The sequence below is a fragment of the Archocentrus centrarchus genome, chromosome 2, assembly GCF_007364275.1.
Source record: "Archocentrus centrarchus isolate MPI-CPG fArcCen1 chromosome 2, fArcCen1, whole genome shotgun sequence".
Lineage (NCBI taxonomy): Eukaryota > Metazoa > Chordata > Actinopteri > Cichliformes > Cichlidae > Archocentrus > Archocentrus centrarchus.
In genome coordinates this window covers 12,943,971-13,208,220 of record NC_044347.1, presented here as the reverse complement: position 1 = coordinate 13,208,220, position 264,250 = coordinate 12,943,971, and the positions used below count along the sequence as shown (strand labels likewise).

Genomic DNA, 264,250 nt, shown 5'->3' with positions numbered 1-264,250 from the left:
TGTAAATGACTAAAGTAATCAGATTACTGCAAACACTGGGGAGAAAAACAGACAGCACACACACCTATAGGTTTAGCATAATGGGGTTATCATACAATACACTGCAAATAACATTCAAATATGAATGAAAATATCACATATAAATCGTGTAAAGTCTTGCCGGTTATGTAAGCCTTACAGTTGCCCAGCTCTCAGTGAACATCAGTCAGTACAGTCCACTGCAGGGTCATTCCTTTAAATCACAAGGTTATGGAAGGAAACTGTCTTTTTGTCTTTGTATGCACAATTCATGAGGGCAGCAGGTGCAGCCATTACTACTTTAGTCAAGTTTTTTGTAAGCATCTTTAAAAACAACAAGCACTGACCAAAGTACATAAAAGTAAACAGACAAAAAAACAAATGCCAATGAATAAAAATGAGTTTTCAAACTGGTTTTGAAGATGCTGAGTTTTGGTGAGGTCCTGTTGTGAAGGGGCCAGGCTGTTCCTAAGTTTAGGGGCAGCTACAGTAAAGGCCCAATAGCCTCAACACTTTAATTCATTCAGTGACTTAAAAATAAACAATAAGCTCTTAAAGTAGATTCTAACATACACTGGGAGCCAGTGCAAAGAAGCCAAAAAAAAAAAGAGGATATATGATCTCGCTTGTATGTGCCTGTCAGAAGTTGAGCAAGTTGCAGATGAGAAAGCAGAGCCTGGCTGAGGACCTAGTAAAGGCTACTGTAATAATCAAACTGAGTGAAATGAAGGCATGATTTACTTTCTCACAGTCAGCAAAGAGAGAAAGGGTTTAGCCTTTGCGAGGACTCTCAGCTAGAAAAAAAAACTAGCTGTAACAGCAGCATTTGTTTATCAAATGTGAAGCTGTTGTAAAAATCACTCCCAAGCTTTTTGCAAAGATTGTTTTTCCAAGATCGCCTTTAAATGAAGAGTCAGGGTCAGGAGGTCCTGAATGGTACTAATTCAGGTTCAAGAAGTTTAGAGTCATCCATGATTTTAGGTCATCGAGACAATCTAGCAAGTCTTTCAAAGGGGTTGTTGTGTTTTTTTTGAGGGGGGTGGTACTGTAGATCTGTGAGTCATCTGTATAACAACAAATTTACATATATTTTGAAAAATGATGAGACCATATAGCACTGGACCAGAAATGGATCCTTAGGGGACCCCACATGTGAGGGGGGGGAGCATGTGATGATCAAAAGCCACCCAACCTGAAGGAAAAACCTCTACCTGTTAAAGATCTGAACCATTCAAGAGCAGTTCCTTTAATGCCACATGATTTTCCAGTCTACACTCTTGGATACTATGATCATTAAAAACTTTTATTATAGCTTGTTGATGTCTCAGTTGTTAACATGAAGGGGGCGTGGTTTATGATGCAACCAGCCACCAGGGGGCAAACATGTTTTGCCTTCACCAGGTTGAGATTCAACAACTAAACCATGTGGATAGGTCTTCGCATATATTCTCTGCCAGAACCTCTGAACAGCTGCACAGGACCATATAGCATGCATATAGTTCTCAGTAGGGTTGCCTGTACACTGGGTACATGTGTTTAAGTGTGTGAGGCCCATTTGGAACATCCTTTGTCCTGTACAGTGTGTTCTATAGAGAGTTTTGTATTGTATAATTTGTAAGAGTATGAGTAAGAGTATGAGTGATGTACTGGTGAAAAGAAGGTATAAGACGTAAGTCTCCGCCCTAACTCGTCTCAAAGGTGTTCTGTTGGGTTGAGATCAGGACTCTGTGCAGGCCAGTCAAGATCTTCCACCCCAAACTCGCTCATCCGTGTCTTTATGGACCTTGCTTTGTGCACTGGGGTGCCATCATGTTGGAACCGGTGTCACATGTTGGTTTATACACCTGTTGCCATGGAAGTGATTGGAACACCTGAATTCAATGATTTGGATGGATGAGTGAATACTTTTGGCAGTACAGTGTATTTAACTGTATGCTATATGTGGTGCATTACAAGGTGGCAGAGAGGAGAAATAAACTTGTTATGTTGAATATTTACTTGAAGTCACACTGTAAGGCAAGCATTTATTTTACTCATTAATTTAACCACCACCCATCAATTTTTCTATGAAATGATCCCCTCTAAGTTCTCCACAGTTGTTTATCTCTCACACTCAGCCTTGCTGCATATTTAAACCTGATATAAAAGCTTCTGTGATAACTGCAGCCATACTTGCAGAGTGTAATATTCCCATCGAGACTTACAGTGTAGCACTTTGTGGTATTTTTACCTGCGATGATGTCATGCTACTATTCCTACAGTATCACTTCAGGGACCAAGAGGCCTTCTGCGGTATCTTGTGTTCCAGCATCCCTTGGAAATAAGTTATGGGATTATAGCTCAGTGTGTCATCGGAGAATGAACCGGACCGAGGCCTCATCTGAAATCCCCTCAGATGAGAGCGAGACGAGACAATCGAGAAGATCAGTAGCCAGCTGGCCTTTCCCCCTGCCAAGTGACTGAATGCAAACAGATAGGTGTCAGAGAGAAAGCCCTAAAGACACAACACACACTCACTCATGTGCTCTGTGGCCCCCTATCCCATCTATGGAGTAATGAGTACAGTTACTGGGGGGAAATGGGAAAAAAAATAAATGAAGATGGAGGAGCTGACGGTGAGAGGCAAACCAGCCTCGAGGTATTTGCCCCCTAAGGTGTGTGTTTGTGTCTGTGTGTGTGTGTATATACATCTAAGGATGAGAAGAAGACCCAGGTCTGTTTCCCACTTATATATTTAGGGTTTAAAAAGTCTTAACTCTGGCTGTCCCCCTTAGATCTGGCCAGTCAGTCTTCCCTGCATTTAATAAGTGCTCTCAGGGCTGCAATAATCATCATATTTGTATGATGATTTAACTTTTAACCAGTGTTTTTATTCAAAATGTTTCCTCCACTTCAAAAGCAAAAACTGATATTACCATACACTAACCATAACACTGATGTTTCACAGAAACATCAATGATTCAGCCTCTTATAGACTCTCATTGTAGCACACATGGTTTCAAATTTAGCCTTGTGGATAAGTATTACAGTACAGTGTTACAGCTCAAAAACCTGCTTACCAGGAAAACTCCAACATCATATAGAAGGTCCTGAATTGGATAAGTGGAAGCAAATGGATGGATAGTTAATTAAGCTAAGGCCTCAGTCACACGGGCTGAGAGACTGTTTGGCGACATCTCACCACCAGTGGTAGTCTGCAGTCAGTAGGTAACAAAGGGTTGCAAAAAAAATGCTGCACCAAAAACCTTCTTTTGATAACTTTGGCTGCTAGCGGTCATCCATAGTTTACACAGAAGGCACACACTTGTCTGCAAACCCTCCCACATACTCTCTGAGCTGCAGTGGAACTTGAAAAAGTGTAACGCAAAGTAGAGAAAAAGTTGAGCCTTACCGCAGCAACCAACAGATTTCAAAAGGTGCAAATTTTTTCTTTATTTTGAAGGTGAATGTTCTGCATTTCTGGTTTGTGCTGCACTTTTGAGTTTCACTACCGCTCGGTTGGCTAGTTTTTGCAGACAACTTGGTGTTTCCATGTATACTACAAGGCAACCGCAGCAATCTGCTAGCCAAAGCAATCACAAGGAGTTTTTCTGTGCTGCACCCTCTTTGCGCCTGATTTCACTCTAGCAACAGCCAGCAATCTGCCAGATCGTTGCTGACTGGTCACTAGTCCTGTGTGACTGGGCCTCAGTATTCACTCCATCTTAATCTTTCACGAGCCCTGAAGCTAAAAGGATGCTCTGCTTGGGTCCAGTTGACATAAATTTTGTCATCAGACAGTGAGGGCTGGGGTTCATGCGGATGTCCACGAGCCTACCTGTTTTTGTGACTGCGTGGACTCATCCACTGAGAATTTTTATTGCAATGCACCAACCTCATATGCGCCCCAGGCAGTGAACTTCAAAGAAGTATAAGAGGAACGACAACTCGGCTGTGGGACCTCCAGCTGTCCAAGTCTGTAACGAAGTATAAGCGAGCCCTAATACTGAGTTGCTAATTTAAAGCTAGTTTGCTGGCTGTGCTGACAGTACTTGATCATGTTCTTTTTTTATCAGTTACATTTTCTCTTGCACTTATGCATTCGAAAACCTTTTCTCCATATTTAATACATCAAGCTTTCACATAATGTTGTAACTGTATGTAACAGCAGTTATTGTGAACCACAAGCTCAAGTTGGCTTCTTTTCTTTTTGCTGATGTCAGTTTGTCACATTTTTTTTAATATAACTGCCCACAAAGATCTGTTGATGATGTCTGTGGTGGTGCTCCTCAGCATGCTTCCAGAAGTTTCCCAATCAGGAAAAAAAGTAGGTTTTTAGGGGCTGAGAAGATCTGTTGCAGAGCGAAAGACATAAACTGAAGTGTGAATTATGCAAAGCTACTTTAGTGGATTCCCAGAATAATAATGCAGTGCTGGGAAACAGCTTAAATGAGGACCACACATGCAGTATAAAGGCCTGGAAGCTTTGTTAGGAAGCTAAATAGCCAAATGACAAAGCAGTTTTACCCTCCCGGTGTACAGCGTGATGATTGATTAGCTTGTCACGAGAAATTCTGCTGGATCTCCGCTCTGATTCACCAGCTCACTCTTCTTTATTGGAAGTGTGTGACATTATTCGACATGTCTGCTGATAGACACAGATTTGGACTCATCAGGGTCCGTTTTCTAGTCATTATGAGGCATGGGGGAAACTTTATAATACATCTATGGCAGCACAAGTTCCAACAAAGAGATGTGTTGTTAGAAATGCAGTGCTTCTGAAGCTTGTCCAATTTTATGGACAAGCTTTTGTTTTAGGCTTAATTTATGGTGAAGTTTTGTATCAGAAGTCTTATTTTAACTAAAACTAAGAGGATTTGCCTTTTTGCACTTAGCAGCAGCCGAACCTTCACTGGCTGATTTGCATTTTGATTAAAGCTGCTATGGATACGGCAAGCATGCTTGCTGTGTTCAGTACATAACTTCATCTTTTCTCCGTCCTCATCCTTTAATGTTATCCTTTCAACTGCCTTCCACAGCCTAATGCATCTTTGAATAAAGAAGCTCTCCAGAGCCCAGCTTCAAGGGCTACAGTAAAGCAAGTAACAATAATCAGACGTGCAGCTACACGTGTGTGCACGCGTGGTCGATATAAAGTGAATGAGGAGTGTCTTGATGAAGATGCAATGAAAGGTGTGAGGTCAGCGAGCAGGAAGAGGAAGGCAGCGGGCTGAAAAAGAAAAGAGAATGAGGATGAACAAGATGGAAACTGTGGAGGACAGAAGACATGGTGGGTGTGAGAGATGAAAGAAAAAACGGTAGAAAAGAGCCTCAAAGCCTCAACTGGACTCTCTTGCCTCCTCCATTAAATATTTAAGAGGCAGGATCAGAGACCACATGGAAATGATCTCTCTCTCTATCCCTCCCTCTGTGACCTCTGTTGACGTTTGGGAAGTTCACTGATGTCCCTAAGGCATTGGTGCATCAGTGCCTGTATATGATGGCATTTGTGCATGTGTGCATTCACGTGGATGAATATAATTCTGCACAGTGTTCCTGTGTGTGCTCTGCAGCGTGCTGCTATTAGGTGTTATCATCAGCATGAGTTTATTATCATGTTTATTCTTGATTTTTGAGTGAGCTCCTCTCTCTCTCCTTTCCTCACCTTCTAACACCAATTTTACTTTGACTGGGCGTTAACTCATAATCCAAACCTTCAAAGCGCTGGGATTAACACCAAAAAGCCTGTTAACTTTGTGTTAATGGGTCACGAACCAAAACAGTTTGGCTTCCCTTCAGGGTTTGGCTCCGGCTGTCTAATCAGGGACTGGTTTACACCTGGGACGTCAGGTGTAATTAACCTGCTGCCAGGAAGGAAACCTGCAGGGCTCAGAGCCTGACGTTTAGTGGTTTCCTGATAAGGAAGAGTGTTTAAACCAGGCTCCTGACAAGAGCAGGTTTAAAGTTTTAAAAGACTGAGGAGAAGTGCTTCTCTGCTTTTCTCTGGGATACACAACATGTTACTAAAAGACAGAAAATATTGCTGGTTCTTCAAGTTCTTATTCACTGACAAAACCCACTTAATCATAACGTCTGCTTGTCATTCTCAAGCAGCAAACCCCAACGCTGAAAGATAAAGCTAACATAGAAATACCAACCGCAGTTCCTCTAATGGCCACTTGGAGCTGGACACAAAAGTGAGTCAATCCTCATAGACTCCCATGTTAAAAATACTCAAGTTCAGAGCAGAGATAAACACAACCTAGCACAAGAAAAGGTTTTGATCTCTATGTACAGGTTCCTCTTTCTTAATGACCAGAGCAGGGATTTTAACCTTTCTGTATTTTGAAGAGGTGTAAAATAAAGTGTTTTGATTAAACTATCTCACAAATAAAATGGCCAAGGCAGAAGCTCCATCAATACATGTGTAGAGTAGCAGAGTGTGCCGTGCCCCTGCGCACGTGCACGGTAGAGCATGTAAGCATAGTGGCAGTTTACATGCATTAATCAGCTATAACTGATCACATGATCAAAAATTAGTCTTATTTTATGTACATGTCTTAAAGTCATCTTTACACAACTTCATCTCCATCTCTTCCAGTGACCATCATTATCATCATCCTCCCCTCACCCCCAGCTGGTCCCTTCTGGTTCTGCCAAAGGTTTCCTCCTGTTAAAAGGGAGTTTTTCTTTTCCACTGTCACCAAGTGCTTCCTCGCAAGGGGTCGTCTGATTGTTGGAGTTTGGTTCTAATATTGTAGATAATTAACATTACATCTAAAATCTATCTAATATTGTCTGTAACTAGTGTAGGGTCTTTACTTTAGACTATAAAGCGCCTTGGGGCGACTGTTGTTGTGATTTGGTGCTATATAAATAAAACTGAATTGAAATTGAATGAGTAACAACTCTCTGTCGCTGCTTTCAGTTCTTTTCTTGTGTTCTTATTCATTGTTTTCTCCACATCGGTTGAGTTTCAGGCAAACACTGACGTCGCCACAGCTCGGGGCCATTTATACCAGCACCGAAGTGTCGCGACTCAAATAAAGCTTCCACATTCGCTCGTACAGGAGGAGTCTCATCTTTTCAAACTGTTGCTACATTTCCGTCTGTATAACCTGTGACTCTCTGAGCTTCTGTACTGATAGATCATTAAACTGGCAGTAAAAACTGACATGATCGTACACTCATGTCTTCAACCTGGCAGTGTTGGCTGTGGCAAATACTGAGAAGTGCACGAGTGGGCGAAACAACACCAAATTATGACTTGCACCAACAGATGTGATATCACTTTTGGTATGGCGATTCTAAATCCTAAATTGTCCACAGCTGGGATAGGCTCTGCTAACAAAATCAATAAGGTGTAAACACAAGGTCAGGGATGTTTGAGAGGCAACTAATGGAGAAGCAATATAGTCATATTTTGATATGCATGTGATCTCCTCTGTTAGAAATTGACGGGAGCTGTGTGGTGGCGCTGAAACAGCCATTCACATGGAAGTCGGGTGGCGCCCTCCAGAAAAATGTTGCTTTATTAAAAAAAGAAGTTGGCTCTATAAAGATCTGTGTGTGACAGCTGGATTTGGTGTGGGTAATTGGTGTGTTTTACCAGCAAAAAGGGGGCCAACACAATATTAGGCATGCGGTCATTTTGTTATGCTTAATTGGTGCACCTCAAGCTCGTTCTCCATCCATATTTTTATGAAACGAGCCTCAAATAAAGCCAGTTAAGACTAATCTAAACCAGCTGTCACGTTCTCACCATTTTACAACCTGCTGCTCTGTGCCGCTTATTCATTTAAACAGGCTGAAGACAAACTCTACATTTAACTCTGCATTTATTTCAGACATACTGAAATGATTGGAGAAAGTTGGAATATCTTTCTAATATTGCAAAACCTAAAATTTTTTGACTGATCAGAGTTGATTGAGATTGTCAGTTGTGGGGTTTTTTTTTAAGAGACGGGAGCTAAAATTGAGCGAGATGGAGCAGCAGAATGTGTTGCATCTTTTTCTAGTCTATTATGTCCCCAAAATGAAATTATAAACCTTTAAATTAGCATGATGTGGACACTTTCATATCAAATCTAAGTTAAAGCCTTATCACTTCAATTAAAATCCTGGGTGTTTGCACTCATTTTTCTTCATGGGCAAAAACCCTTTGTAGTCCTCCTGAGGGAATACACCACCCGTACAAAACTCAACCTGTAAATAATTTAATTCAAAGAAAAATATCAAAATCACATTAGGGGTCTTTGCTTTGGGAGAGACCGTAAAAACTGAGCCTTAATGTTTCAAAACTTGAGCATGCTCAGGCACAAAGGCAATACACTGTGAGTAGGAGTGTAGTGCTGCTGGCAGATGAAAGCCGTGTACCTGAAAAACATATTAGTCATGCCCATGATGATGCATGTGGATATTTTAATCTACACGGGGATTTCATAAGAACTCCATACCACTTTGGTGCAAAAATGAGAAAACAAAGTTTATAGAATAAATAACCAAAAATTTGTTGGTTTTACACTGCAGCTATGAAAAGCTTACATGACTAAGAATTACGTAAATGGGCCTCAGCACCACATTTGCATAATTTTACATTTATCTTAGTGACAGTTCGCCCTTAAGCACAGTGCAGCATTTAATCTAACACCCAACTGGTTGAAATGAAGTCTATTTAAATTATGAGTCTGTAGCATTACCACTATGATTTCTCCAAACATTTAAAATGGGCAATAAAACAAAGAGACACAGATTTGAGACAAAAAAAACCAAGCAAACAAACACAAGAAAACACCACCTTGACCTAGATAGAGCAAAGTAGGTCAAGGTTTACTGACTGGCTCATTAACCAGCATGAGGGTCTGCTGGGCTTTAGCTGAGCAGCTGAGGATTTATGCCACAAACTCTCTCAAGAGACTCTTGAGTCTTGACTTGCAGACATATTTGTTACTAGCCAAATAAATCAAGGAATCAAATGTGAATCTATATAGTTACATTGTTTAAAATCAAGTCGATCTGCATAGAATGCCCAAGGAATTACTCCTGCTGCAAATCAACGCATTTAAGCATGTATTTACAGTCAGGACAACCTACTGAAGTTCAAACCGAACATCAGAATGGAGAAGAAAGGGGATTTAAGTGACTCTGGATGTAGCATGGTTGTGGCAGATGGGTTACAGCACCAGAAGAGCCCTCCGGTCAGCCAAAAACAGGAAACTGAATTTACACAAGCTCAACAAAATTGGACAACAGAAGTTTTGACAAACATTGTCTGGTCCGATAGGTCCAATGAAAAGGGAAGGCTGGACTGGTTTGGGAATCTTATATCTCTGACGCACTCGTATGTCGAGTTTTTCTGACCATGGCAAACTGGAAGGAGACGCTTGTGCAGACTTGAGAGTTTACATGTCACTTTAGGCCTAGGAAAGAAGTGAGGTGTTGGAGGAAGTGGCTCCTAGCATGTTTTAACCCGCATGAATATTTGGTTGCAGGGATGGGCCCAATATGACCAAACCTGCCAAGAAGTGTAAGCTGCTTGGTTGATGTCTCAATTGTTACCATGAAGGGGGCATGGTTTATGACCTTTATGATGCAACCAGCCACCAGGGGGGCAAACATGTTTTGGCTTCACCAGCAGACTTCTAACAGAGGCTGATCGAGAATGAGAACTCCCACTCAGTTTCAAAGCTTAGGAAGGTTCCCGGGTGATGTGACCTAGAAGTGTCACACAGCAGTGTCTGTACAGCAGCCATGAAAACAGCTGTTTGAATTCCACAAATACTAAGGAGAGGGGCTTCAGTGCTTTCTTTATTACCTCCTTTAGCAAATGACCATCCTTTATCAAAGAAGAGGAGATAATCAGTTCATAGTGACACACCATCTGACAGTTCATGAAAATGATCAGCAGGTGGCAGTGGAACCAAATCCTTGGGAATTCTTTGCATTTTGTATTGTAATTGTGCTTTTCCGCGGTCTGGAAGAAGACCCAAAATGACACCCTCAGATAAGAGGAAACTGGTCAGGATGTTCAGGGACAACCCAGGAACCACCACGGCTCAGGCCTGCCATGAACTGGAAACTATTGGAACATCAGCATCACTGCCCACAGCGAAGTGAGGATTACATCACCATGGACTGAGAGGGTGCCGAGCAAGAAAGAAGCCCCTGCTCCAAGATCGATACCTTCAAGTTCAACTAAAATTTGCAGCTGCCCCCCACGGACAAGCCAAATGCCTTCTGGAGAAATGTCTTATGGTTAGACGTGACAAAGATTGAGCTAACTGACCACAATGACAAGAGGTATGTTTAGCGGAGGTGAGGCTTTCAAAACTAAGAACACTGTACCAGCTGTCAAACATGGTGGTGGTAGCATCATGCTCTGGAGCTGTTTTGCTGCACAAAGTGGATGAAAAAAAATGAAGATAGAAGACTACCTCCAAATTCACACAGTTGGGCATTTCAACTGGACACTGATCCCAAACGCACATCAAAACTTGTTTTTGAATGGATAAAGCAGGCTAACATTAAGCTGCTGGAATTCTTTTCCCAAAGTCCCGACCTCAAGCCTATGGAAAATTCATGGACTACACTTAAGAGCTGGGTCTGTGAGTGGTTAAATATCCAGCCAGAATTGTGCTGATGTCTTATATGTGAACTTTCTTATCCTCTCTGTGTGCTTTTTGCAGACTTAACTATTCTTTTCTTACTTTTACATTAAGCTGACAGTTAATAGATGCCATAAGATAACCTCTTATCAGCAGCTATTTTATAAGCTGATTAAATTCAAGCTTTCTCAGTTGTGACAATTTCACCTTGTGTTTTTACATTTTTGGGCTGATCTGAAAATGTCATATTTACCTTTGGGAAAATCCTCATAGCGTTCTGTTTTCCCATTCATCTGCAGCCCTGCAAAAAATAATGTTTGCATTTGTCCTTCATTCTATCCAAACCACACAAAATCCATCAAGAAATTGTCTTTCAGCTGCAAACAAAAGCGAGCCGAGGCAAGCGTTTCTTGTTTTTCCATTTCTGAAGTCTTCACCATATAATCTCACCATCCTGTACTCACATGTCACAGAAACATGCTCTGCAGCCCAATCATCACTCACAACAACAGCCTGACACACTTTGAGTCCCTGAGGATGTGTTTCTGTTTCTCAGAGTCTCTACTGTCCCTGGAGGCAGCAGACCCTCACGGGGCTCACGATAAAGGACACGTCACCCGCTTCAGAGGAGGTCTGTCACCTTGCCACATTATGCAACTTATTATACATAACAGAGTTGATCTTAAATATACACACACATCAAATAAGGAGTTCTAGCTGTGAACTGCTGACAACCACATCTATAAATTAAGAGCGTGCCGACACCTCACCTCCACGAACCTGAGCTCTGGGTCCATCGTGTTGACGCGCTCAGATTTGAAGCATGAAGCTAAGCAAAAATGGGCGAGGTTGTCCAAAAACAAACAAACAAAAAAAAAAAAGTATCTTCTTTGCAATGCAACTGAGTAAAAAGTGAAGATCTCCTGCTCTTGCCAACAGCGTGTCTGTCTGGGTTTTCTCTTCAGAGTAAACAGATGTCTGGCTCGCGCACACACACGCACACAAAACCCCTCTGTTCTGATTTTATCACTTAAAAAATGGTGTCATTCACAAGTGAAATCAGTCAACCCAGTTTCACTTGGCATCGCTAGTCTGATAATCTAATTCTGTGTCAGGGGGAATTTGCCCGGTGGAGGCCTTTGAGCTGAATTCATTGTGGTTACTATGTTAAAAGAATACATCAGGCTCTAGTTTTGGTTTATAAGAAACTGCAATAAAAAAAAAAATCAAAATCTTTGTTTGACAAGAAATTCAATAAACACATTTTAAAGAGTGTGTGTAAACTGCCAGTTTATGCTTACAGCTATAATTTCTAAGTTGAGGTTCATTCAAGGAAAACGAATGTCTTTCAGTTGATTTTTACCTGCTCTGACGGAGGGAGACGACACCGACTCAGATACACTGACAGACGCTGCTGTTATCAGTTACATTTGTAAAGGCACTCAGACATCGCAGCCACTGCCAAAGTCAGTGGTATCTAACGTTTTAAAAGAACATCATCCTTGCCAAAATTTATCTCCTTTGTCATGGGCTCCATGCCTGTAGCACAAGCCTGCCACCAATCAACCCTCCTGCTTTCTTTCACCCATTTTCCAGTCACACAGAGGCAGGTCCGGGGATTTCTACCAAAAAAAAAAAAAAAAAAAAAAAAAAAAAAAAGAGAGCCACTGCAAATTTCTTGGCCCAAGTTTAGAACTGCTCAAGTGTACTGGAAGAGATTCACCCACCTTCTCCCACCCAGCAAACAATTTGATTCTGAATATCCATCAGATGGCAGTCTTTTCTCGATATCTAGTCATGGTTGAGAAATAGATCCAAAATTGATGTCAAGGATGTTACCGCAACCTCAGGTTGAGGTACTTCTTAAATGTCTCCCGGCTTTTCTAGCATCAGAATGTTTGTTTGCCAGAACTGCTTTCTGCTGTCTCTTTATCTTTCAGAATGGAATGAAATAAACTTGAGATCTTGAAAATAAAATAACTGGACTTCTTTGGTGACACTTTGACTCTCTTCAGCTCTAAAACAAAAAAAATGCTCTTAAAACATGTGGTTTTCTTAACTGGGCCAGCAAAAATGCCCAGGAAAGAAGGTCAGACACCGACCAGGGAGAACGAGAATGACAAATGGAACAACATTGTCATCCTTTATGTAACAGGTTTGTCGGAGAAACTCAGGAGAATTTTCTCCAAGCATGACATCCTGGTGCACTTCAGATCTAGCAACACCCTGAGACAACAACGGATATATCCCAGGGACAAAACTCCCAAACACAAGCTAAACAATTTAGTGTATGCATGGCAGCGCAGTTAGAACCGGTCGGATTTCTAAATAGGAGAAACCAAACAACTGTTCCACAAGCGCATGACACAACACGAGAGAGCCACCACGAGATGACAAGACTCAGCTGTGCATCTGCACTTGAAGGACAAAGGATGCTCTTTCAAGGATGCCAGTGTTTATGTTTTGGACCAAGAAGACAGGTAGTTTGAAAATCATGTGAGGCCATCAACATCCACTGTCAATAATCATGACTGAACAGAGGTGGCTTTCAGCACCAGCTATCAAATAAATCTGACTGTGAAACCACACGCAGCCCACTGCAAGTCATACACTGGATAATACTGGCCATAAACTAAAATATTAACTTTGTGTTTTACTCAATATGAAAGCATTTACTGAGGTCAGAGTAAGAAGGGCTGTTTTCCTGCTTAAAGACTGAAGTCTTTTTGCAGGTTTAAAGCACTTTTGGTTCCACTTTTCAGGTCCAGAAGATGTACATCTGTCTTTGATACAGTGCAGTTTTTGCCTTTTGTTACTGTAGATCCAGGAATTAATTAATATCAGCTCTTTATGTCTCTATTTGCACACAAAATAAAAATTTTATGTTTTATTATTGCCTGGTTTGGAAGCACAGCAACTTGGGGAAAATAGCAACAAAAAAAAAAAGAAATATTCTCTGGCAGTGGATTGAATCCACATATATGCATATTTTTAATCAACTCTCCTGTGCCTACTTCAGTTATTCTGTGCTTGCAATTGTTTAGAAAAAAATGTTTTATGGTATTAAATATTTTCAGTTATTTCCAACCTGAAGTAAAGTCGTTTCATTTATCAATTTGAAAATGGAAAGTGATTTTTATTTTCTTCCTCTCTCTAAAAAAAAAAAAAAAAAAAACCCAAACCAACTACAATAGAGTCTAATCCTCCTGTTAAATCTGCCAGTAAGAAGATTAGAAGCTGCAAATTCATGACATCTGTAAATCAAAGCTGTGAGGAAGAGAGGTTGACAGACAGCGGAGAAAAACCTGGAGGGCTTTTAGTCCGCGGGGAAGGGATTCAAACCCCGACGCTGACTCTGCTGCACAGCAGGAGTTCAAAGTCAGCCCAGCCTGCTAATACAGATTATAGAAATTAAAATATGAGGTGCTGCTGCTCTGGAGGAGACACAGTGAACTTGTCTTTCACAGAGTGAGACACTGTCTGAATAAGCTCATTAAAGTTTCAAGATGAGACCTGTGCATTTACTCTGTGAGCAAAGATCACCTGTGTCTTTGTTTATGTTCTTTTAGCTGTGGAACATCTATGGAAATTAAATTACTTCTTACAGAGACTCAGTGATTGGCACCTGTTTTTCTGCGATTCTTATATACACTATATGGCCAAAAGTATTCACTCATCTGCCTTCACCTACATATGAATTTGAGTGACATCCCATTCTTAATCCATAGGGTTTAATATGACATCAGCCCACCCTTTCCAGCTATAACAGTGTCAGCTGTTCTGGGAAGGCTTTCCACAAGGTTTAGGAGTGTTTATGGGAATTTTTAACCATTCTACCAGAAGTGCATTTGTGAGGTCAGTCGCTGATGTGGATGAGAAGGCCTGCCTCACAGTCTCCGCTCTAATTCATCCCAAAGGTGTTCTTTCAGTTTGAGATCAGGACTCTGTGCAGGCCAGTCAAGTTCTTCCACACCAAACTCTCTCATCCATGTCTTTATGGACCTGCTTTGTGCACTGGTGTGCAGTCATGTTTGAACAGGAAGGGGCCATCCCCAAACTCTTCCCACAAAGTTGGGAGCATGAAATTGTCCAAAATATCTTGGTATGCTGAAGCATTGAGAGTTCCTTTCACTGGATCCAAGGAGCTGAGCCCAACTCCTGAAAAACAACCCCACACCATAACCCCCCTGTCTGCACTCGCCAACTGCTCAGTGTAGTGAAACTTGAAAAAGTATGATGCAAATTGGAAACGGAGACCAATCCCGCTTTTCTAAGTTTTCTTACACGCAAGCTATGAGCGACTGAAGTAATCTGCAGGCAACCAAAGCAATCACAACCTGTAGTGTAAGTTTTCACATGGTCACTGCCAGCAACGACCCACCAGCATTTTTCCCTAGCCACGGTGGTTGCCAGGAGGTCAGTAACTGGTCTCTAGGCCTGGCCTGGAGCCTAAAGCTTCAATTATACTTTCCACCTCCATGAGTCGGTTGGGTCCAAGTGACGCAAGTTTTATCATCAGACAGCGAGTGCGAGGGTCCACGTGGATGTCCGCGTACCTATCGTTGTGTTCGTGTGTAGTTGTCTGCAGAGAATTTACATTACAATGCAGCAACCACACATGCACCTGAGGCCCACTTCAAACGGACTTCAAAGCAGCATAACTGGAATGACTGCTCGGCTGTCGAGTCTCCAGCTGTCTGTGTCTGCAATGCAGTGTAATCAAAGCATAAGGAGGAAGTGAATGTTACAAGCCTGACGCGTGAGAAATGGTCCTTGCCTCAATAAATGATCACAGTCTCATCTAATGGTACAAAACGCAGCGTACTTGTTCATTTACGTTACCTCTGAACAGAAATAAAATTAGCTGAAGGCTGTAGCTATAAATTTTCTGGATATATATTTCATTAATTTTCACATCAAAGGAGCTAATGAGCATAAAATAAGTTATACATTTTCTAAATATTATAAATATAATCCTTTAAAACAACTTGGCCCAGCTGGGTTTGTTCCATCAGGCCTTTCTTAAGCCAAAGCTTATAAAAAGACTTTGGTTAAAGTTCTGCACACACACTTTTCTTCTTTGACTCCTTAAACTCCCATATTACCACCTGGAGAGCAGTCATGGATCACAGAGTTCATTACCGATTAAGAGAAAAGCTTATATTAGTCAGAGGCATTACAGAGTGTCCTTATCTTGGTCTCTCTGTGCTTTTTTTGCTTAGCTCTATACTGGACAATAATGATGACTGGCTGCCAGCAGCTGAAAAGTACAGGTAAAAGCATTAATGCAGTAAAGGCTTTTAAGAAAAACTCAGAGTGGAATATAACTCACAATAAGGGGGATCAAATAATATAACTTTTCCAAAATTATGTTTTGACTCCCAAAGGCAGGGGACCTCATTACTGAACAGTATGTGGCTAATTTTAGTAGCACCATTGGAAACTCGTAATATTTGTTTTGTGGTGATTAAAAGGGGTGGTGTGTGGTACAAACCGAGGGTACCTGCTGTTTTCTGTGATGAATGCTAACAGTTCTACTGATGATCGTAATAGTCCTTTGTTAGCAGGGCTTGAATAGCCTTAAGTCTAGAGCAATATCCTGTTATAATTCTATGTGGCATGTTTTTACTGAAAATAAACCATCTTTCTCATGCTCCATTATTTGATTCTATAGGAAACCCTGACCTAAGACCTTAGGTTTCAGTAAGCTACACTTTTTTCTGCTGTGGCTGTTTTGATGGTAATTTGTGCCTTCTTTCCTGCCACAGTTTGGACTTTTCACCTGCAGCTACTGCATTTTTCTCTGACTGCCCAAACACTGAAGGCCTGGTCCTCTTGGAAGATGCTTCAGGTGGTTGACTAAAGGGTAATCTACTAGAAGTTAGTTGGGTACAACACCTCTTCAAGCTTGTTTATTTGTTTGCTTTTTGTTATTTGTCAAAAAATCCTGAAAAACTTGCTGTTAGTAGATAAGCCTTTTTTTTCTCTCTCTTTTTTTTGTTAATTTCTTTAAGTAATCTTCAAGAAAAGTGTCCGGGCTTCACGAAGGACATTCAAAGCTCTTCTTTGGATGAAATTTTAATGAAATTTAAGAATGGCTTCTTGACAGCCACCCTTCCACTGAGGCCATTTCTGATGAGACTTCAGTGAACAGTAGATGGATCAGCTGAAGGTCCAGATGCATCTCTCAGGTCCTGTGTCAGGTCTTTGCTGGATTTTTTTTACTGTTTCTAGAGGACATGACTTTCACATACTGTTCATCTTTCTGTAGGTAATTTTTTAGGCCTACGTCACCAACTTTCCCCCATTTGCAGTCTGGTCCTGAGCTCCCTCCCCAGGCACCTCAACCCCGATTCACACCTTTGTCCAGACGACCTCAATAGGTCACTTGATAGGGTGGAGTGAAGTCCCAAATTAGTTTCACCTGAAACCACTGACTGTAATGACCCATGCCTCCTTTCACACCGTGGCACATGTGATTATGCACATGAACAATAGTGGGTCACAACCACCTCCAGGGGATTATGCCCACTGGGGTTTAAATATCTGGGTCTCTCCACCTTTTGGTTTGAGAACTGAAGAAACCTTTCAGATGAGAGGTGAAACATCTCCAAGAAACCTGAAGTCCAGTCACCATTTTTTCAAGCTCCAGAGATTGGAGTAATGAGATCTTTTTTTTTTGTCCCAGTCAGTAATCTGGTCGCAGCATTTTAGACTAATTCTAGATGACCAAGAGATCATTGACTAACTCCAGTATGCAGTGCAGAACAGTAGTCCAGGCTAGATGTAACAAAAGCATAAGTAACCCTTTTAAGATCTTGTGGTTTAAAAAAAGATTTTAGTCTGGAGATTGTTCTGAGCTGGTAGAAACTGCTCTTGGCCACAGCATCGATTTGCCTCGTCGAATTTCAAATTTGTGTTACTTTCAAAAGAGCACACTCAGTACTGTGAAAAGCCCTCAAACCTGATCGAAAGCTCTCATGGATATTGTTCTTGTCTAGAAAGGATGGCAGTTGAATAAAAACAACTTTTTCAAACACTTTAGCCAAAAAAATGGCAGTTTTGATGAGCCAATAATTACTCAGGATGTCCATTTCCAGATTTTGCAGGGCCGTTTAAAGTGGCCGAACTACTGCATACTCAAAACACACATGAACTATACCAGAAGCTAGGCTCGCATTTATAATTGTGAGGACATCACAGCGTTTTATATCAAAAGGTTTGTTAATAAACCAAGATGTACAAACATCTGTTATAGAAGTGAAACACGGCGTATTAGAAACAAAGCATGACAACTGGGAAAAGAAAACAGATTCTAAATCCTCAAAAGGTGCCAGAAGTTAAAATATTTGCGCTAATATTTTTAGCCTTATAAAGATATGGTGCCTCCAACACATGATTCAGTTTTATAGATGTTCATAAGTGGATATCTTGCATCTCACTTTCTCCTCACTGCATTTGCACTTCAGTATGCAGACAATGGCAGCAGAGCTGGCTGCTCGATTCTAGCCTTGAATTATCAGCGTGTTCGCTGCTCGGTCTCTAGACGAGGTGCTTGGCTGTATGCAGGCTGAGCAAAGAGAAATCCAATCTGGTGATGTGAGCACTGTGAGGCCGCTATGCTGCAGCCTTTGCAGCAGTGACCTTGGTTTAGGCAATTATATTTCAGAGTGCTCTAACCTGAGATGATTCCTGAGGTGGTACTTAGCCCCGTGTGAGCCACAGTGTGACTCACTGACCCAAAAATAAAACAGAAACTAAACACTGGGGCATGCAACAAGGACAAGAGCCATTGTAATAAATTTTCCTCCATGCTAAGCTTAATTTGTATGCATTTATGCTTCATTTTGTTTCAATGAGAAATGTTACACAAGTAGATGAATTTTAAGGGAAGAATCTCTATTTTTGTTCCCTTGTATTTTGTTTTTCATTTTTATTGATATCTTTATGTCTATGAAGTGACTAGAGCTCAGCAGCAGTTCTGATATCCCGTTACATCACAGGAAGCAAGTAGAAATCCAGTCGGAGTAGTGACAGTAGTGGAGAGGAGGCTTATTTAAGAGTGCCCTCTACTGACAGAAGACAGATGTGCAATCATTGATTATTCCTGCATGCACTCATTCCAAACAAACCCCATCAGTTCTCTGCTATCCAGTCACTTAGCAGCTGTTTATAGTACACAGACATGTAATAACTGCAGTATTACATGTCTCTACAATATTTACATAATACTCCCAAAATGGAGATATATCTTTCACTGTAGATATGCTCCTGTATCATAATAAGTGACAGTATAGCAGTAGATATGCTGCTGATACACACCAGCAACATTAAAATAGCTGCCTATGTGCAGTTCATCTTGGACCACCATAACAGCTTGAACCTCTTGGTGGAGGGGGACCTGTGGGGTGGTGCCTGGTTTATTATAGTTAACTCATCCTAAAAGCTAAAACCAGGCATGAAAAACAGTTTAGTTAACTGAAATATGATACCAACCCTAATCTCTGCAAACCTGAAAGAGTGACGTTTAAAAGCAGTTATGTGTACCTGGTATCTGACCTTCATTGGGTATATGGGAAGTATCCTCACATTTTCATGTCTGTCTGTACACACAGGGAACATGCGTCAAACATTAGCCCAACTGATTAATATCTTTCATGTATGTGTTTCAGGAATCAACCAGAATCATCAACATTACAGCACTGATCTTAAATCACAGTCCAAAATAAATATAAATGCAGTCTACCACGTAAAATTCATACTAGAAGCACATCAGGAATAGAAACACCAGATCTATCAGTGGATGTCAGTCTGTTTTCTGTAGTTCCTTTCCTCATATCCTGAAGTGCTTTAGTATTGCTGCACAGCTGCTGTGAAAAATATATATCAAATCTAAGCCGTGTTTCACACGCGGCTGACCTACAACAAGCTAAGTGTCTGTTAAAACACAGAGAGGGTCCTTGTTATAGCTGTTGTGCCCCTTTGTGTTTCTAGGTTCTCCATCACCTGCTCCTTTCTGTGTTCCCCTGGTTCTGTCCTCACCTTAGTTAGTTATTTGTCTTTCAGTTGCTTTCTAATTTATTTTGAAGGTTAATTTTCTCAACGTGGTTTTTACTTCCTGTTTTTGTTCTTGGCTGGCTCAGTAATGTCTATAGCCTTTTGTGTGGAGTTCTCTCCAGGTACCCTCGGCTGTGTAAAAAAAAAAAAAAAAAAAAAAAAAAAAAATCAGTAAAAAACAGAAAATGTACTGCTAATTTTCTGCCAGCACATTATCTTTTTTTTTTTTTTCTTTACAGAAGTTTCTCTCAATGGCAAATGGTAAAATTCATTTTGTGGCTACAAATACAGAAAAAATCTGAAAAAAAAAATACAAAAAAATCCCATCATTTTTAAACAGTATATTTACTGTATTTAAAAAATAAAATAAAATAAATATTTATAGCGTATGGCAGATTACCCTGAACTGGACAAGTGGAAGAAAATGAGTGGATGAATCGATGGACTTTTGAACCTTTCCTCTCATTTCCCGAGTGTCTGCCCCACCTAACTGTTCCCACTTAGGTCCTGTTTCCCACTCAGACCTCTGTGTAGTCTTCTTTTGTCTTTTCTCTATCTCTGTAGGTTTGTCTGTTTTCCTTTCTGTTTTCCTTGTGCTTCTGCCCCAGTATTTACCTTTGTATTAGGGCCAATGTATACCTGCAGTGCAGTGCCTCATGAATGGCACAATACGGCAAAGTTGATGTCAAACTCATGTCACATCTGCTGTCACTTACCGCCATTTCTGCCAGCGTGCACATCTTGATTTTTGGAACCTGGCTGTGCCGCTGCTGCCGCGATGGGTTGAAAACAAGAGTTTACAATTAAAGTGTCCTTTTTACCAACATTTAAATGATCTAGCAGAATCTCAGATATTCACAGATTATGGGGAGTGAAATGTTGCAACAGTTTGAAAAGATGAGATGTTCTAAAAAAATTCTTTAAATAACTCAGTGATTTCTTTACTTCTAGTTTTGATTTCTCTTCCTATACTGACACTGATGTGGAGGTTTTCTCTGGGTGGCAACACCTTTCAGTCAGGAGAATACTGCAGAAAGTACTTGCCCCTCAGTGCTGATAGAAATGGTACGGAGCTGCGACGACATCACTGTTTGCACCAGACTTTTAGTTCTACATTGAGTTTTCTCGGGTCCACCTCTGGATAAATTCTGATAGCTTTTCCTCCTGTTGTCTTGAGCCCAAATTAGATTTGCATTGCATCAATTCAGTGATCTGCACCAGACTGGCGACCTGTCCAGGGTGTATCCTGCCTCTTCCACATGGAAGCTGGGATAGGCCCCAGCCATCCAGCCATCCATCCATCCATCCATCAGATGGATGGCTGGATGATGGATGGATGGATAGTTCAGTGATTTTGGACATATAGTGTCAGCTTTCCTTTCAGTTCACCTTCAGTTTTGCCCGCTCCTGACTGGCCTCATTTCTATTAGGCACACAGTGTTAACAGCATGCAGTAGTCAAAGTTCAGATTTGCTGAATTTATATAAGCAATATCATGACTTACAAAGTTTCTGAAACCAATAAAAACTAAACTAAAATGGGCAAAGCTATTCTAGAAACTAAATAAAACTAAAGTGAAAATAATGCAGCTCTATAATAACTCCCAAGGATGCTCAATCAGACTGGGGAGTTTGGACGAAGTCCTTCTATGAGAAAATTCCACAACTCTTGATATGCTTTTGAGCTCCTATTTGGACAGTTACCCTGAAACTTTATCTAAATTAGCTTTAATTTCAACAGTCACAGGAGATTTTAAAAAAACTACGCATGTGGAATCACCATTCAAATAAAAACACTGATATAGTTTGCTGATTTTACCCATTAAAATAAGCTCTTCTCTTCCTTCTACCACCATATTTGCTGCTGCCAAATCCTCCCTCTGACTTTAAATCAGGATTGTCTAATTGCCATGTGTGTCTCTTATGTCTCTAGTTTGGAAGCTGGCTCAAAAACCTGAGCTAGACCCGAGCAGTTTTTGCCAAGCAGCAGCTGGTTTTAATGTTGGGAGTGATTGGTACATTAAAATGTAACTTACAGATTGGATACATAAATGATTTTGAGGGTCTGAGTTGCAAAAATGTAACAAATGATGTAACAAATAAATATAAAAGTGATGAGCGCCTGGTCGGTGTAATACCTGTTGCAGTTGTAGTAAAAGCAGCTCTGAGAGTGTGCATCAAAAGCTGAACAAATGTCTGCAGGCAACAGTGAATATTAAGTCTGGCTGTTCACAGATTTCCATTCTGCCACTCCGGCTTGATGCACTGTTAATATTCTCGAGCGTCACACTGTCAGGAACTTAGTGATACTCTTTATATTACACATGCCCGGGCTTTCACATGATAACAGTGTAGGCCGTGCAAATGCAAACAGCTCGGCTCGGCGTTTGGGAATTCTAAACTACAAATCCTGTTCTTACACATCTGAAATATGAATCTAGGCAAGCAGCTGCTCCTCCTCCTCCTTTCTTAAACATAAAATGGCCTCATTAAAATTATGTACAAGCCTTTTATTGAGTGAGTGGGCGGGGTTAAAATTAGCTGCTGAGGTACGCCAAAGACTACCATGCTCAGCATCTTCATAGCAGTAAAGTTGGTGATGATGATGATGATGATGCATTAGTCATCTTCAACACTTCTTCCACTGCTCACATGGAAATGAGCTTCTTTACTTCATGGCCATCTCCAAAGTAACAGATGGCAGTGACGGCACGGGACTAATGTTAATATTCAGTGACTGTGACTATTATTCAGCACCGCGCAGGCTGCTAAACTCTGTTATGATGGCAATCTGTTCAGGTTCACAGCTTTCTGGGTTGGGAGTTTTGAGCTTGTTGCTTCAAACAGAATAAAGCTTGTTGAATCTATTTGTTTTCAGTCTTTCATAAACTGAGCTTATACCACTTTTGTACCAGCAGAAGGCCATTGTACCTTAGCATGCAGACTGGCAGTCAGCATCGCTGCTGTTTTTGTATCTGATATTTTATTCAGCAAAAGTTGTTCAGTCCTAATTGATTTACTTATCACTTACTGCACCTCAAGGACAATAACATACCACCTAATGACTAGTACTGCATTCCCAGGCTTTATCCTCTGAGGCTGAAACATGAAACCACTGAAAAAGGTGCAATAAACTGCAGTTCCTCTAGTATTCTTCACTCTCATTGGTAGTCCCTTCAGTCGCTCACCTGGAAGTTGAGAAATATTTATGTTGGGTCCCTCCCGCTTCACGTCGCCAGCAGTTATTTCACCCGTAGTCAACCGAAGTTGCCAAAGTTCAGTTGCTTTTTAAGATCTCTGGTCACCAGATTGCTGCAGATCAGTTCAACTGTGGATGCAACTTTAGGGGTTTATTGACAGGCGTGCCAACACCAGTAGCTTTAGTTTTGTATCTGCTAGGCCTCATCTTGGCTAACTGGAGTCCCAAATTTGACCAAATATCAAAAATATTGTATTAAAGAATCAGATTTAACAATAATTAAATTACAAACATGTACTTAATTTTCATATAAATTATTAGCCACTCTGTGTCTGGAAATAGTGGCTAAAAGGTACCATATTAACTACACGTTAGCTAGTTTCCAGGCTGAACTGCACACACTGAAATCCAGATTTGATAACCTTGTTGTCATCTTTGAAAATCAACAGACATATAAATGAACAACCTCTTAACTGTGATTTCAGCCATACTTAATCTAAAATGATCACAATTAGAGGCACCAGAACGTCTTTCTGCTGCCATGCAATCAACTGAATATGTGCTGTTGTCATTTCTCACCCAGAACAAGCCTAAGAAACAACACTTCACCAACAATCTGTGTGGCGTCCTGAGCAAAAAATCTGAAATACAGATTCTGGTGACCCGTAGGACAAATTTACTTTGCTAAAAATTGGAATTATAGAGTATGACCCCTTTAGTATGATATAAAGTATTACTGTGTGTGTAATAAAGTAAAATAAAGGCTGAATAAGCAGATGATAATGTAGTATTTTGCTAAAGGGCATTTATCAGGCAGGCTGAGTGTTGTAGATTTTCCCGTGGCAGATCTGTAAATTCCTACACACAGAAGTCTTTCTGCTCTGTCTTTGACTTCAAGGTTAGGCTTTTCAAAAACACTATTTATGATATACTGAATTCTGCATGAGAAACACAGATAAGCAAAACAAGCTTTCTTTCAGATGTCAGCAAATTGCCAAGGTGCCAGCGCAATCTTTTCAGATGAAAGAAAACATTCAGCGTCCTGTCATTCTTACAGTGATGCTTGTTGCTCTTATAACTGACTCACTGAAAACACCACCGTATGACTGCTCTCCCACTCTTCTGACCCTGTGCAAATGGGATTTGACTGATACATATATATGATAAAAATGTCCTGAAATAACAAGTTACTTAGCAACAACAAGCATGATCATGGCAGCAACTGAAAATGAGAGAACAGTGAGGGAGAGGTAATGAGTGCGGAGTAAAGCAACTCACCCTTTACAGTAAATGCATGCGGATTTTAATTTGGGATGTCTGGTATATTTATCTCAAGTTGGAAGCCCAGTCGTATCCGACCAAAATACATCGTGTACAAACTCAAAGCACTTCAAAGCTGAAAAAACCACCAAGCTTTTAATCAACTGCTTCAAATATCTGTTGGCCATATCTCCTCAGAAATACAGATCATGTGGCAAACGACCAATAAACCCATTAGAGAGATGGTGGACAAGACTGGAAAACAGGAAAAGGACCTCAACACTGATTAAAGATGTTGATGATGCATATTTATTGTTCCCAGCTTATTCTACCTCAGCTGATAGTTCTGATTTTAGTGACTCTATTTAGAGTTCACTCCTCCACAGGACTTGTGATTGACACACTGCAAAGCCGGTCTGGTTACAGCTTGTGAATCGGAGGTCGCCGCAGCTGCTCTGTTGGGCTTCAGTTCGCAGGAAGTGAATTTCTCCTGGGGGACTCCTGAGCCCAGTAGACCCTGTGTGGGCAGACAACCTAACCAGAGACTGTACTGCTGCTTCTTCTGAAGAGATGGACATAAAGTAGCTTCTGGATCTGAAAAGTGAAGTCCCTTAAACTAACTTCCTTCTAATGGCCAGCAGGGGGCGACTCCCGCAATTGTAAAAGGAAATTTTATCCATGACCTCAGTAAGCACCTTCTGATGGGTTCCTGATCTCAAGCACTATTGTTCAAATCATATTGATTGCAATATAGTTATATTGTAAACTTGCGTCAAAACGTATGGTATGATTTAAATTTCTAAGTTGCTCCCATATCAGCTGGTAGTTCCTGTGTGATTGAGAGAAGTAGGAATAATTCTTCCATTTATGAATGAAAAGATGATTAACTTCTATGGTAGCACATGATCACTAGCTGAGCTTATATTAGCCAAATGCTGGACCTTGTCTTAGTATTCAGCATATCATTTGAGGCAACTCTACTGCTACTACTGCTCAACAGAAGTAACAGTCTTACTTCAGACAAACATTTAATCAAAGGAAGTAGATGGAGGCAACAACACTTCTAAATCAAGGTTGAATCAATCACCTTCAATATAATAGTGTTCATCATTATCTTGAAGTCATTACATTCTGCAATCAACATTTACTTTAAAGTTATAAGTTAAAACAAAAATCTTGATCAGTGCTACATTAAAATCAGCAGGATAAAAGTAGAAAGAGCAAGTTTTTTTCCAACAGATGCAATATTTCTCATGTACTGGAGGAAATACTTGACATGTTGCTTTGCATAAGTTCTCTTATTGAAGCTCCCTTCTGCCAGATTACTCCCATCCTGCTGATGTGGGGCTGCAGCAGCACGGGATTATACTTCGGCTGGCTGTTCCGTTCCCTGTCTGAGGGAATCTGCCTGCAGCTGAGAACTGCTTTGCATAAACCATTGAAGCTCTTTAATGTTGGAGATGTGTCTCTGCCTTGTATTTTACTGAAAATATTAATGAAAAAAACATGAGGAAGTCATAAAAAAAACCCCACCCCCACCAGTTTGATCAGTTAATATCACTGACAAATACAGGAACCAGTTTTGTCAAATAAGAGCTTGAGCTTCCTTCTATAAGCTGTATAACCACTAAAATTTAATTTAACCCTTTGCTAGGAATGTTCTCCTTTATTGTGAAGAAATAAATTCCCTGTTCTGTATAGTAATAGTATATGCATTATTATGTGTTTTAGGAGGTGCACATGAATGTACGTGTAAAAACATCTAGACAGCAAATTAATTTGTATTTTTAACCTTTAATATATTATTTAAGCTCTTGATGCAATCTTAAATTAGATTTAAAATTTTAACTACGTATGGAAAATTATGCTACAAGGAGCAAGGGCTGAAAAATGGAGCCAAAGCAGGAGTGGCAACAACTGCAGTTCCTTATGTGGCCACTTGAGGCTGACTCCAATATGGTTGATATATGGTACAGATCATCCAAAAGGTCTTTGCTTCTATTTTGCTGAGTGAAATTCTATTGTTTTATTGGCCTGTTTGTTGATGGACAGTTATGTGAATTTGTACACCTACACAGTTTATGAATGCAACTTGCCTACTAAGCCAATGCTAGCTGATCAGTTAGCACTGCCACTTTGTATCCAAAAAACTAATAAGGTGGCAGTGAAACAATGAGGTTTCAAAAATATGCAGTCCAAAACTAATGGGTAATGTCATGTATGTCCATTGTTTACATACAATCTGGTCTCTGTTACTGCATTTTTAGTTCCTCGTTGAGTCTAAGTAGAGACTACACAAGTGATCCTCACTGTTGCCGGCATTTGTACTCGTGGATGGTGCCCCACCGTTGCTCTGCCAAAACAATAGTTGGCGGAGTTTCTCTCTTCAACTTGATCCATTATCTTCCAGTTGCTTAAAAAAAAAAATAGCAGCACAAGGTAAGGCGGGTGGAAATAAATAGGAGGAAAGACCAGTACTGAACGGGCCAGTCACAGTCATTCTAGGCTGCAGTCCAGTCCTTGTACCTGACCATTTTTACAGGAACCCTTTTTTTGTTTGTTAAACCACTTAACACTAACCTGTGAATCATTCAAGCATAAAAAAGGCACCTAACTCAAGGGATGAACCAGTGTTGTGTCTACACATAAACAACTTAGCAAAGAACAAATTTTAAACTGTATCTTTAGGCACTTTGTTACTAGCAACCTGTCACAAAAACACATCAGTTCCCACTTCTTTAGTTGAATATATTAAAAATGTCAAAGATAACAGTTTGACAGACACAAAATGTATTTTTGCACCAACAAGGTGATTCCCAAAGAGCTGTTAGCTCAAAACTTGGCATATCCCAGCATGGTGTGCAGTGTGTCCTTAAAAATATGAGGAAACTGGAAACATGGAAGACAAAAAGAAGAAGTGTCAGGCCTAAAAACTATCTACAGCAGATGAACAATGATCTGACACAGGACCTGAGAGATGCATCTGGACCTTCAACTGATCCATCTACTGTTCGCTGAAGCCTCATCAGAAATGGTATCAGTGGAAGGGTGGCTGTTAACAAGCCATTCTTAGGGAAGGGAAACAGGGAGAACAGGCTGAGGTATGCCACATTACACAAGAACTGGACTCAAAATCAGTGGCAACAGGTCTGATGGAGGGAAGAATCTAAATTTGACATTTTTGGTTCAAATTGTCAGTATGTACAGAGGAGGTCAGGAGAGAGGTACAACAGTGAGTGTCTACAGCCGTCCATAAAACAGGGTGGAGGTCTGTCATGTTTGGAGCTGCATTTCAACCAGTGGGTCGGAGATCTTGTTGAAATTGATGGAATTATGAACACAGAAAAGTACCATCAGATTTTGATCCACCATGAAATACAATCTGGAAAACATCTGATTGGCAACAGCTTCATTTTTCAACATGGCAATGATCCCAAACACACTGCCAATGCAGTAAAAGCATACATGGACAGAAAAACACACAATGAAACACTATCAGTCATGGATTGGCCTCCCCAGAGCCCGGACCTCAACTTTATTGAAGCAGCAGGATCATCCTGACAGAGAACAGAACAAAAGGCAGAAACATCCAAAGAAGAGCTTTGAATGTCCTTCAAGAAGCCTGGAGAACTATTCCTGAAGACTACTTAAAGAAATGAGAAGAAAGCTGCCTCAGAGAGTTCAGACTGTGCTGAAGAATAAAGGAGGTCAAAGGCTGTCAAACTCTTTTCTAGCAAAACAAAGAAATTACGGGTGGCGCAAGACTTTTCACAGTACTGTATATTAAATACTGTATATATAACTGAGATTCAAGGAGACGATGTTTGTGAAACTTTTTCTGTTCTTCTATTCTTGCCATGATACGATATTCCAGCAATCCATGTTTTCACCTGTTGTATAGTAAAAATACAAAGGTTCTGTTATCCCCAGTCTATATACATATTCATAAAATGAAACATCCTTGGAGGCCTTGAATGATTGGTGATGGTGTCAAAAAGCCACACAGTATCAAGGAGATAAAACAATTCTGTTTGTCAGCTCATCCCTCAAGATGGCAACAACTCTTTACCTTGGATAAAAAAAAGAACCAGTATCAGACTTTACTGACAACCTGAGCCCATATTAGCGAATGTTTTTACTGCCTGACAGCACTTTGGGGTCTTTAAGGTGTCAGTCTCAAAGAAAACTCACAAATAAAGTCAGCCACACAGACTTTGAGCCAGACTGTTTACTTTCATCGCTAACATTAAAGGCAAGAGTGTGACTCTTTTCACACTTTATGTGTCTGGGGTCAGTGCAGGTCCTTGGAGCTGTCATAGTAATGCTCCAATTTTTCTAAATTGTATGGCCGATCACTTAAAGGTAGTGTTCAACCCAGAATCAATTTGTTTTTATTCTGGACTGTACTGCAAACTATCTGCCGTGAGTTCTACAGAAGAAGAAGGAGGCCAGCTTGAAGGGCTCAAAGTGCCAACAAAAAATTGAAAAACTGCAGTAATGACTCTTTCCATCTGTGAGCAGTTTCATGTAGGAATTATTTTCTTTCTATGAAACTACACTGTCATATCTGTGCAGACAAAGGTGTGTACGCTGGTGTTCTTGCTTGTATTACTGTGACAGGACGTGAACACTGATGGCGCCACCATCAGCTGATCTGCAATGTTAGCTACAGTTCGCTACATAATCTGTTGGACAAGACATTCTTTTTTTTTTATCTTCATCACAGTGGATTTAAAATCAATCAAGATATGACTGAAGTGCAGACTTTTAGGTTTAATTTAATTCAGTTTGATTTATATAGTGCCAAATCACAACAAGTCACCTCAAGGCACTTTATATTTCAAGGTAAAGACCTACAAAAATACAGAAAGCCCCAACAATCAAAATGACCCCCTATGAACAAGCACTTGGTGACAGTGGGAAGATAGAAACCTCCAGCAGAACCAGGCTCAGGGAGGGCAACCAGTCATATCTGTGCAGACAAAGGTGTGTACACTGGCAGTCTTGCTTGTATTACTGTGACTTATATTACTGTGACCTCTCTCCAGGACAGGACCAAAGACACACTGTGGAAGAGAGCCAGAGATTAATAATAACTAATGATTAAATGCAGAGTGGTGTATAAAGAGAGTAAAAAGAGATGAATGAAAGGAAACACTCAGTGCATCATAGGAACTTCCCAGCAGCTTAGGCCTATTGCAGCATAACTAAGGGATGGTTCAGGGTGACCTGATCCAGCCCTAACTATAAGCTTTATCATAAAGGAAAGTTTTAAGCCAAATCTTAAAAATAGAGAACAGAACCCTGAGACTATCACAGAGCAGGTGCACTTATACAGAGACTTGATTACACACAGGTGGATTCTATTTATCATCATCAGTCATTTGGGACAACATTGGATCATTCAGAGATCCTCACTGAACTTCTGGAGTGAGTTTGCTGCACTGAAAGTAAAGGGGCCGAATAATATTGCACGCCCCACTTTTCAGTTTTTTATTTGTTAAAAATGTTTGACACATCCAATAAATTTCATTCCACTTCACGATTGTGTCCCACTTGTTGTTGATTCTTCACAAAAAATTAAAATTTGATATCTTTATGTTTGAAGCCTGAAATGTGGCAAAAGGTTGAAAAGTTCAAGGGGGCCGAATACTTTTGCAAGGCACTGTAGATGAACAATGCAGTACCTTTAATACCGACGGCATGCTCTAATCTCTGAAATAACATTATGGTCAACGGTATCAAACACTGCCCTCAGAACGAACACAGATGAGTCCACTGTCAGTGGCCATATTAAGATCATTTGTACCTTCAGTAATGTTGTTACTATACTGTGATGAATTCTGAATCCTGACTGAAATTCTTCAAATAAACCGTTCCTCTGCAGATGATCAGTTAGGTGTTTTTAACTGAACTGAATTTATAATTCAGCTGTGAATTTATTAAATAAAATAAAGGTTGGCGATTGGCTTATAATTAGCTAAGACAACTGGGCAAGTGATGGCTTTTTAAGTAATGGTTTCATTACTTGCCACCGTAAAGGCCTATGATACGTAGCCTATTAATAGAGATAAATTGACCATACTTAAGATTAAAGCATTAATTAATGGTAGGACTTCTTTGAGCAGTCCAGTGTTAATTCAAGGGGTTCCACAAATATTTTGCATTAACTGTTTAGGAATTACAGCCATTTTTATGCACAGCCCATTTTAAGAGGTTCAAAAGTAACAGGACAAATTAACATAATTTTGAATATAAGGATTTTTTTTTAATGCTTGAATAAAAATCCTTGCATTAAATGAAAGCCTGAAGTATAGAACCCCTGGATATTACCCCATGATGTGTTTCCTCCCTTGAGTTGCTACTCTGTTGGGTTGCGATCAGGTAACTGACTTGGCCACTGAAGAATAGACCTCTTGTCTTCAAAGAAACAGTTGTGCCTTAGCAGTGCAACCAATTACTTTGAAGGCAAACAGATCAGTTTCATAATTGCATGGTGATTACTTGGCAAGCGTTTGTAGACAAATTGGTGTCTTCCATCAAACTACTGGCAACCAAATCATTCACAAGGAGGCTTTTGGTGCAGCAATTCCATTCAGTTCAATTTTATTCAATTTTATTAGTCGCCTAAAGGCAATTTATAACGTAAGGTTAAGACCCTACAATAATACAGAGAAAACAGCAACAGCCAGCAATCTCCAGCAACCACTTGCCAACTGGTAGGAGAACACAGTATGGTAACCAGTGGTTACCATGGGGTCACTGATCAACCTGCAATCAATCAATCAGCAATCAATTTCACAGCAGCTACAAGCAACTGGTGGCAAATATAACAAAACATCAATTAAATCTCTTGGAACTTTGTGGAGACCATTTCTAAAAGTTTCCCGAGTCAGTAAAAAGAAAAGTAGAAATGAATGAACACTCTTAGTTTAAAATGTGTAATGTAAAATTTCCTTACTGAAAATTTCAACAGAAAATATAGCATTTCAAAAATAACTAAAAACAGCACAACTGAGATCAAAAAGGGGAGTGTGTTTCATATTAAAATTGTTATTTTCTGCTGTTTTTGATACTTTACTTATGTTAGTGCGTATTTGTATAAAGGTTTGGACAAAAAGATTTTTCTTTGTCTTGCTCACAGTGAAGTTTAAGATTCAGGGAGTGGGTGTAGTTTCCTTTTCTCTGTCTTAGCAGTTGTTGATATAACCTTTTGAAAAAAGCAAAACCATCAGATTTCTCATTTTGAAGAATTGTGTGGCATTAATGAGAAGATTGATTTAAAAAAAAAAAAAAAAAAAGCAGCAGTTATCAGAAGACCAAAAAGTAACTCTGGCAGCTTCATTCATGAGCTGGTTCAGGTGAGTGTTAGAAGTATTAGTTTGGTGCAGTGGTAATTTTAGTGTGAGAACTTTGAGAATGAGAAGAAAGAGTTGATAAAGATGGAAAACATCCATAAGATCAAAAGAAAATAGTCCTTATTAGTCCTACCTTGGTATCCTTTGCAGGCTGACACTCAATCTGATGGGAGACTGATGCAGTTTGGTTCATCGTTGCTCCACAAATTCCTCGAAATGCTCCTTTATCTGAAAGTAGGCGCACAAAAATAACCCCCGAAAAACCAATAAACAAAATCAAATTTCTGGTGAAGTTTCCTCCCCCTCAGAGAAGCATCTCCGCTCCGAGCTGACCACAGCGCAATCTGGTGCTGGTAATAAATACTAAGAGGTTGCAGAGCTTCTTCACTGGAAGCGCTCTTCCTCGTCTTTACTGAAGCTCCACTAGAGGCAACACATTTATACACACAATCTGTTTTCCCTCCTTTGTTTCTCCCTCTCTGGCAGTAAATGCTCTCAGTGCTTTTTGAAAGCAGTCCCTCCCTCCCTCTCTGCTCTCGTTCTTCTTCTCTTTCTCTGTATGGCAACTATGTGCTGCTTCAGCTGACAGACAGTTCATAAACCAGGATGTTTGCCAGTGCCTCCCACATACGAAGACGTTCCTTCATCAGAATGCAAATTTGCTTCAGGCAAAGATTTTGCAGGCGTTTGGTTAAAGTGTTTCTCGCACATCAAAGCTTCTTTCAGTGTGTGTGTTTTTTGCTTTTCTTGGAGGACTCACATTGATGAATTCATGTTCACATTTGACCCATCAAAAACCTGCTCCTGTTTGAGCCTTTATTTCAGCTGAAAGTCAGGTTTCTTTCTCTCTTTTGTTTTTTTTTTTTCCCCTCAGTGTACACAAAAGGAGTACACTTCACTTTAAGACCAGCACGAAGAAAGACCCTTGACGGATCTACAAACAGCACAATAACAAATAATTCAACAAATCCTCCCACCCAAATGCCATTTATAGGACGTCTGTAAGGAATCCAGAGGTGGATTTAGAGAAGGAGGCCACAACATGTTGTGTTACAACATGCATCTGAATGTTTTGGTGAATGTGTTTATTTCATGGCCATTTATTTATTTAATGCAAAAAGCCAGAAAAAGAAAAAAAACAAAAAACAGTGTTTATTTCTACTTTGTGAAATATTAGAACTAAAGACTGTATATAAAAGATGGGTGTTGCCACTGCAAGCCAGAGCTGAGCATTTTGTCCCAATGCGTGAAACAAACTGAGAAACCGAAGGGACTATGCACATTTGTTCAGCAGAGCATTAGCCACACCCTGTTTTATTGTCATTTTTTTACTTTAATGGGCACCATAAATTTAAAAAATTAGCACAAAGTTGAATTAAATTATGCCTTAAATGTGACGACTGAGATAATAAACTCACCAGGAAAGTCTTTAATGAGGCCACAGACTGAGGGAGAGGTAGGCTCATTTTCCCACAGACTTCTAAACAATCAGACTTCTTTTTGTAAGCAGAGGTGTTGCCCCTGCTGGCCATTAGATAGAATGCAGGTTTAAAACACTTCCATAACACTTCACAGACCCAGCAACTTTGTATTTTAACACTTGAACAGCAATAAAAACAGTTTTTAAAATTAAAATAACTTTGTTTTAGCATAGCTAATGTAAAGAATGTAAAAAAAAAAAAGACTACATGCAGCAAGAATAAATTAAGGGAGGATATGACTTAACCTTCAAATGACCGAGCCGAGTTTTGCAGGAACTGGTCCATTGATTTGGTGAAGATAATGTAAAGTTGCAGAAAAATATGCATGTATTTGAACATTATAGGCTTTGATTTTATTGTAATTTCTGATGTTTTGATTTGAACCCTGGCTAACAGCGCTAGAGTAGCAAGATTTACTGCTGGGAAAGCTTTCAGGCAGAGCTGGAGTGGTACCTAAATAGCACTTTTCTTTTCTAACTGAGCACTCAAAGCACTGTTAACTACAAGCCACATTCACACATTCATACAGTGCTTTATTCTGTGCCTTTAAGTGCTTTCTAACCATCACATGCATATATCATACCCGTGTCCACTGAAGAAACAAAAAAAAAAATGTTCACGTACTGTTAACTTTTTTTTCCTTTTACATTTTCTGCATTATTTTTCTCCATTTCCACCAACCTTGATGAATCAGCTCCTAATATAAAACTTAAAAGTAATGAATGGAAATGTGCATTAATTTGGATTTTCTTTACTGACTTTCTCTACAATTGTTCTACACATAAATTGATATTTAAATCAACAGGTTCCTTGCAGTGGCTCTTGTTGTTAATTGAATAATTAACACACACACATACACCTCAGTCCTGCTTGTTTTTTTTCCCCTAAGGCTAAGATATCCATCTCTTGGGAAATTTCTACAAACTGACATTTTCCATCTGCCTGACATTCCCACTTTTCTCGACCTTTACCTGTTGACACACCTGAGCATTGCTTCTCTGAATCAAAAGACCACCATACAGTCAAGTGAAAAACTAATAATTTGATATACAGAGGAGTTCATGGTCAACTCAATGACTCCAAGGTGCCCAGGTGGCTGCAAAAGAAGCCCAAATTATCACCCCTGTCTCACCGTACTGACAGCTGGTATGAGGTGTTTGTGCTAATATGCTGTTTGATTTTGTGCATTATGTCCAGACATCTCCATTTTGGTCTCATCTGTCCCATGGACATTGTTCCAGAAGTCTTGTGCTTTGTTCAGATGCAGCTTTGCAAACCTAAGCTGTGCTGCAATGAAGAAGCTCTCTCCTGGTGACAGCCAGACCTGTTCAGTCTTTTTCTAATTGTGCTGTCATGAACTTTAACCTTTAACATGCAAACCGAGGCCTGTAGAGTCTGAGATGTAGCTCTTAAGTTTTATTGACGTTTCTCTGACCTTGGGATGAATTTGCTGGGGTGGCCACTCCTGGAAAGATTGTGACATCATGTTAACACACACCTGAATGTTCCAGACCAGCAAACTGCCAAAACGTCTGCTTTTAAAGAGGTGCTCACACTCGCTGATGATCAGTTAATCAGGTGCATTTGATTAGCATCACCTGGCCGCTATTTACCCTCAAAATTCCTATAGTGGAAACAATGTACTTAATTTTTCACAGGACAGCAGATTCCTTTAAAAACCTTTTTCACATGATTATATATATTCCAAAGAACCTTCCTTTTGCTACAAGTGAACAAACATTTATCTTTAAATGAGCATTTCAATGATACAGGCATAGGAGATGCAGTTTGAAGTTGAATCTTCTTATATATTTTGGAGCTTTCAGCCTCAGTGTCTACAAGGAAATATCCACTAAGTCATCCTACTGTAGAAAACTGTAAAACAGAAGTACAGTAAAGACCCCAGCTTTAACGTTGTTGACATCAATCATTTATTTTACACATCGGGTTGTGTAAGAGGTCTCATGTGCAGCTCATAAATCAGCACCTGACAGGATGTGAAAGATTAATGAACGCTGCCATGACTCTGCCTCCCGCCATCCACACAGAGAGCATGTTAAACCTTCAGCCTCTCTTCCCAGATTTCTCGTTATTCGCTGCAGTAAACTGTTGTCTCCATTAAAAATGTATGATGCTGATTCATAGTTGATGAGCTGGCCAGTTTCCATGAGACTAATCATATTTATTGTCGGGTACAATCGCCGTCATTGAGCACATGAAGCTTTTATCTCTGTAAACACTCACTGGCCTGCTTTCTATTCGATTTCAGTTCACTTTGCATGAAATGTCAAAGGTTAAAAAGAAATTCAGATATGCAGGAGGTCTGATTACAACTCATGGTCAAACTTAATGTATGCTTACGTTCAAAGTTATCTTTTATTTTCATGGAAATTGTTTATTTCACAAATTTTTGCTCAAGTCTCTTCTTTTAAATTAAGCAGTTAACCATGATTATCTTGTGTACTTATTGTTACAAAGAAAAATAAATAAGGCCTCACTAATGGAGGAAAAGGTCGGTCATTTATATTCATATATACATGCTCACCAGCCTCTTTGTTAGATGCACATGTTCAGCTGCCAAACAACACCAAACATATGACAGTAACTCTGCATTTAGGCAAGTAGGCGGGGTCAAGACGGCCTGCTGAAGTTCAAAATGAGCACCAGAATGGGGAAGAAAGGCGATTTAAGAGACTTGGTGGTATGGCTGTTGGTGCCAGGCTGATCCAAATGTTTCAAATACTGCTGATCTGCTGGGACCACAATTGGACAACAGACGATTGTAAAAATGTTTGCAAGGAAAACAACTGTGAGCATAAACTGTAAGGTGGAGCTGTGGCTACGCTGAAGCTGCCACACTTTCCCAAGTCAGTGCTGTCAGTCGAGGCTCCACATTAGGGCTGAATTCAGGCCAAACATTCATTACGCTCTTGAGTTGGTACTATTTCTGCTATGCCAGCGGCACAATTTAATGCCATAGGATAAGAAAATGTTGGTATTTTTCTAGATTTTTTTTTTTTTTTTTAAATATCCAAGACACCTGTTTAGTTTTCCTGCAGTCATTTTCTCAACCAATTATAGATAAGTAGGTGGATATTTAACTAACAAGCTCAGGGAAGATGCTTAAGAAATCTCCCTGTAAACAAGTAGCAGACTGAAGCCATACATAAACTAAACTAATCTGTAGTTAATCCTCACACTGTCCCCCTGTAGTTCTAATTGGTATATTTATCTTCATTATTTATTCGTATTTCTAATTCTCACTAACCACACTATTCCCAATTTGTGCATCTTTCATCGGTTTGTTTTATTTCCCCCTCCAATTAAGAATATAGTTAATTTCATACTGCGCTGATTTTCAGTAAATAATGAAATGCTACTAATCGCACTGGAACATCTTTAATTAAAGCAGCCGCGCAGGAGGCGAGGAAGCCGAGACTAATCAAGACAAACGCCGTGCCGAAGCAGAGCGGTGTGCACTGGGCTGATTTACAGTTAGTCATGACAGGAGAAAATGCTTTAGCACCTTGCTCAAAGTGCACAATTTCCAAAGACATACCAAGACATTTATAACAGTTGTAGGTTTTCCGCCCACCTTTTCTGGCTGGAAGTCGCACCATGCTGCAAAAATCTCCTTAGTGAGTTCAGGCTCGCTCTTCAAGTGAAAGCACTGTGCAGATTCCTTAAAGCTGTTTTCAAGCACTTTTTACATGTTTGCATTTCCATCTGATTTTACATTTCTTTGTCATCATTTTAGGTTTCTTATGCTTTCTCTCTAGCTTTGTTTCTCTTTGTTTTTTGCTTCATTCTGTGGATGGTTTGCATCCTCTTGGATTCATTGCAATTCTTTGTAGTTACTTTGAGCTTTTGTAATCTCTCTACATTATTTTGGCCTTTTTGTTATTGTTTCATGTTGCTTTGGGGGTGTTTTTTGTTTTTTAAACCAAATTCTGAGTTGTGTTGTTTTTTCGTTTGCATTTTGTGTTTGTTTTGTATCTTCTTTTAGTTATTTTCTTTTTTTTCTCACTTGTTGCCCTTTGTGGTTGTTTTCTACTCTTTGTGTTTTGTGGTTTGTTTGGTTTTTTTTTTCATTTTTATTTCCTTTCTGTGGTTGTTTTACATCATTTTAAAATTTTGCTGTTCTTTGTTGTCATCCATTGAATCTCTGTAGTTGTTTTGATCTCATTGTGGTTATTTTGTGATTTTTTTCTCTAGTTTTTGTTTGTTTGTTTGTTTGTTTATTGTGCTTTGAGTCTTTATTGTTATTGCATCTCCTTCTGTATCCCATTGTGTGTTTATCTTGTTTGTAGTTTTGTGGCTGTTTTGAGTTTTTGTGGCAGTTTTTCTTTGACACTTTAATTTTTTTTTGCAGTCTCACAATCAATGCTGTCATTGATTGTTGTCTGTTTTGTTTTGTTTTTAGCTTCTCTATATCAATGCTTTTTGTCTTTTTGTAGGGTTTTTTTTTTTTTTTTTTGCATCAATTTGGGAACTTTTGCTTCTCTCTGTGGTGAGTAGTTATTTTTCCTGTCTCATATCTTTCTGTTTTCTTTAAAGCTGTAGCTCTCTCTGCAGAGATATTAAAGAAAACACCACTGCACGCTATCATCAACCAAACCAAATCAAAGAAAGCCTCAGATGTGCGGATCTTTGGTCTTAAAGCTGCGCTTCTTCGCTGTAAACTGTTTAAAAGCTTTAATTTTGTCACTGAAACAAGTCTTCCATCATGCAGAACTCATTTTTGTGCATTTCCTGTGTGCCAGCAGGCAAGTTAGACAGCAAGTTATTTACAAAATGCAGTTTTAATGGGACTGTGAACACCTAGCTTTGCTCTGCTGTGCTTGTTTTTCCACTCGAGTTGAATCAAATTTAATTTTCACACCTTTAAAGTACAAAGCAAGGTAGAGAGAAACCCATAAAGCTTTTGCACCCTGTGCTTGGTACATATGAAGATGTAAACTTTGAAAGGTTATACGGGTGCAGCGTAGAAAGCCATCAGAGGGATAAGTGGACTAATAAAAGAGGACATTAATGCGAACAAGAGAGAGCGTTTAGTGCTCTACCTCCTCTTTCCTGAGTTTAATAGTACCTATGGGCCCGCTGCCTGGTTTCAAATGTACTGTTTAAATGGTAGAATACAACAGTATAGTATTACTCGTGCATGTATCAGGTGATATAAATGGACATATATCCTGATGGGAATATTTGTTAGGTCATATAAAGTGGACGTAATATGCTTTTCCTTATTTTTGGTCAAATATGTATAATATTATTATATTATTTCCAGTGGTGGATGTTCATATTAAATGTGAAAAAAGTTCCAAATACTGAGGGCAGTAGAAGAAGTAGAAGCAATTTCTGTGAGGCAAAAGCTCCAGCTCAGAGTTTTTTTTTCTACTAGTGGTTCTCTATGATGTCAGTAATAGCAAATATCCTTAATGATTCCTTATATGGTCATCTCAGGCACCCCTACAGGCCATGAAGCTCTTAATGTGCCTTATTTAACATAACCTGTGCATTATTAAATACTTCTTGGCTCTGTTTGTCACACTACTCTGTGGAGCAGCTGCTTTTCACATCTTGGTAGAATCTCAGGCTGGTTTGGGAGCTGATATTTGAACCAACTTTTTTGCACTTTTACCCTTTTTTTGGTCTTATAAAGATGATCCTTCAAGCTGTCTATAAACAGATTATGTTTGTTACCACATAAATCCTACATGTGGAGAGATCGGAAGCTTGGCAGATCTGAAGCCTAATTACACTCGCTCGTGCCATTTGAAGGCGGATTGAACAAATGGGCCAAGATTTTTATTCACGCCCAGCTTTTCTATATATTATCCTGCAAATTGAGCCTGACTTCAGCAAGTTGTTGGCTCAAACTCCATGCACAACTTGCTGCTATTTAAGCCTGCACAGTCTTCTTTTTTTTTATACAGGCCATACTGCCATCTGTTTAATTGGATAAGGGTTTAAACCTAAAATTAGTCCCAGTAAAATATTTTTTTGAGTAGATTTGGATTTTTCTAACATATTAACACACAGTACGCTGTGGCTATGATGGCACCATTGCTGTTGCCCACTATTCCTCCATTAATCCTTTTGTGGGAGCAGTAGTGTGCTACTCCTCTGTTTCCTTAAATAGAAGACAACCCAGACCGATCAATATTAAATAACCATTTATTACACAGATGCAGTTGAATTCACTTTCATTCAGTACTTGTTTGCTGATCACCAAGAGTAGAGTTTTGATGAAGGAGGACTCTGTCCATATAAAACATAACAGCTTTTTGCAGAAGACTGTAAACTTTTTTTTTTACTGCTATAAAGTTGGCTATTTTAGCATGGGAGTCAATGGGGACTGACTCACTTTTGGAGGCAGCCTCAAGTGGCAACTAGAGGAACTGCAGTTCTTGGCTCGTTTTTTTTTTTTTTTTTTCCTTTCAGTTTTTTGCCCTTGAGGTTGCTACTCAATGGCAACTTACAGTCCAATCATGCATGTCATTAATTAATAAATACTTATTATTTGTCACAAATATTAAACCAGCTAGTTTTTGTTTATTTAGTTTTAGCTAGCTTCTGTTTGCTCTGATAAGCATGAATTAAAACACAGCTTACGAACTCACTGTTATTCATCATTTCATACACTTTTATACAGCCAGATGAGCTCAGGTTCGTTGAGGCACTGACACAGGACGTGACTGTCTGTCATATGATGGTAGTTTTGGTTTTTGGATGCTGGCAGCAGCTATTAAAAAGTTTGATGAAACTGAACACCTGGAGGACAAAAGGAGAAGTGTCTATAAAACATCTACAGCAGATGAACAATATCTGAAAGTCATGTCCTTAAGAAACAGGAAAAAATCCAGCAGAGACCTGGACCTTAAGCTGATCCATCTACTGTTCACTGAAGCCTCATCAGAAACAGTCTCAGTGGAAGGGTGGCTGTCAAGAAGCCATTCTTAATGAAGGGAAACAGGGAGAAAAGGCTGAGGTGTGCAACAAGAACTGGACTGAAACTGAAAATGGACTGAAAATATAAAGAAATGAAGGGTGGCTCAAGACTGTAGTTCCAAATCAATACTCGAAAAGATGTAAATGGAGTAACAGTCAGTGCCCAGCTGCCCGAGCAAATTAATAAACATTTCTATAAACTATAAACTGTCAGTTTAGAGGACTTTCTGGGTTTATAGTAAGAAAGATTTGACAAAAGAGGCAGATTTTGAAGACATTAAGGTGAAAAAAAATGTGCATTTAAACAGAAATCACTGTAAAAATGAGCTGAAAATCTAATTTAAGGTGGATTCTCAGTGAACATACAGCCATTAATGCCCAAAAATGAGTCAAGCAAACCTTATTTCACCTTAACAGGTTAAGTTACTGTCACCTTACATCTGACACAAATAAATCTGTTTAAAGTTGGCATTTTGTTTCATTAAAGTCAGTTTAGTATATTTTCAGATCATAATTTTAAGGCTTTATGGTTTCTAAACCAGGCTAAAGAGTGAGAGACCATGGGATGTACAGGTAAATGCCCGTACAGGTAAGTGTTGAACTTGGTTTTATGACTGGTAGTAGATATAATGAAGTGGAATTAAACCAGACTTTAATTTAGTTTAAGCCACATACTGACAAAACAAGGCACAAGAGTCAATATAAGTGACCAGAGAACAGCCTAAATCAGAGGTTTCTCTTTAGGTGCTGAAGGACATTACCCTGTGTCGGATCTTGTATGTGTTCTTTGACGTATCTTATGCATTTTCCTCACGTCAGCAGCCAGGAACCTTTTCTCAGGTTGAGACGCCTCCTTCATCTCGTCTCTGGAAGGAGGCAAGTGCAGTGAACCGTCAATGAGAGATATGAAATGTAATGTTTTGTTATCGTTGTTGACATTAAGACGGCCTGCAAGTAGGACGCCACTTTCCATCTGATGGAAAACGGCTTCATCAGCTGCAGCCAAATTAGATTTACTCCAAGCATTTCATGCATTTAGCTGATGCACTCATCTCGATTGCTAGTGAGCAGATACAGTTTCAAAGTCGTGCTTGCTAGTTTATCAGTACTTCGTGTAGAATAATGTACAGTGTGTATGTTTTGGGGAAGCAACGTTGTGAAGCTGAGCCTTTTAACATTAAAAATTCTAGCTGTTACGGTGGGGAAATCAATATTAAAGGTTTTTGTTGGGTTACTGTATCTGTTTACATTACTTAACAATAGGCAAATAATAAATATGTCAAATTACATGTTTTTATTAGATTTGATAACACTATCCTGTATGTATCTAGCTCATTATTTTCAAACTAGCTTGGGTGAGACGCCGAGATCTTTTCCAGGTCTTCTGAGGGGATACTGAGACGTGATCTCTAGGATGTCCTGGGTCTTCCCCCATTGCGTGCCTGCAACACCTCCCAGGAGGCATCCTAGTTACACATCTGATCCACCTCAACTGGCTGTTTTTGATGGAGAGGAAGAGCTCAGACACCCTTTGATCTCATTTTTCCAGTAGCTACTGAAAGCTCACGGTCGTAGTTTGGGGTGGGAACAGAGACTGACCAGTAAAATCGACAGCTTTGCCTTCATGCTCAGCTCTCTTCACCGCAGCAGTCCAAGGGCGTTTTCACACCTTTAGTTTGTTTCTTCTGATCTGAATCAGTGAGTTTGAAACTAGAAGTTTTTTCTTGTGGTTTGGGGGGGAGGGGGTCACACAGAGAAACTCCAGGTGAACTTCAAGCAAACCAAACCATGTAATAACGTTCAGTTTGCTTTTTTCAGCCAGATGTGTCTGTGGCGGGAACAGCAAAAGTAAACACAGGAAGGAGGTCTGTTTTTAACACAGTGCTGCCTGACGGCCCAAAGATCACAGGCACCTAATACTGATTTCCAGCCTTGTCCCTTGCACACAGAGATTTCTCCAAATTCTCTGAACGTTTTGATGATATTATGAACTGTAGACAATGAGATAGTCAAAGTCTTTACAGTCTTTTGAGGAACATTATTCTGAATTTGTCCCACAGTTTATACACAGTTTTTTTTTTGGCAGATTAGTGAACCTCTGCCCATCTTTACTTCTGAGAAGCTCGGCCTCTCTAAGATGCTCTTTTTAAACCCAGTCATGTTACCCACCTGCTGCCAATTAACCTAATTAAATGTTCCTCTAGCTGTTTCTTTTTTAATGCCACTGTTATTGTATTTAACCTGATGGGACAAATTCCCACACAAACCACAGGTATACAACAAGGTTTGGGAACCAGGAGTTGGACCACCTCTGAAGTCGAGGTTTTTGAGTTTATTAGATTTGAAATACCCTATAGTGACCCAGTAACTACAGAAATACCTAAAATAGTACGATTTGTTTTTACTGATTTTATCTGTATGTCCATTTTACTTGTTCTTTGTCTCCCCGTCAATAACAGTTTAAAAAAGGTTTAAACTAATTCCTCACTGCAGAGAAACAATAGATGGTGGGTCATCACCCCCCCAAAAAATGTGATTTTAAACCTCACCGCCTCAGAGTTTGATGAAATTTTGTAAATGTGAGAAAAGGCTAATTTTCAAATTTCAGCTCAATCGGAGCAACGGTTCCTGAAATGTCACCATTACTTCTTTTTGCAAAAAAGGGCTCAACATCTGACATTTAAATGACCACAACTCAGCAACGAATAGTCTGATTTTCAAAAGTAAGGTATATTTGGAAAAGAGCTTACATAAGGAATCCAAATCTTACATTTATTTTGTCTTCTGAGAATATTTAGGCATGATTTTGTCCTGCTTTATGACCTTGAAATTGGCAAATTGGGAGACACTACATTGCGATACTCTAATGAAAACTGTAGCCCTATATGATTTGTATAACATATTAAAAAAACTGTGAGGGTAAAATTTTTAGCTTTCAAGCAATCTGAAATTGAAGTTGGCATACCTGTTGCTAATATAGTGTCCCTGTATTTTCTACATACAAAAAGCACTAGTTATGTACATGAACGTGCAGTTTGGTTATAAATCTCTGATAATCAGATCAGTCCCTGAACAGGAAGAAAACCGTCAAAATAGCTCTTGAGGTATGTATGTAATCCTAAAGCCAGTCAATGAGAACTCCTGCAGTAGCCATCCTAGTCCGTGTCAACAGGCCATTCTGAATAGTCACTGGAGATTCTGAAGGACCTCCCGGGAGATACTGCAGCTTCTTATGGAAGATGATATCAGATACGGAACGCTTATAACACAACGTTCATCAGTTTCTGGACTCCAACACTGATCATCCTTTGATGGCCAATGAAATGTTCTTGCTGCTCCATGAGGGTGCATAAATCCTATTCTGAAGCTACCAAATTCCTCTGAAAGTCCAATTCATGGAAAGATGTCACAACAGACAAAGCTCTGTGCACGATCAACTAAGGGTACACATAAATCATCACTGCCTTCATTACCAGGATCTTGGATCTCTACTAAATCCGGATTATTCATCTGGTTGCAGAGTTTGTATGCCTGATCCAGCACACCTGACTCAAATGACTGAATTACCTCCTCAGTCTGCAGTCAAGTTCTCCAGAGTCCTGCTAATGACTTCTATATGTGATTCAGGTGTGCTGGATCAGGGACACATCTAAAACCTGCAGGACACCGGCTCTCGAGGCCTGGAGTTCCCTACCCCTGCCCTAAGTTGTGGAATGAATTGCCTTTGTACGTTAGCCAATCGCCTTCACTGTCTATTTTTAAAACTCATCTTAAAACTTATTTATACTCTCTGGCCTTCAACCCAGCATGAGACATTGATCTTATCTATTTTAATGTTTTGCTTTATTATTTAATTATTTATTTTTAATTGTTTGTTTTCTTCTTTTAATATTTTTTTTTTATTATTATTTGGTGTACAGCACTTTGTATTTGCTGTGGCTTTTTAAAGTGCTTGATAAATAAAGCTTGATGATGATGATGATGATGATGATGATGATGATGATGATGATAAAGAAGTACTGAAGAGCTCCCTTTACTGTCTTGGCTAAATTCCTTCATGTTAAACAAGATGAGGTTAAACTCTGTGAAACTGAACGCAAACCAAGATTTGATTTAGCCAAGACATCTAGATATCTGACATCATCTTCCACAAGAAACTACAGTATCTCCTGGGATGACCTTGTCAGAATTTCAGTTATAAATCTCTGTAATACCACATTTCATCAAAATCTGAGTGCGTGAGGTGTAACCCACTGGGTGAACTAAGATGGAATGACTCCGGTGCTGTGCTGAGGTCTCCCATTGTTGTGTCCAGTAAATCGATGGTGTTTTGCAGCTCCAGCTTCTTGTGCAGAGACACTGCTGGATTCAGCCCTGCTGTCTCGGAGCAGGATACGCCTCAAAATGCGATCACTGAACTTTTGAGACCTTATGCAGAGAAAAGAATAAAGACTTTCTCAAGCTTTGTGCTTTTCCATGGATGGAAAAAAAAATGCCACATAAAGGCAACAATAGATCCTACTTGTCTTTCCAGCAGTAGTGTCCACATAGATCATCAATGCTGAAAACAATGTGCTCCATCATATGAACAAACAGCCACATGAGCTGTTTAACAAAATTAGCCTTCAAATCAGAGAAGAGAAGCTACATCTTGAACCTTGCCCTGGTGTGAATCTTTATGTTGATGGTGTTGAGGTCTTTGATGGTCCTCCTGATGTTTGTAGACTGGTGTGAGACAGGTGCTGATGTCCTGGAGAAAAATAAAAATAATCTATGTAATGTGACATACAACGTAGTCAGCTCTGTTACAGAAATAACGCTGGAGCTCCAGAGGTGCTCTTCTGGAAATGTATAGACTGTCATATTTCCTCTATAACACAATTAGTGTTTTAATGTGGTGACAGGAGGGCAGGCTCCGTAAACAACACCTTCTCAGTCGGTAGTTCAGTTTGGACATTGTTCCAGGGGTCTTGTGCTTTGTTCAGATGCAACTTTGCAAACCTAAGCTGTGCTGCCATGTTCTTTTTAGAGAGAAGAAGATTTCTCCTTCCTTGTGCTGTCATGAACTTTAACATGTACCATGCTAACTGAGGCCCGCAGAGTCTGACATGTAGCTCTTTGTTTGTTGCAGTTTCTCTGAGCATTGCACGGTCTGAGCTTGGGGTGAATTTGCTGGGATGTCCGCTCCTGGGAGAAATGTGTCACTGTGTTAACACACACCTGACCAGCAAACTGCCAAAGTTTCTGCTTTTACAGAGAAGCTCACTCTTGCTGGTGATCAGTTAATTGAGTGCATTTGATCAGCAGCAGCTGGCTGCAGTCTAGCCTGTTAATTCCTGTGGAAGCAGCAAGGCTGAAATTTCTAAATTTTGGCTTAACTTTGTTGACTAAATAATGACACCGCATAATATGTCATGTTTGTTCATCTGAGGTTGTATTTAAATAATTTTAAGACCTGATATGTAAAACTTTAGAGATAAAACTTATTTTTCCAATGACTAGATGAGACTGTTTCGCTTAAAAAAAAAAAAAAAAAAAAAAAAAAAAAACTTTTTGTTTAACTGGTGGGTTTTTTTTTTTTAATGGTATGGAAAACTCCTGCCACAATGTTGTTAACCAGCAGAGGACAGTGGAGACCTGCCAGTCCCACACAGAAAACACTGTTACTTCTTTATTGTGTTTAATTTAATTTCTTAATTTGACTTGTTTTAATTTAGACATTTTAAGTCTCAGTAAGGATGGATTGCTGCATTTCTAATAATATGATGAAGAACGTGGTGAAGTTGAGTTTTCAGCCCACTGGAATGAAGACGGTTAGTTTAATAATGGAGACTGAAGCTGTGGCAAATCATTTCCTTCTGCTGAAGTCTTCTGGTAATGTGAAGGCCAGAGCTAAGCACATTGCCCCACGCAGGCCTCCGTAGGCCAGGCCAAACTGGGCCTTGGGATTGAACGGAATGGGTTGATGACCTGAGTCAAAAGCAGAATGCCTGCAGGAAACAAGGTGAGGAGACAGAAGCACAAAGCAGATGAATGAATGACTGAATGACTAAATGACGACTAGCAGGTCAGAGATGTTGACCAGCATCTTGACAACAAGGCGAATGGTGGTGCAGGATCTCTGGGATACACTTTCCTCCACATTGTACTTCATGGCCATAGTACATGTAACAATGCTACACACAGGACAATAAAACAAAGAAAGAAAGGTGCAAAACAAATTTGTTTATAACTCTAAACAAAGATGTGAAAGGTTCATTTTTTTAGAGCTACGTCCACACAGGATAATATCTCAGAGGCTACCAATCAGACTAAACATGTTAAAATGATGGAAAATAAAAGGGAAAGCTCTGCAAAAATAACACAAAGGTTTAAATTTTAGGGGTTTTGGCACAAAAAAATAAAGGGTTATGAAACACTACCATAAGGAGAGAGGATTTTCTTATGATAATGACAACAAATTATTTTTTGATATTTTTGATGTATATGTATCTATATTTTTTTTATATATTTTTCTTTGCAGATCGAGCTCAATAAATATGTTTACCCATTTTGCTTTGACCATTGGGAAAGTTCATATATTGTATTTTTGGCCACGTGGCGGTGCTATAGCCTTTCTCTTTTGATTTAAACATTATTGTTTCATAAAATTTTAAAGCTTTCAATTTACTTTTATTATATTTAATCAGCTTAAAAAATGCATTTGTAGGGATGTTTTATTATTATTATTATTATTTAGTATTTCACAACAAAGAGCTAACATTTTTTAAGCTTTATAAATCAACCTCCACTTATGCTGGTAAAGTGTGTGTGTGTGTGTGTGTGTGTGTGTGTGTGTGTGTGTGTGTGTGTGTGTGTGTGTGTGTGTGTGTGTGTGCGTATGTTTATAATACCTTGTGGGGACAATTTTCCTGACATATACTACATTGTGGGGACCAATTGCTCCTTGTGGGGACTGGAACCTTGTCCCCACAAGGGGAAACCCTGTTTTTGGGTCAGGGGTCAGAGTTAGGGCTAAGGTATGAATTGAGTTTAGGTTAGGGTTAGGGTTAGGTATGTGATGATTAGGGTTAGGAAAAGGGTAAAGGTAAGGTTTAGGCTGTAGAAATGAATGGAAGTCAATGGAAATTCCCCACAAAGATAGCAAAACACACTTGTGTGTGTGTGTGTGTGTGTGTGTGTGTGTGTGTGTGTGTGTGTGTGTGTGTGTGTGTGTGTGTGTGTGTGTGTGTGTGTGTGTGCAAGCGGTAAAAGGAAAACATGAATGTGAATGTGCATCCAGGCCTGATGGAAAAAACTGAAACACAGCAAGTGTAAACCATTTTTCATTCAACTTCTCCATCTAAATTTTGTGCACAGAACTTCCCAGTCAGCCACATTTGTGATAAAATCGTAAAGTAAGGTAATGTCAGATGTTACGGTTTTCATTGAGGCTACTTCTTACTGCACACAGTAAGAGTTCTGCTTTAAAGTGGATGTCATATATTTAGATATTATAGATACAGATATTCAACTACTCATTCACGCAAATAATCAGCCAATCACACGGCAGCAACTCAGTTCATTTCATTCAGATCATGGCAATGAGTTCACTGCACTTAGTCACCGGATCTCAATCCAACAGAGCACCTTTGGGATGTGGTGGACTGGAAGATTCTCATCATGGATGTGCAGCTGACAAATCTGCAGCAACTGTGTGATGCTGTCATGTCAGCATGGACCGAAATCTCTGAGGAATGTTTGCAGCACCTTGTTTTAATCTGTGCCATGAAGAATTAAAGCAGCTCTGAAGGTAAAAGTACTAGCAAGGTGTACCTAATGAAATGTGCATACGATTACTGATATAGGTGCTCATATTAAAAATGCCAAAGTTTCAAATAATGGAGTCAGTGTATGACTCTTAACGCTTAGCTCTAGACAGTTTAGCTCCATTCCAAACCTCTTTTTCACCATGATTCTGCTTTTGTTTCCATTCACACGTACACATCATGTTTGCGTGTTGGACCCTCAGAAAGTGCTGCACCCAACAGGGTGAACACTGTTTAAAGCTGGAAGTAGACTTTAATACATTTCTTTGGCCATTCAGGGAAATTTATGAAATCAGTAAAGATGCCCAGAAAAGATCAATTTGGTTACATATGAATAACAATGCAAACGGCTAACTGATTCTGAGGATTGCTGATCAATGCAACTCATCAATGAGAGCTTTAACAAAGCTCCAGATGCTTGTGGCTTACACTGACCTCCAGAGGTGAAAACAGGGAACAGCAACCTTGATGGAGGAAGACACAGAAGCAGATTTAAAAATAAAATGGCCACACTGAATGTTAAAAACAGGAAAGCATCAATGGGCAGTGTGGAATCAAACTGTCTGAGCTCACCAGCCAATGCCATGAAAAGTTTAAGAATATATAGTTTTTAATGTTATACTGAACAAATAACAGTGGATTAATTTTGGATGTTTAGTCAAAAAGTATCAGAGCGTGATAAATGAGAGAAATGTGTGCTGATTGGAAATAATTTCTCTCTGGAAGCGCCACCAGACTCCATCAAGCTGCTAAAGAGACACACAGGAGACCACGTGGTCTAATGGCTAAGGCGTTTGACTTCGGGTCAGAAGACTGAAGATCTCTCTTATGTCCCTTGCAACAATAGATGAGAAATTGGGGAAAAAAAAAAAAGTTGAACACCCAAACACAACTTTGGGAGACATTTACATTATAAACAATTACACAAAAGCTAATGTGCCACAAAACAGAGACAATCCCCCTTCAATTCTTGTCTTTCCTTTAGAAATAAATTAGTACATGACTCAAGAGACTCACTCATTTCACAGTTATTACCTATCAAAGTGTTTCATCAGCTACGATTAACAATCAAAAACAAAACATATAAGCTAAACAGAGTCTGAATGTTAAATCTGAAGTTTTATTTCTGAAAATCTGCTGTCATCGCTGAGTTTGTGCTCTAAGCCTGGCGGAACCTTTGAAACGCGCCGCTGTTTGTCGTCGGTGTTGGAATTCTTCACTATCAACAGGAACCGGCTGAGGTTAGTACGCTTAGTCCAAATGCACTTGTTTTTCATTGTTTATCGGTGTGTGTTTGTGTGTGTTATGAACTGTCGGGGTTGAATATTAGCTGAACTGCACATAACGGTGTTTACAGCTGTGGGAAAACAAACTTAGGCTAACTTATAGCTTGAAGCTAGCTTGAAGTTCGGTGATTTAGAGATAAAAGTGAGCAACTGTGCACTAAATGTGCTGCTGCTGTCATGCGGATTATTGCCGAATTAAAGAATAGCAACCAAAGGTGTGAAATGTAGTTATTTATAAGCTAAATCTTTACAGTTACATTACAGTTTATGAGAAACGTTGATACTGTAAAAGTTTAAGATTTTTTAATAGACTTTGGTGTGGATTTATGTTGTTGCCAAGTTATAAACGCTAAAAAAGCGAGCAAGACTACGTCTTCAAACCTTTTAGCATATGAATACACCGAGCAACACATGCGTCCTATGAGCGTGCTCATATTTTAGTGTTTACGCTTTCTCTGAATGCTGAAACAATCTTGGGATGTTTTACATCTCTGGGAATGGCATGGTAATTATTATACAGACTGGATGTTAGCCGAGTTAAAGAGTAGCTTCCACTCATGTACACAGGCTCTAAAATAACACGATGACTCGTGCCAGTCTGTGATAAGGAGCGGTGGGATTTTAAATTCCTCTTTCTTTTGAATGGAGTTTGGTGGAGACGAAGGAAACCGCTGGCATGCGCGTCCACCGTCCTTCGGGTGTAAACTGGTGTCATAAAGTGACTGATTTGGTGTTTTTGAGTTTTCCAAATGATCCTGAGTCAACCTCTGTGCTGTGTAGTGTGTGTTTCTAATGAGTGACTGACGAGAAATACTCGGTTTCATTCCCCGAAAACAGGAGCTGCACTGCGGTCTGAACCTCCTGCAGGGCGGTGATTATGCGGCCGGCGCGGCGTCTATAAATCGCGGCTTCAGCAGAGCTCAGCCCGGGCTTTGGGGGGCGCATTCCTCGGAGGTGAGTGATTAGAAAACACTTTTGATAAAAGGCTGAATTTACACCGTGTTTGGGCCCTGTGTGTTCCCTGGCATCCGCTTCCCGAAACGGCAGTTTATGCCAGCTTTGACTCACAAAGGGTATAAACCTGTGTGACCCTAAACTGTGAAAAGCAGAGTCGCATCGTAAGTGCTTTTATTGCGAAAGAAAATACTTTCTTTGTTGTTTTAATGACGGTTTGTAGTGCTAACTTTATTTTGAAAAGTGCTAGTGATATTAAAACAACACTCTTTGTTGTAAGAGTTGTTTAAAAAAACATTTTGAATATTAAGTCAGACTTTTTTGAAGTGGTATTATATTCAAAATATAAAATGTAAATAGAATATTAATAATGATAATATATATAGTTTAAAAAGGCAGTATAAGTAGTAAAGGAACATATATTATGGACTCTTAAAAGCTTCTAAAATCATTCCCTGTAAAAGCAGTGAATCTGAGAAAAGTTCTCACCTGCTGACACCTGCTTATTATTTTAACACAACTGGAATCACAACTAGAAGATGAGCCTTGAATCAAAGCACACAGTTGTGGTCAGACGTTTCCTTCCACTCGTGGGCATGAATGTGATGTAATTTGGGTTTTTTAATGATTTCTTTGAACTGTTGTTTTTCCAGGGTGGAATGATTGTACAGCATAAATCTTTAACGACTTTAAAAAAAAAAAAAAAAAAGAGTTGGGTGCACAAGTTTGAATTTAGTTTGGATTTTCTCAAATCCACACAGGGTCAAAAATATACATATGGGCTCAAATATATATACATACGCCCCCACTAATATTTGGTTAAATGTGCCTTGGCAAGTTGCACCTCGACCAGATGTTTTTGGTAGCCATTCAACAAGCTTCTGATATAATTCTAGATGGATATTTGACCATTCTTCATTTAAACTGGTTGGTTTCCTGGCACAGGCTCAGCTTTTAAGTGTAGTCCACAAATTTTCATTAGGGTTGAGGTCAGGGCTTTGGGAAGATCATTCCAGAAGCTCAATGTTAGCCTGATGTATCCATTCCAAAACCAGTTTTGATGTGCCCCCCACTCCTCCTGCCCCCTTTAAGAAGCTCAGTCCTGTCTACCCTAATGGAGGTGAGCGGAGCCCCTGTTGAGGACATCCTTCTCCAGCGTCCATGGCTTCCTGTGAGTATCTGTGGCTGCCAGCTCCTGGCCAAGAGCTTGTTTGGCGAGACAGCGTACCACATCCTGCTCACCGACATGCGCTGTGTGTGGGAGGAGAGAATGGATGCTGCAGCCATCCAGAGCAGAGCACAGGTGTGTACGAATCTGAGCAGATGAATTGTAAGTAATTATGGGAATTGTGAAATTTACTGTGCAGGAAACTTTTAAAGATTTACTGTTCTTACTTATTTTAAAGGACAAACAAGCAGAAAATTTTTTTTTTTTTGTCTGGCTTAACCCGTGTTTGATGAATACATTTTATTTACTGCCATCAGGAGCTTAACAGGCGGTTGCGAGCCCCAGTCAAAGCCTTCTTCTCTCACCTGTGTGAGGTGGCTAAGCCCTGCCTGTCAGGAAGTGACGGCCAAATTGAAAACAAGGCTCAGATTTCCCTGGTGCGACAGGAGGACGGTAACATCAGCATGAAGCTGAAGAGTGAGCTGGCAGGGCTCCCCTTCTACTGGGAGTTTCACTGCACCCCTGCCCCTGTTGCTTTGGTACGCTCCACCTTTCAGATTTTAACTTTTTTTTTTTTTTTTTAAATCCCTAACTGTGGTAGTTGGGCTCTCTAACAGTATTGTGTGTAATTTTTTATTTTTTTTTTTTTTCAGGTGTGCTTCCACCTTGTGCGCCCCCTGCTGATGATGAGCCGCCTACTGCAGCGGCGGGTCGAGCAGCTGGGAGGTCTGCTGATGAGGAAGGACGCTGAGATCCAGGACTACAGAGAGAACGGAGCCACACTCAGCAGAGGTACAGAGTACAAACACAGCTCTCCAATCTCAGCGTCAAACCTGTTCTGTCTTAAAATCCTCAACAGTCTTGATTTGGAGCCTGTTTTTGAATGAAGTCACCACTTTTTTAGCAGCACTTCCTGCTCTGTCCTGAGGGGAGTGTGTGTGTGTCACAAACATAGATTGTATATGAAAGCTGGAGGTATCCATCATCATATTACCATTTAGTTTTTGGGCTCTGCATTTTGAGGCCTCAGCATTAGCACTTTGGTGGGCAGTATACTAGAGTCAGAAGCGACCATATTGGTTAGCGAACTGCACGGTGTCATTATTCATTTAGCACAAACTACGCCAGAATGCAGAAGCAGTGTGTGGAAAAACTGAGTGCACTCTTACTGCTTCCATAGGAATTGAGAGGGAAGTAGGCTGAACATGTTTCTCTGTGCGTTAGCAGTCCATGGGCAGCTATGGACTCCCCGTCTACCTGCAGAGGGTGTCTGTTGTCAACGGAGGGAGCGTCCAAAGTATGTGTGGGCTACTCTTCCTTGTGCTGCTGTTGGTGCATCAGCCAGACATGGAGACGAGTGACGTTATAACATACAAAGAGCTGAAGTGAAACTGTTAAAAATAAGAAGTGTCCACTGCTGCCACTGTCTGTGCTTTTTTTTTTTTAATCTTGGATGTTTTTCCTGGTAAGCTCTGGAGCGGAGAAACGTGTTGCTCCCTTCCCTTTTCTGACCCACTGCTCAACCAATCAGCATTTTGGCAATTTGCTGAGGAAAAACATCATTAATGATCTTAGAGAAACAGTTGCTTGTTAAATCTTAAAATTCATGACAGTAGGGTTGGAGGGGTTATCAGGAGAACGCCTCTTCTCTCTAAAAAGAACATGGCAGCATGGTTCAGGTTTGCATCTGAACAAACCGCATGACTCCTGGAACAATCTGGAATAATGTCCTCTGGACAGACGAGACCAAAGTGGAGATGTTTGGCCATAATGCACAGCACCACGTTTGGAGAAAACCAAACACAGCATATCAGCACAAACACCTCACACCAGCTGTCAGCACGGTGGTGGAGGGGTTATGATTTGGGTTTGTGTGCAGCCACAGGGCCTGGGCATCTTGTAGTCATTGATTCGACCGTGAACTCCTCTGTATACCAAAGTATTCTAGAGTTGAATGTGAGGACATCTGTCTGACAGCTAAAGCTGCAACATGAATCACAAACACAGCAGCAGATTTACAACATGAATCAAGGTGTTACAATGGTCCAGACCTCAGCCTGAATAAAATGCTGTGGTGGGACCTTCAGAGAATTGTGCACGAATAAATGCCGACAAACTTCAATGAACTAAAGTAACGTTGTAAAGAGAAATGGGACAGAATTCCTCCACAGTGATGTGAGAGACTGAGAGTCAGACAATCGCTTCAAGTTATCGTTGCGAGCTACAAGCTACTGAATCATTGTGTGGACTTAGTTTTTCACACACTGCTTCTGCACGTTGGCTTAATTTTTGTTAAATAAATAATGACACGTGTCATGTGTTGTTGTTCATCTGAGTTTGTATTTACCTCATTTTAAGACCTGCTAAGGACCAGATTACTTTTCACATTAATGCATATTTAACTTGTTAGTGCACAGTACTATTTCAGTTAGTTTTGGTTTTCCTGAAGTCTAGTTCTTTCATTTGATTTCAGTTAACTAAACTTTTTATCAATCTTCGTTTTAGATTTAGTTTAGTCTTAGTTCACTATAATAACCGCAGTCTGTGCCTTATAGCAGGCCATATTATTTGTCAGGTAATTGCATTCAGATACTCTAAAAGTAGACATTAGAGGAACTGCACATTATCGTACTTCCACATTGGCTTCAGTTTTTTTAAACTCTATAGGTTGATAGTTTTTTTACTTGTGCAGATCCCTTTGTGACCCTTCAGTCTCATCACTGGACCCTGTGAACGGTCTTGATCTCCTGTTTTGGAGTCATATGTTTGGATTGAATGTTCATCTCTGCCATTGTGATCACAATTCAGATGTGTGTCTGTTTTGAACCCAGAGCGCCTGCAGACAGATGTTTTTGAGGAGCAAACCTACAGGGAGGACTTCATGGCAAAGGTGAGAGGTCAGACACACACACACACACACACACACACACACAGAGCCTGTGGTCTGAGTGCACCATCCTCTCAGCTCTGTTCCTCGTCGTTAACCTGCTGTGGCGAGTTTCCTCACGATAAACTAGTGCGGTCACGGAATATCGAGCTGCCGCAATGTGCTTTATAATCGCCGTGTGCCACTTTCTGCCAACCAGGATGAAGTGAGGTTAAGTTCGTGTGTGTGTGTTTACTGTGTTCAGGTGTGGAATTTCTCATGTCTTACTGTACTGACCCCTGACCTTTACTGTGTGTGTGTGTGGGGCTGGGTATTTCAGATGTACCTGTTGAATTCTTCAGGATGGGTCAGACTGCTCCCTCCCTCGATACTCTTATGTTTTTATTACATTAACACCTCAGTGTGTTTTTCACACAGTTTCCATTCAATTTTTGATATCCAGATCTCTGCTGCCTTGACATTTCTCCAGCTTTAGAAATACTAGACATACTGTATGTACTAAAACGGCTGAGATGGAAATAAATATTTATTTTAAGGGAGAAAAGGAGCCAATGGGGGTCTTCACCTTGTTGCAAATTTCTGCTTAAGTACATATAACTGTTTTTTCTGTATCCAAATGTTGATTAATGTGAGATCAAGTTTCTAAATCTTGTTTGCACCAAAAAAAAAGTATGATTTTCAGGCAGTGAGAGCAGCTCGTGAGTTTGGCAAATCAAAGCAAGTCACCTTTAATTATTTGTGATTTGTGTTTTAAAAAAAAAAGATTCGAGGCTGTTGGATTACTTATTCAAGAAAAGGAAGGAAAGGTCTGCACACTATTTGGATGCATTAATTTAATCCTTAAAATAAAAAAGCAGCATTTTGATCCATGGGATTTATTTATTTAGTTATTTAGACCTGGCATCTTGAAAAGTTTGGAAGTGAGCAGAGTTGCGCTTTCTGTCTCTTTCTGTCTCAAGAATACAGTCAAGTGAGGCAAATGACATCAAGGTTCTAGCCAGCGGTGCCGTCACGCCGGGCTGAGAGTTTAAGCAGTTAGCTACAGGAACGGATCGCTATCCTAACAGTTAGCCAGTGACCCAGCCATTAGCATTAGCAAGCGTTTTTTTGGAACAATCACGCTGGCCGGTGAAATTTTTCTGGACCTCGAAATCAGGGTAAAAACAGCAGCAGATTAAATAGAAGTAAAAGGACTTAAAGCTGGAAATGACGAGAACCACAAGGAAACCTCAGAATGTACTAAAGCAACTTAATGTGAAATTTGTAATATTTACAGAGGTACCTACAGAGACCTTCTATTATAATGGAGGACTCTGACTCTCTGGACTTCCTGTTTCGTAGGGCACACTCAAAAGGTTCTCTACAGGCAAAATTTTGTGAGGTAAAAAGGTTTCTTCAGACAATTTTGATCAAGGTTTTTTTTTTTATTATTATTATTTGAAAGGGTTGATACTAGTGTTTGTTGTTGTTGTTTTGTTTTGTTTTTTTTTTTAAACAGATTGCAGCATCCTGTGTTTTGATTTAAGGTAGCAGCAGCTTCCTGATAGCTACCTGCTTCTTATACTCACACGGAAGTTTCTGCTGGACATTAACTTAATATCTAAGGTCTAGTTATTGTCTGGAAACAGGCGTCATTGAAGGCATGCATCCCGTTGTAAATCCTTAATCAGCTTCACTATAAGAAAAGCTAAAAGACTGACTGTGTTGTGCTAGAAGACGTCCTTGGTTGACTTTAGTGATCAGCATTTCAATCATGTTGAGGTCTGGACTTTGGGTCACTGCAGCACCTTGATTCTTTTCTTTTTCCACCATTCTGTTGTAGATTTGCAGCTGTGCTTGGGATCATTGTCATTTTGCATGACCCAGTTGTTATGTTTAGGTTTGTGCATTGTGACAAACATCTCCACTTTGGTCTCATCTGTCCAAAGGACATTGTTCCAGAAGTCTTGTAGTTTGCTCACATGTAACTTTGCAAACCTAAGCAGTGCTGCCATGTTCCTTTTAGAGAGAAGAGGCATTCTCCTGGCAACACTTCCAAACAAGCCATACTTGTTCAGTCTTTTTCTGACTGTTCTGTCATGAATTTTTTACATTTAACATGCTAACTGAGGCCTGTAGTGTCTGAGAGCTCTTGGGGTGAATTTGCTGGGAATTCCACTCCTGGAAAGATTGCGGCATTGTGTTAAAACACATCTAAACGCTCCAGTCCAGCAAACTGGCCAAAACCGGTGCTCACACTCACCGATAAGCAGTTAATCAAGTGGATTTACCCTTTTAGTGCAAAATCGTGATTCTTTTTCGTTCTCCGCCATCATCTTTCTGACATCCCTCTACTAAAATCTTTAGTCTATTGTCTGCTGGTTGTACACAAAACACCTTTGAATTTATTGCCTTTTCGATTGTCCTATGTAAAAAGGTCTAGGTATATTAAATTAAAACTTCAGCCTGCAGCTTTTCAGTCCATTTTTTTTGTGTTATTTACATTTAATTTAATGTCTTCTGTTTATTTATTTATTTAATTCTATTTTTTGGACCTTCATCACTTGTGCGTACGTGTGGTCTGCAGAAGTTTTAAGTTCAACAAATGTTCAAACAAATTGTGGTAAGAAAATACAGATGAGTCACAGATTTGGTTAAAGATTCGTCTGCGCGGTGTAAGCACATATTTATTTGTGAATGAGATGCAGTGTTTCCAGAAGTGTTAAAGATGCCTTGGTGCACGTCTTGGGGTTTTTATAGATCGCAGGGAAATTTACCCTCTCAGGTGAGTCTGCAGGAAGATGCTGCAGTGCCGTTTGTGTGTCATCAGGTGGTTTTTGGGGAAGGAAGTAGCCTGTTTGTTGATGCTGTTTCTCTAAAAGGACAAACCAGGAAAGAATCACAGTTTCAGGTGGTGGAAAAGCTCCAGCTCAGGTACGATGATGAGTCATGGAAAGTTACATCACGGTCACAGTAGCAGCTCTGTTTTCTACTTTTTTTTTTTTTTTTCCCTTGGTGATCACGGTTTTGGACCAGGGTGGATAAGTGGACAGTCAGAAACCACAGAAGAAGAAGAAAAATGCTGCAGTGGATCAAAGTTTTCTCTCTCACGGCAAATTACACCGGGTTGCGACCAGGCCGCCCTCAGACCAAAGTCCAAACTGAAATAAAATGTGTCTGGGGGAAAATGTTGCAGCGATGCGTCAAACGGAGAATCACACACGCAAGGGGCCGCTCTGTGTGCGTGAATCAGGAGGCGTTTAGCATGTGTGCGTGGTATTTATCTGTCAGGGTAGGACCTTTGCATACCTGTACACGAGTGTGTGAATTTGCCATCTTTGTGTTGTGTTTGTGTCGGCATCTGTATCTCTATGGGAACGTCTACGGCAGCCTGTCATGCTTGTATTTAGTTTCTTTTTACGCTCCTGACGTCACAGTGGGATTAATCTTGTCTAACTCTTTGCCAGATAATGAATAAGGCCATTTCCAAAAATGTCACAGTAACAGACAGATCAGAGCCGAGGTACAACACACAGTCTCTATGTGTCTCCTGTTATTGTAAAAACCACCCGGCTTCAGTTTCAGCTTCAGTTTTTCTTCCTTGAACTTGAACTTCTTTGACATTTACGCAGTTATTTACGTGCGCAGTGCCAACAGAGAGCAGCACAGACAAATATCTTCAGAAATCATCCGCCTCATCACCCCCTCTTTTACCATTTCCACAAGAGTGTGTGTGTGTGTGTGTCTGTGTGTATACTTGTGCCATTTGTGGCCTCTGGTTTCCCACATTAAGGGGAGTGAAGGGCAGAGGGACAGTGAGAGGGAGATGATGATGACAGGAGCTGCAGCTTTTATTTTCTACTGCAGCTTTCCATGCAAAGCCCCTCCCCACTCGGTCACCGCACAAACACCCCACCCAGCTCAGGTCAACATTTACATGGGTGGAATTAGTCTGTGCTTCCCACTGATACATGCGCACGCATACACACACACACACACACACACACACACACACACACACTGGGGTTTAACTTGGGCACAGGCTAAAGCTGGTCATGGAGCTGGAGGGTGAAAAAAATGTTCAAATCCTTTTAGGATCACATCAGCTTCCCTTAGGGCCTAAATTTGGACTGTGTGTGTCCGTCCTTGTGTGTCTCTCTGTGAGGACCATTTTCAGTTTTACAGTGTGAGGATTTTCTTTGCTGCCCCGGTACCTGTTGTGTAAAGTTCAGACTTTTTTTTTTTTTTTTTTGTAGTCTGAGGACGTTTTTGTAAAGTTTGGAACTTTATGTAAAGTAAAGAGCCTTTGTAAAAAGGACGGATGTTTTTGTGTAAACTTTTTCTAAAGTTGCGACCCTAGTCGCAACTAAGGTTGTGACCCATGTTTTAAAAAGTGAACATTTTTTGTAAAATTATGGCTTATTTGTAAAATTAAGACTTTTTCTAAAGTGAGGAGTATATCTGTTATAATGTGACGGCATTTTGTAAAGTAATGAGAACCCCGTTTTATAAAACAAGGTCTTTTTGGATACTTAGGAGTAGAATGGGAGGCAGAGGCTTCAGCTTTCAGGCCCCTCTTCTGTGGAACCAGCTCCTAGTTTAGATTCAGGAGACAGACATCCTCTCTATTTTTAAGATTAGGCTTAAAACTTTCCTTTATGATCGAGCTTATGGTTAGGGCTGGATCAGGTGACACTGAACCATCCCTTAGTTATGCTGCTATAGACATGGGCTGCTGGGAGTGTTTCTTTTCGTTCACCTCTTTTCACTCTGTTTATACTCCACTCTGCATTTAATCATTAGTTATTATTAATCTCTGGCTCTCTTCCACAGGATGTCTTTTGTCCTGTCTCTCTCCCCTCACCCCCAGCCGGTCACAGCAGATGACTGCCCCTCCCTGAGCCTGGTTCTGCTGGAGGTTTCTTCCTGTTAAAAGGGTGTTTTTCCTTCCCAAAGTCACCAAGTGCTGCTCATAGGGGGTCGTTTTGACTGTTGGGTTTTCTCTGTAATTATTGTAGGAGCTTTACCTTACAATATAAAACACCTTGAGGTAACTGTTGTGATTTGATGCTATATAAATAAAATTGAATTGAACTGAACTGAACTGAATTTATAAAGGGAAGACCCCTATTTATCAAGGGATCCATTTTTATCAAGGGATCGCTTTTTGTGAAGTTAGGACTCCATTTAAAGTGAGGATGTTTTTACAGACTTTTGGTTAAATGTGAGGTGAGAACTTAAAAAAAAAAGCAAAAACAAACAAGAACCCTTTTTGTAAAGTGAGAACCTCATTGTTATAAAGGACAAGTGCTAACTTTTTTTGGAGTTAAGGCCTTTGTTTGGATTTTGATCAAACATTGACTTTGGGAAGTGAAAACTTTAACTTTAATTTTTTAATAAAGTCATGTCTTTAAAGTGAGTTTCACATAAAATAAAATAAAGACCTTTTTGTTGAATTAAGACCTTTTTTTTTTTTTTTTTTTGTAAAGTGAGAACCCCTTTTCTTAAAGTGAGGTTTTCTGTATAAAATAAGGTGTGGATGTTTTTTTGTGATATGAGGACCTTTCTATAAAATGAAATCAGGAAGGTTTTAAGAGCGAGGGTATTTTAAAAAAAATTTTTTTTTAAGCCAGGTGATATTTTTGGTGCCATAAATTTGGAAAGCTTTCATGACTCATCTTTGCTTTGGGATCAGCCTTCAAAGACTTGTTTGAGGGTTCATTAGTGTGCTAGGATCCAGGTTAACTTCAGGTGACGGTTAGGATGAGGGACCTGAAAAATCAGCATGTGCCACGGAGTCCAGGCAAAGATAGAAATCCAAAGATGTGTGTGAGTCAGATGGCAGCAGCTGATGACCTGGCAGAGGGGAGTGTCACATAAAGCAGGTTGTGATGCATGCTTTTGGTTTTTCAGAGCTGGCGCGCCTGTGTGTGTGTGTGTGTGTGTGTGTGTGTGTGTGTGTGTGTGTGTTACAGGGCCTGTTTATTATCTTTTACACGTGTGTGTGTGTGTGTGTGTGTGTGTGTGTGTGTGTGTGTGTGTGTCATGGTGACGCATGCTCTGCAGTTTTCAGCGCAGCACCAGCAGCGTCACAGCTGTCGGCTCTAAACTGAATTGTCACTGTTTGGGAACGATGCCCGCTTCCTGTTTCATGAGACTGCGGCTTCACAGCTCCACTGACAATTAGTGGCCACGTCTGACCAAAACACCTCACTCGAGCTGCACAGACTCGCATAATTGAGCCAAAATGTTGCGGCTTCCAAATTTGACATTCCTTACTCCAAATTTCCTGCTTTTCTTTCTTAAATTGAAGGTTTTCCTGGTCAGGTTTGAGTTGAGTTTGCTCGAAACTGCTTACAAACAATGAATCAGAAACCATTTCTTTCTTCTTTACAGTGAAGGGATGTGCAGTTTTCCATCACCAGTAAAAGCGCTGTAATTGTTATGTGTTCAAATTGGTGACAAAATTATCCTTAAATGCTATGTAGCGCTCCACGTGAAGCCCTGCACTGCTGGTACAACAGGAGGAGTCAAATCCTAATATCTGTGTGCTCTAACCAGAGGCTCTAAGTTAAGAGCAGGGCAGGAAACTTAATTTTTGCATCCACGGACCACAGAGCCTGATGGATTCCAAAATACACACTTTGACTTTAAGCAGCTGAACATGACCTTAAGAAGAAGGAGAAGTTACAGATATTGATCAGTTTACCGCCTGCAAATAAGGGAAAATAAAAAGGTCTAGTTCTGATATGATGCTAAAATGAAGTACCGATCTGAAACCGATGTTATATTAATAACCTCTGTTACTCGCTGTGAGAAAGACACTGGTTATTATTTGTTTATCTGTACTTAAACCCTAAACTTTATCAAATTAAAGGTAGCAAACAAATGCATCCAAGGATAAAAGAAACACTGAATTGTCAGTAACTAGAGACTTAATAAATCAATGGCAATGGGACCAAGATAAATACAATGAATTTTTTTTTTTTTTTTTAAAGTTGCACTTTTTTCATTTCAGCTCAGTTTTAGAGTCTCCCCTGCTGTTATTTATGGTTTTGCTAGTTTTTCCTTTCCCTGCTTTCAGTCTCACTGTGAGTGCACCTCCTCACACATGGAGTGGAGCAGAGAAATGGCGTTAAGTTACTAACTAAGTTAATGCCAACACACTGAGCTACAATAAGTGCAAAGAAAGCTTCCCAGCAAGTGTTACACCAAACACAGAGACTGAAAAGTTGACAGGAAAAGCACTGTTGGAGCTTTTTCAGTTGTGGGAACCACAGTTATACCCTTTAACACTGGATGATCGTCGCCGATACACCTGTTGTCTGCCATGAACAGCTAGCTAACACCAAGCGCATCACTGCTGAGACGTCTGATCAAACGTACTTTGCATTACCGTAATTACACGACCGTTTGTCCTATCGGAACAATCCAAATGGTTTCTGAAACCTGAGAACTTGTGCTTCACACCCAATGTAGGGTTATTACAGTAATTGTTGCATGAAGTCTGTAAACGGCGGCATATTTGAAATATGCTGCGTCACTTAAAGGATTAAGTCAAAAAAAAGAAAAAGAAGGTTCTGTTCTAGAAGGCATGAAGCACCTCCAAAATGTTAAACCTTTGCCGTTAGCTTCCTCCAGTTTAGAGGTATTTCATGCCTGTTTCCTCGATGGAAGCAATGGCTAACAGTAGCATATTAAACACAGAATTAAGTTATCACTGTTTTCACAACCTGTTAGCACTCACATCTGATCCACCTTTATGTGTCAGTATCAGGCCATCCATTCTTAATATTGGGTCATTGCGTCTCTAAGAAAGGTATGTGAGACGATTTTTGTAAGCTGTAAGACTAAATCTTTGTCCACGTGTAAGGCAGTTACCGTGCCACGCTTTACTTTGGAGCCAGTGGTTGGTCATTAATGGGCATTGTAGGCTCTAAAGTATTTACCAACCTCTTATCTGGCAATCAGTGGCATCCTTTGCTCCTATTGGTAGTTGGTTGCCTCAAAGTTGAAAGAACTTCAACTGCAGTATATATTATTCACCTGCCTCATCACATTAACATTGATTTCAGAAGAAACCACCATTTAATTTAGCTTTTATATGTCTTTTCTCTTCGCTGTAGAGGGAGACGATTTAATGGATTATCTAATTTCATATGTGAGGCTGAGAAAATGAGAATTATTACAGGAGGGGGAAAAAAGGACTTGAGGAAGGTGGTAAAGGTTTTTCTCTTCCTTCGTCTTTCCTCAGTAAATCATTGACCGCTGTGCTCATAAAGAGCAGCGTGCAACTCTTTGTCTCACATACCTGAGGAATTCAGGGCCTGCGTGGTAAGTAGGCGAGGCTGGAAAGAGGCAACGTTTATGCACTTCAGCAGGAAAATGATGGAGAATATTTAGCCATTTGGTCACAATATTCAACCTGATATTCTTGGTGATATCTAAAGACTCAAAATTCAGTTGCTTCCAGAGTCTTTGCTTGATTGCACATTAAGCGATCATACTATTCTACTAAAATGTCTGAGTGGCGTATTTTTATATATTTGGAACAGTGAGGCCAATCCCTTTTATTTTGCTGTAGACTGGCATTGACATTAGAAGATGAATATGAGACAAAGGATCAACATCTCAGCTTTATTTACATCTGGATCTGATACACAGTTCAGAAGATGGCACCTTTTGTCTGAACCCCCTAATTTTTATTGTGAGCAAAAGAATTGGAACATGTGACCGACAGGTGTGTTTTGTTGCCCAGGTGTTTCCTGTTACATTGACAATAAACAGCGCTGAATGTCTACGCTCAGTTTCAGATTTGGGTTTTGCTGGTGCAGACTGTGCATTTATAGTTAAAGGATTAACCAACGTGGAAACCAGAGAGCTGTCTGCGGGTGAAAAACAAGCAACTGTAAAGCTGAGAGAAGATGGAAAATCAGTCAGAGCCATTGCACAAACATTGGCCATAGCCAGTAACAACCGTATGGAATGTCCTGAAGAAGAAAGTTATCACTGGTGTAAGTAACAGATGTCAATGTCAACAGGTAGATCAAGGAAAACAACAGAAACATTGTGAGTGCTGTAAAGAAAGACCCCAAAACAGCTGTTAGTGACATCAGCAACAACCTCCAGAGGGCAGGGGTGAAGGTATCACAATCTACTGTTCACAGAAGACTTCATGAACAAAAGTAGAGACTTCACCAGAAGATGCAAACCACTATTTAGCAAGAAGAACAGGAAGGCCAGGCTGGAAATTGCAAGAAGTACAAAGACAAGCCTCAGGAATTAAAGAAAGATGCAACCACAAAGTGATTGAGAGATCCTTCATCATGCAGCAAGAACACACTGCCAAAACTACAGAAGTGATCATCAGGGTCTCCAATCTTAAACTGTACAGAGCATGCATTTTACCTGCTAAAGAGGAGACTGAAGGGAGTAACCCCCAAAACAAACAACTGAAAGAGGCAGCATCCTTCGATCTTTTATCTGTCTATGAGAGAGAGATACATTAGAAATAACAGAGGCAGAAAGCAGAATATATACAAGGACATATTTCTGTGATTGTGTACCTGATGAAAAGTTAAAATTCTCATAACCAGTAGGAGCCAGTTACTGAACAGTTATGGCTTTAGCTTCTCACATGTGAGGAATTGCTGCTTGTCTCTGGCTTGTATCTCTGTAAACTGAATACCTTTGGCTTTGTGGAAACATCTCTTGGGCACTGGGAACTTGTGATGCTGCTATTTTTTGACATAGACTACATTATTAATCATGTAATGAAAATAATCATTATCTGCAGCCGCAGTTTGTCCTCTTTATGTAAGGAGTAAAAGCAAAACAAATCCATGTACGTACAGTAGATCCTCCTGCTCCCGCGTCTTCTGTCAGTTGCACACAGTTTCCACAGGGTTGTCCCTGGTCTGGGTCTGTAATTAGGCTCTCTGTGGCCTGGCTGCTTCCTCCCTCTTCAGCTGCTGGCCTCTGGGCCGAGTCCCAGCCTGGACCGGCGGAGCGCGGCGTCCCACAAAGACATCACTAGCCTGCGAGCAACATGAGAGCATGGGCACAAAACACGGCAGCAGCAGCGTTTGTCGGCATGTGAACACGCTGGATGCAGTTTGCAGCAACCGACTCCTGTAATTTATTAGCTCTTTAGAGCAGTGCAGTGTAAGCGTGCGAGGCATCAAGCTGGAACTGAAACTGATCTAAAGCGAGACGTTTTCATCAGCAGAGAGTTCACAGTTCAGTTTAGCAGCTATTGTCTGGTGTGAACTCGTCTGATTCACTGTGTGCTGCAGAATATTCAAACAGAAGACTATAAAATTGTAGCGAATGCAAGGGTCAGCTTGAGTTTTAAGGGATCTTTTGAAATCAGTGGGTGAATCTAAGGGTCCATGCAGATATGTGCATGCCTGACAGTCATTTGTGACCACACAGACACATCTGTCGAGACACTGTGCTGTAGTGCGCCGATTTTGCAGGCAGACTTGGAAAAAAGTCTAATGGGAACAACTTCTGTCTGATGTGTCTGCAGCTGTGTTTGTGCATCTGCAAGCGAGTATAATCCCCATCCTTGGACTCTCCTGATGGTGGCGAGAACAAAGCTGTTCTCTGAGGGTTTTGGAGACCAGTATAAATTGTCCAGGTCTTCAGAAGATTTAAAAAAAAAAAAATATCTGGTGAAATATGATAAGACACTTCACTTTGCTTTGAAATTAATGAAAATGCTAGCGAGTAATTTACAAATTGTTTTTAAATGGGAAGAAAATGTCCAGTTGATGAGTGTTGAGAAAAAAAAATCACAAAACACAGGAAACAGTCAAATTGAGCCTAATCTAATGAATGAGATGAAATACCATCAACATAAATACTGTGTGTTTATTTGTGAGCCATCTAAAACTTTTCATCACATTGAATTTTAAATGACTCTGAAATATGTGACACTACAACTTCCCATCACAGAGAGATAGCGAGATGGTGCTGTCAGCTAGTGACGTGCAGTGGTAAAATCTCTGAAACAAGAATTTAGTGGTGTTCTGCATTATTGTAAGCCTTGGGTCACCCCTAATTTATTTACATTTTGCTAGGAAAATGGGAAATGAGTGCAGTGATTTTTTTGATTTTTTTTAATCTCCAAACTTACTTGGAAATACAGCATATAAGGGAAAAACAGTTTGCACAGTTCTAACAAGCTTGAAAATCAATATTTTGGTGTGACCACCTTTATTCTTCAGCACAGTCTGAACTTTCTGAGGCAACTTTCTTCTCATTTCTTTAAGTAGTCTTCAGAAATAGTTCTCCAGGCTTCTTGAAGGACATTCAAAGCTTTAATTTCTTTCTTTGCCAAGTTGTCTGTTATGTATAGACACAACACTGGTCCATCCCTTGAGTTAGGTGCCTTTTTATGCTTGAATAATTCATAGATCAGTTTTAAATGGTTCAACAAACAATCATTCCTCTGAAAATGGTCAAGTACAAAGACTGGACTGAAAATGAGTGAAAAAGCAGCCAACGTCCAAAGAAGAACTTTGAGATACCTTCAGAAAGCTGGAGAACTGTTGCTCAAGACCACTTTAAAACATTACATGAAACTCTGGCTGCTTGGAAGCAAAAAAAATAAAGAAATGAGGGCTTGTTTTTGCACACCCCTCATTCTGTACACTGATAAAATAAACATAACACATTTAACCAAGTAGGATTTTGGGTCCCAACTAGAGTTTAATTATTTAGTCATCTAGTCGTCATACAGTACAACATGTACATGTGACTCTTTAGTAGCCTCAGAACTTCGAGGAGTGGGGTTTCCTGCAAACTGAACTGAAACCAGTTGGTGGACACAACTGTTGTCATGAGTGTGAAAAAAATGAATCTCAATGCTTTACATTGAGTTTGTGTTTAAAAATACATGTGAAATTAAACCTTTGATTCACCTCTAATTTAACTTTCTGATGTCTTCTTCATGTGCTCAGACCAAACTCGATAAAAACTTTTACCAGCTCTTAGGAGCAGTCCTGTTGGGCTCCACGAGGTGTTTTAGCTGCAACTGAGATATTGTGACTGTTCAGCTTCGTGTTAACCTTTAACATCAGCCTAAGGGGAGGCGTGACGACAGTGTGCGGTCACCGAGGACACGGAGAGGGGAAGGGTAAATGAAGCGAAGGTGTGGGTGATGTCAGAGTAGACAGGAACCTGGGCTTTATTTAAAGCTCTACAATGCTTTAAAAAAAACAGGTGGTGAAGGTTTCACCTGCCTCTGTTTTACTTCACTACATCCATGTTGTCTGCTGGTATTAACTCACTGAAGGTAAAAACACTGCAGGACTCGGGAAACTCATTTTCATTCAGACTGATATGTTACCGGTTCAGTGTCCTTGTTGAAGAAATACAAATTTATGCCACATTAACAAGCTTAACATTCCAAGTTTATTACAGTTAACTAAAACTAGACTAAAAACTAAAACAAAGCAAATACAACCTGAGCTGTTCTGCAGCACATTGCTACTGATTGGAAGGTCAGCAGTTCGATTCCTGGCTACTCTAGGCTGCATGCCAGTGTGTCCTTGGGCAAGATACTTAACCTTAATACTTAAGTTGCTCTCCGACACAAGCGTTGAAGTGTGAATGTGCGTGAATGTTGGATAATAAAAGCACTTAGCTTAGTTAATCATGGAAGTGCTTGTATGAATGGGTCTGAATGGGGTAAATGTAAACATGTTGTATAAGCGCTTTGAGTGCTCAAACAGAGTAGAAAAGCACTATATAAAAACTAGTCCATTTGATATTTGAAACAAAAAATAAAGCTTGATTTAAATTGTGCTCAACCTGGAATGTTTTCTGAGGATTTTCTGTCTTTTAGATTAGTCAGTCAGTCCAAATCTTTTCCCTCATTTAAACAACTAACATGTTATTCAGCTTCAAGTTTGGACAGGGCTTAAATGTTTTTCATTATGCCACTGTTAGGTCACTGATTTCGTCCCTCGTGCAACCACATTGAGTTGCTCAGCTGATAGATCGTCTCTTGATAGATAGACATGAAGTGATTTCCTGACAGTGAGGATTACAGGTTATTAATTTAGCTCTGTATCAGTGAGCAAAGGTGAGGGCATTGTAATGTAACTGGAAAAAAGTTGCATCGGTGCACCCCTATTATCCACACGACTGGAACCTTCAGGATGTCCTGCAGGTCAAAGTGAGGCTAACACAGTTTAGTAATATGAACGCCCAAATTTGCTCAGAAAATAGAGAATTATAGTTATAGAGTATAATATAGAGTTATAGTTACATTACTTTAAACCGGCATTTTGTTTTCAGAGGACGTGACCTTGAGTGCTCGGGGTTCAAATGTAAGATTTCTGGGATTCGGGGCAGGAAGTTGAGGTCACGATGAGAGAAAACGAGGTTGAGAGGAATGAGGGGCGTGTAAATGTGAGGTCAGGGAGGATGAGGGAGAGTTACTGTGAGACTTTCCGGCACCAGACCCCTCCACATAAAAAACAGCAGCAGCAGCAGCTCTTCTAAAATCAGAGCTGTTTACCTGCTAATAATAGAGAAACACCAGCATGCTGCCAACTCTTCCCCCCGTCCTCTCATCACCTTCCCCGCACATGATGCTTTACTGCAGGGAGGCGGGGCCACCAGGTGAGTTCCTGCTCCTCGTTGTTAGTGGACTTTGCTCTGTTACAAGAGTAGGGAGGAACTTTCCAGAGCTTAACTCAGCTCGATAAAATAGTTGAGAGGTTATTGACCTGCTGTAACTGCCTTTGTATTCCTCATATGCTGTGTCCTTTCTTTTTCTTCAATCCCACGGTTGCTGTGTTCACACCTCAGAGGTCACTTTTGTGCAGCTCCTGAATATAGAGATGTATGGAAGCCCATTTGGAAGACTCTGAAAGCATCTTTTATCATAAAATCAGTTAAAAGGCCAAAAGATAAAAAAAAAGATGGGTAAAACAAAAAGCAAGCTTTATTTAAATAGTCAATAAAACACGGGGAGACACAGAGAAAGTCACAAGAGAGAACAGGTAGGTATCGCAATAGATGATTGGAAAAAGAGAAAGACTGGACTATTTATACACTGTGGACTAATTTGGGATTGGAAACAAGAGGGGAACTAGACACTGGCGATTGAGACAATTAGACTTTGAACTAAACCCCCAAAACAAGCTATCAAGGTATAACAGGAAGCAACCAAAAGTTTAATTACCAAACAAGGAGCTACGAAGACTCCCACTACACATGAAGACAGGGACAAGGGATCACTGGAGGACAAAGGCATAGATACAGAAAGACAGGAAACACTGAGGAAAACAAACTCAAAATAGGAACTTGACATTAATAAACCCAAGAATTCAATTCTGAAAAAACATGAGAGTTTATGGGGATGGACTCAAAATGACTTGTATAACAATTAATTAACCACACAGTTTTTATAAGGGGGGGAAATCAACTATAGAGACCAAAGTATTTTTTGTAGCAGGCTGTAAACCTGTTGGTTTTAACAGGAGTCTCTGGGGATGAACTCACTTTTAGAACCAGCCTCAAGTGGCCATTAGCGGAACTACAGCTTTTGAGACTTCAGTTATAAGCTTTATTTTCTTTATTCCTAAAATAAAATTGAAATTAAAAATTGACAGTAAAACCCAGATGCACGCTTTAAGTGGGAAGCAGCATCAGTACTGAATGATTTATTAGAGTTAGCAGCAATTTATTGGTGCTCTGATGCTGCTGCTGTAGGGTCAGTAGTAAGTAGTACATGCCTTTTTGTTTACTATGAAGTCATGAATCCAACAAGAATGTTAACCTCCACCACTAACAATGTATAATTCAATGTATAAGGCCAACAGCTGTAACAATCCGTGTCAAATCAAATATGGGATCTGTCTGCTGTGGTGACCCTTTGCAAATAAGGGAGCAGCTGGAAAATGCTACTATAAATTAAGTGCTGAAGCTATAAAGTTAAATTTTTACCAAAAAGACTGAAATTTAACTATATGGTTACATTTTTACTGGAAATTATAGCCATAAAAGGTCCAAAACAAGGATTTTCATGGAAGCAACATCTTATTATTTTTACTTGGTAGTTCAGCTTTTAACACAAATGTTTGGGCTCACTTTACAGCTTCCAGTATCTGTTGACAATGTGCCATTGAAAGACTCGAGTGGTTGAGACTGAAAATGGGCCTCTTTATGTTGACATAATGTTCCATTAAAGACTATGAATGATTTATGATTAATGATGCAGTTAATTATTAATTGTCGTTTACTTTTCTGATGAAATTCCAGCTGTATTAGATAAGAATAAATGTTCTTTAGAAAAACAAGGGCATTTCCTTCTGTCCCGTCCATCCATCCTGGTAACCGCTTGCCAAATTCAGGCTCGCCTATCACAGCTGTCATAGGATAAGAGGAGGGGTGCACCCTGGTGAGGTCGCCAGTCGATCACAGGGCAGGACATTTCTTAATGACCTCAAATTTTTGCATTTTCTTGTGGTGTTCTGCAAAACTTCACCCACTTTTTGTGACACCAGTAGCCTTCCATAGATTGAAGAGGAGGGCTTTAACCTAGTTTTAACAGTTGATTTTAGTGCTCCGGGGCAACCGGATCCAACAATTTGAGCTCAGCGTTTTATATCAGATAGTCTCATGTGAGTTGGTTGGCACCAGAGAGGAGGAGGAGGAGGGAGAAGGTGAATAAAAAGTGAGAGAATAAGGTCGGCTTTCTCCTGCTTTCTCTCCCCTCAGCACATTGGTTTCTCTGTGCCCAAAGCAGAAATAAGCCTCACCAGAGCGTACATTTATTTTTACGATATTTAAACAAACAAATAACAAAAATAAATCAATGCGAAACCTCGAAACCTGACCAAAGTGTGTTTAGGAGCCCCTCTCCTCTGACAGCGAGCGGGAGACCACCAATTTCTCCCAGTCAATATTTGAGGAGCTAATTTGGAGAGTTTGTCCTCCATTTGGGAGAAAAAGAAGGATTTATTGAATGGTGAGTGTTTTTCTATGTGCCAGCCGTGCGTTCGCATAATGTCACAGGAGTTTACCTGCACCCTTATCTGTCAGGCTGGACAGAGCTTCTGTGTGTTTCTGTTGTTCCCTCTCTCCACTCTACCTGTGGTCAGCTGCACCAATAATGCAGCTTTGATTAGAGGCTTATCGCAGCCCCGGCTCACTCTGAATCACACCTCGGACATGTGACTCCACACAGCAGGGCTCTAAAACAAACATACCCCGAAGGCAGGGGCTGCAAATCATTTTTATTTCCATGGATTTATCGGCTCTACTTCATGCGGGTAAATGAATGAAATGAAAAGAATCAATGAAAATGCACAGCTGAAATCTCTTCGTGAGAAAACTGAGCAGATGAGCTTCTGTTTTCTCCTGTAAAAATAAGATTACGCATGCTGAAGATTTACTGAAATAATAAGTGTAGGATTAGTGCTAATGCTAAAATAAATTGCTGTTAAATTTCTTAATGATTTTTGTTTGTTGGCAAACTGCAGAAAAGTCTAAATAGAAATGTAAAAATACCTGAGAAATGATTCAGATGTCTGGTTTTTATTACCTTGGCCAACAAGGTTGTGATGTTTTGGTAGCATTTGCGTTTCATTCTGTCTGTAAACAATAGCTCAAAAAGTTTTGAATTCTGATGAAACTTTGCAGAGGTGCAGAGTGGGGTCGTGTTAATGATCCATTAAAATTTGGCTCACATCCACCGAGGTCTTCAAGGTCACCTTAATGAGTTATTGGTCGAAAATTGACAAAAAGCCTTAAAACTCACACACCACACTTGTAAGAATCACTTACACACTTGTTTATTGTCAACACATAAAAGTATAAAGATTTAAAATATTGTGTCACTTTTCACCCCTGACCTCTCCTTCAAGGTCAAAGTGATAATAATGCGTGATGCCTCACCTATCGTGGGGGTTACGTTCCCCCACAATAGGTGAAAATCCGTGAAATAGAGGGGTTATATTGATTTTATTTTTAAATATATATGTTAAGCCTTTATAAACATTTCCCACTCTTACTACAGCTTGATGGATGAAGATGATGGATTATGTAGCATTACAGCTCTTCATCAGGCACTTCATCAGATGGTGCCGTATTTTCGCCCTTGGCCGTAACTTCTATTTCCGCTAAAGGCGTTGGTGTAGCTGATCTCTTAATCCGAGTGATGAACATAGTTATGGGGAGTTGTATAAATATCTATATACTGCAAAATCCCGCAATACAGTGGAAACTCCAATACAGAATTCGATTTTTTTTTTTTTTTTAAATCCATGATACAGTGAAGCCGCAATAAGTGAACCGCGATACAGTGAGGGACAACTGTATAGAGCTATTTAAAACTGTGTATTACTGCCACTGTTTGTATTGACAACATATAGGGAATGGTATATGGGGATTCTAAATATCACATTATAGTTTGCATCCAAATATCATGTCACATTTGACCTCTGACCTCACTTTTACTTTTCATATCTGCCTTTTTCTTTCAAGTTAACTGCAAAATCAAAATGTGTTACATCTTTAAAGAAAGGATGGCCAAGAGAAAGCAAATGAACTGCCTGGTTAGTTAGAGATATACTGTAGTATAATGTTATATAAATAGCTCAAGTTATTCATGTCCACTTATTTACAAATCAGTACCTATTATCATTATCTACTCCTACATGTGTAATCAAAGTAAACATCTGTCATGCTGCTCTTATCTGATTTTTACTGCACTACAAACTTCTTAAAGTATGTTTAAAAATAACAAAGAAAACAAAATGAATATATATACAAAATACAACACTATTCCCTTAAAGTAAATACTGCCCAGAGAGTTATCTACCTTGGTGGAAGTTTGTACTCTCAGAATACTTCTTCAGCAATTCCAACATTAGGATATCTGGTATTTTAAAAAAAACATATATATAACATCACCTCTCTAATATTTAAAATGATTTCCAGTTAATGAATTTTAAACTTTATGAGCTATAATAAGCTGTTTATTTGAGTCTTATGTTAGTTATTTGGAATAAAAATTGAAATGTGGCAGTCATCTCCATCTATGCAGGAAAACTGTGCACTCAACAACAGGTCAAGGTTGAAGCAGGGAGTTGGTCTGTAAACTGTTTGTCAACAAGAGTAATATTCCTCATAATTTCCCAGAGTATAGCAGTTATTTAGCTTTAGATTAGAAGGATATTTCAAAGAGAGAGTTTCTACATACTCTGCTGCTAATTATTTGAGGAAAATACGTCTGCATGAAGAAGAAACTAGGAAATCTAGTATTAGATAAGACCTTCTTTCTGTAGAAATAGTAAACACTCTGATTGCTTCCCTGTAAATAGATTGCCAAGGCTGTGCTGCAGCTCCTGATATCTTCAGATATGTTATTCACTACCTAATGTCCCAAGGAACATGAGAGCTTGCCTGGAATATCCAACCTAGCTGATGATACATTTATTCTCTGCTCGACAATCAACCAGCTGACTGGCGCTGCTCATATTGCAAGCTCAGCCAAGATCAGCCTAAAGTTAAACTGGGCAAAATCAAAGTTTCTGTTTGTTGTTCATGGTCATTCGCCAGTTCATACTGGACAGGACACTGTACAGGGGTCCTTGGTCTCGAAAACTGGTGATCTTAGACCAGAAGCCAGAGCAGCAGACAGTGTGGAACCCACTGTGGTTCGTTCAGTCTCCAGAGAAACCGAGCCTCACATCTGTAAGGCCTCAGTTCTCTCGGTTCTGCTGTATGGCTCAGAGACACAGCCACAGAATGAGACCTTTGGATGGATTTGACTCTTAAGGACTAGCCTAGTAGTGAGTGTAAAGGTTTGGACATCTTCAACCTCCCAATCATCCTACCAAGGCACTCCTACAGTTCAACCCCAGTGCTGCAGGAAGTGACCACACCGCTCCTTTTGGTTACTAAATTGGTAAATCTTGGTTAAAACTATATTTCTCACATTATTTCCTGTGGCTCATGAGTTGCTACCCTTTTCTGAGCCTGGTTCTGTTACAGCTCTGTTCCTGTTAAAAGGGCGTTCTTCCTCCCCACTGTCACCAAGTGCTGCTCAGAGGGGATAAGCTGATTGATAAACTGTAGGGTCTTTCTTTACCTTACCTGTATTGGTCGTATATAAATAGACTTGAATAGTTTACTGCTAATTTTTTTTTTGTTGTAAAATACTTCAAAATGAAGCATCACTCAATAAGTTCAGTTTCCAACGTGTCTTACTGTGTGGCTGCTTACATTTCTTGAATTAAAAAAAAAAACAAATAAAAACTGCAGGAACAAAAGTCTATTGTTTTTACCTCTGAGCACATTACACTCTGTAAAAGTACATTTCATTACAGAGAACAGCACCTTTTGTTTTCTTTCTGTTTTCATGCATGAAGGTTTTTTCCCCTTTTAATATATCTATTGTCATACCTGTGTAACGCCTATGTAAAGGTTGAAGAGTGTACGACACATTAGGGAAAATCTGTAGCTGGAACGTCAACTTTTCACTGTGACACCACTGTGGAGAAATAAGAGATGAGGGTAAAATTATTAGCTCCCCTGTGAAATTTGTCAATTTTCCCATGTGCTCTTTAACAGAGCAAAGGATTTCCAACACAGCATTTCTAAATATACTATTTTTTCTTTTAGTAAGTATAAATTGTTTCTATTTGTACACAATAACAGAATTACTTTAAAAAAAATAAATAAATTACCAGGGCCCATATTATTAGCCCTCTGAAAAATTACCTTTTTTTTGAGCCATAGCACAAACCACTGCTGTGCAATGATGTGCTTTAACTTTGTAATGCTCAAAACTTGTAAAGTCAGGTTAAAACTGAGAGTTATCTTCCGATTTATACACAGTATAAAAATTTCAGCAAGGGTTTGAGCAGCCAATTGAGAAAGCATCTTGCAGAAAACAAAAGAAATCAGTTTACGCTTGAGAAAAAGAATCGTTGATGCTCACAAAGCAGAAGATGGATGGACAAAGTTATCACAGCGTTTCCAAGTGTCAAGAACTGGAGTGAGTTGGATCGTCGAGGAAATCCAAAGAGAACCACACAGTACAGAACAATGGCAGAGGTACGGAAATGAAAGATTTCAAACACTCTGCAATGAAAAGTAATGAGAGGTGTGTCTAAAGGCCCCAAAACAACTGCCAAGACACTAGTGAATGAATTAGCCAAGCCGGGAATTGTAGTCTCAAAGAAGACAATCGCTAGAACCCTGCACAGGAATGGATGCCAAGGTTGCAAACCAAGAAAAACTCCACTTTTGCAGAAGTATACTAAGGATGCACACTGGAAATGTGTCCTTTGGTCAGATGAATTGAAACTAGGGTTCTTTGGCCATAGAGCCGCTGCTTATGTTTGGAGAATGAAGGGAAAGACGAAAAACCCAACTCCAAACCAAAACCACAACAAATGACTGCAGGCTGTTATCCAGCAAAAATGGATACACAATTAACTGTTAGCATCAGGGACGCTAATAATTTTGATCCTGGTAGTTTTTGTGTTTTTTGTGAAATAGTTTTGTTTCTGTTTGCAAAGTAAAATAATGCAAGCATCGAAAAATAAAACTGGGATGTTTGGAAAAGCTGTGTTAAAAATTTAAAAGACAAATTTCAAAGGGGGGGGGGCCTAATAATTCTATCCTCATCTGTAGGAAACTCAACTTCTGACTCTTGTGAATCTTTGGCAGCTTTTCACACAGCCGTTGCCTTGTTCTCTCTCTCCCCATCAGGCTCTTCCTCTGTTCTGTTCTGAATGGCAGAATGCTCTGGGCTTCGACGCCGAACTCCAGGAGCTGTACGCCGCCGTTGTTTCTCACGGAAATGCACGAAAGCGCAAACTGTCCGAGGAGCACTCAGCTGAGGAGGTGGAGCCCGCCACCAAAGAGCCAGAACTCATCTCGAACTCTCCAGGTGAGCATTACAGCTTCACAATTGCGCTGAAATTCAAGGGTTCACATTTAGTCAGATTTGTTAGCGTTTAACATTTCCACTAAAATATTCATCAGAAAAGTCGCATTGTGGTAGATTTTGTCACGTATTTTTGATTCTAAATGCACACATCAGCACGCTGCAGACGTTTTTTTTTTATTTTGTTTTATTTCAGTCATTGTTGCCAAAGTTATCTGACCCCTAATGATACCCTTACCATGATGGCATGCTTTTAATGACTGCCCCCCTAATTTGCATATTGAAGCTGATGTGCATAACAAAAAAATGCAAATAAATAAATAAATATATCAAACCCAAGAGAGGAACTGTGGCACTGCATGAGGAAGTCAGGAGTGGCAGAGTATGTAAGGGTGGTGTGGGACATGTATGAGGATAGCAAGACTGTGGTGAGGTGTGCAGTAAGGGTGACAGGTGGCTTTGAACTGGGGGGGTGGGGTTATATCTGGGATCAGCTCTGAGCCCCTTCATGTTTGCAGTGGTGGTGGACAGGCTGACAGATGAGGTCAGACAGGAGTCTCTGCGGACAATGTTTGCAGATGACAAACATCGTACTCCATCATAGTGAGAGCAGGGCGCAGGTGGAAGAGAGCCTGGAGAGGTGGAGGTATGCTCTGGAGAGAAGAGGAATGAAATTCAGTAGATGCAAGACGGAATACATGTGTGTGAATGAGGGGGAGACGGGTAGAAACATCCAAGGAAAAGAGACTGGGAAGCTAGATGAGTTTAAATGACTCAACCATGTGAGACAGAAAAAAAGCAGCAAGAGTGAAAGGGAAGGTTTACAAGATGGTAGTGAGACCTGCTATGATGCATTGTCTGGAGATCGCGGCACTGACAGAAAGACAGGAGGTGGAGCTGGAGGTGGCGGAGCTGAGCAGTTTGGAGACAAAGTTAGAGAGACAAGGCTAAGATGGAGGAATAGTGGAGATACTGGGCAAAGGATGTTGAATATGGAGCTGTCAGACAGGAGGAAAAGAGGAAGACCTCAGACCATAATAGAAAAACTAGTGAAGTAAACATAAAAGCATAAGCTCGCATTATACCGAATGCTTATGGTGTAGTGTACTGTGCACAAGTCTTGAGCCCCTCATTTCACTCCCTGGTCAATCAGTGGCACGCTGTTTGTTGATGTCACATTTGTAGCTCAGCTTGGCTTACTTAAAAACGTACCAGGTACCACCACCTAATGGGAAACTCTAAAAACTGAGCAGAGTCGAGTCGAGCTGAGTAGGTACTACTGGAAAAGTGGCACAATTAGCTGTAGTGAAGCCTAGCAAGCAGCAAAAGAGGCCACAACCCTTTACCCCCATCATATTTGTTACGAAAGTTCTTTTTAACAGGCTGTAAATATGTTTATTTCTGCTGTAAAGTTTGACATTTTAACATGGGACTCTATAGGGAGGCAGCCTCAAGTGGACACTAGAGGAACTGCAACTTTTGGCTTCTTTTTTTTTTTTTTTTTTAATCTCCAGAGGTTGCTGCTTGTTTGAAGCAGCACCATTTTTGAAATTTCTGATGAGGGACCACATATGTCTTGGTGATTTTCTAAGCTATTGTTTAGCGGTGTTTAACATTTTTCCGAGTGTGTTTGATTGTTTTCATCCTCGTTCTTCAGATGGTGCTTCTGTCAGCAGCGAACCAGCTGGAAAGGACAAAAAACAGAGCAACAACGGGGAGGCGGAAACACGCGGAGCCAAGATGGCTGACAGACCCAAAGTGCAGCAGGTAGAACAGAAGAGATTTTTTAGGATTTAACCAATTTATGACTGTTTAAGGAGAATATTAAGGCAGAAGATTAAAACAGATTTTAAATCCAAATTCATCATTCACATTTGTGATACTAAAATGCTAAAATCCAATCTCCTGTATAATGACAATAAAGGCATTCTATTCTATTCTATTCTATTCTAAAAAGAAGAGATTGAGGGATGAAAAACAGTAAATTTGAGACAGAGAACATAAGACTGTAAATATTCTTCCTGTCACTTTGTTTTGTCTTCTTCAGTCCCTTCCCGTCACATCCAGCGCTGCAGAGCGACCAACTTCCAAACCAAAGAAGAAGAAAGTGGGCTTGTTCAGATGAGCCCGAGCAGTAGGACGCACACACAATTAAGAACACAGAAAAAGTGCCATCCTTAAAAAGAACTTGTTTTTAATTTTTTTTACACTCTTACAAACCTGCTTTTAATAAATTTTTAGATTTTAGACTAAAAGTGTAATTAAATAAATGTTTTGGTTTTTTTTTCTATTTTTAACATTTTTGTGCGCTGCAGCATCAGGCTTTCTATTTGTCGTTGCAATGATGACAAATGTTTAATTTCGTCTAGGTTTTACTCAACAATTAGCCGCCTTCTAGCTGTAAGTGGGTTTGGGGCATTTTAAAGAAGTCAAACTGTCAATTAAAGATATAAATCTAATTTTAATGGCTGTTTTTGTTCATTATTTGCTATATAAACCACTGAAAAAGGTTGATATAGGAAAGAGAGATATAACTCAGAAACTCCCTCTAGAGGAACAGTAAGTTTTTAGTTTTAATACAAAAAGCTTCAACATCTCTTTACCAAAACCTCAAAATCTTAAATTTTTTTTTGCCCGGAGGTGCCATCCTAAGTAGCTTCTTTCTCCCCGACCCAGACAGATGGAGCACAATGAGCAGACGGTGGTCGATAGAGGAGCCGCTGGCCTTTTTTCAGAGCTCAGTGAGATGTTGACTCAAGGTGTTGCAGCATCTCGGGAATGCTATTGAAGTTTTAGTTGAGAAGTCACTGTTTGCCCGCACAGCTCCAAAGAGTTTCTGTGTGAGAGACATTTCTGAAAAGTGGCTTTATTGTTTTATCCCCTTCAGTCACTGCATACACAGTTGTGTATATCACTTTCTATAGTTATATATTATACTGTAATATTTATTTTCGGACATCTTCTACCTACAAAAGATGTAAAAGTAGGAAGAAGATAAATTTTTTTCCACCAGAATTCCTGTATTGTGAATGAAGGGGATACATTTAACTGATTAAAAAGAAAGAAGGTGATGAAGCTTGAGGGTTATGTAATTCCAGTTTGGTTGGTTTTTTTTTTATAAAGAAAAACAAAGATCAAAAATCATATTGCATTATATTTTTGTCTTTTTGATCACCTGTGTTTGGATTTGTCGATCAGCGATAGCTGAGAGATGTATTGGATCCCAACCAATCAGAACTCACCCTCTTTCCAACCTACAGACAACAACTGAGGTCCTATTAAATTAAAACAAGCAGAAAATATCATTATTGCTCGCTCTTCTTTACCTCAAAGCTGCCTGTAAACCTGTATTTGAACCACAGACTATATAAAAGATGGATGTAGCCACTGTGGCATCATTCAGTGGTTTTTGGACTCATTTGGAAGCCTCAGCGTTAGCATCCTGGCCACCACCTTGTTAGTCTTCTCGAACCAGATGTGATCATATTTGGAAGAGAGAATGGAGTACAAATTCAATGCTGAAGAGACCACGCCCCTGTAAGCCTCACAAAAATGCAAATGATTGAGTTACAATTTGCCCAAAGTATTAAAGGAGAAACTATCCATAGAGAGCAGAAGCAGTTTTTGTAGCAGCTTGTTGTCTGCATGTATGCTTTTTCAAAAACCAAGCATGTTGCTGGCATGATGTGAACTTAATTCCGAGGTGGATAAATCATTTCAACCATTTATAAAGCAAAGTTTACAACCATTTGATGCCAGCGTTTTCTAAAATCTGCATTTCTAGATCTTAAATCACTGTAAGCTTAACCCTTAAGACCCTCGTCCACATATGGGGACTTTACATTTTGGCTGAAGATAAGAACAATCCCAGGTTTGTTTTCAGGTTGCAAATGATCTTCTCATGGTCTCTGTGCTTGTCCTGCTATACCACAGTGCATCTTTTGATACTGTTGACCATAACTTTAGATTAGAGCATGCCATAGGTATTAAAGGTACTGCGCTGCAGTGGTTTGAATCATATTTATCTAATAGACTCCAATTTGTTCATGTAAATGGGGAGTCGTCTTCACACGCTAAGGTTAATTATGGAGTTCCACAGGGTTCTGTGCTAGGACCAATTTTATTTACACTATACATGTTTCCCTTAGGCAGTATTATTATTACAAACAAAAGAGAAACGGAATCATGATCCGAATGCATTGTTGTGCCAAACAAATTTGCTTTTACAAGAAGAGCTCTATATATATATATATATATATATATATATATATATATATATATATATATATATATATATATATATATATATATATATATATATATATATATATATATATATATATATATATATATATATAGGATAATTACGAGTAGAATGGGAGGCAGAGCCTTCAGCTTTCAGGTACCTCTCTTCAGGAGACAGACACCCTCTCTATTTTTAAGATTAGGCTTAAAACTTTCCTTTACAACAAAGCTTATAGTTAAGGCTGGATCAGGTGACCCTGAACCATCCCTTAGTTATGCTGCAATAGTTCTAGGCTGCTGGGGGGTTCCCATGATGCACTGTTTCTTTTTCATTCACTTATTTTTACTCTGTTTATTTTCCACTCTGCATTTAATCATTAGTTATTATTCATCTCTGGCTCTCTTCCACAGTGTGTCTTTCATCCTGTCTTTCACCCCCAACCGGTTGCAGCAGATGACTGCCCCTCCCTGAGCCTGGTTCTGCTGGAGGTTTCTTCCTGTTAAAAGGGAGTTTTTCTTTTCCACTGTCGCCAAGTGCTGCTCATAGGGGGTTATTTTGATTGCTGGTTTTTCTCTGTAATTATTGTGGGGTCTTTACGTTACAATATAAAGCACCTTGAGGCAACTGTTTGTTGTGATTTGGCGCTATATAAATAAAATTGAATTGAATTGGCTTTGCTGCACTCGGATAGAGTTTTATACTTTCTTAAGCTATGTTGTGTTATGCTACAAAATAAACCCATTGTTCCCATCTGAGGACTTTTTTTACAAAAGTATGTAACAACCATGTAACAAAATACAACTTCCTGTTTGAAGAGGAAGCTTAGTTTATATACATATCAGGTCCATCTAATCACAAACATCTCTGAGAAATTAAAAATGCATCACAAACAGGAGTTCAAGAGAGACATCTCACTCAATGGAGGGTTGTAATGGGTGTGTTTGTTTTGTTTTCAGGAGAATAACTGGCAGATTGTTTAATATTCAGATTAAGTCTAATAACTTTGTCTGAGGACATCTGAGAAGCTGAGATCTGAAGAAGAAAAGTTCCAGGGAACTTGTTTAACCCCCTAAAGTCTCTCTTCAGAGTGGAGGATCTTTGCTAAAGTGCAAGAAATCTTCTGATAGGTGGGCCTACAACAAAGTCCAGGACTCATTAAGCATTTCTTAGGAAGACATCCAGCAGGAGCAAAAACAAAAAGTTATTTGTGTAAAAATGGCTAATTTTTGTGAAGCTTTATAGTGGAAAAACAAAATGAAGTATCAGGATCTTTTAGTTTCTTAGAAAGTTACTAGAAATAAAAGTTTGGGGATCTTTAGGTGGAAGTTTGGCCAATAAATGTTCTCCAAGAAGATGCCCTTAAACATTGCATCCAATTACAGTTTCCATCCTGTTCTGATAAAGAGTTGTCAGACAAGTCGCCTGGTTTTGGATTTATCTTTGGGCCCCTCGGCAGGCTGAGGACTTCAGTTTGGCCTCCAGTGATGGGGGGATGACATCAGCAGAGGGCTCACTGGGCTCTGAAACAGTGTTGGGTCGTTTGTGAAACCGGATCTGTCCAGTAAGCCGCTCCGAAGGGACCTATAACGGATTCAGTTTATCACTGCTGAGCTTCTGCACTCATTTATGTAAATATTTGTCACCTGGTTGACCCCTTTAGAATTGTGTTTATGTGTAGTTGCTATGATTAAAAGCCTAAAAGTCTGACACTCACTCAAGATAATCAAACCCAAATTTAAGCATTCATCACCTGGAGGTGAACTTGGCATTTAAGCCCTTAAAATTAGGCAAAATCAGTAAGATTTTAGGGGTCCAGGAATAAAACTTATTCATCTGGTTAAAGGCAGCTGTATCACCAGTTCCTTTGAGTGTGTTTAAATGTATAAATTGGGGTCCTGGGCCTTTAAAGGGGGTGTTTGAGGGCCTTTTTAGTCCAGCACAGTGTGGTGAGTGTGGTGTTGCCTACAGCACGGACGGTTATGGCAGTCTGTACCTGCACTAAAGAAGGAGGGGTCAGAAAGTTTTGCAGGTTTTAATGCGCGCACCTGCGCTCTTACTCATGCGTCTCGACTTGAGAACGCGGGTCCAAAGGACAGAGTAAGCGCGCGCCGGTCCTCGCAGGGTGTTTGTCCTCTTGGCTGAGCCCCGTGCTGACAATAAACAGATGAAGGCGGCCGCGCTGCCTGTGCCACCCCGATGGGAGGAGAGGACGGAGCAGAGGGCAGGTCCAGCAGGGCGCGGTCTCCTTCTTCTCCCGCGGTACCTCATGTGCACTGTAGTAGGATCGCTTCCATTTCCATTTCTGCCAACTGCCCTGCGCCACAGGGACGCATTGAGAGAAAAGCCGAGAGGCAGAAACCGCGACGGGGACACCCTTTGACCGCCGTGCCCAACAGGCGCAGCCAGCCTACGCACCGCGCGCCTCCGTGTCTGTCTCTGAACCCGTTTCTCACAGCTTCGACACAGAGGCGCAGCTTTGAACCTGCCTGCCAAGATAAACTCACCTCGCCTATTTATGCCCTTGCCTCCGCGTGCACTCGGGACAGGAGTGCGTCAGCAGCGCAGAGGACAGGTTTGCGTCTCTCCAGTTATTCTCCAGCGGCCCACTGGCCACTTTTACGCGCCGGGAATGGCGACTTTTGGGGACTCTGGGATGAGTCGTGCTCTATTATCTCCGCTCTAAAATTACAAAGCGGAACCCACACGTGAGGGAGACACTCCAACAGAAATACAGCGGTGACATTTTGGCCTCCCGCCGTTGGGGTGGGGGGGGGTGACACGCCGGCCGCGGGGCGGAATGCTGCTCCCGACGCTGGTGACGTGCCTCGCCGGGTGCGCTTTTCTCCTGTCGCCGGTCAGCGAGGGCTGCGGACCTGGTAGAGGCTATGGCAAGAGGCGGCCACCGCGGAAACTGGTCCCTCTCGCCTACAAGCAGTTCACCCCCAACGTGGGCGAGAAAACATTAGGAGCCAGCGGGAGATACGAAGGGAAAATAACCCGGAACTCTGAGCGCTTCAAGGAGCTCACCCCCAACTACAACCCCGACATCATCTTCAAGGATGAGGAGAACACAGGTGCAGACCGCCTGATGACGCAGGTAACCCTCCCGGCTGCCGTAGTGCCTTTAAACCTGACTCGTTTCAGTCAATCCGCCTCTTAAAGGAGGCATTTCTGTACAGCGCTCGGTGCACTTTGCCCCGTCTTTAAACGTGTGGACGCTGTTATCTTGTTATCATTTCTTGTTGACTCAGGGCTCTGGGCACAAAAAGAAAAACAGTCTTTGCCAACAAAACAAAGCCTCTTAAATTCATTATTTATATGCAGATAATTTTAAACGGAAAAGATTTTAAAACCGATTTTCTCCATATTGTCATCGATTTAAATCACAGCTGCAGCTTTATCGAACCATTATATTGTATTTTTTATTTTTAAAAGAAAACTACAAGTTTAACTCAGACTTTTTCTTTCAGTGGGACTCTTTTGGGAAGCACTGATTAGCTCCTTCCAGAGTCGATTCTAAAAAGCCTGCGGCTTGTTGACGCAGCGAAGGCTGAATTGTGGAGGTTTGAATCAAAGCTCTCCTCTTCTGCTCCTGCGTGGATTTTCAGAGGACTGTGGGCAGCTCATGCGTAAAAAAGGAGGGCAACCCCTTCTAAAAATGTACGGAGCGCGGTCGCTCTTAATTAAAACACTATGTCCTCTGTTTTACATCATGTTTTTTGGTGGAAAAACAGCCAAAAGTCGTATTTGGTTAGAGCCCGGGTCAAGCGTGTGCTGATGTTTACCGTTTTCGTTTTTAGCCCCACTGGTCACAGTTAACAGTCGCCTTTTGGACTGTCAAAAATTTTTACGACACCGTTACTGATGTGGCCCCGCGTGGAATTTATTTGACTCCCAATTTCCCCAGGAATAAAGTATTTATATCTGGCTCTTGTGACCGCGGGCTTCCTCCCGAGTGGCAGCGTTTATGTCCACAGACCCACGTGGGGAATGAAAGCGCACACTCCAGTCTGGAGCTGTCACCTCGCTGCGCGCGCTGCAAGAAATGTTCAACGCCGAGAGTCGCTGGAGCCAGGGAAATGAGCCGGATGCAGCGGTTATACAGACATACGCAACATATGAGTGGATGAGTTTTTTCATTTTGCTCTTAACGCAGATTTACTCGATGTAATGGTTTAATTAGGTTTTATTTACATAATCAGCCCCAGCTGAGTCCCCCCCCACCCCCTCTCTCTCTTACTGGTGCCACTTTTTTTTGCCCTGAAGGTAAAATCCACCTTGGGTGAAAGGTATCCTCCAAGTGGAACATTTTTTGCAGCGCGCACTCGGAGCCGCTGCACGTCAACGGCGCAGACCTGCATACAATTTATGAGCCCTAAGCCGCAGGAGACAGCCTCCTGTTTGTCTTTTACTATTCCGCGTTACTTTTTTGTTTGTTTTTCGCAGCGCTCCTGTGCAAAAATAGCCCACTTCACTTGTGCTGAAGCCTTAATTATACAGATTTTTTTCCCGCCTCTTTAGATTTTATTCGCTTTTTCCTGGGCGCTCCTGAGCTGCTGCGTACATACAGACGCGACTGTTCAGGGGCGAAGCCACACTGCACTTTATTCACTGTTTAATTGCAGCATTGATGGCTCTGTGTGTTCTTTTTGTAAATCACGCGTAAAGCTCAACAAAAACTGCGACATTAGTTTGCTTCTGTCTAATAAATTTGCGCTGAATTTATGGATAATTTGGAGCTGTGATGCGTAAAACCTGATCCACGAAAGGCAGGATTTAATGGCTTCAAAATGGGAATTTTCAAAAATATTTAGTTACATCATTATCAATTGAAGACAACGCTGTGCAGATTTTGTCCCCTTAATCTTATTAAAATAGGACACATGAGACTGGACGACCTGCTCAGAGGGACACTTTTTGCAGCGCAGAGGTGTACATAAGCCCGTGTTGTCGCCCTGTGCGTCCAGTGTTTGTGCAGCCAGCGGTTTGGTGCTAAAACCGCTCCTACAGAAACCCCCCCTCGATCCGTACACCTTGAAAGGAAAACCAACAAAATCTATCGTCTGATTTATGAAGTCCAGCTCCTCGCTCTGACCGCAGAGAGAAAACACAAGACGTTAAAAATCCACACTGAACCCCGTGAAAAGGCATCTGTGGCCACCGAGCCGCGAGCTATTCTTATCACAGCCAACATGGAAAAAAGACATTTATGGGGGTTTAATCCCAGTTTGCAGCCTTAATGGGCCGAGATTCATGAAAGGCTGCATCACTGAGAGACGCTTTCAGAGGCTGCGGGGGGAAATGACAGGACGGCCACACAGAGTTCATTTAATAAGATTTCTGCCACTTAAAACCAACAAAACCTCCTCCCATTCAGAGTTGATCCAAATCAGAGCAGATATGACCTGAAAAAAGCTTGCCTTTTTAACCTTTCACTGGCCAGATGAGTGTAATCGTGGAGGGGCATTTTTCCATCAGACTGCATGCAGTTTCAACGCATCAACTCAAATCCAAACTATCTTTTTATTTGGTTGACATATTAAATCACTTAAGTACACAAAATATTTTATTTTATCGCCACATTTTGCCTAAAATTCTCCAGTTTGGTCAATAAGTTGTATTTATTTTCCTTCTTCAGGCAGTATGCAAAGCCTCATCCTTCCAGATCGTTTTCAAATCCAACAAGCAGTGGCTGAAATAATGGGTCAACCTCTCACAGCATAATAGCTGGACAGCTTCTGATTAACAAGTTATTAGCCAATGAGTATGCCCAGGTTTATTCTCATAATGATGACCAAAATTTATTAGAATATTGCATTAATTAAGACTTAAAGACTGAGCCCATGAACTCATCATGACAGATTTTATTGAGGTCGCAGGGCAAAGAGAGCTGGTGGTCCTCTTCCCATCGACTTCAATACAATCAGAAGTCTTATTGTAAAAAAAAACAAAAAAAAAAGAATCACCCCCTGGTAGTCGTTAGAAAGACTGCTGACTCAGAAGCTACTCTTTTACATCATCATGATCTGGCTGCAGTATATACATTTACACGGCAAAATTTCATAAATGCTTTAAAAAACATACAAACTCGCCTAAAGAAATTAAGTACAATCCATTTAAAAGAGGAGAGTTATACTAGCTTGTTTATTTTTGATTGAATTTTATAGTATAAATAAACTCAGAAAATGTTAATATCCTAGTTTCTTTTGGTGATTTTTCTGTGCACCGCACAGAGGACCTCTGGTTTTGTTAACATTTGAACAACGAGCTGAACGTGATCTGAGAGTCATCATCTGGGAATCACTACAGGAGCTTGTAATAGATAAGCTTTTACGCTGCTCTTGGCTACACAAACACTGGAAGCCACATCAGACTAAGCACAGCATCTGAAATAATGACCACAACCACGACTAAATTAAAGATTTGAAGTTAAACATGCCCAGGAGTCTTTGCGCTGGCTAGTGGAGAAATGTTTCTTCCTTAGAGAAAACATAGACATTTTTTAATGAAGCAAGTATCCACAATTTTGCTCCTCTGTACGTGAGCAAAAAGTACAGATTACTCAATATAAGTAAGTCGGCCTTATAAATTAATCCCCAAGTGTGTTTATTTATGGAAGCTTGTTTCTGCCACTGGAAAAAAAGTATTGCCTGGCTGAGCCAAGTCGAACTTTTAAATTATCTCAAAATATCGACTTACCTACTCAAACATCGGAGTAAGTCCAAATTTTGAGATACTTAACCTGAAATTTTGATTTACAAATGGTCATTTAAATTTTCTTATTTTTTCAGTGGCAGAAACAAGCTTCCATAATGACCAGTTTGGACCTTAGAATATAACATTTTAAAAGGATAAGCAGAAGAAAATGGATGGATGGATGGTGACTGTATATAAAAGATGGACACAGCCACAGCAGTATCATGCATTTTGAAGATTCAGTGTTGATATTTTGACAAGAGGGTGGCCTGCTGAGTTATCAAACTTCGTTTGCAAGCTCCATCACCTGAAGCACCGTCAAGAGCACATCAAAGCAACAGGTGGTGATATAACCCTAACTGAATAGTTAGGCGTGCACCTTTGGCACTTTCCTCGTCCACATGTGAACACAGAAACTGAGTTTCTGAGAATCCTCACCCTGGAAAAAGTTTTTCAAAAGCTCAGGTTTCAAAGCATTTTTAAAAAGACCAAAATGCATAGAAAATTTTACATTTGCCAAAATACCTGCATACTGCAGAGACTAATTCTGTTTTTTTAAAACAGGCTGTAACCATGTTTATTTCTGCTTCAAAGTCGGACATTTTAACATGTGACTCTATGGAAAGAGACTCGAGTGGACATTAGAGGAACTGCAGCTTTTCGCACTTATGCGTAAGCTTCATTTACAGAGAAAAACAAAACAGCACTCTCCAGGCCAGTGTGTGTAACAGTTGTAAACCCTCTCATGACATCTACAGTTGGTTTGCATGTTAATAACCACAATTGTCCATCCTCAGTGTTCAGATTATCAGCTACTTCCCATCCATCCATTTTCTTCTGCTTATACGGGGCCGGGTCGCAGGGGCAGCAGCCTAAGCAGAGAAGCCCAGACCTCCCTCACCCCAGGCACCTCCTCCAGCTCATCTGGGGGGACCCCCAAGGCGTTCCCAGGCCAGCCGAGAGATATAATCTCCAGCATGTCCTGGGTCTGCCCCAGAGCCTCCTCCCAGTAGGACATGCCTGGAACACCTCACCCAAGAGGGGCCCAGGAGGCATCCTAGTCAGATGCCCAAACCACCTCATCTGGCTCCTTTTGATGTGGAGGAGCAGTGGCTCTACTTTGAGCCCCTCTTGAATGGCTGCACTCCTCACCCTATCTCTAAGGGAGAGACCAGCCACCCTCAGGAGGAAGCTCATTTCTGCCGCTTGTATTTGTGATCTCATCCTTTCGGTCCCTACCCCAAAGCATCAACTACTTATAACAACAACTACAAATATGTGTGGAAGTAAAAGTTTATAAATGCTAGTGGTTTTGTAAATTTTAACAAAACCCATTTTTAATTTTTTATTACAGCCAAGTGCACCACGTGTACACACAGAAACTTTAATAAATTTACTGTGAAACAAAAAATAAATTACTACTAAAATTAGTAATAATTACAAGAATAAAAATAAATTTTTTGGTCATCTTTAAAACTTTGTGTGGCATTAGCTAAATGTAGTCACACTGGGACAGAATTAGTGTCTACTTACAGCCAGTCCTAACCATTTTGTAAAACTTTAACCGGGCATGTCTGAGAGGTCACTTGAGAAATCATGGCCACCGCCCTGACAATGCATCCTGGGTGTGGATTAGATAAACGGGGCAGACTGGAGGGTGTGATTTGTGTGGGTTAAAGCAGGAGGGGGGGCTTGAACGAGTCCTTCAATAGGCCCTCTCACCTCCTGTTTGCTCACCCTGACCAGACTCCAGGTTTAGAGGGACGCTGAGGACCTCTTGTTCTTGTAGCCGCCACCACCCGTTACCCCCACCCAGCCACCCTATAACCTCACAATCCCCCCTCCATCCATCCCCAACATAGCCTCCCGGCTCCATTCGTTCACCACAGAGAGCAAACAGCGGGCCGAGCTGTGACAGCAGGCTGGAGCCACAGACAAGGGGGAGAGGGGTGAGTGAGGTGAAGGGGGGTTGGTGAGGTCCACAGATGCAGGGAGAATGGGTCTTTGTGAAGAGTCTGAACTTTCCTGATTGGTTTTAAAGTTGTGAAGCAGCAGATGATGAGGCTTTAATCTCCTATGCACAAATATATAAACACATTCATACAAAAAAATTAATTCATCCCGAAATGCAAAATGAAATGAAAATCCATCCTCTGCGTCTCCTCTACTGCAGCGCTGCAAAGACAGGCTGAACTCTCTGGCCATTTCGGTGATGAACCTCTGGCCTGGGGTCCGGCTGCGAGTCACCGAGGGCTGGGACGAGGACGGCCACCACTCGGAGGAGTCGCTGCACTACGAGGGCCGGGCAGTGGACATCACCACGTCGGACCGGGACAGGAACAAGTATGCCATGTTGGCACGGCTGGCAGTGGAGGCCGGATTTGACTGGGTCTACTATGAGTCCAAATATCACATCCACTGCAGCGTCAAGTCAGGTGAGCGAGTACACCAAATCAGACGTACAGGAGGAAGATGTTCCAGAAAACATAAACATAACCTGGTGTGGGATAATATTATTGTTATCTGTCTAAAACAGGGGTGTCAAACATGAGGACGGGGGGGCCAGAACACGCCCACCAAAGGGTCCAATCCGGCCCACTGTATGGCTTTGGAAAATGGGAAAATTGTTTATAAGAATGGCATAAATTTTGGACTGTTGATTGTATTTTTATCAGTTTTATTATTCTCTTCTTCCCTGATAAGGACACCACCCATGGCCTGTTAGACACCAAAGTAAATAAGCAATAGAAAAACCAATTAAAAGAAATTGAAGGGTTATTTTTATTGTTATTCATCCATTAAATATCAGAAAAGTTCTTGTTTATTTTTTTTTTTTTACAATGAACAACAAAAAGCTTTTAACAATTTCCTATAGGATTTTTTGTTGTTGTTTTGTTAGTTTGTTTTTACAGCCAGTCCACAACAAAAACATACATTTTAAAAAACTTTTGTTTTTTAATTAAATGACAACAGCCAATTTTACACCTTTATCTCTATAAGTGTTTGCCCAAACAGCCTGACAGGTTTCCATTAATTGACTACAGCAACATTTCTTTACAGTATAGAAAAAAAAACTGAGACATAAGGTGACAAATTTAGAGTTTTTTTTTTTTTTCTCAGTAGGTTATTAGGCAATGGTTTTACTAGTCTGATCAACTTGAGATCAAATTTGCCTGTGTGTGGCGCACAGTGTAAAATGAGTTTGACACCCCTGGTCTAGAAGCAGGTAATTATTCATGTATTCACTTGAGCTTGCAGGCGCCCTCGAGATGAACTGCATCTAATTTGACTACAGTGACATTATTGAAGCTTAGCGAGCTCTGTTCAGATCAGCTCTGGGAGCACCAAACCATCCAGATACAAGCGTTCATGAAATTGGAAATAATGTAAAACCTCTTTTGAAGCTCAGTGAAGTCTTTTATGTTCCCATTAAATGCAAACTAAAAAAAAGTCTAAATGTTTAAACACTGAAAAAAAACGTAATTTTTTTCAAGTTGTTTCAACTCCTTCTCCTACAGTTTTCTACTGATGTTAAACTCTTTTTTAAAGCTATTTCACAACCAAAAACCAAAAGAAAACAGTAAATTATTTCCATTAAACTTCCACATTTTTTGCACTTTTCAGTCTCACAGTAAAGAAACGTGCTGAATGGAGCTAACTCCCAAGTTGGAAGGTTTTGTTTTTCCAGGTTCAGTCATGGCAACGAGTGATGCTATGGTCATGATTACCGGAAAGCAATTGGTCAAGTTTGGGAAAAGTTTGCAGTTTTGGTTAAATATTGTTCAGAAAGTCTGTGATTTTGTAGCCTGAAGCCGACAAGCGCTACATGCTTTTTTTTAGCCTCTTTGAGTGAGCAGAACTGTAAGAAATGCAAATACTAGGAATTGGTTTGTCAAGATAAACAGCAGGTGGCGCTAATTCTGCAGTTAAATCAGTGTGTTTTGCTTTTATTGATAACTTTTCTGCCTCACTTGGATTATTTATGCTCTTAAAAGCAGGGTCTGAAAACACACCTGCTGTCCTTTATCCTGATTTTTAATCTAACTTCATGACTTTTCCCTCCACCTGTGTGTTCGTCCATCGCAGCTATGAATGCATTTGATCTGTAGCCGGCACTGAGACACCATAACCCAGCCCTGAACTGAAACTTTAAGCTCAGTCTGACTGACTTCTACCTCCTTCTTAGCTTTGATTTGTTGCTGCTGACAATCTCAGTGGAAGCTTAATAGCCTTTTACCCTTTCCTGTGTGATAAAGGTCAGCTTTTTAGGTGATTCATACACATTTTCCATGGTGGCTCCTTTCCTCAAAGGAAAGCATCAAAAAGGTTGTGTTAAAGGACAGACTGAAACAGTAATACAGGCCAGGAATCTGACTCCATCCCAGGCCATGTAGGCGAACCCTTTGTGTTATTTATAGCCATAAAGATGAGGATTTAAAGACTTTATATCATTGGATGTCTAATACAGAAAAATTTAAAAGACCAGTAGTGCTATCAGTCAGTTTTTTGGTAAATTTAAGAAGAGCTATTTATCCATCACTTAAAAATTTTTAGGATATGATATCATTCATTAACACATCTAATTTTTAATTAAAAGTGTGGCAGCGAGAGCATGAAGCCTGTAGCGATCTGTCAGCTTGCTTCTCTTTGCTGTCTAATCACTGGTGAATTTGAGTGTTCATGGTAGGTGAAAGTGACCCTCAGGCCACAGGGGAACATCTGCCTTTGGCTGCATTGAAAACAACAGAATCAGAGTTTCACAAAATTTAAAAGAGCAGCCTCTATGATGGCACAATGGACAAAATGGACTCCTGGGTGATGGTTTAGCTCCCCTCACTCTCTCCCTGTCTAATCTTAACTATGCCATCAAATAAAGGAAAAAACACCCCCCAAAAATTGCAAAAAGAAAATGGACTCCAACAGTGAAAGAAACACTGATTTCTTGTAGGTCGTCTTCTTTACTTTCACTCTTCTACCTCTGAGCAGTATCTGTCTTATTGCATCTAAAGTAGGTGCTAGCTCTTACATTCTCCCTCTTTTCTCTCATCAACCACTCACATTGTGTTTCTTCCACTTCCAAAATTCAGCTTCGACTTGTCTCTGGCTTTCTGTCTCTCAGCAGCCGGCATCATCTCAACTTAATATGGGCGCACACATCTGGGGATTTAAGAAGGGCAAAATTCATAAATCAAGACATGAATCATTGAATTAGCTGCTTTATCTGAGCTACAAGCCAAAAGTGATCAAAATGTTCCAGCAGTTCAGAGGTGAATCAGGAGGCGACCTTGAAAGGGTTAATGGCCAAATTTAAACCAGGTTTCTGCTGTTATGTGCAGAGAACATGATTAAACTTATTGCAAACAAAACTTCAGACACCTCATCATTAGGGTCCTGGTCTGAATTCAGAGTTAACACCATTTGTTCAAACTGGCTGGAAATAATGCTGTATTTATGAAATGTTCTTGTTGTACCCAGTATATTTCACTTTGTGTATATTTTGGCAGGAAACCAAATATTACCCTGATCTGATGATTTTCATCTCTTGTATATAGATGCAATTTTTATAAGACAGAGTCAGATGAAAACAGGGATAGGCACCCTGCAGATATGGTTCTTTTAACATAATGCCTTCATTATGTTTTGTTGTTGACACAAACATGGACTACATGGACCCGCTGGCCAAGTACTCATTCCTATTATAATTCTTTGAAGTCCTGCTGTGGGCACATGCTTAGATGGTATACCGCAATGTAAAATCTCCACGGATGACGGCGCGGTCAGAAAACATTGGTGGGTACGCATAAGTCTGCACGGACCCTGTTGATAAATGTTGTCACTCGGACCTGAGGGGACCCTGGCAGATGAGGAAAATGTAATCAAGGCTTAAGACAGTAGTTGGGACTAGGGTAAGGCTGTTAGCCTTTTTGGTCCCATGACTGTTGTCTTGCCACTGTGGTGGTTTTTCCTGAAGTAACATTGCTGTACAGACTCAGGGGTTTATTACTTACATTCCCCACGAGACTAAAGTGGGGATTACACTCAGTTGCAGACACCATGGACTAGTAGTCATTCCCACTGCAGTTCTTCGAAGTCTACCTGAAAGGTGCATGGGTAATTGGTGCATTGGAACGTTGTCTTCTCTATGAATGAGTGCACAAAATCTGACTCCAATTCTAACACTTACTGTCTGATTACAAAATTTACATCACTCAAACGTAAGCAGATCCTTGCAGAAACTACAGCATGCCTGAAAGAACCTTTTGAGGAATAGTACCTGCATTTCCTCCAGAGGAACTACGGTCTAAAAAAGTCCAAGAGCAATCATTTTACAATCAAAAAAACCTCTCTGATTCGGCGGTATATCGAATTTTCTTGCTCTAGACCGTAGGAATTTTGGAGCCCTTTTATGATGGCTTGATGCATGTTCTGACCTCAAGAACCATTCCACTACGATGTCTTTCATGGCTGCCTTTAATGGAGAATGAGTACTTACCTACATGCTTCTGAGTGGTCCAGAAAAACTGGCTTGTTTGCCTCAAAAAAAAAAAAAAGATAATGAGTCAGTGTAACGTCTCAGGGCTTACATCGACATAACAAAAAATCAGCAGTAGAGCAATTTTCTCCATTCCTTCCACTGCCGTCCCTTTGGCACAGTGGAATTTGACAAGGCTCTAAAAGCTGTTGTAAAATTATTCAGTAACCTTGTGAGTCCAGTGGCTCCTACACTTTCATGGAAACTGGATGGGTCAAAAGGGTGATTAGGGGGAGTGTTCCTACCAATGTTTACACCACCTTGCAGCTGAACGTCTGAAGGTTCAGGAACTTTTCAGAGGTTGTAATGCTGAATGTTCAAGTTTTTTTTTTTACAGCATTTTACAGCCAGCAATTTTTCCAAAACCTGTAACATCAAAAATGCTCCTTTGGGGTTTTTGCTTGATTTGGTAGCATTTAATATTACAGATCAGTAAAAACATGGTAATAGTGGGGTACTAACTAATGTTAAAGAACACTAATTAATAGCAAGTAATTTACAAATAACCAGTGTTGATATTAACAGTGACATAACTGTGTAATACTAGACTGAAACAACTTTCTGTTAACAGTATAGTAACCTTGTAACAGTAAAGTGGTAACATCTGAGCAATATTTGGATTAAAATTTTGAAATATGGTGGCACTGATGATGAGGTTCTACACAGTACTGTGCAAAAGTCTCGAGCCATCTCTCATGTTGCAGCCAGCCAAAAAAAAAAACATGGTCGTAAGCAGGAGTTCTCCAGGCTTTCTGAAGGTCTTTCAAAGTTTTTCTTTGGACATTGGCTGCTTTTTCACTCATTTTCAGTCCAGTCCTTGAAACCTGACCATTTTCACAGGAATGTTTTTTGTTCGTTAAGCCGCTTATTTCTGACCTTTGAATCAATGCCAAAGATAACACAGTTTGACAGACATAAAACAGTATTTTTGCACCAACAAGGTGATTCCCAAAGAGCTGTTACTTGAAAACCTGGCATATCTCAGCCCAGTGTGACCTTAAAAACTCAGGAAACTGGGCAAACAGAGGACAAAAGAAATGTCAGGCCTAAAAATCTATCTACAGCAAAAGAACAGCATCTGAAAGTCATGTCCTTAAGAAACAGGAAAAAATCCAGCAAAGACCTGACACAGGACCTTCACTTGATCCATTTTATTATCAAAATGTTAGCAGGGGTTAAAGTGGACTTTGGTAGGTGGGGCAACCACTGAGGAAAGATCAGGTGCAGCATGAACAAAAAATAACACCCATAGTAATTTGGACTGAGCTTTAGTAGATTTGTTTTTTCTTGTTGTTGTTGTTGTTGGAAGGGGGGGGGGGGGGGGGGGCATTCTGTGGTCAGCTGACCTGTGCGGCTGCTGGTCTGAGGTTTACTGTTTTTTTTTATGGGTTTAGCCAACAAGATACAAGCAGATATTCCCTGAGCAATTATGGCTGTCTTCCAACCTTTCACCAGTACGAAGCTAGCTAGAGAAGCTAAAGAACGTTATTAGCTTAAATTCAAACTGCTGACTGCGGTGAGCGTGGAAACCAGTCTGCCCCGCACCAGAACAACTTTACCATAATACTGCAAACTAACTAGTTTAACGTGCACCAGTTTGTTTTTAAAGACATAAACCAACACCACCAATGCATCACATACAGACTTGATGTCTGTATTTTTCAAAAAAGAAAAACTCTAAATGAATTAGTACCATAAAAGCTTTAAACTTCCTGTTTATCAAATCTAACTTACTTACCTTTTGGAAATAATCTCTCTTCTTCTTCTCCTGTCCTCTCTTTCTCCATCACCATGTTAATGTTCCTCTAATGTACATTTAGCTCACACATTGTGGTTTAAACTGTATGAAGACAGTTTGCATGTTTGCAGGTATTTGTTCACCTTCAATAGAGCTAGCTAAGTCCTGAAGATAAGCAGTGCGACCACACCTTTACTGACATTTGCATGCGTGAACGACAGATAAGGACTAACGGATGTGTTGAGTGTAGGTGGATTTTTGATTACTTGGGCATCTTCATGGCATCAGCAACATCAGCCCATGATCTGCATTAAACTGCCTATCAGGCTGCACATCATTTATTACTGAGCTGTAATGCTAAATGCTACCTACAAATCTTTGATAAATAGACTACCGACGCTTCGTGGGACATGAGAAGATCTACTTTGAAAGTGCTGTTGCACCAAAAATAAATAAATAAACAAAGTAAAACAGCTATATAACTTACTTGAACTTTGTGGATCTCACTGGAAACATATGCCAAACTTTCTTGAAAACTTTCTGGTACTTTTAGAGGAAGCACAACTTGTAAGACTTGAGGATGTACAGATAACAGCTCGCATGTCCTCATGGTTCGGCATACTCCACATAGCCACTGTTCTCAGGGTTTGTGTTGTGAAAATTTACAGTTAAAAGTAACACAGGCGTGCCACCCAGAAGCAGACACACACACTGATGTGTTGAGAGTTGCACCCTCTTGTTCAAATGCACCCACTTTAAACCTCCACTGACACGTTTTACAGTGGTAACTGAGTGGTAACTGAGATTTTCCTTTTCTTTCTCCCTTTTCCGACCTTACCTCTCTTTTCCCTTCCTCTTTCTCCTCCTCCTCTCTTCTTCCCTCCCAGATCGGGTTGCGAGGGCCCAGAACTTGACTTGATCAGAAGGGCAACCAATCAAGTTGGTATTTTTTTTTTTTCATGTTTTTGATTTCTTCTTCTTTTTTTTTTCTCCTGATTTTCCTCAAAATTCTTCAAAATAAGACAAAGAAAAGAAACTGGGAAGATAAACTATTTGCCAACAAATCCCCTCAAAATTCCTTTAAAGGCAACTGGGGGGGGGGGGGGGGGGGGGGGGGGGGGCAGCAAGAGGAAGCAACCATTAGAGGGCAGCAAAGCCCCAGACTGCTGTAGATGAAAAATGAAAGACTGGACTGAAAAGAGGGGGTTGGACATGTGAGAAAAGGAGGCAACAGAAGGATCAATGGAGCATTTTAACTCCTACTGATGCATTTCACCTCGAGGTGCTTCAGCTGTGTTCACTCCAGGAAGGCAGTTAGGAAGGTAATATTTGTTGTGAAAAAGGTTGAATTTTTCTTTCTTTTATTGTTCTTTATAACATGAAGCTGGATTACAGTTAGGATTAAGTTATGCTCAATGACCAAAAATCCAGGATAGATATTTCGTGAGATTATTTAAACCTTCAAACTTTATTTACCAAAAAAGAAAAATTGCAAAAATGTTTCTGCTGTGTAGTTTTTCAACAAAACTTGGTTTCTGTTGTCCACCAGTTCCCAAACATAGCTTTCAATCTTTTTGGCAAGTTATCCATTAAATTTAGCTGGAGGTTTCAAATGTTTACCACAACACTGAGCTATTTTACCCACTTCTTTATCTGTCTCTTTGCTAGCATTAGTCTTTATTTTCAGCACACACTATACATCTGCATCCCTCTTTAATTTTTATCTTTCAAGTGTGCATCACAAAATCCTTTAACTGCTTGTTTAAAATCTTAAAACAGATTTATTACTTTAAATTTTATTTAAATTGAGACATTTTTCATTATTACACAATGAACTGTTGAATAAAGAACAATGCCAGATAGAGCAATATGTGTGATGTTTTGGGTCAGAAATGTTTCAAGTTTGACTTTTTTTAAATTGCCAGGTAAATTAATCAGAATGTATCATTTTTAAAGTCATAATAAAGACATAAATAATACAACCCAAAAGTCAGGTGTTATGAAGAAGTTTTTAAAATTTTGTAGTAAATAAATACTGAATTAAACATACTTACTAACCCACAAATATAAGCTATCAAGTCAACATTGTGTTTCATTTTATTCAAAAGTCTGTTACCGAGAGTTTAATGTGACTCAGGTACAGGACAGCAATTCATAATTTTATTCATTTCTGTTTCATTTTTGTTGCACTCTCTATTTTTTCAGCTTATAATTGACCATTTAACCCTTTATAGCCTTTATCTATTTCATGTTTTTATCCAGCTTTACCATCTACACACCATTAATCCCACTGTATTTTTACCTGTAAAATGATTATCCATTTGAAAAAAAAAAAGTAAGATGAAGGAGCTCAATAAGTACAATAAAATAAATAAAGTGCAAAGTAAAAACGAGAAGATATAAAACAAGCAAGACACATTCTGGTCTGTGTGTTCAGAGCTTCAGAAGATGTTTTTAAACGTCTGACCTGGAGTCACGCGCTGCTCTTACTCTGTCAGATAATTAACCTGCTGGGTGGTTTTCCTGTTCTGCTCCTTCCTCCTTCAGGTGACTTATCTTATCACCTGGCCTTGGCTTTCCTACCTTTCCCAAATATTTATCCGCAGATAGTCTCAAGACAGTCCTCAGGGGTCACTTTCAAGTGCCTGAACTCATTGCCATGAACACAATCTGGCCTTGGAACACATGCACGAGCCCACATATGCATTTGTTGAGGAGCTTTTATTTGTCAGTTGGTTATTGTTCTTTTATGTTCAGGCAAGAGTCAATATTTAGCCAAAGGGAGGTGGAAAGATTTATTATATTATCAAGTACTTTAGTATGTAAGTTCTTTACTGCCAAGAAAAAAATACATACATGAAACATTAGGAGTTAGAAATGTAAAATTATTTTTATGACAATTTTTTTCACACAAAATCATAATCATGGTATTGTAAATAAAATTACCAAAAATACTTTTCTACGTGGTGAGATAGCAAGTTACAATTATGAATTTATGAATCCAAATTGTACAGATAAATTGTAAAGGACCTAACCAATATTGGTGTAGACACTTTTTTATGAGAAAACCTTCAACTTTACAGGTCCAAACCATGAGACAGATCGATTGTGTCAGACAGTAGGTGAATTTTCACTCAAAGCTATGAAATATTAAAGCAAAAATTTTAATTTTAAAAGTGTACTTTTTATTCACATTTAAGAGAAAAATAACACAATGAATTCAAAGTAAGACATGCTGAGTCATTAAAAAATATGTATTTATATTTACATACATATTTATTTTACTGAGGCAGATTTATGAGGTATCAAGTGAATGTTTTACTTTTTCTTTCAAAACTATAAGAAAAAAATCAAAATTATCACAAAGCAAGTAAAGAAAAGATTACGTTTGATTCTTAATGTCTTAAAATTAGTTATTTTTTTAAATTGGTGTAACATAATTTATCTTTTCTTGTTTCTGGCACAAATGGTCTTCTGTACCTGATGAGTATCTTTTTTCCCCCCTCCTGTCTCCCTCTCTCTCTTTCTTCAGACCACTCAGTGGCAGCTAAATCTGGAGGTTGTTTCCCTGGTGACGCCTTGGTTACGCTAGAAAGCGGCAGTCAGAAATCCGTCGGCGACCTGCAACCTGGTGAGCGAGTCCTGGCCTCATCGGGCAGCGATGGCAGCGGGGAGCTGGTGTTCAGTGAGGTCCTGGCCTTCCTCGATCGGGACCCCGTGACCCTGAGACTCTTCTTCACGCTGCTGACTGAAGCCGGGGCTCAGCTCTCGCTCACTGCTGCCCACCTGATATTTGTATCTGAAGGGAACTGCTCAGAAGGGGCGGTGCCAGCCCGCGGCGCCCTCAGGGCTGTGTACGCCAGTGATGCCCAGCCAGGACAGTGTGTGCTGGTGTCAGAGGGTAAAGCGGGACAGAAGCACAGGCAGGGACGTCTGTCCCGGATCAGCCGGGTGACGGTGAGGGAGATGAGGGGCGTGTTTGCGCCGTTGACCCAGCAGGGGACGGTGGTGGTGGACGGGGTGGTGGCATCCTGCTACGCCGTGGTGGACCAGCATTCCCTGGCTCACTGGGCCTTCGCCCCACTCAGGATGCTGCACAGCTGGACTGGGAGTACTGGTCACCACAGTGACGGGATCCACTGGTACTCACGGATTTTACACTGGCTGGGGAGGAATTTGTTGGACTCGGGGCACTTCCACCCGCTGGGCATGGTTCAAGACAGCAGGTGAACAAGCTGAAGCGCCAAACAGCAGCATGATGAACTTCCTGCAGAGATGGGAGACGTTTGGCTTCCTGCTGAGGCCTGATGGGAAGAAAAAAGTGAAGTGACACAGACTAGATGAACTTTCAGAGTAATAAAAAGTGCACAAACAAATGTTTTTATGACATATTTGTAAAACACTATGAAGCAATAATCCCTTAAAACATCCTTAATTAACTCTTAAAACACCTTAATTTAAAAATCCATTAATTACAAAAAGAAGACAATTTTATAGTTAACATGATTTTCTTTTCAATGTATGCATTTGGTTTGCTTTTCGTTGGTGGTTTGGGATACTTCCTGGTTGAAAATGATTAGAATTTAAGGGGTTTCTAATTTGAAATCAGATATTTATGGTAAATGTTTTGATTTAATGTATTTCATTTTATGAATTATGGGGATCTTAACATGATTTTAGTGGCTCAAAAGCCTTATTTGTGTATAAATCTCTATAAGAGAAAAATTAAGGCACTTTAAAGGCATTAACTAAGGGATTTTTGTGGGATTTTGTCTTGTTCAATTTTAAGGGCTTTAATTACCTCTAAAATACTCTAAGTGTTCAGACAGACTGTTAAAATACTAGAATATATTAAATGACTTTGTTAAGGTGTTTTAAGGGGTTTTGTAATGATTTAAGGTATGTTTACCAAAAACTATGAAAGCCAAAACCATAAATCAAAGGATGGATTTACTGTTGAAGTCATTCACATCCCTTAATATGTGAACGATATCAATAATATCCATGAATTTATCACTTAATCTGGTGTGACCCTCTAAACTACCTGAATACTAAAAAGTTATAACGAATCCTACAATCTTTAATAATTCTTTTGTTGTTAATTAATGGATTTTTCCAGTTTTTAAATGTGCTAATGCTGCAACACTATAACATCTGAGCAGAACAGTGTGAGGTTTAAGGTGTATTTTTAAGGGATTTCGTTTCATAGTGGAGCCCAGGGTGGGGGTGGGGTGGTGCTGTGCTCTTTGCTAAAGGAGAAAATGTCTTTTCCTTCAAACAAATGTACCTTACTGCTTTAATACAGAGATTTTAGAATGAATGATAGAATGTATTTAAAGTATCGTTTGTTTACAGAAAATCTAATAATGTTATGAAGTTATTATTATGGGTGAAGAGATATTAAAAAGATTTATTTTTTAAATTAAATTATATGGAAATGAGCTGAGTGGTGCTGCCTCATTTTTATGTCTGAGACGATATCTTAATGTTTTAGCTGTGGGCAGGTGTGGGCTCACCTCATCCAAACAGGCAAACCAAGTAGTCTTAGCAGAGATGTCCAGACCTCCCTCTCCCTGGTCACCTCCTCCTATTGGAGAGGGGCACCGAGGCACAGATCCAGAGTGTCCTGGATTTGGCCTGGGTTCTCCTCCCAGTGGCACATGCCCTAGGACACATCCAGGAGGCATCCTAGTTAGATGTTATTTTTCAGTCACTTCCCAGAGCTCATGGCCATAGGTGAGGGTAGGACTAAATCGTCTGTCCATCTCCTGCTTCACAGTTGGTTGCAAACTGTCCCAGTACAAGCTGGTAGTCATCGCTTCCTAAAGTCAACAAAACCACCATGAACACTGAAACCAATCCTGTACGCCACTGGGCTGGAGATAGAAAGTCTGTCCATCAAAGTTATGAACAGAACTGATGACAAAGGGCAGCCCAGGTGGAGTCCAACACCCACTGGGAACAAATCTTACTCATTGCTGGCAATATTCAGTGAAAATTCAGTTCAGTTTTATTTATATAGCAAATCACAACAATAGTCACCTCAAGGTGCTTTACATTGTAAAGTAAAGACCGTACAATATTTGAAGGAAACCCCAACAATCACTCAGTATGAACCAACGCCACACTTGCCACATGTGAAACTGCCACAACGTGTGCAGTGTTTTCATTGCGCTACAAAGGCAATGACCAAATTTGTCATGCTTAACAAAAAATCCTTGTTGCCCTTGTTTCTGGTCTTTTTCTTTCTTTTTCTTTTCTTTTTTTTTGTGCCTTTCAGTCTTTTGAGGCTTCTTGTTCCATCACCTGCCCTCGGGGTGTGGAGGATTTACCTGCCGTGAACGCGCCTTTGCTGACACCTGCTGGCTTCTTGTGAAGAAAGCAGGTGAACTCTGTCAGCTCTCGTCTCTGTCAGTGTATTTCTGAAGGCTGATGAATGTGCAGCTCTCCGAGGGGCATCGGGGCTGATTTAGCGCTCACATTTGACAAGAAAAACTGCTATGTGCGCATAAATAGGGCCGTGCGTAAAGACGGCAACACACCAGTTGCGCGTATGCAACAGTTGTCGGCTAATAATAACAGCCGGCTGCGCCTTTAAGAGGATGACTGAGAGGGAAACCTAATATCTCTCCATACCGAGTCCAAGCGTCCATCAATTAACAGTAAGAATCGAGAGAAGGACGATATCTGAATCGGTCGCTCCCTGTTCCCCGTTCACCAAACTCCGTTCAGTTTTTGTTGTTTTTATTCATTTGTTTTGCCAAACGCAAACTGGATTAAATTACGCATTGCACCTTTAAGAAGCTGTCAACGGGATTAGAGTTACGCACTGTGAGCCAAGTGTCCCTCCGGAGGAGTTTTACGCACCGTCGGTCTCCAGAAGAGGCTCAGCTTCAGCCGCATTTCTCCTTCTTCTCTGGTCCTGACACCAAAGGGGATCTCTCCGCGCCGCCCGCGACATGGCCGAGATAGGGAAAGGGGTCACCGCCGGGAAACTGGCCAGCAACGTGCAGAAGAGGCTCACCAGAGCGCAGGAGAAGGTAAGAGTGGTCAACTTTTCATTCAGCCGTTCAGTACGGGAGGCTCGCATGGCCGCGGGACACAGTGTCCTGCCGTGAAACTGGATCCCTCAACTTTGTGTCTCCAAATGCTCAGCCAGCTAACGAGAGTTAACGGACTGAAAAATAAGGTTTTCTTTAAGGATACTTATAGTTTGTATCAACATTTCCCCTTAAATCAAATGCAGCGTCTCAATATATTCACCAAACATCCAAACTACACCTCAATTTAAGGGAGTTTTAACTGCATTTCAAAAAAATATAAAGAGATTTAAAACCGTACAGAAAAAGCTATTAATAACACATGAAATTCCCCACTATCAATAAACCAAAGGCTTGGCTTAAAAGAAGGGGGGGGGGGGGGGGGGGGGGGGGGGGGGGCTGGTGTGACACGGCCCCCCTGACATTTCATTGCCCCCCCTCAAAATTATGTTGTGGGACGTAGACAGAAATTACAGGAGGACAGAGGTCCAGATGCTCCTTTTTTTCTGGTTAAAACGGTGTCACCCTCCTCATGCATGATTTTAAATGCTCCTGTCCTAATTCTAGATGCAAAACGGTTTGTCAGGTTTGAAAACTGGACTCACTGCCTAAAATTCCCTATTTTACTTTGCAAATCCTAAACAAAGGAAAGCGAGACGCTGTCATGTACTTACGGCTGGAACAGACTGCTTTTTGTTACCTCCAAAGCCTCACAGATGCATCGTTACTTTTTTAAACGTTAGTTTTTAAGTAGATTTTTTTTCTCCTATTTCCCACCCCAATCTATCCAGTTTTTTTTTATTTTTATCGTTTATCCGGTAAAATCTCCAGAAACATTCATTGGGGCTTCTTAGGGCTTTAAACTCTTAATTAGGTGAAGAACTGTAGATAAAGGATGGATACAACCATTAGTGACGTCATCCATTAATTTTGAGCATTTTGAAGCCTGAAGTTTAGCATTTCATCTGCTGCCATGGTGTGTTTAGGTGCACCAGAGTTACATTATTTGGGTGAGAGGCTTGAATGCTAGGTTATTATCTAACACTAGGAAGCTACAGTATATAGAGTTTAAGGTGGCATTAAGGGGTAAAATCTCAAAATACCATGGAAACCATCTATGATTTACAGTACTTTAATGTCTTTAATTAATTTAAAAATCCAGTGGATCCAATGACCTGTTTTAGATTGAAGTATATTTCATGGATTTTAAAAAGGGGTCAAAATAATATTCAAAGGTGCTCTTTGTAATTAAAACCCATTACAATAAATATCAATCAGATAATCAGACTTAGTGTATTTATCCCTAAAATGTTTGAAAATAAAGTAAAAGTCAAATATAATCCAGCCTTAAAATGTCTTAAATGTACATTTTAAGAATGATTAGGCGATCATTAACAGACAGATGTATAAAAAATATTTTTAAATGGTTGAAGTTTAAGTTTAAGAGCATTTTATGATGTAAAATCTCAAATAGCATGGAAACAATCTATCAGGAGCCACCTTAAAATGCTTTAAATTCCTAATGAAGGCCATACACTATATAAATGATGGATGTAGCCACCGTAATGCCATCCACTGAGATTTGGACTTCGGATTTTGCTTTAGCATTAGTGTTTTGGCTGCTGCTGTTTTTTTTTCTCTGAGCCGGGAGTGACTATATTTGGACTAGAGGGTGGAGTGCGAAGCTTGGTAGAGTTTAAGGGGGTAAAATCTCAAATAGCATGAAGCCTTCTGCTTCTTAAAACGCCTCAGTGTGTTGAATGAATGGATCCAGTGGACTGATGCATATTTTACTATTTTCAGTTAATTTTAAGGGGATTTATGATGAACTTCACAGGTGATCTTTGTGGGTACAGCCCATTAAAAAGCCTTAAACCTTGTAAAGCCTGAACCATGAAATAATTGCCAGAAGCTTATAATTTTTTTTGAAGTGTTTATTGAACCTTCTGACAGATAAAATATATATATATATCATTTTGCATATATGAGTTTTAATTGATATCATTTTTGCTACATCCAGCTCTTTTGCACAATGTATTGCTCACAGTAGGAGCAGCTTTTACAGGAAAAAAATTCACACTGATGATGTAGAGGTCTCAAAACCTCATGTATCAGATATGATACACTTGGTGTTACAGCTTTAAAATTAATTGAGGGATATATCAGGTATAGATCAGTTACTTAATGACTCGATTTATACTTCAAAGAGCAAATGATAGCAAGTAACAGCACAGAATTCAATATTCTTAACAAATATTTAAAATTAAGGAAAAACTTAACTTTAAAATATCTTAAATGCACCTTTTATAGTTACCATATTTAAACATGCCTGCTACCAGACTGTAATATATCCAAGTACTTCAAATATGTTTAAGGCACAGTTTAGGGGACTTTACTGTATGGGGCAAAATCTGAATTTCTAAAGTCTTAAACTGAGTCAAACTCTTAATGGAACTAAAAGCCTGTTTTATATGAGTAGGTTTTCAGTGGGCTTTAAATGAGTTTTAGGCCAAATTCAAAGGTGCCTCTTGTGGCTAAAACCCATTAAAATGTCTTCAACCAGATTGAGGGTTTTTATCAAACATTGGCCAATTAATGATTTATTTCATATATTTATCCATTCTCTTCCTCTTACCCTGTTCAGGGTGATGGGGTTTATCCCTCAAGTGGTAATTTATGTCGCACAACAGGCATCAAAAATTTAACTATTTTAAATAAAGGGGAAATTAAAATGCCTTAAATTAGTCTTTTAATAAAGATTACAGCATTTCAGTATGACAATTTAGGGTCCAAGTGCTAGTTTAAGTGGTAAAATTTCAGATAGCATGGGTGCAATCTTGGGTTGACCTTAAAAGGCTTTAAAGTCTCTCATTGAAAACAGAAAGTGGGGAGAAAATAGTCCTAAAAGTGACCAAATGAAACCTGATCAACAGTCTGTGTTCAGCTCTGAGTTATTATTGTCTGTACTAATCACTCTTCTTGCTTAATCCTGCTGAGGTCTTAACCTCTAATCACCTCAGGGCCACACCAGGAGTGCTGTCAGTCAGGCAGTCGTAGAGATTTCACAGCTACTGTCTATTGTATACTGTATATTGTCACAGGGACACAACAAATCCAACAAATTCTTCTCAAAAATCATGACCAGGATTTGGATGAAGGAGTATTTATTTGCCTATAATTTTTTACATGACATACTTAGCATAAAGGATAAAGACAAACCCGCGGCTGCTGTAATTCTTGCACAGGTCATTGTGCGGCACAGATCACACACACACACATATATATATATATATATATATATATATATATATATATATATATATATATATATATATATATATATATATATATATATATTTTTTTTTTTTTTTTTTTTTTTTTTTTTTGGAAAGCTGGATTCTGTTTCACTAGCCCAGGCACTCCAGTAAGAAAACTTGGAACAGTGGTGAACCTTCCCAGGAGTGTCCAGTTTACTCCAAGAGCACAATGACAACTCAGTCAAGAGGTCACAAAAGAACCCAGAACTGCAGGCCTCACTTGCCTCAGTTAAGGTCAGAGTTCATGATTCAACAATAAGACAGAGACTGGGCAAAAATGGCATCCATGGGAGAGGTCAAGGAGAACAAATGCTGACCAAAAAGAGCACAAAGGCTCGTCTCACATTTGTCAAAAATATCCTGATGGTCTCCAAAAAATACTGTGGACAGACGAGACAAAAGGTGAACTTTTTGGAAGGTTTGAGTCCTGTTACATCTGACATAAACTAACACAGCAAAGAACATCACACCAACAGTCAAACATGGTGGTGGTAGTGTGATGGTCTGGGGCTGCTTTGCTGCTTCAGGATGACTTGCTGTAACTGATAGAACCATGAATTGTGCTCTCTACCAGAAAATCCTGAAGGAGGAAGTCCAACCATCAGTTCATGCCCTGAAGCTCAAACAGCAGCAGGACAATGATCGGAAACACACCATCAAGTCCACCTCTTAATGGCTCAAATTGGGTCTTTACCCACAATACAAAGCGCTTTGAGGCGACTGTTTGTTGTGATTTGGCGCTATATAAATAAAATTGAATTGAATTGAAATAAAACAAAAAGAAGGTTTTGGAGTGGCCTCATCAAAGTTTTGACTTAAATTACATTGAGATGTTTTGGCCTTAAAAAGGCCATTTATGCTGAAAAACCCTTCAATATGGCCGAATTAAAACAATTCTGCAAAGAAGAGTGGACCATGAGGAGTGGCTGTAGTTCAGGAGGTATAGCAGGTCATCTACTAATCGGAAGGTTGGTGGTTTGATTCCTGGCTGCTCCAGTCTGCATGCCAAATCCCAAGTTGCTCTCTGATGTGTTCATTGGAGTATGAATGTTTGTGAATGTTAGATAGAAAGCACTTAGGTGTAGAAAAAAGTGAATGAAGGCATGTTGTATAAAGTGCTTTGAGTGCTCAAGTAGAGTAGAACAGTGCTGTATAAGAACCAATCCATTTACTATCACCAAACATCTTCTACAGTGATGTGAAAGACTCATCGTCAGTTATCACAAAGGCTTGATTGCAGTTCTTGCTGCCAAGGGTGACACAACCAATTAGGTTTAGGGGGCAATTACTTTTCCAAACAGGGCCAGGTAGGCTTGGATAGATTTTTTCACTTAATAAACGAAATCATCAAAACAGCATTTTTTTTTAATTTACTTAGGTTATCTTAGTCTAACAGTTCAATTAGTTTGATGATCTGAAACATGTAAGTGTGACGAATATGCAAAAAAACAAAAAACAGAATCAGGAAGGTTGCAGAAATATTCCTGACTGAAGGGGGAAAAGTGGTGTAGCAGGAAAACTCAAATTTGGCAAAGTGTAACAGCCACAGGTTAAACGAAGGAGACAGCTGTTAAGGGGGATCTAATCTGCTCTTCATTTTCTGTCATACATCTCATATTCCAGTGGTGGCTGCTGATGTGAAACGTGGCTAAATTTTCAGATGATGAACTCAGTGTAGCCCTGTGAGGAAAAAAGTTCACACTGCAGGCTGATTGACTTTTGGATCTGTATGATGCAACAGATAGTATATTTCCCTATTATGGTCATCTCAAGCATAAAAGCTCCACCCACCTCCTATTTAAAACTTGTATTTGTGAGGCGTAACAAACTTCATTAATGAGGGAGGAGCTCAAAGGTGTGTTTCAGACAGAGGATGAACTGAGGGGCTGCAGTATAAGACGCATAAAGATTATTTTGGACTGTGACTCATGCGGAGCTACGATAATAGAGCCCACTAATAAAATATGGAGCTGGAAATGAGCAGAATGGGTCCAAACAATGAAGAAACTGTAGCTTTCCTCACACACATCCTCTTCTTCTGCAGTGATTTAATGGCTTTCTTTTAGGTAGCATATTGTAGTGGTTAACACATTCACCTAGCATTCAAAAGAGCCCCAGTTCTACATTGGGAGGAGCCCAGTATGGTTGCAGCTGGTGTAAAAACCTGTGCCAAATCAAATGTGTGGATCCATCGGCTGTGGTGACTCATTGGGAAATAAGGGAGCAGCTGCAAATGCTACATTTGAATGAAACTTGGCAATTTGATATAGAAGCTTGTTTCAGCCACTGGGGAAAAAAAATTCTGTCAATAAGTCAAAATTTTGGGTTTGGTATCTCAAGATTGTGAGTTACTCAGAAGTTTGAGTCAGTAAGTCTAAATTTTGATTTAATAACACAAATATTTGAGACTCTAACTTAAAATTTCAGCTTGTCATTTAAAAAATTTCTTTGTGTATTTGTTTTAGTGGCAGAAACAAGCTTCCATAATTTGAGGCTGATGGAAATGTGGATAGTTGGGAACAAGAAAGTTTTTAATGAAATTATATGTTAAAAAAAATGCACTAAATTTGTTTCTTCTACTTAAGAAAAAAAAACTGGTCAAAGTATCAGAAAAAGGGTGCTGTCCTTCTGCTGTTTGAGCCTCCTGACTCTCATTGATCATTTCTCTTGAATGGACTTTAAATAGCAGCTGCTGCCACTGTCGCCCGCCGCTGAATGAAATAGCATCCATGTCCCATGTTCCCCGTGCCTGAATGTGAGATCTATTTAATCTGGAGAAAAGCCAAATGTGCATCTCTGAAACTGCACGAAAAAGAAGAATTAAAAATGAGATCAACATGTTCAAGAGCGTTTACTTATCAGGTTCCATTTTCAATGTCATGAATCAGGCAAAGAGTTACAGACTTAAAAGGTCAGCCAATGGTTTTTCCTTCCAGCTGTAGAAAAATGGAAAAGGTCTGTATAGATGAAGTCCTTTTAAAGCCAGGAAGCAAAGGTGGTTCAGTAGACTTGTAAATTTTATATGCTCTCTTATATACTCTCTTAGATGTACTGTTTTGTGATTATTTTACTATATTAATGCTTTTAGAAAATACTAACTAACTAAACTCCTAAGTATCTAATTTTATTTATTGATGCTCATGAGAGAAAGTCTTTAGAGGCTCTCATTATCTGCACAGAGAGGTCTGAGGGATCTTCCAGCAGGAGTGATGCTATTTTCTAGAGAACTGATTGTTTAGTGGGTGGTGGTTCGAGCAGGTTAGAGCTGCCTTCACAACCCTGAAGACTCAGGGTTAACCCTGAAGTTACCTCCAAATCCTGCTCAAGAATGCAGAGCTCTGACATCAAGCAGGACTCCTGAAGGCATCTTTAGCAGATAAAGATAAAGATGACTAAGAAAGAAGACATATCTATTTAAAAAAACATAAATCTGGATTATAAATTCTGAATTACCCTAAATCACATTTTCACAGAGCATATTTATACTCTTCGTAGTGTTTATTAAGGCTGAGCCATATATTTTTAGAATTCATTTGACAGTTTCAAGGCAGGCCGCCTCCTGGGTGAGGTGTTCCGGGCATGTCCCACCGGGAAGAGGCCCCGTGGTAGACCCAGGACACGCTGGAGAGATTATGTATCTCGGCTGGCCTGGGAACGCCTTGGGGTCCCTCCGGATGAGCTGGAGGAGGTGGCTGGGGAGAGGGAAGCTTGGGCTTCTCTGCTTAGGCTTCTGCCCCCGCGACCCGGCCCCGGATAAGCGGAAGAAAATGGATGGATGGATGGAGTTTCAAGGCAAAAATCTCCATAATTTCTACTTCAAATAACAACCACCTGCCTTTTTAAAGGCTCAGGAAGCTTGATTGGCGGCTTTTCAAATTTTAACACTTTATTTCTTTGCTTGTCTATTTCTCCATCTTATTTTTTCACAACTTTCCAAAAAAAATTAACTGTAAATAAACAAATTTAATTAAAACATTTTTTAAAATCCAATTAAGGTAATTAAGGTAGCAATGGATGGTCATTTTATTAAACTTAAAAACAGAACAGGCAATTATGTATTAAATAAGCAAAAAAAAGTGTTTGGAAATTGTTGCCAGTATCCATCACAGGTTTCTAGAAATACTGCTGACAAAATCTTACCTTTGATTAGATGGATAGAGTGATTTTATTTGGCAGGGCAAGTGTGTGGAAGTTACGCAGAAATCTGTTTGTAAATACACCTGACAAGTGGATGAAATGCTATAACATCCAACTCCCTGATGAATCCCACCTCAAACTCATAAAGAAATTCATTTAAGACCAGCAGAAATCAGACAGAAGACTCAGAAAGTCGGCAGTTTTTTTTCTGTAGCTGAGCTTTCAGTCCTTGAGCTGTGGAGCTGCGAGTAAAGAGGAAGGTCAGAGTATCATCTTCCCTCTGAAGGCCAGTGGAGGAGGAGGAGGAGGGCTGGAGGGGGGGTGGCTTCAGCTGTCTGTCTGCTGGCACGCTGCCCTCCACCCCTCGCTTCATCCAGCTCCACACTCACTTTACGTGCTTACACTCCAGCGTCTGTTCCCCTGTCCGCTGAGTCCCCAGCAGAGATCAAACTGTTTTTAAGCATGCAGATCAAAATCCTGCAGGTTGATTCAGAGAGCTTCACTGAGCATGTCTGTTTGGTGGTTATGTCTCTTATGTCTTCTTACTATTTTGGTCATCAGGGGCTGCAGAGTAAGCTAAAAAATCCATCAATGCCATTTTATTGTGGTTGTTCTAGAGGAGAACATCAGCAAACAGCTGGTTAATTTAGAAATGCTGTAGCTACAGTGCATCATTGGCTTTTACATGCAGCTGTGTTTTTGTCCTGTAAGTCTCGAGTGCATCTGAGCTGTCTGTTCATTACACTGTGTTTCCACCATACACTCGTACCAAATGTCTGCATCACTGTGATGTGTAGTTGAATGTCTCCGTGGTTTTTCTCCAACACTTCCGGTTGGAAATATCTGAAGCAGTGGAGAGGCACTGCTTCCACCACTGGGGGGGAAAAGGTCAACCATAAGTCAAAATTTGGGGTTATTATCTCAAAATTTCAACTTAGTAACTCAAACTTCTGAGAAAATAACTTGAAATTTCAAATTATTAAGTTAAAAATTTTTATATAATAACCAGAAATTTTGAGATAACCTGAAATTATGGGATGACAAAAATGATTTTCTTTTCTTTTCTTTTCTTTTCTTTTCTTTTCTTTTCTTTTCTTTTTTTCTTTTTCTTTTCTTTTTCTTTTCTTTATCAGCGGCAGAAACGAGCTTCCGTACCTGAGCGAGCGTGAATGGAAAAGAGCTGTATTGTAGTGTGCATTAAAAAGAGCTGTACATGTGTGCGCTTTAATCACTTCTGTCAGTAAGACTGGTAAGCTCTATAAAGTCTGAAGCCATTAAAGGAATGGCGACAGAAGTTAATACAACTCCTCATCATCTCGGCGCTAACATTAGGCACCGGAGGATCTGACTGGAATGGCATATTTTGTTAAAATCACAAGTTCAGTCTCTTCCTAGGATGCTAGCTTTGTTCTGTCAGCTGTGGTGGAGTAAAGAAAACAGAATTCAAACCATTAAGAAGGCTGACTTTCAAAATGATAAAGAGCAATAAGTAGACTACTTATAACAGCAAACTTGTTTTAAAATTGCTTACAATCAAAAGGAAAAAATGCAAGGAACAAAGTTGCTCTTAATTATTTATATTTCTCACTGATGCTTAGTGAAAAACAGACTAAAAATATCAGAATTATGGAAATATGAAATGACTTGAAGCCAGAAGGCGGGGAAGGCCAGGAATAAAGTTGCTATTAATGCCTCTTTTCCACTAGTGCCTACTTGGCTCAACTCGACTCCAATCTACTCTGCTTGGTTTCCCTCGTGTTAACATCACAGTTGAGTACCGCCTCAGCAAAGTCCTGTGACGTTATTTGCATCTGACTCAAGCACAAGCGGTCGCTCCGTCTAGCTTCCTCTGGATTTTGTCGTCAGCCACCAAGCACAAAAACGTCTGCCTTGGTTAGTGTGTAGTCATTTCCCTCGTTGCCAAGTTTCAAAACAGCAGGTTTGATTCTTGTGCAGAAGTCGCTCTCGTGTTTCATCTAGTGACATCACTCCCTGGCCAATCAGTGGCACACTAGTAGTAGGTACTAAAAAAGTACCTGGCACCAGGTACTACCACCAAATGGAAAACCCTAAAAGTTGAGTCGAGCCGAGCTGAGTAGGTACTAGTGGAAAAGAGGCATAATAATTTGTATTTCTTATCAGGAAAAGACAAAACATCAGACTCTTTTACTATCTGCACTCCGAGGTTCAAAGGACTTGCACCAATGGTGAAGCTGAATTAACTGGTGATGTTGTGTGTATTGATCTCTAAACTGAAGCATAGCCTGCTCTGGATTGGGATATCCCTGCAGCATAAGAAGGGAAGCGCTTTCATAACCCTGAAAACTCTGGGTTAATCCTAAAGTTACCTCCTTGCAAACCCTGCTTTGTAGTGCAGGTCTCTGACAGGGTTGCTGCATCGCTGGTAGTGTTGTTGGCACTGTTAGCCCCATGGGTTGTAGTGTACACCATGATTTTAAAAACGTCAAGACTACACATGAGTAGTACTAATAAAAAGTTGGAGAGCCTGAGAATGACAGCTGAATAGTTTTGGAGGCTCATGTCTATTCAAACAGAAACAAGAGACAATAAGCTGCAGTGGATGAGAGCCTCATCCAACATAGGAGACACTTGGACTGGACACAAGGTCAATATGTCATCACGTAACAAGCAGGTGAACCTGAGGATATTTAGATCTTTAATTGTTAAAATGTAATAAAAACTCTCACTTTAAGTGTGACTGCCCTAAATGTACAGACGCACAGACTCGACTCGGGTACCCGGTGCACAGCAATAATTTGATTCAGACCAGATGACCCAACAATCCCGATCCTTTCCTGGGTGCCGCCGTGGTTGTCATTGCGATATAATGTCACTCGGTCAGCTGTGCTGCATAGCATGCTGGGAAAATTCCCCACAGATGAATCTGGGTGAACGTAGTGGCTGCGGAGGTGGTGCTCTTTAGAAAATAGCTGGAGACCTGTTGTGGTGCTGGGAGTCAAAAAGGAAGCAACCTGTGACACCAACCCACCCCTCCACCTGAGCGCCCCCTTTCAGCTCTCCAGATGAACACTTTATCCTAAATCCCTTCCTAAACTGTCCTACAGGGATAAGTATTCCTACTTTTAAGCTGGACTGACCTGCAAACTTTAGTGCTACTTTACTTAAAAAAGGGACAAAATATTGATGATTGCTTTAATATATGTCACAGTTTTGAAAAAAAAAGTTATTGATTAAAAGTAGCTGTTCACGGTTTGAGTCTAATCCACTTTCAGAGTCGGGCAGCAGAGTGACAACCAATGCAGGCAAAATGGGAAGACACCGCAAAGCATCCCAATAACACGGCTGTCAATATGAATGCTTAAAAAAAGAAAATGTGTAATTTACATCTCTATATAAACTGCTTGATATACTGGGCTATACGGCAACAAGCAAAAAGGAGCGTAAAGGCCAAACATACAAAAGCTGGTACAACAATGGTAACAATACAGCCCATTGTTACCTAATTAGAACTTAAGAAGAACTAGAATCATTGCTTCACAGTTATATGCCTGTATTCACCAGCTATGTCCAGAACCTTTGGATATAAAGTATAATTTTTATTACTTTATACAATTGTGTATATTATTAGCAAATTAATCTTTATGTTTTGGCCTTAATTTTTTTGTCTTTTGGCCACAAAACTCTAATCAGTTCATTCCTGTGTCTAAGTGAAAAATGTAAAAAATATCCCTCATGCTGGACCAACAAAAGACAAACATGGTCGCATCAAATGTTTTTTTGTTTTTTTTTCCACCAGTGAGGTCATCATTAAAAAAGCAAAGAGAGTCAATATATTTTCTGTAGTTTTTGGCTGCTTGTTTTATATTTTCAAAATAGTCAAATTATGCTGTCAAAGTTGTCAAAGTTATAAGAAATAATGTATAATACAACTTATTTAGGATTTTTTTAGTCATTTTTCATATTTATTTATAGTTTCCCTTTTATATTGAATTTTAACAATAATAAAAAAAACTACATGAGCAATAAATAAATCAGTAATAAAAAAAATGCTAAATACTTAAAAAAAAGACAATTTTCTGAAAATATAAATTTTTTGTGCTAATCGTCAGTAATCCTACTATTACAGTTGTGAACACATATCTGCTTACAACTTAATTACTGTTTTTAAAACTTTATATATTGTAAACCTGATCGAATAATCAGTTTATTGTAATTCATGCCCAATAATAAATTCAGATCATCTTTTTAGCTCTCTGAAGTTAGTAATTTGATTCCAGATTATCAAACCTCAAAGTTGCCCTGCTTGGCTTGAACACCTGTCCCTCCCTCCCAGGACTCCCAGCATGCCTCACTGCCAAAGGTGGGGCTCGGGGGGAGGGTGTATCTATATTTAGCTGCCCCTGGACCTCCTCCTCATCACTCTTAATACCCCGCAAACTGTCACTGTGTGTGCTCCGGGTGTATTTTGAGGGGGTTGAAATTCAACACGAATATTCAGTGGACGGCTATGACACACATTTGTACATCTGTCTTTGTGAGGACATAATGCATTCCTGATTATAACCTGAAACCTAAGACCATGTCCTGAAACAGGCATGTGGAGTTTTTTCCCACAGTGAGGTCTGACTAAAGTGTCCTGACATGGTTGGAGATTTATACACAGGTCCTCACAAAGGTAGATAAACCAGAACAGCCACTTACAGTTACAGAGGAAAAATGATGTTTGATTCATGACTTTTTCTCTACTGACTTAAGCAGAGTGACCTGAATGGTCTCTGACTTCAGTGACTGCTCCATCTTTAGCAAACTTTTATACTTTTCTTTAGTGTGAATGTTTACATGAAGGAGTTTGTCCTGATGTGTGATGTTGATTGTATATTCTTGGAGAGTTATAAACAGACTAGTGGGGAAGTCCCCTCTGAGTGTTGATGCTGGTTTGTGTGTCCGTCACAGGATTAGGGCAGCAGGTGGTGGAGGTGGAGGTGGTGTGGATGCCCGTTCATGTGCTTGCAGTCATCTGATCAGATTAGCCGCCGACCTCATTCGGCTAACAACAAAAGAAACACTGAAGTGAAAAGAACCCGAACAATGTCACTTTTACTTTTCATTGATAAGAAGTTAAGTAAATAAAACGATAGTAAGAAATATCTTGCTTAAATTAACTCTTAAACAAAAACATTTTAAGAAACATTATCTGGAAAAAATAGTTAATAACAATAACTATTTAGAAAAAAGTATAACATCTTTTTATAATTAAAAATTTTTAAAGAATCCTTAAAATAATCCAGTAAGAAAAAAGACAAAAATTTAGAAAATGTAAAATAAATATTATCTAAGAACTAAAGAAAAAGAAAAAAAAATTGAATAATAAAATAGTAATTAATAAAATGAGCAAAAATTTGAAATTTGAAAAACATCCAAATAAAAACATTAAAATCAAGAAATAAAAAAGAAAAACAAGCAAAAAAAAAAAAAAAAAAAAGAAGCAAATAATCTAAAAAAGGTACAACAAATTAAATGCATAAAAAATATAAATTTATTTATAAAAGAAAATTTTAAAAAACTATAATAGAAGTCCCGTTTTACTGAAGTAACATGCTTCATCAGTTTGGGTGATTTTGTGCAGTGAGATACCGCTGATATCTTTCAGTTTTTTAGACTGAGTGAAAACATCCTCATGTCTCTGTGAGTTTGATTTTAGCTGTTTGGACAGCACAGTCTCAGCCTTTACTGAGCAGATATCTGATCAGAATGACTCACCTGTGGGAGTCAGTGAGACACATGACTGTATGAAACACTGTCGACACCAGAAAACATCTCTGAGCAGACTCAAAACTGACCTTTTTAGACATTATGTAGCTCCTAATTTTATAGAACTTCTGAGTTTTACATCTTTTTGTGGTCTTTTTGCCGTCTCATCTTTGTATATCATCTTTGTTTAAATCACGTCACACGTGGTCAGGTCACAAAGGCGTTGACCTCTGACCTTCCACATGCTGACTCTACCCTAATTAAGAAAATGCCAGCGCTCAAGTGAATGTTTTCTAAAGATGTCTCACAGACAGTCAGATGTATTATGAGACCGCAGGTCCCTGACTGTGCATAGACTCGAAACACTGCCCTCATTTTGCTTCTATTTGTGTTCATTTTAGTTTTTGCATCTTCTTGTGGTTATTTTGTCTCTTTTTCACTGGTTTGCAACTATATTTTGGTTCTTGTTCTTCTTTTTCACTGGTGTGTTGTCTCTTTGTGGTCTATTTTAGCTGTTGGATGTGGTCACCTTGAATATCTTAGTGTTTTTTGTGTTTCTCTTTGGCAGTCACTTTGCTGTGGTTTTGAATGATTCTGACTTAAATTTGTGTCTCCTTCTTGACATTTTGATTGGTTTTGTAAAACTTTTGCTTTTCTTTGTGCTTCTTTTGTGTTTCACTGTCTTCATGTTTGCGTCTGTTTTTATTGTTTCGCGTCATTTAAAAAAAACAGGTTTATTTTTGTACCGTCTCAGTCTTTTTTCTGGACCTTTTGCTTTCTGGTTGTTCTCTGTTTCTTCATTTTGCATGTCTTGTTCGGGTATTTTTTGTGTCTCTCTGGTTACTTTCTGTCTTTTTGAAACATTTGTGCATTTGGGTTTGGACACTTTCTGGGCCTTTGCAGTATTTTGCCTCTGCTTTCCCGTTTTTTCGCATTTCGCATTTCATTCTGGTCTCTTTCCATTTAATTTATATTTTACGTTTCTTACTTGTTTTCTGTTTCTTTTTGTTTTTCATTTTCTGCATCTTATGAGCCTGAGTTGTGATTTGTGAGTTGTGAGCCTAGTGTTCTCTGGTTATGTTATGTTGTGTTTGAGATAAGACACCAACAGGCATAGCTTCACTGCATACCTAGTACACAGCCCAGGTTCATTTGTGTGTGTTTGTAGATGTTCAACTGTCATTTTGGTTCATTTATGGCTAATTCAGTTTGGTTCCATTTATTAGTTTTTTTCTTTTTGTGATCAGTTTGCATTTATTTGTGTTCACATTGCTTTTTGTCATGTGTTTGGTATCTTTCTGATCTATTTGTAGTTGTTAATTTATGGCCTTTTGTAAACATTCTCTGTCTCTTTGTATGTGTTGTTTCTTTTTGTCAGCTTTTCAGGAAGTCATTAAAATCTTCCGTTTAAAACAGATTCTCTGGAACGCAGGTCCTCTTAAATCCTTGGGTGGCTCCGTAGTATCCTAAATATCCTAATCATAATCCTGAATCTAATATGAAACTTAAACCCAAATCTTAACTCAGATGTCCTCATTGAAACCCACACACACACACAACACACACACACACACACACAGCTGGTGTTAACCACAGACGTTGAGAGGAGACACATGGCTTTGACAGTGGCCTGAAAATAGACCTCTGCATATCTCCACTTATAGATCTAAAATAGGTGCAGAAAAAGTGGCTGACCACACCAATCACTGTGTCCTCTTGTCTTCTCCGCAGGTCTTGCAGAAACTTGGCAAGGCAGATGAGACCCGAGATGCTGTCTTTGAGGAGATGGTGACTAACTTCAACAAGCAGATGGTCAGGAGACATTATTACCTTCCTTAGTTCTGCTAATGCTCATAAACTGCAACTCCTTAATGTCTTAAAATATTCTTAAATTTGTTTTTGTTTACCCTTAAATTAGCATAATTTATAAATAATTCAGCTTGGTAGTATTGTAGACAGTTTTATAATGGTCATTATTAAAAATTTTGTAAATGTTCACAGCTTTTATTTTTAGATAATTTTCAGTTTTAGGTAAGATTACAAAGGTCTTTAATCTAATGAATTCTCTAGCAGGGGTTCATTAAAGTACAACACCTAAAAATGACAAAAATGGTGCCAAAACTGCATCTTAAATAAAAATTTGGTCCCATTTGGAAATAGCACAAGATATTAAAATTTTTGTCATGTCTGAAGTGTGTTCCAAGTGTCATAAATTTTCAAGCATGCGTTGCCCTTCAACAGCAACTTCCTGTGTAATTCACCATGGAGCCAAGCAGGGTTATAATAGTTTTGGATTTTACATTATAGTTTAGTTTTAGTTAATTTTTACTTTTTTTCTTCTCTAATTCAGTTAGTTTTAATTAGTTTTCAGAGTGGTTTTTCTCGTTTTTATTAGTTTTTATTTTTGGTTTCATGCGTAGTTTTAGTTAGTTTCAGTATTAGTTTTAGTATTTTCATACCTAATCAGGTGCAAGATTCAAGGCACAAAAGTGACTATTGTGTAATGACAAAAAGATACCATTTAAAGAAATATATTCAACAACCAGCTGTTCACAAGACGTGCTAAATTTGTGTAATATTAAGGACACACATGAACATCAGCAGGGAGAAACAAAGAAAAACATGAACTCCCAAACTCAATAAATTCTACAATAAACTCCACAATAAAGTTCAGCATCAGTGCAGCAGATTAACAACACCTACATGTGTGTTTGACAAAAACAAACTCTTTGAAGGAGTCAAAGCTCAAATCCAGCTGCATCCTGATGTTCTCACCACCTGAAGCTGCTTCTGTTTTGGAGCTAGCTTGGTTAGATGCTGCTAATTAAACTTGCAGGGTCTTTGTGGCCTCTGTACACAACCTACAGAAGTTGCCAACCTCATGTCCACATTTATGCTTGTGTAGCTGGATTGTGTGTGTTAATTACCTTGTGGTCGTGTGCAGGTGTTTGTACTCAAAGAACCTCCATACGGGACTCTGCCGCTTTCTCGGCAGACCGCAGCCATTACTTTGCGGACCAGCACATGCGCACTCACACAGTTGTCCCTGTGGCGCTCCCAGCTTAAACTCGGAGAGCGGAAAAAATGATTTCATATCAATCCACAAGGCTTAAAAAAAACCCCCAAAAAACAAGTAAATGAAAGTCAGTTTATCGATAATTTCAGTTAGTTTTAGTTAGTTTTGTAAACTCACAATTCAGTTTTAATTAGTTATCGTTTTTTCCTTTTAATTATAGTTTTTATTTATTTCAGTTAACGACAATGTTTTTTCAATTTCAGTTTTCATTATTTCGTTCGTTTTCGTTAACTATAATAACCCTGGAGCCAAGGCATGCCTGTCACGGATCAGCTGTGTGGCAGGAAAGAAGGGGACCCCAAGGCAGACGAGGTAATGGAAAGACAGTCTTTAATTGGCAAAGTGCAGGACAAAACCAGGAACAAACCAGAACTCAAAACCAGGACAAAACTGAACCACAGAGGAACACAGCAGGGGAGCGAACGACGACGACGCGACGAGGACAAAGTGAAAACACCGACAATATAAACACAGCAGGTAATGGGCAAATGGGAAACAGCTGGGAGGGAAACACAGGAAGCACAATTAAACCAAAGCGCACAGACAAAAGACCTACCAAAATAAAACAGGAAAGAACCTAACAGAGTACACACTGGCTGAACACCTGGGAATACAGACACCGAAGGATAACCGACACCAGCACAACAGAGCACAAGGGAACAGAAACAGTGAAACCATAATAAACAGAACTAAATCACCGGAACATAGAATACTGGGCCACCGGCCCAGGACCATGGACAGTACCCCCCCCTTAAGGGCCGGCTCCCGACGGCCCACAACAAGAAACAAAGAAAAACCAAAACCGGACCAGGGCGGGAGGAGGGGGAACCGGACGGAGGGACCGAACCAAACAAAACCCAGGAGACAAAACAAAACAAACCAGTCCAGGAACTAAACAAAAAACAGGACCAAACAAAAGGCAGTGGCACAGGGCCGAAGAGCGCCAACGCTCAAAATAGGGGTCAGAAAAACAAAAACACAGGGCCCAGGAAAACATACATAGTGTCCAGGAGGACCCACTGGGAAATCCCAAAACAAAAAAAAAAAAAACAGTTCTAGGGGCCACACAGGCCAAGGGCCACAAAGCAGAGTCCAAACGAGGGAGGCTGACCGCGCTCCCAGCCGCGGCGGCAACGACGAGGAGAAGGCACTGGAGGCCGACCGCGCTCCCAGCGGCGGCGGCGGCGATGAGGAGGAGTCACTGGAGGCCGACCGCGGCTCCCAGCGGCGGCGGCGAGGAGGAGTCACTGGAGGCCGACCGCGCTCCCAGCGGCGGCGGCGGCGACGAGAGGAGTCACTGGAGGCCAGACCGTGCTCCCCAGCGGCGGCGGCAACGACGAGAGAAGGCACTGGAGGCCGACCGCGCTCCCAGCGGCGGCGATGAGGAGGAGTCACTGGAGGCCGACCGCGCTCCCAGCGGCGGCGGCGAGGAGGAGTCACTGGAGGCCGACCGCGCTCCACCCAGCGGCAGCGGCGACGAGGAGCAGGCACTGGAGGCCGACCGCGGGGCATGCGGTGGCGGAGACGGGTGACCTCAGGCTCTGGCGTGGAACCCTCGGGCTCTGGCGCAGGACCCTCGGGACCCTCCGGACGCTCGTGCAGAGCGGAGACCCCCAACGGCTCGGAGTGCTCTGACTGAGCGGGACCCCCTGGCGGCTCGGACTGAGCGGGACCCCCTGGCGGCTCGGACTGAGCGGGATCCTCCGGATGCTCGAACACTGGATGCGCAGGCTGGGGCTGCTTTGCAGGGCATAGGTTAGGTGAGTCTGATGGCGACAGGGGAGCTGACTGGGACTCTGACTCAGAGACCAGGGACTCTACAGCAGTCGACGGGAGAGACTGGGGCTTAGACAGAGACGCTGCTGAGACTGACTGGGTACCTGACTGGAAAGGAACTGTCACGGATCAGCTGTGTGGCAGGAAAGAAGGGGACCCCAAGGCAGACGATGTAAATGGAAAAGACAGTCTTTAATTGGCAAAGTGCAGGACAAAACCAGGAACAAAACCAGAACTCAAAACCAGGACAAAACTGAACCACAGAGGAACACAGCAGGGGAGCGAACGACGACGACGCGACGAGGACAAAGTGAAAACACCGACAATATAAACACAGCAGGTAATGGGCAAATGGGAAACAGCTGGGAGGGAAACACAGGAAGCACAATTAAACCAAAAGCGCACAGACAAAAGACCTACCAAAATAAAACAGGAAAGAACCTAACAGAGTACACACTGGCTGAACACCTGGGAATACAGACACCGAAGGATAACCGACACCAGCACAACAGAGCACAAGGGAACAGAAACAGTGAAACCATAATAAAACAGAACTAAATCACCGGAACATAGAATACTGGGCCACCGGCCCAGGACCATGACAATGCCATTCAATAAAAATTCATTATTTTCATAATAAAGCAACATTAAAGCATCACATTTCTTATATACACTGCTCAAAAAAAATTAAACACTTTGAAAACATATCAGAACTCAATGGGAAAAAAAAAAATCATGGACTGTATGGCCCCCACGTGCTTGTATGCATGCTTACAATGTCAGGGCATATTCCTAATGAGACGATGGATGGTGTCCTGAGGGATCTCCCAGATCTGGACCAGGGCATCACTGAGCTCCTGGACAGTCAAAGGTGGGTCCAGAGGTGGTGTCAGGTGGACTGAAACATAATGTCCCATAGGTGTTCTGCTGGATTTAGGTCAGGCAGGCATGGGGGCGAGTCAGTTGTATTCCTAATTCCTTCATCTTCCAGGAACTGCTCTGAACCTGCTCTCATCTATAAAAACCAAAGGGCACCAGTGGTGGACCTGCCAATTCTGGTATTCTATGGCAAATCCCAGTCAGGTTCCACAATGCCGGGCATTGAGCACAGAGTCCGCTAGAGGACATCAGGCCCTCAGGCCACCCTCATGAAATCTGCCTCAGATTTATTTTGGTCAGAGGCATTCATACCAGTGGCCTACTGGCCTGTTGTAGCTCTGGCAGTTCTCATTCTGTTCCTCCTTGCACAAAGGAGCAGATACCAGTCCTGCTGATGGGTTAAGGACCTTCTACGGCCCTGTCCAGCTCTCCTAGAGTAGCTGCCTGTCTCCTGAAATCTCCTCCATGCTCTTGAGACTGTGCTGAGAGACACAGGAAACTTTCTGTATTGATGTGTCATCCTGGAAAACTTGGACATCCTGTGCAACCTCTAGGTCCAGGTATCACCTCATGCTACCAGCAGTGACACTGACTGTAGCCAAATGCAAAACTAGTGAAAAGGCAATCAGAAACGATGAGGAGGGAAAATGTCAGTGGCCTTCACCTGTAAAACCATTCCTGTTTGGGAGGTTGTCTAATTCTTGCTCCTCTAGTGCACCTGTTGTTAATTTCATTAACACCAAAGCAGCTGAAACTGATTAACACCCCCTCTGCTACTGAACCGACCAGATAAATATCCCAGAAGTTTAACGTAGATGCTATACTCTGATTAAAAAAGGTTCCTTTTATTTTTTTGAGCAGTGTATTATTGTTTTCGTTTGCTTTTTTTTAATTGTTTTTATTAGTTGTAAAAAATGCCTTTTTTTTTTTTTTTTTTTTTTTTTTTTACATGTTCTAAGATCTTTGGTTGTTGCTCGTCTTGACTTGCTGTGTGTGCTCTTTCAGACAGAAGGCACCAAACTGCAGAAGGACCTGAAAGCCTACGTGGCAGCAGTGAAAAGTAAGTGTGCATCTATTGTTTATATTCAAGACAACGAGCTGTGCTTCAACATTCAGGAGCAAGCTGGACAAGAAATAGTTTGGACTAGTGTGTTTGATGCTGAACTCTACAGTTTGCTTGCATCACTTTTTTCTGCTTTAAGTCAATTATGACCGAAACATGCTGCACATTTATTATGGCGTATTAAAGCTTTATATAGTCTTGTGGTTTTAATGACCTTGGAGGAGATTGTGTTGCACAACAAAAACTTATTATTTATTTAAATAAAAAATTTGCTGCATGGTTACAGTTCTCTTAGTATACTAAATTTAGAAATGTCAATCTGACTAGGTACAGGCTAATGTCTCTGACGTTACCACAGAGATATGCAAAACAAGATGCAACATTACAATCAAGTTTGCTACTTTTGGGTGAAACTTTATCTGTGTGTGTTTCAGCGATGCACGATGCGTCGCGGCGGTTGCAGGACTGTCTGGCTGACATGTACGAACCCGACTGGTTTGGCAAAGAGGAGATGGACTCGTTGGCTGAGGTGAGACAGGAAATACAACTTACCTGACACCTCACCTGAGCTGCTGTCTTCTCGGTAACAGCATCAGTTCATTAGTTAAACAATATAGCCATTTGATTAAAATAGGAATATCATAAAAATAACTGCATTCTATGGAAGACTGTAACCACCAAAATAAAATTAATAAAACTCAATAAATATGCTATTGCACCAAATATTCAAAATTAAATCATTTTAAGTTCATTTATTTAATAACCCAGATTTATTTTTATTTATTTGTAAATTTATTTGCACGCCTTTGCCTCTGTCACCCTGTATGTTTCCCTAAACTTATGGAATCCTGTATTTTATATATGGTTTTCAATATTAATTTCTGCTCTGTTATTCAGATAAGGGGGCTTTCATTAAAATGTGTCATTATTTTTTTTTTTTTTTAAACTATTTTGATCATCGGTCACAGCAGAAATAGTTGCCTTTTTTTTAAAGAAATAAACTAATGTGCATGAAAATAAAAAATGCCAAATATACATTAACATACACATAAATAATTATAAATTATAATTAAAAAAATTTAAAATAAATAGAAATAAAAGGGAAACTAAAGGGAAAATAAAGGAGCTATTATTATTAATTTTTATTTCAATTGTTTCTTTGATAACTTTACTTCCTGTGCAGCACTTTAGTCAAAGTCTGTTGTGTTTAAATGTGCTATATAAATACACTGACATTTTTTCTAATATTTCTTTATTTTTAATAGTTCTTATTTATTCATTAACTAATTCAGCATATTTGGTAGCTATGGTCCTCTATACATACATGCGCTATTTCTCTCGTCTGAAAACGTCTTTGTGTGTGATTCATTCTTCGATGTCTTTTCATTCCTTTTCTTCCCCCAACACTCTTGCTTTCTCTTTCTTAACTGCATGCCTCTCTCCTTCCACCTTGAAGGAGATGATAGAGAAGGAGCTGGACAGTAACCTGGAGGTAAAGAAAACTTTGTGTGTCCCACAGATCCGATCAGGATGGGTTGTTTTAGGAATCAGAACAGAGAGAAAATGTCTTTACTCCTACCGCAAAGCTCAGACTGGTGAGCATTGGGGCTCTTGAGTTTTTAATCACACAAATGAGGGAATGTGAAAACTTCAAACTCATTCTGGTGGTTGTTGTGGGACACGTTGGTGCAGCTCTGCAGGACAGGAAGTAGGCATGTTTAGAGTAGACTCTGTGTAGTTAAATATTCAATAACAGCCCGGAGTAGCTGTCTTAAAAACATTTAGCATCACTTTATTCCAGTTGGTAATGAATATTTAATAGTTGTGTATTATTTGTGTCTTAAAATCTTGTATGTATCACATGCACATCAACCAACAGACTGCAAACCATAACCAAACCAATAACCACTGAAACGGGCAAAACAACCACAAAATTGTGCTAAACAACCAAACACTGCAAAACAGCACAGTGTCCTTCAGGAAGCAACACTATAAATTGTGTCTAAATGTGCAGTTTAACTTAAAGAATTCAAAGGAAGCACAGAAAACTTCCAGGAACTGCTGGGAATTGATATTTCAATTAATATTAGTTTTCCAAGCCCAAGAAGCTGGCAGTTCATAGGTCAGGGTCAGTGGCTCCCAAAGTCGAGTGCTGTGCCACACTTCGAAACCCGTATATCCCATTTCTGTTATTTCTGCGGCCCCCCTACAGTACCACGGCCCACACTTTGGGAACCACTGGTCTAGGTGAACCTTTGTGAATGATAAATTAATGAGCTCCAGGTACATTGCAATACTACCAGTGGCCACTAGAGGCTGGCTCCAGCGGTGAGTCAGTCCCCATAGACTTCCATGTTAAAATGTCCAACTTTACAGCAGAAGTAAGCATGTTTGCAGCCTGATACCAAAAAGATTTTGGTCTCTATGAATAGTTTCACCTTTCATAACAGCTGTATGGGGATGAATATTTTTACTGGTGTTAAGGGCGTGGCCACTTTGACAGGTTTCCAAACGTGGACACCTGCAGCTGCTAGCTGTCTGCTAGGCCTCACCGCCACTGACGAGTCGATGAACTGAACCTTTCCACCTCTTTTAAGAGAGTATTTTAATGCAGTTATCTGACTAATATTATGGCCTGTTTAGAAGTACAGTCTCATCCAGTTTTGACAAGTGAAACTTTAGATATTATGGTTTGTCATTTAGCATGAATTGTCATATATCTGTCTATGTGTTGGACCCACACTCTTGTACAAATGTGCTCGGTTTTGTGTCACTTTTGTGACCACATTTAAATGTGTGTGCGAAGATGGTTTTAGTGAAGAAACAGGTTTTGTCTAAATGTTAGTTGTGTTAATGTGTTGCGTGTTTCAGGACACAGACTCTCTGTGGTTAGAGTACCACCAAAACATCACGGAAAAATCTCTGCAGAGCATGGATACATACCTGTCTCAGTTTCCTGACATCAAGGTGAGCATGTGTGTTTCTGAAAAATAAGCACAGGACAAAAACAACACACAGAGACTGTGCACATGTTGGTTTCACAATAAAGGCTGTTTATCATACAAAATGTCTGAATAAAACAATGTGTTTTCAAGATATTTGGATACTTATTTAATTATTTTTACCAAAATATTTTAAGCTTGCAGCTGTATGATAAAAATCTGCAGTAAATCTGCAGATTTGCAACTTTAATTTGAAGCACTGCTTTACTGGAAAATTAAAAAACCTGATCTTATGCTACTATCTAAAGAAATCTCTTGCTTACATGCACACACTCCAACCTGATGCAGTGGCTGTAGAACAGGGGAAGAATGAACAAGAGTTCCTTGGCTGTTGCAGTGTCCTTTTGAAAGACTTTTGCACAGTTCTGCATGACGTTAAACCCATTGAAGGTGTTTAAAGCTGGGCTCTCCTGCAGGCTCGTATAGCGAAGCGCGACAGGAAGATGGTGGACTTCGACAGCGCCCGCCATCACTTCGCCTCCTTGCAGAAAGGCAAAAAGAAGGACGAGGCCAAGATTGCCAAGGTAGCCACCGCTGTGTGTGTGCGCGCTTATGTTGGCAGTTTGTGTGTCTGAGCATGTTTAAATCAGAGTCTAAAGGCATTTTGACTTAAGGTGGTCTGACATTTTTTTTACTTTATATGTAATATCAGAGTTCATATGTAATATCAAAATGTAAGAAAGAAAGAAAGAAACCAGAAATTACTATTAGTTAGTTACAAAACTCAAAACTGAAAAAAAAAAAAAACACAATAAAACTAAGAATCCAACAGAGACATTAACAGAATTTGACAGTCTATAACAGGAAGTGCCATTTCAGAGACCCAGAATCGTTACATGACTGGATTTGGCCAGGGGGATAACGTCGCTATTTCATCCATGTTTGCTGAGATCTTGTTCAGGTGTGAGAGTACTTCTCTGTAGTCACATACTGTCTAGGCAGATGACTGTCCCTCCATGAGCCTCATTCTTCTGGAGATCTCTATCCTGTTAAAGGGAGTTCTTCCAACCCACAGTCACCAGGTGCTTGCTGATAAGGGGATCAGATGATGTTAGGGTTCACCCTCTAATATTGTAGAACGTAAAGCACTGTGCTGCCCTATGTCAGCTGGGATAGGCTCCAGCTTCCCCCGCGACCCTGAACAGGATAAGCAGAAGAGGATGGATGGATAGATGGATGGAAAGCACTGTGGCATGAATTGGTCCTATATATATATATATATATATATATATATATATATATATATATATATATATATATATATATATATATATATATATATATATTGGTCTGTTTATATATGTGTGTATAAAGGTTGTGTTTTTAAAAATTCTGGTCTTCACACCACCTTGAGTCAAAAGATCCAAACTACTGTTTACCTAATCAATGTTTGTCAAAGTCTCTCACTCACTAAATCCTCATTAACATGTTTGCATTTGTCTTGAATTGTTCTTGTTTGCTTTTCTCTTGTCTTCCTCTCCTCCTTCCTCTCTCTCCATCTGTCTCTCTCTCTCTCTCTGTCTCTCTCTCTCTCTGTCTCTTGCATGGTGTGTGTGGTTAGCCAGCAGCCCTGTTGGAGATGGCGGCTCCCAGCTGGGCTCAGGGTTTGATATCAGCTCACCAGGTGGCTCAGACTAACCTCTCCTACAACCAGGTGAAACTCTGGTTCGTCACTGATTCCCCCTCCTCACCCGCAAAACTGTTAACCAGGTCCTCCGCAGGCTTTAACATGATCAGCATTGTGATTGGTGGTGTTATTTCACAGCAATTTGTGACAGACAATTCGTCAGCCAATGATCATATCTTAGATAATCTAATAAAGACCATCATTTAGAAACTGAGCTTCATGTTCCATTGAATAGAACCTGAATCTAGCAGTTTATCATGTAAATGTTTTACTGAAATATAATTTAAGTGACCAAAGGTGAAGTAAAGTTTTCATGTGATTAAAAGCCTACGGGAACTGATGCAAATTTGCAAACAGAGGAGAATTTGTACTGCGTGAGTCAACAATATTTCAGCTTTGGTGAGCAGTTTGCTTCACTCTCGGTCTCCAAAACCGGGTCACAGATTTATTCCAACACCGGCGACAATCAGAAATGTAGGACAAACAAATCGATGTTGTTTGTGGGATTTGAGAAAAGTGGGCACAGTCGTAGGACTTGTTACTGTTACTGCATTTCTCGTCCTCCTGCTGTCTGTTACTGGCGACTGTATCCTCATGTATCAACTCATGGACTACAAGGCCAGACTTTTCTTTGAGTTTGGTGTGAACACACACCAATAAAGCTGATTTTTGCACACCTGTGGACATACAGTACAGTACAAAATTCTAGCACCCCCCCCCCCCCCCCCCATTTCTTTATATTTTCTAGGAAATGGGGAAATGGGTGCAGCGATTTATTGAAACATGTCCAAACATACATGGAAATACAGTATATCAGACAAAAACTGCTAAAAAAAAAATACTGTTCTACCTCTCTCCTGATCTCCTGATCTCCTCCATACATAGTGATGATGATTTGAAAATTTTGGATTCATTTCAGTCCAGTTTTGGTGTAATTTGGCATACCTCAGCCTTTCCTCCCTGTGGCTGTGGCCACCCTTCCACTGAGACCATTTCTGATGAGGCTTCAGTGAACAGTAGATGGATCAGCTGAAGGTCCACATGAATCTCTCAGGTCCTGTGTCAGGACTTTGCTGGATTTTTCCTGTGTCTTAAGGATGTGACTTTCAGATACTGTTCATCTGCTCAAGATAGTTTTTGTTTTTAGTGACACATCTTCTTTTGTCCTCCACTTATTTAGTTTCCTCAAATTTTTTTAAGCACACACTGCACACCGTCTTGAGATATGCCAAGTGCCGAGTGAAAAAGCAGCCCATGTCCAAAGAAGAAATTTGAAAGACCTTCAGAAAGCCTGGAGAACTATTGCTAAAGACCCCTTTAAAAATGACAAGAGTCTGAGTGCTTGGAAGCAAAATATAAAGAAATGAGGGCTGGCTCAAGACTTTTGCACAGCACTGTAACATTAAGTGGCATCACGTGATGCCATTTCTGAAGCCTTTATCTTCTTTCTAATGTCAGATTATGCGCCTTGTTATTGTTTGTAGGCTTCTGATAGGCTGGCATTTCTATAGAGTTAGGGGTTATATTTCCGCATGTTGCACCGGCATGATTTTGTCAGTGCTTGACTTTGTTTTCATAGTTTTCAAAACAAAAAAGGAAAATCCGTATTTTAAAAATACCTGTCTACACGTGGACGCAGCCTCAATCTGAGTGTTTTTGTCACCACCGTCTGATGTTTTGAATCCAAGACGGTGGTGCGACAAACTCTGGGTGGATCTAACTGTGGAACTGGCTGCTGACTTGCAAGTCATTAGAAAATGAGCACATCCCAGATAATTCTCCTGACTCTTATAGAGGTCATAATTTACAAAATTAATTTTGTGTTTTCTTCAGCACAGCCTGAAACCAGCAGCTGAGACCATAAACTCACCAGGAAAATGTTTGCTGAGGTTGTAAATCTGTTGAGAAGTAGAAGTCTCATAAAGTTCTATACTATAGGATTTTCTGTTTGTTAGAATGCAGATTTAAGGCACTTTAACTGGTGGCTTGAATTTTCAGACCAGGCGACTCCGTCGATCTGTAGCTACTCATGGAAATGACACTGCTGATCATGTCTGCAGGCCATAATTTTAATTTGATCCCCAATCAAAAGTGTTTGCATTCTTCTTGTGTCATCTGAACCCTCGCAGTAGCTCCTGTATGAAACCCTGTGTGTTTGTCTGCATGTTTGTGTGCTCATGGACAACTCTCTTTATTTAAAGATGTGTTAAAGACGTGAAAATATACCATTATTCACTGTGTGTGTGTGTGTGTGTGTGTGTGTGTGTGTGTGTGTGTGTGTGTGTGTGTGTGTGTGTGTGTGTGTGTGTGTGTGTGTGTGTGTGTTGGCGGAGGAGGACTTGGGCCGAGCTCAGAAGATTTTTGAGGAGCTGAATGTGGAGTTACAAGATGAGCTTCCAGCGCTGTGGGACAGGTCAGAAACTATGCTCCTTTTCTAAATCTTTTCTGACACTGTAGATTGAATGTTTAAAAGTGTGTGTGTGTGTGTGTGTGTGTGTGTGTGTGTGTGTGTGTGTGTGTGTGTGTGTGTGTGTAGGCGTGTTGGCATCTATGTTAACGCATTCCAGAGCCTGGCAGGTCATCAGGAGAAGTTTCACAAAGAACAGAGCAAAGTGAGTCAAACTGATCACGTGACCAATCAAACTAATGTATACGGTACTTCAATCGGCTTCTGTGCATCTCCACAGCTCAGCCAAAACCTGAACGACATCATGACCAAACTGGAGGAGCAGAGGCAGATCAAGTAAGTTTAATAAACCTTCTTTTAAAAAAATAAATAAGTAAAAAAAATATTAATCGGCAAATGAGAGTAATGCCCATCATGATGCCCCCTGCTGCAGAAAAGGTGCTACTGCAGCGTCAAAGACGGGAGACTGTGCAAAGAGGTAAAATCTGCTGCACTTTAAGACCTCACCCGGTTCAGTGCAAGTTGATGAGCTTGAATGGTTTTTATGTGTCAACCTGCTTCATGTCTGAAGATTAAAATAATGCACGTGCCTGAGTTTGGCCACAGACTGTATATAAAAGATGTCTGTTGTAGCTTCCAGATCTGCAATCTTTCGAATGACCACAAGAGGGCTCCTCCTCTGGTTGCAAAAAGACTTGTGGTTATATCAAAGTCTGTGGAAACGATGTGGAATTTTGTTTCTGTCACTGGAAAAAAAAAACAAATATTTTTTGCCATCTATACGTTAAAATTTTGGGTTAATATCTTAAACTTTTCCACCTTCTAACTCAAACTTCTGAGAAAATAACTTGAAATTTTGATTTAGTGAGATGAAATTTTAAGTCTTGCTTAGTAAAAATTTTGTAAATTTTGTCCCATTACAGTCAGAAGAAGGAAAAACCAGGCTATGCTCACTGGAAAAAGACATACGTTTTTAAGCCCTGTTCACATATAAAGTATTGTTGTAGCTGCTGGTTTGCCACTAGTGGATATTCCAGGTTTGGAAGTAACCCTCTAATGTAGTTACCACACCCTAATTTGTCATTCAGCAGTATCATCCATAGTGGGCAGTAGTCACTTGCCTCAAAGTTAAAAAAAAAATTTAACTCTGTACCCGCCCACTTCAAGTTGATATTTCGCCTGTTGTTGTTACATTGCTGCTATTCTCTTCCTGTGTGGGCGCCCCCTTTAGCCAAGTACATGCTCGTTACGGGATTTGGCTAACCAGTGGTCGACTTTACAATAGATTCATCTGTTTTTATATACACCGTCTGTAGTTTTACTTGAAGTGGAATTATAAGAGGTGCCCGACAGCTCAATGCACTTATGCAACACAAAAAGACAGCGAAATGGACAATTGTACTGTAAGCAGCACAAAAAACAACAGAGGTGTTTCCAACTGACGTAAAAAATTAACAGGATGCTGAGAAACTTGGGCAGCAGCTTTATACCTATAAATGCTCACCTGTAGTCATCTGTGTAGTGACCAAAAGGATGTGGCTGCGAATACAAGTGGCTGAAAAGAGTTTCCTCTGTCACTTCAGACATTGTGCCAATCTGTCAGCCTCTTCTCGTTCATTCTTCCCTCGCTCATGAACAAGACCTCAAGATACTTGAACTCCACTTGAGGCAAAAGCTCCTCCAGAAATCCACCCTTTTCTGGCTGAGAATTGTGGTCTCAGACTTAGATGTGCTGATTCATATTTAGTTAAAAACCACCTCAGTGTGAGCTGGCTTTTGTAACTTGATAATAAGACCACATCATCTGCAAAAAGCAGCCTTCCAGCCCTCATCTGGAAGAAAAATGAAAATATCTGTATAATATAAAAGTTCTAAGTCTAAGTTGAGAGAGCGTTATTAAATGCCTCCACCAGTCTGGATTTGAACCTGTAACTTGCTCACATATCAACACTTTTTGGTCTGTACCTCCATCTCTACACTGGACATACAGTTATACAATTTCAACCAAATCATTTGTAAATACAGAGAAGCTGTGACCTTTTTGTGTTGTTTGATATCTGATAACCATATTCTATTTTCATGTGCATGCTTTTGAGCCCACATCAGAAGTTTGTTTGAAGTTCATTGCTGCCCTCGTGTGGACAGAACTGAAACTGCATGTGTGATTTAACTGGTGCTCACACTCATCCTCCACCTGTTAACCTCTCCTAATGTTTCCCTCTCTTTCCTCATGTCTTTCTCTCTTCTCTCAGTGAGGGAGCCAACCACAGTGAATCGGCCAGCTCAGCGCCAAAGGTAAAATGAAAAAGAAAAAAAAGACACACCAAACAGCATGCTGAGCAAGTACACTGAACATGTCTCCTTATAAATTTTCATATCATGTAAAATCTTAGAACGTCAAGAAATAAGATGAACAACAGTGGGGGGGGGTGTTTGTTTGTTTTCTGTAAGCAAAAAAGCCGGGTTGGCGGGTTTTGCTGCACACTTTGCTTTAAAAATCAACTTCATGATGTAGTTAAATGTCTTTTATTTGTATTTGTCTTTAAAGATTTACTGCCTGAATGTATGTGTACTTTACTTTAATTGTCAGTTGTTAATTGGCACTGGATTTTAACGTTGACTAATAAGCACTAACAAACAAAATCATGAGAAAATTAATTCCCTAACCAGTAAAACAGCATCATATTGACACACACACACACACAGAGACGCAAGCATTCATAGCGTTTACTACCATAACTGTGTCTCCCTCACTGCTTTTGCATGTGTACATGTGTGCTGTTGTGTGGTTTTGATTTAACTCTTCGTGGATGTGCAGCGGCCTGGTCCACCACCACCTAGATTGACGCCTTCTCCAAGCCAACAGCAGAACGTCAGCCCGTTCGAGGATGAGCCTTCCATGCATGACACTAACACAGACTCCACGACCACATCGCCGCAGGTCAGACTGCACAATCTCTACATCCTGGGTACCTATGAAAAAAATCCCGTATGACTGTACTCACCTGCAGAGTGGCAGTAATACCTCGTTAGACTGCAATAGGTCAGGCAAGATGGGAAGATTAAGTTACTAATGAATTAAACACACTGATGTGTTTGTTTTCCATTATAATCATGACAAGAAATTTGAGTTTTCATTTATCTGAGTGAGGAAAAAGAAGAGGCCCAAAGATAAAACCCTGAGGAACGCCACATCCTAAATTTCATTAAAAATCACTGTTATATTTGAAAATAAAGTTCATCCCTTTTTCATTTTCACACTCTTAAGAGATTGTTCAACACAAAAAAAACAAAAACAAAACCCAAACGCAGATAGAAAACTAGGTTAAACTTTTTAGGGAGTCGCAGTGGCACCCTAAATCCAAACACAGAGCCAACAAGAAAAGCCAGGGCATATAGGAAGTAAACTGAAACAGTGACAGTGATCAAAGTGGGAAACACCCAGACCAAAGGGAATACAGCAGGCACATGAGAAAGGAAACAGTTTACTCTTTAAAATCATAAATATTGATGAATTACAAAGTTTGAAATGACAAAAGTCTTCATTGTAAATTACCCTTCATGACCCACCTACAGTAAGTTTTAGGTCCTCCAGGGGGCAGCAGCCTACACTCAGGGAGTCACTTGCCTAAAACACCTCAGCATCAGTTGAGTTTTTGCATTGAAATATTTGATTGACCGCAGATGTCTGCATATCTAAACCCTCCTAAAATGGACTTATACCCGTGTATGTGTGTGTGCATGTGTGTCTGTGTGTGTGTGTGAAGCAGTGTGAGCCCTGGTCAGGGGTGAACCTGCTGAACTGGGATGTGGAGTTATTACAGCCTGTTACTTGTCCAGCTCCCCAGGTGGGCATGCTTTGATAAGGTAAAAGGACTGTGTTTACATGCAGTTAAATAAATTAGTGGTGAAAAAATAAGTTATTTTGCACCAGTTAAATGTGCAGTTGCTCCCTCTCCTGCATGACTGTAGCTCGAACTAAAGACACTGGATATTGCTCATAAGTGCAGTTAATTACCAATTATAGTCTTTAAGTGTGGCTGTTTGAACCAAATCTGATCAACTTATAAGTAAAGAAATCTATTATCTGACTGCATGTAAATGCACTCTCTTGGTGTTTGTTTCGGCTGCATTTGGAAGCATCTCTCTGATTTTGAAACCTCTTCCCTGCGTGTCTTTGGAAGTTCATTCAGCTTCAGTTTGCATGCAGATTGTGTGACTGGTGATAGAAGCATCAAGATGAATTGTGAAGTGTACATGTCTGTACTCTCTACTCAGATTCAGCCAAATCTTCTTAAAGTCTTTTTAAAGGCCATGAATGGCTGACCAGATTTAGCTCAGAAAACAGTGATTGGTTCTCCCGTGGCTCATGATGCAAGCAAGTAAATTACAGCTGAATAATTGATTAGTGCATCAACAGTTTTTGTAATGCTTTTGGATTTTTAAGTTTGACTCAATTTATTCCTTTAAAAAGCATTTAAGTCATGTGAACTGTGCACTTGCACAGTTGATTATGAAAAAGTCTCTTTGTACACTTCAGTCTCACTGGTTGTCTTGTTTCTTACTGCTCCACCCAAGGCACCATCATGGGACTCATGGGTAAGCATGGGTTAAATAAGGGTTCTCTTAAAAAACTACAACTACACTTTTTTCCCCTACATGTTTCTATTTTTATGGACTGAAATAAGTTCTCCAATTCTTCCTTTCATGCTTTCAAACCTCCTTCCTTTGGCTTTTTAATACCCTGCACAACCATGGGTCATGACTTTTATTATACCTCTTAAACCCAAATGTTCCTCTGGCACCCTCATCCATACACCTACCCCACCTTTATGCTTACAAACCTGCCACAATGCTCCACAACCCTTGACCTTTATAGCAAGAACAGACTGCCACAGAGCAGGAACAGGAGTGTGATGATGACCAGTACCCAGAGGAAGCCCGAGGTGGATGGGATTACAGCCAAAGCAACACCCAAAGCTACACCCAGCCGAGCTGGGATGAGGCAGAGACAGCAGCGGGTGAGGAGGGCTGGAGCAACGATGCAGGCTACACGTCTCAGTCTTACACCGAGCCCAACTGGGACAACGATGGTGCTGATGTGGGACAGGGTGGCTGGGGTGATGATGAGTACACCCAGGTAGAGTTGGATAGATAGGGACAGGCGGGACCTCTTTTGGATCCCAAATAGTCCAGGATCCCTAAAATCTGATGAAACCCCCCCAACAATGCTGAGCTTCTACTCTTTTCTTCTACTTTCATTCCCTTTTTCTTTATAATCCTTCCAGTTTTTTGTTATTAACTAAATGGGGCATTTCCTAGACTTCCTGTATAATAGACCTGAATTTTTTTTGTATATTTTTGATAGAGTGCGGTGACCAATGGCTCAGATGGCGAACTCCCTCCAGGATTCCTCTACAAGGTGAGTTAAGCTTATTTTTATGCTCCGTTAAAGGAAGGTAACATCATGCACTTTCTAAAAAGATTCTGTTACAGACTTCAAAAGATGTAGATGAAAACTTTTATTTTTTACATTTTGCTCCAGGTGAAAGCGATACACGACTATGCTGCCACTGATGGTGATGAGCTGGAACTGAAGATGGGAGATGTTGTGTTGGTTTTGGCCTTTGACAACCCAGATGAACAGGTCAGTTTAAGTGGATCTGTCCCGAACCGCTAGGTTGGCAACACTGATTGCAGCCACACTCGCTGACATGGTAGCAACCACGGCCCCAGAGCGCTTTGTGTTCTCTGTTGCATAATCTTGTACTAGGGTTTTTTTTTTTAAAACAGTTTAGTTTCTGTAAATAGTTTTTAACTTGTACTGTATGTTAGTAGATCTTTGATTGTACTCTGTCTATCTGCAGGATGATGGCTGGCTCATGGGCGTAAAGGAGTCTCAGTGGTCACAGAAGAAAGATATTTCAGCCAAAGGAGTTTTCCCTGAAAACTTCACCCAGAGGGTTTGAGGTTTACACCACATACAAATTCTGCTCATACAAGTTCTTTGAATATCTTATCTGAGACAGAAGAAGTTATGTTATCTTTAAATGTCTACCTATGCTCCAAAATGTATAAACAAAACATGATTGGATACAGAAGTGTGTACTGAAAAATCACACGTTAGCAGGTGATACAGAACTAGGTTTTACCCTTTCTCATGACATTGTGGTAAATGATGTGCTACCATTTCAGTCAAAATGTTCTCCAGAAATTAAAAATATTCATTTGTTCTTGTTTTGATTTGTTATTTCTGGATTTCTTGTACTTTTGCTAAATTCAAACAAAACACAAAGCGGTTTGTTAGTCGTATTTAAGTAAGATAATTAAGTCACGAATGTACTGTATGAATGTCAAAATGTTTTCTGTTGTGTATTGTTTTTGGAAAAGTATGTTTTAAAACCTTTCACAGCTCCTTGCATGAAGAGTTTCTTTGTATTTTCATTTTTCTTTGTAACACGACAAACATTGTGACACCAGGCGTGGTCCCTCGATGAAAATAAGGCTGTGATTGTGTGACAGATGCAGGAGTCCTCGAATAGAACCCTGGAGAACACCACAAAGTTTGTTTGCAGGTTTCTGCCTTGCATTGTCAAAATCTATTTCAATTTCTTGGGCTTGTAGGATTGTCAAAGGGAACAGTAGTTTTTCATTTATATTACTGGCCATTTTGAGGACATGAAATGATATGTGGCTCACATTTTCTAATACTCATATGGTTTTATTTTAATTATTTTCATCTCTTCACTGATGGATGAAATGCTGAGCCGTGCTATCAAGGTCAGCTGTTTTTATTTGTTTTGTTTTTTCCCCTTTATGACACATTATTTTTCATATAAATTTGATTCTTGATGTCTGATGACCAGACCTTCACGTTTTTTGCTACTTAAACACATTTTCATTAGTCTTTTTTGAAGTGTTAATAAGGTTTTAATGTCACACTTTGTCCACAGAGTTTACAGAAGACTTTGGTTCAAAACTCTGAGCCTTTCAGAAACGAAAGTCAAACCCATTTAAAAAATGTATCTTTACACTCTTGAATAAATAAGGACCGGTTACTAATGCAGCATCTGATGAATCAAATTAGTGTCATTAAAGGCCAATTTAACAACGTGTGTGATGTTTATTAGCCCTTTATTTAAAATCATTTATTTTCACCTTTGTGTTTTTGCTGTCATCATCTTAGCTTTTTGAAACCAGAGATACAGAGCTGAGCTGATGGATAAACCCAGGGAGTGTGCACGCTCATATGGTAGCAATCAAAAGGTTGTTATGCTTTTGCATGCTTTCTTATTCAAATAGGATCATAATTATCAAAATGAGCATCATGTTCATCATTAGATAAGACTTAAAACTTGAGACCATGAATTTACTAGGAACTGGTGGAACTGATAACTTAAGCATATGGAGCAAGGGGTGGGCAATTAATTTTCCCCAAGGGGTTACAATTATAGCCTAATTGTAACATCTCCTCTTACCAATAGCAGTTTATAAAGAGATCAATTTAATCTTGAACAGAAATGAGTTCAGCTTATTGGTGCAGCCCTCCACAACAGTCCCAGTTTCTCATGTGGCCCCTTAGAAAACTTAATTACCCACTTTTGCTATAGAGCAAGACAGATGCTTGCTCATTCATCACTGTTGCCCCCTGCTGGCCATTTTAAGGCACTTTCACACTGGCTTCACTTTTTTACATCATGTCCATTTTTTTATATATAGTCTATGATTTTTAAGTTACAATAAACTTTAGTTGCACTGACATCAGCACCCATAAGTGGTAGTAATTCAAAGAAGGCCTTTCAAAATGAAAGTTTTTGTGCACCCCATTTAGTATTTCATGTCAAATGTATTGTGAATGTCACTCTCAAACAAATGGTAATTTTTTTATTTGACAGAGTTCTGCATTTTCTTATTAATAGCAGTGGTATGGCAATTTGACCAGTTAAAAAAATGTTTTTTACACATGGGTAAAAGGCATCCTACTAAAAAAAAAAAAAAAAAAAAAAATAGGCTGCTTAAATGCATTTTAATTAGAATCCTGGTTATTTTCTTCTGGGGGAAATCCTCATACAGGCTGTCGAAGCGTTTTCTCAAAATCTGTGGTTGTTTCTTTAAGCAACACCAGGTGGCAGTGTGGTCAGGTTTTAGTTTCTCAGGTCTGCCTTTGTTAAAGGTTTTGCAGCACTACAGTACAGGCATGTTTGTGTAGGTTTTGGCAATGATGAGCTTTCAGACATTTTTGCAAACTGCTCTTTTTACATGTTAGAGTGTAACTAAGGATTGAATTTGGCGCACATGTTTTAATCTGTTTAATATGCGTGCAATCTTTAGATTGTCCTGTTAACTTTCTGCTACGGCTGGTAGCTTCTCTGTGCCAACATAAAAAAGTTTGTTTGATAGAACCATTTGGACTGAACAGTGTACAGTGGTAAGTCTGGTCCTGAGCAGAAGGTTGTACTTTTACAAAAGTCAGACATGCCTCTTGAAGTCATTCATAAAGAAATAGATATTCCAGTATCATCAGTTCAAACTATTTTACAAGCCCTTTAGGAAACCAGCCCGGTTCCTATGAGGCACCAGTCTGCCCTGAAGGCTGGAACATCCCTAGGATGGAGAGGCTGCCATCCACAAAGGAAGCCACGCTCAGTTGAAGTTTTCATCTGCCACACGGGCAAAGAAAATGCCCTTTGGTGGAAAGTTTATCAGAAGTTTGAGGAGTGAAAGAGAAACAAATTCTTGATTATTTTATTTTATTTTATTTTATTAGTTCTCAAGACATGTTTAAAACCGCTCATCCCCAGGAAAATAAGACTTCAAATACATCATTAAAAGCCAGATATTGGCCATAATGAGTATGTGTAAGCGTTCCTGTTTAACAAATGGACCCTGTTTATTGAGGTGCTATAAAATAAAGGATAATAATTTTATGTCACATTTTTCTCCTCAGCTTTGTTCATTTATGTTTTTGTATGAGCTACCTTGGCAGCAAACTATACATCAAGCCAGCTTCATTCCAGCACAGTGACCTTTGTCGTTACTGCAACAACAGGACGTCCAACCATGTGGAAAACACAACAAAGGAGGCTGGCCGGGTCTCATTCAGAGGAGGGGGGTGGGTGACGAGGTTATGGGGGTGGGATACGTCCTCTTTCCAAACAGTGGATCAAACAGTAGTGTGGCAGTGTGGCTTTGGAGGTCTTGTTATAAGATAAGGATTCAGTGAGATTTCAAGCATTCTAAATTTCACATGTTTTAGTTCAGCTCTGAAGGTAATCGTATATCTAAAGGACACCTCAGGTTTTACAACATGATTTGTAGATAACTGTGCATTCCACTCATCCACTGGCTTCAATTCACACAATGAAAATTATGAGGAACAATCCTTCAGACTTCATATTTTACATCTCAGTCACATTTTAAAACAGTATCTACTGATTTCTGATGTTCCAAAAATAAATGCAAACACAGGAAGGAAGGAAGCACTTATGAACTTGTGTTACAGCCCTATGTTTTTGTGTTGCTTTTGAGTTTTGGAGACTCAGTGAACTTATTTAAGCTTGGGTTTCATCTTACCACGTACACCTGTTCACCTACTCATTAATGCACATATCTAATCAGCCGATCACTTGGCAGCAAGTCAGTGCATTTAGGCATGCTGACATGGTCAGGACGAGCTGCTTTGAATGTGACGTGTTTGTTGGTGCCTGACAGGCTGGTCTGGGTATTTCAGAAACTGCTGATCTGCTGGGATTTTCGTGCACAACCATCTCTAGGGTTTACAGAGAATGGTTTGAAAAAGAAAAAATACCCAGTGAGCAGCAGTTCCCTGGGAAAAAATGCTTTGTTGATGTCAGAGGACAGTAACTCAAATAACCACTTGTTACAACCAAGAAATGCAGAAGAGAATCTCTGAATTCACAACACACCAAACCAGGTGCCACTCCTGTAAGCTAAGAACAGGAAATTGAGGCTACAATTCAAAATGACCAAAATTGAACAATAGAAGATTGGATTGTTTCCTGCCAACAAACAACTGTGTGATGCTGTCGTGTCAACATGGACCAAATGGAATATTACCAGGAACCTGTTGAATCTGTGCCATGAGGCTCTGAAGGCAAAAGGAGGTCCAACCCAGCACTAGCAAGGTGTGCCTAATAAAGTGACCAGTGACCATATACTGTAGTATTTTCTCTGTTTGTTAATGTTGCCTTCTCTGTGTTCCTGTGTTTGCCTAAATGAGCTATCCAAAGCCCAACCCTTAAAACAATTAGGACATGTTTCACGTGTTTAACTGAATAAAGCTTATTAAAAATAAAAACGCCAATCCCCTATATAGTGCTTAGCACTGAAAGACATAATTTGTTAAATATCTTGTTCAAACTAACCACTTACATCATAAAACAGAGCTGCTCCTAAACATTTCTCTTATCAGTTATCTCTTATCAATTTACAAGCCTAACATGTGCAAACAGGCTGTGAGGTGGCTTTTAGAAATATCCTGTTTATAAATATTTGGGAGTGTGGCATTTCCTTGACTCACTCACGCATTGCAGAGCTCCATGGAGCTTTCAGCCCCCCCTCAGAGCTTTGAGCTTATTAACCTCAGTCTGCTATTTGCTTAGGTGCCTGTGAGTTAAATGAATTTCATGTTCTTGTTGTATGGGTCCAGGGTTATACATTATCTTTCCACAGGAAAAAGAGTCATTGATGTGTGGCCAGCCGTGTCTGCACAATGCTTTTGCCCTCTGCTAAACTCAGTCAACCCCCATTTGTCAACAACAAGACCTGTTACTATAGAGTTTGGAGAAGCTATAAGTACTTCAGAGAGAGCAGATTTTGCCGGCAGATCCTCAGTGTCAGCCGCAGGGATTCAGAACCATGGTAAGTTTCTGTGGTGCTTAACCCACTCTGTAATGTGCACTTTCCAAGATGCCTTGGTGCTGTGTATTAGATTCCACAAGAATTTTTGAGACACTAATGTTGCCTGTGCTTCCCAGCGGGAGTGCGTCTCTGTTCACGTCGGCCAGGCCGGCGTGCAGATGGGAAACGCATGCTGGGAGCTGTACTGCCTGGAGCACGGCATCCAGCCTGATGGTCAGATGCCCAGCGACAAGACCATCGGAGGAGGAGACGACTCCTTCAACACCTTCTTCAGTGAGACTGGAGCTGGGAAACATGTTCCCAGAGCTGTTTTTGTAGACCTGGAACCAACTGTCATTGGTGAAATCATTACATTCTGATGTAAATTTCTATTTGTATCAAACAGGATATGAAAAGAGCTAGTTACACTATTATTTTTTTTGGTGATTACAGATGAAGTGCGTACAGGAACCTACAGGCAGCTCTTCCATCCTGAGCAGCTCATCACTGGAAAGGAAGATGCAGCCAACAACTACGCCCGAGGTCACTACACTATTGGCAAGGAGATTATTGACCTGGTTCTTGACAGAATTCGGAAATTGGTGAGTTTACCTCCAGTGGTGTCATAAGTCTATTTTTAGAATGTAATCAGTTACAATGGAAAGATTCGTTTTCCACCTGCAGGCTGACCAGTGCACAGGGCTGCAGGGTTTCCTCATCTTCCACTCCTTTGGAGGTGGAACCGGCTCTGGCTTCACCTCTCTGCTCATGGAGCGTCTCTCTGTCGACTACGGCAAGAAGTCCAAGCTGGAGTTTGCGGTTTACCCAGCCCCTCAGGTGTCCACAGCTGTGGTGGAGCCCTACAACTCCATCCTGACCACCCACACCACCCTGGAGCACTCCGACTGCGCCTTCATGGTGGACAACGAGGCCATCTACGACATCTGCCGCAGGAACCTGGACATCGAGCGTCCCACCTACACCAACCTCAACAGGCTGATCGGACAGATCGTTTCCTCCATCACCGCTTCCCTTCGCTTTGATGGAGCCTTGAACGTTGACCTGACAGAGTTCCAGACCAACCTGGTGCCCTACCCTCGTATCCACTTCCCTCTGGTCACCTACGCCCCTGTTATCTCAGCAGAGAAGGCCTATCATGAGCAGCTCACTGTAGCCGAGATCACAAACGCCTGCTTTGAGCCAGCCAATCAGATGGTGAAGTGTGACCCTCGCCATGGGAAGTATATGGCGTGCTGTCTCCTGTACCGTGGTGACGTGGTGCCCAAAGAAGTGAACGCCGCCATCGCCACCATCAAAACCAAGCGCACCATCCAGTTTGTGGACTGGTGTCCTACAGGCTTCAAGGTGGGCATCAACTACCAGCCCCCCACTGTGGTTCCTGGAGGAGATCTGGCCAAGGTGCAGAGGGCCATGTGCATGTTGAGCAACACCACCGCCATCGCCGAGGCCTGGGCTCGACTTGACCACAAGTTTGACCTGATGTACGCCAAGAGGGCCTTCGTCCACTGGTATGTGGGAGAGGGGATGGAGGAGGGAGAGTTCTCAGAGGCCAGAGAGGACATGGCTGCCCTGGAGAAGGATTACGAGGAGGTGGGAACTGACAGCATCGGCGATGAAGGAGAGGAAGAGGGGGAGGAGTATTGAGGTTTATAACTATCACTGTATTTCAGCAGTGAGCAATATTGTTAATTGTGTTGATCTTACTATATATATATATATATATATATATATATATATATATATATATATATATATATATATAAAATACTGTGTGAAAAAATAAAGCAGTAGAGCAAAGCATTTGTCTGTCTGTGCATTTTAACAATAACAGGCCCAGTTTCTTCTTCTGTCCCCCCCCCCCTAGCTCTGTGTGTACTCCAGCAATGAACACGCTTGCTGTTAAACTACAGTACCTCATCTGTTGTCGTCAGCTGACACCTAAAAGCAAACAAAACCTGAGAAAACAGTAACCAGGGAAACTATGTGTGTGCATGTTCTGGCAAACCTTGCATGGCGGTTTGTCATTACATCTCTAGGGTTACCTTCAGATGCAGAGGTGAAATATTTAACAGCCATTTAAACTCCAATAATAGAGTACACATGTAATGGCACACAAGGTTTACACACAGAACATCCCCTCAGGAGTTTCTCTCTTTTCAGGAAGAACAGGTTTCTGAAACAGCATTACTGGACACTAGATCTTCACTGTAGAGCAGTGCTTCTGAAATTAATTTAGGTTACCAACTTTCTAAAGCACTTAAGTTAACCCACATCCGTATAGAAGCTCCGTCACCTAATAAACCTAACCTCTTACCCTCCGCCAGGTTGCCAGCAATCCTCTTATGATAGGGTTGGACTGCATAGTTTCAGAAAGTAGAAGCTGTTACTTTTCAAGTTTTACATATATTCTGGCCTTCTGGGATAAGATTTCCATTTGGGTAAGTAAACCTAACCAAACCCCTACCACAAACAGGTCACTGGTGGCGTGGTGGACATCAAGAGGTTAATCTTTTGAGGGAAATTCCTTGGAAAAACATGATCCTTTGTTAATCTCTTGCTTTAAGTATTGCATTTGTCTGACTAACTCAATGCTACCACCATGCTACCTTTTTCTTTCTCTCACGTACATACATCAAAGCTCTGAACTGAGACCTGCTGGAATAGAAACAGTCATCTCAGATGTCACCTGGCTTTCAGGGACCCGTGTTCTAATATTCTCCCCAGGCAATGGGCTGCCTTTGCATTGCAAATGAATCTCAACTAAAATTGGTGATGCAATGGTGAGCTGTAACAAAAGCCTATTCATTCACTCTGGGGAGGCATCGGTTACTCCTTTGCAAGATTAGAAAACCTATGCTCCCAGTGTGTCACGTTAACACAGCCAAGCTTTTAGTTTGCGCAGTATTTCATTAGAGAAGTGATACCTTGATGCACATAAACAGTTTTTAATTACAGACTTATGAGTTTGATCCATCACCAAAGAAATGTTTGGATCAGATTTGAACTACTATGTGTGCACTGCACAGAGAAAACGGCTGACACATCTTAAATCTAACATGAAAACCAAGCCGAGGTGAACCAGTTATGGCTCATATTTCATATATTTCACTGTTGATGGTTACTTATGTGTATAACAACAGCCATACTTCTTTGTGTCTGTGCAGTGGCTTTTCTTTTGTGTGTTCTGTCTTCTCATTTGTTATTAAAGGAGCTGGTGTTTGCTTCTTCAGCTTCTCCAGTTACCACAACATTGCAGGCTGTTGCTTGGCGATGCTCGGCTATAAAGCATCTTCCTGCACTCGCATCTCACACACAACATCCCCAGCCACTCCTCTCAGGTGAACGAGGGACTGCTTCAAGCTATAAAAACATGGTGAGACTTTTTTCATTTTATGTTTAAGTTCCTTGAAAGAAACACTTTGTATGATTTATGAGAAAAATAAATGTCTCAGGGGGTCATTGTATGTTATACAATGGTTTGTAATAATCTTTTTATTATTTTTTTTTCTCTTTCTTGGAGTGCTTTCCTTTTCTAAGTGCCTCTTGTACTGCCCCCCTTTGTCTGCATCTCAGTGTAATCAGTTACAATGAAAAGATTCATTTTCCACCTGCAGGCTGACCAGTGCATTTCATCCCTCTTTCAATTTACTTCCTGGTTTATTTTGAAAGTTAGACTCTCATGTGTTTTTCTGTCTTTTGACTTCCTTCCTTTGTTCTAGTCCCACCTTAGTTAAGTGTCTGATTAAATTCACCTCTTCATTTTAGGTATCTAAAATAAAACTAAAAAATAAACTGAAACTAAAACAGACTAAAATTATATTTTCTACTTACAAAACTAAACAAAATGGTATCCGAATGAAATGAAATGTCTTTAGTTTTAATCTTTAGTTTCAAATTTGGTCAAATTTGTCAACAACTCCCGCACTGACACTGGGATGTACATGTACATGACAGTATTCACTATCTTCACAAAGTGGTTTATTTTAACACCCATTCTAAACTTATTAAATCCCCACCCCAACTCAAGAATGCCAAAACCAACACGGAAGCTAAACATTTTAAAATAATGAAAACTACACTGAAATAAGAAAAACACTTTCTGAAAACTAGCTCAAAATAAACTAAATTAAAACAACAGCAATAAATGCGAATAAATACAAAACTCTAATAATGCTGGCATTTAGTCTGTACACATGCCCTCTAGTCATTGTCAGGTAATTTTTATTGTGTGCTTCTTGTTTTCTGTTGCTGACTTTCTGTGTTCTTGGATTGATCTTTTTGTCCATTTGAGATGTTTTCCTTGCCATCATTGTACAGCTCTTTGTGTTCTCTACATTAGCAATGAAAGTGCCTTTATTGATTAAATTAAATTAAATTACATTTTATTTATATACCACCAAATCACAACAAACAGTCGCCTCAAGGCGCTTTATATAAATTGCCTTGAGGCAACTGTTTGTAAGGTAAAGACCATACAAAATTACAGAGAAAACCCAACAATCAAAACGACCCCTATGAGCAAGCACTTAGCAACAGTGGGAAGGAAAAACTCTCTTTTAACAGGAAGAAACCTCCAGCAGAACCAGGCTCAGGGAGGGCAGCCATCTGCCGCAACCGGTTGGGGCAGCGGGTAGGGAGACAGGACAGGCCCTCTAAATGCAACCAATGTTTGTGTCTTCCTTTGGGTTCTTTTTTCTCACTTGAATAATCTCTTCAGGTTAGGCATTAAAGCTGGACAGACAATTTGTGACAAATGAAAAACAAAAAACAAAACTTAGCTTTAGGTCAGGAATTTTTTGACATTTGAACCACTTTTTCTTGCAGCGTGAGTGTATCTCTGTCCACGTTGGCCAAGCTGGGGCCCAGATAGGCAATGCATGCTGGGAGCTGTACTGCCTGGAGCATGGCATCCAGCCAGATGGTCAGATGCCCAGTGATAAGACTATTGGAGGAGGGGATGACTCCTTCAACACGTTCTTTAGTGAGACTGGAGCTGGGAAGCATGTTCCCAGAGCTGTTTTTGTGGACCTGGAACCAACAGTCATTGGTATGAGTGCAGTAATAACTCCAGATTGATCGATTAAGTGTTAAATATTTAAAAATTTTGATTATAGGCTCAGTGTCTTCCATTTACAGATGAAGTGCGTACAGGAACCTACAGGCAGCTCTTCCATCCTGAGCAGCTCATCACTGGAAAGGAAGATGCAGCCAACAACTACGCCCGAGGTCACTACACTATTGGCAAGGAGATTATTGACCTGGTTCTTGACAGAATTCGGAAATTGGTGAGTTTACCTCCAGTGGTGTCATAAGTCTATTTTTAGAATGTAATCAGTTACAATGGAAAGATTCGTTTTCTACCTGCAGGCTGACCAGTGCACAGGGCTGCAGGGTTTCCTCATCTTCCACTCCTTTGGAGGTGGAACCGGCTCTGGCTTCACCTCTCTGCTCATGGAGCGTCTCTCTGTCGACTATGGCAAGAAGTCCAAGCTGGAGTTCGCCATCTATCCAGCTCCTCAGGTGTCCACAGCTGTGGTGGAGCCCTACAACTCCATCCTGACCACCCACACCACCCTGGAGCACTCCGACTGCGCCTTCATGGTGGACAATGAGGCCATCTACGATATCTGCCGCAGGAACCTGGACATCGAGCGTCCCACCTACACCAACCTCAACAGGCTGATCGGACAGATCGTTTCCTCCATCACCGCTTCCCTTCGCTTTGATGGGGCCTTGAATGTGGACCTGACAGAGTTCCAGACCAACCTGGTCCCCTACCCTCGTATCCACTTCCCTCTGGCCACCTACGCCCCTGTTATCTCGGCAGAGAAGGCCTATCATGAGCAGCTCTCAGTGGCTGAGATCACCAACGCCTGCTTTGAGCCGGCCAATCAGATGGTGAAGTGTGACCCTCGCCATGGGAAGTATATGGCGTGCTGTCTCCTGTACCGCGGTGACGTTGTGCCCAAAGATGTGAATGCTGCCATCGCCACCATCAAAACAAAGCGCACCATCCAGTTTGTGGACTGGTGTCCTACAGGCTTCAAGGTGGGCATCAACTACCAGCCCCCCACTGTGGTTCCTGGAGGAGATCTGGCCAAGGTGCAGAGGGCCGTGTGCATGTTGAGCAACACCACCGCCATCGCCGAGGCCTGGGCTCGACTCGACCACAAGTTTGACCTGATGTACGCCAAGAGGGCCTTCGTCCACTGGTATGTGGGAGAGGGGATGGAGGAGGGAGAGTTCTCAGAGGCCAGAGAGGACATGGCTGCCCTGGAGAAAGATTACGAGGAGGTGGGAACTGACAGCATCGGCGATGAAGGAGAGGAAGAGGGGGAGGAGTATTGAATTTAAATTAAACAAAGAAAACTAATGTTGACAGGACTTCCATCAGATCTAAGTTTGTTTTAACAAACTGAGCTGCAGCTGTAGGTTTTAGACAATCTGACAAAAGCTTTGCTTGTAGCACACTAAAGCCCTTTGTTGCTGCTTGAATTCTGTAAAAATTAAACTAGTACTCATAAACCTTTAAAATTTGGCAGTAATTGTGACATTTTCTCTGTTACGTAATATTCTTAATCCCTAATCTCCACTCTACAATCCTCTGTTTTCAGTGTCAAGAGATCACCAGTCCCATGTGTCTTTGTCTTGAAATATTAAACTGACATGTCTTTCCGTTGGCATACTTTGTTGTCAGTGTCTAATCATGTTGTGCAGTTCAAGCTTCACTTGCTGCTGATATAAACCCTGAATATTTGAATGTTACATAACAAAAAAAAAAAAAAAAAAAAAAAAAAAAGGATTAGACCTGCTTACCCTGCTTGGGAAAATGGGGGTAATTAAAAGGTAAAGAGCAGCATATGGTGTAGCTGTGGCTCAACAAGTAGAATGGGTTGTCTACTAATTGAAAAGTTAGTGGTTCAATCCCTGGCTACTCCAGCCTGCATTTTGAGGTATGTTTGGGCATGACACTGAACCCTGAGTTATCCCAGATGCTTACATTGTGTGAACAGTAACATAAAAGTGCTCAGGTGGAGGGAAAAAAACATGAACATGAATATTTTTGTGCATTAGGCTTGAAATAAGAAAGCACTTTGAGTGCTCAGTTGAGTAGAAAAGCATTTTTATAAGAACCAGACCATTTATTATTTGTGATTTCTCAAAACACCCACGGGCTAAATGCTGCTTCTGCAGGTCTCTCCATTGATTTTAAGTTTTTGCTTTGGTCATCTTGACCTCTCAGCTTTGCAACAACCTTCCTTCATGTCACTTATAAAAACAGTTGTGTCATGTTACTGTCCTTATTGTCATTAGCTGCACATGCATCAGTTTCTTTTATTTTCTTGTTATAATTGCTGTTTTTCCATGCAATCTTTTCCTCTGTCATAATTTTTCACTAACTTGATTGTGTTTTATTTCTGGCCCTTAATGTCCTGCTTATGACTTTGAAATCCTGCTTTCACTTGTGTGTCAAATCACTTTGTAAACTCTATTTAAAAAGGTACTATTTAAATAAATTTATTATTGTCGTTCTAACATCTAACTTGTTTAATGGGGTTATCTAAAAGCAAAAAAAAAAAAAAAAAAAAAAAAAGGGCGGGGGGGTATTCTTGGTGACTGAAAATGTCGGACAGTATTTGAAGCAGACATATATACGTATATATGTCTATGGCAGCACCGCCCAACGTTCGCTCCCGCCAACAGGAAATTCAAACGTTCGCTACGCCACGCCCCCTCAAAACGAATAAATACGACCGGCTGGTCTTCCGTCCCTCAGTCCTGCCTTCAGCAACCGATTCTTCAACGTCGGCAAGAAGGAGAAAACGACACAAAAATGGTGAGTTTTTTTAAAAAATAAGTCTAAAACTCAATAAATAAGATAAGTGTGTGTATGTATATATATATATATACGCCCAGCGATAACGTTTATTTGCTATTTATAAAACACAATGGCTGCTGTTCAAATAAACAGCCGAGATCAGCCGAGATTCCTGTAAACGTTTTGTATTAATGAAATTAATGGGTTTATGTAGTTTTAAAACAGCCAAAAATAAGTTTAAATTTATTTTTTAAATATTTTCCAGTTTTGTGTACGCATGTGCGCAGTTACTGTTATGTGACGTGTAAGGAGGCCAAAGCACTGGCGCAGTTACAAGTAAAAATCGAAGTTAAAACACTGAAACAGTCCCGCGAGTTAACAATGACAAAAGGAATAAAAATGGCTTGCAAAGATCGTGTGCACACGTGGCGTGTCTTCCTGCGAGCGACTGTGCTGAAACTGAAACTTGACAGGGGTTTTTTTTTTTTTTTTTAACTGGCGCCATCAGATAACGCCCTGTCCGTGAACGTTACAGAGGTGGGGGCAGGGAGCAGAGCTGCTTCCGGTCTGCATAGATTTTTGCAAACTCGCCTCCCTGCAGGGTAAATTTTTACTGATCTGCTTCTGGGAGGGGTCACCTATCATGCCGGACTTTATCAGGCATGCAGAAAGCATCGCTTGAGGGTAAAAAGCACACCACGCAGATGTTCTGCCATGTCCTGACACTGCACTGAAGAGTTCAGAAGCTGCAAAGTGATTGTTAACTTTAGGCACACTTGACAAACAATGCTCCTCAAAAAGCTGAAATAAAGAAAATGTAACTTATAAAAGTTTCTGGTGTATAAAAATAAAATTCCTCCAGTCTGTGGATTTTTTTTTTTTTTTTTTTTGAAATCTTGATTGCAGAAAATGGCTGCATACATAATTAAATGGCCCTGGTTTCCAAAAATGTTTAAATGGTTGTCAGTAATTTGTAGACTTCCTTAATAGAGCTGGCTCAAAGATAAACATTGTTAATGCAAAACAAGAGCCCAGCCAACTGATCTGTTCTGCTGCTCTTCCACAGCGCGAGTGTATTTCAATGCACGTTGGCCAGGCTGGTGCCCAGATGGGCAATGCATGCTGGGAGCTGTACTGCCTGGAGCACGGCATTCAGCCGGACGGTCAGATGCCCAGTGACAAGACCATTGGAGGAGGAGATGACTCCTTCAACACCTTCTTCAGTGAGACTGGAGCTGGGAAGCATGTTCCCAGAGCCATCTTTGTAGACCTGGAGCCAACTGTGATCGGTAAATATTTCTAAATATGCAAGCAGCCCGGTCCATTTGTATTTTTTTTTTTTTTTTTTTTTTTTTTTAAGTTGTGTAATATGAGGAAAGCTTAAGTCATGTTGTAGTTACCCCACATAGGACTCAAGAGCAAATGCGAGGGTTGAACAGTTCTCCATAGCTGTAATGTGGTTAAGGTGCACAAATCTGGTGATGGTAGGTTATAACATGAATCAGCCCAGGTTGAGTTTGGATGAACTGGCAAATCTTGACATATCATATAATTTGAGATGCACAATAGCAATTTAATGTTAATGCAAAACATTTTTCATAATAAACTGGAATAACTGAATAAAGTGCTCTGCTGCTATACAGGTACAGATACTGAACTGAGAAGGAGCTGCTGTGCACCCACCTTCACCTGACATTTTTACCTTAGCAAACAAACAGGTGTGGCAGATTTATAGCATAAAACAAATGTCAGGTACTTGCATCATTTTCCAAGATGTTTATAGCTTCACCAGGTAACAGACTTCTGCCTTTTTCTCTCCTCACCATAATTTGATCTTTTTACTGCTGCAGGCTTGTGACTGGCTCTGAGCTCTGGATAACTTTAACCACTTTGCGTTCATTAGATTTGTGAGGAATGTTTCACTGTGGTTCTCAGGGACTATCTGTACATCAGTCGAATGGCCTGCTGTTTCTTGTAGCGTCCCCAACAGTCAAATTCCTGTATGACCAGGCATGGTTTACTCTACCAAACTGGTTTTCTCTTGACTAATGCTACCAGTCTTAGCTTACCTATTAATGCAGACAAACTGCTTGATACCAAATCCTGTATGAAGCCATGTCAGTGTTAGTTTGTTGTCCTTAGATGGAGTTTTTGTAATTAGTGGACTGTTTCTAGCTAGTTAGCGGCTCACTGTTGATACTGGGGGTATAAGAGACACTAAAGGCAAAATAATTTTCAGTAAGTAAATCTGAGTTTTTATAAGTGTCTTGGAGGCACTTTATTGTAATAGGGGTATGTAGATAAATGTCTACATAGCCCCAGTCACCAAGAACTTCATCCTGACAGGTCCCTTGAACTGTTATGTTTTTGAACAAAAGCAGCTATTTCAGAACCTCTAAATAAATGCAGTCTAAAATTTGCTTAATTGTGATTTTATTCTGAAAATTGGAAGATAAGTGAGTTATATTGCACATGGCATTAGCTTTTGCAGTTTTGGATACAATAGGAATGCCTAGTTTAAGAGAATCATCACTAAGTCCATTTTGTTCCTCAGATGAAGTCCGTACAGGAACCTACAGGCAGCTCTTCCACCCTGAGCAGCTCATCACGGGAAAGGAAGACGCCGCCAACAACTACGCCCGTGGTCACTACACAGTCGGTAAAGAGATCATTGACCTGGTTCTTGACAGGACTCGCAAACTGGTGAGCACAAATTCTTAGAAGATGGTGGGGCTCAAGCTTTTATAAGACTGATGTTTGAGAGTTAAGCAATCAAACACTTCTGTTTCCAGGCTGACCAGTGCACAGGGCTGCAGGGTTTCCTCATCTTCCACTCCTTTGGAGGTGGAACCGGCTCTGGCTTCACCTCTCTGCTCATGGAGCGTCTCTCTGTCGACTACGGCAAGAAGTCCAAGCTGGAGTTTGCGGTTTACCCAGCTCCTCAGGTGTCCACAGCTGTGGTGGAGCCCTACAACTCCATCCTGACGACCCACACCACCCTGGAGCACTCCGACTGCGCCTTCATGGTGGACAACGAGGCCATCTACGACATCTGCCGCAGGAACCTGGACATCGAGCGCCCCACCTACACCAACCTCAACAGGCTGATCGGACAGATCGTCTCCTCCATCACTGCCTCCCTTCGCTTTGACGGAGCCTTGAATGTGGACCTGACAGAGTTCCAGACCAACCTGGTGCCCTACCCTCGTATCCACTTCCCTCTGGCCACCTACGCCCCCGTTATCTCAGCAGAGAAGGCCTATCACGAGCAGCTCTCAGTGGCTGACATCACAAACGCCTGCTTTGAGCCAGCCAATCAGATGGTGAAGTGTGACCCTCGCCATGGGAAGTATATGGCGTGCTGCCTCCTTTACCGTGGTGACGTGGTGCCCAAAGATGTGAATTCAGCCATCGCTACAATCAAAACCAAGCGCTCCATCCAGTTTGTGGACTGGTGTCCTACAGGCTTCAAGGTGGGCATCAACTACCAGCCCCCCACTGTGGTTCCTGGAGGAGATCTGGCCAAGGTGCAGAGGGCCGTGTGCATGTTGAGCAACACCACCGCCATTGCCGAGGCCTGGGCTCGACTCGACCACAAGTTTGACCTGATGTACGCCAAGAGGGCCTTCGTCCACTGGTATGTGGGAGAGGGGATGGAGGAGGGAGAGTTCTCAGAGGCCAGAGAGGACATGGCTGCCCTGGAGAAGGATTACGAGGAGGTGGGAACTGACAGCGTCGGAGAGGAGGATGAAGGCGAGGAGTATTAGGCTGCTGGGACGTCCATCTGTTGATTGCTGTGGCTCCAGGTGTTTACAAAGCAATACTGGACTTGTACATTCAATTTTGCACATTCCAGCCAGCAATGTTCTGATTCCAAATAAAACTACAATAATAAAGTGAATTGTCTGTTTACTTTCAATGAGGCTGCAGACTTAGAAATTGCAACTGAAAGGAACATTTAAGATTTGATTAAAAATGGGGCACAGGTGCCCTCTACGGAGGTCCAGAGAGTGGGGTTTGAATAAAAATTCTGGTTAGACACTTTAAAATGTCTTGCCTGAAAATAAGTGGTACAGACATCAGTTACTGGGTAGTTGCTTCTAGTGAAGAGTGTAAAATGTAATTTAACCAGAGGTTATGCTAGCAGACTTTGTTTTTAATGAGTAGAAGTGGCGTAAACCCTCCATCCAGTTCTGTTGATTATAACAGCTACAATTGCTGCAAAAAACTAAATTGGCCATAGTGAAGGATGAGAAAGTAGAAAAAGTCAGAGCTCACATGGGGTGTTTGCAGCACTTAAACACAAAAAGATTTATTTAAGGTCTCACAGATACAAAAGCTTTTATTTTCCATAGAGTAGCACTTATTTTTTTTTTTAAGATTTTGTTTTATATCTTGCGTGAGGTAAACAACAATATCCAGAGACATAAAACGACCTGAATGGCACATAAAGAGGATGTTAGTCAGGTGAGGAGAGGAAATTAAGTCAACCTTCACACTTTGAGTTTTCAGATGCATTCAAATGTGTATATATTTTTAATATAGCTTACTCCTTGAGGCAAAAATAGATTTTGACAAACTTTGACCACATAGAGAATAAAAATTGGGTAATACTTAAACTGGAGAACAGCTACAAGACTTTCAGATTGGATTTCCACAGGTAGAGGATCTGATTTAAAGCTGAGAGAATAATCCGTGTTTTTTTAGCCACATGATCCACATTTTTTACTTTTCTTTTTTGTCCTGAAGGTCCCTGAACACATCTGTGTCACAAATATTTAAACAGATTCAATCTTGTGTAAATCCTAAAATCTTCATTTTCTGTGACATCAATGCCGTTCATCATCACACAGAAAAAGAAAGGTAAGATGCGAGTTTTGAGCATGTGGGTCAAGCCGGTGGTGTCGGTCCGTCAGACTGGAGGCTGGCCTGCTAGGTACTGGTTTCACTGGGGCAGAGCTTTGAGGATGGCGTTGACCTCCTCAGCGACTGCTGTCAGCGCAAACTCAAACTGGTCCTGGAAACAAAAGAGGCCCATTAATGTATTTTTCATTACTGATTTTAACTCCTTTCCTACTGACTCAAGAGATGGAGTGTAACTTGTGAAAGTGTCAGGTAAAATGCAGTCCACCAGTCAGAAACAGGTATGAATTATCTTCACCCTAATCATCCAATCAGAATGGTCTAAATCAAATTGATTTGATGTCACTAACTGATATAACCTTCCAACATTTGAATTAGAAATCTAAAACCAGTTTAAAGTGGTCAAAAACTTGGAGAAAACTCATGTCCCTGATCTGTTTTAGTAGTTTAAGGCAGATGTTTTTATCTTTTATAAATAAACAAGAGCACAGCTGAGTGAGTAGCAATGCTCAGCTGTTTTGGATTGTTATGGTAATGTCAGTGAAAATAATCAATGTCAAAGGAAAAGCGAGATAAGAGGAACCCTCACCTTGGTGCGGACCATCCCAGGCCTCTGATCTCGGACGTGCTCCAGTGTGGCGGCGATGTCGATCTCTTTAACGCCTGCAGGAAAGCAAGGAGTAGATTGGGTCTTTAAAATAACCGCCTGGAGGTCTTAAGGACTTTGGCTAAATACTCAGGGAACACAAATCCACATGCAGTGATAAAATTAAACGTTTACCCTTAGCCATGCGATTCAGAACCATGTCAATCAGGATGTAAGTCCCAGTCCGACCAGTACCGTCACTGTGTAAACAAACAAGAAAGGTAAATCTCAGGTTACAGCAAACAAAATAACAATATGGCACAATTCCAGCTTACTGACTACCTCTGCTTAAATACAAACTAAACACTAAATAAAAATATTGCACATTGTTCAAAAAAAAGATACTAAAACTAAATTTAGACACTGTTGCAGTTCCATGCAAGTAGGTCAAAAGTATACATATGCCACGCAGTTTGTGGTGTTCAGGAGCAGATTGTAGTGGGCAAATTTTTAAAAATATCTTGGCACGAGGGTAGTACCTGCAGTGCACGATGATGGGGCAGGATCGTCCTCGGTAGCACTTATTCACCTTCCTGTAGAGACATGACAAGGTAAATAAAACATTACGACTGTAGAATATTTATTAATGCTTTCTTTAACAGAATTTTGTGCACAAAAAAGGGGGGGGATAATAATTCTGGCATGCTAAACATGGCATGTTTTTATTGCTGCATTTGACTGTGAGTGTCTTGAAGAAGAAAACGTGACTAAGAAACAGCACATAGTAACTTAATTAAAGAATTTACAGTATTATTGTTAAAGCTGTGGTTATATTTTTAAGCGTTGCACTTGAGTAGTTAAAGTTATTAAATGCTGAATTGCACTCAATTTTCCTCCCACAGTCCAAAGACATGATGTCAGTGGGGTTAGGTTAGGGCGTACCCTGCCTCTCACCCTATGATAGCTGGGATAGGCTCCAGCCCGTGGGTTAGGAAATAAATAGGTTAAAGTTATTTATTTATTCATAGATAGATCGATCAATAGATTGATAGACAGATAGACAGATAGATAGATGATAGGGTTTTTTTCTGCGATGGACCTCGTGCTGCAGCCACATCAGTCCATGATCATTTTTGTGACTATGCAACTGGACCCAGACTACTAGCTGCAAACCACAAGAATGACACAGACAGACATGTTCAAAATTAAACCAGGGGCCCCGCTGACCTCCATCGCACAGGGGGAGAGGAGAGGAGAGGAGAGGAGAGGAGAGGAGAGGAGAGGAGAGGAGAGGAGAGGAGAGGAGAGGAGAGGAGAGGAGGTAGGATGATGACTGAAAGACTGACAGATAGAGGGAATCTATAATGTTTATTTATCAGGTAAGGCTTAAGTTAAGTTGGTTTAAGTTACCTGTTTGTTTGCATGATTTTGTCCCTTTTGGGTCAGGGAGGAGATGGACGCTATTTTTGAAGGGCGATTGTGTTGGCTTTGCTTGTTTTCTGGACTTTTCTGAAGCATAAGTGGACTATTAATTAAAGAAGGTCTGTGTAACCTCAGAAACCTGTTGTTGTCAAAGGTGCCCGTGGCTGTTAGCCCTGCTTTATGTTCCTGTACTGTATGCACTGTGTGCAAGTATCAATATAATGACAGCAAACTTGACTTGGATGTGATGAAGCTACCAATGTCGATATCCCTCCTGGGAAGCTGCTCTGTTTCATGATTTACTGATGGATGAAATCAGCTGGTGAAGCCCCCCCCCATTTGGTTAGTGATTTCCTGTTATGAAGCCTTGAAATCTTGGTGTTTTGACACGTCTTTAGCCAGTAATTGTATCTTGGTTTATTCTCCTTTCTGAAATAATAACCATAATTTAGAAATTAACTTAATGTTCCACCATGGGCAAACTGCTTCATCCCCAATGTAGCAGTTAGCTGGCCTGTACTGCACAGGTTAGCCAGTGGAGCCCTTGGTTTAAGCTTGTGAGCTAATGTTTTTAGTAGTTCAGTAGTAGCAATGTTTTTGGCCCTTATGTGGACTTTATTTTTCAGCTTATGGTGCAGAGAGCTAGTTCATGTTAGTTAAGCTGTTATTAGCCAGTGTTGGCCAGAGACCCCTTGGATTTTTGCAGCGTCCGTAGAAAATCAGTCCACAGGCTGTTAGAGGCAACACGAGAGTCGAGGAATTCCTCATAGTTTTCTTTTTTATTTTTGGCCACAGTGGCTTTTTAAAAAAAAAAATCTGTAGTAGAGAGAGACAGGAAATGGGGGAAAGACAAGGGGGAAGACACGCAGACACACTGACGACAGGCCGGGACTTGAACCTGCACCACCCGCACCGCATCGCATATGTATGTGGTTGCCGGCAAGGTGATCGTTAGAATCCATTCAGACATTAGCAATAAAGAGAATTGGATGTGTGTAATTATGTTATCTAAAGCACTTTTAATATACAGTCATGTGAAAAAGAAAGTTTTTACAAGACTCTCTGCAGTCCTATGACAAACTAAGTACATCCAGTGATTCAGTAGCTTGTAGAACCACCTTTAGCAGCAGTAACTTGAAGTAATTATATGACTTTATCAGTCTGTCACATCACTGTGGAAAAGTTTTGGCCCACTCTTCTTTACAGCATTGCTCCAGTTCATAGAGGTTTGCAGGTTTCAGTCAGGTTGAGGTCTGAACTTTGACTGGATTTCAACACCTTGATTCTTTATTTTTTTTAGCTATTCTTTTGTAGAGTTGCTGCTGTGCTTGGAATCATTGTCCTGAGGCATGACCCAGTTTCAGCCAAGCTTTAGCTGTCAGACAAACGGCCTCACATTTGACTCTAGAATACTTTGGTGTACAGAGGAGTCCATGGTTGACTCGTGGTTCATGGTGCCCAAGTTTTGTGGCTGCAACACAAGCCCAAATCATCAGCCCTCCACCACCGTGCTGACAGTTGGTATGAGGTGTTTGCGCTGATATGCTGTGTTTGGTTTTGTGCATTATTGCCAAACATCTGCACTTTGGTCTCCTCTTTCTAAAGGACATTGTTCAAGAAGTCTTGTGATTTGTTCAGTTGCAACTTTGCAAACCTAAGCCGTGCTGCCGTGTTCTTCTTAGAGAGAAGAGGTGTTTTCCTTACAACCCTTCCAAACAAGCCATGTTCAGTGTTTTTCTAATTGTATTGTCATGAAATTTAACATTTAACACGCTAACTGAAGCCTGTAGAGTCTGAGATGTAGCTCTTGGGTTTTTGCAGTTTCTGAGCATTGCACGTTCTGACCTTGGGGTGAATTTGCTGGTATGTCCACGCCTGGGAAGATTGTCACATTGTGTTAACACACACCTGAATGCTCCAGTCCAGCAAACTGCCAAAATTTCTGCTTTTATAGAGCTGTTCATGTTTGCTGATGATAAATTAATCAAGTGCATTTGGATGCTATTTACTTTCTCAATTCCTGTGGAAGCAGGAAGGATGAACTAGTTTTTCACAGAACTGCAAAAACTTTCTTTTTCACATGACTGCAATAGCAAATTCATCCCACCTCCCATACAGAGAAATACCCAGTTTATGTTTGGAGTTAACAACAGTACCTGCGGAAGTCCAGCAGGGGGCGTGTAGAGGTAGGGATACCCTGAGCCGGCCAGCTGAGGAAGTGGAACTGAGTGAGTGTCCGGGTCTCCTGCGTCTGCACGTTCTTCAGGTAGAAACTGCGCACCAGGAAGTCATTACACCAGATGTGCTCCGACACCAAGTTCACCTGGACGAATTCAGAAGAATAATAAAATCCCTCCTGCTGCAGCACACACACACACACACACACACCCTCACATCCTCACACACATAAACACACACCCGCTCACCTCATAGATGTGGTAGAGGGACGAGCCTTCGTCAGGCCAGTAGCGATCACACTGTTTCTCTCCATCCTCCACCAGAGCCGTCATCATCACGATCACAGTGCAGCCATTCTCCCACACCATCTAACACCAAGTATACAGGTGCTGATTAAGGCTTACATTTAAGACAAATTTGATTATTCAAATAGCTCTGCAGACTGTCCTGATCAGCACACAAACTCTGACCTGCCAGAAGTCAGAGATGGTGTGAGACAGCGGGCCCTGGGTGGCGATGTAGGCTGGCATTCGGGGGTCGTGCTCGATCTGCAGAGGAGGACAGAAAACGAAGACGTGGGATCTCAAGGGTGTGGACAGACACATCTATTGGACTGCATTTTTCTGGGAGACTTTATTTCAGACTGTTAGGAGACTCACTGATATATGCTTGATAACTGGACACTTCTCAAAATGTTTGAGAGATGGGATAAACTTGCCTAACTCAGCCAAAATGTGTTCCCGTTTCTCCTATAGGACACAATTTTGATTTGCTTTGGTGAAAGTGGAGGGTAAGACTTACTATAGTGCTGGCATTGATGTAGTCCGACCGTGAAGGGTTGATCTCTGCCTTCAGCTTTACCCTCGAGTGGTCGTCTACAGGACAACAGTGACAGAAATAAGTTTTACACTTATTCCTCCTAAATGTGAGTGAGACAGCCTGTGTGTGATATTAAAAGGTACTTTTTGTAAATTTCTGTGGGCCACAGAAGACCTCTACCTGAGGATCTCAGAGGTCAAGGATGCTGATATACCAGAATAAACTAGTGAAATTAAGATTTGTTGACTTTTTCCTGAGTCCTAACCGTTTACCTTTGAGTTCTAGAACTCCATTTTCCTGTTTGGTAGTCCAGCATATAAAACACCAAATGAGAAACCAGAAATCAGTGTAGATACTCTTAAAATATAATAATAATTCAATACTAAATAGCCTCAAACTCTCAGGCTGGTACAGATCAATTTTTTTGTCCGAAGCTTTAACTGAATAACTTCCTGCAGGATGCTTAATGGTAATGAGAGTGAAGTCGCTGAGGGACTTACAGGGCACCGAGTCAGGGCAGCGGTTCTTCTTCGCATTGGCATCACCCTGAGCCACAGAGACGGCGCTGGGCTCAGCCTGGTAGGAACACAGAGCCTCCCACTCTTTCAACAGGCGGTCCTTGTTCCTCAAGTGGTCCTCCATATAAGCCTTTAGGAGGAAAGAACATTATTATTATCTTAAGCTGTTTCAGCACATTCAGTCCTATCTTTCAATTTAAGTGTATACCAGCGTTTAAAGAACAGTGTGTGGGTTGTCTGGGCCTTTAGCAAACTTAACCCAAAGTTTAAGAGTAAGAAAACAGACAAAAAATGTGTGTGCAGTTTAACCCTGGGATAAAAATGACCAATGCTAGGGGGTATTCAAAGAAGTCTTATTGAATAGGAGGCGCATAGAAAATAACCCTACTTCTCACTTCATTTATGACCTCAGTGAACACTTTCCTGATGAGTTTATGGTCTCAATTGCTAGTTTCAAGTCTTACATAAAACATGGTGTTCATTTTGTAAATTAATGTCCATTTTGAAGTAAAATAGAGCATAAAGAAGTGTATCATTTTGGGTGTAGCTACTTTGGATCATTTTTTTCAGTCAGCTTAACCCCTCAATTGACATATCTGGCTTCAAAAAACAGTTGTCACAAATAAAAGGTTTAGACACAAATCCTGCCATTAGGAGTATTTGGAAAAATCCCTTTGTTTAGGTCTGTTATTTGAAATGTGATCTGTAACTAAATTTGATTTGATTTGAGTTTTAATTTTTACAGTAAGTCATCTTATGACCCAGTCCAAGGTTTAAGTCTGGTACTGGTACTGACCAGTATCATGTGACCTGTAGAGATGTCCATGTTGGCCTGAGCCGGCTCCTCGCACCAGGACGGCGTGCTGCTGTGGGAGCTGGGGCTTGGCTGGGCTCCGTCGCTGAACTGGGAAGAAACGCTGCTCACCCTCGAGTCCGTACTTCCGCCTCCCACTGCGCCTCCCCCAACACCTCCTCCTCCTCCTCCACTTCCACTTCCTCCACTTGCTCCTCCCACAGCGCCCAGGGCAGCAGCTTCAAGGCGTCCGAAGGCACCCTTGGAGGCCATGTGCTGGCGACACAGGTCCTGGTGAGCCAGTTATGCATGCATTGCATTGTTACACTGCTCTCCTCTCACTGTGTTTTGTCTCTTTTATAGTTTTTAAAGGTGCTATGTCTGTGTAAAAGTATGAAGGATATTACATGTACAAATCATTAGTATTTGAATGGACTGTACTGTCACTTAAAAAAATGAGACCTTCCTCAACCAATTTATATAGCAAGGACTCAGGACAAATCTTCCGAGAAATGCCAAAGTTAATATTAGCTGGCGAAGTAATTTAGAAAGCTTGGCAACTAACATTTCTGCTAAGATGTGATTTTGCTAGTCAGTTTATTTATTGGGAATAAAAAGTTGTTAATGTATGACAAAAGTTGGCAAACTCACATCTAAACACATGACAGCTAGTTATTTTCATACAAAGTAAGTAGAACCTTTACATTTCAGCAATGTGCCCATCACATTTTAACCATATTACCGTTTTAGTGACTATTTTATCCTTTGCCTATAATTATTAAAAACATCTATTACATTTGTTGTTGCCTATTGTTCTTGCCATCCATTTATCCAACTTTGTTAACATCTGTTTCATCTACTATCAGTGAATGAAATTTCAACCACATGATGCTAGTAGACTAATAGTCAGTCAAATTTAGTTTCTGTACACCTGATGTATCCTGAGGTACTCCCTCACCTGGTACTCCTGGTGGCTGAAGCTGCCTCCCTCTGGTCCCAGGCCCAGTTTCTTTGCTGCCAGTCGGTGCGCATGGTGGCGCAGGCAGGTGATGGTCATGGCTGCCACCAGGATGCCACCAATGCAGGCCATGGCCACCAGCATCGCAAACACCCAGCGAGAGCGGGGCTGGACTCTGGTCGCCAAGGGCAAAGACTTGCCATCATTCCTCTGTGACAAGTGGGCAGAAAAAAAAATCTAAATTCAGTTTCTTTTTTTTAGCCATTGAGTACTCATCTCTACAACAAGCTGAAGCTAATGTCAAGCTTGCTTTTAACAGTGAACCAATTTAAAGATGTACGTTCATAAATAAGTAAATAAATTACTGTACTTTAGTTGCCACCACAATCAGTAATTCAAAAATCATAAATCAGTCTTCTAAATGGTAAATTGACTGGTACTTCATATAGTGTAAGAGTCTTCCTACTCAGCTGACCTCTCAAAGTGCGTTCTACTGCAAGTCTCAATTGCACACATATTCATACAGTACTTTATCTATGACTTAAACACTTACATTTGCACTCCAATGGATGGATCGAGGCAACTTGGGGTTCAAGGACACTTTGGCATATGGCCTGGAGGAGTAAGGGATCAATCTACCAACCTTCCATTTAATAGACAACCTGCTTTACCATCTGAGCCACAGCTGCCCAAATGAGGTGCTAGTTTTGATTCTGTTAAAAAAAAAAATTACCTGGGTAAGAGTGTAATACCCATCCATCCATTCATCCATCCATCTATCTTCTGCTGCTTATTCAGGGTAGCAGCCTAAACAGAGAAGCCCAGACCTCCCTCTCCAAAGCCACCTCCTCCAGCTCATCTGGGAGTACACCGAGGTCTTCGCAGGCCAGCTGAGAAATATAATCTCTCCGGCATTTCCTCGGTTTACCCTGGGCCACCTCCTGGTAGGACATGCCTGGAACACCTCACCCAGGTGGTGCAGAAAATGCCCCCTTTACGCCTGAACCACCTCAACTGGCTTCTTTCTATATAGAGGAGTAGTGGCTCTACTACTCTCGAATGACTGAACTTCTCACCCTATCACTACGGGAGAGCCCAGCCACCCTTCAGAGGAAGTTCATTTCCACCATTTGTATCTGTGATGTCATTCTTTAGGTCACTACTAAGATCTCATGAACACAGGTCGCAGGGGACGTAGATCGACTGGTAAATTGACAGCTTTGCTTTTACACTCAGCTCTCTTTTCACCACAGCAGACAGTATAGTGTTTCCATCACTGCAAATGTGGGCTCAATTCATATGTCAATCTCCAATTCCCTCAGTCATGAGCAAGACTCCAAGATACTTAAACTCTTCCACTTGGGGCAGCAACTTGTCCCTTACCCAGAGTGAGCAATCCACCGCTTTCTGCCTGTGAACCACGGCTTCAAACTCGGAGGTTCTAACTCTCACTCCTGCTGCTTCATACTCGGCCGCGGACCACTCCTTATTCCTCCAGAATCTGAGGTTTGACTAACAAACGGACTCTGCTCTCCAGTACCCTGGCTAGTCCTTCCCATTGAGGCTACCAACTTAAACTGTTTTATAATATAGATATAAATGAGCGATATTCATGAGCAGCACTCACCTCTCCAACACCGCTCTGCAGCACCTTCAGGCCCGTTTCAGACTCCAGGAAGTTCTTCTCTGCAACTGATTCAACCAACCAATCAACAATAAATCAAAGTTTAAACATGCTCCTTCCTCAACGTTCTTACTTTCTTCCTCTAGTGATCACTTTTTTCCTCCTTTCTCTTATTCCTTTCCTCACATTTTCCTCAGATTCTTCTTTTATTTCTTTTGTCCTCACTTCAATTATTTTTCTCTCTTCCTTTTCATCTTTTATTACTTAGTCCTCAATTCCATCCTTTCTTTCTACCTTCCTTCTTTCTTTTTCCTTCCTGTGTTCCTTACTTTCTCTCTTCTATCCTTCCTCAGTTCCTTCCTTCCTTGCTTTCCTTCTTCCTTCATTCTTATCTTTCCTTCATTTCTTCTCCTCCCTCCCTTCCTTGCTCAGTTCCTGTATTTTTTCATCCTTTCTTCCCCAGTTCTTTCTCTCTCCCTTCCTTTTCATACTTCATTACTTAGTTCTTCAATTCCATCCTTTCTTTGTTCCTACATTCCTTCCTTCCCGTATCTTCTGGCTCCTTTCCTTCCTCAGGTGGTCTCCTCTGTGATTGCTGAATGTCTGTATAAAATGTGTCTGCTCCTCTCTTTGATTCTCTTCCCTTTTCTTTGACTTCTTTATATTGAACCCAGAGCACTGACATAACTAAAGTGTCTGTGGCTGCAGCGGCGTTCAGGTGTAGAAAGCGAACAGGTGGCGTACCGGCTTTGTCGGCTACATCGGCGGCCGTCAGGTTCTTGGCGTTGGGTCTGATCCTGAAGGTGATCGCAGGGCCGACCACACTGCAGAGGAAGCAGAGCACATCGAACAGGTGAGTTTAACATCGAAGCAAAACACTGGAAACTTCTCTAATCTGAGCCCATTAATAAGAATTAGTAACATGCTTTTGATAGTTTAGACATTTGTGCAGCAGGAGCACAAAAAGCATGGGGACACTTTTCATTTTTTAAACACTTTGCATAAATCTCCTTTTAAGGTCAATTCTTCTCTAACCGAGGATTACTGCTGTTTGAGACATTTCTTTCATTTCTGATGCTTTGTAGCAGTGTGTCTTTTTTTTTAAGAATTGTGGGATGAGCACAGTATGGCATCTTGTGATGATGCGGTGATAGTTTGTGTAGATCCAGATTTTAAAAAATCAAATAGAAAAAACAATTTGTTGAGGAGATTTTTGCAGGTCGGAGCACGCTGCAAGTTCAGGGGGAAGAAGGAGGAGCAGGTTAAAGAATCACTTCCACGAGCAGAGCTTCACCGGGTTTGCGTTAACCTGATGAAACACAGAGCGAGGGTCCAGAGGCGAGCATGTCGCGGTTTGTTTCAGGTTTTCTTGTTTTTGTGCGGGTTGAGGAGCAGCGGCGTCCTCGCTCCTACCTGATGCCGATGAAGGAGTCGGTGGAGAGACCGATCCTCTCCGACAGCAGCTCCAGCAGTCGCACCCCGTCGTTCAGACTGAGGAGGCTGACAAAACACACACATTTAAACACACACACACACATTCACACACACATGGACACTCAAACACACCTAAACTCTCTCTGACACACAGCAGCGTTCAGAGATTTAAAGATGATCTTTGTGCTGATTCATAACTGAATTAAAAATCTGATGGATCTGTTTATCAGCTGTTTGCTTCTGATTTCCTGATCTGAGGTCAGATATCGCAGCTTTGACCTTCTTTCTGTACTCCTTTCCTCACACCTTGCTTCCTCCCTTCCTGTCTTTAGCCTTCCTTCTGTCCTTCCTTGTTTTCATTTCAACACCCCTGCTTTCTTCCTTAGTTTTTTTTTCCTTTCCATTTTCTTAATTCCTTCTTTTTATTTCCTTTCTATTCTCCTGTTTCTTTCTCTACTTTATTTCTGCGGTCCTTCCTTCATTACTTCTCTCCTGTCTTCTTTCCTTTAGTCCTTTCTCTCCTTCTTTTCTTCCTTTTTTTCCATTTCAACACCTATCTTTCCTTTCTTCCTCACTCCCTTCCCTCTTTTTTCCAGTATTTATCCTTCAGGATTCGTTTTCCTGCTGCTTCCACATCAGTGAACAGTGCGTGGACTCCTTTCTCCACAAACACGAAGACAACACAGAACGAGACGTCTGTCCACTCACACCTCCTGATTGGCCAAACACTCAGGAAGCACACCTCTGATTGGTGACGACGTAACCAAACTCCTCCACCTGACCCACCGGATCCTTCTTCCCTAGTTTGTCCCGATTGGCTGCCGTGGTGGGCGTCGCCTCCTTCTGGGCTGCCTCTGGTTTTCGGGGCTCGGGGTTGGAGGGTGGAGCCTCCTGGGCGGACATTTTATAGGCCATTGAACCCTCTGTGACCTGACGGATGAAGACATATAAAAACATGTGATCCACCTGCTCCCATACACCTTTTTTAAATTTAATTTTCACCTCTGAAAACTGTGGGATCAAAATGGATATTTAAGACTTCATGTGAAAGGTAACATCTTCTAGTTTCTGAATGTGTTTGTTTAGCATGCAACTAAAACACTGAATGAAAGCAGTCAGCAAGTGATGGATGTTTTAATCTGTGTGTCCTCACAGACTCAACTGAAATAATTAATCAAGAAACATTTCACTTATTTGTTTGTTCTTTTATCAAATTTACGACTGAAGTTGCTGGGTCAGATTTTTTGGTCTGAATGCTGTCAACATTTTGACCTCTAAACAGGAGGAGACTAGCTGCGAGGTGGCGACCAGAGGCTGTGAAATGTCAATGAAATATATCGATTTGTAGCACTGACATGCAAAATGCACACAGCTTTGTTTGGCTGTATTCTGCACAGCCACGACTGACACGTTGTTCTTTTTTAATGAATAAACAAAGAGATAAATCATCACACTGTCTGTGGTGGGAAGCAACACATTTACCTTCTTTCCTGTGGCAGCATTGTTCCCATATTTATCTGAAAAATGAAGAAAAATAAAGCATGTTTTTAAACCCTTTTACAGAAATGCAGGTGGTGGACAGGTTTGTTCACTAATCTGGGGATGCAACTGGTTGAATCTTTACTTATTCTTGACTTTATTGGAAGCATAAATCTCATAATTGTATCCTCCTAAGATCAACATATCACTCCAATAAAAGATGCTTTTTTTTAAACAGTGAAATTAAGTAAACTAAAAGCATGAAACAGTAGTATAAAGAGCAGGCTCTTGCTGCTCCTGCTCCCTGCCTGCAGCTTTAAAGAAAGCAGTGAGGTGTGTGATGATAGTGAAGTGAAGTGACCGACCTTTGGACTGTTCTTGGGCGTAGGAGCTCTCCAGCTGCAGCTGCTTCAGAGCGGCTGGCAGATCTTCTTTTTGCTCAGGGGACAAATCCTTCATGTCGAGGCCGTAGTGATCCAGCAGCAGAGCCAATCTCTGCAGCGAGCGCTCTGTGAATACAGCACAGAGCAGTTTACCCACTGAAAGACACGATCAACAGCCTTTAACACAACTTTGCTACAGCAGATTATTTGTGAACTGTCTGCTTTTCCGCTACTACGTTTCACAAAAGCAAAATATTGTACTTGTTTGGTTAAATTAAAAGAAATTTTAGATTAATTTTGCATAGCCCAGTGACAGCTGGGTGATCTGTCTGCCTGCTGGACAATGACAGGATAGGCTTCAGCACCTCTGCAACCCTGAGCTTAATAAGGGGCTGGCTGGCTGAATGAAATAGGCTTATAGATAGACTAATGGATGGATGGATGAATGACGGCTGGAAGCATGGACGGCTGGATGCATGGATGCACTAAAAAAAAACTCACAAAAAGGTGACCAGGAGGAGACACAAAATGTCTGCAGAAAGAGACGACTTGTAAGAAATGGGGGAAAAAAATCTGAACGAGAAGAAAACATTACAGCAAAGAATCAAAAGGTGGCTACAAGGAGACAAGGAGACAAAAAAGTGAGGAAGGAGGAGACGGAAAAAGACCACAAAATAACAGATGGAAAAAAAATGCCACAATAAAGCATTACTACAATGAAACAGCAAACTAAATAACAAATCACCAAAAAGACATTAAAACATAAGACAAAGTGTTGACAAAATGACTAAAACCACACACAATTCCCATAAATAGGCAAAAAGTCCACAAAAAAACATTGTTATAAATTAAATTTTGACAAAAACATGCAAAATTACTACAAGCCAAGGGGTATGAAATGACAGCAAGACAAAAAGTGATCACAGAGAAGCAAATCTACTGAAATACACAACAGACACAAAATGACTTTTAAAAAAGGCAAAATTATAACAGAAAGGAAAAAAAAACAAGAAAAAGAAAACTTTACCACAATGACAACAAAATTACTGATAACACAATGACCACAAAAAGACATGAAAATACTACAGTCATCATAAAAAGACACGAAATTGTTCCAAAAGGAAGTTAAATTACCAAAGAGAGAAAAAGATGACCATAAAAAAACAAAAAGGCAAAATGACAACAAACTGAAACACAAAGACAAAAATGTGACAAAAGATGTAAAATTACTAAAAAAGAGCAAAAGAATAACCACAACGACATGCAAAATGGTGAAAAGAAACAAGAGTGACTATGAGGAAGCAAAAAAAACACAAATAAATGTAGGAAAAAGCGCAGTTAAAATTATCAGTCAAAAAATTACCCAAAAATTATGGGGAAAAGATGCAAAAATTTACTAGAAACAAACAAAAAGTAACACAAAATAGACACAAAATGACAGCAAAAACATACATTTATAACCAGGAGAGCAACAAAAATTCCATGATAAATAAACACAGAAAAAAGCAACACAAAGAAAGAGTGCCAACAAAATACCACAAATTGGGAAAACTTACCACAAAAAGAATGTACAGCAAAAAGGTGCAGTACACAAAACATGATCTCTGAGACAATAAAAACTGAATGAAAAGAGACACAAAATTACCCCAGAGACAAAAGATGACCAGAAAATATTAAAAGTAGAAACAAAACAAAACAAAAAGGAGAAAATTTTCCACAGAAAAAGGAAAAAAGAAAACATCTCCACACTGACACCAAAAATATTTTAGAGGCAGAAAATAAAAAAGAAGGATCCAAAACACCCACAGAAGACAAAAAAAATTTTTTTTTTAAACGAATACACAAAAAAATAACCACAAAGGACAAAACAAAGGTCGATTTGTTTTCTTTTGGCCCATCTCTCACCGTCCAGTCCCGACAGGGTGTCGTATTCCTTCTGCGCCTTCTTCTCTGCTGGCTCCTGCTGTCCAACCTGGGAAGTGTAGTCCTCACCATAGTCCAGGGGGAAGTCCAGCTCCGGGAAGAAGGAGGAAGACGATGAAGAGGACAGTGAGGATGGGAGGCCTGCTGCTGCTGCTGCTACCGCCCCTCTGTGGCGGGGAAGCGACTGAACAGGTGAGGAAGAGGAGGAAGAAGAAGAGGAGGAGGAAGAAGTGAGGTAAAAGGACACCAGATCCTGGAGGAGTTGCCGGTCTCGATCCAGAGGGCTTCCTCGAGATCTGGAGCGAGAGGAGGAGGGATGGAGCGGGAAGGCTGGATTATCGTCCAGAGAGTTGAGGGAGCGCTCCTCCTCCTCCTGGTAGCCGTACTGCTGCTGCAAGGACACACACAACAGATGTTCTGTTTTGGCCACTAGGGGACACAAAAAGACAAAACTCAAATAACAATGCACTGCTTTAAGAGATGTTCTGGTTTAAACTTTCATGTCTGGCTGGTGCAGAGCAGCATAGTTTTTCCTTATAATAAAATATTCCAGCAGGATTTCGGTAAAATAGTATGAACACTCCCCCTACCTTATGGTAGGTGTACGGGTCCAGCAGGGGTGTCTGCATGTGGACAGAAGACCGGGAAGGGTCGAGTACCATGTAGTCCACATACTGCTGCATCGTCTCGGGGTCGGGTTGATCTTGGAGACCCTGAACCCTTTGAGGACTTGGACCCAGCAGCCTGGAGGACCTGGGAGATAAAACAGTTGAGTCCTCTCAAAAGAACCTCCACCCGCAATCTGATTTTAATGAATCGGGTTCTTCTTACAGTTTGGGTGACTTCTCATGAAGCTTAGACCGGGTTTCAATGGTGGGAATGTGGCTCAGCTCTTGGCTGATGATCGCCTGGGTCATGTCATCCTTCCAGTTAAGACCTGTGCAGCCACATGCAAAAAACAACCCAAAAAACATTACTGTAATGAGACAACATAATTACTGGGAGAACACAATGCCCATTAGCGAACAGAAAGTGACAACATAATGACACAGAATTATCAAAAAGAGATGCCACACTACACTAAATTGATTAAAAATGCCTAAAAAAGACAAAAACAAAAGAGATTTGATTTTGATTAACAGATGCATAATTACTACAAAGAACCAAAAGATAAAGACAGTGTAATACAGCATGACCACAAAAGGCAAAAGTGGTGACAAAAAGAGATAAAATGACCACCTAGAGATGACAAATTAGTACAATTAGCCAAAAAAGTGAGTAAAATGACCACAAAATGGCCACAAAGAGATAAACTAGCACAACAAAAGCAGCGACTACAAAGAGATGCACAATGACTAATGGAAAATTAGCACAAAGATAAGTTACCAAAATACATAAAAGTTGACCACACTGGGCACAATATTACCACAAAATCCCTGAAGGGACAATAAAAAAGACAAAAAGATCTCACAACTAGTCACAAAGACACAACAAATTACAACAGAAAAGAAAGAGACAAGATGACAAAAGGTCTAAAAGTCAGAAGAAAAAGATGGAAAAAGTAGCATGAAAAAGAAAAAACCTACTAAAAAGATCACAAACAGAAAATTTCCAAAAATTTAAGCACAAAGAGAAAATATGACCAGAAAAAGACTAGAAAAAGGGGCAAAATGACAACAAACCGACAAGAAATAACCAAGTTTTAAAAAAATACAACAACAAAAAAACAAACTGACCACAAAGACGAGGTGGCCACAAAAAGCCTCAAAATAAAGCCCTCCCCCAGAAGGTAAAAGTATGATAAATGCACAGAAAAATTACAGCAACTAAAAGAAGCAACATTAAGTCCCAGTAAGTCTGCAGTAAGATCAAAATATACCACAGTGTGACAAAAAATGACACACAATAAGAACAAAAACATAAAAGAGGGAATGATATTTTTCCTCTTTATTTGCAGTGCATGTGAGCTGAATTCAGCTGAACTCACCCTGAACCATCAGGTCTTTGAGGACTTCCTGCAGTTTGTGCAGGACGGGTACAGACACCTGATACTGGATGGGCTCCTGATAAGGAGCTTGGCACTGTCCAAACAAGCCATCTGCACAGAAAGAAAGCCAAAGAAATCACTCCAAGTCATCAAAAATACAAATTCTGTGGTTGCCAAATATGACAGCAACCACAAAAGTCCACACGTGAACATCCCAGAAATACATTTATGTACATGTAGAAGGCAAGATCCATAAGGTGGCTTGTTTGTCTCTCAGCAAAATGTACTAGAACTTTATAGAACTTAGTGGAGAGGTAGAGCAGGGCAATGGAAGAACTCGTGAAAAATCAAACCAGTGTGGAGGTACTCTAAACTGCAGTTCCTCTAATGGCCACTTGAGGCTGAATCCAAAAGTGAGTCAGTCCCACAGACTTCCATGTTAAAATGTCCAATTTTACAGCAGAAATAAATGTGTTTACAGCCTGCTACAAAAAAAAAACCTTACAGGTGTGGCCTCTTTGACTGACAGGTGGATGGTGACATGGGGGGGCTGCAGCTGCTAGCTATCTGCTGCACTTCATCTCCACTAATTGGAGTCACTGAACTGCAGCTGTGGACCACGTTTGTGCTGTTGATGAATACGTGTCATATAAATTACTGTATGGACGGACTCGCTCACACAGTCTTGCCTCAACCTCGTCCATTTTGAAAGTAGCTGAAACAACAACGGCACGCGTATGAGGTTAAATCAAGAGGTGCACGACCACCCAATGTGGCGTCGGGTGTGACGTCGCTTTTGTCACATGGTGATCATTAATCAGCCCCGTGGGAGCAGCCAAAAGTAACTTTATTTGACAAATAACATAGATTAATGTGAGAGCTAGCACTGGCTCCAGAAAACCAACATGGCAACTAAATCTTAAATTCGTGGGCAGCTTCTCCATCATCTAGCGCCTTTCTAGAGAGTCCATCGCTACAGACCTCCAAACTTCATTACCTCAAGGACAGTGTGTAGAGAGCTTCATGGAATGGGTTTCCATGGCTGAGCAGCTGCATCCAAGCCTTAAGTACAATGCAAAGCATTGGATGCAGTGGTGTAAAACACGCCACCACTGGACTCTAGAGCAGTGGAGACATGTCCTCTGGAGTGATGAATCACACTTCTCTGTCTGGCATTCCGATGGATGATTCTGGGTTTGGTGGTTGCCAGGAGAACGATACCTGTCTGGCTGCATTGTGCCAAGTGTAAAGTTTGGTGGAGGGGGGATTATGGTGTGGGGTTATTTGTCAAGAGTTGGGCTCGGCCCCTTAGAACTCTCAATGCTTCAGCATACCAAGACATCTGGGACAATTTCCTGCTCCCAACTTTGTGGGAACAGTTTGGGGATATTCCTTTCCTGTTCCAACATGACTGCACACCAGTGCACAAAGCAGCTCCATAAAGACATGGATGAGAGAGTTCGGTGTGGAAGAACTTGACTGGCCTGCACAGAGTCCTGACCTCAACCCGACAGAACACCTTTGGGATGAATTAGAGCAGAGACTGTGAGCCAGGCCGTCTATCCAAGATCAGTGTCTGACCTCACAGATGTGCTTCGAGAAGAATGGTCAAAAATTCCCATAAACACTCCTAAATCTTGTGAAAAGCCTTCCCGGAAGAGCTGAAGCTGTTATAGCTGCAAAGGGTGGGCTAACATCATATTAAAACCTATGGATTACGAATGGGACAAGTGAATACTTTTGGAAATATAGTGTATTTCAGACTCTGGTTGCAATGAAGGAAACACACACATTTAGGACAATGCGGGGTTAAATCTTCTTTCAGTGTTTCAGCATTTTGCTGTTTTCTCACTTCAGATTTCTCAGTTTGCATGTGTTTTCTTCAGCTGTATTGTTTTGAGCCCTAAGGGCCACCATACTTTGGAAATTAAAAATTTTTTTTTGTCCTTAGACAAGAAGAATGAATCACACACAAAAACGAATACATGCTCTGTGTTTACCAGGACAACAGCAGGGATAGACTGTACGAGTACTCATTAATAATGTACACCACACACACTGTATGTAATGCATGTACACACTCACACAGGCAGCATATATACACACATGCAAACACAAACACACTTGGCTTCATGTAACACACACCGATGGTGCTTTTGTGTGTGAGTGTGTGTGTGTGCGTGGGCTGTGGTGAGTCATCACCTCTTTCTCCCTTTATCTCTCACACACACAAACACGCACAGACACGAGGGAGACACACGGTCGTCAGGCAAGTGATGTCACTGTTGTCATAGAGATGCCGAGGGCGACCTGCGATTGGCTGAGAGTGTCTGACGGAGGGAGACCTCGTTTACTCTTCTCCTCTTGCATTACTCCGCTTATCTTCATCTCTTTCTCTGTATCGACGTCGCTTCCCTCACTTCCTGTCATTTTTTTTTCTTTCTGCCCCACTGACGCAGCTCATAGAAAAATAATTTTCATGCTCGTGTTTCAGCACAACACACACACACACACACACACACACACACACACACACACACACACACACACACACACACACACACACATCCATCAGTCGCTCAAACGGAGTGGTGACGTCCACAGAGCTGCAGGCAGCTTTCCAAGTGTCGTTTTTTTTTTAACACAGATTACAGAAAAGAAATGTTTTGGTCTTCAGGCTTTTCAACACCAGCTACATGTGATGAATGATTTTTACACAGTCCTGAATCACATTTCTTTTATTTAAACACTCCAGAGGTAGAAACGCAATCGTTTATTTTCTGTTAAGCCTGCCTTGTCTGGCAATTTTTCAGACTTAAGATGTTTACAGATACAAAAATTTATTCTAGTAGCCTGAAATAATAAGACTGCAGATGTTTCAGGACATAAAAATAATCATTTTCATGCATTGCAAAATTTTTCAAGCCCAGTTTGAATGAATATCCATTAGGGCTTATAGGTCACTGCCAAAGGACTGATGAGCTTGTGTAATATCAAGGCATGGGTATGCAATGAAAAGTACACAAAAATGGTCAGTTTGTAAAATTCAATCTGGTATTCAAGCATTTCTACACAGATTACAGATGACTGCAGATGTTCTGTGCAATTGTTTTACTTCAGACTGGAGTTACGGTTTTAAATTAAATGTATTATTTCTCAGATATTCAAAAGGAACATCGTAAAGCAGTTTAGAATAACTTTAAACATGATGTTTAAATTGATTGGTTTTCCCAAAATGCCTGGAAATAAGTGACATTTACTCAAATATTCCAGAGATTTCAGATGTTCCAGGCTAAGAAAATGAGCCGCATGTTCTCACAAAGTCTCATTCTTACATTTATCAAAAGTTTGGCACGACATGTTCCACCTCAAGAAAAGCAAGGAACAAAACATTCTCGGGGAGGACACAGCAACATCCCACCATTAATAATGCAGGCGCCTCTTTCAGGTGCATGCTCGTGCGCACACTCTCATGGTGACAGCCCCAACACATTTGAACAGGCGGGGAGGAAACAGGAAACCCGGCGAGCAATTATAGGCAGAACCGTCAAAGGCATGATGGGCTCCTGACTGCGTGATGGACAGGGGATGCGTTAGAGCTTCCTGAAGCGTGCAGCGGTAACAGGAGCCTGCTGGGATCAGTCACTTTCACTCAATTTACTATTCCCATTATGCTGCATTCAGGGCACTGTAAATATGAGCTCCCTACTGAGGAGGAAACTGTCCATGTTGGAGAAGTTTAAGCTCCAACTTGACTTGGAAAAAACAAGATGTTTATAAGGTCTGGTCACCCAAGCAGAAGTAGAAAACCATGAAAAAATACCTTGTTTATTTGGTCTAGTTTTATATTTTGTCATATGGACTTGCCACATTATTTTGTCCCAGTAAACAAGGCTTTTATCTGATATCTGATTAGTATTATTAATAGCACCTAAAATGTCCTTTAAATGTCATTGTATCTGGTGATCTACTGGTTAAAGTTGGACTGAACAGCTGATTATGAACTGATGATGCATACATGTTATCTCTGGTCTCTGAGAGGTAGCAGCGCTGTAGTCATAGCATTGAAATGCCACCAGTTTACGTCAGAATGCTTCACAGGTCAAGTTATGCATTAAACATTCAGAATGTTTAAAACAATGAAAACATTTCCTGTGTTTTTAACAGTGAGCATTTAGAGCACATTAAGGCCTATAAGTGGAAATAGTCTGGATTCCTTTTAATAAAGCAAGATTGGGTTAATATATAATAAATTTGTAGTTTTTCATATTTCAAAATAATGTTCTGCAATTAAAACCACATAAATAATTGTTTGTGGTTTTAATAGTTTTTAATGGTACAGTGTGTAAAATCTCACCATTAGTTGTTGGTAGACTGCATATCGCAGTCAACTGAATTCTGTTTTCTTACTCCTTACCCCAATTCAAGTGCATAACCCTAGCTACGGTGGCCGTTAGAGGACAAACAACTCTGGTTGCCGTTCATCGTAGTGAGTGTGTAGGCTGTCAGTCTGCTGTTTACCTCAGCTGTCAATATGAGTCCCCATCTGTTTACTCTAGAGAAGGCTGTGCAACTTTGTGTAAGGAGTCCAATACGAGTTGATGAGTCAGTGAAGCTCACTTCTGTCCGATTCTCTAGCCCAGTGGTTCTCAAATCCAGGCCTTGTGGCCCAGTGTCTCTGCTTCAACACACCCGAGTCAAATATAGAAGTCATTAGCAGGACTCTAGGGAACTTGACTGCATACTGAGGAGGTAATTCAGCCATTTGATTCAGGTGTGTTGGATCAGGGACACATCTAAAGCCTGCAGGACAGGATTTGAGAACCACTGCTCTAGCCTTACATACATACACAAATGTATTTTGGGAGAAAGGAGATGTCTGTCTCGGCCACTGTATTCAAGATGATGGGACAATATGGTGGCTTCCACAAACTGGCGCCTGCTCCTGGGTATTTTTAATGGATTAATTCTAAATTCTAAGTTGATGAGAATGCATCACGAATCTAAAACAGCAGAACAGGGCTGTGGCCTGAGAGAATTCAGTCTCGCATCTATAAGAGAGAGATTATGTTCCTACTTTATAAAGTTACACAGCTTTGATTTATGGTAAGAAAGGGTGAATCCACTGACTGGATATAAAAGCTTTCATCACCTATTGGTTTCTCGACTGCATTTTGAAGCCTCAAAGTTATCGTTCTGTTACCAGAAGTGACCATATTTAGATGAGAACATGGTGTGCTAAGTTATCAGCTAATGCTAATTAACTTAGTTAATAAGGTGTATTCATAAACTGTAAAGAGTGCAATGCTCAGACACTAATTAGTGCTAATTATTCATCCATTAACTTCAATTTATCTGAGGTTGGGTCAAGCAGGAATTCCACACATCCTTCTCTCCAGCAACAGTTTCCGGTTCCACACAAGGTGTTCCCAGGCTGGATGAGATATACAGTATCAGTCAAAGGTTTAGACACACTTGCCCAAGGGTATAATTTCTCCAGCGGGTTTTGGGTCTACCCCGGGATCGTCTCCCAGTTTGGTGTGCCCACATAACCTCCAAAGGGAGGCATCCAAGAGGCATCCTTACCAGATGCCCGAACCACCTCATCTGGCTCCTTTTGACATGATGTATTCCAAGATTGAAGGAAAGCATCTGGTGCCCTGGCCTGCATTCCTGGGGCTTGGCTGGGTGACAGTATTGTGCTAAGTAAGAAACTAATAAAATACCAGAATTTCCATCCATCCATTCGCTTCCGCACATTCTATTAAGGGTTGCGGGGGGGCTGGAGCCTATCCCAGCTGTCATAGGGCGAGAGGCAGGGTACACCCTGAACAGGTCGCCAGCCTGTTGCAGAGCCAACACAGAGTGACAGACAACCTTTCACACTCACATTCACGCACTCAGTCACACCTATGGGCAATTTAGATTAGCCAATTAACCTAACCCCAGTAAGTGCATGTCTTTGGAATGTGGGAGGAAACCGGAGTACCCGGAGGAAACCCACGCAAGCACGGGGAGAACATGCAAACTCCACACAGAGAGAGGGAGAGGCCTGGGCCAAGGTGGAATCGAACCCAGGCCTTCCAGATGGTATTCTAACTGTGAGGCAGCAGTGCTAAATACCAGAATTTCACTCACCAAAACTGGAGCATAGATTTAATACACCAACAACACTAACACGGTGTATAGGTCCAGGTCAGCTATTCCAATTAGCTGAGGTGCGGTCTAGCAGGAACCTAACATGTGTCACCATCCATCTGTCGGTCAAAGAGGCCACGCTCCTAATTTTAAGTCCAAACATGAGACTTTAAAAAAAAAATCACCCCCTGTAGAGCTGTTAGATAAGATAAGATAAGATAAGATAAGATAGTGTTTATTTGTCACATGCACAGTTATACACAGTACAATGCACAGTGAAATGTATTTTGTACCTGCAACCTTATATACACACACATATAAATAAGAAGAATAAAAATTAAAAAAAAGTAATTCACACTATACACTATACTCTATATACTATACCTATACACACTTTTTAAATTATGATATTTACACTGTGCAATAATGGTCCAGTTAGGGCTCAGAGTTGAGCAGACGGATGGCTTGTGGGTAAAAACTCTTCTTCAACCTTTCAGTCTTAGCCCTCAGGCAGCGGTAACGCCGGCCTGATGGGAGCAGGGAGAAGAGAGAGTGTCCGGGGTTGCTGGGCTGTTTTAGGATCTTCATGGCCCTCAGCCTGCACTGCTTGGCGTAAATGTCCTGCAGGTTGGGGAGGGTGGTTCTGATGGTCCGTTCAGCTGAACGAACCACCCTTTTTAGGGCCATGAAGTCCTGCTTGGTGCAGTTTCCCATCCAGGTGGTGATGCTCCCACGCATGATGCTCTCGATGGTGCAGGTGTAAAAGTTCCTGAGCACCTTGAGTGGGAGCTTGAAGTCTCTCAGCCGCCTGAGGAGGTAGAGACGCTGTCTGGCCTTCTTCACAGTGATGTTTATGTGATGAGTCCAGGACAGGTCCTGTGAGATGGTCACTCCCAGGTATTTGAAGGTGTCCACTCTTTCCACCTCAGCACCACTGATGACAAGTGGATGGTAGTCCCTCTGCTGCTTCCTGCTGAGGTCCACGATCAGTTCCTTTGTTTTGCTGACGTTGAGCAGGAGGTGGTTCTCCTGGCACCAGTTCTCCAGGCGGGAGACCTCTCTCCTGTAGGCTGTCTCCTCATTGTGAGAGATTAGTCCCACAACAGCAGTGTCGTCAGCAAACTTGATGATGACGTTGGACTCTGACGTGGCCTCGCAGTCATGGGTGTACAGTGAGTACAGCAGAGGGCTGAGCACACAGCCTGGGGGGGATCCAGTGTTGAGGGTGAGGGAGGATGAGGTGAGGTGACCCACTCGTACCACCTGTGGTCTGCTGGTCAGGAAGCTGTGAACCCACCTGCACAGGGATGGGCCCAGGCCCAGGTCCAGCAGCTTAGAGACCAGCCTGGAGGGAACTATGGTGTTGAATGCTGAGCTGTAATCTACAAACAGCACTCTCACATAGTTCCCCTTACCAGTGTCTATGTGTGAAAGGGTCTTGTGGAGGAGGAAGGATATGGCGTCATCTGTGGATCTGTCTGGCCGGTATGCAAACTGTAGTGGGTCGAGGGTGGTGGGCAGTGAGGAGGTGATGAATGTCTTGATGAGTCTCTCAAAACACTTCATCACCACAGAGGTGAGTGCTATGGGCCTGAAGTCATTGGGGCTGCTGGGGTGTGGTTTCTTTGGGACAGGGACTATGATGGACTTTTTAAAGCAGGTGGGAATCACACACAGTTTCAGTGAGAGGTTGAATATCACTGTAAACACAGGTGCCAGCTGGTCAGCGCAGGTCTTAAGGACACGTCCGCTAATACCGTCTGGTCCAGCCGCTTTCCTGGTGTTTACACGTCTAAACGCCCTCCTCACGTCGCGCTCCGTCACAGTGAGTGTCTCCGCCCCTCCGGCCGGGAGCGCAGCGGGCTGTCGGCTTCCCGACTCAAAGCGCGCAAAGAAGATGTTGAGTTCATCAGCCAGAGAAGCGTCGGCACTCACCGGGTGTGTGTGTGGTGCTTTGTAGTCCGTGATGGTGCGTAGTCCCTGCCACAGTCCCCTGGGGTCAGACTGTTGTAGTTGCTGTTCCATTCTGCGGCCGTAGCGATGTTTTGCCTCTTTCACCGCTCTGCGGACGTTGTATGATGCAACCTTGTAGTCCTCCATGTTCCCAGAGGCGAGGCCGGAGTTGTAGGCAACGGTGCGGGACCTCAGGGCGTCGCGGACAGATTTATCCACCCACGGCTTCTGGTTGGGAAAAGTCCTGATGGTCCTCCTAAGTGAAGTGTCTTCAACAACTTTGTTATGAAGGAGGAATGTATCCACAGAGACCAAAACTGTTTAATGTATCAGGCTGTAAACATGTTTATTAGACATTTTAACATGGGAGTCTATGGGGATTGACTCATTTTAGGAGGTGGCCTCAAGTGGTCATTAGAGGAACTGCAGTTTTTGATACTTTCATATTGGCCTCACTTTCCAGCCCAGCTTGAAGAAGATGACAGAGAAGCCTGAGCGTCTGCTGTGCTGTAATGAAATTTTACACAAACAGACTTCACAATCGGAGAATGGTCCAGACTTTTGTGATAGTCTCTGCTGTCAAACTCATGACACTCCATTTATGTTCATTCACTGTTAGCGAGCAACTCAAAGAAGAACCTTGACAGTCCGATCCTCTGTCCAATGAGCAGGATCCACATGAAACAGCAGCATTATATCTAAAACTGTTAATGAAAAACTGCACAGTGGCTCAGTGGTTATGTGGCGGTAATGTCCTCAGGGTGATCATGGCACTGTGAAGCTAACATGCATGCACCAGGTGTCAGTTTCCCCGTTCTGCCCTTAAAGGGCATATATGATCATATGAATGTAGAGTAAAGTGCTGATACTCACCATCATTGCACAGCTGATCTCTGGGACACAGTTTCTTCTCAAACAAGCAACCTGCAGACACAAGTTAAGAAAAAACTGAAAAATAATGAATAAGAAAATTTAGCATTTCTGTAATGGAGGTTGGATGAGAACTAGATTTCCCAGCCTCTATTTTCCTCCTAAACACATCAAATTAAGCATTTTCTAACTTTCTGTGGTTGCTTTAATATTTTATACCTTTAAATTGGGCTTTCAGTTCCAGTTTGTCACACTACAAGCAGAAAAACAAAACAAAATGAACTAATTTGCCCGTCTGTAAAACTCTTTTTCTTTTTAATTACAGGACTCAAACAGAGCCAGAAATGAGACAGGGAAACCCCCGGGGACTGAGCGCTACATTATGTTAGACATCAATGTTGTGTTGCTAAGAGTCAGGATGGATCTGTGTGCATGTTTGTGTTACAGTTGACCTTTTCCCAGGTTTAATCTGTTGCGAGGCAGTAAACAGCTGCGGACGAGAAGCCGCTCGCTCCGCTCTGTTTATTTATGTCTGTTTGAGTTGGATGTTCATTAAGGATTTATATAATCCTCCATAATATCCAGTTATAACTTGAGAAAATACACTTTGTCCTGCTGCGTACAGCCTGTCTGGCAGCCGACTTCGCTGCCACAACTTGAGCTGTCAGGACAAACAAAAATTTACATTTTAATAGCTCAGAGTCTCAGCTCTCAGGGTGACAAAATGAAACAGGAACTTCCAGTGTCAGAAACCAGTCAAAATCCCCCAGACATTTGCAACAGCTCTAATAAACACGCAGGCTTAGAACAGAGCATTTCTCCACAGTATGGCATGTGGCTTGTTTCTGATAAGAATAGCAGAGTTTTTGCCCCTCAGCCCTAAAGCTTTGGGGCGTAAATGTCATTAGAGGTCGGGTGAATTAGCGGCAAAGCTTCTGCAATCATTTCTTTCATGTAGGTTTTGTTTTCAGTGTTTACAACCTAACCTTAACCTTGGCTTCAATCTCTTATGTTGACAGCCACAGTGGATTGCAGTGACTTTTAAATACACGTGGCTTTCAGGCTTGACAAGCAAACCCACAGCCTTAAAGCTGCATTCTTTCTAATCCAGTAGGGGGGCGACTCCTCCGGTCTGATTGCACAGAAGTCTTTAAGAAAATGAGCAGACTTCTCTCTATTGCCTCAGTAAACTCTTTACTGATGAGTCTGTAGTCTCAGTTGCAAGTTTTAATGCTATGTTATAAATTTTTTATCAAAATCAGCGTCAAACGGAGGAGAAGTCACTACCATATCAGCTCGCCAATGTCCTAATTTCTGGGCGCGACACGAGACTGTTTGGTCCAGTGTTTTTCCATTGCACACAAGGTGTCTTTAGGCCTTGGTGCCGGTACACTGACACACTGGCAGTCAACAGAGAATTAACCCCTTTCAGAGATCTGCAAAATACACATTAGGAGGCTGGAGGAACTTGCAGGTTCATCAGTCAGTTATGTCCAGTTTGGACCTTTTACTTTTGCTTTCAAGCTCTGGTTAGGTTTAGACCACAGACAGTAAAAAATGTGGAGGTAGCTTCCAGGTCAGAAGCCAGTGTGGAAGTGCCTTAACCCTGCATTCTATCTGAAGGCCGAAAAGACTTCCATCTGGTCCTACTGAGGTTTTGCAGTTATGTGACCACAAACCATGTGATGTTTATTTGTCTGCCATTTTTGAATGTTTGACAGTCATGGTGACAATGTAGGACCAAGTGAATAAGACCTCTTTCACACAGGCCTAGAGACCAGTCTGTGACCAACTGGCAACCACCAGTAACAGAAAAATTGGTAATCCCAGACTGGTTGTGAGCGGTTGCTGGCAGTCACTGGGTAAATTATTGCTAAAGTCACAGTCGTACAGACCCTGATTCCCTGGCAACAACCTGTTGCTAGCTAAAATTTTGGTTTTGGTATTGTACTGTCATGTATTCATGCCTACAAACAGCACTATGTGCAAATTTGCATTCATTTGCATATTTGTGTAGAGTCTGTACATTTGCTGTGAACCGTAGGACCCTGAAGACAGCAGTAACACTTGTTCATTCATGAAAGGAAACAATGAAACTGCTGTGCATGAGTTAATGAATCAGAATCAAATCCACGGGCTCCTGCTGGTTATCCACAGTCTGCACAATGCCACCGCCCCGTTCTCCATATAAGGAAACACACTTGTGGTGCCGAGCTGTAAAGGGCCGTCCACACAGGAAGCAGCAACATGGTGCCCAGAGATCATTGAATGCCAGTGACCAGCATCTTCAAGTGATTACAGGCAAAACGGAGGTTTTGCAGTCATGTGAACACTAACCACATGACACTAACTTGTTCATCATGTTACTGGGATATTTCTGGTTTTGCTGTCAAATTAATATGGGCTGAGGTCAATGGTGGAAAAACACAAAAAAATGCAGTCGACAAGAATGATATCAGACTCAAACAGCAGGAGAGCAATGATCTAACTGTACAAAAGGAGCTCGGCCGCAAGCAAAAATAACTAAAAAAAAGTGTGAGCTTTTAGGTAAATGTCAGTGTTATTTTCTTCTCTCTGCAACCAACTTAAAGCCCAAGGCCGCCTCTGTTGGCATTTTTTATTTTTTCCTTCATCTTAAATCAATAAAAATCAGCCTGAGTATCGACTACATGATGACACAAACAAGCCGCCTCTGCTGCAGCAATCGGAGAGGGAATCTCCATTAAAGCAGAAATCTGACACACAGCTAAACATAGAGCGGAAAGGTCTCCATCCGTCCATCCATCCATCTCCCCCTTTCGACCAAACTCCACACAGTGACTAATCTTTGCTCTGTCCTCTCTCCTCCACCCACACATCCCTCCCTCCTTCCCGCCTCTCCCCTCGACTGTTTCTCGAAGATTTCAGTCACTCAATCAGCGCCTCTGATACACGACGTTGCCAGCTAATTAGAGAGAATTTCAGTGTAATTAAGTCTGTAATGAGCAGAGTGATGGATGAACTGTGAAAAATCTCCATTCTGACCACTTTGTTTAGTTTTATATGAGCCTTCTTGGAGCAGATGAGCATTAAATTCATATAATTAAAAAAATCTATTTAAAATGAGTGAGAAATAAGAAATCCTCACAGGGGAGAAACCAGAACAAGAGAATAAATTAAACTGTGAATGAATCATCTAGACTGGATGACTGATTGGCTAATGATTGTGCCATCTTTAAAATTAAAGTATGCAAAAGATAAATAAATGAACTGTCAAAGCAATTTAGACTTTGAGAAAGAGGAAGTTTAAAACTCTTTTAAAGAGGCTTTCGTTTCATTTATATTTTGTTTTCATGTATCAGAAAATCAATTTTTATAAATGAATTATTGATGCTTGCTTCAATTACACTGTCAATACTATTTATTTATTATAAAACATGTCCCGTTATTATTTCCTGAGTACACAGAGAGACCAACACAATAAGTAAATCATAAAATACTCGTACCTAATTTTAAATTTGTCATAGTACAAAGTTTATTTTGCCGAAAACAGTATGTAAAAAAATAATAAAGACTTCAAAAATGTGATGAGGGAACAGCTGCAGGGTGGAATTAAGCTCCTCCCTCTCTGGTTTAAGCCCCTCCCACCACCCAAGCATGGGCCTATCCACATGACTTAGGAGGCTAAGAGCCTCTAAGAGCCTTTTGGAAGTGCTCTTGTGTTCTCTTGCAGTTTATGTTTTGTCCTGTTTTTTGTCTCTCTGTAGTCGTGGAAGATGACTACCCCTCCCTGAGCTTGGGTTTGCTGGAAGTTACTTCCTGTTTAAAGTTCTTCCCCCCCACTGTCACCAACTACTGCTCACATGGGATTAACCCTGGACTATATAAACACAGAGAACTACAAAATGGGGGGTCATAGATGAAATTATTTGCTCTCAAGTAAAGACTGACAATCCCAAAATAACACAAAACATGAAAGAAAACAGTCCTTTATAGTAAAACAGGAGATATACAAAAAAAAAACAGCTAACACTAAAGACAAGACTCACACAGCACGAAACCCTAGGAGCCTGACACCGAATCTAACTAAATCCACAGCACTGTGTGTGTTTTTACTGCGGTGAAGATTCAAATTGCTCCGCTGATACAGTGATAGCTGTATTTACACACACGACTTTATATAAATGCCTTTCTCTCTGTTAATAGAAACACAGACTCAGTAACACCTCAGCTGCCTCCATCTTTTTTTTCCTGCGCTCTCTCCAAGTCTGTGCGACGGCCCAAAACACACAAACAGCTGGGGCTCTTTCTCTTCTGTTAGAAGCAGAAATTTATTACTTCTCTGATTCATCTCAATCACTTTCTGGCTCACTCTGAAAGCTCAACCATAGCTCTCTCTCTCTTTCACTGACGCATAATCTCTGTGGGCTTCATCAGTCGCACAATAAACCAAACGAGGGGGGAAAAAAGAGCCCGCACCACCTCATCGATCGAGTCTTTTATTTTCATCTCTTTTATTATTTGTTCTGCTGATCTTCATCTGGCTTTGGAAACTGGTGCCTCCTGTGGCTTAAGCAATTAGAGTTGAGCCCCACCCATGGCCGCTCTGGAGCACCTCCTGTCTGGAATCAGGATGGAGGAGCCAAAAGCAGAATGCCGAAAACTGAGGATGCCAAAGGAGCTTTGTTACGCTCAACAGAGCATATTTTTCTGTTAATGTAGACAAAACTGAAGGCAGAGAGACGCACAGGCGGGTGCAGTAAAGGCCAGGCAGAGCATCTCAAGGAAGGAAACACAGCATTTGGTGAGGTTCATGGGTTCTAGACTTCTTGCACAAGCAGAGGAAACACAGACAGGGAAACACCAGAAGAACTGAAAACACAGGAAGAAATAATAACCTCAGAAAACGAACCAAAACTCAATAAAAACACAGGAATCAAAAACACCTACTGTACCCCACAGGAGGTACTTCTTTTTCACCTGAAAGCAACCCAGAAAAAAAAAAGACCTACAGGGGAGGTTAATGTGGTGGGAATGCACACAAATATTGGGAACACCCAAAAACTGCCTGACGGGCTTGATTTTCTAAATAAGCTAGAAGCCAGAAAACATGCAGACCTCCAGTTTTCTCCAAAACAACCTAAATCTACAGGTTATATAGGTTTTGTTTTTGCCCACTGAAGCCAAATACACGATGCCCACCCCAGCTTTAACTCATTCCCGTCCTGTGCTAGGTCCCACAAAACCTGCTTATTTAAGGATTTAAGAAAAAGGAAGCTTCATGTCTCATTTTCTGCAGTTGAGTTAATTTAGCAGCTGTGTCCCCTGGAAAACGTTTTAACCCGGGGAGTCATAGAAACAGACTTTGCCATGAGCGCTCTGCATGATTCAGTTTCAGCAGAAAACGCAGTCACAGTCACAGCAAGTTTCTCCAGGGATACTCCTCGTTTCTAACAAACTTCTCCCTGCAGCTCACACTAATTAAACAGAGTACATGCTGTGTAAAGTCACCGTCTGGCTCTCTACCCTACATCACATATGAGCTCTCCTCTGAGGCCATATACAGCTCCAGCTCCATCCTGGCATCTGTACAGGAGAGCAGCCATCAGAATCAAAGCTGTTTTCTGATCAGCTAATTTCTAAAGAATACCCTAGAAACCAGGCAGCTATCTGTGGCTTCCTTGGTGGGTGAGGAGGAAAAGAAATGAGTTTCTCTTACATCTGGAAGCAGCTCAAGAAAACACAACACAGATGCAACAGCAAAACAACCCAGCAACACGGTTCAAATAATGTTGCATGGTGAAAACACAGATTGACCACCAGCTGACCTGCGATCCTTTGCTTGATGTCTTGTCTTGGTTTGAAAAATTGTTCCAAAATAAAAGTTGTACCAATGTTGGAGAGGTAATATCATTGTCTGCTGGGCACCTTATTATCCATTTAGTGATAAAACAAAATATAAAGAAGAATTCAAAAACCACAACAAGACAGCTCAGAAACGAGTCACCACATCACGTCTCAAAAAAAATCAGATGGGGCAAAAAAAAAGGTTGGAAAAGTAAGTGGTACTAAAAAGAAACAGCCAGAGGAAGATTTTGCATCTAATTGGGTTAACTGGTGGCAGGTCAGGAACATGACTGGGTATAAAAAGAGCATCTTAGAGAGGCAGAGCTTCTGAAAAGTAAAAATGGGCAGAAGTTCACTCTGCCAAAAACTGTGCCTACAAATTGTGGAACAATTTCAGAATAATGTTCCTCAATGTAAAATTGTGAAGATCTACAAAGCATTATATCATCAAAGGATTCAGAGAATCTGAAGAAATCTCTGTTTGCAAGGGACAAGGCTAAAAATCAGTATCGGATGCCTGTGATCTTCAGGCCCTCAGGCAGCACTGCATTAAAAAGAGACATGATTCTGTCATAGAAATCATAGAAATCACTGCATGGACTTAGGAACACTTCCAGAAATCACTGCTTTTGAGCACAGTTCACACATGCAGGTTAAAGCTCTATCACGCAAAGAAGAAACATGATCCAGAAAGACTGCTGTCTTCTCTGAGCCAAACTCATTTAAAATGGACTGAGGCAAAGAGGAAAAATCCAAATCTGAAATTCTTTTTGGAGAAAAGAAAAGACTAAAGAGGAGAGGGACTATCCAGCATGTAATCAGCGCTCAGTTCAAAAGCCTGCATCTCTGATGGTATGGGGCTGCATTAGTGCCTGTGGAATTGGCAGCTTGGTGCCTGGAAAGGCTCCATCAGTGCTGAAAGGTACACACAGGTTTTAGAGCTCCCATCCAGATGACGTCTTTTTCAGGGAAGGCCTTGAATATTTCAGCAAGACAATGCCAAACTGCGTGCTGCATCTATTACAACAGCACGGCTTCATAGTAGAAGAGACCGGGTGCCGAACTGACCTGCCTGCAGTCTAGACCTTTGACAAAGTGAAAAGGACCATGAAACAAAAATGCAACAAAGCAGACCCAGGACAGCTGAGCAGCTAGAATCCTATCAGACAGCAACGGGACAACATTCCTCTCCCAAAAGTCCAGCAGCTGCTCGCGACAGTTTCCAGATGTGTACAGACTGTTGTTAAAAGAAGAGGGGATGCTACACAGTGGGAAACATGAACCTGTCCCATCACCAAAACTAAACCAACACGCTGACCCGGTTAAAGTCATCCATGCTTTTGCTTTCTCTAGGCTAGGTTACTGCAACTCCTTCGCCTCCGACTAGATCATAAAGCAGCAGCTCAGCTCCTGAAGCAGGCATCACATCAGCCCAGTCCCAGTGGTTTCTTTCCATTGGCTCATTGTACATTTTAAGATTGATTTTAATATTTTACTCATAACTTTTAAAGCCTGTCTGGCTGCAAGCTAAGCAGCAGAAACGTTGACCCCATCTGAGACAGTTTGCAGCCTCAAATCATCATGTTCTGCCCTCCCAGTCATTACAAAGCCAAGACTTCCAAACTTTCCACCTATACTGTAAACTTAACCAAGCTTTATCTATGGAGGTGTAAGATGATAACATGGCTCATCATGGAGGGCGCCGTGGTTATAATAATAATTTCAAAGCAGCAATAATTAGAAAAATCAAAACAGAAATGCAACTTTGCCAAAACATCATATCAAAGGCTGCAGACCAACTGAACTCCAGCCTCTCATCATCATCATCATCATCATTATCATCAGTGTACCCGCGCTTTGCTTTTATCATCCATTATCCGGCTGCCTTTCTGGATGAATTCAGTGTGGTTTTCATAATGGAGCTTCTGGCATTTGTGGCCGCTGTGGTGTGAGTCTGAACTCGCCCTCTGCTCTGCAGGCTGACAGGAGGGGGATATTTAAGGTGGAATGAGTCAGCCTGGATGGAACAGAACAAGCCCGCAGGCTCGCTGGGTTACAGACCTCCTCGGCTCGATTGACCTTTGAACTTTTACACCGGCTTGCACTGATCACTCTGACTGGAGCTCACCATGCAACATTTTAGAGAAAAGATTTACTGACAGCCTGAATAAAATCCAGTTAAAACAAGCAGAAAAATGCCGCCTTCTTGAAGGCAGTGTGTGTGAAACTAAATCTGGCACATATAGTTGGAAGCAAAATTATTCAACCCCCACTGCCTATTAGATTTATTGGTATAAATTACAATAACTGAACTGTTTGTATGAGTCCAATTACCCAAGAGTGTTTTTTTCCCTAAATTCAACATAACATGATACTTCTACTGAATACTGTCGCCTCTAAACTGCAACACCCCTTTTTGACAAGTGTCTTTGGTCCTATGTTGAGCTCCACACTGCTGCAAATGTGATGCTTAGCCAGACACCATCTTCTGGCGTTCCCTAGGAATCTCAGCCCATTCCTCATGAGAAACAGCCTCCGGCTCTGTTAAATTCTTGGGTTTGCCTGCTGCATGCACCTCCTTAAAATCCCATCACTGGTTTTCTAAGTGGGATTTAAGTCAGGCGGCCGCTATAGACACTGAAATTGTCCAGGACTTTATCTGCAACCAGGTCTTAGTGGATTTTGAGGTATCGACGCCCAAGCTTGAGCTTCCACCCTGATGGCATCATGTTTCCTTCCAGAAATTCATGTTGCCTGTTAAGTGACAGGAGCAAAGCAGCCCCAGGGCAGCGCTGAGCTAGCACTGCAGGGAGTGAGTTCTTCATTCTTCCACCTCCAGATATACCGCTGAGGCCCATAAAGCCTTCACTAGCTTATCCAGATGGTTCAGAGCATCCTTAAGAAGAACCTTCTTGTGCTTTTGTGTCACTAGTGGGCTTCGTCTTAGAGCTGAGGCATGGAGCCCTTCAGCATGTAGTGAGCACCTCACTGTATGACCTGAAACCTGTTGCCACCGAGTCTTGCTGGCGGTCATTTGCAATCACCTGTGGAGTTTTTGGTCATCTGCCAGCGATAAATTCCTCTCGCTGCCTCGTCCAGGTGGTGCAGGCAGAGCAGCTCTGACTTCAAGTCTGCAAACTATACTTCCAGCAGTATCTCTGAAAACATTCAGCATCTGTACTATTTCTTTTTTTTTATCCCTGCCGTTCATCGTGCAACTTCATGAGCTCTTCTTCTAACTTTTTGGACCTCTCTCTAATACATAATACTAATACTCTTAACATTCATCCATCCTCTACTGCTTATTCAGGTCAGGATCATGGAGTGGCATCTCTGCTACTTTTTTATCACAATAATACCATATGTTGTTAAAGTTATGAAACTAAGGAACTAATATAACTAGAAGTGTTTAGTTTTTTAACATCAACAAAATGGAAGTGGAGGAGAAAAAAAATCTTTCAGCATTTTTGGGCTTATTTCCAAAGATGGAAGCATCGAAGATATTCAGGCCTCTTTGAGTCCTTCCTGTGTTTATGCAGATGAATTAAATTAAAAAGGGTCTAATTTGATAATAAATCTAAAAATATAACAGCCTAATATTTTTAAGTTTCATTTAATTTGGATTAAATCCAGCCACAGATCAAGCGTGCTAGTAAGATAGCAGGGTTGCTGCTGAAAGGAAAGAAATCTGTCCACGCACTGCTGAATTCCCTGTTTTCCTCTGTGATGTTTCCTTTTAGTGACAGCTGAAAAGTAGCCATGTACAATACTGTGCATAAGTCATGAGCCACTCATTACTTTATATGTTGCTAGGAAAATGGGAAATAGGTGCAGGAATTTGTTGATACATGCAAACATACATGGAAATACAGAATACAAGGCAAAAACAGAGTTTGTACAATTCTCATGAGCTTGAAAGTCAGTATTTGGTGTGACCACCTTTATTCTTCAGCACAGCCTGAACTCTCTGAGGCAGCTTTCTCTCATTTCTTTAAGTAGTCTTCAGGAATAGTTCTCCAGGCTTCTTGAAGGACATTCAAAGCTCTTCTTTGGATGTTTCTGCCTTTTGTTCTGTTCTCTGTCAGGATGATCCCACACTGCTTCGATAATGTTGAGGTCTGGGCTCTGGGGAGGCCAATCCATGACTGATAGTGTTCCACTGTGTGTTTTTCTGTCCAGGTATGATTTTACTGCATTGGCTGTGTGTACGGGATCATTTGGGATCATTGCCATGTTGAAACATGAAGCTGTTGCCAATCTGACTCTATCCAGATGGTATTTCATGGTAGTACTTTTCTATCTTCATACTGTAAGTCCATCAATCTCCAACACACAAACACAACATTGGTTCATCCCTTAAGTTAGGTGATTTTTTTTTTATGCTTGAATGATTCAGAGGTCAGTGTTCAGTGGCTTAACAAGCAAAAAACATTCTTCTGATATGGTCAGGTACAAGGACTGGACTGAAAATAAATGAAAAAGCAGCCAATGTCCAAAGAAGAACTTTGAAAGACCTTCAGAAAGCTGGAGAACTGCTGCTTGGAAGCAAAATATAAAGAAATGAGGTCTGGCTTAAGACTTTTGCAGAGTACTGTATGTGTATGCATCCATGGTTATCAGCACAATTGGTTTTGAGCAACATAAAGAAGGTGTCAGATGACATCTGAAGGCCATGATGTACATATTACATTTTCCTTTTGATTCAGTGTATAGGTGCCACATTTTTACAAGAAAGAATCACTATCAACAATGGTAAAAAAATTAAAATGTAAAAAAAAAAAAAAACAATATTCATATGTCTCTAGTTTTGCCTCCACCCCCACCACACGTCATTGCTATTTAAAAAAACTTTTTAAAAAATCTTTAAAACCACCTCAAAAATCCATCAACTCAACAAGCCCCTTCAAAAATATCACACAGCACTAAATAATATGCTTTAAATCACTGCGGGAATGTGTGAGGAGTCTAACTGCATGATGTCCTTTTCCTGCATTATGCGAAGATGAATAAGATGCAGGACGGTGAGATGAAAAAGGTTTAATTCTGTGTGCTGCTCTCTGCCCGTGGTGCTCAAACACTTCGCCGCGTTTAGTGCGTCAAAGAGACGGCGAGCTGTTGTAATTACAGCGGGCAGACGGAGCTGACGGAGGGGTCGGTTATGAGTCATAACTGCCAGGATGAGCTGCTTTAATATACACATGTTATTTCCAGTTTAGCATCAAACTGACTCAAATGCTCCAGTACTATTGTTGGTAATGTTTTCATGAAGGTTTCTGTTGTAATCTGCAGAGAAATTTAGATTTTCTGAATCATCTGCTTCTACGAGAGCACATTTTGAGGTCCTGTTGTTATTTGGAGGCCATTTCTGGACATTTTGTATATCTTTTAGTGGTTTCTGTCACTTTCCAGGAAACTGGGAAGTGACGGAAACCAGTTTTCCACATTTCCACTTGCAGGGATTTAAATTTGGTGTTATGACTCTGCTATGAGGCCCCACCTGCAGGACGGAGCAGGAATCAGTGACAAATGATATGACACTGATCAAGTCAGAAATAGCATGAAAAGCAGGCACTGGAGAGAAGATGGGTTGCAAAGTGGTTTGCAGTAATGGTAGGTACGGTAAAGCAGCCTAATTAGTGGGAATGTGAACTATTCCTAGAGGAAAACCTCCAAAGCGAGCCGCCCAGGAGGCATCCTATTTAACCACCTAAACTGGCTGATTTTGACACAGTGTAGCAGCAGCTCTACTCTGAGCCTGAGCTCCTCACCTTATCTCTAAGGGAGAACCCATCCAGCCTATGGAGGAAGCTCATTTAATCTATTTGTATCTATCTATTTGTCTATTGTCTATCTATTTGTAACAGCCCACAGCTCATGACGGTAGGTTAGGGTAGGAACATAGATTGACCAGTAAATTGAAAGCAGCACCTGCATTACTGCAGATTCAGCTCCACACCACCTGTCAACATCGCCCTCCACTTTTCCATCACTAATGAGCAAGATCCTGAAATTTCATACCCAGAGGAAGCAGAGAACCCAATATGTGGACCTGTTAAACACCCTTTGGCACAAACAATGAGTGTTTTCTCACATTCACAAATATGCAGTATTTACTCACGCAACATTTCAAATAAAAAAAAAAACACTCTCTCGATGTTATCTTCCTGGAGCTGATAGAAGATGCTCGTGTCCAAACACTCCAACATGCTAATTCTATTTCACTGTTTCTCACTGCATTAGTGTGACTCTAGCTAACATTAAATACATCTTCAGGCCTCTGCCTTAGCCTTACAGCATATGGGTCACCTGCTCAATCCAGTGAGCTAAATCAGCACCTGTCAGTCACATGATTAACCTCCTTTCTGACTCTAATAATGACCATAAACGAGTAAATATGTTTAAAGTTTTGTTTAATAGAACTGAAAACTAGATACTGAGACCATAAACTCACCTGGAAAGTGTTTGCCATAGAGCGAGGCAGCTGAGGATAATTTTCCAATAGACTTCCATACAAACAGAGGAGTCGCCCCCTGCTGACCATCAGGAAAAATGCAGTTTTAAGGCACTTGTGGTTTGGCTTCACTTTTCAGACCCAAAAGTTGTGTCTGCCTTAGTCAGAGCGATGTAAATGTCATCACCAAAGGGGGAATCTGAAGCTCCAAGCTGATGTGTCCAACTATTTTTTGCTTGGCAAGCGAAAGGTCGCCAGTTCAATTCCAGCTGGAGACTTCCAGTCTGGCAGGGCATCCAGGATAAAGCTGCCAAATCAAACAGAGCTACTCACTGCCATGACCCCTTGTGACAAGGGAGCAGCCGAGAGCAGCTTTTAATTCTAGGAGTTAGGGCTATGCCATTTCATAATACTGGTGCAAATTTTTAAGTGATATTATAAATGTCATATTGCAATATTAGTGCTATAGCAACACCGTGCGTTTACATTCCCTAGTGAGCAGAACAACGAGACAAGCCCAGGCACGTCTGAGAGCGAGAGCAAAAGGTTGGCTACTTAAACAACGTCGTTTTGATTGTTGGGTTTTCTCTGTAATTGTTGTAGTATGGGTGTAGTAATATAAAGCGCCTTGAGGTGACTGTTGGGATTTGGCGCTATATAAACAAAATTGAATTGAATTGAATTTTATTATGTGACAATACCGTGCAGCTTCTGATGAGTTATGAGGTGAAGTTAGTTTAGTTATTGTTAAACTAAAGTATGAAGCAGTTATTTTATACTTTTACTTAAACTTTCCAGGGAAAACACTACCTGGGCTACTTTTGTGCTTACATTTGACTTTTGCTGTATTACTGGATATAATGCTGCGTCACTACTATTGCATTATAATGCTGCTGCCGGCACCTTGTTTCACTAGAGCCACACTTCAAGGTAGGAAGTGTGTCATCAGTGACAGCAGCTGAAAAAAGAAGGATGGAATATGCTCCTCATTTATCTACACTTATAAATGGAGCAAGCATCAACTTTCCTTGAAATATGATCTAATTTTGGGGGCTATATCACCCGCTCCTACTGGGAACGATTACTTGTTCATGATATCTGCACAGGTCTGTTTCCATGGCCACAAACTGAACTTAATCCCCACCTTAAGCTCAGTCAATAATTGCAAAGCTTAAAAAAACAGCAACTAAAAGACGACCTGGATCACAGGTTTGTTTTGATGTCTTACCTTAAGTCCCTAAATGCTTTTAAAGTTATACTTTTCTTTATGTGCTCTTAAATGGATTTGTAGCATGTTTAAATATAACCTGTTTTCTTCTGGCCACAGGTTTATAGACCAGAGTGCAAACTAAGCTCTGCTGCATGAGCCTCAATCAGGATTTTAAACAAATCTTCATGTGCTTCAGTCTGGATTCACTGTGTTTTCATTGAATTATTATTTAAAAGTTGCACTGCTTTATTATGTTTCTGCTCACTTTGTTAAAAGGAGCAGCAAAACTGGTTTCACATTTGACTCTTTTAAAGTTTTTATGTTCTTTTTTTTTATTACCTGAGGTGGTGACTCAGCTTTATGCTCAGCTGTTAAATGTTCTGCTTGGCCAAAGCTCTGAGCACAAATTTCCACAAAAGAGAATAAAGCATATTTTGATTCCACTTTTAGCTCCTCTGAAATGTCAGGGCCACTGTGGGAAAATTATTTCCTGTCACTTTCTACTACATATGATCATATTGGCTCCATGTGGACGCAAATGAACTCTGAACCAAAACAACCCAAACCACCCCTCTCCATCCTGCCTCTCTCAGCAGTCTCTCCCTCTCCTGCTGCTGCGGCTGTTTGGCTGTGTGTTTGTTTGTGATCAACAAAATGATTCATTCAGGCAGACAGACACATCCGTGCCGACCCGCGGTCACAGCTTTTGCGTCACTGACGCAATTTAGCACCGGCGTAAACACCTCAGAACGCAAATGCAAAAAAAACAAAAAACAGGCACTTTATATAATATTATTTCTCTTCGATTTCTTCACTTTTTGCAGGAGTGTCAAAGCCATGAAGAACTCACTAAAGCCAAATTATATTAAGCAATATTTTCAGCATGAAAAACAACCACTTTCACGCGCAGAAAATGAGGGGGGAAAGGAGCAACTTTCACAACCCCTGATATAAATTTGAGTAAAATACGATCAAAATGTATTTTACACTCTATAAAAATGTTCCAAAGAAAGTAAAACATGAGCACAAAGTGCAGCAAGGCGGCTCTAAACTCGCTGCTCAGTGTTGCAGTCACAAACCGCGGGGGGCTCCTCTTCTGGGAAGTCGTGATTTACGCGCCGCGCGTCGCAGGGTGGACAGAGCCAGTTCATTAAAAGGGAAGTGCATCTGTTTCCATCACATCAGATCAGATCCACGTCTACTCTTACCGTGTCGGGCGGCCGCGCACAGCCGGCAGGAGGCGGTGAGGAGGAGGCACAGAGCTGCCCAGAGCCGCGGAGACCGCATGGTACATCCAACATCCACCGGAGCGAGGAGGGGGAGAGCGGCCGCTGCTGCGCTTCTACCAGCTCTCCATGTCTGAGGAGAGGCTGCTGCTGCTGGAGGAGGGATGGAGAGGAAGTGTGAGGCTGAGAGAGAGGACGAGAGAGAGAGGAGGGATGGCCGATCTGAGCCACAGGAGGCGCTAAACTGCAAAAACGAAGGAAACTATTGGAGAATAAACTAGAGGTGGAAAAACATAATTAATGCACCCTTTAAGTAGAAGTAGCTGCCATAAAACCCCCAAAGGAGCCCATAATAATTAGATGTGCATTTTTCCTCCACACTAAAAACATACAAGACGGCTTAGCCTACTTTAAGGTGTGATTGGTCTTTATTCCCAGGTATTGTTTTGGGGGTAAACATTCTGATCTCTGGCACCCTCTTTTCAAATACACACACACACACACACACACACACACACACACACCCACACAGTCAGCAACAGGGGTGTATCCCATAGCCTGTATATAAAAGATGGACATAGCCACAGTGACATCACACACTGGTCACATTTTTAAGCTTTAATGTTTAGGCTGCTGCCATGTTGGGTTTTTTGGAGCCAGAGGTGACCATATTTGGACGAGCAGGTGCAGTGCTAATTCACCAGCTAGTAGTAGCAAGCTTGGTTAGCAAGCTGTGTCCCTAAAGTGTATGGGTGGAAAACACAGACACACTTCTCTGCTTATTTCACTCACCAAATCTGAAGCGGAAGCCAAATTATTGTCCAGATAATCTATTAAAAATATTCCTCAAGGCCCCAGTGGCCATGCCCTTATTATCTCTCCTGTAAAGTTGGGCCATTGGGGGATTGACTCACTTTTGGAGACAGCCTCAAGTGGACATTAAAGATACTGCAGGCTTTAACACTTATGCAGTGGCTTCCCTGCCCAGTACAGAGGTTTGTAACGGGGAGGCACAGAACAGGGGTGAGCAACAAGGCAGATCCCACCATTTTAGGCAAATGAATGAAGCAACTTCAAGGTCAGAAGAGGCCTATTTCCTCATTATGACAGATTAAGCAGATGAAAAATCTGGAGTTGATTCCAAGCATTGAAATTGCAATTGGTAGCTGTTTGCTGGAACTCTCAGTATAAGGTCCACAGTGATGATGATACAAGTGACTGAGGCCATGATTAGGCTGAAAAACTATCAAAGAGAAGTAGCCAAGTCAACAATGCCAGTGCATTTGATTCTGTGAAATTTGGAGACAGCTAATGCAATACTTTTGTTAAACTCACTGAATTAAAGCCAAAAGTCTGCACTTCCTGATTCACCTACTTTCCTCCATCTGTCAACCTCTCTCTTATTTCCTACATTCATCAGCTCCTCAAAGTACTCCCTCCATCTTCTCAGCACTCATTAGTACATTTCAGTCTCTGTCCTTAATCGCTGTGAGCTGCTGCACATCCTTTCCAGCTTGACCTTTCTGCCTATCCTTTATCTTAGCCACCTGTCTTTGCCTAGCCGCCCAGTATTCCTCTTTTTTTCTTCATCTCCCAGACTATCCCACTGTTGCTTTGCTAACCTATTCCTTTGAATACATTCCTGTACTTCCTTATTTCACCACCAAGCCTACTTGTCTTCTTTCCTCTGTCCACAGGATACACCAAACACCTCCCTGGTTCACCATCGTCCCTTCCTTGGACCACTTTTGATAGATACCTACCACTGCAGACCAGGAACACCCCACAAGAACTGCAGTCAGAGGTCATAATGTTATGCCTGATACATACAGGGAATGATTTATGGGGATTCTAAATGTCAGGCTACTTTGGACCTCTGACCTCTCCTCTGCTTATAATTCTGCTGCCTTTGTTAGACTTGGCAACATTTAGGAACTGATGCTGATATTTGGAGATACTAAATATCACATTATAGTTCATACCCAAATATGTCACATTTGACCTCTGACCTCACTTTTACATTTCTTTCAAGTTGACCCCAAAATGTGTTGTAGCTTTAGAGAAAGCACTGCCAAGAAAAAGAATCTACATAAATCTTCTCATTTGAAACTGTTTATTTCATAGTCCTTGCAGGTGACTTGCTTGTTTTGGGGTCTTTTTCCACCATATTTTGTCATTTCGGGTGATTTATTTCATTTAATTCTCCTGACAGGATTGTAATCGACTTTCTAGAAGCGCTGATGAGACTAAAAGCAGGACGAAGGTGTGTCTTCTTCCTCTTGCTGCATCCCAATATGGCTCATAAGTCCGCCTCATCCTGCCAAGAAACTGTCCCGGCACTTGGCAGAGCGGCACATCCAGCTCCTCACAGCATTTTATTAAAACCGAGCAGGTGAAATTAAATTACTGCAGCCTCTCCTGCAGCATGAAACCTTCACAGTTAACTCCACTCTGTCTTTACCAGAGACTCCACCAACCGCAAAATAATAAAAACAGGGCGAGACAAAAAGAGATTTTTAAAATTTTTTGATATCTTCTAAACAATTTCACTTCATAAGAAAGACAGAAGGGCAAGTAGCACTACATTTCTGTGTGCAGTATTCAAGTATAGTAATTACAACATGTTTGGATTGAACACAAAATCAGCTACACACACACACACACACACAAAAACAAATCAAAGTTTTAAAAAAGGATTTGACTTCAAGAAAAAAGACAGTGCCTATGAACCCCTCAGAATGAGCTCATTTTATATAAAGAACAGTATCTTCATTATATTTAATGAAACCATTATCTTCATACTATGAACATTTTCAGCATTAGAGGCCAACAAAGTACATTCACCTGATTTTTCTGGCATTTTTAATCTCTCGTAACTTCATAATTACAGGAGATATACACATGAAATATATTTAAGCTCTGTTAAAATCTGGAACCAAGTCAATTTTATACTAAATCCAAGTGGATTCAAAACAAATTTAAGGTTGCTGCTGACATGCAGAAGGACCTGAAGTACAGGTGGAAACTTTCTTTCAGATTTAGGTCATTTTATATAAGAGAGCACCACTGATCCCGAGACCCTGAAACCTTCTTCAGGACCTAAATGTGCCCCATCGGTGTGATATTTTCGAAGCTCTGTCTGCATGTTGGAGTGTCCTTAGTCCAAATTGCTCCCACACTCACACTCCAGCAGAGTGTGAGTGTGGTGGTTAAAAAGCACTCAAAGGCACAGAATAAAGCAATGTATGACTGTGGCTTGTAGTAAAAAGCACTTTGAGTGCCCAGAGTAGAAGAGAGCTACATAATTACCAGTGCTGGTTCTCCATTTCACAGCCATGAGCTTCATTCAGTGTTAAAATAGGACTTATTATAAACTTATTGTAACACAGGAGGAATCATGGCTAGAAGATTCTCCTGGTATCCAAATGCAGGGAAAATACAGAGCTTTCATTTACAGCAAGCTGCTTTTAACCAGCCACCCACACAGTGATATGACCCTTCAAAGGTTACCCACTTTTTTTTTTAAGTTTTCTCCACTGAACTGTGACTGAAAGAAATTCACAGTATGAAGGTAAAATTTAGCATGGCTTCATCAAATATACTAAAGTTACTGTAGTTTAAAAATGAGCTGATTCTGAGGCGGCCCGCTGATTTTATATTGGATGTTCGGTCATTTTCATCACAATCAAAGCACTGCAGATGAGCAGCTTTAAAAATAAAGGAGCGTTCTGCTGAAAATGACATGTCTGTATACTCCTTTGTTTTCCCATCAGCTGTGGCTCCCCCGGCTCTAGTCGACGACCAGCGTGTTCCTCACGGCTGGAAACAACTCGAAGAAACCCTGCAGAGGCGAGAAGCAGCAGACAGCGAGGGTTAATATCACTTAGAAATTTTAATAAAGGCAGACAGCAAAGCAGAATAGAAGATAAACACCATCTTAAAAAAAAAGCTGAATCACTTGGAGCTTGCAGAGCTGAGAAGAACCTGAGAAGATAAAAAAAAAAAGCCCTGTCTGTGATAAATGAGTGCCAGCAATGAGATGTTTTCATGTGATACTCACACCACAACTGGATGGTTCAAACCTGACATATTCTGACTGGAGCTGTGACTAAACACATAATTCCATTCTCAGCTCATGCATTCACTGTTTTTCTTTAATAATCTATGGCCTGACAAGTACCAACAGATTACTGAGGCACCACTGAGGCTCTTAAAATATTAGCAGCTTAAAGGCGATTGTAAGTTTATAAAGTTTTCAATAATTGGTTAATGCAGACTTAAAAATGATTGACTAGACCCCAGAGTCAGAGCCTCCACTCGAATAGACTCTAAGATAAAAACATAACAGAAATCAGGGCCGAAAACCTAAAAAACAAACAACAACAAATACAAAAATTCCTGTAAAATATAGAAGAAATGTTCAAAAAATAAAAGTTTCAGATCGATTTGATATCTAACAGGTAGCTCATGTGGTGTAGCAAGAATGATGTGGTCTTGAGTTTTGATCAAGCTAGCTACATCTATTTGGATATGTTTAAGGCTTAAAGTTAGGGGCGTGGCCTCTTTAACTGATACTAATACTGGGGAATATCGTGTCAGCTGCCTTCATGTCCTCAAGTAAGTGAACTGGCTCTACAAGGGTTTTACTGGCCCAGCTCACTTGCGATCAAGTTGGACTGTGTGTGGGTGATGAACTAAAATGATTTACAGGATATTTCTATTTTTTAATACCGTTAAAGCACTTGATCCTTAAGTCTACAGGTTCTTCTTTTAAAAAAAACAAACAAACTGTAGATGACAATTTCACCCAATTTAAGATCTTATTTTAGAAGCAACAAAGAACATTTGGATCAAACTGTCCATGAAGCCGTCAGCTCCTGTAGGAAATCCAAACTTGATGAAACTATTACACGTGTGAATTCAAAAGTAAAAGAAAATGGTCTATGAATTAACTCCACACGATTCAAACCTAGTTGGATGTGTTACCTTGAATAGGGTGGTGCTCTGCAGGACACTGGAGGTGCAGCACATCTCCCTGATGGAGTGCATGGAGAGCTGCGGGGCGCCAATGTCCACTACAGGGATGCCGAGACGGGCCGCCAGGATGGGACCGATGGTGGTCCCACAGGGGCTGTCATTACGGACCATCACATCCTGCAGGGAGACAACAGGAAGTCTCAGTCCATTGTATTAAAAAGAAAAAGTGCCACAGCACCTGTAACTTCGAAAGACCTTCAGAAAGCCTGATGAACTATTGGTCAAGACCACTTTAAAAAATACAACAAAGTCCGGCAGCTTGGTCCTTTTGCCTTTTTAAAAGTTCAGTAAAATTATATTCTTGGGCCTATCAGTTTGCCACATTTTATTTTATAAAGTTAGAGAAGCACTGTTTAAGTCAAGCCTGATGCTGCCTCCAAGTCTCTTCCTCACAGTGAGGAATACAGCTTATTAATTTAACACTAGTATTGATTGGTATCAGCAGATTGCCAAAGCAAAGGTATCAGTACTGGAAATGGAAAAAAGCTGGATCTTTGCAACCCTAATTCCAAGACGCATCCCGTAAAATAATCTGGAAATGTGGTTCCACACAAATACTGACATCAGAGAAAAGAATCCGAGTTTGCAAATTAACCGCCCTCGTTTTAATCCCCGTGTCTTAACTTAAGATCTGCATCACTGCAAACAGTCTGCTACTATCGCACAAAGGCGCTCACTCAGTTCCCCGTTTACCTGCAGCGGCACGCCGACCTGGCTGGCGACCTCCCTGATGACGGAGGCGGTGACGGCTGTCGTGGCGTAACGCTGGTTGCTGTTGAACTTGATTACCGGGCCCTGAAAGGGGGGGGGGGGGGGGGGGGGGGAAGAAAAACACTAATAAGCTTCACACAGGAAATCAGCCACCGGACGAGGTTTCCAAACTTGAAATAGCAATTAAATGTACTCACCTTGTGGAAAGTCGGGCGGTGGTTCTCCTCATGTTTCTCCCTGACAGGAAATAAAATTAAAATCAGATAAAAATGAAAAACAAATGTAGACAGCTGATTACAGGTTAGATCCCATCTAATGTTATTAAAGCTCCTTCTGTTTTAGGAGTCCCTGATAGCTCATGCTGATACTGACTGGTAGTTGGGGTGCACGGCGTGCGCCATGTCAGCGCTGATCATGAAGGAGTGCGGCGCCGCCTGCTGGAAGGCAGTGAGGTTGGAGGGAGAGGAGGCGAGGCGGCTGAGGATGAGCTCCGTCAGGTTGGACTGAGCGCCCTGAGCGCTCTCTGATCCCACCTACAGGAAACAGGCCACACAGTAAATCACAGGCAGGTGTTTCACCTGCAGGGGAAGACTTTGATTCTTCATCACTCTGCTGGTCGTCTTCCTGTTTCATTCACGATTACACGAGATATTTATGAGGCGACAGGAGCTTCATGTGATCTCACAGTCGGCTACAGAGCATCATCTTATTAAAGAAAAACAAAAGATAAAGCGACTTTGAGTTTTAAAAAAAGAGTTTTGGGGTCTGTAATTTATTTTTAAAAAGATTAATAATTAAAAATATTTTATTGCTCTAATTTTATTCACACACTTATACATTTTGTCTTTATGTATTTTACACATTATTTTGCTTTAATTTTATTATTATTAATATTGCTCTTTTTGATGTACCCTTACCATACTTATAGAGTACATTAATATTGCATTTTTTAACTACTGATTTTATCTTTATTGAAATTAATAATCTTATTATTACGTTACTCTTATTTTATTTTAATCAATTTAATATTATGCAGTTATTATTATTATTGGTTCTAATTTTATTAACATACTCTAAGTGTAGCTTTTTTATTTTTATTTTATTTCTTTTTTTATTTCAAGCCTATCATATGAGTTTTGCTTTATTGTTCTGTCTTTTTACTTAAACTGCACTAACCTGCATGAAAGGTATACAAATAAAGTTTGATTTAAAATCTGAATGTGGGAAATGTTAAAATTTTTATTACCGACATTTCTTCAGGCGAAATATCCACTCTTTCAGCACATGTAAAACCACATTGTTTTCCTATATACACAAAAAATATTTTATTCATAATTCAATATATTTTTTTATTTTCTTTTACTGGATCTTTACGATCCTCCAGAGTGACAAGAGGCTTTCAAATGCCACAGTTAGTGTGACTAAAAATCAAAGATTTTTACAAATAATGAAATTATATCGATATAAAAGCAGAAAATAGTTACTCAACACATCTTAGAAGCTTTAAGCAGATTTTTCTACATACCTATGAATAATTATCAAAAAAATTTATTGTAGGTTCACAAATCTTTTAATCATTTTAGTTTAAAGAACAGAAGCAATGCTTTACTTTAAGGTTATAATTTTGCATTTTATTTATTTTGTAAATGACCCTTTGTTATCTTTGTGCTTAAAATTCAGACTCGAGATTTTAACTAACTGTTATGAGATTGAAAGCTGCTGTGTGCCCGTTTCTCCAGGCTTCCTCTCTGATGGCTTTGTGGACTCACCTCCTCGTTGTCGTACAGAGTGATCATGCGGACGTTGGGATCTTTAGCCAGAGAGTCCCCGGAGCAGGACTCCAACAGTCCCTGAGCGAGAAAGAGGAAGTGAGGACTACGAAAGGTGGCTTAGAGTGATTACAAGCCTCCGTCTGCTTTCTGAGATATGACGAAATCATTTAGGAAAGCCTTTGTGAGGAGGGAATTGTTCGTTAATGCAAACATAATGCCAGTTATTTACATGCAGCCAAATGTTAAAGCCCTTTTCATTATCTTTAGACTACACAACAGGAAAAAAAAAAAAAACAACACATTTTTGCTGCAGTTAATGGTGACGCTATCCCGAATAAATACATATAAATAAACAAAAAATGTACATATGTACAGAAGCCTTTTTTGTTTGTTATTCAGGGAAGGGACAAAATTAAAACAGATGTAATAAGAAAAGAGGAAAATAAGTCCTTTGCAGGGGAGAATAACATGTTTGTCCTTACTGTAGCTGGCAGTAAAAGGGAAATTGCTCTTGCAGCAGGTGGAAAAGTGACTTTTGGGTGTTTGTGTGTTTGAACTGACCTGCAGGGCGCAGTAGCAGCTGTGCAGGTTGTCCAGACGAGGAGAGTAAATGAACTCCTCGTACACGCCTCCTAAAGCCTGCGGGGAGAGGACAACGCCGACTCAGTGAAGCCACTTACCTCTGACATATGAATCATTCAAGCATAACAAAAGCACCAAACTGAAGACATGAACCAGTGTCCACACACACACACACACACACAACAGGCAACTTACCAAAGAATACGTTTTAAATTGTATCTTTAGACATTTTGTTACAAGCAGCTGTCACAAAAACACATCATTTGTTCTTATTTCTTTAGTTGAATCTATAAAAAAAAAAAAAAATGATAACACAGTTTGACAGACATAAAATAATATGTTTGCACCAACAAGGTGATTCCCAAAGAGCTGCTAGCTGAATGCTTGGTATATCTCAGCACAGTGTGCAGTGCGTCCTTAAAGAGATTTGAGGAAACTGGACAAGTCGAGGACAACAGAAGTAGTGGGATGTTTGTATATCAATAAATCACTGCACCCATTTCACATCTTAGGAAAATATAAAGAAATGTGGGATGACTCAATGCTTTTGCACAGTGCTGCACCTGAATAATCAGGCCCCATCTTATCTTAAAGACCTCATAGTCAGATATCACCCCAACAGAGCACTTCACTCAGACTGCTGGCTTACTTGTGGTTCCTCGGATACTTAAAAGTAGAATGGGAGGCAGAGCCTTCAGCTTTCAGGCCCCTCTTCTGTGGAACCAGCTCCCAGCTTGGATTTGGGAGATTTTATAAAGCTTATAGTTGGGGCTGGATCAGGTGACCCTAAACTCCCCCTTTAGTTATGGTGCTGTAGGCTCAGGTTGTTGTTGTTGAGAACTGGTGCTATTAAATATTACCAAATTTAATCCATCGGATTAGGGATAAAATCACAGTCATCGGGACCTCCATCTCAAATTGTTTACTTCACACATTGAAAATGAAACCTGACATAAGAAGTGCTGGAATTTTAGTAGCTTTAAATTTATCTGAAATGTCAAGAAGAATCACAATTTTATCTCTTTAAATTAAAGCAGGGATCCTCACATCCAGGCCTCGAGGGCCAGTGTCCTGCAGCTTTTAGATGTGTCCCTGATCCAACACACCTGAATCAAATGGCTGAATTACCTCCTCAGCGTGCAGTCAAGTTCTCCAGAGTCCTGCTCATGACTATATGTGACTCAGGTGTGTTGAAGCAGAGACACATCTAAAACCTGCAGGACAGGGGCTCTCGAGGCCTGGATGTGGGGATTGAATTGAATTGAAGTCTCAGCTAAGTCTGAGGGCGTCACTCTCCTTCCCTTGTTGCAACGCTTCGACAGACTCGTCCTCCAGCACATCCAAGCCTGCTTACCACAGTCCCATGACAAACACCAGTTTGCCTACAGACCAAACCGGTCCACAGAAGATGCCATCAGCACCACCCTCCACACTGTCCTAACCCACCTGGAGCTCCCAGGTATTCATGTCAGGCTTCTGTTTGTCGACTGCAGCTACAGTGACGAGTCAGCGTACAGGCGCTGACAGAGAGGTGTACCAAAAACAACCTGGAACTAAACACCACAAAAACCAAAGAGGTGGTCATCGAGCTCAGGAGGCGGAAAGGGGGACCACGCTCCACTATCAATGGCGAAAGTGTAAAGAGGGTGGCCTCCTTTAAGTTCTTGGGGACACAAATATCAGATAATCTGACCTGGACAGCCAACACATCTATGCTGGTCAGAAAGGCTCAGCAAAGGCCGAACTCTCTGTGGCTGCTGCGGCAGAGTCAGCTGGAGGAGAAACTGCTTTTGTCTCTTCACAGGGCCACCATCGAGTCAGCGCTGACACACAACATTATGGTGTGGTTTGCTACCTGCTCAGCAGCAGACAGGAAAGCTCTGCAGAGAGTAACCAGGATGGCAGAAAAAGTAACTGGCAGCCCTCTGCCCACCCTGGAAGACATCACTAGCTCCCGCGGGCTTTGCCGGGCCAGGAAAATTTCCATAGACACCACTCACCAAACAGTTCAGGTCCCAGATCCAACAGACTGAAAAACAGCTTTTTATCCATCCCTACCAGACTCCTAAACACATCACAAAAACTCACCAGCTCCTTCATCCCATAAAACAATCACAGAGCAGCAAAAACTGAACTGTGCAAATGCCTTTCCCCTCAGTAATCACTGCGATATTCTCCTTCTGCAATACCTCAAACCTTTGTGCAACACAATTTGCATTATTTCTTAATAGATATTTAACAGGTACCCCACCCAGAGTATATGTGGAATGTAAATACTGTGTGAATGCTGCTTTCTATTGTATTTTTTATCTTGTTCTTACATGCATTCACCCATTCTCACACACACACACACACACACACACACACACATATTCTTGTATTATATATCCTTGTATATATTTATTTTTTATTTATTTTATGTATGAATATATATGTGTGTGTGTGTGCGTTTGATGACAATAAAGGCTTCTGATTCTGATAAATCGACTGAATATGCAATTAACTGTATTTCAAGCTAAATCTTATTATTTTACAGGGGCAGTCCGCCTTCGTTTACCAGCTTGCACACATTCCCCTTAATGCTGGTTGCTCCAGCACATATCAGTTTAACTCTACTGACCTGATTCAAATACCTCTGCGTGTATGTGTGTGTGTGTGTGTGTCCTGGATTCTGTGCCAGCTCTCATAAAACCAATAAAACCAATGACATCGGCCCACCCTCCTGAGGTCATCGTTGCTTTGGAGGGTTGAGCCGGAGCATTAAAAGTGACAGGAAGTCAATGGTTTACTCGCAGACTCACCGCGGGCTGCGTGTCAGCCAGACACAGCTCAAAGTCCAGCAGAGCTTCTGGCTTGACGTTCAGCTCCGAGCACAGCACCTTCACCAGCGCCGGGTGGTGTTTCTCTGCCTGAGGAGGGGAGATACAGCACAATGCAGCGTCTTTCAGACTGAAATCAGACACCTTTTTCCAGCTGAAAGGAAGCGGTTTATCTTTAGCTTTTCCACACCAAACTTTGCTTATTCCAGAGCTACAAATTTACAAATTTCCCCAAATTTGTAAGTCAGGGTATCTGCACGCACTAGAGTACCAAATTAATGCTCTTTAAGACCCCAACAAAACAAATTAACACCCCCTGTTGCAGAGATCAAATGCACATGAACCCTGAGCAGCACTTCAGCTACAAAATGGATTTTGTTTTTAAAAAAAAAACTGATTTGCATTTGCATGTAACAAACCAGCAAAAATAACATTCAAGCTTTTAAAAACATAATAATTAAACAAAGATTGTAAGCTCTTAAGCCCAAAGCTTTTCAGTGCAACATGCTTCAAGTTCTTGTTTAAGACTAGAGAAATATGCAAAACAGTGTGGGGGAATAGAAATAATGCAACATGATTTTTGGGCATTACCTGCAAATTTCAGGTCTTTTAGAATAAATATCAGCCTTTTTAAGAAATGTATTCTTTCCTTTCTTGGGTTGTTTGGGATTTATGGTTCGATCGAGGATCTGTTTGCACATTAACACAACTAGAAGTGTCAGCAGGAAGCTGATCCACACAGACCAACCTGTTCAAAGTACTTAAACTAGAACTTTTCCATATCATTGCTAACAGACAGCGCTACCGGTCTGAGCATTTTGGACACTGTTGGATTTAGAAAATATTTCTTCTCATGTCTTAACATTTTTAAGACTTTTGAAGGGTTGTTTTAAGACCTTTTAATACCAATTAAGGCCTAATTTTAAGATGAAGAAATGGGATTTTTACAGGAGCCGTGGTTTACCGTGCTGGCAGCAGAGGAGGCGTCTCCAGAGGACGCTGAGCCCGTCTCGAGCTCCTCCTGGACGACGGTGGCGATGATGGGAACACTGAGACAGAAGAAACACACCGAGCTCATCTCAAAGTCACATCAACAGTGAACTTAAAATAAGCTGTGAAAAATGTACCGAAGCAGAACTTTGTCCATGAATTATGGGGCTCACTGTAAAGCATTCAAACAAAACATGCATGAGTTATAATAATAATAATAATAATATGTACATTTTCAATAAAACTCATCATAGTAGATAAAAACTTATGATTTTCTGCTCACTCCCTCCTCCAAATTTTAACTCTTGGACTCTACTAGAGTAGCTTTGCATGATTCACAGCTCAAAATAACCGTTAGTTATCTCATCAACAAGCTGTGCTATCTCCTCCCCCTTTTAAGCCAAATTTCTGATTGGCTGGCCCACATAAACAGAGGGTTTTTTTTTTTTAAATGAGTGAGACTTCTCTGCCTTTTGGCTCACAGACAACAGTTGTGATCATTTGAATCTTTGTCCATGATTAATATGAACTTCTATAAAAGTCGTGCGTTCAGTTACTGACAGGTGGTTCTCCTTGTTGGGCCCGAAGGAGTCATTGATGTCCCGCTGCAGGTGGATGGCCAGGTGAGGGATCCTGAGCAGAGGTCTGGTGACGTGAACGAGCCGGTGGAGCAGCTTGCCGTCGCTCTGAAAGAAAACATTGAGTTTCCATCACTTCAGAGGACATTACATGGGCTTATATTCAACTCCTAGAGACTCATCCTGAGTATATGTATGGGTATTCAGACTGACTGTGGGCCACATGTAGTTCGGAAAAGATGATTCCAGGTTACAGATACAACATAACTCACAAATTAAAGACTTCACTGCTGAACCGATTTTTGCTCAGTACTCTATATAGAAATGCTGCGATCTCTGAAGAATGCAGCTGCGTTTTTGTGATGTGATGTAAAAAGTGATGGGATTACTCTGTCATTTAAACAGAGTCTGACCCAAACTGACAGCTGCAGGCGAGGCATTCAGCCTCCTCTCCTCAGCGGCACGCTCGATAAATGTCACCAAAAAAACAGAAGTTTGACATTTCATAGAGGAACAGGTCAAAGCTGATACATGAATTTTGGTATCAGCAGATAGAATATTTCAGGTGAGCAAAGTATGCGCTCTACTGAGTGCCCTTCTAGTTAAAAATTAGATGTACAGATTTTAACAGTAGCTGAAGTAAAGCTGCAGAAATAGCCATGAGATTAAAAATTATTATAATCATGCTACCTTGACCATAACGCGGCCTGCGATGGTGAGATCGCGGTCGAACCAGGTGTTCCAGATGCCGCCGCCGTAGCACTCCACCCCGACCTGCAGGCAGCCCTGCTTTGTCCTCTTAGACCTCGGCTTCACCTGGAAGCACAAACACAACCAATAATCTCAAAATCTATAAATAAACTTCCGATTCATGCTCAGTTTTGTTCTAGTAGCTTTAATAAGTGGAATGTAAGCCTGGCACATATAAGCACTACTTCTGCTATATGAATAAACAATAAAAACATATTCAGTGGTGAGTGTTAGCCCACAGCTTGGAGCAACTGTGTCTAATGTGCACAAGAAATAAATCAGTCCTGCTATGATTACAGGTCCAAAAGGAGCCTCCATGTCACGGCTATTTTCTCTTTGTTTTCCACACAGACGCGGCGTTTCCTTCGGCGTCCACGCTCCAAAACATGGGAGGAAAAACACTGATAATAAAACAAAAATCATTCCTCATGACTCTCAGCATCGGTGCAGCTTCTCCTCATGTTTCAGCTCCTCCTTGCTGTGGTTTTGGCTTCGCATCCAGAGTGGAAGCAAAGAGAGGGTTTTGCCTGATGACAGGTGGAAAAGTGGGCGTGGTCTCACCCTGAGGCAGGGGCTGTCCGTGTGGGCGCCGATCATCGAGAAGCCGTTTCCCGGTAGGTAGCGTCCGCCCACTGCGAAGGCGATGAGGCTGGAGAAGTTCCTGGTCACAAAGTACTGCAGGGAGAAGAGAGGGAAGCAAATTTACCGCCATTACTGACTCCTAAACGCGGCCGAGTCCACCAATCAGAGGCAAGCTGTTTGTGATTGGTGGATTCAAATGGAGCCTTTTCATGCCTGTTCCTGATTTTTGGATTACATTTCAACAGACAGATAATTTAAAACAACTTAAACACCAGTTAACCTACCATACCATGCACCCACACATGCAGATTTTCAAAATAAAAGCTCTCATTAGCTTTTTTCTAAAATAAGGACATTGAGAAGTATGCCGGATTTTCAAAATATAAGCCATTGATTGTCACGTGAATTAAGTGATTTTTATAGGCGCTATAGGAACTTATCAGGGCATTCAGACACATGCACATTTTCAAAATAAAAGTGCCTCAACTGTTGCAGAAATTTACCAAGGTAAGGCTCATTTTTTTCCCCCAAAATAAAAGTTCCCATTAGTTAAAGGATGTTATCAGGATGTTCAAATGCATGTCCGGTTTTCAAACTAAAAGGCCCTCAGCTCATATAGAAACTTGCCAGAATACGTTAAAGAGTTACTGGTCTGAACATCATCAAATTTTCCAAATAAACCCCCCTGTCAGTTATTTTAAGCTATTAAGATTTCAGCATTTTCTGCTTCAGTCAGTGCAATCTTCAGCTTTCCAATCCAATACTTTGTGCAAACCTTGCTTGCTGGCTTGATGTCCCACTGTTCTGTCTCCCTGAGCTCGATGAACCCGGCCTCCAGCAGGCGCTGCCGACATTCTTCAACCACTGCAGGACAGGAGAGCGGAGGAGACGTGACGTTTATTAGGTTTTGTAAAAGTCAAAGTGATCTTTGCAGTCTGGCTACATTTCTGTCAGTGTTGTGCGTCGTTTTTCATGATTACTTTCCAATGCTGACAGTAAAATACAGCGAGAACAGAGTCTGTGTTTGACAAACTTCACTGTTCAACCTTAAATTACTCCTCGCTCTCTGAGTGGAGCCAATATTCAGACTGCGAGTTTACCCCTCAAGACCAGAACATCTTTTTTTAAAGATGGATAAATGAAGCCACGGTTTGGAGTCCTGTTCCAGAAAAAGGGCTTTTAGTGAAAACTCTGACTTTGTTAAACCTGAAATGAGTGAAACTGAGAGAGCAGAACTAAAATAAAGCACAGGCCTCTGTACTTTGATGTACTTTTTCCCCAACCAAAAGTGGAAAAGCGGAATAAGACGCTCCAAACTGTCTCACTGGAGAGGCTGGAAAAAGGAGAACAGCTGCTACCGTTTCATGAATTTTCCTTAAAACGACAGACTAGAATCTCTGTGTAGGATTTATTACAGTCTAACTACTCTAAGAAAACTTTATTCCTGCTTAATATGAAGCCAGAAAAAATAAATAATAAAACCTTATTTTAATTGCTTCCCTGATCTTAGGAGGAGGTCAAAGTGCAAAGGCTGTGGTCGTGGTGAAATATCTTTTCAATCTTAATCTTATCTCCACCTCTCTAACACGTCAGTTGAGCTGAAGCGTATCTCGTTTTGGTAACAGTGAAACATGAGAACCTGTTTGTGCTCCGATTACAGCCTGCTGCCTGATCCTCACTGTTCACCATAAAAAACTTGGTAAAAGGGGAAAAAAAAAAGTGGGAAATTTGAAATTTTAACAAAAAATAAAGAAGGCAGCGACGCGCGCACACACACATACACACACACACACACACACACACACACACACACACACACACCATGAACTCCTTCAATAAAAGTGCCTCACAGCACCAACTAAACTGGTTGGTGTGTAGCTGATCCTGCTCCACTGCAATTTTTATGTTCTGATGAAAGTTACCAGATGAAAGTAAAATGACCTTTGCTACAAGGGAAAAATCTCTTTTTTCCTCTTTATTTCGCTGTTGTTTTATCATCATAAATTTGACATTTTTCTTGCTCATACATTTTTTCCTTGAAAATGTTTTTTTTTTGGAAATTTTTTTCTTATTATTACATTTCCATTTTTTTCCAGTCAATCTCTTCTTGATAAAGTTGTTGACTTTTTTTGTTGTTGTTTTTTTTGTTGCAGGTTTTTTTCCTCATCAATTTTTGGGGAAATTCCAATATTTTCTCTAACTTTTAGCTCTGATCACCAGCCCCTACTTTATTTTTTTAAATGCATTTTTGTTTGCCTTCTGTGGCCTTAATACGCTGTCAATATTCACATGAGAGTAAGACTGCTATTATTAAGTCAGCTACCACAGCACAGCAGTTGTGTCACTCTTCTGTAAGACAGATTTATAAAGTGGGAATCTTTCATTGCATGTTGCTTATTACACTGGAGATGGTCACCGAATTAAAAAGCAGCTTCTGGCAATATAAACTAAAGTTTACAATAATATTTTATCTCAAATGAATGCGTGCTGAGAAGCAACAGATCTTTTCAAAGATTTATGAACGGTGTTTGGTCTGATAGAGTTTGGAACTTGGGGGGAAAAAATCCACTTAAAGCTCGAAATGACTTCGGGAAAAAAAAAGCCAAATATGTATGTAAACAGACGACTAACACGCAGTAACGTCCAGAAAGCGAAATTGGCACGTACGAGAGTTTTGTATCACGTTGGTTTTATTACATTTAAAGTCTGAATCCTGAGTTTTTCAGGCTTTACCGTGATACGGAGACGCTCCTCTGTTGACAAACTGCAGAAACTCTTTGGCTGCTGACTGCGCCGCCTCCTTGGAGCTCTTCATGATCAGCGACTAAAGGAAAAAAAAAATACAAAAAGCGTGAAAACTGCGCTAAACAAAGCACACTTAATCACAGTGCAAGGCTAGCAAGAACCAGCTACCGGCGCCTAGTTCCAACCTCGGACAGTAAGCTGACTTCGTATATAAAAGCAGCAGTTGTCCGATAATGAAACTAACAAGTCTTTACTAGCTAACCCAATCAGCACACCCCTGACGTTCAGCTTCTTCGTCGCTCGTTTGTTTTTATGCGATCAAAGTCAACGCAATTTTCCGTGAGGAGACACCGCCTCTGCAGCGACCGTTTTTATGGCACTTACCTGCATTAACTAGACTTTCAAAGTCTGAAGGGACACAAGGAAGACTGGTAGCGACAGACTAGCTGACAGCACCAGAGAAAGAAGCATGTTCACACACAGCGCAGGAGCGACACCCAGCGGTTAGGAGGAGCAGTGGAACATTTCACTCTCACAGGACTGCATACTTCAGATCATTCCCTTCAGGTTTACAACTTTACACACATATATATATATATATATATATATATATATATATATATATATATATATATATATATATATATATATATATATATGCTGTACTCACTGTACACCTATGACTGCGAGGCCACGTCAGAGTCCAACGTCATCATCAAGTTTGCTGACGACACTGCTGTTGTGGGACTAATCTCTCACAATGAGGAGACAGCCTACAGGAGAGAGGTCTCCCGCCTGGAGAACTGGTGCCAGGAGAACCACCTCCTGCTCAACGTCAGCAAAACAAAGGAACTGATCGTGGACTTCAGCAGGAAGCAACAGAGGGACTACCATCCACTTGTCATCAGTGGTGCTGAGGTGGAAAGAGTGGACACTTTCAAATACCTGGGAGTGACCATCTCACAGGACCTGTCCTGGACTCATCACATAAACATCACTGTGAAGAAGGCCAGACAGCGTCTCTACCTCCTCAGGCGGCTGAGAGACTTCAAGCTCCCACTCAAGGTGCTCAGGAACTTTTACACCTGCACCATCGAGAGCATCATGCGTGGGAGCATCACCACCTGGATGGGAAACTGCACCAAGCAGGACTTCATGGCCCTAAAAAGGGTGGTTCGTTCAGCTGAACGGACCATCAGAACCACCCTCCCCAACCTGCAGGACATTTACACCAAGCAGTGCAGGCTGAGGGCCACGAAGATCCTAAAACAGCCCAGCCACCCCGGACACTCTCTCTTCTCCCTGCTCCCATCAGGCCGGCGTTACCGCTGCCTGAGGGCTAAGACTGAAAGGTTGAAGAAGAGTTTTTACCCACAAGCCATCCGTCTGCTCAACTCTGAGCCCTAACTGGACCATTATTGCACAATGTAAATATTATAATTTATAAAAGTGTGTATAGTGTATAGTATATAGAGTATAGTGTATAGTGTGAATTACATTTCACTGTGCATTGTACTGTGTATAACTGTGCATGTGACAAATAAACACTATCTTAATCTTAATCTTAATATATATACATATTTACATATATATATATACATATATATATATATATATATATATATATATATATATATATATATATATATATATATATATATATATATATATATATATATATACGTATATATATATATATATATATATATATATATATATATATATATATATATATATATATATATATATATTCTCCTTTATCTGGGTCAACCCGTTTAAGAAAACTCGCTGTCGCCTTTCTGTGACAAAGGCCGAAGTGAGGACCGGTGTTACACCAAATTCTGCGACCCGTCATATTCTGCGACCACAGGGGGCGATAGCGTACATCCCTCTGCATGTACGTGCTGAATACCAGCGAGAAGGAGACTATTTACGTAAACTGCGTAAGCACCAAAACAGGAGATTGTAAACCTTACGGAATATTATTTCGTTCGCATTGACGAAGGAAATGCGTTTTTTTTATTTGACATTGAACACAGCTGGACGGACCGTTGCATTGAATGCTTTTATTCTATCGTTTGAAATACATAAACCCACTACTACCCACCCTTCAATAAATTGGTAAACGATAAATAAATGTTGCAGTTTACGTAAATAGTCTCCTTCTCGCTGGTATTCAGCACGTACATGCAGAGGGATGTACGCTATCGCCGCCTGTGGTCGCAGAATATGATGGGTCGCAGAATTTGGTGTAACACCGGTGTTGTGCCAAAAAGTGATCGTCTGCCAGAAAGTGATTTTTGATGTTTCTATGTGCTTTTATGTGTAATGTATTTGCTCATATTGGTGAATAGAGTGTAGTCGATAGGATTTATGAAGGGCTTAGATATAAAATGAAGAAATGACCTGTTATTCAAGTATGTTTATGACTCTGCATTACTGCACGTACATTATAATAAATCCAGTCATCTTTGGTCACTTAAAATATCTTTATAGAGTGTAATGTCATATTTGTTCTGATTTCTGCTGCCCTCTTGGCCACATATCTCTTTAAAAATCTGGCCAATCGCAGTTTTTACCCTGATAAATAAAGAATATATAAAAGTCGCTGCCAAAAACTGATTGCAGCTTCTACCTTGTGACAGAAATTTTGTTTCTTACTCAAAATGACTTGATATCATTCACGAGAGATATGTTTGACATATCTTTCACAGATTATAGGTCAGCAAGTCATTTACAACAGTTTAAATATGGACAATCACTTTCTGGCAATCACTTTCTGGCAGACGATCACTTTTTGGCACAACAGGGGCAAACAAAAAAAAACGCTGAGCCCTACGCGATGGGGCCCCGCGCTAGCGCGGCTTTGTTTATGCTGCTAAACTAAACCGGAAACACGTCACCGGACTCTGTGAAAAGGGCGCACTGAGGTCCACTTGTTTTTATGGGGTTGTTCCGGCTGTCGACACTAACCTAGTAATAGTGACAGTTCAGTTTGGAGCGGCACAGGATTGCTTTAAAAGATTGAAAACTGAAAATACGGGAAAAATACAGGAAAATAAAAATACGGGATGACGCCGGGACAGAGGGGTGAAATACGGGAATTTCCCGGCCAAAACGGGAGACTTGACAGGTATGGTCTCTGCCTCCAGGTGAGCGAGTGAAGTTGCAGAAACACTTGCCGTCTCAGAGTTTAGCAATCAAAGTTTCATTCAGTCAAATCAGAGACGCGGACGGCGCCGTTGTGTACATCGGTTGCTAAGCAACGCTCAGTTCGCGTTCTTGCTTGTGGGCGGGGCTACCGAACACATCAAAGCTTTTGATGTTTTGAGACGCCGGAATCAGAAGGAGTAAGTAGCGATCCAGACGCAGTCTTTCGATTAAGTTCAAGACGAAACACGATTTTTAAAACTGATTTTTAGCACAGCTTTAATCGCAAAGAAAAACCTTTAAAAAAAATGATTTCTCAAATCGACACGGCTGCAGTCCTTCCGATCATCAGGGACTTTTTTAGTTCAATTTCAGGGGAGCAGTGGAAAAACTTGCAGGCAGGCTGCCTCGATCAACACACCGCCCAGCTGGTGGCAAAAAAGATGCTGGAGTTACTTCACATCAGCACCAGTTCAGTGGTGGCAACTCTGAAGGAAGATCGGATCCTTCAAGATAAAGGTAATGGGCTCTTACAGGATGTGGGGCAGACAGTGAGATCGTCTTTCTACACTTTGCCAGATGAAGCCAAACACAGCTTTGTTAAAACATTGCTGGAACAACTCACTGGGAACATCCAGCACTGCAAATGCTGCCGCTCCTCAGGCAGCCAGCAGGAAAGTCCTGAGGTCCCACTGCCACATACAAAGAAAACAGTCCATGCCCCTAACACAGAAGCAGAGGGGAGCTCTGCACCATCACAGACTGAACCCACCGTGGACTCTGGAGATAGCAGATCCTCTGTGGAGTGTGAGATGGTCAACGCTGAGAAATTGGACTCTGCCTCTTCTGAGAACAGCAATGTGAAAGGTTCTAAAGTAAAAAGAACCCGTGACACAGCGCAGGCTACGCACCCCACAAAGTGCAGGCTACGCACCCCAGAAAAGAGAAATACACATTCAGGGGACAACACTTCAGAGAGCAGCCCAGAAGCTGAGACAGACTCCGACACCTCAAAACAGCGCTCAGATGACAGCAGTTTAGATTTGCCCTCAGAATCTGAGTCACAGACATCCTCTGAGTTGTCTCTTTATGACCTGGAAGAAAAAAAGTGTTTAAGCATTCTTATTTGGAGGGTGCTTCATAAAGCAGGTAAAGCGGCAAAGTCTGTGCCCTCTTACGATGCCCACCAGCGCCTGATGGACAGAATATGGCCTGGCATAAAGGGGAGAAATTTGAAAATAACCCAGAAAAAAACTGAAACTCTTGACAAAGTTATTTTCAGGTACATAAATAAAAAAACCAGCTGCACACCAAAAGTCCTGCTGAAATTAATTAATTCAGGAGACCCACAGCTTGATAAAGTGATAACCATTTCAGTAAAGAGACACCTGCTCGAAGCCACAACGGACTGTGCTGTCACATCTGAAGATGAAGAGAAACACAGATTAGCTGTGGAAATCTGTGTGGAAGAGCTGGTGATGAAAATCATCAAGGAGGCAGACGCAACCGGCTCCGTAAAACGAATCAAAGCCATCACCAACCGGATCATCAATAAGGTCTGGCCTCAAATCAGGAATGTTCCAGTCCCCCTGAAAAACTTTAACCACCTCAGAAAGATGGTGTATAAGTCCATCATCAGCTGCTGGACTGATCCAGAGGATATTCTCGCATTCATGGCATCAGATAAAGAAACATTTGACAACATGATTGTCTACTTTTTCAGAAAAAATGCTTTGAAAATAGTGGAGAAACCAAGTGGTATCTGGGGATTCTTCTTATCTGTGTGTGGAGCTTTACGTGGGAACAGAAGGAAATAATATATATATATATATATATATATTGTCTGATTGTTGGGATTTTCTGTTTAGTCAGTAAATTAACAAATTAAACTCTAAACTGATGAACAAATTGGCATAATTTAATAAATTAAAAAAAAAAGAAAGTACTCTGATTTCTGCTTTTTTTCAGTATTTGTCACATGAATATAAGCACATTCATCTTAGACTGAATGTGTGCTGAGTAATTCTCACTCAGGTCAAACTGTTTGGGGTACAAAATGCAAATATAATGTTGTGCTGTTGTGTGATTTATGGGGAGATTTAATCCTTCCATGTGAATATCCACTAGTTTCATTTTAACCTGGACAAAAAAATAAATAAAAAGTCAGCATGGCTACATGTGTATGCAGCACAGTTATGTCAGTGTGTATCTGCAGATGGGGTTTGAAAAATAGCCCTTCCAGGTAGCTTATTTTTACATTTCTGTTTGTGTCACCTGTTTCAGTTGTTCTCCACCCACTAAGTGCACTCAAAAAAAGAATTCTTTAGATTCACTTAATAATTTTATGTCAACAATTTCCACAAAACTCAGTTATGTCATATTTAATTTACTAATATTAAAACAAAAATTGTATTTATTTACCAGTAGAAAGCCTTATAAGGAAAAAACACATTAATTTGGGGCACATGGTCTAACAGCACAAGAAGCACCTGTAAAGTGTTTTAAATTACAGTGCTCATTTGTTATATGGGTCAATATCACCAAAAAGTGCTTTTGGGACTTCGTAAATCATCCGAAAAAAAGTTTCAATTTCAATATCAAGTTGACCTTAGGCTGTTGTAAATGAATGTTGGTCACACTCCCACACTTTTTATGAATTTACTGCAAGCACATAAAGAATGAGCACATTGTAAAATATGTCCACCATATCATGGACAAAGTCAAATGAAAATAAATACATTTTCATACCAATGTGATTATACAATGCACATTTTCAGATAGCTAGTTTGTCCCTTGTTCAATAATATTTATTTGGTAAAATAAGGCTTTTGAAAATAGTGAAATAATTGCAAATTGCTTGTGTCTTCAACGAATCTGAGATAGTTGTGTTTTCCTTTTTAAATAAAATCTCTAGAAACCGCAATCTGATCATTTTTTCAAACAATATTATTTGTCAGTGATTAGTTTATTAAGAAAACGTGAAAAGCTTTTAGTAACCTGTGACAATATATTGATTATTTTCAAAAAACTGAAAAATTACAGGGTGGACAAAAATGTGTTAACTGCTGCCTTGAATATCAACTTTAATGAAAACACTGTGGGGTGAGACTGCTAGCTACATTCAACCCTCCTCCTTTATCTGGGTCACTGTTGCCAACCCGTGTAAGAAAACTCGCTGTCGCCTTTCTGTGACAAAGGCCGAAGTGAGGACCGGGGATGGCAGCGGAGGGAGAAGGGGGGGCAGGCTCGGTGTTTAAGTGAGGTTCGGGTGTTGGAGGGTGGAGACAAAGGTCTGGGCGATGCCAAAGCGTACGAAGGGACACAGTAAGAAGGCTTTATGCACACAAAACATGGTGACAGCGGAGGATTTCGCTGTCGCTATATCGCTTTATGGGGCAAACAAAAAAACGCTGAGCCCTAGCGCGGCTTTGTTTATGCTGCTAAACTAAACCGGAAACACGTCACCGGACTCTGTGAAAAGGGCGCACTGAGGTCCACTTGTTTTTATGGGGTTGTTCCGGCTGTCGGCACTAACCTAGTAATAGTGACAGTTCAGTTTGGAGCGGCACAGGATTGCTTTAAAAGATTGAAAACTGAAAATACGGGAAAAATACAGGAAAATAAAAATACGGGATGACGCCGGGACAGAGGGGTGAAATACGGGAATTTCCCAGCCAAAACGGGAGACTTGACAGGTATGGTCTCTGCCTCCAGGTGAGCGAGTGAAGTTGCAGAAACACTTGCCGTCTCAGAGTTTAGCAATCAAAGTTTCATTCAGTCAAATCAGAGACGCGGACGGCGCCGTTGTGTACATCGGTTGCTAAGCAACGCTCAGTTCGCGTTCTTGCTTGTGGGCGGGGCTACCGAACACATCAAAGCTTTTGATGTTTTGAGACGCCGGAATCAGAAGGAGTAAGTAGCGATCCAGACGCAGTCTTTCGATTAAGTTTAAGACGAAACACGATTTTTAAAACTGATTTTTAGCACAGCTTTAATCGCAAAGAAAAACCTTTAAAAAAAATGATTTCTCAAATCGACACGGCTGCAGTCCTTCCGATCATCAGGGACTTTTTTAGTTCAATTTCAGGGGAGCAGTGGAAAAACTTGCAGGCAGGCTGCCTCGATCAACACACCGCCCAGCTGGTGGCAAAAAAGATGCTGGAGTTACTTCACATCAGCACCAGTTCAGTGGTGGCAACTCTGAAGGAAGATCGGATCCTTCAAGATAAAGGCAATGGGCTCTTACAGGATGTGGAGCAGACAGTGAGATCGTCTTTCTACACTTTGCCAGATGAAGCCAAACACAGCTTTGTTAAAACATTGCTGGAACAACTCACTGGGAACATCCAGCACTGCAAATGCTGCCGCTCCTCAGGCAGCCAGCAGGAAAGTCCTGAGGTCCCACTGCCACATACAAAGAAAACAGTCCATGCCCCTAACACAGAAGCAGAGGGGAGCTCTGCACCATCACAGACTGAACCCACCGTGGACTCTGGAGATAGCAGATCCTCTGTGGAGTGTGAGATGGTCAACGCTGAGAAATTGGACTCTGCCTCTTCTGAGAACAGCAATGTGAAAGGTTCTAAAGTAAAAAGAACCAGTGACACAGCGCAGGCTACGCACCCCACAAAGTGCAGGCTACGCACCCCAGAAAAGAGAAATACACATTCAGGGGACAACACTTCAGAGAGCAGCCCAGAAGCTGAGACAGACTCCGACACCTCAAAACAGCGCTCAGATGACAGCAGTTTAGATTTGCCCTCAGAATCTGAGTCACAGACATCCTCTGAGTTGTCTCTCTATGACCTGGAAGAAAAAAAGTGTTTAAGCATTCTTATTTGGAGGGTGCTTCATAAAGCAGGTAAAGCGGCAAAGACTGTGCCCTCTTACGATGCCCACCAGCGCCTGATGGACAGAATATGGCCTGGCATAAAGGGGAGAAATTTGAAAATAACCCAGAAAAAAACTGAAACTCTTGACAAAGTTATTTTCAGGTACCTAAATAAAAAAACCAGCTGCACACCAAAAGTCCTGCTGAAATTAATTAATTCAGGAGACCCACAGCTTGATAAAGTGATAACCATTTCAGTAAAGAGACACCTGCTCGAAGCCACAACGGACTGTGCTGTCACATCTGAAGATGAAGAGAAACACAGATTAGCTGTGGAAATCTGTGTGGAAGAGCTGGTGATGAAAATCATCAAGGAGGCAGACGCAACCGGCTCCGTAAAACGAATCAAAGCCATCACCACCCGGATCATCAATAAGGTCTGGCCTCAAATCAGGAATGTTCCAGTCCCCCTGAAAAACTTTAACCACCTCAGAAAGATGGTGTATAAGTCCATCATCAGCTGCTGGACTGATCCAGAGGATATTCTCGCATTCATGGCATCAGATGAAGAAACATTTGACAACATGATTGTCTACTTTTTCAGAAAAAATGCTTTGAAAATAGTGGAGAAACCAAGTGGTATCTGGGGATTCTTCTTATCTGTGTGTGGAGCTTTACGTGGGAACAGAAGGAAATAATATATATATATATATATATATTGTCTGATTGTTGGGATTTTCTGTTTAGTCAGTAAATTAACAAATTAAACTCTAAACTGATGAACAAATTGACATAATTTAATAAAATAAAATAAAAAAGAAAGTACTCTGATTTCTGCTTTTTTTCAGTATTTGTCACATGAATATAAGCACATTCATCTTAGACTGAATGTGTGCTGAGTAATTCTCACTCAGGTCAAACTGTTTGGGGTACAAAATGCAAATATAATGTTGTGCTGTTGTGTGATTTATGGGGAGATTTAATCCTTCCATGTGAATATCCACTAGTTTCATTTTAACCTGGACAAAAAAATAAATAAAAAGTCAGCATGGCTACATGTGTATGCAGCACAGTTATGTCAGTGTGTATCTGCAGATGGGGTTTGAAAAATAGCCCTTCCAGGTAGCTTATTTTTACATTTCTGTTTGTGTCACCTGTTTCAGTTGTTCTCCACCCACTAAGTGCACTCAAAAAAAGAATTCTTTGGATTTACTTAATAATTTTATGTCAACAATTTCCACAAAACTCAGTTATGTCATATTTAATTTACTAATATTAAAACAAAAATTGTATTTATTTACCAGTAGAAAGCCTTATAAGGAAAAAACACATTAATTTGGGGCACATGGTCTAACAGCACAAGAAGCACCTGTAAAGTGTTTTAAATTACAGTGCTCATTTGTTATATGGGTCAATATCACCAAAAAGTGCTTTTGGGACTTCGTAAATCATCCGAAAAAAAGTTTCAATTTCAATATCAAGTTGACCTTAGGCTGTTGTAAATGAATGTTGGTCACACTCCCACACTTTTTATGAATTTACTGCAAGCACATAAAGAATGAGCACATTGTAAAATATGTCCACCATATCATGGACAAAGTCAAATGAAAATAAATACATTTTCATACCAACGTGATTATACAATGCACATTTTCAGATAGCTAGTTTGTCCCTTGTTCAATAATAATATTTATTTGGTAAAATAAGGCTTTTGAAAATAGTGAAATAATTGCAAATTGCTTGTGTCTTCAAAGAATCTGAGATAGTTGTTTTCCTTTTTAAATAAAATCTCTAGAAACTGCAATCTGATCATTTTTTCAAACAATATTATTTGTCAGTGATTAGTTTATTAAGAAAACGTGAAAAGCTTTTAGTAACCTGTGACAATATATTGATTATTTTCAAAAAACTGAAAAATTACAGGGTGGACAAAAATGTGTTAACTGCTGACATGAATAGATTTATTAAGAGCTTTCTCAACAAAAGTGAGCATTACAAAACATAATTATGAACATTCATAAGCTTTTTGCATCACAATTAAGATATATAATAGCATCTAAGGTGGCAAAAAAAGTGCACAAATTGCTTCTCTGGGAGTCACTTCCTAAGTTCTTCATCGTATAGTGCATAAATTGTCTTGCATTTTTTTCTTGTGTGACTCTTTGCTTGTGTCCAGTTTCCATTTGACTAACATAATCTTTCAGCAGCTGTCTTTCAGCATGGTGGCGTGGTGGTTAACACTGCTACCTCACAGTTAGAGTGACATCTAGAAGGTCTGGGTTTGATTCCACCTTGGCCCGGACCTTTCTCTCTCTCTGTGTGGAGTTTGGATGTTCTCCCCGTGTCTGTGTGGGTTTCCTTCCACAGTCCAAAGCCATGCACTTACTGGGGTTAGGTTAATTAGTCACTCTAAATTGCCCACAGGTGTGAATGGTTGTCTGTCTCTCTGTGTTAGCCCTGTGACAGGCTGGTGACCTGTACAGGGTGTACCCTGCCTCTTGCCCTATATCAGCTGGGATAGGCTCTTCAAAGACTGTTCAAAGAAGTCTTTCCAATTATTGATGCTTCAATCTTAAAAATTATCAATCAGTCTTTATTAGTTGGCTATGTACCACAGGCCTTCAAGGTGGCTGGAATTAAACCGCTACTTAAAAAGCCATCACTTGACCCAGCTGTCTTAGGTAATTATAGGCCAATCTCCAACCTTCCTTTTCTCTCAAAGATTCTTGAAAGAGTAGTTGTAAAACAGCTAACTGATCATCTGCAGAGGAACGGTTTATTTGAAGAGTTTCAGTCAGGTTTCAGAATTCATCACAGTACAGAAACAGCATTAGTGAAGGTTACAAATGATCTTCTTAGAGCCTCTGACAGTGGACTCATCTCTGTTCTTGTCCTGTTGGACCTCAGTGCAGCTTTTGATACTGTTGACCATAACATTTTATTACAGAGATTAGAGCATACTATAGGTATTAAAGGTACTGTGCTGCAATGGTTTGAATCATATTTATCTAATAGACTCCAATTTGTTCATGTAAATGGGGAGTCTTCTTCACACACTAAGGTTAATTATGGAGTTCCACAGGGTTCTGTGCTAGGACCAATTCTATTTACATTATACATGCTTCCCTTAGGCAGTATTATTAGAAAGCACTGCATCAATTTTCATTGTTATACAGATGATACTCAGCCTTACCTATCAATGAAGCCAGATGACACACATCAATTAGTTAAACTGCAGGAATGTCTTAAAGACATTAAGGCCTGGATGACCTCTAATTTCCTGCTTCTAAATTCAGATAAAACTGAAATTCTTGTACTCAGCCCCACAAATCTTATAAACATGGTGTCAAACCAGATACTTACTCTGGATGGCATTACTTTGGCCTCTAGTAACACTGTGAGAAATCTTGGAGTCATTTTTGACCAGGATATGTCCTTCAATGCACATATTAAACAGATATGTAGGACCGCTTTTTTGCATTTGCGCAATATTTCTAAAATTAGAAACATCCTTTCTCAGAGTGATGCTGAAAAGCTAATTCATGCATTTATTACTTCTAGGCTGGATTATTGTAATTCATTATTATCAGGCTGTCCTAAAAGCTCCCTGAAAAGCCTTCAGCTGATCCAAAATGCTGCAGCTAGAGTACTGACAGGGACTAGAAAGAGAGAGCAGATTTCTCCCATATTGGCTTCTCTTCATTGGCTCCCTGTTAAATCTAGAATAGAATTTAAAATCCTTCTTCTCACCTACAAGGTCTTGAATAATCAGGCCCCATCTTATCTCAAAGACCTCATAGTACCATATCACCCCAACAGAGCACTTCGCTCTCAGACTGCTGGCTTACTTGTGGTTCCTAGGATACTTAAGAGTAGAATGGGAGGCAGAGCCTTCAGCTTTCAGCCCCCTCTTCTGTGGAACCAGCTTCCAGCTTGGATTCGGGAGACAGACACCCTCTCTATTTTTAAGATTAGGCTTAAAACTTTCCTTTTTGATCAAGCTTATAGTTAGGGCTGGATCAGGTGACCCTGAACCATCCCTTAGTTATGCTGCTAAAGGCCTAGGCTGCTGGGGGGGTTCCCATAATGCACTGTTTCTTTTCAATCACCTTATTTACTTTGTTTATACTCCACTCTGCATTTAATCATTAATTGTTATTAATCTCTGGCTCTCTCCCCTCAGCCCCCCCTCAGCAGATGACTGCCCCTCCCTGAGCCTGGTTCTGCTGGAGGTTTCTTCCTGTTAAAGGGAGTTTTTCCTTCCCACTGTCACCAAGTGCTGCTCATAGGGGTCGTTTTGACTGTTGGGTTTTCTCTGTATTATTGTAGGGTCTTTACCCACAATACAAAGCGCCTTGAGGCGACTGTTTGTTGTGATTTGGCGCTATATAAATAAAACAATTGAATAAAATTGAATTAAAAAGGCCCATCAAGGCCAAACTGTTATACTCTCTTGTGGTTTCCTGTCCTACTCACTCATCTCTGGTGATTTTACCAGTACAGTGTATATTCTTTCAATTGGGACATATCACACATTTTTAAATGACTATGCATATGTGGTATTGCTGGATTTAGAAAACAAGCACATTAATTCAACAAGCCTACTGTGTTATATGACAATACATGCAGCATAATAAAGCTTGGGACTGGAGACTCAATTTTCTCAATACTTTCTCAATACAGTTGGGGCACTTCATACATTAAGTGACTTAACACCCTGATTATGCAGGTCACATTTACATATTTGGTATTGATGGATTCAGTACAACCTCACCTTTCCAACAAGCCATCATATGTGTTTCTATGACAATCCTTGGCAAAGCAATTACAAAGTAAATGAAAACATTTTGCAAAAATCTTTTTTTTCCATGTTCGCCTATTTTAGGTATGTGTTCCAATGTCTCTATCTATCCCATACTTTAAGATATTCACATCCAGTTTTTTCTAGTGGGTAAAGCAAAATTCTGACTACATACATGCCTATTTTGAAAGCTCTCAGGCCTTGTGTTATTAATCTACATCAGTTTTTGTGGGTTAACCACCATGCGGACAGGCTGTATTTGGGCTCTTTTTTAGTTTTGGGGTATATAACAATATCTATCAATTTAACCATCTTGGCAGTAAAATATTTTTGGCCAAGAATCCATTTCATATAGGGGAGACCTTAGAGATGAGGAAGAATGTGGTTGGGTTTAGTTCTACCTCCGGTAGGGGTATGTCAAAAATTTGGGGGCATTGTCACTAGCCTACTAGTCTGCTGGGGGGTTCACATAATGCACTGTTTCTTTTCATTCACCTTATTTACTTTGTTTATACTCCGCTTTGCATTTAATCATTAATTGATATTAATCTCTGGCTCTCTTCCACAGCATGTCTTTTCTCTCCCCTCAGCCCAACCGGTCGCGGCAGATGACTGCCCCTCCCTGAGCCTGGTTCTGCTGGAGGTTTCTTCCTGTTAAAAGGGAGTTTTTCCTTCCCACTGTCGCCAAGTGCTGCTCATAGGGGGTCATTTTGACTGTTGGGTTTTCTCTGTATTATTGTAGGGTCTTTACCCACAATACAAAGCGCCTTGAGGCGACTGTTTGTTGTGATTTGGTGCTATATAAATAAAATTGAATTGAATTGAATTGAAAATTGAATTATTTGGATGTTGCTGGTTTTTCCAACAAATTAATGACTGCATTAGAGTCCAGTTCAAGATCTTCTTTCCCACCACTTTCCCATCATGCATGTGTGCACTTCTGAGCATGTGCAGTGTCTGGCCTACGGAAGTCTTCTAGGACATTTTTAGCATGCCATCTTAATTGTGCAATTCACTCAGCTTGGTTAGGTTGTCTCAAATTAACTGGCTTGTGTGGCCTTAACAAGTGCACAGTTTAAGTTAAACCTGCTCAAGGAGACTAGGTTGAAAAGATAACATATTAAGTAAGTCTGAAATAGGTATAGAAACCTTCAAAAGGATCAATACAGCACCGACAGTCTTCATCCTTTATACTCATTGTGCGGATACAATCTTGTTCTGTTAGCTGTGGGGAGTTCCATGTAGTCATCAGCATGATAACAGCCTGCATCATAACCTTGGACACAGCTTACATTTTAGCTGTTTTTTCACCTTCACGCACTCAGTCTTTGAAGAAAATTACCTACCCAAGAGGTTATTAGAGTTGAAAAATAGATTTTCTTCTCTTGATATACAAGTCAGCTGACTCAAACATGGTGGCAAAATGGGCTTCCCTTTCAGCAGGAGAATGTTTGGAGTGAGCGCTTCCTGATCATTGGGGTCATCTGCCTTCACGTCACAAAACAGCGCGTGGAGGCCTTCTTCATTCATAACTTGCTGTCCATTATACTTGTCCAGTATACTTCTGGCAGAGTGTGGAAGACATTCCCAAACACCACCTTGGTGTGAGGCTGATGGTGTATTGAAGTTCCACTTTATTCCTTCCTATGCAAAGGTACTCTCCATCTTCTATTTTGTGGGCTTACAGTAGTTATTTGGCAAAACAGAATCTTCAACTCTGAAAGGTAAGCCAGTGCAACAGTGTCCATCCTAGTGACAATGCCCCCAAAATTTTGACATACCCCTACCGGAGGTAGAACTAAACCCAACCATGTTTTTCCTCATCTCTAAGGCCTCCCCTATATGAAATGGATTCTTGGCCAAAAATATTTTACTGCCAAGATGGTTAAATTGATATTGTTATATACCCAAAACTAAAAAAGAACTCAAGTACAGCCTGTCCGCACAACCCACAAAAACTGATGTAGATTAATAACACAAGGCCTGAAAGCTTTCAGAATAGGCATGTATGTAGTCAGAATTTTGCTTTACCCACTAGAAAAAACTGGATGGGAATATCTTAAAGTATGGGTTAGATAGAGACCTTGGAGCACATATCTAAAATAGGCGAACATGGAAAAAAATATATCTATGCAAAATGTTTTCATTTACTTTGTAATTGCTTTGCCAAGGTTTGTCATAGAAACACATATGATGGCTTGTTGGAAAGATGAGGTTGTGCTGAATCCATCAATACCAAATATGTAAATGTGCCCTGCATAATCAGGGTGTTAAGTCACTTAATGTATGAAGTGCCCCAACTGAAAAGTACTATGAAAATTGAGTCTTCGGTCCCAAGCTTTATTATGCTGCATGCAGGGGCGTAGGAATGAGATTCCTATTGGGGGGGGCACATATCGGAAACCTGACAGATCCATAAATGCTCTGAGAAAAGCATTAAAAAATGCTATTTGATCTTTTACTTTCTTATTTTTCAAATGTTTCTTGGAAAAATAGTGTCGTGTACACTTATATGATTGCATGTATAATTTACATGTGTACATGTTTTATAATCGTAGGACGTGGGCAAACTGGCTTGATCACAGATAAATGTTACCAGTGCATAGATAACTGTTACCAGTGCACAGATAAATGTTACCAGTGCACAGATAATTGTTACCAGTGCACAGATAAATGTTACCAGTGCACAGATAATTGTTACCAGTGCACAGATAAATGTTACCAGTGCATGCTTACCAATGCACAAATGTTACCAGTGAACAGATAAATGTTACCAGTGCACAGATAAATGTTACCAATTCACAGATAAATATTACCAGTGCACAGATAAATGTTACCAATGCACAGATAAATGTTACCAATACACAGATAAATGTTACCAGTCCATAGATAACTGTTACCAGTGCATAGTTACCAGTGCACAGATAAATGTTACCAGTGCACAGATAATTGTTACCAGTGCACAGATAATTGTTACCAATGCACAGATAAATGTTACCAGTGCATGCTTACCATTTTTCTCCTCTGCTGTGTAATTTTTGGTTGGGACAATGCGCCTGTCTCCAATATTGGGGGGGACACGTCCCCTCCATCCCCCCCGGTTCCTACGCCTATGGCTGCATGTATTGTCATGTAACACAGTAGGCTTCTTGAATTAATGTGCTGGTTTTCTAAATCCAGCAATACCAAAAATGTAAATATACCATGCACAGTCATTTAAAAATGTGTGATCTGTCCCAAATGAAAGAATATACTGCATTTCATTGCAATATACTAGACTGTACTGGTAAAATCACCAGAGATGAGTGAGTAGGACAGGAGACCACAAGAGAGTATAACAGTTTTGCCTTGATGGGCATTGGTAGATTTGTTTGCAGTGTTTTGTTCATTTATTTTGTGTTAAATAAAAAATGAAACTTTGATTAAAATATTATAGAAAAGTAAGAATGCTTGCTTTCGTAATAGAACAAATACATAAAATCAAGCAAGTAAAAGGCTTCTCATATAGGGAACACTGAATGCAAAAAGGATTTATCTTACAAAACATTCATGTTTGCCAAGTTAAGCTAAAATATATGAGGCTGCACACAAAAAGTTGTTTTAATGGTGTGGAAAAAAACTGTTTTTATAATGCAAATAAAGTTCTCTTGCTTTAAAATTATGGTTTGTCCATTGTACGATTGGATAAAAGGCCTCTCCAAACCAAGCTCCAATCAAATCAGAGAGACGTGGACGGCGCCGTTGCGTGTCGGTTTCTAAGCAACGCTCATTTCGCGTTCTTCTTGCTTGTGGGCAGGGCTAACGAACAAGCTTTTTATGTTTTGTGATGCCAGAATCAGACGCCAGGCATAAGTAGCGACCCAGAGGCAGCATCCTTCGGTTCAGTTCAGGACGAGACACACGATCTTTAAAACACATATTTTTAACAGCTATAATTACAAAGAAAACCCTAAAAAAATGATTTCTCAAATCGACACGGCTGCAGTCCTTCCCATCATCAGGGACTTTTTTGGTTCAATTTCAGAGGAGCAGTGGAAAAACTTGCAGGGAGGCTGCCTCGATCAAGACACCGCCCAGCTGGTGGCAAAAAAGATACTGGAGATACTTCACATCTCTACCAGTTCAGTGGTGGCAATTCTGAAGGAAGATCAGATCCTTTGAGATAAAGGCGATGGGCTCTTACAGAATGTGGGGCAGCGAGGCGAGATCATCTGTCTCCACTTCGCCAGATGAAGCCAAACACAGCTTTGTTAAAACATTACTGGAACAACTCTGGGATGGAAGCCACAACAGACTGTGCTGTCACATCTGAAGATGAAGGGAAACACAGATTAGCTGTGGAAATCTGCGTGGAAGAGCTGGTGATGAAAATCATCAAGAAGGCGGGCACAACCTGCTCCGTAAAGCAAACCAAAGCCATCACCAACTGGATCATCAATAAAGTCTGGCCTCAAATCAGGAATGTTCCAGTCCCCCTGAAAAACTTTAAGCACCTCAGAAAGATGGTGTATAAGTCCATCATCAGCTCTTGGACTGATCCAGAGGATATTCTTGCATTCCATAATGCTTGGTGAGGCCACCAAGGAAGAAGCCTTCCGCCACCTGGCTACGCCTAGAAATTCTGTCCATAAAAATTATGAACAGAATCGTTGACAAAGGGCAGCCCTGACGGAGTCCAACACCAACAGGAAACAAATCCGACTTATTACCGGCTATATGGACCAAGCTCTCACTGCGGTTGTACAAAGACTGAATGGCCCGCAACAACGGGCCAGACACCCCATACTCCCGCAGGACCTCCCAAAGGACACCCCGAGGGACACGGTCGAATGCCTTCTCCAAGTCCACAAAGCACATGTAGACTGGTTGGGCAAACTCCCACGCACACTCAAATATCCTTGAGAGGATAAAGAGCTGGTCCAGCGTTCCGCAACCAGGACGAAAACCGCATTGTTCCTCCTGGATCTGAGGTTCGACTAACGGACGGACCCTCCTTTCCAGCACCCTGGCATAGACCTTACCGGGGAGGCTGAGGAGTGTGATCTCCCGAAAGTTGGAGCACACCCTCCGGTCTCCCTTCTTAATGATGGGGACCACCACCCCGGTCTGCCAATCCAATGGCACTGCCCCAGATCTCCACGCGATGTTGCAGAGGCGTGTCAACGAAGACAGCCCTACAACATCCAGAGCCTTCAGGAACTCAGGGCGAATCTCTTCCATCCCAGGGGCCCTGCTACCAAGGAGTTGTTTAACTACCTCAGTGACCTCACCCCCAGTGATGGTCAAATCATCTCCCTCGTCCCCAGACTCTGCTTCCACTACAGAAGGCGTGTCAGTGGGATTCAGGAGGTCCTCGAAGTATTCCTTCCACCGTCCGACTATAGCCTCAGTTGAAGTCAGCAGCACCCCACCAGCACTATAAACTGTGTGAGTGGAACACTGCTTTCCCCTCCTGAGTCGCCTGACGGTTTGCCAGAATCGCTTCAATGCCGTCCGAAAGTCTTTTTCCATAGCCTCACCGAACTCCTCCCACACCCGCGTTTTTGCTTCGGCCACTGCCCGAGCTGCATTCCGCTTGGCCTGCCAATAGGACTCTTTCTTCAGCTTGATGCTCCCTTCACCTCCGGTGACCACCATCTGGTTCGGGGATTACCACCATGACAGGCACCAACCACCTTGCAGCCACAGCTCTGAGCAGCAGCCTCAACAATGGAGGTGCAGAACTATGTCTGCCCAACTATATCTAGCTGGTATCTCTCAACCTCACGCACTAGCTCAGGCTCCTTCCCCACCAGAGAGGTGACATTCCATGTCCCAATAGCCAGTTTCGATAGCTGGGTATCGGTCCACCAGGGCCTCCGCCCTTGGCCACCGCCCAACACACACTGCACTCGACCCCTACGACGCCTCCTGTGGGTGGTGGGCCTACAGGAGGGCGGGCTCATGTAACCTCTTCGGGCTGCGCCCGGCCAAGCACCACGGGCTAATGCCCGGCCACCAGACGCTCTCCCTCAAGCTCCCTCCCCAGGCCTGGCTCCAGGGTGGGGCCCCGGTAACCCTATCCCGGGCAGGGTAAACTGTTCCCTTGCTGTTACGATCATAAGGGTCTTCTGAACCGCTCTTTGTCTGGACCCTCACCCAGGACCAGTTTGCCATGGGAGATCCTACCAGGGGGACAAGCCCCCTGACAACATAGCTCCTGGGATCACTGGGACACACAAACCCCTCCACCACGATAAGGTGGCGATTCACGGAGGAGATCATTTATGGTAAACAATTCCAAATACAAATGATATACCTTAAACCTAATTACAGTCGTTGATGAAAAATAAAATACAACTGTGTGATACATAACAGTATTTTATTGTAAAAATCTACATAACATTCAGACAGTGGCAGTTGTTGTTGCCAGAACTTCACCCAAAAAAAATATGGAACAACAGTGGCTAAGATTTTACAACCAACTGCCCATGGTTAATTACAAAGAAAATAACATATAAAGCCCATTGCAAACAAAGACATTGTTGAAATATAAATCACTTTTTGCATTTAGACATTCTTTGGGAAAAATATGTAATTTTAGTGTCACCAGTCCTACTTGAGTACCCCATTAGTCATCAGGTGTTTGCTGTGGACTGGCAGGATCCTCTCTGCAGCCAGAATAACAAAAAAAAATAAAGCAGTAATAATAATAATAATAATGATAATATTATAGTTCTTACACAAATTAATTAAACAAATTTTCAGTTAGATGACATACCTACCCTGAATGTAAAATATACACCTTGTCTTTGTGTACATATTAAGCATCTTTAATCCAAAGGTCACGAAGGTCCTCCTAGAGAAAGAATGTGGTAAATGTCTGCATTAATATAATTTCCAAAGCCAACCTGCAACTGTTCAGTAAAACTGCAAAAAATACTGCAACTTCAGTAATGTGGACATGTGATGCTGATCAGAAAACAGAGTTATGAGTTAGCGTAATTACTGAGGTGAACATTTGTCAGACATGAAAAAAGAATCCAAAAACAAACAAAAAGAAACACCATCAAAAAGAAAAGAAAACAAATTCTGGACAGTACCTGATAACGCTGATGTCGAGTCAAACTGCTGCCATCCCACATTCCTGTGAAGCTGGCAGCACTGCATTCTCCACTGCACTGTGCTGAGGAGAATGATACATTATTTTGTTGTGTTTAAAAATTGTATGAATAGACATTAGAGAAATCACTGCCATAAATGTTTATTAGAAATAAAACAGTAAAAAGGACAGTACAGAGGTGGTTCTTATAAACAGATGCAGTGCGCCCACCACAGCCTGCAAAGCTGCACCAGGAGGCAGCAATCCATTGGTCCCAGCTAAGTCTCCATTAAGGAATAAGGAATCAATATTATGGTAGGTGATCGAAAATTTGTGAAATATTGAAAAGGTCCAGGACAACTGGACCCAAAGGGCTGATCTCCAGGGATGATGTTAAATAACCTGAAATAATGCTGAACAACAGTGCTTTGACTCTTGCAACAGCTCAGATCAGCTTCTCATATCACTGCATCCATGTTTAAGATGTAAAGTCAGTGTGCCAGTGTTAATTTTGACAGCAAATTTTGATTTAGTTTTAGTCATAGTCTTTTGACGAAAATGTAATTTAGTTTTAGTCATAATTTAGTCATGTGAATAGTTTTAGTTTTACTCTAGTTTTAGTCGACGAAATTATAAGAATATAATTGACTAAATCTACAGTCGATTTAGTTGACTAAAATAGGGTGTAAAATGTAAATGCTTTTTCTTCAGTTCCCTTGAATTAGTCATTATACACACTTACACAAAATAAAAAAATGTTTTGAAGTTATGCAATATTATTAATAATATTAACATTAGCATTTCACCTGCTTCCCACACACTTGATCATTAACACCAACTTACTGAGCTAATCCGAGCGTTTTACAGCAGGACACGCTCTGAACGGTACAGGGCAGTGTTCAGGACTAAGATTAGGAAAGGCTAATCCACCGTGGTGTGGAGATTTTCTCTAAACACAAACATTAAACTGGGAAAAACACTTTACCCCTGCATGGAGCACTTTACTTTGCATGGAGAGCTGGGTGACTGGTTTGTAGATGTTGTTTAAGATTTGTCATATTTTTATCGAGATAAAAATACACATGGTTTACACATCGTTTTGTTTGTCACGGCATCAAAGGACAAAAGTGTCCATACATCGGCTCTTCTCTTTCTCCCTGCTGACATTGTTTACATAACTTAGTTGACAAAAGTGTCAATTAATATCGTTATCGTTTTTATAATTTTAGGTAGTTTTTATTTAGTTATTGTCTCGTTATCGTCATGAAAAAAAAAGGTCGCTGACGAAAACTATGACAAAAATATTTCGTCAACGAAATTAACACTGCAGTGTGCACAGCTCATGCTCTGCATGCAGGTGACAGGTGAGATCTACCTGTACCTTACTCTTTGAGTCTCCTAAGAGCTGAAATTTACAAAATCCAGAGAGAAAGAGCTGAGAGCACGTTACTGCAGGGCTGAACAAATTCTGTCAGCATCAATAACCCCAGCCCCACATTTTTATTTGCATCGTAAGCCCGGTGCTTTCTGTTCTTACGAGAGCATCGGCAACCGTAGCCTCAACTTTGGTGCCCGTGTTGAAGATCGTCACTGTGTTCACAAAGACCGAGATCAGAGCCTGATGGGACAGTCGACCTGAGCAGGAGGTCAGAGGTTGAGAAGTGTGACAGGAGGAAGCAGTTTGATAACAGACGCTTTAAATGGAATAAAACAGTAACCGTAATAAAGAGGATCCACAGGCACATCTCAGTATTAAACAGAAACATCTTCATGTAGACGGAATGTCCATTTAGCAGTGAAGTGAGTATTGGTGGTCCTGTTTGTGTGAATTTAGACAGTTCAGTGAGTTCAATGAGGGTTCATTTTAATGGTAAGACCACAGGAATATAGTAGTTTTACCACAGACACGACCAGCTGATGAATTGAGCTCTATTATTACAGTTCCCTCTACCTGAATCATCTCCAGACTAACACACTTAAATCAGGCGTTTACCGTAAACAGGTTCACGGTAAAATACTGGTAGCTGTGGTTGCCAGACCTTCACCGTATAAAATATACGGTGACAATGTAAAACTGTTTATGGTAAACAATTTCAAATACAAAAGATGTACATTAAACCTCATTACAGTCCTTGATGAAAAACACAATGCAACTGTATGATACACAACAGTATTTCACTGTAAACATCATTTCAAAGCCTCTGGATTCTCTTCCCACTGTACAACTTTAACTCCTTCACAAACATTTTCTATAAATATTTGATCAGACTCATGTAGTTCCTGATGTCTGCCAACTCTACACTTGGTTATGTTTAAACATGAGTTATTTTTCCACAATACTGTATCTATTTCAGTTCCTTAAAAAGAAAAGATTTGTAAAAAAAAAAAAAATCATTTTAAAGACTGCTTTCAGACCAAAACATTTGAGGAAGATATCCTCAAATATTTCAGAAGTCATTGTCATCATGGACAGAAAGTTGAGTCCCTCACGCTGGGACTGAAAGATAACTTTCTTTTGGCGCCGACCCGATGGACTGATTCCTGAACTCATCTTCCTCGTGTAGCCCAGACCATAAATGACTGTGGACATAAGTAAATAGTTTTAAAATGTTTGAATAACTAATAGTTCGTTTACAGTATTTAAATAAAGTTAATTGAGTCATGTTAAAACAACAGCTGACAAAATCATTTTGTTTGTTAATAAAGCAGTATGTCACTTTAATTTGTTTCTCTGCACTTTAAGCATTTTGCACTGTATAGACCCTTTTACTGTTTGTAAACAATGATGACGTAGGTAGCGATGCGCGCGCATTTTGGAAACGGAAGTACGGCGGAGTTCAATAGCGTTTCAATCTACCAGAAGGGATTATCAACGAAAGATCGTGAAAACTACCTGCAAAAATTAATTTTGACCACCAGCAACCGACTCCGATCCCCGTGGTGTGTTAGCAAGTGGCCCAGTATCAGTGGGCATATATATACGTGTATTTGGTGGAGAAACCCAGCATATACACTGGAGAGAAGTTGCAGCGCATATAAGTCACTGGATGCTTACAATTATGTTGTTTACAGTCATGTACCAAACATCAAATATCATGACACAGACTCGGAGGTTTTTTTTTTTTTTGAACTCACTTTATTAAGCTTCAAACACGAAAAATTATATTGCAGATATAAACATTAAATTGAACACAGAACCTTTCCTGGCACAGGAAAAGAAAGGAGAGAGGAAGAGAGAAAAAAAAAAAAAGAAACAGAACAGCATACAGTTGAATTAGTTCTTTCCCCCCTCTCTTTCCAGATATATCTTAATTGGTGACCACCTCTTAACAAAAATGTCTTTCTTCAGTCTCAGCTGTGCAGTTAGATCTTCCATAATATAAATGACCTTTAATCTTTTGATCCACTGGGTTATTGCTGGTGCTGTCACTTGCTTCCACAGGACGGTTATCATTTTTTTGGCGGCCAAGAGTAAAACATTTAGTATATTAAGTCTTTCAGCAGTGAGGCCTAGCACGTCTTTGGGTATACATCCCAGTACATAGTATTCTAGACACAGGGGTAAGTCCACTCCCAAAATTACATAAATTTCCTTCTTGATATCCAGCCAGAACTTCTGGAGATACAAACAGTCCCAAAAGATGTGGGTATGGTCCCCAATCTTCCCGCAGCCTCTCCAGCACAGTGGTGAGCATGAGGGGAAAAAGCCAGCCAATTCCATTGGAGTCCTAAAGAATCTAACCTTCACCTTCCAGTCAAATTCCTTATATGTGGGGCTGTTAATAATTTTGCTGCTAGATATGAAACTATCCTCCCATTCTATTTCTCCAATAATGGTATTGGCCTCTAACTCCCATTTTCCTTTAATAAACCAAGTGTTATCAGTTGTTATTTGTAAAGTTTTATATATTTTAGATATGCAATGTTTAGGAGTAGTGTTATTTTCTATCAGGTCAATAAAATATTGTTCTACCTCCGTAGGAGGTATATATATATATATATATATATATATATGTATACCCCATTGAAGCTTCGAGTAATGAACCTATTTCCGAAACAATTGGTTCAGTGCTTCACAAAAGCTTCCTTTTTTCATCACTACAACACACTAAACAGGGAACACACAGCTAGGAGGTACAATGACACAACAAGGAGCAGAGAAAAACTGAAGGTTTAAATACAAACACTAGGTAATCAGGGCAAGTGGAAACAGCAGGGAATAACAGGTGAAACCAATGAAACTAAAAACAGAGGAAGTAAAACTGAACACAAAGTACAGAGAACATGAGTCTGTCAAAATAAAACAGGAAGTGACCAACCATGAGCCACACGCAGACTCAACAGATCACGAGGAATAATAATTTTGGGAAACAGACACAAAAGACAAAGTCAAATAAAAAAGCACACAGCGAATTTTTTTTTTTTTTGATTTTATCAACAACAAGCATCATACACAGCGCCTGAGGCTTCATGCTTTTAAACCTGGGCTTTATTTAAACAGTGAGCAATTCATATGATTGCGTTCAGGAATTTAGGGGAACCCACATGATCAATACTGATGTAAACACATGTAAGTCGTGTGTAAGATGAGAGAAATCATGCAGCAAAATGAGTCTCGTACTGGTATCTACATCTATTTACCACAACCATATCTGGAAATGAGGGAGGAGTGCAATTTAACATGGGAGTCTATGGGGATTGGCTCACTTTTCCTCTAGTGTCCATGGCAGTAGTTGCAGTCCTTTGTATTCATTTTTTATTTTATTTTTTTAAATCTCCAGAGGTTTCCACATGTTTTATGTCTTCTAAATAGTCGCCTCTATGTAGAACAGTTTTGTGCACCTATTATGTGTATGCAGTAGCTGGTATGGGAGTCAGAGCCAAACACTGTGGTCTTTGCATTGAAACATTTCCATTACTGTGCCTGCTGTTTACACCTTCTACCTTCTTCATCAACAGAGAGACAGCCCATCAGAGTTCACTATAAAGATAACAGAGTATGACATAAATACAAAAGCCAGACATATAAGGCAGCAATTTATAAAATCTTAAGTAAAGCAGATGAAATTAAATTGCTGGGTTGATCAGAGGGTGCAGTTGTAGAATGAATGTTTTGCTCAGAATGTTTTTGTGTTAGCAGTTCTTTTAAAGTTTGACATGGCTCCAGGTCTGCCAGTTTGTGTGTTGGCAGAGGGAAACCTCCCTTTAAATCTCCTTCACTCTCTCTCACACGTAATGGTATCATCATTAATGGCACATATTGTTTGTGAATGTGGGATTTCTTTGCTTTGGTATGTACTGCAGCCCTCTGTGTCTCAGACTCTTGGGATGGGATAGTTTTCCTTTTTAAGGCAGGTTTGTCAGAGCTCTTCCCCCTCGGACGCTGTCATTAACAACCTGGGCCACCTCGCCATGTGGGGACGAGGCCGAGTGTCGAAAGCGGCCTTGCATCCTCACATTGTTATGATATGAGATCACAGAGGCAGGGCGAGATGATCTTCTCATGAAGCTCAGTGTGACTCAACGGGTCCTCTATGGCAGTTTGTCCTTCTTGAAAAAGACCAGTTCTGGTTTTCACTGATCTGCCAGGACTCTCTTATTTGGCAGGCGTTGCCAAATCAGTTTAGAAACCAAACCATATTAAGAAGGCAGTGCTGTGGATGAGTCACCTCAGATGCTCTCTTAGCTGAGGTTTGGTCCATTTTCAGTGTCTTTTTCCTGCTATTTGATGGCATTTGTTTCTGCTCATCAAGAACTGTCAACATGAAACATTACTGAGAACAGTTTAACCTTCATCCTGAATCTACCGTGTGCTAATAATCTTTTTTCTTCTTCTTCTTTCTTTAAATTCAAAGTTACAGCAGTGCTGTATGTTTTTGTTTTTTGGGGGTAATATTTCAGTCAGAACATACTTTATCATCTATGGGTGGAAACCAGCTAGCTAACTAACTGCTAGCTTCTAACGCCACTAAACCTTATAAATCCACTCTCTCGTGAATGTTTTGTAACACCTGCAAGAACACACTGATCATTTTACAGGAGCTGAGGGAGTTTGGACTATTTTTGACTCCCAGTGGGGAATCTGCCAGAGTTAACAGGTGGAGTGGGAGAACATGAAAACAAACAAATTTTTTGCCGTTAGTCAAAATTTCAGGTTATTATGTCAAAATTTTGACTTAATAACTTGAAACTTGAAGTTTTTGGTCAATGTTTCTCAGCATTTTGATATAGTAAGTCTCAGACTAACTCTACCTCATTTTGTGTCATTTTCTTCTGCTATTCAAGCTTAATGCAAACAAATGCTGGCTGCATAGAAAATTAACACCCTTAGCAAAAAATAAGAAAGGGAGAAAGGAGGAGTAAAAGGTAGATGAAGAAGAAATGAGAGAAAAAAAGACTTTACCAAGAGGAGGTAAGGGATAAAGCAAGAGAGGGAGGAGGGAGGGCAGTTCCCAGGGAGGAGGGGGTGACAAGCGAGGGAGGGGGTAACTACAAATAGTTGGGGGCAGCAGGCTCTTCTTCAGTGCTCCTCTGTGTTGCAGCTCACGCCAGGCTCTCTGTGTCCTCCAACATGACCTCCTACAGCTCCTCCGCCCAGACCGCCTCCTCTTACCGACGCACCTTTGGTCATGGAACCTACGCCTCACCCTCACTCAACCGATCCCTGCTGGGCCACAGCGGCGGTGGCGGGGGTCACGTCACCTCCAGGGTCTATGAGGTGACCCGCACCAGCTCCACACCAGCTTACCGTGTCTCCTCAAGCTACTACGGCAAGCCACTGATGACCTCTCGGGCATCCATTGGGCGCTCTTATGCTGGCATGGGTGAGACACTGGACTTCAGCCTGGCAGACGCCCTCAATCAGGAGTTCCTCACCACGCGGACCAATGAGAAGGCTGAGCTGCAGCACCTGAATGACCGTTTTGCCAGCTACATCGAGAAGGTCCGCTTCCTGGAGCAGCAGAACCAGGCGCTGGTAGTGGAGGTGGAGCGCCTGCGGGGCCGTGAGCCCACACGCATTGCCGACCTGTATGAGGAGGAGATGAGCGAGCTGAGGAGGCAGGTGGAGATCCTGACCAATCAGAGGTCGCGCATAGAGGTGGAGCGAGACAATCTGGCTGATGACCTGGACAAGCTGAAACTCAGGTGGGAAGGGCAAAGGTCATTACTTAAGAAGGATAAGTCACATGAAGTCACATGAACTTAATATACTATAACAAGAAAAGAGCTCTACTTAATTTTAAGTTAAAAACACACTATAGAATTTTATTATAGTGACTTTTACAATAAATTCTGGCAATGTTTCTTGAAAAATATCCAATATTATTAGTTATTAGTCAGTTTTGTCACATTTATGTGTTCATACAGTTACAGAAACACTGGATTTTTCTATCATTTGAACAAGGAACCAGAACATTTGTGCTGTACGGGGAACAAAAATGCTACAAAAAAATGGAATTTCTGAATCTTAACACATAATTTAAACACTCTACACTGTATACAGTGCGGCAGACCTACACTGCAAACACCTTCCAACTGCTCATGAGCAGTGTTGCAAAAGTGCGATGCAAAATGGAAACTGAGACCCTTTTGCCTTCAAAGTAAAAGCTGTGCCTTACCTGCAGCCAACATGTTTAAAAAGGTGCAACTTTTACTTTGAAGGTGACCACTATAGTCTGCTAGGACAAAATCAATTACAAGTAGGTTTTCACTGTTTAATTCTTTGTGATCCATTTCAACTAGAAACAGCCAGCAACCAGTCGCCAACCAGTCGGGAAATACACACTTTTTTCTACTGACTGGTGGTTGCCAGAGGGTCACCGACTGGTTTCTACAATAGGCCTGTGTGTGCTTAAGTAAACAAATTATGCAAATTTTAAAGTTTACTTCCTCTAATCTGTAATCTGCCTGAACACTAGAGGTTATAGCTGTACAGAAGGAAGTCTTCTGCGCTGGCAGTACGAAGATCCACAGTGCTGTTAATGTTTACCTTCAAATCCTAATTTAGTCGGTGTTCATTTCAGTAAAACTTTGATTCTTGTAGGTATTAACCAGTGTGTAAAGGTCTCATGACCGAGACTCCTGGTCAGTGTTGCTTTTTAATGTTTTTGTTCCAGTAACTGTGCGGTGTATAGGGCTCAGAGATGTGAGGAAAAACTGGGATTAATTCACAGTGTAAATAATCTATGCACATGCACTAAACTTTATGTAAAAAAAGAAAAATCTAGGCTGTTAATGATGACATTCTTGTTCTTATTTATTATAAAATTTGCTTCATAAATGTTAGCATAAATATAAAACCGCAAAGTGCTTCTAACTTAAAATTAGGCAGCACTCCTTATTGTGGTTCATTATTTTAAATTAAAGGACTAAATTTAAAATAATTAGAAGGACTCGAGTAAAGCTTTTACCTTTAAAGTTGATGGCACTTCATTTTTAAGACAATCATATTTAAATTTGTTTTAAATGTGCATTTTTTTTTAAAGTAAAGCCAACGTTTACAGTGTGTTAAGCTGTAGGAATATACTGTAAATATACATTGTGGGGGTGTTTTGTCCCCATGATGTTGATCATAAAATTTCAGGTTAGGTTAAGTTAGGTCCTGTGGAAATAATGTAAATACCTGTTGGCAGCCTGTTCGATTAGATGCCTGTGTGTAAGTTTTATATGCATGTGTGTGTTTGGAAGTAAAAGACAGAGGAGGGTGTGTGTGAGTGTGTGTGTGTGTGTAAAAATAACACGGGAGCCTCAAAAACTGCAGCAAAAAAGTCACAAAAATGCTGATTAAAAACAACAGAAAATGCTGACTTTAGGAGGCAGTTTGACGCTGAATGAGTGAAACAGCGCTGACCAGTCAAGCTTAATCAAGCGTGGTAAGAAATACCTGCTGAGCCACACGAAGGGGGAAGGAGCGTGCGGATGAAGCAGAAGGATGAATGGAGGGATGGGGGTGATGTGCAGTCTCTGTCTGCTCGATTTAACCAGCCCGTGTGGGAGATGAGGGAGGCATCATCAGCTGTTTGTTCTAGTTACAGGAAGTATTTTTAAACCCTGACAGATAACCTCGTTTCTAAAGGAGCATGAAAGTGTTTCCCTTTTGCTTCACAGATTGTGTGTTTTACTGCAGATTACTTGATTACATGTTTACTGATAATTCTTGAATCAAAAAGTCAAATTTCTGGATATTTCCTGAAAAGCTGTTTCTGTGAGGCTCATCTCAGCTTGTAATGGACTACACACCCACTCTGTCTCCATTTACTTTCTGTGAATAAAAATATACTAAAATGATTTGTGTATCATCACAGGAGGATTGCAAATGACTCACTGTTGATGTAGTGGGAGGATGAGCTTCTTATTGAGGGTGTTTTTGTATGAGGAAATCAAGTATCTTTGAATATGATGCAGAGGGACCTACATTCAGTTAAATCAAAGTAAAACAGATTTTTAATTGATGTTTAACAATATTAATGATGCTACAAATGTTATAACCAAAGAAAAGATAAAGTATTTTATTAGGCCATTAAAAAGTAGAAATTATTCATTTAAACCTGCAAACAACATGTTCATGTTTAGTAAAACTTCCTGATGTTTTAAAGGTTATGACTAAATAAGAATAAAAAGTGAAATTAAGAAAAACTAAACAAACTTTGTGCTGAAAAAAAGTGACATTTAATTTATAAAATGTTTAAGGCTACTCACAATTTATTGTCACTGACATAAAACGTTATCTGACCAGCATAATGTGCAGGGTGCAAAGTTAGTTTCTTTTTCTGGTCAGATAAACTCAGTTGCTACATTATGTTGTGTCAGTGCATTAATAATTATGTTCACTATTAAACTCTGTATTGTACATGCTCACATTACTGTAGGTTAGCTTGTGTAGCTTGTTTGCGTGAGAATCTTTTCAGGTGAAAACGGTAACATTTTGTTGCGTTTCGGCCTGTTTTTTTTTTTACACAACAACGACGTTTCGAGTCCCTGAAAACAGCTTCCGTTCTGTCTCCATGTATACGGCTAAAACGCTACTTTTTGAAAATGGGGCATGCTGGCACATGCGCACTATGGTTCCAACTTATATACACACACCGCCAACTTGGGACCTGGTTTGGGGACTACATGGTTTTCAATGTCTCTTGTGGTTCTGCGTTACTTTTGACAAAAGAAGAACAGAAAAAGATGCCGTTTCCACTTATTCATTCTCGTGTAAACGGGGCCTTACTCAAACCCTTCCATGTGAAAAAGCGGTTTATACTTGAGTAAAACTATCGAAATGTATCAATTGTTTATGTAGCTCTTTATTAATAGCGTGTTACTGCAGCAAAGACAGTGACTTTAGTGAAAAAAATCAAACAGCAAAGCAGACATTCAGATGTTTTATTTATATGTTTTATAGTACAAAACACAAGTTTACTTTCTATTTAAAGTAGAGAGATGGAAGAATTGTGGTTCCCTGAAGACCCCAATCACAGATTTAAATAGCCCGATGATTATAGAGGCATTTTGCAAAGCTCAAACCAGCCTGCATCTATAAATACACGTGTTCCACTGTTTAAATATAGGCCTGACAATAATCCGACAGTGTCTTTGTGCTGATAAAAGTGCTCCTGAGCAAGAAATTCATGCATTTTCCCTGACTGCAAGAAGCATGAGGCACTATTAGGTGTGTGTGTGTTACTGTTCGAGCCTGACCAAAGTTAGTGCTGATCACGCACTCTGTGTTTACATGGCCCTCATCTATAAAAGGAGAGGAACGAGCCTGTGCATATCTGAAGCACCTCTGGTGATCTGTCTTTTCTCTTTCTCTGTCTGCGGTTTGTGTTTTAACAAGTACAAGTTTTATAAAGAATCAGAGGGAAGACAGAGTGAGTCAAATCAGTGCGAGGGAATACTGCAGAGGTTATGTTCACCTTCTTGTTCATCCCATTCCTTGAAGTTAAGAGTTAAAAGTGCTCTTCTGACAAATTTTTACACATTCTGGACATTTTTGGCTAATTAAGTGTGATAGGCAAAAAAAAAAAAAACAATCTATAATGACCTTTAAGCATTTTGTAATTCAGAAGTCAAAGGGGCAAAGGCTTCTCAGGCTTTAGAAAATCTAGTCCACAATGGAAGACTTCAACCAGTCAGTGTAGGGTACAAAGAGTGAAAAAGCCCAGATAAGAAGGTGGTGTAAAGCTTAAAGGAAGGTCTTTAATTTAGGGAAGGTGGGGTTTGAATCCTGTGTCTACAAATTATGGCACTGGCTCATTTCGAGCTAAGACGGTAAGTGATGGACAAAGCTTCAAAATCTGAAGCTAATATGGAAATGCCTTAAACCTGCGTTTGTTCTAATGGCCGGCAGGGGGCGACTTCTCGGCTCTGTGATTGTATAGAAGTATATGAGGAAATGAGCCTTCTTCAGCATTTAGGTTAGAAAGAATGACACAGGAGGGTATGCATTGCAGTGCATACCCTCCTGCAGTGACCCGTGCTTGGAAACCAAAATGGAAAAGCTCAAACTGAGGCGTCACCAACCAACAGCACACTGGCTACATCCATCTTTTATTTACAGGCTATGAAATTCTGCTTCTTTGGACTTCTGCCTAAAGCAGCTTTAATGCCTTTCTGCAGGGACACCCTGGCATGTGGACAGCAGCTCCTACAGTTTGCTTCAGTCGGTCATTAATAACTCTCTGCCTAAGACTATGTTGTGTGTCCTAATGCCCTCCAGACTCCAGGAAGAAATTCTTCAGAAAGAAGAAGCAGAAAACAACCTGGCTGCTTTCAGAGCGGTAGGTCCTGCACTCATTTCCCGTACTTTCTCCAATAATTGAAAAGGTTAGAGAGGCAAGGCTGAGGTGGTTTGGACATGTGCAGAGAAGCGATAGTTGATATACTGGACAAAGAAGGTGGAGCTGCCAGGCAGGAGGGAAAGCGGAAGGAGATCAGAGAAGGATCACACATGTAGTGAAGGAGGATGTGCAGAGGGTTGGTGTGACAGTGGAGGATGATAGGGTGAGATGGAGGGAGATGATCCACTGTGGTGACCTCTAAAGGGAGCAGCCAAACAAACAAAAATAAAACAGATAATTTAAAAAATAGATGAATAAAATATATTTCTGTTTATCTATGTCCTTATTTGGTGCAGCATGGCAGGCTAAGGGTGAAGTCTTCATTGGTAAGAAGGCACTAAACCTGACAATGACTGAGGCCTCTGGCTCGCATTAGATTAAAAGACAGCATAAAGTGAAAAGAGTTCAAAATTTATGCCCCCTTTCTTTACAGTTCTCACATTTTTCAAAGCCATCCCGTGGACTCGATGGGATCATTTGGTTGGCCTTTATTTTGGCCCCTCGGCTGTATGTTTGACACCCCCTGTTTTACAGTAATTGGCCCATTGGTGCAGAACCATTAATGGAGGCTTATATGAAATATATAAATGTTTTTACATTTTTTTTTATAACTACAATTTTCAAAGAGTAAAATCAATACATTTTACTGTTGCAGGACGTGGATGCTGCCACTCTGGCCCGTCTGGACCTGGAGAGACGCATCGAGACGCTGCAGGAGGAGATCGCCTTCCTGAAGAAGATCCATGAAGAGGTTTGTTTTCCATCCTCCTCCTCCTCTATACTGTTCAGTTTTTCCATTATCAGGATGAAAAATGCATCCATAAATCTTTTAATTACTCTGCAGCTATCATCAAAGTCGGCCTCACATTCAATCATTTATTGAATTTAGACAACTCCTTAAGCAGATTAAAGAGGACTTGAGAGGAAAGCTGTCACACATTGTTGTCAGTGACACACAAACAGGCTTCTCGGGATAAATCTTAAAGAGTGCGTGTTGAGCTGTGTGACCATGCTGCAGCCGGCATGTCAGTCTGTCTTTGCATCTGTTATTACATCTGTCTCTGCGTGTATGAGATGACAAACAAGAGGATTGGGGAAGCGCACAGTTTCACTTACAAACCACACACAGAGCCGGCGTTGGCGGCAGGCCCGGGCTGGGTAGCAGCAAAGCTCTGAAATCTCCCACAGCAGATGTAAGGCTAAAATTACGCTGTGTACCAACCAGTGGGTGTCCCTGCCTCTGAACGGCACAGGCATCGGTCTCCTTACATCTCTTCTTGTTCTCATGCCAGTTGTTATTGTTGCTTGTCTCATTTTTCTTGTTTTTGTGTTGATTCTGATGGGCGTGAGTAGTTGGTCGCACATAAACTCAGATTAACAAAATGTTTCTCGTCCTCTTCCTCCTCCTGCAGGAGATCCGTGAGCTGCAGGCCCAGATGCAGGAGACGCAGGTCCAGATCCAGATGGACATGTCCAAGCCAGACCTGACGGCGGCACTGCGAGATATCAGAGCGCAGTATGAGGGCATCGCCGCCAAGAACATTGCAGAGGCTGAGGAGTGGTACAAGTCCAAGGTCAGAGGGATGTGGTCAGCATTAACTACAATGTTAGAGATAAATTCTGAAATCCAGAAACTGGGGGTTTAAAATAAACCCTGAAATCTCTTTAACCTTTGACCCCCACAGGTGTCCGATCTGAACCAGGCGGTGAGTAAAAACAACGAGGCACTGAAGCAGGCCCGGCAGGAGACCATGGAGTTCAGACACCAGATCCAGGCCTACACCTGTGAGATCGACTCCCTCAAAGGCACAGTATGTCTCCCAGACAGACTTTCAGGTTTTTATTTTAAACTCCATCTTCTCTGAGCTCGGTCTGATTTCAGACTCGTGTCTCTGATGAATCCAGAACGAGTCCCTGATGAGGCAGATGCGGGACATGGAGGACCGCCATGGACGAGAGGCCGGCAACTACCAGGACACCGTCGCCCGGCTGGAGGCGGAGATCGCCAACATGAAGGACGAGATGGCGCGCCACCTCCGCGAGTACCAGGACCTACTCAATGTCAAGATGGCGCTGGATGTGGAGATCGCCACCTACAGGAAGCTGCTGGAAGGAGAGGAGAGCAGGTGAGTTACTCGTCACATTCAAAGCTCCTAATCATGGTTGAAGTTACTGCATGTGCAATAAGTTAATCATGCTGCTGAAAGAGAAAAGTAAATACAACATAAATTGTATATCATACACCTTCTTGGACTACTGTTTTGGGGCATCTGGTTGGACATCTCCATCTCTAATCTCTGTTTTAATTTGCTGCTTGAATTCCTTTACAATCAAGCTTTAATGCACAGAAAGGAAAACTGCCTCGAAAATATCAGTATTTTATCCAGATATAAGTAAAATAACTACACAATTATGTTTTATGTAATATTTTACACACTTTTCCTTCTGTCTTTGCAGGATTGCCTTGCCTGTGCAGACCTACTCCACCCTGAGTTTCCGAGGTGTGAACACAGCTGCTGTTACCTGAACTCACCACCAGGGGCCAGGCTTTTTCTAACCAGCACACAGGCCTCAATCTGTGTGAACCCAAAGTCCATTCAGAGCATATACGCCTGATTTACTGCTTAAATATATACACGATATATAATAAGTGTCTAAATAATGTAAAAGTTGATATTTTAGTTCATCTGTGCAAACAGTGGTCATATAATTAACCAAATATCAAAATTAGGCTGAAAAAATGAAATACTACCACACAGTTATGGGGTCCTATATGGAGATTTCCTGGCTCACACTCTCAGAAGCAGCTGTTTTTTTTGTTTTTTTTAAATGCACTGTCACTTAAGTAAATAAATTTTACCTTCATATTATGAATATTTTTGCAGTTACACGGTCCAATTTTGGAACTTTTTGAGCCCTCATAACTTCATAAGTACAGGAGAGATCTGCATGAAATCTTCAGGGCTGAAAATTACATTTGAGCTCATTTTAAAACTCCAAATGTCACAATCTAAAGACAAAATTTTGTTTCATTAACCAACTTTGAGCACCATAAGGTAGTGTGGTGCTGAAGTAAAGAAGTAACCAGGGTGTTTACGCGTTTTCGGGTGGAGTCGGTGTAAAATTGAAAAAATCTTTCAAAATAACGTATGACACAGTGAAGCATTCATGAGGATATTAAATGCAATATTTTCTGTGTTAATCAGAGACCAGCCCTGAGCAGCAGCGCTCCTCTGAGCTGCATTCAAAGAAAACTGTCCTCATCAAGACCATCGAGACCCGTGACGGAGAGGTAAAATATATTAGTTATTAGCGCTGTAAGTTTTCTCCATAAGGGTTTTTTGTTTGCTTTTCTTTTGCTGTGATCCATCCCAGGAGCTTATTCAAGAGATTTATGAAAATGAATCTTATTTTAGGCTATTTAAATTGCTCTTAGCTTAGTTTTATAGGTGATAATTCTAAAAAAAAAAAAAAAAGAAAAGCTGATTTATAGTAAGAATATTTTAGTTTTTTTAACTTAGTTAATAGGGATTGGTTTGTATGTAATAAATTATTCTCATTTTAAGAGATCAAGCAGTCTCATCTCTCTTTTACAAGAGAGAGTCTAAAACAAAAAATACCACAACACCACCTCAAACAATCATGAGTTATTCAGACTGATCCAAACACTCGGTTTCACACAGTTTTTTCTACTCTTGGCTCTGTATGATGTCACCTCAGGGACAGAAGCCCCACCCACCAGTTGTTTAGACCATATGTTTTGGTGGGGCAGCCAATCAGAAATTACATAAAGCTTGTTTCAGACAGGATAAACTGAATGGCTTCAAAAGGCCCAGCATGAGATAAAGAAGGATTATTTTTGAAATGTGAATCATGCAAAGCTACTCTATCAGAGCCCTGGAATAAAATGTGGGGCTTGGAATGAGTAGAATAGCTCCAGTGTGAGTGTTTCATGGTCTTGCAGTGCAGTGGGATCATTTCCATCACATAGGAATTCACTTTAAAGATCCTCTGAATGTCCTCCTTCAGTACATCCATGAATCTCCTCTGTAGTCTTCCTCTTTTCCTCCTTCTTGGCAACTCCATCTTAAACATCCTTTGTCCAGCATATCCACCATCCCTCCTCTCTAACTTTAGACTCAAGTTTTTCTCCTGCCTGCATTCAGAAAGATTTCTCATATTTTTCTCCTTCAGGTCGTCAGTGAGTCCACGCAGCAGCAGCAAGACATCATGTAACAGCCTGCAGGAGAAGAGAAGAAGAAACTAAACAAACATCTGTCCCTGCCTGAGATGGACACATGAAGAAGATAAAGAAACAAGCAAAAAAGAATAAAACTAAGAAATAAGACTTTACACACTGCATTGTTTTTGTTTGGAAGTTACTGAGATATGTGAATTTAAAGCAGATATTCATCAGGGTTCACCGATTTCTGCTTCAGTGTAGGTTCACATTCACAAGCTGCAAAAATCTCCAGTTAATCAGGACATTTGTGTTTATTGACCTCTTTAAGACTTTATGGTCTTTAAGAAACAAACAAAAGAATAATAGTAAGTGGTCCTCTATCAGTTGGAGTCTAATATGCAGCAAACTGAGTTGGTCAGATAGAATTTTGCGTTTTCAGCTCTTAAAGAGTTAAAGCATTTCAGGCACCTCCTAAATAAAGATTCAGATCTGAACCAACGGGTTCATTGCAAAGAAAGAAAAAAGTTTTATATTGAACTTCTAACTTTTTTTAAGCTGTTTGTTTTTTTTTTTTTAAGAGAGTTTCTGAATTTTGATCTGGTATTTACTGAGAGGGGTGTGGAACTGTAAGTGATAAAATAATTGTGCTGTATGTGTAGCATTACAGAGCGGTCTATGAATGTGCAGCAAACATTTTATTCAGACTGAAAAAGTCCCATATAAATTCTGGTTGTGTAAGCTGACTCACAGCTCATTAGATGATCTGACTATAATTACAATGCACATTTCATTATGTTACCAGATGATGATTACTGGATGTAGAGATATAAAACTATTTTAGCCTAATTTTTTCAAGTGCAGCCCTGTGGTGTTTAATAGTCTGAGCGCAAGTAAGGAAAAAATAATTCAAACACAGGCTTAGCCTATTTACAAATTTTAGAGTTATGCAAGTTATGCAAATGTAAATTTTAGGCTCCCAAATAAATGTATCTAGAACAGTCAACGGGGCAAAAAAAGCAGGAAAAAAGTTGCTCCTAAGGATTTACAGTACTGTTCAAAACTCTCGAGTCACCCCTCGTTTCTTTATATTTTGTTTCCAAGCAGCCAATAGTTCTCCAGCTTTCTGAAGGTTTTTCAAAGTTTTTCTTCAGACATTGGCTGTTTTTCCACTTATTTTTAGTCCATTCCTTGTATGTGATTATTTTCAGAGGAATTTTTTTGTGTGTAAAATCCAGCAAAGACCTGACACAGAACCTAAGAGTTGCATCTGGACCTTCAGCTGATCCATCTACTGTTCTCTGAAGCCTCATGAAAAATGGTCTCAGTGGAATGGTGGCTGTCAAGAAGCCATTCTTAAGGAGGGAAACAAGGAGGAAAGGCTGCGGTATGCCACATTACACAAGAACTGGACTGAAAATCAGTGGTAACAAGTCGAATTTTGGTTCAAATCATCATCAGTATGTACAGAGGAGGTGAAGAAAGGTACAACACTGTCTACAGCCATCTGTAAAACATGGTGGAGGCTCTGCCATGGTTTGGAGCTGCATTTCAGCCAGTGGTGTTGGAGATCTCCATAAAATTGAAATTATTGAAGTAGGTTAGAGCTTCATTTTTCAGCATGACAATAATCCCAAACACACTGCCAATGCAGTAAAAGCATACCTGGGTAGAAAAACAGTGGAATACCATCAGTCATGGATTGGCCTCCCCAGAGCACGGACCTCTACATTATTGAAGTCCAGTGGGCTCATCTTTATGGAGAATGGAACAAATGTCATCGTGGCTGGGCAGTCTGGACCCAAGGAGCAGATAAGACAGTTCTTGTTAACAAGACTTATTTGTAGTAACAGTATTCAAAGTAACAAGCAGGAGAGAAAGCAAGGTGGGAGCGTCTGGCAATGCACAGAGAATCTGTGGAGAGGAAGAGAGACAGTGTTAAGCAGATGCCAAAGGCATTATTGTGGAAGTACGTTTAAGGGAGTGAATGGGCTTACTGGTCTATCTTGGCAAGTGAGGCCTTGGGGGGATGACTTGTCAGGGTTTGGGCTGACAGGGAGTTTCCAGGGTCTGGTGGCAGGGGTGAGTGCAGACTGAGGTGATTCGTGGGGCAGGTAGGTGGAGGCTGGAGAGGCAGTGGCTGAATTTGCTGGCTCCGTGGCGAGGCTGAGTAGTTTTGTGATTTCAGTAATGCGATTCGGCAGAAAGGAGCAAACTGATGTGCAGGAGAGACCAAGGTTACAGACAGGCAGATGAGAATTATGCACAACAGATGAGCTAGCTGTATCACCACCATGGAGATTGTACAATCTGGTGGTGAGTCATCATCTCAGCCACCCCTAAATACTCCAGGCCTTGATTGATAAAACAGCCACAGGTGTACACCTTGGCAGCAGTCATGAAGGCAGAGACACAACCTGGAGTACTATTCCTGAAGACTACTTAAAAAAAAGACAAGAAAGCTGCCTCAGAGAGTTCAGGCTGTGCTGAAGAATAAAGGTGGTCACACCAAATATTAACTTTCAGGCTTCTTAGACTTGTACAAACTCAGTTTTGGCCTCATATACTATATTTCCATGTATGTTTGCAAATGTTTCCATAAATTGCTGCACCTATTTCCCATTTTCCCAACAAACTATAAAGTGATTGGTGACTCGTGAGTTCTGTATATGTCTCCTGTAACTATCTGTGTACTGAATTCTGAGTGATCTCTGAGGAACAGCAATGCCATTTTGATTAGTTTTGTTCTTCTATCTGGAACATAATTTCTTCTACAGCAGGTTAGGTACTCAACCCTGATAACACAGGGAAAACAAGTAAATTCACTCACACCCAACTCCTGTTTCAGAGTACAGGAATTATGAGAATTATGATTGATGAGATCTTTAACCATACATTTACATTCCCCTTCAGAGGCACTGGAACAGCTAGGCCAGTTAATCAAATGTGCCAAAGCAGTAGTATTGAAGGACACTATTATACTATACTGTGTTCAAATTTCCTCTCATTATTATTGTTAATCTCTTTGTTTTTTCCCACCAAAATTTCAATGCGTAACTAGTCCCCCAGCTTTGTACACCCAACAAAAGTGAGGAGAATGTAGCCTATTTGCAGGCAGGATATTGATATGTCATTTAAGAGACAATATCAATATCACAATTCCATGACATGGGAGAATCTGATGGATTATAATCAAGTATTTATTAAATTAACGTTTTAATTAGCATAAGATAGTTTGAGCTTTTAATTCTATCAAAAGATAGCTTTTTGGTCCGTAGCAGGTACCCACTAAGCTAAAATATAACAACAAAGTGTCCTGAATAAAAGTCTGTGTGTTGACTTTAGATAAAGTGAATGTGAGTACCAGTGCAGTCAGGGGAGGCAGGTGAGGCAGATCAGAGCATGATGACAAGTAAAATACTAACAATGATAAGAGAAAATACATTTGACTGTTTTATAAAACTGTTTCCTGAATTATTTCAACACTTTAATGGTCAAAATCACGGAATTTACACATTGCCAGTGTTTTGTGGCAATGCGTAATCTTCCATGTTCAAACACATGGAAGAAATGTGAGGTGAGACAGTGCAGTGCTGTGGCTCACCTCTGGTGGTGCTGGAAGCAGGCGGTTGGCGCATGCCCATTGATGTCTCTCTTTACATCGCAAATATACTTGATTGATTACACCTGTGCTGCACATGCTGATGTTCAACAGTCTGTCTAATATACTGAATGAATGTGTGTGACATGTTTATTCTTTCTGATCGGTCATAAATGCATAGTGAAAATACGCAGTGGGGGGCAGAAAGTACCGTCCCGCACTGATAGGGGTTAGTACTGCAGCAGTGCTGCCCCATAGGGAGAAGGCATGGACTTCATCTTCAAATAAATGTAAGATAATACATGTTTTTTTTTTTATTTATTTAAAAAGAGAGAAATTACCCACCCCCAAATAGTTTGACCTTACATTAAATGTTTGTATGTTTTCTTGCCATCATTGTGGAACATTATGGAGTTGATTAAAGCATATGTAATCATTAGCATAATTAAAATTAAAATATAAGCTTCTATTTGGAGTTCACTGCATGTCACTGGTGAGTACATGTATTCAACTTGAAATCAGTGAAATTCAAACAGGCTTGAAAATGAAAGCCACCACTCCTCGTGTGTTTTACTTTTTCCAGCCTTGTAAAATAAATTATCATTCATGCTTTAAAAAGATAAGTAGTGCTGCTGACAGGAACTATGCTGTGTGCACTTACTAGTGTTTTTGAGTTAGTAATCATAAATTCCGTTTCCTCTTCTGTATGTTGGGGTTTTCCACAGGATGATCAGATTATTACTTCCCCATGTCTTCAGGTGGAGGAACAGGTCCTGATTTTCACCTGCACTGCACGCTGAACAACATTTCAAAGTATCGAGCCTGCTTGGAGTCACTGGGTGTGGCCCAGAGTCAGCCAGAACAGGAACAGATGGAATGAGATTGTTGATATATTAGTTCCACTACCAGGTGGAGAGAGGAGCTGTGCTGTCAACTGCAATCCAGCACAAAGGTGTTCTGTACTTAATGCTCACTTGCTCTGTGTAAGACAAGATGGAGAGAAGAATGTGCACACTTGGTTTTAACTTTAGACAAAGTAAATGTATGCCCACCACCCACAGGAGGCGTCGTAGGGGTCAGGTGCAATATGTGTCAGGCCATGGCCAAGGGTGGAGGCTCTGGCAGACTGATCCCCGGGTATCAAGACTGGCTATTGGGACATGGAATGTCACCTCTCTGGTGGGGAAGGAGCCTGAGCTAGTGCATGAGGTTGAGAGATGCCATCTAGATATAGTCAGGCTCACCTTAATGCATGGCCTGGGCTCTGGAACTAGTTTCCTGGAGAGGGGCTTGACTCTGTTCCAGTCTGGAGTTGCCCTCGGTGAAAGGTGGTGAGCTGGGGTGGGTATTCTTGTATCCCCATGGCTTGCTGCCTGTACATTAGAGTTTTCACTGGGAGACAAGCGGGTTGCTTCCCTGCACCTTCGGGCCAAGGAATGGGTCCTGACTCTTGTTTGCTCTTATGTGCCAAATGACAGTTCAGAGTACCCGCCCTTCTTGGAGTCACTGGGCAGGGTGCTTGAGGGTATTCCATCCCGTTGTAACCCTTTACTTAAACTAGGCCTAAGTATGTAAGAGTAACAGACCAGCATCTAGGTTCGGATGAGGTATTGTAAGCTAGGAGTGATATGCAAGGAAATAGCTGGAGCCAGGAAATTCTGGTAATAACCAGATTTAAGATCCAGCACCATAAACCACTTGGAACCAGTGAGTGCTGAGAATGCTTCTTCCAGATGAGGAAGTGCATAGGCATCTTTTACTGTTTGTAGATTAAGTTTGCGGTAATCTACACACAGACAAACATCATTGTTCCGTTTACGCACCACAACTATTGGTGACGAATAAGGGGACTGAGACTCTCTTATGACACCAGCAGCAAGCAACTCTTGAAGGTGTTGGCGAACAGCCTCAACATCTTGAAGGTGTCTAGGTCGTGCACGCTGCTTGAATGAAGTCTCATCATGAAGCTTTATCTGGTGTTTCACTTTATCGGTACACCCGAAATCAAGATCATGGTGAGCAAACACTTCGGGGATCTCATTGAGCCTTTTGGTTATTCGCTCCTTCCAATCTGGGGGAATAGGGGAATCACCAAAATGAAAACTCAGTGGGGACTCTTTATCTCTGCTTGGCTCACTTGCATTGACGACATTGTGCTGTGTGAGAATGCACTGAAAAGCTCCCAACTCTGCAATAACGCGAGTAGGAGGAATAGCAACATCTTGGTCTGACTCGTTAGTGATAACCACAGGAACTTTGTATGGAGCTCGAGAGGGAAGAGTTATCAAACAACTCTTAACGCAAAGGCCTCCAGGCAAGGAGGACTGGTCAGGATGTTCAACTAGGGCACATTGGTTGGTCAAGGCACAATAGACATTGGCAGACCCTTCTAAAACTACAGTGTGACCAGCTGGGATGACAGCCACAGTCTTGCCTGATAGGGTAACTAGCCCTATAGTACCATTGTTAGCATGTTCTTGCCTTAGTTCAAGGGTCTTAAGAAGTGCTTTGAAGCCATAAGGACCTGGTGAGTGATCAGGTGTTTTACAGTAGTGCCTAAATACATCTCATACAGAATATCAAGTGTGTTGGTCCCAACTAACACTGGTATCTGGCTTTCAGGGTGAACATCTGGAATGACAAGAGCCAAGGTTTGTATCTCAGCCTCCATTTCAAGGAACTCTTCTGGGAAGGTAATAGAAATCTCTGTATAACCTAAGTAGGGAACAGGCTGTCCAGCAGCACCTTCTACTTCTAATAGATTATAGAGGGGTTTGAGACTTTGGTCTGGGAAGTTCTGCTTGTAAAATGACTCTGAAATGGTAGTCACTTGTGACCCTGAGTCAAGAAGACAGTTTACATTAACTATCTTCACAGCTATCTTCACTGAAGCTGTGCATTTGGATCCAACTAACCCCTTTGGCAAATAATTTTGGCGTTTAGCAACAGATTGCTTAAGGTTAGCATGTAGTCTGCGTTTAGCTTTATTGGGACTGGATTGACTTGCTACAGCCTCCATTCGCCCCATAACAGAGACTGACTGCAGTTTAACTGTTCAGTAGCAACTGTGGGGTTTTCAGTTTCCCACTTCTTCTGTCTCTCTCTAAGTAGCTTCCGTTTTTCTGTGACTAGTTCTGGATTTGGTTTGTTTTTGCAGTGAGGCTTAATGTGACCATCTTCGCCACACTGGAAACAATACCACGGTCTAGGTTTTGAGCTTGGAGCTTTAACCGTTTGTTCAGTAGGTTCTTTGGCGATTTTATCTAGTTTCTGTTTCTCTTTCAGTTTCGCAGCAGACATACTTTTTGAGTTTTGGGTTTTCTGTCTCGATGGCTTTGCAGTTAGTTTTACCAGCTGACTTTGAATTTCTGCAACTTGTTTAGAGAGCTCTTGAGCAACTGCGCTTAGGGTAGCAAAGTTGTCATTCTCATCTTCCAAGTAACCTTTAGCAGACTGCGCATATGATGTCACTTTTTGCTTTGGATGGCCCAAATGTTGTCTCATGCGCTTGGTTTTAGCAGCATACTGATCTTCTTCTGTACGCAACAACAACAGAAGCTCAGGAAAGCTTGTGGGATTTGTTCTCTTTTGTCTTAGCTGGAGTTCAGTAAGAAGGGAATTGTCCCAACAACCTCTGCAAAATTGCGTGAGAAGATGTCGGTCAACGTCATTGCCTGAGGCTCCTCCTCGCTTTACAGCAAGATTCAAAGCTACTTGAAGACGCTGCAAATATGCTGATGGTTTCTCCCCTGGATTTTGGAAGGTGTCGAGAAACTTGGCATACAGTTCTCCCCCATCTTGTACAGTACCATAGGCTGAATCTAGCAACTGAAGATATTCAGCAGGTAAGCTGTTAGGACTCAAATGTTTAATAACATCAGCTGCTGGGGGCAAGAGGCTCTCAAGAATCCGGCGAGTTTTTTGCAGTTCTGTTATGACAGGATCCGTCATGCTTAATTCCACACTGGAACGCCAGGAATCAAAATCAGGTTCGGAAGCAAGATGGGGTTCTTTACCAGAAAAACGCCGTAGTCTGTGAGAAGACTGCTGCACTGCGAAGTCATCTCTCTTTACAATATGCTCAACCACGACACGCTGCACTTCAGGTGGGTTGAGCTCATGTGCAAGGAGGGCTGGCACACTCCGAGTAAAGCTACTGGGAGCAGAATGTGATGGACTGTCAGGATTTTGTTGTGCACCTTTAATGTTAGTGGCCATTGCAGGGAGCTGTAGCTCGACCCGTGGAGACTCAGGTAGGTTATCAGGTACATCTGCTTGTTCGGGTACATTATTCACAAGATCTTTGATCGGCTCGTTAATTTGGGACATCACATCCTTCAGGATGTCTGCATATTCCCTCCCACTCATCTTAGCTAGGTTGTGAATATCAGTGAGATACGACTTTGTAGTGCTATCACCAACACTCTGTGTGTACACATCGGCCAGAGACCGTATCTGGTAGGTAACACTACTATCAGACACATGAGTACATGGCAATGGGTCTAGAGCTTTAACAGCGGCTCCTGTATTGTATTCCACAATAAAACTCGGGAAAAGCTTTGAGGTGCGGTCATCTACAGTTATGACTCTAGCAACCGATCCATATTGTTTTAAGAAGTCAACCACCTCATCATCTCGCTCATCTCCAGCTATTCCACTCACAATCACTGCATTTGGGATCTTAATTGATTGTTTTTGAATAATCTCCATTTTGAGCAATTACTACTGCAGATTAAGTAGCCAATACCTCCTGGCTGGCTCGCCACGTTTGCTCTTATGTAACCCTTTACTTAAACTAGGCCTAACGCATCTCCTTTTTAATTGCACTATAGACATTATAATTCACAACACATGCACACATACTACACGATACATATAGGACCTTTGGGGCAGGCATGTTACACAGAGGTTGATGAGGGGCGGCCGCTGAGGTGGCCCCATTCAGATCCTCGTTTCTGTCTGTCCCCAAATTTTATTTGCATTTTAGACATGGAGGGTTTTTGGGGGGGCAGTGTGGGCGAGCACTGACGTCCAGCAGTTGGTGCTTGTGGCACAACTGCCCCCTCAATTTTAACTGCACCCTATACAACTCATTCATTCACAACATAAACACATACACTTATAAGTTGGGCGGGGGGGAGGGGGGGGTGGGCCATCTCACACCCCGATTTCTTACGCCTCGCCCGGGGTCGGGGTCGGGTGGTTCCTTGGGGACCGGGCTGGCGGCATCTTGGGGTCACTGTTGGCCCTGGGGTGGTTTCCGCTCCCATCTTCAGAGAGTGGGTAGCTATGGATGAATGTGTGTCTTTGTATTTGTCACAGTCTTCGTGAGTATGGGTGGGCGAGTGAATATGGTGTATCTATGTTTATATGTGTGTGGGAGAGTGTGTTTGTGTATAAATGTGTACATGGGTGTGCTTGCCGGTGTGCGTGTGGTTGTATGTTTGGCTGGACCTGGGTCTGGGCCGGTGGCTTGCCTCCTGACCGCTCCTTGCTGGTTGCCTCTCCCCCCCTGCCCCCCTGGGGTGTGGGTACCTCCTGGTTCCTGGGTGGGGCCGGATGTTCTGATGTGGGTGGTGACCTGCTCCCCTGGGGGCTGCGGTGCGGGGCTGCGTTGGCTTCTTCGGCGTGGGGGGGGGCCCTGTGGGGGCTCGGGCAGCCCTTGGGTGCCGGGGGCCCTGGGGCCCTGCTGCCGGCCGTGCGGGGGGCTGGCCGCTGGGGGGGGGCTGGCTTCTCGTTGCCTCGAATGCTCTGGTGCCCTTGCTCCTTGGCTGCTGGGACTCCATCTGAGACCTCCGTCCTCCGTCTGCTGGGAGGGGTGTACGGTTGTCTTTGGAATGAGTGGCCGCGGGTCTTCGTAGGTCTTGATGGGCTGCTGGTGGCCTGGGCTTCCTGGGATTCTCTTTGCCTGCCTCTGGGTTCTGATGGGCGGGGCTGCGGCTTTCTGCCTTCATTGGTAAGTACATTTCATGACACAAACACATATACCCACATAATGACACAAAATGGTTGGTTTGTATAACTATTTTTATTTATTTATTTATTTATTTTTTCCCCACACAATCTTTAATTTTGCAGATATTGTCAATATCTTAAGTTTAACAAGTGGCTAACTATTTGGTTTACTTACTTGCACTCTTTCCTGTTTCTTTTTTCTATTTTCTCTCCTTTTTTTTCCCTTTCTTCTTCTTCCTCTTTCCCTTTCTCTTTTCTTTCTCTTCTCCTTTCTATTTCTTAAGCCTGTCATTTCTGGCACAATTTGATAAATAGCATGTTAAAAATAATTCAAATAAAATAAAGGATTACACAGTAACAAGAGGAGCCTATAGAGAACCTATAGAGCTCATCTTGAAATAGCAAATATGTTTGGCACAATAATGCATTCAGATCACAGTTCTGTTTGCAAGATCTGCCAGACATGACAGGCAAAAAAAAAAAAAAAAAAAAAAACTAGGCCTAACTATGTAAGAGTAACAGACCAGCATCTAGGTTCGGATGAGGTATTGTAAGCTAGGAGTGATACGCAAGGAAATAGCTGGAGCCAGGAAATTACTTAGACAAATAGTATATTTTAAACATGGAACAAAAGCATAAACAAGAATTCAACTTCACAAACTGGTATTCAAAAGTCCACATCAGGTTGGTTCATGTTCCCATTAGTACGCATAGTTTGTTTAGTCAGAGTCTGTCTTTGTTTCAGTCGTCTGGTACCATTCAGTTTTTTTTCTTTTCAGTCAAATAGTGTTCCAGATCTTGTGGTGAGTAGTTACCACAAGATGAATCAGTGCTGAAGAAACGAATGTGGTTCTCCGTTCAGGAATCCAGTTCCGGGCTCAGGCTCGCCATCTCCAATCAAGGAGAAATCCATTCAGTCCAACCAGATGGTCTCTAAATCAGCGTTAGAAACCTAGCCTGTATAACAATAATAGTATTATTGCATACGACTAGTAATCAGTATCATCTAGAATCTTCTATCTTAGCTATAGCTCATTAATCAATCAGTTTTCAATAATACCATTAGTCAATGGTATGACTTCCTGACGAACAGGAAGCAGCACGTGAGGCTGGGGAAGAATGTCTCGGACTCCCGGACCATCAGCACTGGCACTCCTCAGGGCTGTGTCCTCTCTCCTCTGCTCTTCTCCCTGTATACCAACTGCTGCACCTCTGACCACCAGTCTGTCAAGCTTATTAAGTTTGCAGACGACATGACTCTCATCGGACTTATCTCAGACGGGGACGAGTCGGCCTACAGGATGGAGGTCAAACGTCTGGCGTCCTGGTGCAGCCACAATAACCTGGTACTGAACGCCCAGAAGACAGTGGAGATTATAGTGGACTTTAGGAAGCACACAGCCCCTCTACCCTCCATCATCCTGACTGACACCCCCATCACCACAGTGGACTCTTCTCGCTTCCTGGGAACTACCATCACCCAGGACCTCAAGTGGGAGCCCACCATCACCTCTGTCATCAAAAAGGCCCAGCAGAGGATGTACTTCCTGCGGCAGTTGAAGAAATTCAACTTGCCAGCAAGGACCATGGTGCAGTTCTATACTGCCATCATTGAGTCCATCCTTACCTCCTCCATCACTGTGTGGTACGCTGGAGCCACCACTAGGGACAAACAGAGACTACAGCGCGTTGTGCACTCTGCTGAGAAGGTGATTGGCTGTAACCTCCCATCTCTCCAGGACCTGTACACCTCCAGGACACTGGGGCGTGCAGGTCGGATCACAGCCGACCACTCTCACCCTGGGCACAGACTTTTTGACCCTCTCCCCTCAGGCAGGAGGCTACGGTCCATACGGACCAGAACCTCCCGCCATAAGAACAGTTTCTTCCCCTCTGCTGTTGGACTCATGAACAATTACCCTAAGACTGTTACTACCACCCTCCACAAACGCTGATGACCCTATGTCTATGCACCTGTCTGACTGCACTGATGTACATATTAGTGGAATATAGTCTACATTCTTCTATCTTTTAATTAGTCTCTGCACTGTATATTTTGTAATTTTGTAATATTGTGCTATAGTTATAGCTCTAATATCTCTGTATATTTGCAATTTCTATACTTGTATATTGTCTTATAGTTTTTATACTTATTTGTTTCTTTCTGTAAGCACGAAGTACCGCAGCAATTTCCTAATGCTGTGAACCTGTTCACCCATATGGCAATAAAAACCTTCTGATTCTGATTCTGATTCTGATTCTGAATAGCATTAACTTACATGCATGTTTTCTTTCCAACTCAATAACTGCTATACATGAAATAGTTTTTACCCATGTAAATAAGCATCATGAATTTCTATCTTATCTGTTTATCAATCATGAAATTATGATTCATTTTAATCAATTACGTCACCAAATGAAATAAAATTCACCATTTGTGTTACCTGGCAGGTAATAAAATAAAATGGTTAAAACTCTCAAATCAGTTCTCAAACAGTAACCAATGTAAGGTTTCTCTTACATAGCATCCAACACGTGCTTGCCTAGTATCAGCATCATTAGCGCAGTGTTGAGCAACATTTCACACATTTATAATGACCATACACAATACAAAAACAATCGTGCGCTGCATCACAATGTCACAACTCAAATAAAACTCCAAATGACTTTAAAATATGTTCAAACAATATTTTAGACAGGTTTTTTGCAGCTAATTAGCATGCGCGATTGGCATGCTACTAGGTTAGCGAATTGTTAGCATTTTGCGCTCACCTCCGTATCGCATCAACCACCTACTATCAACTTTCATAAAAACGACTCACCAAGATGGTGTATAAGTAGAACACAACAGAGGAATCGTCATGCAGCCTCTCTGCCTCGTGCTCAGAGACTGGAAAGTTTCTACGACGCTCGGTCAGCAAACGTGTGGGTGAAAACCTCGCTTACGCAGCACGATCATTAGCAACGACCGTCAAACAGGATGTAACTCAAAGAGAGAGGATCAACACTCCCTCTTTTCAAAATAAAATATTTTTCAAAATAAAATGTATACATAAAACAAATAAAAGGAGAGAAATAGAGCACTTTTCTCTACCGGGTTACACCGTGATGCCATTGTCCTGCTGGGAGACTTCAGTGCTCACGTGGCCAATGACAGTGAGACTTGGAGGGGCATGATTGGGATGAACAGCCTGCCCGATCTGAACCCGAATGGTGTTTGGTTATTGGACTTCTGTGCAAACCACAGTTTGTCCATAACAAACACTATGTTCGAACATAAGGATGCCCATAAGTGTATGTGGCATGTAACACTGTCGCAGGCAAGGAAGAGGACCCCAGTGCAGGATGCGCTAGGCGGACAGCTTAAATTAAATTAAAGCTTTATTTTCTCAGGTGCAGAACAGAAGGAAAAAACATATTCCAGGGCAGGAAGCACAATGTTGACTGGAAGTCAAACATTGACAAAATATTAATGTGAACACTGGCGAGGATGTGACAACAAGCATAGGAAACACAGACCTTAAATACACAAGAGCACAGATGAGGGGAGTGGAAGCAGCTGGGAACACAGGTGAACCAAATGACACTATTGACAAGGGGGAAGCAAAACAGAACTCAACACACAGGGACTATCAAAATAAAACAGGAGGTCAGATGAGGGAACAAAGACGCAGACTAGTCACTGAACCGTGAACACAAGGACATAGAAATCAAAACATAACCAAAACCCAAAACCAAAAGAAAAGATAAAAACAATACAAAACAAAGCATAAACCAAAAACACTGGATCATAAGGACCAGGACAAACAGGGGTCAAAACAGTTCAGAGGGTCTGCCAGGGAAGTGACACAGGCCAGGAGGCCACCAAGGCCAAGGAACAGAACAAAACAAACATACAGGGCCAGAACAAATGGCAGCAGCACAAGGCCAGAAGAGGTAGTCCAAAACAAAACACTGGGGATAAGATAAGATAAGATAAGATAGTGTTTATTTGTCACATGCACAGTTATACACAGTACAATGCACAGTGAAATGTATTTTGTACCTGCAACCATATATACACACACATATAAATAAGAAGAATAAAAATTAAAAAAAAAGTAATTCACACTATACACTATACTCTATATACTATACACTATACACACTTTTATAAATTATAATATTTACATTGTGCAATAATGGTCCAGTTAGGGCTCAGAGTTGAGCAGACGGATGGCTTGTGGGTAAAAACTCTTCTTCAACCTTTCAGTCTTAGCCCTCAGGCAGCGGTAACGCCGGCCTGATGGGAGCAGGGAGAAGAGAGAGTGTCCGGGGTGGCTGGGCTGTTTTAGGATCTTAATGGCCCTCAGCCTGCACTGCTTGGTGTAAATGTCCTGCAGGTTGGGGAGGGTGGTTCTGATGGTCCGTTCAGCTGAACGAACCACCCTTTTTAGGGCCATGAAGTCCTGCTTGGTGCAGTTTCCCATCCAGGTGGTGATGCTCCCACGCATGATGCTCTCGATGGTGCACGTGTAAAAGTTCCTGAGCACCTTGAGTGGGAGCTTGAAGTCTCTCAGCCGCCTGAGGAGGTAGAGACGCTGTCTGGCCTTCTTCACAGTGATGTTTATGTGATGAGTCCAGGACAGGTCCTGTGAGATGGTCACTCCCAGGTATTTGAAAGTGTCCACTCTTTCCACCTCAGCACCACTGATGACAAGTGGATGGTAGTCCCTCTGCTGCTTCCTGCTGAAGTCCACGATCAGTTCCTTCGTTTTGCTGACATTGAGCAGGAGGTGGTTCTCCTGGCACCAGTTCTCCAGGCGGGAGACCTCTCTCCTGTAGGCTGTCTCCTCATTGTGAGAGATTAGTCCCACAACAGCAGTGTCGTCAGCAAACTTGATGATGACGTTGGACTCTGACGTGGCCTCGCAGTCATGGGTGTACAGTGAGTACAGCAGAGGGCTGAGCACACAGCCTTGGGGGGATCCAGTGTTGAGGGTGAGGGAGGATGAGGTGAGGTGACCCACTCGTACCACCTGTGGTCTGCTGGTCAGGAAGCTGTGAACCCACCTGCACAGGGATGGGCCCAGTCCCAGGTCCAGCAGCTTAGAGACCAGCCTGGAGGGAACTATGGTGTTGAATGCTGAGCTGTAATCTACAAACAGCACTCTCACATAGTTCCCCTTACCAGTGTCTATGTGTGAAAGGGTCTTGTGGAGGAGGAAGGATATGGCGTCATCTGTGGATCTGTCTGGCCGGTATGCAAACTGTAGTGGGTCGAGGGTGGTGGGCAGTGAGGAGGTGATGAATGTCTTGATGAGTCTCTCAAAACACTTCATCACCACAGAGGTGAGTGCTATGGGCCTGAAGTCATTGGGGCTGTTGGGGTGTGGTTTCTTTGGGACAGGGACTATGATGGACTTTTTAAAGCAGGTGGGAATCACACACAGTTTCAGTGAGAGGTTGAATATCAGTGTAAACACAGGTGCCAGCTGGTCAGCGCAGGTCTTAAGGACACGTCCACTAATACCGTCTGGTCCAGCGGCTTTCCTGGTGTTTACACGTCTAAACGCCCTCCTCACGTCGCGCTCCGTCACAGTGAGTGTCTCCGCCCCTCCGGCCGGGAGCGCAGCGGGCTGTCGGCTTCCCGACTCAAAGCGCGCAAAGAAGATGTTGAGTTCATCAGCCAGAGAAGCGTCGGCACTCACCGGGTGTGTGTGTGGTGCTTTGTAGTCCGTGATGGTGCGTAGTCCCTGCCACAGTCCCCTGGAGTCAGACTGTTGTAGTTGCTGTTCCAGTCTGCGGCCGTAGCGATGTTTAGCCTCTTTCACCGCTCTGCGGACGTTGTATGATGCAACCTTGTAGTCCTCCATGTTCCCAGAGGCGAGGCCGGAGTTGTAGGCAACGGTGCGGGACCTCAGGGCGTCGCGGACAGATTTATCCACCCACGGCTTCTGGTTGGGAAAAGTCCTGATGGTCCTCCAAAGTGAAGTGTCTTCAACAACTTTCCCAATAAATCCCACAACAGTTTCCGTAAACTCCTCGATGTCTCCGCCCGCGCTGCTGCGAAACATGTCCCAGTCGGTTGAATCCAACGCACCCTGCAGAGCGGCCTCTGTTTGATCAGACCACCGTGTCACTTCTCTCACAGCAGGGGGTTCCTGCCTGAGCCGTTGTTTGTATTTCGGCATGAGAAGGACAGAGGTGTGGTCAGACTTCCCAAAAGGCGGAAGAGGCTTTGCTTTGTAGCCATCTTTGAATGCAGAGTAGCAGTGGTCTAGGGTCCTCTCTCCTCTGGTGGGGCAGTCGATGTGTTGAATCAATTCCGGTATCAGCTTTTTCAAGTTTGCACTGTTAAAGTCCCCGGCTACGATGAGAGCCGCATCACGCTGGTTAGCCTGATAGGTGGAAATAGCCTCATGTAGCTCGGATAGTGCAGTGTTTGTGTCCGCCTGAGGTGGAATATAGACGGCGCTGAAGATGACCGAAGTGAACTCGCGGGGCAGGTAGTGGGGACGGCATTTCAGGGTTAGGAGCTCCAGGTTAGGTGAACATGATTGTTTCAGAGGGACAACATTCCTACTGTCACACCAGTTGTTATTAATCATTAGGCACACACCTCCTCCTCTTGATTTTCCAGACTCACTCGTTCTGTCCGTGCGATGAACACTGAAGAACTCCGACGGCTGTACGGCGTGGTCCGGTATGAGGGGAGTCAGCCATGTCTCCGTGAGACAGATGATGTTGCAGTCCCTTATGTCCCTCTGAAACTGTATCCTGGCCCTGAGTTCGTCCAGCTTGTTATCCAGTGACAGGACATTAGCCAACAGGATGCTCGGCAGTGGCGTTTGGTGCGCTCTGCGCCTCAGCCTCTCTCTTACGCCGGCTCTTTTCCCTCGGGGCCTTGTCCGTGACCTGGTCCGTCCTTTGTTTGAGTTGGCCCACTGGAAACGCAGTATCTTCTGAGGCCAAGTCGGGTCGGGAGAAAAAGGTGTCAGAATACAGCCAGAGTGCTGTATTCTGATATTAAAAAGAGTCTGTCTGTCATACGTGATATGACACAGAGCAGGCGGAATTATAAAGTCCAAAATTAGAGCTAAACCTAATATATACAAACAAAGCGTAGGAGCAGGTACGACGGCTGCTGACCTCACCGGCGCCATCTTGATGAGGATGAAGAGAGGCCAAACAGATCAGAGGGGCCAAAGTCAACAGAACAGAACAAAAAAACCAAACCAAACAAAAACACAGAGCCTGAACAAAAGGTGACGGCACAAGGCCAGAATAACAGTCCACAAAGTTCAGGAGGTAGCCCAGGACAAGGGACTGGACATAAGGACTGGGGAACACCATGAAAGCAAGGTTCCCACTGTCCCAGTGGTGGTGGTGAGATGGGAAAGGAGGCAGACCATGATCCCAGTAGCAGCAACGCACTTGACTCAGTTCAGGGAGTCTGCTGCGTGGCCAGCGGCTTAGACGGAGGATCTCTGGAGGACAGCTGTGTGGCCAGCGGCGAGGATGGAGGAGGCCTGGCTGTAGGCGCCAGTGGTGAAGACTTTCAGGTGGCAGGGCTGGTAGTAACAGGGCTCCATGAACAGCTTGGCAGGGAACACCGGCTTGGTCCCTGGAGGCTTGGATTGAGTGGGACCCACTGGAAGCTCAGACTGAGCCGGACCCTCAGGCTCTTAATGTGGCACTGCTGGTGAAGATGAGGTGCAGATGCAGGCTGCAGCATTGAAGGCTCTGGCTGAGGTGTGGCTGCAGCTGACTCTGAAGTCTCTAGCTGCAGTTGAAGAGCTGTTGCAGCTGACTCCAAAGTCTGTGGCTGAGGGGAAGCTGCTACAGCTGACTCAGAAGCCACTGACTGACAGACTGCTGCAGCTGGCACTGAAGGCACTGACTGATGGACTGCTGCAGCTGACTCTGAAGACACTCACTGACAGACTGCTGCAGCTGGCGCTGAAGCCTCAGACTGACGGACTGCTGCAGCTGGCACTGAAGACACTGACTGGTGCTCACCTAGGCTCTGCTACAGGTGCTAAAGTCTGTGGCGGAGGCTCTGCTGCAGGCGCTGAAGACTGTGGTAGAGGCTCTGCTGCAGGGGCTGAAGATTGTGGTGGAGGCACTGTTGCAGGCACTGAAGATGGTGCTGGAGACAAAAACAGTGGGTCATAAGGACCCAGGACTATGACAACACATGGCACAGGACACCCTAAATCGCAGGTTGATGACTAATTTTGTAATCATATCATCAGTTCTGTGGCCGTATGTTCTGGACACTCGAGTGAAGAGAGGCACTGTGCTGTCAACTGATCACCACCTAATGGTGAGTTGATCAGATGGTGGGAGAGGATTCTGGACAGACCCAACGCACTTAGACATGTTGTAAGGGGGCCGTAGGAACACCTGGCAGAGGTCTCAGTCTGCGAGATCTTCAGTTCCCACCTCTGGCAGAACTTCGACAGCATTCCGAGGGAGGCTGAGGACATTGAGTCCAAATGGACCATGTTCCGCACCTCCATTGTTGAGGCTGCTGCTCAGAGCTGTGGCTTCAAGTGGTTGGTGCCTGTTATGGTGGCAATCCCCAAACTAGATGGTGGTTGCTGGAGGTGAAGGGTGCCATCAAGCTGAAGAAGGAGTCCTTTTGGGTTTGGTTAGCTGTGGGACTCCGGAGGCAGATGACGGGTACCGGCAGGCCAAGTGGAATGTGGCTCAGGTGGTGGCTGAAGCAAAAACTCAGGTGTGGTAGGAATTTGGTGAGGCCATGGAAAAAGACTTTTGGATGGCCTCAAAGCAGTTCTGGCAAACTGTTAGGCAACTCAGGAGGGGAAAGCGATGCTCTACACACGGCCTATAGTGCAGGTGGGGTGCTGCTGACTTCAAATGAGGCCATAGTGAGGCGGTGGAAGGAATAGTTTGAGGACCTCCTTAATCCTGCTGACACGCCTTCTGTAGTGGAAAATGAGTCAATGCGGTACTGTCCTGGTTGTGGAATGTTGGACCAGCTCTTAATTCTCTCGAGGATATTCGAGTGTGCTTGGGAGTTTGCCCATCCAGTCTACATGTGTTTTGTGGACTTGGAGAAAGCATCCGGCTGTGTCCCTCGGGGTATCCTGTGGGAGGTGCTGCCGGAGTATGTGGTGTCAGGCCCATAGCTGCAGGCCATTCAGTCCCTGTACAACCGCAGTGAGAGCTTGGTCTGTTTTGCCCACAATAATATGGACTCATTTCCTGTGGGTGTTGGACTTTGCCAGGGTTGCCCTTTGTCACAGATTCTGTTCATAAATTTTAAGGACAGAATTTCTAGGTGTAGCCAAGTGGCAGAAGGCTTCTGCCTTGGTGGCCTCAGAATCTCATCTCTGCTCTTTGCAGATGATGTGGTCCTGTTGGCTTCATCAGGTGGTGGCCTCCAGATCACAGTGGAACAGTTTGCAGCCAAGTGTGAAGTGGTTGCCATGAGAATTAGCATCTCTAAGTCTGGGGCCATGGTCCACAGCCAGAAAGGGGTGGAGTGCCCACTCCAGCTCAGGGATGAGTTGCTACCCCAGGTGAAGGATTTCAAGTATCTCAGGTCTTGTTCACAAGTGACGGGAGAAGGGAATGAGAGATGGACAGATGGAGCTGGGCTGCATCTGCAGTGATGCGGATACTGCACTGGTCTGTCTTGGTGAAGAGGGAGCTGAGCATCAAATTGAGACTGTCGATTTACTGGTCAATCTACGTCCCTACCCTCACCTATGGTCACAAGCGTTCAGTAGTCACTGAAAGAATAAGAATAAGATTGCAAACAAAAGCGGCAGAAATAAGCATCCTCCAAAGGATGGCTGGCCTCTCCCTTAGAGATAGGGTGAGGAGTGCAGCCATTCGGGAAGGGCTCAAAGTAGAGCCACTGCTCCTCCACATCAAAAGGAGCCAGTTGAGGTGGTTCGGACATCTGACTAGGATGCCTCCTGGGAGTCTCTTGGGTGAGGTGTTCCAGGGCAGATCCAGGATATGCTGGAGAGATTATATCTCTTGGCTGGCCTGGGAATGCCTTGGGGTCATCCTGGATGAACTGGTGGAGGTGGCTGGGGAGAGGGAAATCTGGGCTTCTCTGCTTAGGCTGCTGCCCCCGTGACCGGCCCTGGATAAGTGGAAGAGAGAGAGATGGTTGGATACACATTAAACACCAATCATAGCCATCACCAAACACATTTTACTTTCACTTACTCTACAGAAAGTATGCTGTGTGCAGCATACTTTCAGTATGTAGCAAGTATGCTCTGTGCAGTTACTAGCTTTTCTAGTTTGGTGCTCAAAACTTCCTTGAGGACTGTTTCCTTGTCTGAAAAATGCAAATACAACATTTTAGTTTCACTTGCTCTGCTGATCTTTAACCTGATTCTACTACTGGGGTGGTTGCCAACACTGTGAAAAACATCCTGTATTGTACCAGTACCAAAAATAAAGCGTCCAGCTGAAATATATGACTTGTGGCCTTTACATTACACATCATGAAAACCTTGTAATGGCTGATTCTACATCTACTGAGATTTGAGGTCAAAAACCAACTCGATCCCATGCAGTTTGCATACAAAGAACATGTTGGAGTAAACAATCCTGTCCTCTACATACTTCACTGAGCCCTCACTTATCTGGAGGACTCTGGTGCTTATACGAGAGCTATGCTCTTGGATTTTTCAAGCGCTTTCAATACCATCCAACCAACTATACTCAAAGACAGGTTCAGAGAGATGGGTGTAGATTCTTCCTCT

General features: G+C 41.3%; 8 protein-coding genes across 13 annotated transcripts; 6 read left to right on the top strand and 2 right to left on the bottom strand.

Annotated features, from left to right (window-relative positions):
- The first annotated feature begins 48,912 nt into the window (after positions 1–48,912).
- On the top strand, positions 48,913–77,373 carry nhej1 (nonhomologous end-joining factor 1). 3 transcript variants are annotated; one of them, XM_030750759.1, is made up of 9 exons: positions 48,913–48,955; positions 49,838–49,954; positions 51,050–51,257; positions 51,440–51,661; positions 51,776–51,914; positions 53,954–54,012; positions 74,731–74,911; positions 76,566–76,675; positions 76,956–77,373. In XM_030750759.1, the coding sequence occupies exons 3-9, from the start codon at positions 51,069–51,071 to the stop codon at positions 77,031–77,033; spliced, it is 978 nt and encodes a 325-aa protein (XP_030606619.1). In that variant the 5' UTR covers positions 48,913–48,955; positions 49,838–49,954; positions 51,050–51,068; the 3' UTR covers positions 77,034–77,373. The 3 variants fall into 3 exon arrangements, with proteins under 3 accessions (XP_030606619.1, XP_030606612.1, XP_030606601.1); XM_030750752.1 differs by having other exon boundaries at positions 51,047–51,257; XM_030750741.1 differs by having other exon boundaries at positions 51,010–51,257.
- Positions 77,374–81,951: 4,578 nt separating this feature from the next.
- On the top strand, positions 81,952–99,561 carry LOC115794780 (indian hedgehog B protein-like). Its single transcript, XM_030750430.1, has 3 exons — positions 81,952–82,251; positions 88,024–88,285; positions 97,653–99,561. Exons 1-3 carry the CDS (start codon positions 81,952–81,954, stop codon positions 98,348–98,350), a joined length of 1,260 nt encoding a protein of 419 aa, XP_030606290.1. The 3' UTR covers positions 98,351–99,561.
- A 1,097-nt stretch (positions 99,562–100,658) lies between these two features.
- Positions 100,659–135,292, top strand: bin1b (bridging integrator 1b). 2 transcript variants are annotated; one of them, XM_030756114.1, is made up of 19 exons: positions 100,659–101,160; positions 116,079–116,159; positions 121,084–121,138; positions 121,576–121,670; positions 122,598–122,633; positions 124,013–124,108; positions 124,560–124,667; positions 125,705–125,797; positions 128,098–128,183; positions 128,307–128,382; positions 128,458–128,513; positions 128,611–128,655; positions 130,430–130,472; positions 130,996–131,118; positions 132,756–132,776; positions 133,057–133,317; positions 133,546–133,599; positions 133,723–133,824; positions 134,045–135,292. In XM_030756114.1, the coding sequence occupies exons 1-19, from the start codon at positions 101,080–101,082 to the stop codon at positions 134,144–134,146; spliced, it is 1,614 nt and encodes a 537-aa protein (XP_030611974.1). In that variant the 5' UTR covers positions 100,659–101,079; the 3' UTR covers positions 134,147–135,292. The 2 variants fall into 2 exon arrangements, with proteins under 2 accessions (XP_030611974.1, XP_030611984.1); XM_030756124.1 differs by lacking the exon at positions 128,611–128,655 and having other exon boundaries at positions 100,662–101,160.
- Positions 135,293–138,981: 3,689 nt separating this feature from the next.
- LOC115799131 (tubulin alpha-1A chain-like) lies at positions 138,982–150,778 on the top strand. Of its 3 annotated transcripts, XM_030756155.1 has the most exons (5): positions 138,982–139,058; positions 139,175–139,397; positions 139,491–139,639; positions 139,722–140,648; positions 150,597–150,778. In XM_030756155.1, the coding sequence occupies exons 1-5, from the start codon at positions 139,056–139,058 to the stop codon at positions 150,642–150,644; spliced, it is 1,350 nt and encodes a 449-aa protein (XP_030612015.1). In that variant the 5' UTR covers positions 138,982–139,055; the 3' UTR covers positions 150,645–150,778. The 3 variants fall into 3 exon arrangements, with proteins under 3 accessions (XP_030612015.1, XP_030611996.1, XP_030612006.1); XM_030756136.1 differs by lacking the exon at positions 150,597–150,778 and having other exon boundaries at positions 139,722–140,702; XM_030756146.1 differs by lacking the exons at positions 138,982–139,058; positions 139,175–139,397; positions 139,491–139,639; positions 139,722–140,648 and adding exons at positions 146,773–146,895; positions 147,944–148,166; positions 149,432–149,580 and having other exon boundaries at positions 149,670–150,778.
- Positions 142,305–145,712, top strand: LOC115799146 (tubulin alpha-1A chain-like). Its single transcript, XM_030756161.1, has 4 exons — positions 142,305–142,431; positions 143,883–144,105; positions 144,195–144,343; positions 144,426–145,712. The coding sequence occupies exons 1-4, from the start codon at positions 142,429–142,431 to the stop codon at positions 145,404–145,406; spliced, it is 1,356 nt and encodes a 451-aa protein (XP_030612021.1). The 5' UTR covers positions 142,305–142,428; the 3' UTR covers positions 145,407–145,712.
- Positions 150,779–151,822: 1,044 nt separating the features above from the next.
- ptprnb (protein tyrosine phosphatase receptor type Nb) lies at positions 151,823–191,658 on the bottom strand. The gene is made up of 23 exons (XM_030750621.1): positions 191,501–191,658; positions 176,809–176,859; positions 167,845–167,955; positions 166,689–166,794; positions 166,448–166,610; positions 165,840–166,248; positions 163,917–164,060; positions 163,555–163,589; positions 162,815–163,002; positions 162,052–162,138; positions 161,383–161,462; positions 160,642–160,706; positions 159,015–159,224; positions 158,060–158,347; positions 157,246–157,393; positions 156,728–156,801; positions 156,397–156,474; positions 156,175–156,294; positions 155,905–156,071; positions 152,866–152,919; positions 152,522–152,586; positions 152,330–152,403; positions 151,823–151,894 (listed from the first exon to the last, which is right to left on the bottom strand). Exons 1-23 carry the CDS (start codon positions 191,577–191,579, stop codon positions 151,823–151,825), a joined length of 2,868 nt encoding a protein of 955 aa, XP_030606481.1. The 5' UTR covers positions 191,580–191,658.
- Positions 191,659–193,664: 2,006 nt separating this feature from the next.
- Positions 193,665–208,572, bottom strand: dnpep (aspartyl aminopeptidase). Its single transcript, XM_030748995.1, has 15 exons — positions 208,469–208,572; positions 208,073–208,163; positions 206,115–206,203; positions 205,319–205,432; positions 204,698–204,823; positions 203,991–204,115; positions 203,404–203,488; positions 202,422–202,529; positions 199,600–199,677; positions 199,036–199,116; positions 197,639–197,799; positions 197,464–197,503; positions 197,249–197,350; positions 196,505–196,672; positions 193,665–195,359 (listed from the first exon to the last, which is right to left on the bottom strand). The coding sequence occupies exons 1-15, from the start codon at positions 208,472–208,474 to the stop codon at positions 195,309–195,311; spliced, it is 1,425 nt and encodes a 474-aa protein (XP_030604855.1). The 5' UTR covers positions 208,475–208,572; the 3' UTR covers positions 193,665–195,308.
- A 25,918-nt stretch (positions 208,573–234,490) lies between these two features.
- Positions 234,491–244,108, top strand: LOC115793318 (desmin-like). The gene is made up of 9 exons (XM_030748249.1): positions 234,491–235,093; positions 239,658–239,718; positions 240,434–240,529; positions 241,191–241,352; positions 241,464–241,589; positions 241,684–241,904; positions 242,236–242,279; positions 242,985–243,070; positions 243,973–244,108. Exons 1-9 carry the CDS (start codon positions 234,519–234,521, stop codon positions 244,012–244,014), a joined length of 1,413 nt encoding a protein of 470 aa, XP_030604109.1. The 5' UTR covers positions 234,491–234,518; the 3' UTR covers positions 244,015–244,108.
- The last annotated feature ends 20,142 nt before the right edge of the window (positions 244,109–264,250 follow it).

Coding starts and splice junctions, on each gene's coding strand:
- LOC115799146 (XM_030756161.1), top strand. Junction 144,106..144,194: donor CCTGGAACCAACAGTCATTG/GTATGAGTGCAG, acceptor TTCCATTTACAG/ATGAAGTGCGTACAGGAACC. Junction 144,344..144,425: donor TTGACAGAATTCGGAAATTG/GTGAGTTTACCT, acceptor TTCTACCTGCAG/GCTGACCAGTGCACAGGGCT.
- bin1b (XM_030756114.1), top strand. CDS start 101,080: ATGGCCGAGATAGGGAAAGGGGTCACCGCCGGGAAACTGGCCAGCAAC. Junction 121,671..122,597: donor AGATGGACTCGTTGGCTGAG/GTGAGACAGGAA, acceptor TCCACCTTGAAG/GAGATGATAGAGAAGGAGCT. Junction 131,119..132,755: donor CCACGACCACATCGCCGCAG/GTCAGACTGCAC, acceptor GCTCCACCCAAG/GCACCATCATGGGACTCATG.
- ptprnb (XM_030750621.1), bottom strand. CDS start 191,579: ATGCGGTCTCCGCGGCTCTGGGCAGCTCTGTGCCTCCTCCTCACCGCC. Junction 166,249..166,447: donor ACCCGTACACCTACCATAAG/GTAGGGGGAGTG, acceptor GTGTCCTTGCAG/CAGCAGTACGGCTACCAGGA. Junction 152,404..152,521: donor TCTGAATCGCATGGCTAAGG/GTAAACGTTTAA, acceptor GCTTTCCTGCAG/GCGTTAAAGAGATCGACATC.
- nhej1 (XM_030750741.1), top strand. CDS start 51,015: ATGTGCCCCCCACTCCTCCTGCCCCCTTTAAGAAGCTCAGTCCTGTCT. Junction 51,662..51,775: donor CCCCTGCCCCTGTTGCTTTG/GTACGCTCCACC, acceptor TTTTTTTTTCAG/GTGTGCTTCCACCTTGTGCG. Junction 74,912..76,565: donor ACTCATCTCGAACTCTCCAG/GTGAGCATTACA, acceptor CTCGTTCTTCAG/ATGGTGCTTCTGTCAGCAGC.
- LOC115793318 (XM_030748249.1), top strand. CDS start 234,519: ATGACCTCCTACAGCTCCTCCGCCCAGACCGCCTCCTCTTACCGACGC. Junction 239,719..240,433: donor ACCTGGCTGCTTTCAGAGCG/GTAGGTCCTGCA, acceptor TTACTGTTGCAG/GACGTGGATGCTGCCACTCT. Junction 243,071..243,972: donor TCGAGACCCGTGACGGAGAG/GTAAAATATATT, acceptor TTTCTCCTTCAG/GTCGTCAGTGAGTCCACGCA.
- dnpep (XM_030748995.1), bottom strand. Junction 202,530..203,403: donor CCTCCTCTGCTGCCAGCACG/GTAAACCACGGC, acceptor TCCCCTCCTCAG/GCAGAGAAACACCACCCGGC. Junction 195,360..196,504: donor AGAGCACCACCCTATTCAAG/GTAACACATCCA, acceptor TCGCCTCTGCAG/GGTTTCTTCGAGTTGTTTCC.
- LOC115794780 (XM_030750430.1), top strand. CDS start 81,952: ATGCTGCTCCCGACGCTGGTGACGTGCCTCGCCGGGTGCGCTTTTCTC. Junction 82,252..88,023: donor CAGACCGCCTGATGACGCAG/GTAACCCTCCCG, acceptor CCTCTACTGCAG/CGCTGCAAAGACAGGCTGAA. Junction 88,286..97,652: donor CCACTGCAGCGTCAAGTCAG/GTGAGCGAGTAC, acceptor CTCTTTCTTCAG/ACCACTCAGTGGCAGCTAAA.
- LOC115799131 (XM_030756136.1), top strand. Junction 139,398..139,490: donor CCTGGAACCAACTGTCATTG/GTGAAATCATTA, acceptor TGGTGATTACAG/ATGAAGTGCGTACAGGAACC. Junction 139,640..139,721: donor TTGACAGAATTCGGAAATTG/GTGAGTTTACCT, acceptor TTCCACCTGCAG/GCTGACCAGTGCACAGGGCT.